Source organism: Protopterus annectens, chromosome 14.part0, assembly GCF_019279795.1.
Source record: "Protopterus annectens isolate FY-2018-M chromosome 14.part0, PAN1.0, whole genome shotgun sequence".
Taxonomy (NCBI): domain Eukaryota; kingdom Metazoa; phylum Chordata; order Ceratodontiformes; family Protopteridae; genus Protopterus; species Protopterus annectens.
In genome coordinates, this window is record NC_056748.1 from 809,166,665 (window position 1) to 809,428,581 (window position 261,917).

Genomic DNA, 261,917 nt, shown 5'->3' on the forward strand with positions numbered 1-261,917 from the left:
CTATGGAATACTGTCTTACCACTCCCACAACAGGTGAGAACATGCAGCTCCTGTACATTAACAACATGTAGACTTTATGCCCCAGACCAGGTGTGCATCCCTCACTACTAGGCTGATAGCATCTACATCTCACACTGTATATACACATCCCACATGCAGCATCTGCACAGAAGACCACGGTCATAATGTTACCCTGTGCAAATACCATGTATTCACATGTGGCAGGCATCACACATGGTAACTATTGAAAGTCTCAGGTACATATGTGTATTTGGCACACACATACATCATGTGTTCATTGCCATAACCGTGTAATCAATGTCATGCATTATTGTGAGGGACAACCCACACATGGGCATTCTGTGTGTGCACAACACACATGACATGTCTGTAATCAAAAGCCATACATAATTGTGATATCGTTTAGAAATGGGTATGTGCATCCTGTAGTGTGTTTTCCCAGTTGCCAAAAGGGATATATCAATCATACACACTTACCCCCCTTCACACACACTTGCCACCTGCTGGATTCAAACCCCTACCTAACTATGTTTTGACACTAGAGACGGACGCATTAGCACAGCGCGCTATTCGCATTACTGGGGAATGTCCTTTCCCCTGATATACTTATAGGGTGCTGACATCATCAGAGTTTAGAAAGTGGAATGATCATCCTGTGGTGTGTTTTCCCAGTTGCCAAGGGGATGTTTCTTTCATACACACTTACCCCCTTCACACACACTTGCCACCTGCTGGATTCAAACCCCTACCTAACTATGTTATGACACTAGAGACGGACGCATTAGCACAGCGCTATTAGCATTACTGGGAATGTCCTTTCCCCTGATATACTTATAGGGTGCTGACATCATCAGAGTTTAGAAAGTGGAATGATCATCCTGTGGTGTGTTTTCCCAGTTGCCAAAAGGGATGTTTCTTTCATACACACTTACACACACACTTACCCCCTTCACACACACTTGCCACCTGCTGGATTCAAACCCCTACCTAACTATGTTATGACACTAGAGACGGACGCATTAGCACGGCGCGCTATTCGGATTACTGAGAGAATCCTTTTCTCCAATATACTTATAGGGTGCTTACATGATCAGTGTCTAGAAAGGGGGATGAGCATCCTCTGGTGTGCTTTCACATTTGCTAGGGGTAACATTTGGACCAAGTGTGTGAGCATGCCCAGTTCAGCCTTCCTGTGGCATGTTGTGTGAAAGATGTCTCATTTATCTAAGTGTGTGAGCATGCCCAGTGTGGGCTTTACATATGTTGAACTCTGCAGCCCATCACATTTGTGGATGAGTGTGACCTTCAACAAATACCTCCAGTTTATGGTTGTGTGTTCTGTGCCATGTTGTGTAGTTAATGTCCGAATGCTTTTTGTGTGAACAAAACTGGGAGTATACTGTGCCTGCAGGTTTTGCATGGGATACTTTGCACACAATTGTCAACATCCGTTCATACTGACCTAACACTGTAGCACTGTCTAGTGTAGTGTTTCAGTACTTTCACTGTGGTGGTCAGTATCCTGGGCTTCAGTCCTATCACTGATTTACATTTTCATAGTGTGCACAACAGGCTGGTTAGGGTCCAGTTGTGCACATCTGCACAAAGGCAGTGCCTCTACAGACCCTGTTAATTGCTGCCCCATAAGCTTAACAAGTGTAGTCTGCAAATCTATGGAGAGGATCATAATTGAGCTCATAAACAAAGATATAGGGGACATGCAGACATTGTACCCATCCCATTTTGGCTTGGTCAGGGGCAGATCATGCCTTTTGTACTGTGTTGACATCTTCAAATTGGTCACTTAGGCCATTGTTGGGGAAAGGCAGTCCATACAGCCTACCTTGGCCTTGCTAACACTTTCAACACAATACCCCACTCAGGTATTGTGGAAAGCCCTAACAACTGAAATGTAAACCCATATGTCACAAGATGGGTTGCAAACTGGCTTAAGGACGGGACCCACAGGGTTAGAGTTGCTGGCACTATGTTAGACTCCAGGCTGGTCACAGGTGGTGTCACACAGGGCTCAGTCCTTGGCCACCATTGTTTGTCATGTACTTCCCAGGAGTACAGGCCAACATGGGAGGACTTTGGATGACAATGTTAGCAGATGACTGCACACTGGGCACCATAGTGGACAGTGCATCACACACAGATATCCTTCAGAAGGGACTCACAGTAACTGATAGCTGGTGCCAGGGCCATGGCCTGAAGTCAGAGTGCACAACATGTGTAGACATACCCTTCAGGAAAAGCAAGGTGACCCCAAGCTACCATATAGGTGTCAATCCTCTAAGCACAGAGGAGGTTATCATGGACCTGGGGACCCAGGTTGACAGTCGCCATTCTTCTGAGACTCACATTGCTAAAGTGGCTAGGAAGACCTTCTACATTGCCCACCTGATAAGGATGGGATTCACATCCAGATCTAGTGGGTCATTGTTCCCCTGTACTCTTCACTTATCAGACCGGTGATCGAGTCAAATGCCCTATTCTGGCTGTATCTCACCCAACATCTGCAGCAATTGGAGACACCCTGACTGTCCCCACCTAAAGGATCAAGGAACCACAACAGCTGTCATATGCTGCCAGATTGAAGACACTCACACTCTATTCACTCACATACCGTCTGCTTAGAGGTGACATGTGCCTGACATGCGAGGCCATGTCCAAACAGAGATTAATGGACATGCTCCACCTCAGACTCAGAAGATCCACCTGAACCACTAGTGCAGGTGACTGACACCTTAGCAGGGATGTATGTTGGACATGTTGGAGGGATGGAGTTATCACCGGAGACTCCCTATGCTGTGGAATACAATCCTGGTCCATTTGAGGCAGAGCACCTTGCTGGCTGTGTTCAAGAGGTATCTTGACCTAATGCTAGTCGGAGAATGTGTTTGTCCATCAACACATTGTGCGTAGTTTGACATGTCATATGTCTTGTTTAGTATACTGTGCCTCTGTCTACCTGTGACATAACATTGATACCCAGGGTAAACCTCCCATCTCCCATCCACTCATTAGGATTCCTGTTGAGGGACTCAACCAGTGTCTTTATGGACAACCTGTACTGGTAGTTTACTCATGTGTGGGGTGGCTTCTGTGTTTTGGATAATGCAGTACAGCCTGTCCTATATATGTCAGTGCTGGGGTTCAGGTCCCTCATGTGCATAGCTCCCTGCCATTCAGATTGTACAAGGTGCAGCATGTGCATTGATTCCAGCTTGGACATGGCTTTCTACATCAGGCACAGCTTGCATCTGGGTGGACAGCATGGCAGTGTGTGGAGCTGCACTCTGTTTAATCAGACTACACATTACATGTGTTCCAGCTCTGTCATACTCCTGGTGAGGTACTGTTGTGGACTTTACAGGTGCTGGATGTGTGTGCATGAGGTACACCCCACAGGGGCTGTTGTGGTCATTTCTACTGCTGATGAAAGATAACTGCAAAACCAGAATGACCTCCCCTTAGCTAGATGTCAGACAGCATGGACCATACAATCACAACTGGAAACAGGACCCTCTCCACAAAGGGAAAGTGTCCTGTCTGGTGGACCCCAGCCATAAACAAACTGTATGACAGATGAGGGTTACTAATGCAAGACAGAGCTACATCTCCAAAAGGGAAGACAGCTGAGATCAGCACTAGTAGAAAGCTACATTATCTCATAAAGACATGCAAGGTCAACTTGGGGACATAAATCACCAAAGACAATGAAGGTAACCACACTGCTTTCTTCAGTTATGTCAGACACCTGGTTGTGAACCCTCGGATATGCTCAGAGTTGGTACACAACAACATATATTCCAGTGACCTGACAGATATTGGCAACATTCCGGACAGCTTCAGTGCGATGTACCCCTCCCTCACCCCCAAAACAAGATAGTTATCACTGCTGTATGTAACCTCACTGTCATCTTGGATGTCCATGTGAGAGCCACACTCAGCAAAGACAAGTACACAGCATCCATGGGACCTGCTGGTATCTCCAGTTGCATGCTATGTGAACTCCAGAAGGGGCTGGACCCATATATACAACTGCTAGTTAACCTTAGTCTTGCTACAGGATATGTACCTGAACACTGGCATACGGCAACAGTGGTCCCACTCCACAAGGGAGATGCCTCCACAGACCATGGCAACTACCACCACACAGGCTTAACCAGCCTTGTCTGCAAAGATATGGGAGGAGTCATGGAGCTCTTACACAGACACATTACTGACCTACAGACCCTTGTTCCCACCTAGTTCAGCTTTGTACAGGGCAGATCCTGCCTTTTGCACCTTTGCACCCGAAAGTACCTACCATGAAGATCAGGGTTCTTCAACACATGTCATATGCTTCCGAATAGAGGAAGTCCAGCTTTGTTCAGTGTCATACCGCATACTTACAGGTGACCTATGCCTGACATACAAGACCATGTCCAATCAGGATTTGGTAGACATGCTCCACTGCAAGCAATCCAAATCCACCAGAGCCATGAAAGCTGAGTATTTGAACCTCACCACATACATGTATAGGACATGCTGGAGGGACAGAGCCATAACTCAGAGGCATCTCACACTCTAGCAGAGTATCCCAGTTCATGTTTGACAGAGTCCCTCACTGACTCTCTTCAGGAGACATCTGGACAACTGCATATGAGACGGAGGCACAGACTAGACAGAGACACAGTCATGTTATTCAATTACGTAAGGGGTCATAATGTGTCACTACTAAGTCAGAGGCACAATATTCAGAATCTATTCTGTACACTTAGTGGCAATAGCCACATCACTATGGCTAGGCTTATACATGCACTAGGGCAGATAGCCTAGTATGAACCTGTGAACATAGGCCTGGGGCAGTTCCTGCTATTAGGACAGTGGTCTGCAGCAAGCTATATAGTAGTAGTCGGTTTTAGCCATTGGTTTTTGACCATGGCTATTCCATGTTGCTTCTTGTTGTGGTACAAACATGGGTGTGTGGTTATCCATGCTATTTATTGCTAGTCACCCTCATTTTGTATCTTGTTCCATGTTTTTGCACATGTACATCACTGTATGACGTGCAGCTGTTTCCACAGGGTCATATGCGTGGATATGGATGTTAGTTGGGGTCCTCAGGTGTGCATATTGTACATGATATTACATTACTTAACACATGGCATTCATGCCTCAGGTGGTGCTGCAGGGCCACCTCTGTCGGATACACATACTACACTCGCTGTACGTTTGGAAGCAGGTTGTGTCATGTTAGGCATCCCTGTTACTGTATGAGTGAGTCAGAGCGGGTATCAGTCCCAGTGTTCCTACTGACCAAGCATATGTGCTATCGTTGCCTCTTTGCCAAGGCCAGGTCATACTGGGCACGCCTCCTTCTTCATTCATGCTAACGAGTGCAGACCTGGTTTAGTGCTTAAAAGTGCCTTTATGGCACTTTGATTGACAGGTCTTGTACTCATTTTGAAAGTCTGGAGACAAAAATAAATTCCCACTGCCAGTCTCAAACCCAGGACCTTGGTAACATTAGTCTGTATGACCTACCACTAAGCCATGACAGCCATACAAAATCACTCTGCTAAAATAAATATAACAGTCAATAGTAGGAATTAGTATAAAGGCAATATAGGAGATGTACCATCCAAAGCATGTGAGGTAAAGTTTTAATGGCCAAATCACTGGATTCCCATACTAACCTTCACACTCACAGAACACTGTCAACAGCATACCAGCATGGTCCACGCCCTACAATCTGAAAGGGCAACGCCTATCTCACATACCTTTTATAGCAGTGTCCTGAAATCACAGTGAGACATGCAATCAACACACACCTGGCTGCATGCAATTAGCAAATGCTGCCTTACAATTGGTGCAGGGGCCATCACATGGACCTATGCAGATACCTACAAAAGTATTCAGTACCCACACTCCACTCATGCAATACAGTCATTGCACAAACCTAATGAGAAAGAGAGAGAGAGAGAGAGACAGAGAGAGAAGAGAAAATATACAGACAGCCAGCAGCAAAACCATGAGTAGCAAACAGCAAGCAGCAAGCAAGCACCACTGACACAGCAACAGCTGCCACAAACACAGGTAATGCAAAGTAGCAGGTTAATACTGTGTTTACTGTGACACCTCCAAATGTATCATAGTTCACTATCTATAGCTCTGTCCATGAGATAGGTTTTGTGTGCATAGTCCTGAAATATATACATATGTAATATTGCTGTACATGTTGCCCATACGTGAAACTTCCGTAGCTTAGAACAGAAGGCCAGTTGTGCATATGATGCAGTAGATACCAGGGTCAGTAGAGGTTACTCCTCATTGGTGTGGGACCACTGTGTCTGTATGGCACTCTTCAGGTACACATCCTGTAGTATGGCCAGGGAGTAGTATTAGTCTGTAATGTGGTGCCATGTCCTCCAGGGGTGAATGTAGCACACATCCAGGGATACCATTCTGTAACAGTGATGCTATGTGTCCTGCAATGTTGAGGGTGGCCCTCACCTGGACATGTGAGAGGATAGGGAGGTTACAGTCATCTGTGATAACTAATTCCACTTGTGTAGGAGAATGGGGGGGGGATATCTGCACCTAAGCTGTCTGCAACAATATTGCCAATATCTCAAACATGTTTTCCATACGGAAATGCACACACAGTAACATCCCACATCCACACACTTGCCACATTCAGGCTTCAAAACACTATCTAGGTATATTCTGGTACATCTGCATGTTACAGTAGCATGTAGCACTATACTGAGTAGTGGCAGTTGTCTGTTGCCATGTTGTTTGGATAGAGTAAAAGGAGCATTTGTTTATCCTACTTTGTTTTGTGGACATTAGTTGAAGTGTAACCTTACATGCATCATTGGTACCAACACCTTCTGTGTTGTTGTTCTGTTTGTACAGGGTGCTGTCAACATCACTGTTTGTTAAGGGAAATGTGCACCCTGCAGTGCATAGCCCCATTTGGCAAAAGAGACATCCCACCCCACCATTGTGCACACACACCAACCCCACCCACAGTAAAACGCATACTTTCCATTTGCAAGATCCAAACCCCTACCTAGATGTGTTATGACTCTAAAGGCAGACACATTAGCAGAGTGTGCTATTTGCATTAGTAGGAGCAATCTTTTCCAATGCTGTACTTAGAGGGTGCTGACATCATCTGTGTTTACTTAAGAGGGATGTGCACCCTGTAGTGTGTTCTCCCAGTTGGCAAAGGCACTTTCCCTCCACAGCGTTATGCACACACACAAACCCCACTCATACTAACACACATACATTCCCTTTGCAGGATTCAAACCCCTACCTAACTATGTTATGACACTAGAGACGGACGTATTAGCAGAGCGCACTATTCGCATTACTGGGAGATTTCATTTCAGTTGATCTACTTATAGGGTGCTGACATCATCAGTGTTTAGAAAGTGGAATGAGCTCCCTGTGGTGTGTTTCCACAGTTGCCAAAAGGGATGTTCTTCTCATACACACTTATACACACACTTACCCCCATTCACACACACACATGCCACTTGCTGGATTCAAACCCCTACCTAACTATGTTATGACACTAGAGACAGACGATTAGCAGAGCACGCTATTCGGATTACTGGGAGGTAGCATTTCTACTGATCTACTTATAGGGTGCTGACATCTTCATTGTTTGGAATGGGGAATGTGCATCCTGTGGTGTGTTTTCACAGTTGTTAAGAGGAACATTTGAACTAAGTGTGTGAGCATGCCCAGTTCAGCCTTCCCATGGCATGTTGTGTGAATGATGTCTCATTTATCAAAGTGTGTGAGCATGCCCAGTGTGAGCTTTCCATATGTTGAACTATGCAGCCCATCACAGTTGTGGATGAGTGTGAACTCCAAAAAATAACTCCTGTTTAAGGTTGTGTGTTCTGTGACATGTTGTGTAGTTACTGTCCAGATGCTTCCTGTGAACACAACAGGGATTATACTGTGCCTGCAGGTTTTGCATGGGATACTTTGCATACAATTGTTAACATCCATTCCTACTGACCTAGCACTGTAGTACTGTATAGTGTAGTGGTTCAGTACTTTCACTGTGGTGGACAGTATCCTGGGCTTTAGTCCTATCACTGATTTACATTTCCATACTGTGCACAACAGCCTCTTTAGGGTCCAGTTGTGCACGCCTGCACAAAGGCAGTGCCTCTATGGACTCTGGTAATTACTGCCCCATAAGCTTAACAAGTGTAGTCTGCAAAGCTATGGAGAGGATCATAATGGAGCTCATAAAGAAAGATATGGAGGACATGCAGACATTGTACCTGTCCCAGTTTGTGTTGATCAAGGGCAAGTCATGCCTTTTGTACTTGGTTGACATTATCAAAACAGTAACTAAGGCCATTGATGAGGGAAAGGCAGTCCATAGAGCCTACCTTGCCCTTGAAAACACTTTCAACGCAATACCCCACTCAGGTATTGTAGGAAACCCTACCAACAGAAATGTACACCCATATGTCACAAGATCAGGTTGCAAACTGTCTGACGGACAGGACCCACAGGGTTAGAGTTGCTGGCACTATGTCAGACACCAGGCCAGTCACATGTGGTCTCACACAGGGCTCAGTCCTTGCCCCCTATTGTTTGTTATCTACTTCTCAGAAGTACAGGCCAACATGGGAGGACTTTGGCTGACAAAGTTTGCAGATGACTGCACACTGGGTGCCATAGTGGACAGTGCATCAGACACGGATATCCTTCAGAAGGGACTCACGGACACTGATAGCTGGTGCCAGAGCCATGGCCTGAAGTCAACTTGCAAAACATGTGTAGTCATACCCTTCAGGGAAAGCAAGGTAACCCCAAGCTACCATATAGGTGGCAATCCTCTAAGCACAGAGGAGGTTATCATGGACCTGGGGACCCAGGTTGACAGTCACTGTTCTGATGACACTCACATTGCTAAAGTGGCTAGTAGGACCTTCTACATTGTCCACATGATCAGGAAGGGATCCACATCCAGATCTAGTGGGTCATTGTTCCCCTGTACTCTTCACTTATCGGACCGGTGATCTGGTACACTGCCTTATCTGGATGTATCTCACCTGACATCTGCAGCAAGTGGAGAGACCCTGAATGTCCCCAACAAAAGGATAAAGGGTCTCCAACATCTGTCATATGCTGCCAGATTGAAGACACTACAGCTCTATTCAGTCACATACTGTCTGCTTACAGGTGACATGTGCATGACATGCAAGCATGTCCAACCAGGGATTAATGGACATGCTCCACCTCAAAATCGTCAGATCCACCTGAACCACTAGTGCAAGTGACTTACACCATAGCAGGGATGTACATTGGACATGTTGGAGGGGTGGATTTATCACCGGAGACTCCTATGCTGTGGAATACAATCACGGTCCATGTGAGTCACAGCACCTTGCTGGCTCTGTTCAAGAGGTATCCTGACCTGTGGATGGGAAATCATAGGTTTACCCCGGGGATCGCCACTGTGTCACTGCTGGAGACAGGCACGTCCAACTAATGGGCACAGTACTGTTTCCATATAAGGGGTGGCGACGCAACCAGACTCTGGGCTAGGCTTAGAACTGCCTTGGGGCAGATAGCCTAGTATGAACCTATGAACCTATGAACCTATCTGACCATGTTGCATTATGTTCATATGTGAACTACTTACAACGGCCTCATCCAACATCAGTAGTGTATTCCACAACATGGGTGTACATTGGCAAACACTACCGATGTGCCCAAGGCCATTTCTAATGCTTATTGGATAGTGTGTTTGTCCATCAACACATCGTAAGTGCAGTTTGACATGACATATGTCTTGTTTTGTATACTGTGCCTCTGTCTACCTGTGACACAACATTGATACCCAGGGTATACCTACCATCTCCCATCCACTCGTTAGGATCCCTGTTGAGTAGAATCAATGAGTGACTCTATGGATAACCTGTACTGGTAGTTTACTCATGCGTGGGGGTGGCTTCTGTGTTATGGATAATGCAGTACAGCTTGTCCTATGTATGTCAGTGCTGGGGTTCAGGTCCCTCATGTGCATATCTCTGCCATTCACATTGTACAAGGTACGGCATGTGCATTGCTGCCAGCTTGGACATGGCTTTCTACATCAGGCACAGCTTGTGTCTGGGTGGCCAGCATGGCAGTGTGTGGAGCTGAATTCTGTTTAATCAGGCGACACATTACATGTGTTCCAGCTCTTTGATACTCCTGGTGAGGTACTGTTGTGGACTTTACAGTTGCTGAATGTATCTGCTGAGGTACACCCCACAGGCGCTGTTGTGGTCATTTGTAATGCTGCTGAAAGATAACTGCAAAACCACAATGACCTCCCGTTAGCTAGATGTCATAACCCTCATGATTAGGTTGGTATAATGGATTGTTTCTGTTAACCCTACAGCCACATTTTGTCCAATGCAGGATATCTATCACCTTGTGTCCCCATTCTGGCATTACATGTTAGGTATGTCATGGGTCGACACCTATGTGGGAATTGGTGGTCACTTACTGGATATCCACAGAGGCTGACTATACTGTTTTCACCATTTAACATGCTGACATGGCTATGGCACCAGTTGTCTGTTTCTATGTGGCCCTTTTATTGGATGCTTGTGTCAGCTGGTGTATCGGATATGTCAGGCGGCTTGTTGTCCTCTACAAACATGTTCCAGCACAGTCCTTACTTGTTGGCCTGTACCTATGGGGCATATATACCAGATGGTGAAGGTCCCAGGACCAAGCTTTGTGGGATGCCTGTTATATGTGGTTTGTAGTCTGACATGGCTGCTGCATGTCTGACCATGTCAGTTCTGTCGTTGGTCTGGTTTGCAACCCTCTCATGACATTGGGGTGTATATATCAGCTGGTGAGCAAATCTATACGGAACACATAGGGTATTGTACAGAAGGCTTTGCAAGGTCCAGCTACACTGTGTGGACCACATTGCCCTCATCACTGACTTCAAGTACTGTTTCAACTGAGTCACACATGTTTAGGGGTGGGGTCTGCACTTTGTAAACCCACACTGGGTAGGGTCGGTGTCAATAGATCCACAATATCATTATGTCTGTGGTACATGCTGGTCCTTTCCATAGCTGTGCAGACCAAACCTCTCATGATTCTGTGGTGGTTGTTTTACTATCCATTCAGGAGACACCTTTGTTGAGAACACACACTGTTGTTGTACACTGCTCTTTGGGTACGCACCCTGTGGTAAGGGTGACATAATGTCAGGGAGGCGGCAGTCTGCCGGCGAAGGCATTTGGCATTCTGGGGGTTTGCACTGCACATGTCAGGATGTATGTTGGCCATACCTGTGTGTGTCTGGTATGTTGTTTGTAATATCTGTGTGATCCGGAGCATATCCAGGAATCAACAACATGCTTACTACCATCATTTGCAACAGCCTTGGGGTTATCTGTAGTGTCCTGTACAATCTGTATCATAATGGGTTCATACTAGGCTACCCCTAGGGCATCTGTAAGCCTGCATGTCCATTTTGTTTGATGGATTCTGGGGAATTGTCTACACCTGTGTCAGTGCTAGTATGATACCAGGGTATAGTGACAAACAGCTCAGAAGCTGACTTCACACTTCTTCGGACTGAGATGGTATCCATTAAGCCCACTGGGCCAGTGGAAACCACAACACACAATGGTGACTCCTGCACAGACACTTTCTACGGACATCTCCGAGTAAGCATGGACCATGCAATCACAAATGAGAATGAGACCCTCACCACCAAGGAAAGTGGCCTGTCTGGTGGACCCCAGCCATAAACGAACTGTATAACAGATGAAGGATACTAATGCAAGACAGAGCTACATCTCCAGAATGTAAGGCAGCTGTGATCAGCAGTAGTAGAAAGCTACATTCTCACATAAAGACACCCAAGTTCAACTTGGGGACATAAATCACCACAGACGATGAAGGTAACCACACTGCTTTCTTCAGTTATGTCTGACGCCTGGGTGGGAACCCTCATATATGCTCAGATTTGGTACACAACAACTTATATTCCAGGGACCTGACAGATATTAGTGACACCCTGGCAGACCAGTTCAGTGCAATGTACCCTTTCCCTCACCCCCAAAACATGATAGTTATCACAGCTGTATGTAACCTCACTGTCATCCTGGATGTCCATGTGAGAGCCGCAGTCAGCAAAGACGCAGTACACAGCATCAATGGGACCTGATGGTATCCCCAGTTGCATGCTATGTGAACTACAGATGGAGCTAAACCTGTATATGCAGATGCTATTTAACCTTAGCCTTGCTACAGGATCTGTACCTGAACACTGGCGACGGCAACAGTGGTCCCACTCCACAAAGGAGATGCCTCCACAGACCCTGGCAGCTACCACCACACAAGCTTAAACAGCCTTGTCTGCAAAGCTTTGTGAAGGGTCATTATGGAGCTTCCACACAGAGACATTGGTGTCCTACAGACCCTTGATCCCACCCAATTCAGCTTTGTACAGGGCAGATCCTGCATTTTGCACCAAGTTGACTACTTTGAAACTGTCAGTAGAGCCGTTGATGAGGGCTACACAGTACACACAACCTACCTGCGCTTGGCTAAGGCCTTTGACACAATACCCCACTCAGGCATCATAGACAAGCTCAACAGCTGAAATATAACACCATATGTCACAGCATAGGTTGCAAAATGGCTCAGAAACAGAACCCATAATGTCAACATTGCAGGTGCCTTGTCAGGTTCAAAGCCAGTCACAAGTGGTGTCCCACAAGGTTGTGTCCTGGGACCTCTCTTATTTGGTATTTACTTTTCAGATGTGAAAGCAAACATAGGAGGGTTGTGGCCGACAAAGTTTACAGATGACTGCAACCTGGGCACCATAGTGAATACATCAGCCAGCACACACATCCTACAGACTGCCGTCACACAGACAGATAGCTGGTGCTGGACTCATGGCCTGAAACTGACTGCAACTGATGTGTAGCCATCCCCTTTGGGAGGAACACAGTACCCACAGATCTGTACATAGACAGCAACCCAATGAGTACAGGAAACAAATCAGACAGCTGGGGACACATGTAGATAGTGACATCTCATTTGACACCCATGTTGCCAAAGTTGTTTGACAGACTTTCTATCTTGGCCACCTTATCATGGAGGGTATTCCATCCAGACCATAGGAGGTCATTGTACCACTATACTTCTCCCTTATCAGGCCCATGCTTGAATACAACGCCCCATTTGGTATGTACCTCAACCAGCACTTGCAGCAGCTGGAGAGACCCCACAAGTACCTTACCATGAAGATCAGGGATCTACAACACATGTCATATACTTCAAGAATAACTAAAACAAGCTTTTTTCAGTGTCATACCACATACGCACAGGTGACCTATGCCTGACATACAAGACCATGTCCAATCAGGATTTGGTAGACATGCTCCACTGCAAGCAATCCACATCCACCAGAAACATGGGAGCTAAAGATTTGAACCTCAGCACATACATGTATAGGACATGCTGAAGGGACAGAGTCATAACTCAGAGGCATCTCAAACTCTAGCAGAGTATCCCAGTTCATGTTAGACAGAGTACCTCACTGACTCTCTTCAAGAGACATCTGGACAGCTGCATGTGGACAGGGGCACAGACTAGACAGAGGCATAGTCACATTATTCAATTATGTAAGGTGGTCATAATGTGTCACTACTAAGTCAGAGGCACAATATTTCGTATCTATGCAGTACACATATTACCACTATGAGGGGTGGCAATAGCAATATTCATCAAGGACACCCCTCATGGTTGGTGGCAACACACGATGCATTGGACACCATCCGGGTGCAATTAACCATAGGCAAGACTGCTCTGCAGTTTGTAGCATGTTACAGGCCATCCTCTGAAACTCAGGTACCTCACAGAGCTTTCATGAAAACAGTGGCGGGGATACATGTACCTGCAAACACCATCACACTGGGTGATCCCAACTATCCAAATATAGACTGGGATCAGTACTACAGCCCCAACACTCTAGCCCACAGGTTCCTAGAGTTCATACACTCACATGCCATGGAAGAACTAGTCACCATCCCCACAAGAGGAGACAACATAGTAGATCTCATCATCACAAACATGGGCTCACAATGTTCAACACCAGAGGTATACCCATCATTGGTGAGATCAGATCATAACCTACTCTCAGTGGAAGTCCACATCCCACCCCACCCCAGATAGAAAAGACCACAGTGCAGAACTTCTCAGAAGCCGACTACACACTTCTAATGACTGGTGTGGTCTCTTTCAAAGCCCCCAAGCCAGCAGACACCATTACCCAAGCCACTGTATCACTTACAACTGCCTTCTACCAGCACCTTCAGGACTGCATGGATGAGGCAATCCCAAACAAAACACAGACTCGTTGTACCAGAGGCAAGCGCCCAGTGTGGTGGACCTCAGCCATAAACAAGCACTACAACACAAGGAAGGAGGTACTACAAGATAGAGCGATATCCGTGGAAGGGTAGACACCCCTGCTCAATATAGGTGAAACACTGAGTTCCCCATGAAGTCATCCAAGGCCAATATTGGGAGTAAACCCACTAAGGACTCACGGGACAACCATGAGGCCTTTTATACATACGTTACACACCTGGGAGGAAACTCCCAGATATGCTCAGAATAGGCTCAGAATCATGTAAATATCACTGAACCTACAGACATTGCCAACATACTGGCTGACAGGTTCAGTGCAGATTTCTCCCCCCACCCCTCCACCACAACTGGAGAGATATGTATGAAAGAGGATTGTAGCCCCCCAAACATCTCAAATGCTCAGGTGGGAACTGCTCTATCCAAGGGAAAGAACGCAGCATCCATGGGACCAGATGGTGTCCCTGGTTTTGTGCTCCATGAACTCACTCAAGAATTAAACCCGCAGTCAGGGCAGCTGTTTGATCTTAGCCTCAACTCAGGATATGTTCCCAAGGAGTGGCATATGTCAATGGTGGACCCACTTCACATGGGGGTGCCTCCACCAACCACGGAAACTACCATCCCATCAGCTTGACAAGCAGGGTCTGCTAAGCTATGGAGAAGATCATAATGGAAGTCATAGATGAGGACATAGGGACTTGCAGACATTAGATCCAACCCAGTTAGGCTTTGTCGAGGGCAGATCATGCCTTTTAAACTTGGTTGACTGTTTCATAACAGACACCAAGGCCATTGACAAGGGCAAGGCACTCCACACAGCCTACCTTGACCTGGCAAAGGCTTTCAACACAATACCCCACTCGGGTATCATTGAAAACATCACCAGCTTAAATGTGAACCCATACATCACAAGATGGGTTGCAAACTGGCTACGTGACAGAACAGACAGGTTCAGACTTGCTGGTGCCATGTCACACTCCACAACTGTCACAAGTGGTGTCCCACAGGGCTCAGTCCTGGGCCCACTATTGCTCAGCATCTACTTTTCAGAAGTACAAGCAAACACAGCAGGATTATGGCTGACAAAGTTTGAAGATGACTGCAAACTGGGAACCATAGTTGGACACCCATCTGACACAGACATCCTTCAGAAGGGTGTCATAGACACGGATAACTGGTGCCAGAGCCATGGCCTTACATTAAACACTAAACAATGCATAGCCATACCCTTTGGGAAGAACAAGGTTACCACTAGTTCCCATGTAGGTGGCAATCCTCTAAGCACACAGGAGGTTATCAGGGACCTGGGCACCCAGGTTGACAGTAACCTTTGTTTGACACTCACGCTGCCAGGGTAGTTAGGTAGAACTTCTACATTGCCCACCTCATCATGCAGGGATTCACATCTAGATCCAGGGAGGTCATTGTTCCCTGTACTCTTCACTCATCGGACCATTGATTGAGTGCAATGCCCCATTCAGCATGTATATGACCCGACACCTATGGCAATTGGATGGGCCCACAAATTCCTCGACAGGAGGAGAAAGGGTCTCAAACATATTTCTTATGCTGCCCGACTGAAGGAATTCCAGCTTGATTCCGTGACTTACCATCTGCTCAGAGGTGACCTGTGCCTGACATCCAAGGCCATGTCCAAACCTGAGTTAATGTACACGCTTCACCTCAAGACCTCTACATCCATCAGAACTACAGTGGCAGGAGATTTAAACCTCAACACAGATATTAATAGGATGTGCTGGAGGGACAGATTCTTCAACCAGAGAGTCCCTATGCTGTGGAACAACATCCTGGTACATGTGAGGCTGAGTACCTCACTGGCTTTGTTCAAGTGAGATCTTAATCAATGGATGGGAGATTGCAGGTATGCCCCAGGGATAACCTCAGTATCACTGCTTGTCAGAGGCACAGCAATATAATGAGCAAATTATCCGTCAGAGTGAAGGCGGCAGACTCCACGGAACTCTGGTCTAGGCTTATAAATGCCCTAGGGCAGATAGCCTAGTATGAACCTGTGAACCTGTGAACATAGGCCTGGGGCAGTTCCTGCTATTAGGACAGTGGTCTGCAGCAAGCTATATAGTAGTAGTCAGTTTTAGCCATTGGTGTTTGACCATGGCTAATGCATGTTGCTTCTTGTTGTGGTAACAACAGGGGTGTGTGGTTATCCATGCCATTTATTGGTAGTCACCCTCATTTTGTATCTTGTTCCATGTTTTTGCACATGTACATCACTGTATGAGGTGTGACCCTGGTAGTGTCAGGGTGCTGATGTGCTTTGACCCGGTTTTCTATTACAGCACTGATATGTGCATTCCTATACTGTGTGCATTTACACTGCACACATCTTGCTGTTTATACCTTTGGCATTGGGTAGCATTACATCTAGGTTCCTATCCCTTGTGATAGCTATGAGGTGGGTTTGTGTTTTTGTGGTTTATGATTGGTGAGGGTGGATGTTAGTCATGGTCCTCAGGTGTGCATATGATACATGGTGTTACATTACTTAACACATGGCATTCATGCCTCGGGTGGTGCTGCAGGGCTGCCTCTGTCGGATGCACATACTACACTCCCTGTACGATTGGAAGCAGGTTGTGTCATGTTAGGCATCCCTGTTACTGTATGAGTGAGTCAGAGCAGGTATCAGTCCCAGTGTTCCTACTGACCAAGCATATGTGCTATGCGTTGCCTCTTTGCCAAGGCCAGGGCATACTGGGCACGCCTCCTTCTGCCTACTGGGACAAGGTCAGGTTGTTCCTCCTCCAAGTCACCCCCGCCTGTGGTGGCCTTGGCAATGGTGGGGATGTTTGGCCCAGCCCTGTGCTGGTCCTGCTGCAGCTGTTTCCGCAGGATCATATTATGTAGCATAGCACATATCATGATCATTTGGGTACATGTAGTTGGTGTGTACTGCAAAGCTCCACCAGACATGTCCAGACACCGGAACCGTGACTTGAGCAGCCCAAACACACGCCTATGATATTACGTGTTTGTGCGTGTGCCTCATTATGGCGTTCCTGTTCGGGTGTGTGTGCATTTCTGATGGGTGTCATCAGCCACGGCTCAAGTGCATAACCAGCATCGCCCACTAGGTGTCCGTGAGGGAAGTACCCATTGGCAAATGATAGGTACAGCTGCGCCAGATGCCAGATGTGGGAATCGTGGTAGCTCCCAGGGCAGCCAGCACACACATTCATTATTATGCCCTGGCCATCACACACGACCTGGCAGTTGATGGAGGGGTATCCCTTGCGGTTAATGTAGACTCTACCCGCCACCGGCTGGTGCCTTGATGCGTATAAGTGCAGTCTATTGCACCCAGCACCTCAGGGTATCCCGCTATTTGCTGGAAGAGACGATATTGCTGGCCACAACCTCATGGTCATTAGGGACATATATATGATCACTGACATGTGGTGACATGGCATCCAGGAACTGGTGCAGTACCCTGGAGGCTGATGCCTGTGATATCCCCATCATATCGCCAGTTGGTCTCTGGAAGGTACCTGTTGCTAGTATTCTTAGGCCAACACATACCTTGGTTTCCACTGGGATGGGTTCCCCTCTGTTGGTTCTGTGTGTGAGGCGTGGCCTGCACAGCTCAACAATCTGCTGCAGGAGCTCTCTGTCCACTCTATAGCGCTCTACTATCTCCAGCTCATGTAACCCATGGTAGGTGACCCTGGGCCTGTATACTCTTCTCCTTCTCCTCACTCTGGGTTGTCTGTCAGCATCTGCATTATCACCACCCTCAGCAATTCGCCTATGTCTGATTATAACAGCTATGGCAGCCCCTAGCATTTCTGCTCTGAGTTCAGCTTTTTTCAGTTTTCAATTCTGATAGCTTAGTTTCTGGCAGTATCTCTTGTGAGAAACAGCCTGCACTGCTCTCTGTTGTGTTTTAAGTGCTGGGTTGGGTTTCTAGTCTGCCTGTGTAATTGCCTGCTTCCAATTGTTTCCACCAATTAACTCCAGCAGTATTCCCTGGCAGTTTCCCTGTATTTTGGTTGTTTCCTGCTTCCTCTCTGTTTCCTGAGGGGGAGCAATGTGCACACCAGCTTAAACACGCTCACAGTCACTTAAACGCACGCACACATCCCTACACAGTGTTACACGCCAAGACACATCCTTACACGGTGTTAGCTAGGCTGATTCATGCTAAAACGCGCGCACACTGCCTTACACACGTGCGCCGCAAACTGTTGTAAACAGTTTGCAACACGCTCCCACATGTAGAACCTGCCTTACACGCGCGCACACCCGCGCATGCACGTATATCAAGAAACTTTGAGTGTAGGGATAGCGTATGCCCTCAATTTCTTCACTTTCCTAGTGTTCTGTTGGGACACACCTCCCTCCCTGATGTCTGTCTGTCATCTCTTACCTTACATTGCCCTCCAATCTGGTACATTTCTTTATATCCTTCCCCCCCATGATGTCACCTACCTCTTACTCTGTTCCTCCCCCTTCTCTAACTCTTACACTACTCAGAAAGTGCTCATTACCTATGTGGCAGTGTGATTCAGTATTGTAACCCTCATTTACATAGGATTGCCTAGTAATGCTTAGTTACATATCTTACACGGAGCTTCCCTTGACAACCACTAAACGGAGGCCATATTGTTTTTGCTCTGCAAGTCCCTCCATTGACATTTCATGTAATACATAAATCCCACAATTGTGGGCTTATAAGCTTCGGTTTTCAGTTTTAGGTAGCGCAGCCGCTTATGCTGGTGTGCACTACAGTTAAACACATAAATCCGTGAAAAAAAAAGTTATATAACTTTTTTGCAACACTTTTTCATGCCAATGGCCACATATTTGGCCATTGGCATGCTTACTGTAACAAATGCACACTTTATTTGGAGCTGACATAGCTCCGTTTTTAATTTTGCAGAAATGTACTCAGTTGTCAGCTGAGTACATTTCTGCAGCTAACACGTCCGTTACACGGACTGGTTTGGGCTTCGTGGATCGCTCACATACCTCATTTGCATATCTTGGAGCTGCAAATGAGGTATTGAGCATTTCCACGCCCAGTCCGTGTAAGAGACGTGTTAGCTGTCTCTTACACGGAGATTTGGGCTGTTGCTGAATCAGGAGGCTTACACGGAGGCTTACACTACTCTTAAACTCCGTGTAAGCCTTCCTGAATCTGGCCGATTATTCTGAAACATTCTGTGATGATAAACTGATCAGGATTAAAAAGTATTAGTCTCAATACAAAGAAGCAGAAGAAAAGTCTTGCTGTGCTGATTTTCATCTTCTTTTAACACTCATTACGTATCCAGTGGTGAAGGTAATAATTAGAATTGCTTTCTTTCATGTTCCTACTTAAACAGTACTCTAACGAAGGGTGCTCTTGCAGAACAAGAAGTGTGTGTGAGAGAGGAAAAGAGAGACAGACCTCCCTAAGAACTTTCCTCTTCTTCAGCATTATCTGAAGATGATAGAAAGTAAGAGATGTTCTACATGTTGTTCTAATTGCAAGACACATACCTTACAATTTCATGGTTCTTAAATTCTCATTATCATCTTGTTCAAAATATCTTAGTTTTAGAACTAACTTCAGATTGTACTCAGCAAAAAGTTCATGATTCAGGATAAACATCCCAGCAATTTTGGTCTGCCACACCTTCCAGTCTAATAAGGAATAGCATTTCAGGTTCGTAGATTAGTACTAGGCTAACTGCCCTTGTGGGCCATTTTAAGCCTAGCCAATTAACCCATGTGAGAATCAAACCGTGCACCCTGTGTCTGTAAGGCAACTATCTTAACCTTTATGCCAACCTCCCAGAAAGATACACAAAAGCAGTCCGGACAAGCACCGTGAAGCCCAAAAAAATGTTAAAGTCCTTGTTGTGGATGCTGTTTGCTGTACAAGCTGCAACACTTTAAATAGAATCCACTTACACGTGTAAAGCCACACTGAAGTCAGAAAAAACCTTAACGCACTTTATTATTAAAACAAGCGTTTTCGCTGTGGTTAAAACTACAGCTTCATCAGAGGCAAAAGTAAAATGCAGTATCAAGTCAGGTTTTTATACAACACACCCTCGCCTTAATTAGTAATGCAATCACAATGAAGACGTGTTAGCAGCATTTCTTGCAAAAGTAAATTCAGGGAGTAAAAGCTCTGTTTAGGAGCATTCTCAAAAGTATGTAGTTTCATACTTTTAAAACAGTTGGAAACCATGAAACATTAGTGCTTCAGCAATTTGTTACATTCATATACCAAGCAAATGTGCATTAAAAGCATGCAAATGTATAAGAAGTGTATGCACAATAAAAGCAGTGCATAACAAATCTACATATAAAAGTGTTTGTAAAAAGTATCTAGTGAGATCTCTACTGACAACTATAGTTAGAAGCCTTGCTAAGTATACATATATTCAATTAGGTGCCATGTTGCCTTTCTTGAACCCTTAAAGTAAATCTTGCTGAAGTCATGGTCTGTGAGATTTCCTTAATTTATCTGCACAAGCCAAGTCCTGTGCTGAAGGCTTTCTCTGAGCAAATGCATCCTCGAAATGCCTTCCCTTTCCTTCTTTTTTAGCTGACCCCACCAAGTCTACACTGCCCTTAACAGTCTGTTAGTCATAGCCAGAGATGTGGGCTGGAAGGTATCTGAATTATTCACTTGCAATACCTTCTTACAAGCAATTCAAGAGTACAAGGACTTCCTTCAGTCATTCAAAGATTAGAGCTCTAAGTCAAGGTCTCAGTTTAAAAAAAATAATTTTGAAGTTTTTGCAGTAAAGAATTTACAAAATTCAAGGGAATGGGTAATGCAAAAAAGATGTCTGTGTTCTTTACAAAACATATACTCTACAGTGACCTTGCAGATTAAAAACTGTTTTCTTGTCCTCTACATCTGCACATAATTGCACAGGTCAAGTGAATCTACTTCAGGAAAAAAAGCAATAATTACTTTAATTCATACATAGTTTTGATATTGAAATTGGGATTTATTTAGTAGGATCTGGACATGACTATCAGCAAAATAATTATGATTCAGCTTTTAGCTAACTTCAATAACAGTGATTGAACGTTAATACAAGTAATAATAATGAAACTCTGAAGACAATACAAATTATGGTGACAGCTAATTAAAGCAGGTGGGACATGAGGTCTTGGAAAAATATGAAATGTTCTCTTTCCAAATGCTTGAAAGGTAAGCAAAACTACATAGTAATGAATAACTGGACAATCAAAAACAACCAAAAATTCCATCAAGATTCAGAACTGACAATTTATTCAAACTGAAATAACATAAGACACTGGTACTTTTGTTATATGTCTTCCATGAGATAGAAATTTAACCAACTTTAAATAGTAAGCTTAAATAACACATTATAACAAATGATACATTTGAAACAAAAAATAGTAAAATAGTTACTGAAATGTAAATGTCATATAATACAGTGTGTGTATTAGGCAGCCAGAGCTGACACAGTTCAAATTAAATATCTTATGAGAAAGTCATACAATTGTAACGCAAAAACAAAGACGAGATATGTAACAAAAAGAATATATATACAGTACAGAGGTATCTAACTCCTGTCAAGTGCATGAAAGTTCTGGAGAGGGTGACCAATAAATGAATATGCAGAGTGTTAGAAAATAAGATGGGAGATGAACAGTTTGGATTTAGATCAGACACAAGACAAACAACCCGATGTTTGCAATGAGACAGGTAGTTGAGAAGAAACTAGAGATGAGGAAAGAGTCTAACTGGGCATTCCTATACTTGGAGAAAGTGTAGGACAAGGTCCCAAGAATGCTGATTCGGGCAGTACTTTGGTGGTTCAAAGTCCCAGAAATATTGGTAGAATTAGTTACAATGACCCAAAGACTCCAAGTAGCAGCAGTGCTCAGTCTCACAGGGGGCTCCCAGTGGGAGTGAGTGTGCACTAAGGTTCAGCTCTAAGCCCACTGCTGACGGACTACATTAGCAAACAGGTCATCGGGGACAGATCAACACTGTTGCTGTATGCAGATGATGTGGTAATACAGGCAGACTCTGAGCAAGAACTTCAGCAAAGGATAGGGGAATGGAATGCAAAACTGAGGGCACATGGGATGAAACAGTACAGATACGACAGTTATAATGGCAACAAATAGTGGAGTTCAGGAGAACATGAGAACTGAGATAGCAGGGAAAATAGTGGAACAGGTTGACAGCTTCAAGTATCTGGAAGGGCTGGTGAACGAAGATGGAAGTCTGAATGAGGAGGTCAAAGCTAGAATCAGAAGGGCTGCTGCCAGTTGGCATGGTGTCAGGTGTAGTATATGACAGACGAATGCCAAAGAAGTTTAAAAGTAAGGTGTACAAAATAGTGGTGTGACCAATGCTACTGTGTGGTACAGAAACCTGGGCACTAAAGGAAGTTAGAGGTGATGGAGATGAAGAGCCTGAGAAGAGTGGTAAGACGTGTACATAGGACAGACAAAGAAATGAGGACATAAAAGCAGAAGCCAAAGTAGCTTTAATTGCAGAAAAGGTCAAAGAGAACAGATTGCTGTAGTTTAAGCACATGTGCAGAAAAGCAGAAGACAATCTGGTGAAGAAGATTTGGGACAGACAAGAAAACAGCAAGAGGAATTGAGGGCAACCAGCAAAGAGGTGGACTGATTGTGTGAGAGAAGACCTGGGACAGTCAGGCATGAGTGTTGAAGATGGCAGGAGAGTGGCATTGAACAGAGAGACAAGGCAAGAGTTGACACAACACCCTGACCTCATGTAGAAAATAGGAAAAAGGAGGGTGATGATGATTTCAATGAAACAAAATCAGGCACATTATAAAAACAACTGTGTTTTCCAGATTCTATTGAATAAAACCTTATAAGCATATTTTGAAATACTGGTGTGATCTCCATATTCTGTAGTGTTTTGAAGAGTGACATCACCCATGTATCATTGCAGTGTATACTGCTTTCTGTTCCAAAGCAAATCATATGGGGGACCCCCTAAAAACATCCTGCATTAGACAGTGTAAGGAAATTATTTGTATAATCATTATTAATGCTTTATATAGTGTTGATACTATAGCAAGCAGTAAGTGGCGAATTGCAGTGATGTGGCAATATCACAATGACACAGTAGTTAGCAAAATAATAGGTTATATCATAATATTTTATTATAATGCTATACTATGGTGTATAGTACGTAATTCCATAATGTTCTCAATCTTTCCCGTTTACTCCACTATACTATATGATTTTGTAACTAATTGTTCTTGCTGATTTGTTGCACTTTCTGTCTGCTGTACCACAGACTAGATTCAGACCTGTTGAATCTGGTTCAGTTTGTTAAACTGAGCACTGAACCAGGCTATCTTTTGATGGAAAGGGGCCCCCTGTACCCTTGTGGCAGGAGAGTGCAGCTAGCACTCATCTGATTGAAAGTTGCTGGAACAGGGCTCAGTTTTCATTTTTTTATTGGTTAAATTGTTTATTAGTTTTTTCACTGTTGCTACAAAAGCCCCATGCTTGTGCAGGTTTGCGCTTGTTTTAACACAGTTCCATAGAGTTAGGCGACCAGCCACTGCTCTGCTGCTCTGCTGTATTCATCTGTTTATACACATAGCGCACCTCCATGCACCATTGCACAATACGTGGGGGTAACCATTGATGGTTACAGTTGCAAAAACTTCAGTAGATAAAATTTCCCTTAGTAGCTGTCCGTGATCTGGCTGAGAAGTCCTTAAATTGCACTTAGCTGCTCAGAGAACACCTCAGCTGTGCTTTTGCCCCTTAAACAGTCCCAACACCACCAGATGTACAATAGTCTCATACCATTTAGAGAACTCCTGCTAGTATAGACATTTATAGAGCACCCCATTAATATAGACCCTGTTTAGAGCACCCAGTTATACCACACCCCTCCATTTTCTCTTCCCTCTGTGAAAACAGGATTTAACCTAGAATTATGGATGGTCAGTTTCCCTCCATTTCTCCTACCAGCCTGATTGACATGGGTATCCTGAGGCAGTGCAGCAAATGTCTCATGTACACTGACAACCCTCTACTCCTAAATCACCCAAGTACAATTTGTGAGAGATGCATCTACACTAAGAATCTGGAATCCTTGCTCTGTCATGCACAGAAGAATAACACGGAATGGCTTGTTAGCTCACATATTACACCTCCTATGCAAACCATGCAGTCAACACACAAACCATCATATGCAGAGGTACTCAACAGAGACCTTCCAAAAGCAAACACGCTACACATAATACAGCACCCAACACACACACAAACACGAGCACCAGTGTCTCGCCAAGTAAGCCCCTAAGGCAAAGCACATCTAAACCAAATTTTTTAGTCATAGGTGACTCCATTGTGAGACACACGGATGTTACACTCACCAGGCTGGACAAGGAGAAGGTTACGGTCAGCTGTCTATCAGGTGCCAGGATCCATCAGATCACACATGCACTCAAGTCTCTCAACAACATGTTATGAATCTGTTATAGTTCATGTTGGTGTAAATGATATGAAGAGAGACATGACTGAACTCTTTGAATATCTGTCCCAGGCAGGTATGTCCCTAGCCTTGAGCAGCATTCACCCTCACCTAGGATGATACCACAATATAAACAAAAAATATTGACTTCCAACAATTGACTTAGTTTCTGTTGTCATTTTAAGGGAATCCAGTTCCTATCAGCCTGGGGATGACATGGTTGATAGACCATGCTGCTTTGCCAGAGATTGTGTTCACCTGTCACCTGTAGGCATTTGGTTATTGGTTAAGACAGTTTCCTCCCCCATAGTGGCTTTTTTAGACAAGGTCTCAATAATAAAATTTCCAATGTGAAAATATCACTCACAAGTAAATTAAATGTTATGCTGCTAAACTCTAGGAGTTTAAATTAGAAACTACACTCATGGAAGCACTCCTCTCCCTAGAGGATGTTGATGTCTGGGCAGTCACAGAAACTTGGTTCAGGGCCGCACACAGTACCCTGGCCATGCAACAATGCCTTCCACACTTTCAGACTGCAAAATCAACATATGAGAACCAAAGGAGGAAGAGTATCTATCTTCATCGAAGATAAATACTCCTCTACACTGGTTAGAGAGGAAAACTCCATGGAATTACTCGTTCAACTAACTGTGGGTAAGAACCTCCCCACAAGTCATCATTAGCTATAGGCCTCCTTCAATGAACCAAGATACCCATGCTGTTTATTTGGACCTACTTGAGTCAATCAAGTTACAACTAAACACTCTAGTCATGAGCGATTTTAATTATCCCTCCATTGACAGGGAAACTTATAAGAGTACGAACATATTTGCACAAAGGTTCTGGACTTTAACACTAATACCCTTGAACAAATAGTATGCAGCCCCACAAGGGGCTCAAATATTCTTGCCCTGGTCCTCACCAACATGGGTGACTGTTGCACCATCACAAATATAGGACCCTCACTGGTTAAATCTGATCACAAAATCAGTTACATTTGATGTAGCTGTAACACCTGAACCCCTCATAAGTCAAATCAGGCTAAAAAAATTCACCAAAGTTAATTATATCCTCCTAAGGGATGGCATAAATAATTTCCAAGTTCCTGTTCCCACAGGTGGCTTTGACAATTATACAAAGGTATACACAAATGCCCTGTACAAACACTTATATAAATATATTGACACAGCTGTGCCTGATAGGATCAAAACAAGTTCCTCAAGAAAAAACAAGCTTCACTGGTGGACATCTTTCATTAATAAGTTCATAGGTTCATACTAGGCTATCTGCCCTGGGGCATTTACAAGCCTAGCCCGATTGCGTTTGGCTTACGCCACCCCTTGATTTGAGTATACTGTGCCCCTTTTTAAAGTTTAGTTTACTGTGCCTCTGTCTAATAGTGACACGGAAGTAATCCCCGGGACAAACCTACGATCCCCCATCCACTCATCAAGATTCTTCTTGAAGAGAGTCAGTGAGGTGCTCTGCCTAACATGAATACAACAAAAATAAGTTGTTGCTGTCTAAGAATAAAAAAGAGAGGCTCCAGCACTGAAAGAACACCCTACTGTGCTTGAATAAACAAATAAAACTTGTAAAATCCTCTAAGGGCAACTTCGAAAATTTCACCCCCCTGTTCCTCTCCAAACATTCCACAGAGTATTCCCTCTACATCTCTCCCACCTTGCATCTCCAAAGAATAAGTCATTAATTCTCTCTCCAAGGCCAAAAAAAACAGCTTCTATGTGACTGGATGGCATCCCAGGTTGCATTTTATATGGTCTAAAACAGGAGTTAGCAACTCCATGAGGTACTCTCTTCAACCACAACCTAAATATTGGTTTTGTCCCTGCTGAATGGAAAACAGCAGACGTCACCCCCCCCTTCATAAAGGGGGTACAGCAACAGACCCTGGGAACTACAGACCCATAAGCTTAACCAGCCTTATCTGTAAGGTCATGGAATGAATCCTCATGGACCTTATAAATATGATATAGGTGATCTCCAAACCCTTGATCCGAGACAGTTTGGTTTTGTGATAGGCAGGTCATGCCTGTTATACCTGGTGGATTTCTTCAAAAACATCACCAGAGCCATAGACGAAGGCAAATCTGTGCACACAGTCTACCTTGACTTAGCCAAAGCCTTCAACACAATTCCACATTTGGGCATCATTGATAAACTCTCCCAGTTGACAATCAACCCGTATGTCATCAGGTGGGTTGCTAACTGGCTTACCAACAGATCACACTCAGTCAAAGTTGGGGACTTTACCTCAACCAGCAGACCTGTCACCAGTTAGGTTCTGCAGGGGTCAGTGCTGGATTCCCTGTTGTTTGGAATATACTTCTCAGACGTTCAGGCCAAAACAGAGGGGCTATGGCTAAGTTTTCTGATGACTACAAATTAGGTGCAATCATTGAATCCCCAAATGACATCAATATACTTCAAGAGGGACTTGCACAAACCAGTGCAAGTGGAACCACTTCTTTTCACAATTCTAACACATGACTGCACAGCTAAGCATCATTCAAACAGAATCATCAAATTTGCAGATTAAACCAAGTAATCAGCCTTATCAAGAGGAAAGATGAGGGAGCCTACAGGGAGGAGGTGACCCAACTCATTCATTGGTGCACTGACAATAACTTAGCACTAAATGTTGGGAAATCCAAGGAAATCATCATCGATTTTAGGAAGGTAAATAAGCCACACACCCCTATTATCATCAATGGTGCCACAGTGGAGAGAGTTAATAGCACAAAATTCCTAGGGATACATATCTCGCAAGACCTCAGTTGAGCCACAAACACTTCCTACCTTATAAAGAAAGCCCAACAATGTCTCTACTTCCTTAGGAGACTTCGTGGACGTAACCACCCCCCCCCCCCCCACAGGTCATACTTACCTTCTACAGAGCCACAATTGTGAGCGTACTGACAAACAACATAATTGAATGGTATGGAAATTGCTCTCAAGCCGTTCGGAAGGCACTGGATAAGATCATTAAACAAGCCACACAAATCATTGGCTTCAATCTTCAGTCCCTACAGGACATATATTCAAACAGATGCTATGGCAGAGTCTGAAAACTACTGAGGGATATACATCATCCGGCCTATGGACTGTTCAAACTCCTGCCAACAAGGAAGCGCTACAGAAGCATTAGATGCAGGACATCCAGATTCCATAACAGCTTCTTCCCATGTGCTATCAGACTGCTGAACAACAACCCCATAGCCTAACCTGCTAAATGGGTAAACAAATATTATTTATGTGCAATGTGTGATTGTTATCTACATAGCTCACTTTACACTTTATTGTGTTTATTTTTAGTATCTTATTTTTTATTTCTATTTCAGTATTTTTAAATTATTATTAATCTTCCTTCTGTAAACTATAATTCTTATGGTACGAGCCCGAGTATCGAAATTTCGTGCAGTGACACGTACTTTTTCCTCTGTATGACAATAAAGTTTACTGTGACTTTGACAGTGATTGGTGCCAAAGCCATGGACTCAAACTCAATGCCAAAAATGCATTATCATCCCCTTTGGTAAAAACGATATTCCTGCAGGCTATCATATCAATAATAATACTCTAAGTAACAACTCAGAAGTGAGAAATTTGGGAATGCAAGCTTGACTGTAGCCTAAACTTTGACCACCATGTGTCTACTGTAGTAAGGAAGGCATTCTATGTCACACATCTTATTAGCAAAGGCATTGCCTCAACAGCGAAAGAGGTAATAACACCCCTGTACTCGATCCTCATCAGGCCAGTAATTGAGTACACTGCTCCCTTTGGTATGTACCTTACCAGGCACCTGCAGCAACTTGACAGACCTCAGAGATTTCCAGCCAAGAAAATTCAGGGTCTCCAGCACATGTCATATATTGGCAGAATGAAGTCATTGTCACTGTACTCAGTAGCATGCAGACTACTTAGAGGAGACTTGTGCCTGGCGTACAGAGCAATCTCAGATCCAAACCTAATGGAAATGCTGCACATCTGCAAGTCAAATGGGACAAGGGTCACCCACTCCGGAGTCCTTAACCTGGCCTGTGAAATAAATAGGACCTGTTGGAGAGAGAGAGATGTCTCTCAGAGGTTGTCACTCCTCTGGAATAGGTCACATCAAACAAAGCCCCTCTATGACCCTGTTTAAGCATAGCCTAGATGACTAGATAGGAAACTGTAAAATTACTTCCGGGGATTTCACCTATGACCCTGCTAGGTATGGGCAGTCATTGCTAACTAGAAACTCGAGTTTAGGCAAGATCCTTTATATTGGGTTTCTCTTGTACTATATTGGGTACACACTGCTAGGCTTATAAACACCTTCGGGTCAATAGCCCAGTAGCCACCTATGAACCTAAAATACCATACTAAATGTAGTATATGGTGTACTGTGCCATAAAACAACATGTCATATTGTAATAAAACTATGCTTTACCCAGTAGACCTTGTTTGCTTAAGGAATAGAACAAGTTTTACAGCTGACAGTCATATGCTAGTGTGCACTGCATTACTGTGTGCAAAGCAGGAGCGGCATATTAGTGTTTGAAATGACATACTGTTTCCTAACAATATCCTACATCCTTAACTAAACCATTAACTATTTTTTATGAAGAACATATACACAAAAAGGTATATAAACAGGGTAACAGTTTGTGATTGTGTTCTTTCACTGTGAGTTTCATAGGTGTTTGTGGTTCCAGTTTTAAAACTTGATTATGGTTGCCAGATTTGCAACCCCATCTCAGTTCCATAGGCTCCCTTCCTTGAAACTGTCAGTGACTGGCAATGAAAGAATGGCATCATATATCAAGAAACTACACCAAGTTTTAACTTGTGCAGAAGTGCAATTGCATGGCTGCATTAACCTGTTGTGTAGTTAAAGCTGAATAAGTTATTAAAGAAGGCTACTAAATGTTAAAGGAAATGAGTAGTCATTGGCTTTCAAAATGAGTTTCCAGCAGACCTAGTGATTGTACTGACCTAGACACGCTGTAGTCATAATTACAGAGCTTCTTTTGTCTTTGTGGTATAGTAACAGCCTCGAGAACACAACTTAGAGATGCATTATATGTAGTAATTGCTCAGTTGTATTGGAAAAAAAAAAGAAATGGAATCAGTAAAAGTAGTGCTGAAAATACACTAAGAATTTAGAAATTAGTTGCAATTTTGACTTAAGGAAAGATGCTGCTACATTACAGTGGACACAGAATCATTGAATAAGTAAGCATGTGAGTGTTTTATGGCCTGTATTATGAAACACAAACCAGTTCCGGGACTGGCTATTGGTGAAATTACAAAATTATAATGTTCTCTGAGCTGAGAAAGTATGATATGTGAATAGCCAGAATTTTTTTAATAACATAATTCACACTGATAGTTCCTTAGCACTTTATAAGGCTGCCACACAAGGCATTCAAATACACTTTTGTCAGGGATGCGGTGGTAATTTCTGCTTTGTAAGTTCTCTTTCTGTAGTTTCATTACTGCAACTTCATGAGAAACATGAGCGAAGTATTCTGCAACCAGTTTCTTAATTGCGTGATCGTTATACAGTCATGCGTAGTCGGACAGTTCACAACTCTTCCAAACTTCACGGAGTGTTGCTTTTATTTTGAACTTAGGAGGTTGAAGAACAACACCAAATTTTCCTTCCAAGGAAGGTAAGGAGGCACCAGGTGGGTTCTCAAGTGTAAATCGTTGCAGGATCCAGGACATAAAGAGAAAAAGCTCAATTTTAGCCAGTGATTCCCCCAAGCAAACCCGGATCCCAGCTCCAAATGGAAGGTAGCTTGCAGAAGGGGAGTATATATGTCTTCCACTCTCATCCAGGAAGCGAGCTGTTGACAAGAAGATACAAATGTAAATATAAATCATAACATCTTTTTTGATATTCAGTTTTTCAATATTTCATCTAATGTGTTTTTCTGTCCTCTACCTCAGTCTATTATTTATCTGTCTGGCTACTCCTGTACCCAACAAGTTAGCATCCTCAAGGTGTCCCTCTTGATGAAGCTTCTCAGAAAGTCTCCTTGTCTGGGCTTGTGAAAGAGTCCATTGCCACTTTTAACTAAAAAAGCTGATTTCCATTTATGTGAGAAATAAAAAAGAAAATGTTTCCATTATTGCTCCCTTTTTTTCTAGGGGCTGCAGTATCTTCTAGAAGGCTCATGCTGGCAGCACTACTGACTTTCTTTTTAGGTAAATGGCAAGCATTATGACCCATTAAATAGGACTACTGTGAAGACATGAAACCCTATCCCAGTTTTGAGCTATTAGAGGTAATTGGCCATAGCACTCCTCCCACACTGAATTATTTTTTTTATTCTGTATTTTGCTATCCCAACAGTTGTCAATCAACTACTCCTATTGTCCTCCTCAGTCTTCAGGTTCTTGAAGTCGACTGTTTCCCAGGACCTGATCCAATATATAGTTTAAGGCTGGAGAGGAGAGAGAGAGAGAGAGACGTTCCACCATCCTGCTGCTGTGATTTTTGTTTTGTATTATTTTGATTTCCTGAACCCAAAGTAAAACAAATCTGTGTGCTAACCTTTCATATGTGGCACACTTTGATAAAAAAGAAAAAAAATATTACTGTACTGACTTACAGATAAATCATGCTAGCATTACTCTGTCAGGATGAAAATTAGTTCATCATCAGATATCATGAATCTTTTACTGATATTACAATATCAGAAGTTGAGCAAAACCCAGCTTGAACTCATTGGCAAACTTAATTAGTCAAAGTTGTGAGTTTATAGACTGAAGAAACAGATACTAAACAGAAGAAATGCCAGCATGGAGACCTGAAATATACCACTAGTCACAGCTTCCTTTTCTGAGGTGACACCTGCTACTTTAACTACACACATTCTAGTGTATATCCATGCTATCCATTTCATGGCATAACAGTCAATTTATTTTATTTTATTTTAAATTTGTTACTGGGTAAGTGTCCGACTGGGCTGGAATCCCATTTTCAGTGGACACCCAGGGAGAAAAGCTCCATACATATACAACAAAGTTATACAAAGTAATACATAAAAATAGTACAAAGAATTAAGACAGAAAAACCATCTGGCAGGTAAGTACAGTACAATGAAATGCAACCATAGTACAATAAAGATAGAATCGATACAAACTACTCTGAACAACATTGGGGATGAAACAATATATACGGAGTGTGATGTAAGATCACTAGACTACAAAATTGGTAAGCATGTAATATGGTTAAGAAGTCATCAGAGGCAGGAGAAAAATAGGATCCCTAGTCTAGGTTGGAGCAAGGACAGACCCAGTGGTTGCTAGTGTTCTCTTAGACTTTGAATTTGGAGGTGTCATTAAATTTGAAGATGTGCTGAGGTAATAGGTTCCAAGAGTGAGTCTCCAAATCTGTTTACAGATTTGGTTACTTTTAGCAGAAGTTTTATCAGAGCAAAGTAGTTCTCTGAGGTTAAAATTAGCATGGAGTGAGTCTTGTAGGGCTGAGCAGTTAATTGGTTTCGTTATAATGGTATGGTTAACAGTGAGTTGGTTTAGTTGTAGTAGATTGGGTAGCTCAATCAGGTTAAGTTTCTTTAGAGCTAGGCAGTGGTGATCCCAATAGGGTACATTGGCAGCAAATTTAGCTGTTTTTTTTGTAACATGTCTCTAGGTGATTTAGGTCAGTCTTTCATTAATTAGTAAGGATTTGTGAAGAGTAGAGAAGAGTGGAGAGAAGAAATGGCCTGGAAGTGGCTAGTCTGGATGTGCTGGTGACATGGGGTTTAGCTCTGTAGAGTTGACCTAATTTTATATAAACTTTTTTTTATAGTTATTGCTATGTGTTTGTCAGGTTTGAGCTGATTGTCTATGTTCTGCTGGTTCAATAGCAGTTTGTTTGGAGGAATAATTGGTGAATGAAGGATATCTATAAGTAGTCTTGTTTTTGGTGAAGAACATGAGCTTTGTTTTTTTTTTTGGGTTGAGGATGAGTTCATTGTCTGCAAGGTAGGTTTCCATGTCTAATAGTGATTTTTATGTTTTTTCCCTGAAGTTCAATGGTAGTGGGAGCAGAGCAGATGAGGGTGGCATCATGTGCATACTGGATTACGGTGGCACACTTAGTGGCAGTGAGAAGGTTATTAGTGAATATGGGGAAAAGAAGGGGACCTAAAATGGAGCCTTGTGGAACTCCTCCTGAGCTAGGCAGGAGGGGGGAGAGGTTGTTAACCCATTTGGTGGACTGTTGTTTATTGGAGAGGCAACTGTGGAACCAGTGAAGGGATGAAGAACTCAAAGTGTATGTGGCAAGTTTGTTAAGAAGTTTTTGGTGGCAGACAGTGCCAAAAGCTTTTGATATGTCTAGAAAGACTGATGAGACGAAAAAGGTCTTTGTTTTTAATGAGGTTCACTGTGTTAGTGAAACTAATCAAGGCAGTACTGGTGCTGTGTTTAGGTCTGAATCCATGCTATGTGTTGGATAGCATGTTATTATTTAGTAAGTAATCAAGTAGTTGAATGTGGATGCATTTTTCCAAGATTTTAGCTAGGGGAGAGGGGGGGGGGGAGAGGAGAGCAATGGGATGGTAGTTAGAGAAATCAGTGGATGGGCCACCTTTGTGGAGTGGTGTAATGTGACAGATTTTCCAGATAGTGGGTGTAGCAGAGTGCAAGTGAAGTGTGCTGTATCTTTAAGAAGCATGTAAAGTTTGTACGTGCAGGTGTAAATCCCAGACAAGTGCATTCCCTAGTGCCATTTTGTAAGAGCAGCCTGAGTGACAGCATGCATTATTGCACTTGTTAGTTTGTATATAAGTTACTTAAGTTAAGCTCAGTAAACTTCTGTAGTGATGTGTTTGTATAAAATAAAGCTGCACAGAACCCATGAAGACTCTTCTGTTGTGTCCAGAATGGGAGAGTGACATGGTGTCAGAACCAGGATTGAAGAGAAAAAAATCCAGAGCCATGAGGTGCACAGATGACAGTGAAGGTAAAAACAAGAGAAACAAACACAGCCAGAAAAGAATCAAATGTAATGAGAGGTATCAAAAACTGTTTATCTGATAAAAAAAAAAAAAAAAAATAGAACGGGGCATTACAAGGGCACAAACCACATTACTGAGCAAGATGAAGGCACAAAAAGCTTGTTAACTAAAATAAATGTTTAAAATAAAGGTAACTGATGAAACAATTAACAGTAAAGCAAAACAAGCATGTTTAAAGATAAAATGAGTATGTTTAAAGCAAAGCAAGTATGCTTGAAGCATAACTGAGCATGTTTAGAGTAAAACGAGCACAAGAAAAGTACATTGGGCATGAAAAGGGTTTAAATGAGCAAAACGAATATAATAAGGGCAAAAAAGGAAAGATAAAGCAAGGTGACTCCATGGGCCGGATTTACAAAAGCTTGCACAGAGTTGTAGAGTAGTGTAAGATGTCAAACAGGCAATATGTCTGCCGTGCGATCCAGGAACAGCTGGCAGGGGTGTGCACGAGAGCTGCTAAAACTACTCTTGCATGGACAGCATCATGGTATGCAAATTACCTTATTTGCTGGTGAAAGCTATGCAAATGAGGTAAATTTGTGATCCAGGAAACACTAACCTGTCAGTGGAAGATTAGTGTTATCTGCAGAAATGTACTCCGTTGGTAACTGAGTACTGTTCTGCAAATAGCTAAACGGAGCTATGACAGCTCCAAATAAAGGATGCATACAGTTGAGGAAGTATTCCAATGGCCAAATATAAGGCCATTGGCATTTATAAATGTTTAAAAATATAAAAATCTAACTTTGATTCCCCCCCCGATCTCGATGTTTAAGCATAGCGCAGCACTGTGCAAACGTGCGGCGCTTATAAAAACAAGAAAATAATTAAATAAAAGCCAAAAACAGGCATTTTCACTAAAAAGCTTATTCTGCCATGCAGGTGAATGGCAGGCTGAAAACAACATGGCCACTGAGTAGTGGTTGTTAAGGGGGGGGAAGCTCAGTGTCAGAGATGTAACCATGCATTAGTAGGCAATCCTATGCAAATGAGGATAAGGATAGTGAATCCCAATTTCCCCAGCATGTGAGCCATGCCCTAAGAGTGTAAGAGTAGGAGTAGGTGAGTAGCAGAGTAGAATATAACTGAAATCATGAGAGGGTGTGTCCAGGCTGTAAGCTAAATGGAGCACAGTGGCTTATGTTTGCTTTGAGTTGCTCAGGATTGCAAGAGGCGTGCCTACAGTTGTTCTATTTGAAAACCTCAAACCAAAGGTGCACAATGTTAAAAGATAGGAAACTCCTTGCAAACATACACACAGCATGTGCATGGCGCTTCCCCCCGGGTGGAAACAGGCAAAAGGAAGGAAAAGAAGTAGTAGGAAGTTAACCAAGGAGAACTAGCAGAGCTGCCAGGTGAAATATATCAGAATCAGCCAATTACACAAGCAGCAGACTAGCCCAGCCCAGCACTTTAAACACTGCAAACAGCATTCCTCCCTGTTTTTCCCAAGAACTCTGCAACACTGCAGTATACAAATAGGGAAAGCTTAAAATGCTTAAGTCAGACAAAATGTTAGGGGCTGCTCTTGCTATCATAAACCAACACGTGCAAGGTGCTGAGGGTGGTGATGTTGTGAATGCTGCTGAGCAACCCACAGTGAGGAGACGGAGAAGAGTGTACAGACCCAGGGTAACCTACTAGGGGCTACATGAGCTGGAGATAGTGGAGTGCTATAGGGTAGACAGAGACCTCCTACAGCAAATTGTTGAGCTGTGCCGGCAATGCCTCACACACAGAACCAACAGAGGGGAACCCATCCCAGTGGATACCAAGGTATGTGTTGGCATAAGAATACTAGCTACAGATACCTTCCAAAGACCAACTGGTGATATGATGGGGATTTCACAGGCATCAGCATCCAGGGTACTCCACCAGTTCCTGGATGCCATGTTAGCACATGCCGGTGAGCACATATATTTCCCCAATTCCTGTGAGGCATTGACCAGCAATATGAGTCTTTTCCACCAAATAGCAGAATAACCTGAGGTAGTGGGTGGAATAGACTGCATGCACATACACATCAAAGCACCACCCAGTGAGCGAGGTAGGGTCTACATCAACTGCAAGGGCTTCCCCTCCATCAACTGCCAGGTGTGCAATGCCCAAGGCATAATAATGGATGTGTGTGCTGGCTGCCCTGGAAGCTATCACGATTCCCATGTCTGGCATCTGATGCAGCTGTACCAGAGATTTGCCAATGGGGACATCCCTGATGGTCACCTAGTGGGGGATGCTGGATACACACTTGAGCCGTGGCTGATGACACCCATCAGAAATGCACACACACCTGAACAAGAACTCCATAATGAGGCACACAAACAAGAAACATAATTGAGCGTGTGTTTGGGATGCTCAAGTCATGGTTCTGGTGCCTGGACACATCTGGTGGAGCCTTGCAGTACTCACCAACTACATGTACCCAAATTGTTATGGTATGTGCCATGCTACACAGTATGATCCTTTTAAAACAGCTGCAGCAGGAACAGCATGGGGCAGGGCCAAACAGCCCCCCACCATTGCCAAGGCCTGCACAGGCACAGTGTGACTTGGAGGAGGAACAACCTGAGCCTGCCCCAGTAGGCAGAAGGAGGTGTGCCCAGTATGTCCTGGCCTTGGCAAAGAGGCAACGCATAACACATACACTGACTCAGTAGGAACCCTGAAAATGACACCTCTCTCTGACTCGCACATACAGTAAAAGGGATGCCTAACTTGACACTACCTGTTTTCAAACATGTATAGGGAGTGTACTATGTGCATCTAACATAGGCAGCCCTGCAGCACCACCTGAGGCATGAGTGCCCTATTTTAAGCAATATAAAGCACTGCTAAGCACATTTTACCAGTACTGAGCATATTTAAATCCAATTGCGTGTAGCTGTGCACCACACTAACAAGCGCAATGTTGAGCAAAGTCGGGCAAAGTTGAGCAAAGTCGGATAAACACACTCACACCTGCTTTACTGTTCCTTAACCAGTCAGGTCTTCCCAGCAGGAAAATAAAAAACAGTGACATGGCTCGAACTCAGGATACTGTGCACTATAGTCACAGTACTGAACCACTAAGCCATAGCAGCATTTCACTGGCACAGACACAACGTTAGTCACTCACACATACCAGTTGGGGGGGTCACATACCTAACAGTCACAGCCAGCAGGACAACTGTAGACAAACGCAAACACAAACAAATGCTGTATCATGCTCTCTGAAGAGGCATATGAGTAACCTCACTCCAGGCCTATGCAGACAGATAACAGCAGGCCAGGCAGTGTGATGTGGGTTGGGTAGGCTATGAAGTCACAAACTAATATGCGTGTAATTGGAAGCTAAGGTCTGTAGTACAGTGGTATGCCTCAATCCAGTATAATAGGCAACAGTACAGACTGAAATGGAGTACCTGACATTGCAGTGCAGGCCTAGCAAATGTGTATAAGTGTCAGGTGTACCCCTCATCCTATGTACACTCACAGTAACAATCAGGTGTGCCCCTGCCCCCCGGGTAGAAGAGTACAAATAATAGCTGCCCCCCCTGTATGTAGAAATGTTGATAAGTCTATGCAAATTGACTCATGGAAGCCTTGCAGGCACAGCATGCTTCCTGTCGATGTACAACACAAAGGTGAGCCCTGAAGCAAAAACCAACTTGAATTTTCACACACACACATAGTATATATATATATATATATATATATATATATATATATATATATATATATATATATATATATATATATACACACACACACCCATAGTGGGCATGCTCACACACTTAAATTTAGCAAATGTCAGTCAACAACATACTGAAAGGTCATACTGAGCATGCTCACACACACAGGCCATGTCTGAGTACAGCAATGGGCCACACATATCTGGCAGTTGCAATTCTTACTCCAGATACATGTCACTATTCACCAATCCTGCCTTGCATACACAGTGATATGAAAACAGACCCATATAATATATTGGACCCCTGTCATAATCAAACTATGTAATACAAGTTCTTAAGATGTTCAAAAAAAAGTGAAAATCCAAAGAAGATCAATAAATCTCCGATCAGTATCATCAAGAAACAATGAGTACTCCTAACATTATCCAAGCCATGTTCTGGCAAAAATATTGCCAAAGAGTCCATAGAGAACCATGAAGCTTTCTTTAGCTATGTCATAAATAATGTAAACTCATATATGTTCTGAGTCAGTGCAAAGTGTAAATGAATACATGTACATGACTGGCATTGCCAACATCTTGTTAGACAGGTTCATACATATTTACCCCCCCCTCTCACTGACAAAAGGGCCCATTACCATACCTGGAGATTGTGAAAAGCCAGAAATCACATATACAGTGGTTAAACAGCTGTATCCAAACCTAAAAACACGGTATCTATGGGATGACATGGTGTCCCTGGCTGTGTCATATGTGAACTCCAAAACAAATAGACCCTGCACCTGAACAGTCTGTTGAGACACCCTCTGTACAGGATATGAAACTGTTGAATGGGTTACAGCAATGTTTGGCACACTCCACAAGTGTTGGTGCACAACAGACCATGGGAACTATTGTCTTATAAGCCTAATAAGCCTGATCTGCAAGACCATGGAGTCCATCATTATGGAACTCATAAACAGAGCTATTGGGAGCCTACAAACACCCAACCCTACCCATTTTGGTTTGGTCAGGGGTAGATCATGGTCCCTAAACCTGCTAAACAGTTTTCAAGGCAGTCACCCAGGACATACATCAATGAAATGAGCTCCACATGGCCTACATAGACCTTGAAAAGCCATTTTCCAACATCCCACACACATGTCGCATCCACAAAATCAGCAACCTGTGCATAAACATGTATGTCATCTGATGGATTGCCAACTGGGGCACAGACAGATCCCACAAGGTAAGAATTGTGGTCTCCCTGTTGGACTGTAAGCTGGTAACAACTGCTGTCCCCCATGGCTCAGTCCTGGGACCCCTCCTGTCTGGTGTATACTTTTCAGAAATACAGTCAAACACACGAGGGCTATGGTTAGCAAAGTTTGTGGATGACTGCAAAAAGGTTGTCATAATCGATGTTTGGGACAATAGAGATCCTTAAAAAGGGTCTCAGTCAGACAGATGTGGTGTCAAAATTATGGACTCGAGCTACAGTCATGCAAATACCACATAGGTGCCAACATCCTAAATATGGAGGTAATAATAAGGGATCTATGGACACATGTGGATAGTCATCTCTACTTCCAGAAACACATTCACAAAGTGGTTAGAAAATCATGCTGTGTTCCCACAAATTGCCAAGGTCTTTGCATGTAGGTCAAAGCAGGTTCCCTCTACTCATCAGTCATCAGACCCATCAGAGAGTATCATGGCACACTTGCGATGAATCTGACTAGGCACTTTCAGCAGCTGGAAAGACCACTGAAGTACCTCAACAAGAGGAATACTGGCCTCAAACAGTTGCCCCATGCAACGTGACTGAAGTTAACTCAATCTGTACTCTGTTGCATACTGTCTACTCAGGCGATCTCTGCCCATCAGACAGGTCCATGTCCAATTCAGAACTGATGTACATGCTCTAGCTGAAGTAAACCCAAGCTCACTGTGCCACATGCTCTAGGGATATCATCATCACAACAATAAATAGAACATGTTGGAGGGATACATTTCTAACGCACAGACTTCCCTTGCTTTGGAACAGGCTCCCAACCTACATTAAGCTGAGTCCCTCACTGACACTCTTCTAGAGGAGCCTTGATGAGTGTATGTGAAACTGAACTGTCACACCATGGATCACCTCATCAGCTCTACTTCACAGAGGCCTAGGGAACTAACCCCATGTGTGGTGATAGCTGCACACTCTGGCCATACTAATATATGCCTTCAGGCAGATAGCTTATTACCTACCTATGTACCTATATATATGTAGGGGGAACACAGTATAGTAAGCTAAAGATGGATGGGCAGAGATGTGTGTAAGAGGGTGACCATGACAGGCAGCCATCCAGGACTGTCCCACCCAGCACACATCCCAATGGCACAAAAGACATGAGGTGCACATCTCACCCACTGTACATAATAGCCACCAGTATCTGTAAGCATTACAGTGTATGTGGTGCATGTGCCTGCTGTACAACATGACTGTACAATGAAGTACACATCTACCATCTGTAGACATGTACCTGTCACATAGGTTCATAGGTATGTAGTAGACTATCTTCACGAAGGCATTTATTAGCCTAGGCAAGTTGTGCAGCTTTCACCACCCCATTGGGTAGTCTCCTAAGCCCTAGTTCTAATAGTTAGTACCCTAAGCCCCTTTCTAGTGGGGCTGCTGATGTGATGCCTGGTGTGAATTGGCTGTTTCCCATCCACTCATCAAGGTTCCTATTGAAGAGTGTCAGCGAGGGGGTCTGTGATGTACATTGGGACTGTGTTCCACAGTAAGGCAAGTATCTGGGATGGTACTCTATCCCACCAGCATGTTGTATTCATTGTTGTGATGAGGTTTATATCCCTGGTGTGTGCAGTGTGACTCAATTTTGTTATCCGTAGATGGAGCATGTTCAACAGTTATGTGTTGGACATGGCTCTGTATGTTAGGCAGAGTGTGCCTCTGAGTAGGCGGTACACAACGGAGAACAGATTTAGTTTTACCAGTTGTGTTGCATAACACAACTGTTTGAGGCCAGTAATCCTCTTGGTGAGGTACCTCTGTGGTCTCTCCAACTGCTGGATATGCTTAGTCGAGTACATCCAAAATGGTGCATTGTACTCAATGATGGGTCTGATGACTTAAGAGTAGAGGGCCACCACTACCTCTTTTGATCCTGATGCAAACCCATTGTTGGTTAGGTGGGCCACATAGGATTTCCTAATCACTTTGGTAACATGGTTGTCAAAGGAAAGATGACTATCTACATGTGTCCCCAGATCCCTTATTACCTTGTCAGTTTTTAGGGGGTAACACCTATGTGGTAGTTTGTGGGTACTTTGTTTTCCCCAAAGGGGATTACTATGCATTCTTTCACATTGAGCTTGAGGCCATGATTCTGACATCACACATCTGTCTCATAGAGTCCCTTCTGCCGAATATTTGTGTCATCCGGGGAATCTATTATGGCAAACACTTTACAGTTCCCAGCAAAATTAGTCAACCACAACCCTCCTGTGTTAGCATGTACTTTTGAGAAGTCTATACTAAACAGGAGGGACCCCAGGACTGAACCCTGGGGGACACCGGTTGTTACCGGTGTAGAGTCTGACATGTAGCCAACGACTCTTAATTTGTGGGATCTATCTGTGAGCCAGTTTGCAATCCATCTTGTGATGTATGGATTCATGCCCAGGTTGAGGAGTTCATCTATGATACCTGATTGGGGAATGGTGTTAAAGGCTTTAGTGAGGTATAGGTAGGCTGTGTGGAGCTCCTTTAAATCTGTAGGCTGGGTAACTGTTTCAAAGAAATCCACCCAGTTCAGGAGGCGTGATCTGTATTTGATGAAGCCAAACTGGGTGTGCTGAACTGTGTGAAGGTTCTCAATATCTTTATTGTTGACTTCCATTATGATTGGCCCCATTGCCTTGCAGATCAGACTTGTCAGGCTCATAGAGCATGAATGCCAAGGGTCTTTTGTGGCCCCACTCCTGTGGAGTGGAAAGAACGTTGCTGTGCAACATTGTATGGGTACATATCCTATAGAGAGGATGTAGACAGATGTGTAGGTATCCTTGATAAATAATGGATACATCCCCACCCTATGTGCTAAGATCCAGGTACTGATGCTGGAAGGTATGGAATGAGTAGTATCCTGGTAGTGCTGGTGTGCTCTCTGGAGCCTTGAACTAGGTTTCTGTTACTGCACAGATATCAGTATTCTCCATACTGAGAAGTTCCTCAAGTGTGTGCATTTGGAGGCTGATACTTCTGGCAATGAGTAGCATTTAGCTCACTTTGTGGTTATTTGTGTTGGTTACAGGGTTTGGTTTGTCCTGAGTGACTGGTGTTCCACACCTGAAGTCAATGCCTCATTGGTCCGATCCGACCATAAGCTAATTACCCTACATATCCACATTCCGCCCCCACCCCCCATTAAGGAAACCATGTTAAAAAATGTCTCCAATGCCAACTTCATGCTTCTTAAGACAGAAGTGGTGAACTTCATGACATCCATGCAGATGGACAATACAGTTACGACTACTGAATCCTACACAATTGCACTTTATAAGCACTTACATGAGTGCATGGATCATGCTATCCCAAACAGAACCAAGACGCTATCCTCCAAGAAAAGGAAGCCAATCTGGCGGTCCCCTGCCATAAATAAACTGCACAACAGAAGGAAGAAACTGTTGCAAAAGAGGGTAAATCCCATGAGTGGAGAAGCTCCCTGGTCAGCCTCAGTAAGAAGCTGCGATCCCTGATAAAACCCTCCAAAGCTAGTTACGAAAACAAAATCGCCACTGATTCTAAAGACAGCCACAAAGCATTCTATAGCTATGTCAAGAATCTCAGTGGCAATACTCAGATCTGGCAATAAATATACAGACCCAACTGATATTGCCAACATCCTGGCAGATAGGTTCAGTGCTAGCTTTATCCCCCTCTCACCCATGAAAGAGCCCATCTCTATACCAGGAGAATGCAAAGTTCCTGTCATCATGGCTGCACAGGTAAAAACCACACTCTCCAAAGCCAGGAACACAGCATCTATGGGACCAGACAACATCCCAGGCTGCGTTCTGCATGAACTACAGAACAAACTGGCACCACACCTAAGTACCATGTTCAATCATAGCCTCACCTCAGGCTTTGTGCCTGCTGAATGGCGCACAGCGACGGTTATCCCACTACACAAGGGGGAGCCACCACTGACCCCGGGAACTGGAGTGCCCCGTTAGCCTGATGAGCCTGGTCTGCAAGGCCATGGAATGTATCATCATGGAACTTATAAACAAAGACATTGGTAGTCTCCAAACTCTGGACCCCAACTAGTTTGGGTTTGTAAAAGGCATATCATGTCTCCTAAACCTGATAGACTTCTTTGAAGCAGTCACTAAAGCTGTAGACAAGGGTAAGGTGGTTCACACATCCTATCTAGATCTTTTCAAGGCTTTCAACACCATCCCCCACTCTGGAATTACAGATAAACTCATTAAACTAGGTATAAATCCCTATGTCACAAGATGGGTTGTCAACTGACTCACTGACAGAACCCACACTGTGAAAGTAGCAGACTCCAAATCCGACTTCAGACCAGTGACAAGTGGAGTACCACAGGGTTCAGTCCTGTGTCCTGTCCTGTTTGGTACCTACTTCCCTGAAGTACAGGCTAACACAGAAGGTCTTTGGCTAAGATGTTTGCAGATGACTGCAAACTAGGAGCCATAATCGAAACTACTAACGATGTGGACATCCTACAAAAGGGCCTCACTGAGACAGATGCCTGATGTCAAAGCCATGACCTCAAACTCAATGCCAAAAAGTGCATTGTCATCCCCTTAGGTAAAAACTCTGTACCCATGAACTACAACATAGGCAGTAGTATACTTAGCACCGAAAGTGTGATAAGAGACCTTGGGCACAGGTGGACAGTAGTCTCTCCTTTGATAATCACATTGCCGCAGTAGTCAGGAAATCCTGCTACATGGCACACCTCGTCACAAAAGGTTTCTCATGCAGAAAAAAAGAGGTCATTGTTCCCCTCTACTCATCACTCATTAGATTCATTATAGAGTCAACGCCCCTTTTGGTATGTACCTTACAAGACATCTACAACAACTGGAAAGGCCGCAGAAATACCTCACAAAGAGGATTACTGGCCTCAAACACATGCCCTACACAGACAGTCTCAAAAAACTCCAGCTTTACTCTGTCGAATATCGCCTACTCAGAGGTGATCTCTGCCTAACATACAAAGCTATGTCAAACCCAGAGCTGTTGGACATGCTCCACTTAAAGAAATCCCAATCCCTCCGAGCTACATGCTCTAGGGAACTAAACCTTGTCACCACAATAAACAGAACATGCCGGAGGGATAGATTCCTGTCCCAGAGACTTCCCATACTCCAGAATAAACTACCTATCTATATCAAACAAAGCTCCTCATTAGCACTCTTCAAGAAAAATCTTGATGATTGGATGGGAAGTAGGAAATTCACCCTGGGGATCACTTCTGTGTCTCTGCTCAACAGTGGCACAGGAAAATAAATTTCTTAGGTGGCAAAATCCAGGGTACCTTTTTGGCTGGGCTTGTATAGGCCCCAGGGCCAATAGCCTAGTACCTACCTATGAACCTTTGAGCCTTGCCTAAAAGAAGGCAATATGGGGACAGCAAGAGCCTTGGCCAGTATTCAGAAGCATAGGGGCAACAGGTGCAAACCATCTGTAGCGAAGCAACGAGGCTTGTCCGTCATGTCATCACAGGCAGGCAGAGACTGGATCCCCTTTGAATGACACCAGAAGCTCAGCCAATTGTTGAAGTTTATCGTCTTTCTGTTATATTGCAGTGTCATGTAGGTGAAGGTTAGATGCTACTCAAGGTCAGGGTCATACCAGCCTGGGCTACATGATCATAGAGCTACTATATATCTCGTCATGTTGTCCTGGGAGGTATGTCTCAGATAATTCACACTGACATGTACAAAGAACACATCATATATGTACCTGTTCTGGAGTGATGTAAGTGATTGTGTTATGTGGCGGATCATAGCCCCTGACAGACAACTGACAGTAACCTTCCCCTTGTCCAGCCGAGTGAGAGGAACATCTGTGTGCCTGACTATGAAGTCACCTATTACTAGTGTGTTGGGTATGTTGTTTTGCTTTAGGGCTTGTTGTGAGGCAGACTGCTTTCATGTATTATGTGTTTTCTGGCATGTGCTTGGAGGTGCATGTTGCTTGGTTGTCTGCTTAAGAGGACATTCTCTCTTTTTCAGATTAATATTTGTATTCTCCGAGTATGGTAATGTGTATTTATGTGTGTGTTTTGCTGGTGCTTATATTGTAGGTCTATTTGAAACTGTTGGTGTTGTGGTTGCATGACCTTACACCTCTTGACTGTATTGTCCAGTGTTGGGTTGACAGAGCTTAGCCACCGGTTTGACCCTGTGTGTGCCAGCATGTGGTGCATCAACCCATATATGATATGGTCATGGCCAATGCATACAATACACTCACAATACACCTAGTATGATAAGCCTGCTGAGGTTAGCAAATGTGAAAAAACCTTTGGGCAAATTGTCAGCAAGTAATGTCTGTATTGCACCCTGTAACTCCATATTGCTTGCTGAAGTGTAAAGACGTACTTAGTTTGGATTAAGAACCCCGCACTTGCCAATTGTGTGTGTGTCTGTCTGTCTCTCCCTGGGGAGAGAGCAACCTTTTTGTAGACTACTCACACCCCTTAAAAGTGGTATACTCATCTTTGTCAAGTCTGATGATGTCACCATCCTAAAAATATACCCGTGGAAAGGTGAAATCCCAGTAATGTGTATAGCGTGTCGTGTAAATGCATACTGCTGTAGTATCATAATGTAGTTAGGTAGGGATGTGAATCCTGCACTTGCCAACTGTGTGTGTCTCCTTGGGGAGGAGCAACCTTTTTGGGGAATACTCACACCCCTTAAAAGTTGTATACTCATCTTTGTCAAGTCTGATGATGTCACTATCCTACAAATATACCTGTGGAAAGGAGAAATTCCAGTAATGTGTATAGTGCATCGTGTAAATGCGTACTGCTGTAGTATCATAATGTAGTTAGGTAGGGGTTTGAATCCTGCACTTGCCAACTGTGTGTGTGTGTGTCTCTCTCTCTCCCTGGAGAGGAGCAACCTTTTCGGAGAATACTCACACCCCTTAAAAGTGGTATACTCATTTTTGTCAAGTCTGATGATGTCACCATCCTACAAATATACCTGTGGAAAGGTGAAATCCCAGTAATGTGTATAGCGTGTTGTGTAAATGCATACTGCTGTAGTATCATAATGTAGTTAGGTAGGGGGTTGAATCCTGTACTTGCCATCTGTGTGTGTCTCCCTTGGGAGGAGCAACCTTTTTGAAGAATACTCACACCCCTTAAAAATGGTATACACATGCCAGAAAACACATAATCTGATGATGTCACCATCCTACAAATATACCTGTGGAAAGGTGAAATCCCAATAATGTGTATAGCATGTTGTGTAAATGCATACTGCTGTAGTATCATAATGTACTTAGGAAGGAGTTTGAATCTCACACTTGCTGACTGTGTGTGTGTGTGTGTGTGTGTGTGTGTGTGTGTGTGTGTGTGTGTGTGTGTGTGTGTGTGTTCCAGGTGTGTGAGAGTGTGTGACACTGTTGGTCAATGTGGAGTGGGTTTTGATTTTTCTAGTGTATGACATATCACAATGACAACTGACAACTGTATGTGCATTACATATGTAAGGTAGGTGTTGGGCAAAGCCCTATATATACATGTGACCTCAATTATTTCATAGGTGGGTACTCTGTTTTCTCCATGAACACATCTGTTATCTTTGCTGGCACTTTCCAGACCTTAGGTCACTTCTGTCTGCTAGTGACAAGCTTAGCCACTGCAGTGATCCCTGGGCTATGTCTTCTGTTTCACATCCACTCATCACGGTTTCTATTGAAGAGTGTGAGTGAGGGTTTATGCTTGAGGTATATTTGAATCCTGTTCCAAAGCAAGCAAAGTCTTGCAAAGATGACTACTCATTGTAGGTGTGCAACAACCTCTGTGGATCTGCATGCAAACCCTTTATTGCTTATGTGCTCCACAGAGGGATTTCCAAAACCCTTTGGTAATGTGATTATCAAAGGAGAGATGATTAAACACATGGCTCTATGTATACATTAGTACCTGTTCCACATTTTGGGGGCTACTACCTATGTTGTACTCTGGGGATACTTTGTTTTCTAAAAGTGGATAACTATGCTTTCTTTGGCTTAAAGCTTTACAACATAAGTTTGACACTGGGTATCTGTCTCTATGATACCCTTTTGGAGGATGTGTGTGTCATCTGGAGAATAAAGTATAGCCCACAGTATGCATTTTCATCAAACGTGGGCAGGCATATCCCTACTGTGTTTGCCTGTACCTAAGAAAGCTATATGCCAAACAGGAGTGGTCCCAGGACTGAGTGCAGGTCAATACCACTTGTTACTGGCATAGAACTGTACATGGAGGCTGCAAATGTTACTGTGTGTTTTACATCTGTGCGTCATTTGTCAATCCATCATCTAACAATTGTTTATGGTCAGTCTGTTGCAGTTATGTATAATACCAGAATGTGGGATGGGTATGAAATGCTGGTGAGCTATAGCTTGGCTGTGTGGACTTCCCCTCCCTTACCTATAGCCTTATTAACTGGCTTGAAGTCTACTGGGTGTAGGAGCCATGATCTGGCCTTTAGAGAACCTAAGTGGGTATGGTGCAGTGTTTGCAGGTTCATAATGTCTCAGTTAATGAGTTCCATAATGCTGTGCTCCATAGCCTTCCCGATAACATTTGTCTGGCTTATAGGGTGAGAGTTTCCAGGATCTGTTGTTGTTCTACCCTTAATCAATTTATGTTAACATTTGCAATGGGTGTCACGAGGATGGACAGGTTTAGGAATAAGTATATTAGAGGGTCAGTCCAGGTTTGAAGGTTAGTAGACCAAGCCAGATAGGCAGGATTAAGTTGGTTTGTACATGTGCTGAGGAGGGATGCAGAGTATATTGTGAAATAGATGCTATGGATGAAGCCGCCAGGTAACAGGAAAAGAGGAATGCCTAAGATGAGGTTTATGGCTGTGGTGAGAGAGGACATGCAGGTGGATGGTGTGACAGCACAAGATGCAGAGGGCAGGAAGAAATGGAAACAGATGATCTACTGTGGTGACCCCTAATGGGAGTATCCAAAAGGAGAAGAAGATGTTGTAGCTCAACCCTTGTGGACTGTGAACACCATTACCATGCGTCATTCCACAAGTATGCAACCTGTATAGAGGCTGCATCTGGACAGAGTGTTTAGGTGAGTGGTGACTTCATATGTCAGCTTGTGTATGACACAGCCAGGAAGACTGTCCAGTACCACTGCCACTGTGGTTTGGACTTTGGTAAAGAGATGTTTTAACTAGAGTGTCTGTGAATCATCAGGTTTTACATTCTTTAGGTCTGGAAATGTGGCCCTTGTGGAACGACAGGGTGGTGAAATCCGCATTCAAACTGTTTGACAAGAAATTGGTAATGTCAGTCAGATAAGTGTACTCTGTGACCATTTACATTAACTGTGACCCGATCTGAGATTTCCCCTGTAGATTATACACAACACTAAAGAAAGCTTTAGTGTTGTATTTGGAATCCTTGCCATTTTGTATTTTGAAGCTTGCCTTGTATGTTTATTAAGGGATTGTATTTTCCCAATGATACTGACCAGAGAGGTTATCCCTTCTTGGTATGTAACTCTTTTTTGGTACAACTTCACACCTTCTATTATATATTTAGTTTATGGCAGGGGTCCATGAGACTAATGCACTTTTACTGTATAAGTGAGAATTTCTTGTGTTTGTGATAGCATGGTCCATGCAACCCTGTAGGTGAACAGTGTGCATTACTAAAGGATTATGCAGCTGGGACAGTGTTAACCTTAGTAATGCAAACCAATGACATATAGTAACAACAGCATCACCCACAGCACAGTGTCAACCGGTGTCATACACACACATGCGTACTCAAGTTCCAAAATGTGTGTAGTACAATGCATACTGGCCACCAATAGAAACTATAGAGTGTTAACACTGGCGAATACAGGGCATGTCACCCTGTCCATGTGTCCAATATGCATGTACATTCAGACAGTGCACCTCCACCATGTTCACAAATGGACACCTGAAAACCTGTGTTGCACACACCCCACACTTACTGTACATTGTATAATGCATGCTGACAACAACTACACACATCAGCCAAGTGGCACATGGGCAAACAAAACACAATTGGAATAAACACTGCTGAAAACTATACAACATTGCTAATTACAGCTTTAATGCATCATGCCTGCTCAGCTACACCTTCAAGGATTTCATTACACTTTACTGCTGACAACATGCTACACATCCAACCATTGCTATACTTTATTAAATTCACCCTGTGCATCAGCACCATGTTAGCCTGTTCCTGCATCAATGTTACAGATGACAGGAGGTGGCACAGGTTTCATCATATGCACAGGGTGTGTTGTTGGTTTGCCAGAGGCCTACACTGAGCCATACAATCGACGTGTGTGTGTGTCATGAGTACTGTTATGGGCCAATGTTTATGTAATGTGTGCGGGTATGTGTTTGCCCTAGGTTTCTGGTTTATGTGTGTGTGTCTGCATGCACACAGTTCCACCATGTGGCTGCCACATACAGGGATTTGCGAGACAGCTACAGACTGTACCTTGCAGGCTTTACAGATCACCATCTCTGGCCACGGATACGGAACCTGTGCCTGGCAGGGGTGCTACAGACAGTATCAGGTACTAATCCAGATTGGGTACTATCCGAAGAGGTTGACATATGTCCACTGGATCCAGGTCCCTGCTGGGACTGGCCAGAGCCACGTGCACGTGGTCTGCTAGGACGGTCTATGGACAGTCCCCCCAACATTGCTGAGGCTGGTACTGGAACTACAGGAGCGGCTGTGACTTACTGGACGTCCACAGCAACCTCCAGCTGCTGATGTTGCTGGCATACGTCCACATCTCTAAAATCCCACACTGTCCTCACACATGGACATGACATTGTGGAGGACATCCAATGTCTCACCCCAATGTCTATCAATTACCTCAGTGTCGTTATGTATGGCACCTGCTAGGTCATGGATACTGTCCTTTACAGAGGTGTAATGAGCCCTCTGTGCCCTTAGCCCCTGTCTGGTGTACCACTCCATTCATGTCTGTGCCTCCAAGACAGCCTGGAACATATGTGTGGTAGAAAGAGGTGTGGCATGTCTGCCAGGGGCATGATGACCAGCAGTGCTCTGACGAGAACCCCTGGGCATCTGCCTATGTGGTACCATTCCAGACATCTGGCAATGGCTGCTATGTTCTGATACATGTGCCATAGATACCACACTGTCCTGGCTAGTGCCAACCATACACTGTCCCTCAGCTAAGGGCAATGGTGATGATGGATGTACAGGCAGTATGACTGTGTGCATGGATGGGGTGGTGACTTGTGTACTGTCAATTGGTGGCCCAACAACAGACCCTGATAAACCTGCCTGTGCCTCAACACACCTATCCTCATCATCACTGTCTGTCTCAGTGACATTAGGTTCCCTGCTGTACTGAACCAGCCCCACATAGGCACCTGTGAGAGGAAAACAGGAAACGCACTTTAAGACCTGAACATGACTTAAGACCACATGCACACACACAAAACTACACTCCTCCCTAAAGCAGACACACAACACCAGCAATCACAGAACAAACACAATAGTAGGTGATGGTGGGGTACAGTATCACAAGCAAAACAGTCATATCACACATTTGAGCATGCAGGATATGTGTTGCTCAACAGCATGCAGTGCAAGTGTAGTCAGTCCTTGTTACTAACAGTATACATGGCTTTGATGCATGTGTTTTGTTATTAGGTGATGGCCCTCCCCCTGGAACACAATGCATACATGGACACAACATTGCTGTGCAGGTATTAATAAGCCTGCAATGTACTGTGCACCATAACTCACAGGTGTACATACCATTGCTGGATGTGCATCTGTGTGTCATATAGGTATCCAATGCTGATTACAGCCTCTGTATCTTTAGCAAATAATTGTGGACACATTTTTAGCACATGCATGATGAGTAGTCACACAACACCATCAGTGGTGCATGGATAATTGATGGAATACCATTCGGCCACATACCCAATGTAAGGTACTTATGGTGAGTGTAGATCATATTGTGGACATGCCAGTTTCATCCATGACATGGCATGCTAAAACACAACTGCATATTTAAACACTATACGTACCCAATATGTGTCATATGACCTAGCCACTCAATAGCATCACAAGACGTATGTGTCAGTTGTGCAAATGGTGATTGGTGTGCATACTGTTTAGAGGTGCATATGTGAGCACACATGCAACATTAAGGTGTATAGCAATGAAAGCTATGTGTAGTACTGTGTTTACAATAACTGGATGGGGTATAGTACCATAGGCCAACATCATGAAGCATCAGGTGGTCACTCAAGGCTACAATTGTTTCACAAACCAGCACTAATCATGCTGTGCCGGAACTGTACTACCTTGGCTAAATTCACCATTTCACAACCAGTTGTTACGTGAGTTTGTAAGGAGGCCAATAAGGAGCATTCCCTGACATGAATGTGTATTGTGTTGCAGAGTGTTTAAATGCCCCATGATAGGCCTCTACCCCTCAGATATATTATGTGTAATGTGTGGATGAGATTTTGGATACTGGAGTGTGTCTTTACAGAGGTTTTGGGAATCCTTTATGTGTAGCATGTTAAAATGCTCTGTGTATGACATAGATGTGTATGTTATGTGTATGTTGAGTATCAACTGTGCCTATCCAATGGTCACTACAGTCTAGCCACATTTGATTGAGATGGTCTGGGTATTGCATGTGTTTGAGGCAGCTAATCACATTAGTGAGATGTGCGTGCTCTTACACCAAACATGCACAGCATGCATTATGGGTAGGTGTGTTACATGTGTACATGGCCTACACCTTAACTATGACATGCACTTTTTATTTACAATAATAAATGTAGAACACACTCACCAGCATCTGTCCGCTGCCTTGATGTCACCTCAGAGGGACCTACATAGAGCTGAGACAGTTTGTCAGTGGCCACAACTGTGGCATTGCTATGTGTTTGCAATCTTACAGTACAACAACAGTTTATATTCACAGGGCTACAGATTATATTCCAAATGATTAGTATTGCACAACAGGCTCCACATCTTTGAATGACACACTCCACATCTCACATATGCATGATCCACCAATACAGATAACAGTAGTCTACAGATATGCCATGTTACCTGCATGCTCCATGTGTGCTTGATGGATGGCTCCAACCTCCATCATGGTGTATGTCTGCTGCTGTTGTTGGGCAGGTGCCACCAGGCTCAGGAGCAGTTCCTCCACTCTGGTGAGGAGGGGATGGATATTAACACCACCTACTGTTGCAAGTTGTTGTCTACGCACATCAGCAGCACTTTGACGGACATTTTGGAGAAGATCACTGCAGTGGTGGCGTACCTGCTCATATGTCCGGTTATGCAGGCCTACCTCATTGACCCTGCAGACAACATCTTGCCACATTGCAGTACGCTCCTGCTGGTTCTGGCTGGTTCATGAGAACATGAGACGGTAGTGCTGAATCATACTGCTAGTAATGATATCATCTTCAGCACTACTGTAACTGGGGTTCCTGCGATGAGCTATGATCCCTGGAAGATATAAATACAAAAATATGTCTGAGCAAGTCATATGGCACATTTAACATTATACAGTACAGATATCACTGAACTGCCATATATAGTAACCTATAAGCTAACCGAGAGTGGAACACTGTAACTGCCACTTATCACTGCTCACCCCACAACTGCTTGAAAGTGCCTTGCTCACTCTCTATCTAATGAACCATGTTCTGCACAACAACAAAATAAAATCACTATATAAGACTATACAAGAGTACCTGGCACACTGTATGCAACACGATGCACCACCTAGCCACAGCAGCTATACATCAAGCTGATGTGTAAAGAAATATATCATCCATCACAATCAGTGTAAGGTCCAGTAAATGTATTACTATTATACCACACAACTTGTTAATGCCAAACCCGTGGCCAAAATATGTGCACAATTGGGAATATAGGTCGCATACTGCTGTAGTACACTACGAATGTTGCTTTACCACACATATGTCAAAGGAAATGTTACAGACATACCCACACACACATCAGACATAGTTACAGGACACAAAGGTGCCTTATCCAGCTTACCTTCTGTAGCCAGTACTGCTGTTTCTTCTCCAGCTGCTTCTTACCTGTCTCTACCCGCTCCGTTTGCCCTATAGGCTCACTCTGCTCCCCTCCCTATCCCCAATTCCCACCCACCCCCAGAGGTCCTACTCTTATACTTACTAGCCACACCCCTACCTCCTCCTACTACTACTCTAAGTAAGCTTTTCTATTGCCTAACTTCTTCCACTCCAACCTTCTACAACCACTCCCCTTACCTTTCCTACCACACCCCTCCCCTACACCATTTATATTTCTTACCATCAATAACACAACTGACATCTTATCTATTCTAATGGATAAATTAAATACCACTACTCAGTTTCAGCAACTTCTCATAATTTTACTGCTTCCACCTCTCATTTATGCTTATATACTCTCCTCCTATGTACACCCATTAGGTCCTTATTTTCACCACCCTGATAAAATAACCACCTCTACTGCTCTACCCATCCTACGCAACCATGCTAACATAACAACAACTCCCAGCTATCTACCAGCAAAATATCATAGAATAGTCCACATCAGATATATTTAATCTCAGTCCCAGGAGATCTCTACTCTTAAATAGCAGGCTACCATATCCAATCTATCTCAGACAACTCCAAACATTAAAAGATGGAGACATTCACCCAAACCCAGGCCCAACAGCAATTCCAATCTCTCTCCCCAACCCCAACCAATCAACTAATTATCCCATTACTAAACCATCTAATCCACTCTTTGTAGTTCATCTTAATATTCATAGCATTAACAACAAAATTACTCAACTCCATGCTCTTTTAGAATTCTACTCCTTTGACATTCTTTGCCTAACAGAAACTTGGCTAAAACCTGTAACAAAAGGCAATTAAATCATCCCACTAGGATACAATATCCTGAGACTTGACCGTGCAACCAAAAAGGGTGGGGGAGTGGCAGTTCTTTTTAAATCTAGCCTACAATTAAGCACTTACAGCATTAAACCACCACTTAGTACCAATGCAGAAATTCTTATATCTAAACTACAACTTAACAATGCCAAAGCCATCTATATTATTTGTATCTATGTACCCCCCCCCCGGTAACAACAATACCACCATAGAAAATATCCTTTGCAGGTTACCTCAACACCTGCCCCAAGAAACCATAATCCTTGGTGATATAAACATTGATTGGAACTGCTGTAGCAGCAGCCACCCGACCAGCAACATCAACCTATATGGTTTTGATCAAACCATTACATCCCCCACCAGGATAGATAAACACAACAAGAAAGAAAGCACATTTGACTGGATTCTGCTAAACAACCATCCCCAATTATATGAAGCTGGAACCCTTCCTGATGACATAAGTGACCACTCACTTACCTATATCATCAGGCATAAAACCTATACTCCCATTCCTACCACAATCAGGAAAATTAGATCCAAAAAGAACTTCAACCCAGATCTCTTCCAAAACAAACTCAGAGCATGCAACTGGTCTCCCCTAAAATACCTCCCTCTGGAAGAAGCTGTTCAATACTTTAATTCTAACTTCTTAGCCATCCTTGATCATCATGCACCAACCCGTAGAATTAAGACCAAGTTGGCCCCATGGCTTTCTAAAGATACCAAACATAAAATTCACCTCGGGAATAAGTACTAGGCCAAATGGAGAATGACCAAAAATCCTGCAGACCAACACAATTTCAAACAACTAAGAAATAACACTAAGAAAGCTATACAATTTGATAAAAGAAATTTCTACCTTCAATTTCAAAAGGCAAACCACAATAACCCACAAAAATTCTGGGCATGCATCAACTAATTACTACAACCAGGTCAATCCAGTACACCAAACCCACTTAACGCTGACCATCAAACTCCCATGCATACTGCCAATGCCTTCAATACTTTTTTCACCGATGCTATCCAAACACTAGCCAGTCAACTATCACCTAATACTTTTACTTTACCTACCTATAACAAAGCCACACCCTGTCCATTAATTTTCCAACCAGTCCCAACAACCCATATTCTTGCCCTAATCCAAAAAACGGAAACCAGACTCTCCTTCAGCAGACCAGCTACCTGCTGAATACCTACAGAAATCTGCCAAGTCAATTGCTTACCTCATCTCCATTCTGATCAATAGAAGTATTAGCAAAGGTCACATCCCTAACATCTGGAAAGTCTCCCATATTATTCCCCTTCACAAAGGTGGAAGCTCCACTGATTTCTCCAACTACCATCCCATAGCCCTTCTTTGACCAAGATCATGGGAAAATGCATCCATAGGCAATTGCTAGACCACCTAATCCATAATAACTTGCTCTCTAACTGTCAACATGGTTTCAGACCCGCCCATAGCACTACCACTGCCCTCCTTTCCTTTACAGATTGTATTAACAAAAATCGTAACTTTAATATGCTTTCCTCGGCACTATTTATCGATCTGTCAAAAGCATTTGACATGGTCAATCATCAAATTCTGATAGATATCCTCAAATCCCTTGCCTTAGATGCACTCTCTATCAAATGGTTCCAATACTACTTAGATCAAAGACAACAGGCTGTACTCTGGCAAAACACTCTATCTAACCACCTACCAGTTAACCTTGGTGTACCTGTACCCAGGGCTGGGGATTCTCTTTTCTCTAATACTGTGGGAAAATTTTGGAATCTCCTACCCAGCGAACTTTCCTCAGTGTCCTCTATGTCACTCTTCAAAAACAGACTGAAACTTTTCCTCAAAACACACTGGTTATGCCCCTGTGCTAAACCTGACTAATCCTCCACTCTTTACTGTGAGCACATCCTATACCTTACCTTTCTCACTCTCTGTTTCATTATTTCCATCCTTCTGAATACTTACTTGTTAAAAAAAAAATATATATATATATATATATATATATATATATTATTATTTTTTTTTTATTACTAAACTCATTTTTTTTTCAATCTGCCTCTTTTATTGTACCTACTTGTATATGGAATTAGCCTGTATACCTCCCCTTTTTTTCTATATTAAGTAATGTACCTACTTGCTATTTTGAATTTTACACTGTATTTAATGCATTTCATATTGTATTGACTTCTGTCCTCTCTGTATTATTTCTGCATTATCCAATTTTGTACTTGTATACACATCTGAAGTTATTTTATATTGTCCTGCAATTTTATTATCATGTGTGTCATGGAGCTTTTCTCCCCGGGCCTCTACTGAAAATGGACATATATCCAGTTAGACTAGCCCGGTCAACAAATGTAAAATAAAAATAAATAAATAAATCTCAGTGTGCTGTGTGCAGTTATTCACAAGGTACAATTACTTTGAAATGTTATTGAGTTTTGGGCAAGACAGGTCCAGTTTATTCACATTGTGCAGTTATTTGCTATGTTTCTTATACTGATAAGAGGTGATCTTGCAAGTCAATATTACAAAAGTATTACAGTGCCTGAGAGTTTTTCACTCACATCGTAAAGTTATTTGAGATGTTTCTTAAAATGATGATAAATGACTTTAGCATTTAGCCTTCTGAACAATATTACAAGAGTTTTAAAGCGCCTGAGAAATTTATTTCACAAAGTCCAGTTATTCAAAGGTACTACGAGTTTGTCCATTAGCATAATTTCAAAAAGCACAAAAGAGATAAAATTCAGAAGCACAAAGGCATTGGACGAAGATAAAAATACTGGCATACGTTTCTGACATGCGTGTATATCTGTGCTTATTTGCAAAATCCTTCACTGACGTGTTAATATGGCAGACGGATTTCTAAAACCCCTACCACTTGTATTTGATCAGAGTATTGCAGAAAACTGGAGAATATTTGAGCAAGAGTACAATATGTTTATGCAAGCAGCTTATGCAGATAGAGATGCATGCACCAGGGCATTTAGTTTGCTAAACCTTGCTGAGTCATAGGCCATAGAAAGAGTGTGTTCATTTGTGTATGCATCTGCAGTATATGAAGGAGAAGGTGAAAACCATCATATTGTTGTACAAGCTAAATCAAGGGAAGACCCAGAGTGTTTGAAGCGCAAGTTCAGACAAATGTGTAACCCCTAGACAAATATTACAGTAGAGAGGCATTTGTTTTACACAAGAGATCAGAAACCAGGGGAAACATTTGCAGCTTATATAATTTACCTGCGAAACAGAGCTAAGACATGTTGATTTGGTGACTTAAAAGATGAGTTGATAAAGGGCAGGCTTGCGTGTGGCATTAACAGTGCTGCTGTGAGGAAGATTTTACTTCATGACAGTGATTTAACATTGAGCAAAGCATAGAGATTTGTCAAATCCAGGAGGTGACAAAAAACACACGAGTATGCTTATGAGTGACAACAGCATGAGTTCAGTTGCCTCCAGAGCAAATGTAGACAGCATGCAACACATGGCGAACAAAAGGAGGCATGTGGCAACTACAGGGTTTCCAGGGAAGACACGTGGTTTTCCAGTAAGTTCTAAGAAGGGAGTTTGCTCTAGCTCAATGCAGTACAAGCATGAATCAGCAAAACCCAAGTCTAGCTTTATTGTTAACTGTCGCAATTGTGGTGCAAATCATGAGTCTGAAAGAAAGAACTGCTTAGCATTTGGTCAGCAATGTCACAATTGTAAAAAAAGGAACCATTTCCAAAAGTTTTGCAAATCAAGTAAGCCTCACACAGTTGTAAAGAAAGATCACACAAAAAAGCAAGTTGATCTAGTAGAGCCAAAGCCGACAGCTTTCTACGTGGATGGTGTATCAGTACTTGATGAAAGAGTTGATGCAGTAAACTTATTAACAAGGAGTGAAGTGTTTTGTACTGTCCGGATTAATGGAATATCCACAGAGCTTAAAGAAGACACTGATTCAAAGTGTAATCTTGTATCAGCAGACACATTTACTAAAGTGAGAATTAACGAACAACTCAATGTAGCCAGTAGTGCGAGACTTGTTGCTTATGGAGGTGAAGACATTCAAACTGAAGGTTCAGTGATGCTTTCATGTTGTTTGGCCGAGAAGTGTTACAACTTGTTATTCTATGTAGTCTGAAGACCAGTGAAATCTTTATTCGGTCTCAAAGATAGTTTGAGAATGCATCTACTTTCTTTTGCTAAACAAGTTCATCATGTAAGTGCATTTCCAAGTTCTAATTTTTCTGAAGCCATTTTCTCAGAGTATGCTGATGTTTTTGATGACAAGTTAGATGTGCTTCCAGTTGTGTATTTCATGAAGTTAGACCTAGAGGTCACCCCAGTAGTCAGACCAGCAAGAAGAGTTCCGATAGCTATGCAGGATAAAGTAAAGGCACAGTTTGATAAAATGATGCAGCAAGGTGTGATTTGTCCAGTCATAGAACCAACTGAATGGGTGTCATCCATGGTAGCAGCTCAAAAAAGGCTCGGAAGAAATCAGAATATGTATTGACCTAAGAGATCTGAACAAAGCATTAAGGAGACCATATAATCCAATGTGTACAGTCGAAGAGGTTGCAGCTTTAATATCGAATGCCACTGTTTTCTCATTCTTGCATGCAAAGAGTTCATTTTGGCAATTGGTGCTTGATTGCAAATCTTTATTTCTAGCTACTTTGGTACTCTGGCAGATATAGATTCCTAAGGATGCCTTTTGGAATAAATTCTGCAAGTGAAATCTTTCAGCGTGAAATAGAATAAATGTTTCTGGGTTATCTGTGTGCCATAATAGTAGATGATTTATTGATTGGAGGTAATGGTGAAGCAGAACATGACAGAAACCTCAAGAAAGTTCTAGACAGAGCACGTGAAGCAAACTTGAAGCTTAATCCCCCTGAAGTGCAAATTCAGACTTCCAGAAGTGTCCTACATAGGCCATTTGTTTATGAGTGCAGACCTGAGACCAGACCCGACCAAGGAAGCAGCTATTCTTGATATGTCAGCACCAGATAATGTAAAAGCTCTACAATGATTTCCTAGGTATGCTCAACTATTTAGGCAAGTTTATACCAAACTTCAGTGAGTTGACAGCACCTTTGAGAGAGCTAATGCTCAAAAATTTTGTATGGTCATGTTTGGAGCAGCACCAGAAGGCATTTAAAGTCCTTAAGCAGAAAATTGCCACCTCACCTACATTAAGATACTATGTTGTGAACAAACCAATTACCCATTCCTGTGATGCTTCAAAATTTGGTCTTGACGCAGTTATACTTCAAGAAGTCAGACCAGTAGCCTATGCATCTAGAACACTAACTAAAACTGAGATGCAGTATGCTCAGATTGAGAAGGAGCTTTTGGCAATAGTATTTGCATGTTCCAAGTTTCATGATTATATTTATGGTCGAGCTGTTCAAATTGAAACTGACCATCAACCTCTAGTTATTATTCTAAAGAAGCCTATGTATTCAGCTCCAGCGAGGTAACAAAGAATGATGCTCAAATTGCAAAAGTACAATTTCAAATTGGTCTACACAAAAAGCAGATTGTTCTATCTGCCTGATACCTTATCCAGATCGCCCAGAAATACGACAGAACAACTTGATGAATTTTGACTTTGATGTGATGTCAGTGCATAATTTTGCTACCACTAGACTTGATGAGTTGAGAGATCACACTCTGATCCAATTTTGCAGAAGCTCAGCTACATAAATGTATGGCCTTTAAAGCAATCTAGTGTACCACCTGAAGGGCAAACCCATTTTCCTTACAGAGGTAAATTGTTGATGGAAGATGGCATTATTTTCAAAGGTCCTAAAATTGTTGTTCTTTCTTCCTTACATCAAGAGTATATTCAGGTTTTGCATCGTGGTCACCCAAGTTCCACTTCCATGAAGAGAAGAGCGAGAGAATTAATATTTTGGCCTTCATTACCAAAAGACATTGATGAAGTACTTTCTTCTTGTTCAGTATGCAATAATGTTAGACGGCATTTGCAAAGAGGACCACTTCAGCGAAGTCCAGTTCCTGAACTACCTTGGTCAACAGTTGCAGCTAATATCTTTGACTGGAACAATCAACACTACTTGGTTTTGGTAGACTCTTATTCAAATTGGTTTAAGATTGATCTACTACCTAACCTAACTTCCACTGCTGTTACCACTAAGCTGAATGGGACTTTGTACATGTCACTAGTAGTCCTGAATATCCTCAGACAAATGGTCTAGCTGAATGTGCAGTGTAAAGTGCAAAGCAACTACTTGAAAGGTCAAAGCATAACAATACAGATGTGTTCTTGAATTTGCTTAATCTCAGAAACATACCTCGTTATGATATTCTTGGCTCACCTGCTCAAAGACTGTTTTCCAGGCAAACTAGAACTACACTATCCATTACTTCAAGTTTATTGAAGCCTAAACCTACAAACAATAAAACCATCAAGGCTCAATTGGTTAAGAAGCGTAATATCCAGAAATCTAGTTACGACAGATCAAGCAGATTACTTCGTCTGTTGAGGGAAAAAGAGATGGTACGAATCCAGACAATGAAAGGTTTTGGTCAAATTGGACAGATTACAGGCATCTGTGCTGAGCCAAGATTCTACTTGCTAGATTCTGAAGGTGCAGAATAAAAGAGGAACCATAAACATCATCTTATTGTATCAGAATCATCACCATCACAATATTGTTTTTGTGATGCAGACTTCAAATCTAAGAGTGAATCAGATACTGGTTCCAGAATGTGTTCAAAATTCTGATTCCATTCCAGAAAATGTTTTGAACATTCCACAGGTCAAACATTTTGCAGAGACAGTTCCAGTTGCTAAACCTAGTTTTATGTCATGCAATATGGGAGAGTATAATAAGCCTAGTGTGAAATACGCAGCAACGTGGACTGGATTGTATATATGTGTGTACTTAGTATTGTATAATGTATGACATAGAATTACCTGTGATTTCTGCATGCTAAATACACTCATAACATTGTATGATCTATTTCTCAAAGAGGGAGGATGTAGATCAGAGTGCAAGTGAAGTGTGCTGTATCTTTAAGAAGCATGTTAAGGCTGTACGTGCACATATAAATCCCAGAAACGTGCACACCCTAGTGCCATTTTGTAAGAGCAGCTACAGTATGAGCATGCATGATCGCAGTTAGTTGGTAGAGAAGTTACTTAAGTTAAAGTCAGTAAACTTCTATAGTTATGTGTTTGTATAGAATAAGGCTGGTTGAGCAGAACCCATGAAGACTCTTCTATTTTGTCCAACGTAGGAGAGATGGCGAGGACGTACCTCTTAGAGATGGAATGATTGATGAGAATGGATACAATGTTATAATCTTTCAGCTTGTTTACTATACTTGCACAGTAGAGAGTTTCAAAGGCTTTGGTTAGATCTAAACCTACATTGTGGACCGTGTAGCCTCCTTTCACATCTTCTGTATCTCTTCTGAAAAAGTTGACTAGATTTAGTAGGAATGACCTACCCTCGACTAAGCCAAACTGATAAGGATCCAGAGCAGTAAGAGTTTTAATGTTGGTATTTAAGAAGTTTGATATGATACATTCCATGGTCTTGTGTATTAGGCTTGATACGCTGATGGGGTGTATATAGTAGATATAAAAAGTGTACACACCCGTTAAAATGCCAGGTTTTTGTGATATAAAAAATGAGACCACAATAAATTATTTTAAAGCTTTTCCCACCTTTAATGTGACCTGTACAATTCAACTGAAAAAACAAATCTGTTAGGGGAAAAAATATAAAAAATAAAAATGTACAATAAGCTGGTTGCATAAGTGTGCACACCCTTAAACTAATACTTTGTTGAAGCACTTTTTGATTTAATTACAGCATTCAGTCTTCTTGGGTACACGCCTGCCATCAATTGAAGAGACTCTGATTAACCCCAAATAAAGTTCAGCTGTCCTAGTAGAATTTTCCTGACATTTACTCCGTTGCCTGCTATACAGCAAAAGCCATGGTTCACAGAGAGCTTACAAAGCATCAGAGGGATCTCATTGTTGAAAAGTATCAGTCAGGAGAAGGGTACAAAAAAATTTCCACAGCATTGGATATACCATGGAACACAGTGAAGGCAGTCACAGTGACGTTGCAAAGAACTGGACGTCCCTCCAAAACTGATAAAAAGACAAGATGAAAACTGCTCAGAGAGGTTGCCAAGAGGCCTACAGCAAAACTGAAGGAGCTGTTGGAATTTCTGGCAAGTACAGGTTGTGTACTACATGTGACAACAATCTCCCGGATTTTCCATATGTCTGGGCTATGGGGTACGGTTGCAAGACAGAAGCCTTTTCTTACACAGAAAAACATCCAGACCCGACTAAAATTTGCAAAACAATACATCGTCTCCCGAAAGCATGTGGGAAAACGTGTTATGGTCTTATGAGACCAAGGTTGAACTTTTTGGCCACAATTCCAAAAGGTACATTTGTCCACAAGTCCAAAAGGTACATTTGGCGCAAAAACAGCACTTCACATCACCAAAAGAACACCATCCCCACAGTGAAGCAGGGTGGGGGCAGTATCATGCTTTGGGGTTGCTTTTCTTCAGCTGGAATTGGGGCTTTAGTCAAGGTGGAGGAAATTATGAACAATTCCAAATACCAGTCACATTTGGCCCAAAACCTTCAGATGTCTGTTCGAAAGATAAAGATGAAGAGGAATTTCACCTTTCAATACAACAATGACCCCAAGCATACATCCAAATCAACAAAAGAACGGCCTCACCAGAAGAAAATTAAAGTTTTGGAATGGCTCAGCCAGAGCCCAGACCTAAATCCAATAGAAAATCTGTGGGGTGACCTGAAGAGGGCTATGCACAAGAGATGCCCTTGCAATCTGACAGATTTGGAGCACTTTTGCAAGAAAGAGTGGGCAAATATTGCCAAGTCAAGATGTGTCTTGCTGATAGACTCCTACCCAAGAAGACTGAATGCTGTAATTAAATTAAAAGGTGCTTCAACAAAGTATTAGTTTAAGGGTGTGCACACTTATGCAACCAGCTTATTCAAGGTTTTTTTCTTTTTTTTTTTCCCCTGACAGATTTGTTTTTCAATTGAATTGTACAGGTTATAGGTGACATTAAAGGTGGGAAAAGTTTTGAAATGATTTATTGTGGTTTTATTTGTTTATATCATAAAAACCTGGCATTTTAACAGAGGTGTGTACACTTTTTATATTGACTGTAGTTACCCAGGTCTGCAGTATGACCATCCTTGTGTAGGGGCATTGTGATGGCTGTTTTCCAAGCTCTAGGAGCACAGCCTTTGGAAGCTCAAGTTTTAGAGGTTTATAAAGTTTATGCTTAGGTGGGGCATGCTTGGCACTATTTACTAGGCAACCAGGTACATTGCAGGGGGCCATGGCTGTGTTTTTTTTGGGGAGGGGGGCTTGAAGAGGGCAGCTACTACTTGTTCCATGGTACTCACAGATATGTGGTACTTTGACAGCAATATCTGTAAGTGATGTGAAGTTAGCATTAAATATATCTGTTGGTATATTAGCTAAATCTTGAGGGTAAAATTAGGTAGTACCTTTATGAATTAAATCTGAACATTGCTGGGTGTTTTTTTTTTCTTAATTTTCTAATGAAGTTAAAGAAAGATTTATAATTATCTTTATTTCCATATGCTATTTTCAGTTTATATTTTTCTTTCACTTTCCTGATCATGTTTATCAGTTCAATGTTTATTCTTTTGATAGAGCCCTTTATATAGGTAGACTGTGATTTGCTGTAGGCATTTATATTTTTTAACATTGAGTTTGTTGATATCAGAAGACCACCAAAGTGGTTTATTTTTGAATTCCTTAGTGTATTTGGTCATCTAGAGGACTGCATATTCTATGGTCTTTAGTAGATGTGGATACAGTTCTGAGGTATATGTAGCCAATGACGCTGCAAGGGAAAGGAAATATAACATTTGAGAGCTCTTCATAAAGTTTTTGTAGATTTGCCTTTTTAAAGACAATGAATTCTGTGGTGTTCATCACCATTTGGCTCTGTGAAAGGCATATCAGTACTGTTTCACCTGGTAGAGTTCATCAGAATAATTACATAGGCCATGGGTAAGAAGCATACAGTCCATGCTGCCTACCAGGATCTTGACAAGGCTTTTGACACTACCCTTCAAGTTGGGATTATAGCAAACCCTCATAATTCAACAGTCACCCATACATAGTTCACTAGATTGGTACCTAGCTAGCTGACAGAATCAATACCATTAAAGTCAGAAGAATTTGCTCTAGATGAAAAATAAAGCCAGTAGTATTCCATAGTGCTCTATCCCAGACCCCCTCCTTTGTGGTACATATGTCTTTGACAAGAAAGTTAATTTCAAAGGATTACAGCTAACCAAGATTGCTGACAACTGCAGATCCCATTCTGATATTCAAATTCTCCAGCAACAGCTGGACCAATCAGATGGATCTTGTGTTAATTAGGGGCTTACCCTCACCACCAAGAAATTCAGCATAGTTTCTTTCGGTAAATTTAGCATCTTTACCATTTAACATTCCACTTAATTATGACACAGTCGTCAATGACTTGAGTGTGTCTGTTGATAATAGACTCTCCTTTGACCACCGTGTCTCTGTGGTGGTTAGAAAATTCTTCTACCTTGCACAAATTATCCTTTGTGGTATCTCCTCAAGGTCCACAGATATATACAGTCCCACTTTATTCATCCCTTATTAGGACTATCCTTGAATGTAATGCACCCTTCACCATGCACTTCACTAAACACCTTAACCAGCTAAAGAGACACCATGGTTTCCAAACCAAAAAGATTTCCGGTCTCAGTAACTTTAGCTACTCTGAAGGAGTAAAAGCCCTGTCCCTCTACACGGTGTCATACAGATGTGTGAGGAGTAATGTCTACATTGCCTTCTATGCTGTGAATGATGCAGTAGTCTTTGAACTTCTTCACCTGAATCGAAACAGTGATAAAGCAAGCACCTACCCTAGAGACCTACATCAGTATTATCATATCAGCAAAGCCAGATGGTGTGATAAGTATCTAAACCATCACATTCCCCATTTCTGGTGTAGGATCCCTTAAATATCAAGTGAGGTACTTTCCTAGTCACATTTAAACCAGTCCATATGATGGCATGGGTGATCACAAAAGTTTATGTGGGACAGCCCTACTTCACTCAGCACATCGTTAGTCTTCTAGCAGAAATGAGTAATGTGGACGAGCTCCTCGATCCTCTCCATGGCTATAAGCTTAGTAAAAACCTATTAAACTGTACTTACCAGAGCACATCTGAGTCTTAGGCAAAGGTCTGTGTTTGCTGTACGTTAGTGCTTATATTATTTGTAGCACGATCCATTCCATCCTGTACCTGAAATATGGATCCACCTCAATCAAATGCACACACTTAGCATTATAAAAAGTAAGGCTCAGTTGTTAATTAGGGGATCACCTACTGGTGACATCTCAGGAATGGTCTATTAATCTGTATGAGTTTTGTGTGTGTGTGTGTGTGTGTGTGTGTGTGTGTGTGCGTGCCTGTGTGCGTGCATGCGTGCGTGCATGTGCGTGTGTGCGAACACTTTATAATTCTGAAAGTCTGAAATATCGAATTTCAGAATCCCGACATTATAAAGCCAAAAGCTCAAAATTTCGAAACCCCAGAAGCACGTATTTCAAAATACCGAAGTCTGGAGATGTTGACTTAGCGCTTCTGGTGTTGCAGTTTGTGAATGGATAGCTGGAAGTTCAGGTCAGTATTTAAGTTCAAGGGTTTTGGTTAGAGGCTTTAGTGTGTGTCCGTGTGTTTTGTGACTTGATGTGTGTATGTGCGTGCGAGGGGAATGTAGCTTGTATGGTGGTGTTTTTGTGTGTTTGTCTGTGTAGTGCGACCTTAGAGTTAGTATATTTGTGTGTGGGGGGTGCAGGGGAGGCTTGTCCCCCTGCTTGTATGTAGTGTAGGTTTGTGTGTGGGGGGGGAGGTATATGTATGTGTGTGGTGTATGGTTAGTGTAGGATTCTCAATTTTGAAATTCAAGCTTTTGGGGTTTCGGGATTTTAAGGTTTCGGTTTTATGATCCCGAGTTTCGGGATTATAAAGTGAACCCATGTGTGTGCATCTGTATATATAGACATACTAGCTGGGCTTTCTCTTACCATCTCAGTTCAAGGCTGAACCTCTTTAACTCAGCCTTTGTGAGATTAGTTAATAAACATTCATTCATTCTCTGAGTTCCTGCTTATTGCAGTTCAGGTTTGCTGGGGAGGTCAGGGCTTGTTCCATCTTTCAGTGGGCACACAGTAGAGAAATTAATGCTGGCTGGGTCATTAACCGTCTTACACAGTGCACACATGCACTAAGTCATACATAACATTCAGTATTGTCAGCATACACAAGACAAGTTGACCATAGTTGTCATAGCTGTACACTATGATTAAAAAAGCTTTTTTATTTAAAATAGACAAGGTCCAGAACTTTTTAAACTGTATGAGCGTCAAGTAACCTTGTATAGCTAGAGAGCTCAGAAGAAAAATGGGCATTTGTGAGCTGACAAAACAAACAGCAATATTTCCAAAGCCTTCAACATTTCAGCATATCTGACCTTCTTTTTCTTACAGCAGCATGAGAGAACTCCTTTAATCGCCACTCCCCATCAGTGCACTGCTTTCCCTCAGCTCCCTCATACTATAGACTACCGAACACTTTTTAGTCTATTTCAGCTTCATAATCAATCTTTGCTTCACATCTAAGGATCCCACACTTGAATTTTACAGCCTGCTTTCACTCCTACCCTTGTTTTGAGCTTAAGCCTGTGAGACAACATTTAAGCTTCCCACTAAAGCGCGTCTATTTATCTATATGTATAGATATAGCTATATATATATATAGATATATATGTAGATGTAAATAAGGAAGAGGGCTCTTCTTTGCATGAGTGACTTTAATCATACATTCAATGCAGACCTGTTCTGTTGAATATTAAGAGGAGCATCGAAAACAAAAATATTGTATTACGGAGTTAAAGTTTGATGGGATTCATTTAAAAAATATAGTTATTTCACCACCATGTCCTCTCTGACACTAGAATAATTTCAAATAGCCTTACTCAAATTAACAGATGGCTTCTATAACAAACTTGTCCAAGGCTGGCAGAGAACAACCCTGTTTATGGACTTTTCAAAATATTTTGTGAGGCTTCTCACCTTTTTTTCCTATCAAAGCTTAAAACTGCTAGGATTACTAGTGAAACTGTCATTTTTTTTCATCTATTTCAGTGGAAGATTTCACAACATTAGCTGGTTGCATACATCTTAACTATCCAGAATTTCACACAATGTCCAGAGTTTTGTCTCACATGTTTGCTCTGTTCTTCATAAAATTTGTGGTTTAAATCACTGAGGAGTAAAGTCACTAAGTAATGGCAGACATTTGAGGTTTGATTTCACATCCTTCAGAAAGTACATGTTAATACAAAGTCTGTTATTCTATTAGCTTTCTAAATTTAATTTAGTAATACTTAAAATATGTCTCTGATTTTAGACCTCGGTTCCCCATTATTTTTGGATTGTCCCAGAATTCTTGCACTAAGAGGTTGAGTGGAGAGATAACAGATATTATACAATTCCTCCCCTAAAACGTGCACGCTGATTGGCCAGCCCAACCAGCGTGCCCGTTGTAAATCCCTCAATATACTAACGGAAAAAGGTCCGGTCGCCCGGACTTTTTCCGTTAGTATAAAACACTGTCTCGCTATGTTAAAAGAGTTTAACATAGCGACACAGGTTTTAAAAAAGCAACGGAGATCTCCGTTGCTTTTTTTGAAGCTGTCTCGCTATGTTAAACTCCTTTAACATAGCGACACATAGTAAAAGCAACGGAGATCTTGCGATCTCCGTTGCTTTTTTTTTTAAAGCTGTCTCGCTATATTAAATGGGTTTAACATAGGGAGACAGCTTTAAAATAAGCAACGGAGATATCCGTTGCTTATTTTAAAGCTGTCTCGCTATGTTAAACCCATTTAACATAGCGAAACAGTAAAAAAAAGCAATGGAGATCTTGCGTTCTCCGTTGCTTTTGCTCAACTCTGATGTACTGCGCAGGAGCGCAGTACATCAGAACTGCCGCAGAATACCAGACAGCTGCGGAAGGGCAGTAAAGAGGCATTATGCAATGCCATTATTTAAGAAAAGTAATTATTTCTTTTCTTAAATAATGTCATTAATATATAGCAATAACCACTTCTGGTGTGGGTAATGCTGGATTTACCCGGTTGGCTTTGTTTGGTCCCTCGGGACCAAACCGCGCCAACCGTGGGTAAATCCAGCATTACCCACACCCAGGCGTGGGTTATTGCTATAGTGTCCTCCATTCTTAAGCATGTTCTACAAGGAACAGTCACAACTGAGATTGACATATGGAACTATACCAGCAAATCTGAGTATTTATAATGAACTCATGGCGCTACACCCTTCTGTCATGCTACTTCTGTGTCTGGATTACAGACTGACCTTCATGTCTGATTTCAGCATCTTACAGATATTGCCCTTATGCTATGTTGCTTAAATCCATGATCTCCCAGTGTTATTGCTTGGTAACAAAAATCGACCCAAGGAAAAAGCTTACTTGCTCAACTTCATTGTTTCAAATGGCACTACAGAGATCCTAAGGTAAAGTATCTTGAATACACACTTGACCAAGATAGAGTGGGCCATGTGCCCATTGCTACAGGCAAAGTTAACAGACAGTTTGGTCTTTAGAGACTAAAGTACTTCCTTATTCATGTCTGTGTAACTAAATTGTATACCTCCTGCCTACTCATATGTCTCTCTCTCTCTTTTTTTATTGTACCTTTAACAACTTGTTTATATGGTGCCATACATAAAATAGACAGCACCTGTAGCAAGGTAGCAAAAGCTGATTCTGTTTTCACAACATGTCTCTGATCAACACTCAGCAAAATATGTATGGTGGGCTGGTTATCAAGTATGCTCTCACATTTCCCTTTTCTTTCTTCTAGTTGGCTACCAACTCTCTGCTTTCTCGTTATTGCCCCTCATTCTCTGGAAGAGACCATCATCCAAGGAGCCATCAGGGTTTTCTTCTCATCCCAGATCCCATTATCCCCATGGCAGTCTGGATGAGCAGGATTCTTAAAACCCTGGGTCCAGTGACACATGCGTGTCTCTGCACATGTATCTGTCTCCTGATTACAGCAGACATACTTTATTCTTAGCATTGTATGCTGCTTGCTGGCACCCATCATTTTTTTTTAATTTCTCTTAGTCTTCCCTCAGTAAATCATGTTTGTCCCTCACATCCATACGTGAATCCTTACCCAATTCTGTTTTCACTGCTTGTCTTACTGAGCTGCAGTTGTGGTCTGCTTTCCTCTTTCTCTTGTTATTCTTGTTATATACATCTCGCCTCTCCTTTGGCTTCCCCGTAGATTATCTATTACCTACCCCAACTGCAATAGTCAGAATTTCAATATAGACATCTCCTAAGCATAACTATTAAGAAATATAAATAACTTCCAATACAGATATTTTTTCTTTATTTTTTTTTTGTTTTAATGAATGCAGAGGTGTTGTCTGCTGTGATTTTGGAATATCTGCATGCCTGTCTGATTTTTCTGTTTGCCTATCTATTTCTCTATCCATGTATGTATCTCTCTCTCTCTCGCTCTCTCTCTCTCTCTCTATATATATATATATATATATATATATATATATATATTTGTAATATTCATGTTCAAATGGCAAAGACATTATAAAAGAGACCACTGTCATTAAAGCAATCAAAGTGAAAAACAACTTCAAACAACAATAACCACTAATGGCGGAAAACAACAGTACCAACAAAAGTAACCACAAATCCACTATAAATTAAAATAATGTAAAATATTGTAAGAACAGAAGGTTCAGACAGAATCATCTGTCACACCAAAAACATTATAAATCTCCATTGTTCAAAAGATTACAATGCACACCACTTTAAATACCCTTCCAAAAAGCACAGCAAAACAATTGTGTATCTATTTATATAAATAAATATATATATATATATATATATATATATATATATATGTATATGGGTCTACTTCTAAATTTCAAACTTTCAAAACATTGACTTTCTTATGGTCGAAACCATAAGATCAAAGTTTTGAAACTTTGAAATTTAAATAAAAAAAATAAAAACAAATTTTTTTTATGATTTTGCAGGGGGCAAGCCCCGTTGCACCCCCACTCCCCCTGCTAATTAAATATACTAACTCCGAGATCGCACTACAGCGAGAATAACAGTAAATACTTCATTCCGCTCTGTACAGCAATCTTCATTTAAACAGTTCAAAGTTTCAAAACTTTAATGTTATGGTCTTGACCATAAGAAAGTCGACATTTTAAAAGTTTGAAATTTAGAAGTAGACCCATACATATATATATATATATATATATATATATATATATATATATATATATATATATATACATATAATATGTAAATGTGTATATATATATATATATATATATATATATATATATATATATACACACACACGCACACACACACACACACACACATGCATGTGATGGGGGGGGGGCAGCTTATTCCATTTTTTTTAACAATAATTTGATCTTGCCCTGTACTACCTTGTCCATGACCCATTCTATTTCTCCACCAATCTTCTGAGAAAAATTTTGAAAAATGGCAAAACTATGAGTCCATATTCTTCAGTTAGAATGTTGGTGCCTTCAGTATGTTTGTCCCACAGTTTCATAATTTCTTGTGAATAGAGGAGGAGGGAGTGCTTTTTGTCTTGTTCAGAATATGTTGTTTGCATAGAGAATGTATAAACTGCATTTAGACTGGCAAATTTATTCTGGCTACCTAATGTTGCAGGCTAAGTTTTCCTGCCTGAGATACCCATGAGATAACTTTGATTATTGGTCTCAATGCTGTGGAACAGCTAGTTAGGGGGAGTGGAGAATTTTAGTGGTTGATGGTTCGCTTTCATCTTATCTTTTGGTAATTGAGTGCATAGTTTTGAACTGTCTGCTAGCCACTCAGTGAAGAAAATATGGTTTATGTTTATAATCAAAGCCCATTTCAGTGAAACCTTCTTGTCTGCACCCAGTTTATTTAGCAGATTAAAAGACAGACCCAGGATGAAGTAGGAGTGGTGGTGGTGGTGAGTCACTGCCCCTCCTAGTCCTTAGTTGGAACATTCCTACCCTCAGCACCATTGAGTAACAGAACTAACACATTGGTGGGTATTCAACTTTGGCATGCACGTTAGAGTGTATTGCTGTGAACTTTATACCATACAATTCTATTGCAGTTTAATTTAATGCCATCACATATGTTGAGTTCACTTATCTGATATACTCTCCTTATATCTCTCATACATTGTCTGACATAAATTGTACCTAGTTTAAGGTACTGTATGTGTTGTCTAGTTTGTGCAGCTTGTCTGTTATGGTTATTGTTAACTATACATGCCTTCTTCTTCTTCTTTCGGCTTTTCCCAGTTAGGGGTTGCCACAGCGGATCACCTGTCATGATTGGCAAGTGGAGTTTTATGGTGTTGAGTTGCCAGCCCAGCGCCCAACCTTCCACAGAAGGCACATACATGCACACACTCACACCTAGGGCTAATTGAGTGCCCAATCCACCTACAGCATGTCTTTGGGATGTGGGAGGAAACTGGAGCACCCAGAGGAAACCCACATGACCACAGGGAGGACATGCAGACTCCGCATAGAAGGCACCCCAGCTGAGGATCGAACTGGAGAACTTCTTGCTGTGAGGTGACAACACTAACCGCTGCACCACCGCATCACCCATTGTTAACTATACATACCAAGAATCATATTATCATCTGTTAGTTTCCCTTTCTTTTGCATATCTCTGCATTTTGTTACTAATAATTTATAGTTTGTGTCTTTCGGCTTTTCCCGGTTAGGGGTCGCCACAGCGGAACTCCGGTCCGCTAATGACTGGCAGTTGATTTTTACGTACCGGCTTGCCAGGCCTGACGCACAACCTTCAATGAAGGTACACCCATTCAAGCATGTCTCCAAGCAGAAGATGCTCTAGATGAGAAATGAACCGGACAGCGTCTTACTGTGAGGCGACAACACTACCGCAGCACCACCACCGCGGTACTAATAATTTATAGTTTAATTTTACTAATTACTTACCTGTAATGTAATCAGCTTACTTTCTATGAGCAATACAAGGACATTTTAGTTACATTTTTCTTACCAGATTTCCACTGTAAATCTACCTAGCTACCAAAATCAATATGTATTTAAATAAGTAAATATGCAATATATTTCCTATGTACATATGCAAAATAGAGTTGCTAAAAATTATTGTGTTAGCATTAATCAGTTAGTGCATACATTTTTTTTCTCATGTGATACAGGTACTCAGTACACTGTATGTTCTGTTAAAAGAAAGTGGTGATTTTTCCATATATAAATATTTAATATACTAATAATTTATAGTTTAATTTTACTAATTACTTACCTGTAATGTAATCAGCTTACTTTCTATGAGCAATGCAAGGACACCAGATTTCCACTGTAAATCTACCTAGCTACCAAAATCAATATGCATTTAAATAAGTAAATATGCAATATATTTCCTATGCACATATGCAAAATAGAGTTGCTAAGAATCATTGTGTTAGCAGTAATCAGTTAGTGCGTACATATTTTTTTCTCATGTGATACAGGTACTCACTACACTGTGTGTTCTGTTAAAAGAAAGTGGTGATTTTTCTATATATAAATATTTAATATTCTGAATAGTAAATAGTCACATTAAAGACAATATAAAGGAGCAAGTTCTTGGAATACTATGACACTAAGATCTGGAAATGTCACTTATTCCGAATGCAAAGTATAGCCAGCTAGTCTGGTTTCAAACTTAAGCGGTCCAAGAATAGTTTTAAACACTTCATTACTTTCAGCATAATGAAAACATACTTACTGGGATCAAAATGACCTGGATTTACCCACACATCTTCATCATGATGTAAGGACCAGAGATTGATGACAATCCTACTTCCTTTTGGGATGGCAAAGTCACCAATACTGTAACAGCAGAAATAAACCTCAAATTAATGGAGAAACAAAAAAATTGCTAACAACTTAGGTTAGACTAATAATCTTTCCATGTGATCACATGGATTAGTGCTGCTGCACTAAAGGTTTAATTTTGGCACTGAATCTCCGTTTTTGTGGACTAAAGGTTTGTCATACCACAGACTCACTGTGTACATACCATGTGCATGTGTAAACCTTGCCATTGTGTCTTCTGTTGCCAAGTGCTGTAACAAGCTGTTTCTATACCTTTTTATCTATAAAAAATAATTGCCTTATATTTTAACCTCCTCCATTTTCATGTCATGTATTAATATCTTAGATTTTAAAATAAGTATATTATTTTGCATCTTATAATCTTTTATCGTATCAATATACAGACATTTCCTTTTATGTAACATATCAATAAACTGGACTTGTCAGTAGCCATTGCTGTCATAATGGCTTCACCTGAAACTACATATAGTGAGTACTAAATATGTTGACATAGACCTGTATGCAGTGCTGTAAGGGAACCAAAAAGTGTGTGAGTCTGCTCACTCTTAAGGTAGAACAATATTCTGTTTAGGGACTGATACATGAGGCAAAGCCCACTTCAGTGAGGGGACTTTGGTCCGTTCATAGAAACATTTGTTAGGTAACAGGAGGGATTCCTGGATGTATTCTATAATAATTCACTTACGCTAAATGCTTGAGTTATTTTCAGTTTTCTTTTTGATTATTGTTTTAAATACTTAATTTCTGTTGTTATTCACATTCACAACACAGTTCCTATTAACTTGTAGGGTTGGTTTTATACTTATTTGCGCCTGCTGAGATTTGCCATGACGTGACATAGTAGGTCTTTAGCAAAGCTTGCCACTACAATGTGTGTAATAAGCTTGTGCAGTTGGATTTGGTAGTTTCATATGTGTGTAATATGAGACATGTACTAGCAGGGACTGCACGGTTGTGAGATGATGAGGAATGAAGTTGTCATCTGGAACTTATTACCAATCTAATAATATCCTGCTTTCTGTTTCTCTGTTTTGGCAATGTGCACCTTTTGAACTATTTCAATATTTTATGTTATTTGGTAGAGCTTCTTTCCTTTCTAGATTGTTCCTGCACCATATTTTTTTCTTTGTTGCTGTGCATGTCAGATTTTCCATATTTTTGCAATAAGTTATATTTTTGTATTTCAGACTGTTGTTTCAGTCTTGATTTCTTTTTTTTTTATTTAATTCATCTCCAGTTTCCTGGAGTTTCCTTGTTGCAGATGAAAGAGTTGTCCTTAAGAAATCCAGTCCTCCTTACATTTGATCTGTAGATTTTTAGATAAATAACTGAAGAATACTGGCCCAAATTTAAGTCCTTTGCCATCTAAATTTCTCAAAGAAATGTTAACCACTATAGTTTACTGCCTACCTAACTGCTAACCAGTTAGAATTCTGGTCTGTCACTCTTGTCTCAGTCCCACTTAACTCTGTGTATGTGACCATAGCCTTGTATAGAACCATACCAAGGATATGGTGAAGAAAAGGCACAGTACATCAGTTTGCATTCTTGCTAGTTTTGCTTTGCTTGCTTTATTACAGAAATTCATTTGATTGTTTTCCAAGTCTTCCTGGTCTGAATAAATGCTGCTTTGTGGTTGTCACCCTTACAATTTCCAAGTGGTCCACAAACCTCCCATTAACAAATACCTTTAAAGATCTTTACTAAAGTGGAGCTAAATGAGACATAACTATCAGCTTTGACTACTGCTGAACGATTTTATTACAGCTCTTTGGTGGTGCCGTTATGAGTAGAGTCGCTTGTCACCTGACACTTGTATTTTAAGGCCATTTCATTTTGTCCCTTTAATATTCTTCCTTGTATGAATGTACATTTTATATAAATATTTGAATATCATATGACTCAGTCCATACCCTTAACATTTTACTCGGGTACAATAAAATTGAGTTATACAACATCAAACATTGGGGTAACCCAGAGGCTGAGTTCAAGGACTGTAACATGATCTCACATTTGTGTACATGTTGCTGAAGCACTGAACCTCAGAACAAATTCAAACATGACAAATACTTATAAAACCCAGCAAAAGGCAAGAAGAAATATAGTGCAAATAACTTCTTTATTTACATCAATGTAACATGTAACATTGAATCTATTTGATGTGACACTGACATTACATTTAATCTGCTACAGAGAAATGCCAGTTGAATTGTGTATTAAAAACATTAACAGCTGTAAAAATATAACTAGCAAAACGTTTGCTGAAAACCTTTATTAGATGATAAAACAAGAAAAATGGTCAAGTACTTTCATCCCTGACAATGTGAATTCTTCAGAATAGCTAGTATACTTCCAAAATCATAAATACATTCCCATCATGAGATTTAATAATCAGTTAATAATATAAATAGATTGAAAATACAATTGAGAACTAACATCCCATGTAAAGTCTCAATTACTTACCTAATTAGAGCACCAACCTAAAACCACTGTAAAAATAGTTAAAACGTATGACACTGTTCCTGCCTATAGCATCAGTATTTTTAAAATAATACATTAAAATAATAAGGAATTGTAAGAAAAGTCAAGAGAGATGTAAAATTTATTTTAAACCTAAAAAATAACAAAGCTGGTATGTTGATCCTAAAATCAAACCAGTAAAAATATGTAATAAAATACCAGTAAAGTTTTTAAAAAAACTACAAGTCCATAGCTCTCCTTCTTAATACTGGTAATATAGAAATGTTGTCATTAATACCAGGCAATGCAGCAGCGTTTGATCTCAATTGCTATCTCAGTTCACTCGTTTGTAAAGTGTTTTCCCAAAAACTCTCCCCTATAATCTGTTTTTACTATATCCAAAATCCCAAATAGGAATTTATTGAAATGGGGATAAACAAGGGAATGTTTATACAGTGCATTGTTAGTGTTTTTATGTTGAATGGCATATGTACGTTCATATATACATTTACATTATGATCTCTTAGTTTTACCTATATACAACTGATCAAAGCTTTTCACAAACTGCAATGTATACTATGCCCTTACTACCACAATTCCCTGTCGAGAGTCTAACATGTTGTGGTAGATTACCCAAAACAATTCTATGTTCTTATAAAATAAATTAACATTCAGGAACCACATTTAGTGGTCCCTTTCTCATTATTAATAATCTGCACTGGGTGTTCTAACAGTTACTTAACACTGTACTTGTTTTGTATACAAAAGAGGGATCTTCCCCTAAAGTATCGTTAAGTTCACCATTACTTTTAAACATCACACAGTTTTTACTCAAAATATTCTTAACATCTGAAACTAAGTCACTATAGTGTGATACCACAGAAATGAGGAATGTCGTGGTAGTGTCTTTACTTTTACAGGTAGTCCAGTCCTGACTATTACCCAATAAGGGTTTATATCCAGTATTCTGCCCTTCCAGGATGTCCCCCCCCCCATGGTTGTCACTAGTTCCATGGGATATCCTCTGTCACTAAACATCTTAACTAAGTTGAATAGTTCCAATTTAAAATGAAACAGGTCTGAGCACATCCTAGCTGCCTGAACCATTTGTCATTTAATAATATTTTTCTTGGTATAGGTGGGGTGACTGCTCCTGAAGTCAAGGAAACTGTTGGAGTAAGTGGGTTTCCTGTAAAGCTCCGAACCAAAATATTTATTTTCCTGATCTTTAAAAATGGTGACATCCAAATAATTAGGACTCTCTAAAGAGTACATGTGTATAAATTTGAAGTAAGAGCACACATTATTCATGTGATGAACAAACTTGTCAGATACTTTGTCCATCCCTTCCCATAGGATAAACTTATCATCAAGGTATCGCAAATAAACCTGCCAGTGTTTGTTAAAGGCAGAGTTTAAAATGTGTTTCTTTTCCAAAGAGGCAAATACCAAGTTGGTGTAGATTGGCTCACAACTGGTGCCCATAGCTAAGCCTCTAGTCTGTCTAAAAAGTTCTTCCTCAAATACAACAAAATTGTTCAATACTAATTCCATAATGTCCATTACAAAATTTATCATAGTGTTGTTAAGAGAAGTGTTTTCATTAACTGTCTGAAATAATACTAGTCCCTCAGTGTGTGGTATTGAGATGGATAAATCCACCACATCAATTGTCGCATCCGTGGTCACTGTGGTCATGGAAGGAGGAAGAAAAAAGGGTCTGCCTTGGAAGAGATCCTCTGAAAGAAGCCATCACTGAAGATGTCACCTGCAAATGGGTGTCAGTGGGATTGTCATAGACATCAGATGATAGAGAATGGCAAACTGGACTGCTAGCATCCACTGGAGTACTTGCGTGTAATACCTTGCTAGTGATACAAGGTGTATAGCCACTGACATGGAACCCAGCGCCTTGAGAATGAGATGCTCCTGCAGTGATGGGACCTCCAGAATTGCCTTGATTGCTGCCTGAACAACTCCACTCTCTGAGGAGGCAAAGCTGCCATTTCCTGTCACTGTGTTGAGCTGGGTCCCTATAAATTCCAGACTTTGCACAGGAGTCAGTTTTGACTTGGCTACATTGACCGTAATCCCTAACTTGTCGAAGAGCTGCAAAAGGTACTGCATCACTAATGTCAGTCAATGCCTTGTTGGAGCTGTGAGGAGCCAATTGTCCAAGTATGGAAAGACCTGGAATCTCTGCAGTTACAAGTGAGGTGCTACCACTGCCAAGCATTTGGTAAACACCCATGGTGCTGTGGTGAGTCCAAAGGGCAGGGCTCTGAACTGAAAATGATTGGCTCCCTGATGGAAGGATAGATCCCTCCTGGAACGTCTGTCTATCCTGATGTGATAGAAGGCATCCTAGAGGTCTGTGGAGCACATCCACTTGTCCTTGTGCAACAGCAGCAGGATGTACTGAACAGTGACCATCTGGAACTTTGACTTATTGACAAACAGATTCAACTTGCTGAGGTCCAAAATTCGACACAGGTCCCCAGTCTTTTTTTTTACCAAAAAGAAGAGAGAATAAGTTCTGGACCCTCTTTGTCCTATTGGGACCTCCTGGATGGCTCTTTTTTCTATAAGTTTAAGAACTTCTCTTTGGGTCAGTTCTCTCTGACTGGGTGGCACATCGGGGATAACTCTCTTGGGACTTGGAGGAGATTGGGAAAAGGGGCATAGGAAAATAATTTTCTTGGATGGTGAAAGCCAGGGAACCTTTTTACCTAGGCTTATATAGGCCCCAGGGCTAATAGCCTAGTACATGCCTATGAATCTATGAATGTAATAACCCCTGGATATGGCCTTCAACACCACCCCCCACTCTGGAATAACAGATAAACTTATTAAGCCGGGCATAAATCCCTACATCACTCGATGGGTTGCCAAATGGCTTATTGACAGAACCCAGACTGTAAAAGTAGCCAACTCCAAATCCAGCTCCAGACAAGTGACAAGTGGAGTACCTCAGGGTTCAGTCCTTGGACCGCTCTTGTTTGGCATCTACTTCTCCGAAGTACAGGCCAACACTAAGGGACTCTGGATAACAAAGTTCACAGATGACTGTAAACTGGGAACCATTATTGAATCCCCAAATGATGTGGATATTCTACAAAAGGGCCTTACAGAAACAGATGCTTGGTGCCAGAGCCATGGGCTCAAGCTTAATGCCAAGAAATGTATAGTTATCCCTTTGGGAAAAAAACATGTACCAATGAATTACCACATAGGTGTCAGTGCACTAAACACCAAAAGTGTGATGAGAGACTTAGGGACACAGGTGGACAGTGGTCTCACCTTCGATAACTACATCACCACAACAGCCAGGAAATCCTTCTATGTGGCACACCACATCACTAAGGGCTTTACATCCAGAAAAAAGGAGGTCATTGTCCCACTGTACTCATCCCTCATTAGACCCATTATAGAGTACAATGCCCCATTTGGTATGTACCTCACAAGACATCTGCAACAGCTGGAAAGGCCACAGAAATACCTCACTAAATAAATCACAGACCTAAAGCAGATGTCCTATGCTGACTGTCTAAAACAACTCCAGCTATACTCTGTGGCATATCGTCTACTCAGAGGTGATCTCTGCTTAACATACAAGGCTATGTCAAACCCTGAGCTGTTGGACATGCTCCACTTAAAGAAATCCCAATCCCTCAGAGCCACACACTCCAGGGATCTAAAACTTGTCATCTCAATGAAAAAAACATGCTGGAGGGATAGGTTCCTGACCCAGAGACTCCCCATACTCTGGAATAGACTGCCCATACATGTCAAGCAGAGAGCCTCCTTGGCCCTCTTCAAAAGGAACCTTGACAATTGGATGGGAGATAGGAAATTCACCCTGGAGATCACTAGACAGGGGTCCAGGGAAGTAAATATTGTGGGAAAAAAATATCCAGGGAATTGTTATGGCTAGGCTTGTATAGGCCCTAGAGCTGATAGCCTAGTACCAACCTATGAATCTTTGATATTGAGCACCCAGTGACTGATTGTTGTGGCTGTCCAAGCATTTGGGTGCAATGAGAATTAACCCACAATTGTCTCCAGGGCAGGACAGTTGGGCAAACACTCAGGGGTGCTGAAAAGGCTTCTTGGAGAAAGGTTCCCTGAAGCCCTGGTTCTGTAGACCCCAATTGCCTCTAGGAAGGCATCTACCATTGAACCCTCTTCTCCTGCTTCTGGAAGAGGAATCCTCCAGAGCATCCTGGAAGGAACTCTGCGACTTTTGGAATCAAAGTTTTTTACCTTCCTGCTGCTTCCTGGAAAAGGACCTTTAGGGGGTAGAACATTTGAGCCCTACTGCTGACAGTATCTTCTCTGCCTGCTCACTGTGGGTCAAAGTCTCCTTGACTGATGGTCCAAAAAGTGAGGAGCCATCAAAGGGGGCATTCGTGAAAGATGCATTGAAGGGTTCCACAAACCCACACAACTGCATCCACACATGGCACCTTAATGCAATGCCTGCACCAGCCACTTGAGAGGTACCCTCAGCAGTATTAGAGATTAATCTCACCGAGGAAATTGCAAGAGCTAATAGAGTGATAAGCATGGGAGAGACCTTCTTGAGGTCCTCCGCAGACATCAACTCTGAAAGAAAGTGATTAGTTCATTCCAGTGTTGGAATATTTGTGTGGATCTGAGACTAGTATCCAATCCAAGGTGGATTCTGGTTGCTTGTTTAGTATTTGTGTAGGGCATATGACAAGCTGTGTATACCTGTGCAGGTTACTACAATTAGTTGGGGAGTTTGAGATTACATTTTTCCAATTAATGTTAGTACCCCCTAGCATAAATGAATATAATCATAAGAACACATGATACAATAATTCAATCAGTGAAATACATTAAGAAGAATACCTGTACACTGCCATAACATCATATATTATAATGTTTCTATGTAGAAAATAGCATTAACAGAACAAGATATTTACAGTATGTACAGTTGTTGGGCATGTGATGTGAAGAAGTGTAAGGCATGAGCCAACAAAGGAAAAGAGGGAGACAGAAAAAACAGAAAACATTAAAAAAGAAGTGCAGGAGGGAAGAGACAAGGTAATGCACAGCTATCTCCTGTCCAGGTTAAGGAGACCCACACAATATTACAGGAGTTTGGAGATGTTTACTGGTAAGCCAGGATACAACCACCTGATGAAGAACTATGCAGGCACAGGGCCTCAATGCCCATTCAAACAGACCCCTTATAATGTGCCTGCGCTAGTTAAGCAGAGCAGGTTAGAGGTAATACAGAAGCTATTGGATGTGGGGGTAATCCAGAAGTTCACTGGATTACTTCTCTTGTAACTTGTCTTATGGCAAAATATAGGCTAACAAATAAACATTTTATTTTTAATTCCCAGTAATAGTATATGTTCCTGGTACTTTATCTGAAATTGTCTTAAGTCCAGGAAGCAAGTGGATGAAGGATTGGAGTGATAGATGAGGAAATCGACTGAGAGGACCAACAACAATAGTCCAAATTGGGCCCCCAAACTGCCAAGACTGACCCTGATGGTAGTGGCCTGGAATTATTTGCATTGGACCTACTTGAATGATTCTATTCTTAGGTGTTTTTGGGAGATTCTAAAAGAAGTGATGGATTTTAAGTTGGTGGGGATGGTCTCCCATATTTTTGGTATAAAAATGGAAAAAGCATGTTCTCTGCATTTTTAGATCTGTTTTTGGAGTATATAAGTTTGACATGAATTGTGATATGGATGTAAGGTTATGGGGGGTAATATCTATCTGGATTTAACATGATTGCTCTGTATCCCTTGAAGGCTGTGACTAATGTATTGGATGTTTTATTATATAAGTTTATTTTTCATTTCCTAGCTCCAGTTGTAGTAGTATTATATTCATTAGTAATCATTTCCACATGTTTCTTAATTCTTCCTCCTTCTTGCATCATGTTCTGCTACATCATCCCTATTTATCTTTGATAGATGACACTCTCTGTAATGCTCTTTATGCTTTTATGATAAGTGGAGGTTTATGTCATTAAATTCTTGTCATTTTTCAAGTCTCAGTAGTAAGCTGCTCTGTGACTTCTGAATTTGTTGCCCTTCTTTTAAATGTTCCTTCCAGCCTACCCATTCCCTTAAAAAGATACAACCTCTAAAAGTGGTAACTACATTTTAAATAATGCCATATTGATTAAACAGTAACCCTTTTATTCTTCTGCTTGGTTTTCTGCTTCTGTCCCACCCCCAGCACCCAGTACCCTTAGTATACGTCCAGTGCATCTGTCAGCTTTTACTCATTAATTTCATCACATCTGCATTCTGTGCTCCCCAACACCCAGTACCCTTAGTATACATCCAGTGCATCTGTCAGCTTTTACTCATTAATTTCATTACATCTGCATTCTGTGCTCCCCCAGTACCCTTAGTATATGTCCAGTGCATCTCTCAGCTTTTACTCATTAATTTCATTACATCTGCATTCTGTGCCCCCCCAGTACCCTTAGTATACGTCCAGTGCATCTGTCAGCTTTTACTCATTAATTTCATCACATCTGCATTCTGTGCTCCCCAACACCCAGTACCCTTAGTATACATCCAGTGCATCTGTCAGCTTTTACTCATTAATTTCATTACATCTGCATTCTGTGCTCCCCCAGTACCCTTAGTATATGTCCAGTGCATCTCTCAGCTTTTACTCATTAATTTCATTACATCTGCATTCTGTGCCCCCCCAGTACCCTTAGTATACGTCCAGTGCATCTCTCAGCTTTTACTCATTAATTTCATTACATCTGCATTCTGTGCCCCCCAACACCCAGTATCCTTAGTATACATCCAGTGCATCTGTCAGCTTTTACTCATTAATTTCATCACATCTGCATTCTGTGCTCCCCAATACCCAGTACCCTTAGTATACGTCCAGTGCATCTGTCAGTTTTTATTCATTAATTTCATTACATCTGCATTCTGTGCCCCCCCCAGTACCCTTAGTATATGTCCAGTGCATCTCTCAGCTTTTACTCATTAATTTCATTACATCTGCATTCTGTGCCCCCCAACACCCAGTATCCTTAGTATACATCCAGTGCATCTGTCAGCTTTTACTCATTAATTTCATCACATCTGCATTCTGTGCTCCCCAATACCCAGTACCCTTAGTATACGTCCAGTGCATCTGTCAGTTTTTACTCATTAATTTCATTACATCTGCATTCTGTGCCCCCCCAGTACCCTTAGTATACGTCCAGTGCATCTCTCAGCTTTTACTCATTAATTTCATTACATCTGCATTCTGTGCCCCCCCAGTACCCTTAGTATATGTCCAGTGCATCTGTCAGCTTTTACTCATTAATTTCATTACATCTGCATTCTGTGCCCCCCCCAGTACCCTTAGTATACGTCCAGTGCATCTCTCAGCTTTTACTCATTAATTTCATTACATCTGCATTCTGTGCCCCCCAACACCCAGTATCCTTAGTATACATCCAGTGCATCTGTCAGCTTTTACTCATTAATTTCATCACATCTGCATTCTGTGCTCCCCAATACCCAGTACCCTTAGTATACGTCCAGTGCATCTGTCAGTTTTTACTCATTAATTTCATTACATCTGCATTCTGTGCCCCCCCAGTACCCTTAGTATATGTCCAGTGCATCTCTCAGCTTTTACTCATTAATTTCATTACATCTGCATTCTGTGCCCCCCCCAGTACCCTTAGTATACGTCCAGTGCATCTCTCAGCTTTTACTCATTAATTTCATTACATCTGCATTCTGTGCCCCCCCAGTACCCTTAGTATACGTCCAGTGCATCTCTCAGCTTTTACTCATTAATTTCATCACATCTGCATTCTGTGCCCCCCCAGTACCCTTAGTATACGTCCAGTGCATCTGTCAGCTTTTACTCATTAATTTCATCACATCTGCATTCTGTGCCCCCCAACACCCAGTACCCTTAGTATACGTCCAGTGCATCTCTCAGCTTTTACTCATTAATTTCATTACATCTGCATTCTGTGCCCCCCAGTACCCTTAGTATACGTTCAGTGCATCTGTCAGCTTTTACTCATTAATTTCATCACATCTGCATTCTGTGCCCCCCAACACCCAGTACCCTTAGTATACGTCCAGTGCATCTGTCAGTTTTTACTCATTAATTTCATTACATCTGCATTCTGTGCCCCCCAGTACCCTTAGTATACATCCAGTGCATCTGTCAGCTTTTACTCATTAATTTCATCACATCTGCATTCTGTGCCCCCCAACACCCAGTACCCTTAGTATACGTCCAGTGCATCTGTCAGCTTTTACTCATTAATTTCATTACATCTGCATTCTGTGCTCCCCAATACCCAGTACCCTTAGTATACATCCAGTGCATCTGTCAGCTTTTTCTCATTAATTTCATCACATCTGCATTCTGTGCCCCCCAGTACCCTTAGTATATGTTCAGTGCATCTGTCAGCTTTTACTCATTAATTTCATCACATCTGCATTCTGTGCCCCCCAACACCCAGTACCCTTAGTATACGTCCAGTGCATCTCTCAGCTTTTACTCATTAATTTCATTACATCTGCATTCTGTGCCCCCCCAGTACCCTTAGTATACGTCCAGTGCATCTCTCAGCTTTTACTCATTAATTTCATTACATCTGCATTCTGTGCCCCCCCAGTACCCTTAGTATACGTCCAGTGCATCTGTCAGCTTTTACTCATTAATTTCATCACATCTGCATTCTGTGCCCCCCAACACCCAGTATCCTTAGTATACGTCCAGTGCATCTGTCAGCTTTTTCTCATTAATTTCATCACATCTGCATTCTGTGCTAGGATTGTCCTTATCGTCTTTCTTATTTGCTGATTGCTGGGAACTTGACTCCCATCATTTAATTTTTTCTTCAGGTTTATGCATCCAGAGATAACAGTGTTACATGGTTTTGTGCTGACACTTAAATGTGTGAAGCATTACTCGGCTAGATCTTTTCTTATTTTCCATCCCTCTGAGAATGTATACTTTTGGAGTTATTTGCAGAATGACCCACATTCCTAATTAGGTTCATAGGTTCATAGATTAGTACTAGGCTAACAGCCCCTGTGGGCTGTTTTAATCCTAGCCAATTACCCCATGTGAGAATCAAATGTTCTAGCTTGTAACAATAAGGTAAACACCTTAACCATTATGCCAACTTCACAACCTCTAAGATTTGGCTAATGAAGTTATTAAATAGGGCATTTGCCCTGTCTGAAGCCTCTGCCATTTCACTAGCTGCCCTCATTTATTTTAAGTTCAGTTTTTCACCACCCTCTGCCTCCTTCAATCAAACAATTATTTCCTGACATTACCTTGTTGGGTAGCATGGCTGAGTTTCCTGGGAAATTCACAAGCCTTCTGTGATGAACAATGTCCTTGAATATTCTATAGCTCACAATATTATTTTCTCTCATGATCTATAACCATAAACACTTAACCAAAGAGATGTTCTGTGCTACCTTTTTTTTCAGTAACTGCCCCCCCCCCTTTATTTGTAAATTCAACTATTCCAAACACTACATTTGGTTAAGTCCAAAGCTGTTGAGATAACACTGACTGATCCATATTTCCAGACCTTCCTTTCTTTCCCCTTTGTCAAGGTAAACTGTATATTCCCTCCTCCTGACTTTCTGCAGTATTCGGGAATCACTCCACTGTCTGTGAAATCAATGACTAAAATAGCCAATGGTGCTCCCTGCTTTCCCCACATATTTCCTCCTTATTCCAGGGAATATAAATGACTCACTGCTTTCGCAAGACTTCATCTTCGCAAGTCATTTTGGGAGTCCGTCTCCTATAACATAACCATCTGTTTATATTCTCCCAGCACTGGTTCATATTCTACTTCTATTTTGTCTTTGGAGCCTTACGTGAAACTAACATTGGGGTGTTATGGTAGTGAGCTTTTATTTTACTAGTTTTAGGGTGTAAACAGCTGTCAACCACTTATTGCAATGAAATCACATTTTTTCTTAGTCTATCGACAACCTTTACAGTGACTGTAACCCACAGCTGACCTGTTCTGAATTTGAATTAAAGACCTCTAGGTAACACTATCCCGAACCATCATAGCAACTGACTAAACGTCCTGTTTATATAATATTACCAACATGACTGAAGAGTATCTGTGTATGTCTAAGATTTAATGCAGAATTTAAGCTTGGAATAAGTAATGTTCTGCAGCAGCAAGTGATCAAAACAAGAATTATTATTATTGTCAAAGAACTGAATTGTAAAATATCAGTCCATGTTTTGTGATAATTATACATACCTGGAATCTTCCATTGCTACATGTGGTATCAGGAGTGGTGAAACTGGACGAATCCGAAGGACTTCACTGATAGTTGCCTCTAGATATGGTAAGTTTCCGCGGTCACTAATTTTTGGATAACGTTCCTGCCCAATCACAGCATCAAGTTCTTTCTGGATGTTCTTCTGTACCTAATATACAATGAATGATACAGTGTTATTTCTCAGAGATTTTATAGTTTCTGCTCTACATTCCATTTCTTTATATGCCATGCATTTTCCATAGGGAAACTATTGTGAGTATGTCCTATATTTCAGGAACAGGCTGTGGCCTGCTTCTCTTCTTGGGATTGGTGCTAATATTTTGCCTCTGGTGAGAGAACAAGCAAAGGATCATTGTATCCCAACAGAGTGAAGCTGTGATGAGCTCAGAATTAGTAGTAGCCATTCATGCAACTCCCCTCTTTTCATCATTCTTAACAACCTAATTCTTTGTTTTCAGTAAGTACTGCTTGATTTGTTTCTAACTTCAGAATATCTGCCTAAATGCTTCATTCTTAAATTTTCAGGGTCTACGTATTAATTTCCCCTCAAGTGTTTGGCAGTTATGTGTACAGACTCAGACACCTTGAGTGACATTTTTCCTTAAAAGCACAATTGAAATTTCTTCAGTACTAGTTGCACACATGACAGCTAGTTCACAGTGACAAGCAGTGTCCAAATAGCTGCAAACTGGATACTCCTGACAGTGACTGATATTCTCACTCCAACAGTCTAATCAATAAAAAAGGGTCTGTTGCCATGGATATGAACTTTCCTACTGTCTCCGTTACCAGCTTGATGGACACGGGCATCCTGAGGCAATGTAGAAATTGCCTCATGTTTACTGGCAACCAGTTAATACTCAAACAAGCTGTTATGGTATGTGAGAGATGTATTTACACATTACAGGAAGCAAAGCTCTTACATAAAATAATTAATAATGTCAATAAGGTTGTCAGTAGTACACATGCTACACCTATCACGCAGAATTCAAAGCAGACATATAGACCCACATGTGCTGAGGCACTTACATGTAACCTTCCTAAACCACAAAGACCTCCAAGACAAAGTACACATAAGAAAAACCCGCAGCAGCCCCAGACGCACTATTTCAAAACAACACCCGCATCAACACATAGGTTCATAGGTTGGTACTGGGCTATCTGCCCGAAGGCATATATTAGCCCAGCCACGTTGTGCGGTATTCACCGCCCCTTTAGTAGTTCCCTAGACCCTTGTACTAGCAGCTAGTACCCTTGGCCCCTATCTAGTAGTGCTGTTGGTGTGATCCCCAGTGTGAACTTTCTGTTACCCATCCACTCATCAAGGTGCTTCTTGAAGAGTGATAGTGAGGGGCTCTGTCTTATGTAGATCGGGACCCTGTTCTATAGTAAGGAAAGTCAATGCAAGGGGAATCTATCCCTCCAGCATGTTCTATTTATTGTTGTGTTGAGGTTTATATCCCTAGAGCGTGTAGCTCAAGTAGATTTGGTTTTGCTAAGATGGAGCATGTTCAACAATTCTGGGTCGGACATGGCTCTGTATGTTAGACAGAGATCGCCTCTGAGAAAGCGGTATGCAACAGAGAACAGTCTTAGCTTTTTCAAATGTGCTGCATAGGGCAACTGTATGAGGCCAGTAATCCTCTTGATTAGGTACCTCTGTGGTCTCTCCAGCTGCTGGAGATGTCTAGCCAGGTACATTCTAATTGGTGCATTGTACTCAATAATGGGTCTGATGAGGGAAGAGTAGAGGGGCACCAGTACATCCTTATATCTTGATGTGAACCCTTTCATGATCAGATGGGTCATATAGAAGGATTTTCTAACCATTTTGGCAACATGGTTATCAAAGGAAAGCTGACTATCTACTTGAGTCCCTAGATCCCTTATTTCTTCTTCAGATTTCAGGGGATTACCTCCTATGTTGTTGTTTGCGGGTACTCTGTTTTTTCCAAAGGGGATTACTACGCATTTTTTTGCATTTAGCTTGAGACCATGGCTTTGACGCCATGCATCAGTCTTATTTATGCCCTTCTGGAGAATCTCCATAGCACCCAGTTTGCAGTCGTCCGCAAACTTAGTCAGTCACAGACCTTCCGCGCTTACCTGTACTTCTGAGAAGTATATGCCAAACAGGAGGGGCCCCAGGACAGAGCCCTGAGGCACACCACTCGTTACTGGTCTGGATTCGGACATAGATCCCACTACTCTTACTTTATGGGATCTGTCTGAGAGCCAGTTTGCGATTCATCTTGTGACATAAGGGTTTATGCCCAGGCTGGTGAGCTTATCAATAATACCTGAATGGGAAATGGTGTCAAATGCTTTTGCAAGGTCAAGGTAAGCCATGTGTACCTCCTTTCCCTTATCTATAGCCTGAGTAACTGTCTCAAAGACATCCACCAGGTTCAGGAGGCATGATCTGCCCTTGACGAAGCCGAACTGTGTGGGGTCCAGTGAATGGAGGTTCCCAATCTCTCCATTTATGAGTTCCATGATGATTCGCTCCATAGCCTTACAGATCAGACTGGCCAGGCTTATTGGTCGGTAGTTCCCAGGGTCAGTTATGGCCCCACCCTTGTGTAGCGGGACCACCGTTGCCTTGTGCCATTCTATAGGGACATATCCTGTGGAGAGGCTGAGACTGAACAGGGTATTAAGATGCGGGGTTAGTTCCTTTTGGAGCTCGTGTATGACACAGCCTGGGACACCATCTGGTCCCATGGAGGCAGTGTTTTTAGCTTTAGATAGAGCCTTGTTAACCAACGTATCAGTAATAATTGGACTTACACAATCCCCTGGAATGGTAATAGGCCCTGTAGGTGGTGAGGGGGGGAGAAATTTGCACTGAACCTGTCAGCCAAGATGTTGGTAATGTCAGAAGGGTCAGTGTATTTTGTTCCATTTTGTACTAGCTCAGAACAGACCTGAGTGTTGCCATTTAGGTTTTTGACGTAGCCATAGAAGGCCTTATGGTTATCCTTGGCAACTTTCTTTTCAAAATTAGCTTTAGTTGACTTGATGAGGGCCCTCACTTTCTTACTAATGCTGATCAGGGATGATTTTTCTACTTGAGATTTGGCCTTTTTTGTATAAGTCTCCTCCTTTTATTGTAAAGTTTGCTTATGGCCGGGGTCCACCAGACTGGTTTCTTCTTGCTTGAGGAAGGAGTCTTGGTTTTATTTGGGATAGCACGGTCCATGCAATCCTGAAGATGCATATAGAGTGCCTTGGTGTAGGATTCCGCATCCTGGATATCATTATCCTTCTGCAAGGGAATAGTGAAGCTTTCCACTTCGGATGCAAGTAGTTTGAAGTTTGCTTTGGAAAGGTTTTTGACTATGGTTTCTTTGACTGGGCGAGGTGGAGGGGTGAGGATGTCCAGGGTTATCAGTTTGTGGTCGGATCTGACCAAGGAGGCAGTGATAACGGGTGTGGTACAATGGGCGCCCATATTTGTGATGATTAAATCCAATATGTTGTCCCCTCTAGTGGGGGAACATACTAGTTGTTCAAGGGCATTTGAATTTATAAATTCTATGAATCACTGAGCATAGGAGTTGGAACATTGGTAGTTCGCCCAGTCTATACCAGGGTAGTTGAAATCACCCAAGATTATGGTGTTGGGTAGGACCTTTATATTTTTCAATGTCTCAAGGAATGCAGAGTGAGCATCTTGGGACATGGTGGGCGATCTATAACCTTCTCCAAGGATGATGCCACAATACGAATAAAAGATGATTGACTTTAATAATTGGCATAGTTTCTGGTGTGATTCTAAGGGGGTGCAATATTTTTCAGCATGAGTCAACAGATCACGCTGCTTTGCCAGGGATTGTCTGCACTTCTCCCCTCTAGGCTTTTGAATATTAGCTAAAACATTGTCTTCTCCCATAGTGCCTTTTGTAGGCAATGCTAAACTAAAAGTACTTCTGACATAGCAAATCAAAACCAAGAAAATCTAAAGGTATTACTGCTCAGTGCTAGGAGTCTAAACAAAAAACTCCACTCCCTAGAAGCTCTCTTTACCCTAGAGAATGCTGATGTCTGTGCAGTCACTGAGACATGGTTTAAAGCCACGGACAGCACACCAACAGTGCAAGATTATAATGTCTTCCACACATTTAGGCCAACTACTTCACAGGCAGGGTTAAAGGTGGAGGTGTCTCTATTTACATCAAAAATAAATATACTTCAAGGCTGGTCAAACAGGACAATGCACTTGAGCTGCTCCATGTTCAAATCACCATAGGTAAAATCCAATACCACTTCCTTGCAAGCTATAGGTCCCCCTCTGTGACCCTGGAAACCCATACCATGTATTTAAACTTATTAAAAACACTAACCATCCAACCCAAAACCATATTTATGGCTGAATTTAATTACTCCACTATTAACTGGAAATCCTATATGATACCAAACATACATGCACAGAGATTCCTGGATTTTGTAAACACAAACTCCCTGGACCAGATAGTCAGTACACCAACCAGGGGTGCAACCATACTGGATCTGGTCCTCACTAATATGGGACACTGCTGCACATCCCCTACTGTAATGCCTTCCCTGGTAAGGTCAGACCACAAAATGGTCTCCTTTGAAGTAAAAATAAAACCTGGACCCCCAGCTAAACCTGGAATGTTCAGGAACTATTATAAGGCTAACCTCCTGCTGTTAAGTGAGAACCTGGCAAAATTTCAAGCCCTCCATAAACCCTGAAAACACTTCTGCCTATGCAGAACTGTTCACAGAAACCCTGTACAAGAATATTAATAGCTGCACAGAGGTTCATAGGTTCATAGGTTTATACTAGGCTATCTGCCCTAAGGCATTTATAAGCCTAGCCCAAATTATTGTGGCTTACGCCACCCCTTATATGAAAAAATACTGTGCCCATTAGTTTGTTGTGCCTCTGTCCAGCAGTGACCCAGAGATGATTCCCGTGGTAAACCTACGATCTCCCATCCACAGGTCTAGATTTCTCTTGAACAGAGTCAGCAAGGTGCTCTGCCTCACATGGACCGGGATTTTATTCCACAGCATAGGGAGTCTCTGAGTGATAAATCTATCCCTCCAGCACGTCCTATTTATATCCGTGCTAAGGTTTAAGTCGCTTGCTCTAGTGGTTTTGGTGGATTTGGATTTTTTGAGGTGGAGCATGTCCATTAATTCCGGGTTGGACATGGCCTTGTATGTCAGGCACATGTCACCTCTGAGCAGACGGTATGCGACTGAATAGAGCTGGAGTTTTTTCAATCTGGCAGCATATGACAGATTTTGGAGTCCCTTTATCCTTTTGGTGAGGAACTTTGGGGTCTCTCCAATTGCTGCAGATGTCGGGTGAGATACATCCCGAATGGGGCATTGTACTCGATCATTGGTCTGATAAGTGAAGAGTACAGGGGAACAATGACCTCACTAGATCTGGATGTGAATCCCTTCATGATCAGGTGGGCAATGTAGAAGGTCTTTCTAACCACTTTAGCAATGTGAGTGTCAAAAGAAAGGCCACTGTCAACCTGGGTCCCCAGGTCCCTGATAACCTCTTCTGTGCTTAGTGGATTGCCACCTATATGGTAGCTTGGGGTTACCTTGTTTTTCCCGAAGGGTATGACTATACATTTTTGGCGTTTAACTTCAGGCCATGGCTCTGGCACCAGCTATCTGTTTCCGTGAGTCCCTTCTGAAGGATATCAGTGTCCGATGCACTTTCCACTATGGCGCGCAGTTTGCAGTCATCTGCAAACTTTGTCAGCCAAAGTCCTCCCATGTTGGCCTGTACTTCTGAGAAGTAGATGCCAAACAATACAGGGCCAAGGACCGAGCCCTGTGGGACACCACTTCTGACCGGCTTGGAGTCTGACACAGCGCCAGCAACTCTAACCCTGTGGGTTCTGTCCTTAAGCCAGTTTGCAACCCATCTTGTGACATATGGGTTTACATTTAAGCTGGTAAGTTTTTCTACAATACCCGAGTGGGGTATTGTGTCGAAAGCCTTTGCAAGGTCAAGGTAGGCTGTATGGACTGCCTTTCCCTCATCAATGGCCTTGGTGACTATTTCAAGAAGTCGACCAAGTTCAAAAGGCATGATCTTCCCTTGACAAAGCCAAACTGGGTCGGGTCCAATGTCTGCAAGTCCCTATATCTTTGTTTATGAGCTCCATTATGATCCTCTCCATAGCTTTGCAGACTAGACTTGTTAAGCTTATGGGCGGTAATTACCAGGGTCCGTGAGGCGCCACCTTTGTGGAGTGGGACCACAGTTGCCGACGCCACTCCTTGGGCACGTATCCTGTGGTAAGGCTGAGATTAAACAGCTGCCTTATGTGCGGGTTTAATTCCTCATTTAGCTCGTGTAGCACACAGCCGGGGACACCATCCGGTCCCATTGATGCTGTGTTTTTAGCTTTAGAGAGCAGCTTTCACCTGCGCATTTGAGATGTCCGGGAGGCTACACTCGGCTGGGATAGTTATCTCTCCTTTAGGGGAGAGGGGTGAAGTTTGCACTGAACCTGTCTGCCAGTATGTTGGCAATGTCTGTGGGTTCAGTGATTTTGTATCATTTTGGACTAATTCTGAGCATATCTGTGAGTTTCCACCCAGGTTCCTAACATAGCTGAAAAAGGCCTTATGATTGTCCTTTGAATCCATGGCAATTTTTCTCTCAAAATTGGCCTTAGTTGATTTTATGAGTGCTCGTATTTTTTACTAATAATGATCAGGGGTGACTTCCCTTTTATGGATTTTGTTCTATCATGTAATAGCTTTCTCCTCTTATTGTAAAGTTTGTTAATGGCTGGGGTCCACCAGACTGGACGTTTGCCCTTTGTGGAAAGAGTCTTGGTTTTATTTGGGATTGCCTGATCCATGCAGTCCTAGAGGTGTTCATAGAAGGCATTTGTAAGGGCTTCCGCAGCTTGGGTTGTGGTTTCCTCTGACTCAGGGGCCTTGAAGGATACCACACCAGTCTTGAGTAGTGTGAAGTTTGCTTTAGAGAAGTTCTTCACTATGGTCTTTTGTTTGGGGTGGGGGCGGGATGTGGATTTCCAGTGAGATTAGTTTATGATCAGATCTCACCAATGAGGGATATACTTCCGGTGTGGAGCATTTTGTCCCCATGTTTGTGACAATGAGATCTAGTATATTTTCTCCTCTCGTGGGAACAGTGACTAGCTGTTCCATGGCATTTGAATTTATGAACTCCAGGAACCGTTGGGCTAGAAAGTTAGGGCTTGAGTAATGTTCCCAGTCTATATTCGGGTAGTTGAAGTCACCCAATATGATGGTGTTTGGAGATACATTTATACCCTCCAGTGTCTTCAGGAAGGCTGTGTGGGGTTCCTGAGTTTGAGAGGGTGGCCTGTAGCATGCTACAATTTGTAGAGCAGTTTTGCCTATTGTTAGTTGCACCTGGATGGTTTCCGAAGCTTCATGCGTTGCCACCAACCTGGAGGTGTGAGTATCCTTTATGAATATGGATACACCCCCTCCTTTTGTGGAGTGGTCCGGGTTTTGGGGCCGGAACGCATGATATGAGGTAAAACCTAATAGTGCCGGGGTGCTCTCAGGAGCCTTGAACCAGGTTTCAGTTACAGCACAGAGGTAGCTGTACCCACCAGGAAGAAGTTCAGAACTAACTCAAAAAACAAGCCACCTTGGTAAAATCACAAAATCAATTGCCTTTATAATGGGAGGAAGAAAATCATGGCAAAAATTAGGAGGTGAAACACCCAGCAGGATAAAAACACTCTCATTAAACTAAACTCAGAAGACAAATAAAGTCTACCAAAGCCAAATTTGAGATAAGTTTGGCCTCCCAGGCCAGGGACAACCACAAAGTATTCTTTAGGTATGTTTGCAACCTCAAAGACAATGCACAATTGTGTGCAGAGCTCATTGTAAATGGAGCCACCTATACTGACAGTCCCAAAGAAAGTCTCTGCAAGTAAGGCATCTGCAGGGTCCTAAAACACTATTGTAAACCAAAAATATGACCAACAGACAGTGGAGACCAAAATAAATATATAAAGTGTATCAAACAGATCATTTTCGGCTTGTATTAACACAAAGCCTTTATCAATGTGAAAAAAACATAAAAAATACACCCCATTTATAGTGTGTTATCAATCCTAAACCCAATCACAGATGTTCATTTAATCCAGGTGCAAAAAGCCCTCCCAGTTTAATTATCCATTTTTTCTCCTTAACATTGAGCAATTCATGCCATCCAGTTTTATTTGGTTGCAACCCAATAATGCTATCTATAATTGTAGATTGGAAGCTTGCAGTCTTGTGTATTAAAGTGTGTTTATAAAGAGTGTTGTTGTCAAGCTGGTTCCTAATTTCACTTATATGCTCAGAAATTCTATGTCTTACCGCCCTGGACATTTGTCCAACATAAAAGGCTGAACATTGACATGTTGCTAAATAAACAACCCATTCCGAGCTACAGTTGGCGAAAAAAGGAATCTCGAATACCATGCTAGTATTCTTGCTACTGAAGCACATAGTTTTCAGCATTCTACAGCAGTGCCTACAATGTCCACATGGGTGGCTCCCCTTAAAAAAACCCACCTTCGATGGTAGTTTTTTTTTTCTCCCTAGGTATAAGACAGCTATGTTTGTAGTGATTAAAATATGATGCTAAATTTTTCCCATTTCTGTATGAGAAACTGCACCTATCCCCAAGGAACTCTGATAATTTATTTTCTGCCATAAGAATATTCCAGTTCCGGCTTACACTATCAGTAAGTACCCCTGTATTCCACCCATATGTGGTCACTAATCTAAGTTTTGTTGTGGTGTCAGAATCCTTCTGTTTATATTGCAAGAGTTCATCCCCGTTAATCTCATTGACCACATTTAATGCTTGTGTGATGTGTCCTGTTGGATAACCTCTTTCCTTAAACCTGTTGGTTAGGTCATCTCAGAAATGCAAATATGTATCTTCGGCTGAGCATATACGTTTATGAGGAGGATGATAGCTGGAGGCATGGAGCAAAGAGTTATATTCGGGGAATTTTCTGTATACTTCAGTGGTGAGAGTATTATCCAGGGCCCTGATGACCATTACATCCAGAAAAGTTATCCTATCCTGGTGGCAATTCACCATGAATTTGATCTCCCACTTATTTTCATTTAGATATTCAACAAATTCCCCAAGATATTCCTCATCTGACATCCATACCATCCAGCAATCATCCAGATATCTTCTCCACATATTAATTTGATCAATATATAAATTATGTGATTGATCATACAAAATTTGTTCCTCAATGTACGCCATATAGCAAACCTCCTGACTGATAAATTCAGCTCCAACTTTACACCACTCCCCCCCCTCAACCTTTCCTCAGGAAATATCATCAAATATAACTCCCCCTACCATCACTAGGGAACAGGTCCTTAATGCTTTCTGTAAGACCAAGAACACTGCATCAATGGGCCCAGACAAAATCCCATGATGCATTCTAAATATCATGAACCATGACCTATCAGGGCCTCTGAAATTACTATTTAACTGTAGCCTCCAAACAGGCTTCCCTCTGCAAAAAGGTGGACCATCTATAGACTCTGGAAACTACAGACCCATAAATCTCACTAGTCTTATATGTAAACCCATGGAAAGAATTATCATGGAGATGATCAATAAAGATATAGTAAATCTGCAGTCACTGGACCCAACCCATTTTGGATTCGTCAAGGGGAGATCATGCCTACTCAACCTGGTGGACTTCTTTGAGAAGGTCAAAAAACAGCAAAAGCACAAAAAAACTAGCAGAAATAATAATCGTTGGTGGGAAAAAGGACATCTTTCCTAATCCATTCAAGAACATTTGTAAAGTTATTACCGGGAACAGTTAATGGAGAGTTACTCTCTCCTGGCCTTTGTGTGTGTGGTCATTCATCTTGTCATTCATCTTGTGCACCATCGGAAAAGTCCCCCTGGTTGGCAAGTCTAAAGCTGTACTGGACTAATTCCCTTCTCCGTACTTCCATTTGGGTTGGATGATTTTGAGAATTGTGTAACAAATCTACTCTTTTAGTTAACTCAGAAACTTGTTGTGAAAGAGTGGAAGTAATGTTAATTAAGTCACCTTCCATTGATGTAGAATTGACCGTTGAGTTGTTGAAAATAGTGTGTTGTCAGTAGAACCAGGCGACCTCCCTCTGCTGTTTTTGATGGTCTATTCCATATTACCGTTGTTTCACACTCAGTAAAAAAATCAATTTACCAAACAATGGTTGAAAGAATTCTTTCCCAGATAGTATCAGCCATGAAGTTTTTTGAGTACATATTTTTTAAATTCACTATATATATATATATATATATATCACTCTCGCAAGCTTTTTCAAATACATGTACTATCGGATGTAATGGGAGGTTGAAACAACTATTTTTATTCAGCCTCAAATGGAAAAAATGACCAAATAAACCAAACCCATTCATCTGAAACACTAGTGAACACCAATGAACCAAAAGAAAAGTGCTCATTGCAAAACTTCACCATAAGCTTCGCACAAATGATCTGTAAAATATGTTTTATTCCAATAAAAACAAATCAATTCAAGAATGATTAAGCACTTTCATCCCTCAACTATCACTCTGAGACTTCTTCAGAACATAAATAAAAATTGAGGTCACCCTTTTTTTTTTTTTTAATATTCTGATGCATTATATACCAATCAAACACTTAAAGAATTAAAGGCATATGCATACCCATTCTAAAACTCCATTCATCAGTACCCAAACATGTGTTGTACCTTTTAAATACATAAATAGCGCCTTTTGAATACATATGGAAACCTTTCCCACACAAAATAAAATAACATTTCATATGTAAAATATTTATAGAGATTTGTAAAGGTCATTAATAAAATATTATTGTACGAAGTGTGTCATATAAGACCAATATATTAACCCTACGTTTAAAAATCCAGAGCTTTTTTCTTTAAAATTGGTAACAATGACACATGGTCATTAAGGCCTAAATTCTTCCTTACATGATATGCCCAACACAATTTTCTCCTCAGGTACCTATAGCTGATTGTATAAAGACCCAAACTATCTAACCTTGATTGATACAATGTTGTATACTCTCCAATATGAGCACATCTCCCTTATTATATGTGAAAAAACAATATGTGGCCCTCAGTAATGGAGTAGACGTAAGATGCAAACAGTCTCACAATAAATTCTTTATTACATGTGAAGTTCTTTTGAATTAGGCTAGACACTTTTAAAGCTTTGGCTTTAACTTTTTGGGCATTCATTCTAAATTTAAAATTTATTGCCAGTACCTGTTCCTAGGTCCTTATATTCTAACAGATTTTGCAATCTGAATGGTCCCAAATTTACATTTAATTGTACCTTAGATCTCACAAAGTAGAGAACAGCACACTTATTATGTCTCAGTCCAGTTTGATTAAACCATGAGTACACCTCACACAAGTATTCATTAAAATAAACCACATCATCTAGGTGAGTAACGTAAAACTGATTTTAATGTTGTCCACATATTTTGCCATCCATACTTTAGGAGTAATGTGAATAAATAAAAAAAAAAAAAACAAATTAAACAACATAGGTCCCAGGACTGAACCCTGTGGAACACCTGCATTAATTCTTAACCAATCCGAAGTATAATTTTCTAATCTCACCTGCTGCCATCTGCCTCTTAACCAGTTAACATTATGCATATACATAGTTTCTAACATAGCAGAGTAAGGTCTACTATCAAAATATTTTGATAGATCCAGATATACTACTGTAATTGACATGTCTTGATTAAGAGTTTGTAACACTGGGTTGTGGAATTCTACAAGATTAGTAAAAGTGGATCTGTTCTTCATAAATCTGTGTTGAGTAAGATCCATTAAAAAACCCTGAATATCTCTATTTAGAATTTGTTCTATACACTGCTCAAAACTTTTGCCAACTAGTGAGGTTATGCTAATAGGTCTATAATTGTTGATCTTGGTCCTTTGTCCCTCCTGTGTGAACAGGGACAACATCAGCAAGTTCCAGCTACCAGAATGCAACAAATTATTAAAAAGAAGTGTAATGGTAGCTGATACAAGAAACCCCAAAACACCTAAGAATATTATGTGGAGCCACTGTCCTGTTAAATATGACTTAACGACTTTCTTACCATATCCAGGTCTTGTTCTACATCTACATTACAGGACTGTCACAAACATTGGCTTCAACAACTAGAAAATATTTAAAACTCAACCAATTCTGACAAGTACCAAGGAAAAACAAAGGAACTGGGAACCGTGCCACAAAGCAAACACCAAAAATGAGTGCACAAAACATTTATTAAACGCTTTTGTCCACAGACTTCTTCAGAATACTATCAATAGTAAAACCAATCATTTTATAACATTCAGTAACCAATAAACTTTCATCATCAATTAACCTATTAAGAACACACTAAAATCTAACAATCAAATGAAGATAGTGAACTTTTTAAAAGACACAACAGTAACTTTTGTTTATTTAAATACACCCTTCTGTTCTTTAAAAAACTTTTTATGTTCACCATGTCATTAATCCCAGGTACCCTATCAGCCCTTAAGTTTAATTGCCATAAGGCTTCTCTTTGCTCTAAATAACTCTTAAAATCTCCTCCCGAGATCTGTCAGCTCCTGTTCTAAAATAGAAAAAAGAAACTTTTTATATTTATTACATTCTTATGTATGTTTAAAAAGGGCATTTTTTGTTATAAAACTAAAGGGGTAGTCTACATTTGTGTGTGTGCAGTGGTTGTTCAGCCTTTTATATAGGGTCTTTATGATAGGATGAGAGAACATTTATACTGTATAAAACATCCCTAGTACACCAGCTGAGAACATTAATGATTATGTAGTTTGTAATAATTTTGTAGTGCATAGAGTGCGGTGATCATGCTCCGATATCTAGAAAAAGACAAATCAGTTAAGTGTTACTATAGGGTGAGACCCAACCTTAACAAATATTTTGCACCCCCTACTTAACTTGTTAAGGTCAGGTCTCATGGTAGGCAGTCAAATATGCCAGTACTAACCAGCAAAGACAGTGACAGAATAAAAAACAGTTTTGTTTCTGCCTACTGCCTGTGCTGATAACATGTCCCTCACTGTTTGAACTAAACTTAGAAGGTACCTATAATAACATAATGTCTGTTTGCCATTATTTTTTGACTGATACAAAGTCTGAAATTGAAATGAATGTCATTATTTAGTGACTTTAATCCATCTGAAAACAAAATATTTTATGAGGAACTGACCAAACATAATAAGGCAAAAATCAGAACATTCTGTGAAAATCTGGATATTTCAGAGGCATGGCAATGTGAGTATATATATAAGGGACTATATTACACTTGTCTTCCTGAAAGCACTCACTAACTGCTTTATGGCTTTGAAAGCCAACAAAACACTTGGCATTTTTTATTTATTTATTTTTTTTCTGTAACTAGTAGTATATGGAACAGATAAAGCTCCATGCACCACAAAGAATTATGATTGGGTCTCTGATCATACCCCTTAATTATGTGTTGTCAGGGTGAATTTCTTGGCAGTTATGTCTCAAACACATAATAAGCAGGTTATGATTGGTGACCCCACACATAAGCTCTATGTTTTGCTTAAAAAATAGGCCAGAAAGGAATTGAGTACTGACCTTTCTCCTGTCATAGTTCTAATCTTTGTGAACTTCTTAGCAAAACATTTAAGAATATTAATTGCGAAAAATGTAGAAACATGGTATTATATTTGGTTATACTTATAATATAGATACAGTAGTATATATCCTGACATGTTCCTGCAACCAGTTTATGCAGGACAAACTACTGGAAAGTTTAAGGCAAGGCAGGAGGAACAGGTCCACGACATTAAGAATAATAAACAGGAAAGTCTGTTAGAATACTACTGCTACCTCTTTCATGGCTACTTCTTCTCAACCTTCTTTCTGCCTTCAGTTCTGTTATAATCCTTCCTAATACATCATTACTTAATTGCTACCCTCAGCCCCCCAATATACTTGCTAAGATTTTATAGCCATAATTATTATTATTATTATTTCCAGTTTGATGACCGGGGAGGTCCACTGGGCTCAAGGAGCCCATTTTCAGTGGAGGCCCAGAGAAAAAAAGCTCCATATTACATAGTAAAACTAAGCAAAGTATAATGGCAAAATTGAAGAACAGACATTACATAATAGATTAGAGACAAGTTGTACATTGGTTATAAAGCATCTAAAACTTTATGATGGCAATAGAGAAAATTCTTCCCAGAAAGGGAAGAATAAAAGGTGTAAAGTACATTATTTACAATGTATACATTCATGATATTGATGTGTTCAGAGAGAGACAGTTGTACAACAGAAAAGTTGGAGAACATATATTACATTTTAAGTTAGAGACAAGTTGTTGTTCTTTGGTTACATAGCATCTAAAATTGTATGATGGCAGTAATGAGAATCATTGCCAGAAAGCGGAGAGTAAAAGGCAGAAAGTAAACTATTTACAGTATATACATTCAAGAAATTGATGTTAGATTACATTATATTTAGAATGAGGCAGTTGTTCAGGAAAGCAGTATGGAGTAGAGTTACTAGTAATTTAGGTAGGGACTATTGCACTCTATGCCTTTAATACACAGAGTTTCCTTACTCTGCTACCCACTTCCTTTCCTCCCCTCTCTATTTTCTCATTCTTTTTCAAAGACTCTCTCTTAGACACATCAAACAAAACCATAATAATTATATTTTGTTCTCCCTTTTCTCTAAAGAATGGGGCTCTAAATAATGCCAATAAGAAGACTGTCATCACTGTAATGCATGGTTTATAATCTGTATGTTATTTTTCTTCCCTGCCATACCACCAAATGGAAAATAATCTAACTTACAACTGACTTAAACTCTTAAGAGTACCTTGTAAATATGATATATGATGTTATATATGTATTTTTTTGTGATATGCTTTGTAAATATATACAGGCACTGCTTAAAATTTGTGTGCTCTGCAAATGTATGTATACTGTAATTCTATGTGTAATCTTAATAATTTTTGTAAAACATCTGAGGAGCTTCCCTCCCTTGGCCACTGCTGAAAAGCAGGTTAGCTAAACTCAGTCAGACTTTCCTGGCAAACAAAGGCAAAATAAATAAATAAATAAACTAGCACTTTAGTTAAGACCACTCAGGAGATGATAGTACTCATCAAGGGGTAATCTCATAAAAAATAAATTTGCAAATGAGGGGTAATGAATTCAGAGATAGGTTATTATATAAAGAAAATATTTTTGATGTAAAATTTGGTAGTATAAGCACTTCTGGATCTGATACAGCAATAAACAGGAAATATTTGCTGTGATACCTTTAATACACATTAAGCTTTCTTTTTTCCAATATCTTTATTTAATTTTTCATAACTTTTTCCATTCAGCAGATAAACTTGTAAAATATAACAATTGATCAGACGAGAAGAAAAAGAAAAAATACTGTTGCAAACAACAACTTAACAGTAACATCAACTATATACAAAGTGCTGAGTGCCTATTACTCTTTCCTGTCAAAAATAAATATAGAATACAGTTGTAAAGTATGTATAAGATTGTCTATTAGACTTAGATACTAATAATTTCTGTGCTGCTAAATATTTTACTGCCATTTGTTTAAATCCATATTATTTTTGTTCTAAGACAATTTTGAGTGATATAAAGTTTAACCAATGAAAAAAAAGTAATTAGTACATGTAAATCTAATTGTGCTAAACCAGGAGGGGATATATGTAGTAATGCAAACTCCCAGGATAGAGTAAACTTCTTGTATCCCATTTTTTCCAGCATGACTGTAAAGAACACCAATGTTTCAATGAGAATTTTCAACTCCAAAAAATATGAAGTATATCTGCTTTTTGATGGTTAAAACATTTATGGCTAGGGGATGATGTAGGGAAGAATTTGTTAATTCTATCAGGAGTCATAGAGGCATTATTTAATATCACTGGTTGAGTATAGGCAATTTTTTTAAAAGGCAATAATTTTAATGACAATTGGATAGATTGAGATATTTGGTTATATGAAATCGAAGCATTTAGTTCATTCCAGTAGTTAGAATAAATGATAGAATTTTGACATTTAACAGAAATAACTAATTTATATATATTTGATATTTTCTTTTTGGAAGTAAATGCTGGCCATAACAGTTTGTATTACGTTCATTAATTTTTGTATTATCTAAAAGTTTATAAACAAGTTCTTTAATTTGTTTTAATATGATAAAATAACTTTTAGGGAGGTTAAGAGCAATTATCATTTTGTCGAGCAAAGATTTTTTATAACCGAGGAAGCCAAGGATGTTTTTATCCTTAAGTAAGGGATAATTTCTTAAATTTAACATCAGGTTATTCAACTTTATATTAGGATTGAGATATAATGGCTGGAATAATATCACTGATTCTTTTAAATTAAGAGTCGCCAACAAATCTTGAAAATTTCTAATTAAATGTTTTAGAAATTTATAGATTTTAAACATTTTGTTTATTTAGAAAAGGTAAACTTCTGGGATTACACTGAAATTTATGCACAGTTATGCCACAATTTCACTCATAATGGAATCCATTTGTCTTTGGGTTGGTTAAATTCTGCTATTGCTATCAGTGTGCCCAAGTTAATTATATCAAAAATAAGTCTTAAAGTCTGGTAAAGCTAATCCACCAATATTTTTAGAATATGTGAGTTTTTGATAACTGATCCTAGTAGGGTTTGGAAACCAAAGAAACTTTGATAGACTAGTAGAAATATTCTTAAAAATTAGTTTGGGTTTTAATATTTGATGCATTAAATTGGAATAATAATTTGGGAAGGATATTCATTTTAATAAAAGCAACTTTAGATGAAAGAGAACGAATAAGCTTAATACATTTAAAGACATCCCGTTGTATTATGTTCCAAACATTTCTTAAACTTTTGGTAAAATGGAATATGATCATGACAAACGTTTATGCCCAAATATTTACTTCAATCATTTAGTTTAATTTCTGTATCAGGAAAGTAACTAATCAGATTATATTTTCTGTTTAATGGAAAAATAGAAGATTTAATCATATTCACTTTATAGCTGGAGAATTTAGAAAAAGTATCAATAGATTGTAAGATTTTATGTAAGTCAGTATTAGGCAAAGAAAAATAAAGATCATTGGTGAAAGCTGTTAGTGGTATCTAAGTATTCAAAATTTGGGGGATATGGCAAAAAGTTTTTTTGTAGTATTAAAAGAAATACGGGTTCTGTATAAATACTGAATATATTAGAAGATAAAGAGCACCCTTGTCTTGTTCCATTGATAACTTTTATTGGTGAGGAAGAAGTTTTATTTATGTATAATGTTGTATATGCATTAGTGTATAGAAGTTTAATCCATTCAGTAAAATATTTTGGAATATTGAATTCTAGCATAACAGAGAAAAGAAAGTCCAAATTAAGTTGAGTTGAGACCTTAGTGGCATCCAAAGCTAATACAAAATTTGAATTATGATGTTTGGATAATGTTTTTAAAGTATCCACTGTAAGTGTATGGTCATAGGTTTGTCTATTTGAATAAAAACAGATTAGTAAGAAGAGATTATATTTGGAAGTATACTTTTTGGTCTGTTTGCTAAAGATGCAAACATTTTAATATCTGTTTTTATAATGGAGACTGACCTATAGTTTAAATGATTTTTATTATCGGATTTGCCTTTAGGGATGAATATTGTTTTAGAGTTATTTAAGTATAAATCTTAATACCATTTTCCTTAAAGTAGTTGAATAAATGCAATAGTACTTTTGAAACTACTGAAGTGAAAGTTTTAGAAAATTCAGCAATAATGCCATCTGGGCCAGGTGATGTACCTCTTGTAAGGCTGTTGATTGTTTGCAGAATTTCTTGTTGTGTAATCGATGAAGTAAGACAATTTGATTAATTGTTGGAAAAGATAAGGTACTTAAAAAATTATCTCTTTCCTGAGGGTCATAGGAGAGATTGTGTTCTCCATATATTTGGGAGTATAGGTGTATAAGTATTTGTAAATACTATTCTCTAGTGTTATAAGGTTTATCCTGATAAGAAATTTCAGTTATTAATGGAGAAGTTTTATTCATATTTATAATCTTTGCAAGAAAATTGGAAGGCGCTTGGGCCCATTCCGAATATTTAGGTGTTTGTTGTGATGCATGAAGTAAGTAAAGTTCTTTCTGTAGCTTGGTTAATTGTTCCATTAACTCAGAATTATATTTTATATGTAGTTCTTGTCCTGTTTTATAAATCTTGTTTTTATTAAATTAGCTTTTGATTTATTCGATTTTTTTGCAGTAAGGTCCTTTAGTTATAAATATTCCTCTAATTTGAGTTCTGATAGCAGCCCATTGAATGTCAAGAGGAATTTGAAAAATATAAATTATCCAGGAATTTTTCAAATAATGAAATAATTTCTGTCATATCTTCTTTCTGGAGTAGGTTAGGATTTAAGGACCAGTTATAATTGTTAGTCCCTAGTTTACAAGTATTAAGCCAGTTTATATTAAGAGAAATTATAGAGTGATCACAGAAAAAGACCTGGATTCTACTTGAAAAGTAATATCAGCAGTTAAAAATATACCAGATATTACAAAGATGTCTAGTCTGGCCCATATTTATAGCAATGGGAATAGTAGGTATATTTTGTCAGTGTAGTTTTATTATTTTGAAAGTTAGAAGGGTCAAAAAGACTAAAATCTGTTTTAAGTTCTGATATCAAATCAGATGCATATAAATTATATTATTTACTTGTTTTTGTTCCGTCATTAATGGGATCAGTAACAGCATTCCAAGCCCTACCAAGAATGTAGTAATGATTTAGAAAGAAAGATAAGAGTTTGTATATTATCATGAAAAATTGATGTTGTTTAGAACAAGGTGCATATAAATTTAGTAATAAAACTGGTTTATCAAGGAATGTACTTTTAATAACCATGTAACACCATCTTCCATCCTTATCTGAGTCTTGTGTTAAAATTACATCCTTAAAAGACTCTCTGATAATAATTGCAATGTATTCCCCACATCATTCTCCATTAGCTGAAAAAATATAGGGGTGGTGATTGTATACGTTTCAGGAATCATGCTCCAAAAGTTTAAAATGGGACTTAATGCAAAAGACAGCTAGCACTTAATTCTTCCTGGAAGATCTCCTTGCCTTACCATGACCAGACAATACCAGGAAGCTATTAAATAAACAACCTGGAAAGGGTTAAATACATAGAAGTTCCAATAACATAAGCATATTGTATAACCTTTACATTTTAGCATGTTTGAACTGGAATTTACAATGAAAGTACTTTTAACAGCAAAAGGCAAGTAAATCACAGCTGTCCTATAGCATCATTGTACCCAGCTATTAGCTCCACTATGAAGAGAAATTTGTGAATGATAAATTATATTGATAAAATAAGATAGTGAGTAGTTATTGTAAGCTCACATCAGTTTAGTCATTGTTCTTAAATTAAATATATATTTTTTATTTTAATCATTATTAATAAAACTGAATAAAAGAGAAAAAGAAAAATATTGACTTATAAAACTCAAGCTGTATATATTTAAATGGGTCCTGGTCTTATCAAAAGTACATTTCATCAAAAGTAAGCAAACAGTTGTTTGTATGTAGATTTAGTTGTATATCAAGATGTACTTTTGATTTTACAACTAAGCAATATTCCCTTTTCCCCACTGTAGTGCAATCTCAGAGTGAGAATATTGAAGTAGAAGGATGTCGGGGGCACAGCCCCCCACATGGATGGTGGAGGGGGGCATGCCCCCCTGCATAAACGTGAGTACTGTTTTATTTTTTTAGTTTTTTGGTATGTGTTTTTTTTTTCCCGAAAGTACATTTTCGATAAAATGCACTTTCACGAAAGTGAGTTCAATCTTGTACGTTTTGATGAAACGTACTTTCGATGGATCAACATAGATCCATTTAAATATGTATAGACCAAGCCAGTGTTTGACTTTCAAAACAATTGCAGTAGTAATATACAGCTGTATATTACATCTCTCTCATCTATGAGAAACAGAAAGTAAAGAGCATTAGAGTTATAGTCTATAAAGTTAGACTATAATATGAATCATTATTGAGCCAAAAAGATGTGTTTCACAACAGTGAATTTTCCAGTACAGAAAAGGCACTCCAAACATTACATGATAGGAACTTGACTCGCACCGGTCACAATTTTCAAACACTATGGATCCATTATAAATCTGTAACAGGCAGAAATAAACAATACTAAACCAGACTGGTAGACCATAACAAATCTGAGTCAGGAGAAAAATTGAAAATATTTCAAAAGATCTGTTTCGCCTCTTTTATTGAAGAAATTGAGTACTTCTCTTTATGTTGGAAGATAAACATGAACAGATATTTCATCTGAAATTCATTTTTTTCTGTTTATTAGAAAAGCACAGTATGGCACCAGCTTCTGTCTAGCCTGTTTTATCTGTAAAGGGAGGTTATGTGCAAAAGTAATTCTATTGCTGTTCAGTTAATTACTTTTTTTCTTTCTGGAGGCTGCAAGGTTCTTGCTTACATCTTGGTAGTTTAACAGTTTAACATGAATATTTAAAATATATATTATGGAAGACTATTGACATGGATGGGAATAACTGGAACAAACTGCTTCTCTTTGCTATAAGGGAAGTACTCTGTACCACATATGGATTCACACTGTTTAGACTGGTGTATATCAGACATCCACCATAATTGCTAGATGTAGCAAAACATACATGGGAGGGGGAAAACAACCCCTTTAAAAGGTATTTTCAGTCCTACAGGACATGTTAAGAACTGTAATGCCTATAATAAAGGGAATGTATAGAGAGAACCCAGGAGACACAACAGAGAACATATAATAAACAGAGAGCTGAAACCAAGAGGCAGAGTACATTTGCTATTACCCATTGCTGAAAATAACTTCATTGTAAAGTGGTAAAGACTTTTGGAATTTGTACATAAAGTAAGTGAAATGAATTAGAAGGTGAGACAACAAGAAAAAAATGAAACTATAACAATTATACTTCATAAATGTTCTGAAACCTTGGAGAAAAACTGAAGGTTTTATATTATATTTGCAGAAGAAGTTAAAGCCCCTACAGCATGTCCAGAAGTCAGGGATACATTATTAGTGTCTCAAAAAGAAGTGAATGAATGTGTATTCAAGAATAATGACATATTTTTAGAGGGGTCTGGTAGTACCAATTTAATCCAGCGCAACATAATAACTGCACTTCATGAGAAAGTAAATTGAAACTGTACAAGATATCAGGCTTTCAATACCAAGCAATTAAAGATGATGTACATCAAATACTCCAATATGGTGTCAAAGAGGAATCCCAAAGTGAATGGATAGTCACATAGTACTGGTTCCAAAGGTGGATTGGCCTATGAGATATTACAATAACTACTTGATAAAGTTGACTCATCAACATCATCATCACCATCAGCCCCCTTTTTCACATTTTCTACATGGGGTGCGGTGTTATATTAACTTTTACCATCTGCCTCGATTCAATGCCACACTCCTGCCTTCTTCAACACTCATGTCTGACTGTTGCAGATCATCTCTCACACAGCCTATCCACTTCATTGCTGGATGCCCTCATTTCCTCTTACCACCTTCTCTTTGATAAAGTTGAATAGTGTATCAAAACTGAATACATGTCCCATACATATCCCATGCTCTGGTGGGCGAACTGAAAGATTGAGCAAGGATACATTTCAGTCCACTTTAGATCTAACTAGAAACTATTGACAAATTCCACTTGTTCTTAGGTTCATAGGTACTTACTAGGCTGTAGATCTGTGAGGATCTTTAAAAGCCTATATAAACATTTCCATGAAGTGTTTAGCTCTTATATTTTAAGTACGAATACCCCCAAGATGAGCAGAACATTTACATGTGGCCCATATCCATGAATGACAAGGGTCCCAGAATTTATGGAAAAATTACATTTTCCATAATATATGGACTGTGTCACTTCTGGGTCTTACCTTTTGGTTGCCACATGGCCCTTTAAATATTTTGGCCCTTAGCATCTAGAACATTGTAAGAATGTTCTAGATGCTAAGGGCCAAAATATTTAGACCTCATAACATATTTATCAGCCTACCTGGATGATGTAATATTTTGAGGACTGGAAAAGCAATCTCCCTAAAGTTCAAGATATATTACATTCTCTGCATCAGTCTGGGCTGACTGCTAACCCAGCAAAGCATAAGTTAGGCATGACAGAAGTCTACTACTTGGGCAGTGTAATAGGCTGATGGATAGCGAATCCATAGGCTGAGCAAAAGAAGCTCTGCAAAATTTTCCCATGTCAACCAAGAGGAAACAAAATAAAGCCATTTTAGACCTAGCTTGGCACTAGTGAAAAGTTATCCTTAATTTTGCTTTCATAGCTGGCCTCCTGACTGACCCGATTAAGGCTGCTCCACTGAAAGTTAAATGGATAACTAAAACAGAACATGCTTTTAAACAATTGAAAGGTATACTAGAGGCCAAAACTGATGATAGCTCAGGATGTTTTTTTAAACAATTCTTGGTACATCCACATACATGCTTTTGAGACACACTATTCAGTGATCAGGAGTTCCTTACAATCAAATGAGCCCCTCCCATCCTAAATTATTACTTGGTAGTCAGATCATTTGCATTGGTAACTGATCATGCTTATTCATAGAGACTGTACAGACTAAAGGCCGTAATCTAAAACTATAATGATGCGTGTTAACCCTTCAGCCCTTTAATTTCAAAGTGTACCATGATCCTGCCCACAGACACGTAAATGCAGCTAGCCAGCCCATCTGATGGGGCTGAAACTGGTGGTTTTGCCATGGAGGAGGTCATGTAACATCACGATTGCTAAGCCAGTGACTCAGCCTGGCAAATTACAGTAGGGCTGCCCTTTAATAGGAACAGAGAGAAAGTTAATAGGAATCAGCTGCCTCTGGGCCTATATCAGGGTTACTACGCTTACTAAGATTTAAATTCCTGACCTCTTGACTTGGACAGAATTCCATAAAGGAGTCTTGATAATATTATGTGCTTGTGGTGGATGAAGGTATCCCTAACTTAAGTGGGTGGAACTAATGGCTTGTAAAGATTAGTGAAAAGGACTGATGACGGTAATTGTCATTTTATTGCAAATAATCCTTGAATACTGTAGAAAAGGATTGATATTTAGAAGTCTTGTTTTTGTACAATCCCTATGTGTGTGAAGAATCATGTTAAAAAGGACTGATATTTGTTAGTCTTGGCTGTTACAAACAGAGTGTAAAGGAATCTAAGAAAGAGCACTGATGGAACTGAACTGCATTCTGTTTTCTGTTTTGCCATGATTTGCTGCAGGGGAGCATGTTTTTTCCCCAGCTGTTGCTGTAAAAACACACACACACACACACACACACACACACACTGGTCTACTTTGATATAATGAAAACCCATAATAATGAACAGCGAGATGAAAATAGCAAAACTAAAAATCCCAAACCATGTACCTTTTTCCAGGGCAAGAAACTCTTGCCCAATGTGGGGAAATATGCCCTTTTCCTTACTGCAGTGTGCCCAGAGTTGGTATATATAGTTGGGGGGTGTAGGGAACATAGCCCCCCACCTAGTTGGGTTTTAGATAGTATAGTGTGTTTTGTGTAATTTTGGGCAAGTGTTTACTTACCCTGGGAAAACGTACTTGGTTCGAGATTTTAGTTTTGTTTTCTTCTCGCGAAAATAATGTTCGTGATTATGAGTTTTCGTTGTATCAAAGTAAACCTATATATATATATATATATATATATATATATATATGTATATATGGGGTCGATATCATAACACTGAAGTTGCAAAACCTTGAATGTTATGATATTGAACCCAAAACCTCAAAGACTGACAACAGCGAAGCTGCAGAACATCGAATTCTTTCCCAGGGAAAGAATTCGGTGGGCCGTTTCCGTGGCTTCACTATTTCCTCCACTGTGGTGCGATCTTGGAGTTGGTATATTTAAGTAGTGGGGGTGTGGGGGGGCAAAGCCCCCCACATTAGACACAGTTTGCAGTGTTTGTGTGTTTTGTGTTTTGTGCTGGAACAGCGATTTTTTTCCAGGGAAAAAAAACTTGCTGTTCTCAGCTTTCAGAGTTTTGGGTTTTCGCAGTTGCCAGTTCGATGGTCTTGCATTCAATGTTATCACGTTTCGATCTTGTGATATAAACCCTGTGTGTGTGTGTGTGTGTGTGTGTGTGTGTGTGTGTGTGTGTGTGTGTGTGTGTGTGTGCGTGTGTGTGTGTGTGTGTGTGTGTGTGTGTGTGTGTGTGTGTGTGTGTGTGTGTGTGTGTGTGTGTGTGTATATACGTGTATATATATTTATAATTATAACCGTCTCTTTCTCTCTGTAACTGTAAAGGTTGAATACTCATTTAGTAGAAAAGCTTTTGTGTGAAAGTTAGTTATGAAGATGTACAAGATAATGTTATAACAGTTAATGTGTATGCCCAAGTGTTTGCTGCTTAGGGTTACAGTAAGGGTTAGGTAAGGAGATAGATTTAGTGTTATATATGTTTCATGTTGTGTTCTATGTCCTTTTATCTTGTGTAGTGGTACTGTTAGTTAAGGGGGTTTCAGTAATGTAAGTACTCTGTGACTTAGTCTTAGCAGTATTCCTTTTTTTTTCGTGCTTTTTCTCTTTTGTGTTCTATAATTTGATGTTCACACTTTTGTGTTTTCTACTTTTCATGATATAATCATATATATATATATATATATATATATATATATATATATATATATATACATATACATATGTGTGTGTGTATGTATAGACATCACTTTACCTTTGGGAATGTTGTTCAGCTTTCTTTGCTAAACTTTTCTTATGTAAACAATATACTGTTTCCTTTGTTGTGTGGATGTTTCTAGAATTGGTGATGGTAGAGGTTTGTTAAAGAATCTTGTTTTTCAATCCCTTGTGTTTATCTCTAAAGCTTGTCTGCATACCTGGAAAACTGTATGCTCAGTAGAGAGCACTCAGTTAATAGCTGGGGGAAATGAAAGCCTAAAAGTAGTAAAGGGAAGAAATGGCCACTTGGATTCTCCAAGGCATTGTTTACATTTCTCATAGTAAATTAATTGAATTTTATTTTGGTCTGCTACTTTTTGAACCTAGTCATTTTCTCATCCACTATCTTGGAAACAGCTGAGTAACTCTGTCATATTGAAAAGTTTGGGCAGTCACTCCCAAATGTATCTTACTTGGTAGATATTGGTAAATTTGACCTTTAGGCCATCAGGTTACAGATAGGACATCAGCTAAGCATGACTTCTTATATTACCAGAAAAAGTAATTTATTTACTTGTTGACTTGCAACTGGTTGAGTTTTCAGAATGTCATTTTTTTCTTAGATGTTGAAATTATTGAGTGATGTTTCCATAGAAAATTAGTGATGGTGCAATTTCTGTGTGAGCATTGGCAGTGATTTATTGTGAGTGGTATTTTCTCTGTCATTGTCCAACCATGGAGTTAGTATGCTTAAATAAGCATGGAGAATAAAGGGGCTTGCTCCCTGCAACAAAATACATCAAATTCAACCTTTATCCATTTGTAACTTAGCAAAACACGAGGTAAGGATTGGAAAGAGCTAAACAAATCATGACTGCATCAGAAACAACATAGAATAAGCTGACACTTGCAGTATAGTATAGCCAAGATATGCAGTACTGTGCATTGCCTAGTTATGTGGCAAAGCAGACATTACATAATCCACACAATTCTGAGCTGCAAGGTAAAGTCATCATCCTTTGTACAGGTAGGGGGGACAGTGGCAGGGCACAACAATGCTAATGGTGGTGGAAGGGTGGACAGGTTATGACAGGTGGATGTGGTACCAGACAAATGGCTGTGTGGTTAGATGGAGTCTGTTGGCACACCATCTAGGGGAACAACTAAGCTTGCAGATGGGAAGTGATATAAGGTTGGTGTGGGCATCCCTGCAGTACCAGGATTTGAAGCCTTAAGTGCATTAGTTGACATTGTACTTTGTGAAAGTGTAAGTGATTTCCATAGGTGAATGGTTGTACACTATAGACGGCCACATCCAGCATGGAGCACCAAGATGTGGCCGTCTATAGTGTAAGTGATTTCCATAGGTGAATGGTTGTACACTATAGACGGCCACATCTTGGTGCTCCATGCTGGATACTACCAGATGGCATGGTTAATGTGGTACTGCCTGACACTAAATGTTTGGCCCTATGGGGCGCACCTGCAGTAGAGTCAGAGGAACACTGGTGGCAACTATGGGCACTGGCCCTGTGGGGTGTATGGTAGCTATGTTCCTGCTGACAGATCCCTCATGGCAGTGCATGCTGCACATCATCAGATGGCATAGATGGTGTGGAATTGCATGACCCCAAATGGTTGGCTCTCAGGGTGTACCTACAGTGGAGCCAGAGGAGCATCAGCCATGGAAAGTGTAACTGGTGACACAGGTCCTGGGGTGGAGGGAACCAGCTGTAGAGGCCTGTCTCATGACTGAGCATCATACAGGTGATCCTTGAATGGCCATAGCAGGCAGAGGACCTGTACATCATAGCAGCTGCAATTAATGCCAAGTTTCCCCCCACTGCCCCCAGCATGCTCATCTGCTCCCAATCGCTGTTTGTCATGTTAGTGTGTATGCCCAGCAAGCCCTCATGTACATCCTCATATGGTGCCATGAGTCACACTGATTAAGTATAACAGGGTATGTGAGTGCATCACTCTGTGCCTGGATCACTGACCTGAACATCTGCTGGCTAATGTTCAGGTCTTGGAATGAGCAGGAGTGATATCAGTGATGGCCACTAACATGCCTACCTTGTGTGATGTGTCTGTATACTTCATCACCATCCCAAGCCATCATGTGTGGAAGTGAGAACTGGGCACACACTGACAGATTTCAATTGATAAGCCAACAATTACTGAACATAGAGGATATGGGGGACATCAGTGCCAACAAGAGGCATATCTCCAGTAATATGCTCTCCACTGTTACTGTCAGTGACAGTATCACTGTGAGACTGACTGTACTATGGGCAGGTTATTCTCTTGCTAACATAGGCCAGTAGTGTAGGCATGTAAAATTTCTGAATTATACCGATGTGATTCATTAAGCATGTTCAGTTCTGCTGCACTTGATTACGCAAATTCCTTCTGTGAAGGAAGAGAGACAGAGAGCGACTCCTATGACTATGGGAAAACATAGGTGACACTCTCATTACCTGTGGTACACAGTGCAATATATGCTAGGTATGCATATAGTTAAAGAACACATATGAACCTTATGTTACAGGTCATGGCTGTTGCATACCTAATGTACCTGAAGAAAAGCTAGGATGACATTTATTTCTGGTACATTAGTGACAGTAGTGAATCAGTATGCTGTGGTACTGGCATGCCTGCATACCAACCTGCTATATCCGTTAAAGACATGTGATGTCACCACTAGTCCAACCCCAGTATCCAGGCCTCCTCCTGATGCAAGCATCCATTTTGTACTATGACTGCAGGATCATAATAATCACCCTACTTTGGACTTGCAGTGCTTTCCTGTTATGGCCAACTATGGTACTGACATTCTGTACCAGGCTCTGCTATAGCTGATGATCCTGGAAAGTTTTGTCTTGCTGACAGCCACCTGTTTTTTGTTAGCTGATTTGTTGTTGCATTGGTACTGCTATATAGACCTTGTAGAGACACATGCACCTATTTTTCACTTTATTTGCCACATATGTGCTGATGTATGTATTTAATATTTTTGTTTGGAAGCACTATAGGAGATTGAGGCAAACTGGTTAGCCTGCCAGTGGAGATGGGACAGGATTCTCAGACATCAGGGTCTGTGCATGGCACAGCTGAGGTATAAATCCAAAAAAAGCACAAAGTGAGGCTCACCACGACAATCGAAGCAGACCGTTTAGTTCTTTTATTCCAAGAATCACAATATAGTAAGTCTGATGAAGCACCTTCTGAGACATGAAAGCGCTTACTATATTGTGATTCTTGGAATAAAAGAACTAAACAGTCTGCTTCAATTGTCGTGGTGAGCCTCACTTTCTGCTTTTTTTTGGATTTATACTTTTACTTCAAGAGGCACTTTACCCCTGATGTTCTCTTTTTTCGTATGGTACAGCTGAGGGTTGTGTGATATGTCAGTACACTGTACCTCACCTGCTTTTGTGTTCCTATTTGTTTTTTTCTTCTCCTTCCCATTTATTTTCATTCTATAGGATCAGTCATAGTGCAGTCAGAGATGAAGTAGTAGCCACAGTGCCATGCAGCTGCCTTCTTACCCACCACTGGGTCCCTGTGGTCTCTAGGCCTGCCTTAATGCTGACCTTGAAGGCTCACTGTTGGATTTCATAACGACCTTTTGGCAGGGGGGCAACTTTTGAGGGTGACGTGGAGGGCCCAACCTGGGTCATTCAGTGGCATGTGCGGTGAGTGGTGCATGCTGAGGTGAACCTACAGATGGAAGCCTGGATTACCACACTGAAGGTTTTGTTTACATGATTTGTAGAGTTGTATGTCTGGTTGGCCATAACTATCAAACCACTAGGGGCTGTGCCTGCCTTTATGGCAGCCATGGTGGTGAATTACTTCTGGATAGTTTCACCTCTGAGCCAGCCTGTCTAGCTCACTGTGCCAATCCCTCTCCCCCATCTTTGTGTTTTCTTCATAACCCCTGTTTATTTTTTATTTCTCCTCATGCCTGAATATCTACTCTTTGACTGTCTGTATTACTCCTTTGTTGTTCTACCCTTTGGTCTCACAGCCTCCCCCTTTGTCCTTTTGTGATGTATGTATTTGTTTGTGGGTACCATAACCCTTCTTCTTCTACCCAGTTGAACACTATTGCAATCTCAGTCTTCGATTCTTAGGAAAAGAAGAAAATGGGTGCCTGTTCTTCCACCCAAAATTCCCTTTCATCTATCTCACCTTCATGTTATCCTTCTGCATGTTCCTCTGCTTGGTCTTCCCCATTTCTGACTGTACTTTTTCACTCTTCTTTCTCCATGTGTATAATGAACTTTCTTGTCACTGCACCTTCTGTTGGCTGCAGACAGTTTGAGTGTTAACGTGTGAAATGCTTCATTCATTGTGAGAGTGAGCATAGTGTCCAGTATGTGACACCATGTTGCAGATCTTTCGAGTTACGTAACAACAGTAGCGTGGTCTGTGTTGTGGCATGGTTGCTGCTGGTAGCATTACTGCAACTCATTCACATCTGTGCCTGAATTCCAGCACCACTGTGCATTCCCTAAACGTATACGTACATAATTGGAAGTGAGACACACCACACTACAAACATTAAGCTGAGTCTCACTATGTGGTTGTATTACCAGTGTTTCTGAATATCCCCTCATAGGTATAGTGCCTTGTCTAGTGGCAAGGTGACTAGCATCATAACTAGTTTCTTACCATGGCTATAAGAAATGTGTATCATTATTGGGGCTACTTTGTGATTCTTAAATAGCTCAAGCTTATTCCCCATAAGAAAAGACATGATAAGTGCCTTTTTAGTCTACGTGCTGCCCACGACTATATTTAGTGTGAAAGTGCTTGTACCGAAGATCTTGTGCAGCTGCCTGTCTTCCCTTTCTATCTATTTAGAAAAAACATGATTGAAGCTACTGGCTCAGGGAGACATGGCTTCTGAATCTACCCACCCTAATGTTCAGCTGTCATTTAAGAACAAAATCTAAAAAAAAAAAAAAAAAACATTCTGGATCTTCTACTGTCCAGCTTCTTCATAGGTTCATAGGTTCATAGGTTCATACTTGGCTATCTGCCCTAGGGCATTTATAAGCCTAGCCAGAGTGTGTGTGGCTTTCACCACCCCTTAGGATGAGAATACTATACCCATTAGTTTGCTGTGCCTCTGTCCAGCAGTGATACAGAGATGATTCCCGGGGTAAACCCACGATCTCCCATCCACTCGTCAAGATTTCTCTTGAACAGAGTCAGTGAGGGGCTCTGCCTCACATGGACTGGGATTCTGTTCCATAGTGTAGCGAGTCTCTGGGTGATGAATCTGTCCCTCCAGCACATCCTATTTATATCCGTGTTGAGGTTTAAGTCTCTTGCTCTCGTGGCTCTGGTGGATTTGGATTTTTTGAGGTGGAGCATGTCCATTAATTCCGGGTCGGACATGGCCTTGTATGTCAGGCACAGATCACCTCTGAGCAGACAGTATGCGACTGAATAGAGCTGGAGTTTCTTCAGTCGGGCATCGTATGACATATGTTTAAGCCCCTTTATCCTTTTGGTGAGGAACTTTTGGGGTCTTTCCAACTGCTGCAGGTGTCGGGTAAGGTACATTCCGAATGGGGCGTTGTACTCAATCATTGGTCTGATAAGTGAAGAGTACAGGGGTACAATGACCTCTCCTGATCTGGATGTGAATCCCTTCATGATCAGGTGGGCAATGTAGAAGGTCTTCCTAACCACTTTGGCAATGTGAGTGTCAAAAGAGAGGTTACTGTCAACTTGGGTCCCCAGGTCCCTGATAACTTCTTCCGTGTTTAATGGATTACCACCTATGTGGTAATTAGGGGTTACCTTGTTTTTCCCAAAGGGTATGACTATACATTTTTGGCATTTAGCTTAAGGCCATGGCTCTGGCACCAGTTATCCATTTCTATGAGACCTCTCTGGAGGATGTCTGTGTCTGATGGAGTGTCAATTATGGTGCCCAGTTTGCAGTCATATGCAAATTTTGTCAGCCACAATCCCCCTATGTTTGCCTGCACTTCAGAAAAATAAATGCCGAACAAGAGGGGGCCCAGGACTGAGCCCTGTGGGACACCGCTCATGACCGGCTTAGAGTCTGACATGGCACCAGCAACTCTAACCCTGTGTGTTCTGTCCTTGAGCCAGTTTGCAACCCATCTTGTGACATATGGGTTTACATCTAAGCTGGTGAGCTTTTCTATGATGCCCGAGTGGGGTATTGTGTCGAACGCTTTTGCTAGGTCAAGGTAGGCTGTGTGAACTGCCTTACCCTCATCAATGGCCTTAGTGACTGTTTCAAAAAGTCGACCAAGTTCAAGAGGCAGGATCTGCCCTTGACAAAGCCAAATTGGGTAGGATCCAGTGTCTGTAGGTCCCCAATGTCTTTATTTATGAGTTCCATTATGATCCTCTCCATAGCTTTGCAGACAAGGCTCGTCAAGCTTATGGGGCGGTAATTTCCAGGGTCCGTAGAAGCACCGCCTTTGTGGAGTGGGACTACAGTTGCCGTACGCCATTCTTTGGGTACGTATCCTGTAGTAAGACTAAGATTAAACAGCAGCCTTATGTGTGGGTTTAGTTCCTCATTGAGTTCGTGTAGCACACAGCCGGGGACACCGTCCGGTCCCATTGATGCTGTGTTTTTTACTTTAGAGAGAGCAGCTCTCACCTGGGCATCTGAGATGTTTGGGAGGCTAGACTCTGGTGGGATAGATATTTCTCCTTTTGGGGGGGGGGGGGAGAAATTTGCACTGAACCTGTCTGCCAGTATGTTGGCAATGTCTGTGGGTTCAGTGATTTTTTGATCATTTTGGACTAATTCTGAGCATATCTGGGAGTTTCCACCCAGGTTTCTAACATAGCTAAAGAAGGCTTTATGATTGTCTTTTGTGTCATTAGCGATTTTTCTCTCAAAGTTGGCCTTGGATGATTTTATGAGTGATCATAGTTTTTTGCTAGTATTGATCAGAGATGCCTTCCCTTTTAGGGATTTTGCTCTGTCATGTAGTAGCTTTCTCCTCTTGTTGTAGAGTTTGTTTATGGCTGGGGTCCACCAGACCGGGCGCCTGCCTTTGGTGGAAAGGGTCTTGATTTTATTAGGGATTGCTTGATCCATACATTCCTGGAGGTGCTCGTAGAAGGCATTTGTAAGGGTTTCAGCAGCGTGGGTTGTGGTTTCCACTGGCTCGGGGCCTTGAAGGATACCACTCCAGTCTTAAGAAGTGTGAAGTTTGCTTTTGAGAAGTTCTTCACTGTGGTCTTTTTTGCTGGGGGTGGGGGCAGGATGTGGATCTCCAGTGAGATTAATTTATGGTCTGATCTCACCAATGAGGGATATACTTCTGGTGTGGAGCATTTTGTCCCCATGTTTGTGATGATCAGGTCTAGTATATTTTCTCCTCTTGTGGGAATGGTGACTAGTTGTTCCATAGCATTTGAGTTTATGAACTCAAGGAACCTTTGGGCTAGGGTGTTGGGGCTTGAGTAATGTTCCCAGTCTATGTTTGTGTAGTTGAAGTCACCCAATATAATGGTGTTTGGAGAGACATTCATACACTTCAGTGTCTTCAGGAAGGCTGTGTGGGTTTCCTGAGTTTGAGAAGGTGGTCTGTAGCATGTTACAAACTGTAGGGCAGTTTTACCTATGGTTAATTGCACCTGGATGGTCTCCGATGCTTCGTGCGTTGCCACTAACCTGGAGGTGTGGGTATCCTTTATGAATATGGATACTCCCCCTCCTTTTGTGGTTCAGTCCGGATTTTGGGGCCGGAACGCATGATATGAGGTATAACCTGATAGTGCTGGGGTGCTCTCAGGAGCCTTGAACCAGGTTTCAGTCACAGCACAGACATCGATGTTCTCCATACTGAGGAGGGCTTCGAGGGCGTGCATCTTGAGGTTTAGACTTCTGGCATTGAGCAGTATTACCCTTAGTTTTTCTCCATTTTTGTTTTCTAAGGCGGTAGGTTTATCATTTGAGCCTTGCCTAAAAAAGGCACTATGGGGTGGCAAGAGCCTTTGCCAATATCCAGAAGCCCAGGGGTGACAGGTGCAAGCCATCCCTTGCGAAGCAGCGTGGCTTGTCAAGCATGTCATCCCAGGCAGACAGACATTGGATCCCCTTAGAATGACACCAGTAATTAAGCCAATTATTAAAGCTGATCATTTTGTCTCTGTATTGTGGCATCATTCTTGGTGAGGGTCGGATACTGCTCAGGGTCAGGGTCATACCGGCCTGGGCTACATAATCTGAGAGCTCCTCTATGTCTCTTTTCATGTAGTCCAGGGAGGTACGTCTCAGGTCGTTCACACCGGCATGGACAATGACTGAGTCATACTTGTACTTGCTGTGGAGTGACCTGAGTGCTTGTGTTATGTGGCGGATTCTAGCACCTGACAGGCAGCTTACTGTGATCTTTTCCTTGTTCAGTCTGGTGAGTGGGACGTCAGTGTGTCTGACTATGGAGTCACCTATAACAAGTGTGTCTGGCATTGTGTTTGGCCTTAAGGGCTGCGACTGTTTAGCACACTGACTTTGAGAACTATGTGTTGCATGTCTTATGTCTTGAGGTGGCAGTTGCTTGGGTGTCTGCTTTGGAGGCCTCTGTAGTTTTGGTAGATTTTTCATCAGTGCCTCCGAGTATGTCTTTGTGTGTTTATGTGTTTGTTTTGCAGTTGTGATAGTTCTATGTGAAACTGGGTTTGGTGTGCGTGGTTTCCTTCTCCTCCTGTCTGGTCTTGCCAGTCCTGAGTTGAGAGAGCTCAGCCTCCAGTTTGGCTATATAGTTGCATCTCTCACATGTATTTGTGTTTTGTGGGAGAAGGAGTGGGTTGTCTGTGTACATGAGGCAATTGTAACATTGCCTCAAGATGCCCAGATTCACCAGCTGAACAGGAGAGGACGCTAGCAACTGACCCTTCGACATGCTAGAAAAAGTGAAAAAGTTTGCTGTGTAACTGAGTCAGAAGGGACCTATAGGGAAATGGGTACTCAAGGGGATTCTAGGCTAATGTAGTACTTTGTTTAGTATACAAGTACTTTACCTATATAAAAATGCTTTAGGAGCAAGTGCTGAGCTTTTGAGATAGAGAATAGACTGTTTAGATTACAAGTAGAGAAGTTCTAAGGGAAAAATTGAAGAGCAGACTTTACGGAGCCAGAAATAGTTTAACCGGCGCTGCCCGATGGTGCTCTATGTGCAACTCCGCGCTAAATCACGCAAAAGCGTGCTAAAGCGGGCTTTTTATAGCAGGGGGTTGAAAAGAGCTAGGAATTGACCCAAAATGGCCAATAGACTACAAGTTTCTGGCTGGAACCACTGCTCTAGGGACAAATAGGCTGCTCAGTGCTCCCCACTCCCACTGGTGAACAAAGAAGCTTCCCTTTATCCAAATAAGGATATGGAATAGCACAGGAACCAAGCCAAAGCCCAGAGATCAGCAAACTCTGAAGACTGGACTATTCTAGTTCAGTAAGGCGGGAAAACAAGATTTTTTTTTTTTTTTTTCTTTTTTGCAGAAAACGGAGGAAAAACAGACAGTAAATGCTATAAATGCTTTTAAGTGGCTAGCGCACTTGAGTGTGTTAGCCTACAGGTAAAATTAAGCAACAACTAACTTTTTAAAAGTGCAAAACAGTTAATCAACACAAAAACAGTTTAAATAGAATGCAGAGCTGTATAAACAGGCTAAAATGCAGTCGCTAAGCAGTAAATAATCAAAAAGCCAGAAAAAAATACTTAAATCAGTTATAGCAAATACAGCTATAACAAATGCTCTGAAATATACTATATATTTCCAAAATGTTTGAGAAGGACAGTCAGAACACAAGAAGGTTCTGGCGAAAGAGAAAAAAAAAAAAGTTTTGTTTTACTTTTTGAAAGGGAAAAAGGAGGAACAGAAGGCCTTATCAAATGTTCTCTCTATATTAAGCAGAATGAGCTAATGACACTAGACTGGGAGGTGTGTCACAGTAGGGGTGGGCAACTGCAAAGCCACCAAGTATAAGAGCAAGACACCAACAGCCTACAAGACAGCAAGCACTACAGAGACAAATGAAGGTTTTTAAACAGATAAGGATTTGTGAAGATACTGAATAGACAAAGTGCTTTATATATATTAAATTTAAAAACAGTAATCTGTAAAAATAATCAAAAAAAATCAAGATACTTATATTTTGTGGCTCAGTTGCAGTCAACAACTTCTCTAGTCTGCACCAGTCAGAACACAAGAAGGTTCAGGCGAAAGAAAAAAAAAAAAGTTTTGTTTTACTTTTTGAAAGGGAAAAAGGAGGAACAGAAGGCCTTATCAAATGTTCTCTCTATATTAAGCAGAATGAGCTAATGACACTAGACTGGGAGGTGTGTCACAGTAGGAGTGGGCAACTGCAAAGCCACCAAGTATAAGAACAAGACACCAGCAGTCTACAAGACAGCAAGCACTACAGAGACAAATGAAAGTTTTTAAACAGATAAGGATTTGTGAAGATACTGAATAGACAAAGTGCTTTATATATATTAAATTTAAAAACAGTAATCTGTAAAAATAATAAAAAAAAATCAAGATACTTATATTTTGTAGCTCAGTTGCAGTCAACAACTTCTCTAGTCTGCACTTCAGGACATCTTTGTTGGATTGGATGATGAACCTAAGGACCATCTGGTTCTAATGTCAGCCTGCTCTGTCAAAGCCCAGCTGAAGGCTGACACAGGGTTGTCTACTCGAATGTCCACTGAGGCTGTGCCTACATCTGCTGTAGAAGAGGAGGGATAACCATAACTGATTATTTTGAAAGGGCCTAGAGGGATTCCCCAGATTTTTGTTAAGGAAGAATCCTTGGTTCCCTTATTGAAGTCAGGTAAGGGACTGAATGTCCTAAGTTTTTTAGGGCTGATGTTCCTTTGAAAAAGAAACAGAAAACCAGATATATTACCCCTGTAGCTAAGGATCCAGACAAAGAGTTGCAGGATTTTGGTTAGCATCTTTTCAAATCCCTTGTGGCTTTGAAAGACCTTCAGCGGTTATCTGTTCCTTCCTCTGTTCCCTGGTTCTCTACTTCTAAACATACTTGAGACTCCTCTGAGAGGGATGTGGATTTAGATTCTGTGGAGGAGTCCTTTGTTTGCTCATCTCAAATTCATTCCCCTCTTGCTCTGGTGTCTGAAGAAGAGGATTCCCTTTCCCGATTCTCCTAGTAAAGAATTGTCCATTGGAGTGACTGTTGTACAAATGATGGAACACTTTCAGTGGGATTGTACCTGAAACCTGACAGATTCTATAAAGTTTCTGAAGCTCAGAAGTTTTTTTATATATTTTTTCTGACCCTGTAGTGATTTCCCTGGCTAGTAATAAGCCTTTTAAGTTGCTGTAGTGTTCCAAGCTTTTATTTTCTGGCAAGGACAGTCATGCTATGGACACATATGGTACAAAGTATACACTTTTGCCCCCTTAGCTTTCAAGGCCATAAACTACCAGTTCCATATGACTAGCTATGTACTGGCTGTTCTTTCTCAACTTGCAGATGTTCTACCTGATTTATCTGATTCAAAAATTAAGTTCTTTGCCATTTCCCTTTTGACCTTTACTTCCCAAGTAGCTTGGCACTCTATAAAATGGAGCCGTGATGCTGCTGATGCTTCTTCTAGGCTGGCTGCATCAGGGTCAGTTATGAGGAGGTATTCCTGGTTCTGGCTACAGTTCCTTCCTGAAGACTTTAAGGCTATGTTGCTGTACTCCCCTTTAGACAACCAGAATCTTTTTGGCTCTGCTGCAGCTAAGCTTTTCAAAACCTTGCAGGATAAGGGGAAGGTTATGTATGATCTTAAGCAGATCTTTGTTTCTGTTATTACTGAGTTTCAGAAATATTACCCCTCCAAATCTGCCTTTGTACAGAGGCAGCAGAAGCAGCCTCCCAGAATTTAGAGGTCTTCCAAGAGGATGCTTCCTGATAGGCCTTCTCATGGCTATATGAGTCAAAAGCCATCTTTTCCTGGCAAATATGTCTCCATTTGACATTCAATCTCTTCTGCCCTCAGCCTGATTTCTCTTTTGCTCAGGAGGACAGTCTTTTCCAGTCTGTCAACATATAACCATGGACACATGGATGCTTTCCATCATTCAAAATGGCTATTTCATGGTTTGGAAGTCCCATCCTCCTTTTTCAGGCTTTCTCCAAACTCCCCATTGTCGACTTCATCATTTCCCTTTGATTCTGGAAGCCTTTTGGTTCATGGAACCATTCAGCCAGTTCTGCCCTTTCAGCAGGGCAAATAATTTTATTCCAGGAAGTTCCAGGAGCCCAGAAAGGAGGATTTTGGAGGCCCATTATGGATCTTTCCTTTCTCAACATAATTCTGAAAAATCTCTCTTTCATGATGTCTCTCCAGTCTCTGTTTTCCTTGTTACTTCCTCCAGCTTTCCTGGTGTCCCTGGTTTGAAGGATGCCAACCTTCACATTCTTATTTACCCTCTCTTAAGGAATTGTTTACATTTCTCTGTTTCTTCCTTATATTCTCAGTTCTCTGCTTTGCCTTTTGGTCTTTCTACAGCTGTGAGAGTCTTTACCAAACGTCTGGCCCCAGCAGTAGCCTAGATTTATTTTCCTTATTTGGATGACCATCTGATTCAGGACCCATCTCAGCACCTCCTGCTTCATAGGTTCATAGGTAGGTACTAGGCTATCTACCCAAAGGCATTTATAAGCCTAGCCGGAATGTGTTGGCTTTCGCCGCCCCCTTAGATTAGTTCTCTGTGCCTCTGTCCAGCAGAGCCATTGAAGTGATCCCTGGGGTAAACTTTCTGTTTCCCATCCACTCGTCAAGGTTTCTCTTGAAGAGGGTTAGTGAGGAGCTCTGCCTAATGTAAATTGGAATCTTGTTCCAGAGCATGGGAAGTCTCTGGGACAGGAATCTATCCCTCCAGCACGTCCTATTTATTGTTTGGTGAAGTTTAGATCCCTGGATCGTGTGGCTCGAGGGGATATGGTTTTCTTTAGGTGGAGCATGTCCATCAATTCTGGGTTGGACATGGCCTTGTATGTCAGGCAGAGATCACCTTTGAGTAGGCGGTATGCAACCGAGTACAGCTGGAGTTTCTTCAGTCGAGCTGCATAGGGCATCTGCTTGAGGCCAGTGACCCACTTGGTGAGGTACTTCTGTGGTCTTTCCAGTTGTTGCAGGTGTCTTGTAAGGTACATCCCAAATGGGGCATTGTACTCTATGATGGGTCTGATGAGTGATGAGTAGAGGGGCCCAATGACCTCTTTCAATCTGGATGCAAACCCTTTTGTGATTAGGTGGGCCACATAGAAGGATTTTCTAACCACTTTGGCAATGTGATTATCAAAGGAGAGGTTACTATCTACTTGGGTTCCCAGATCCTTTATTACGTCTTCTATGAGCAGGTAGCCTGTGGAGAGGCTGAGTTTAAACAATGTGTTTAGGTGAGGGGTTAGTTCATCTTTGAGCTTGTGTGGGATGCAGCCTGGGACACCTTCCGGTCCCATTGATGCTGTGTTTTTGGCTTTGGAGAGGGCTATTTTAACCTGAGTGTCTGTGATTTCAGGGGCATATATACACTTCAGGATCCATATACACTATGATTCTTCTTTACAGTGTGGGATTTACTCTAAATCTCAAGAGTCTGTTCTTACCCCTTCTCAAGAATATATTTTTCTGGGTTGCGGTATTCAGACCTTGCCAGTAATAGCTTTGCTTCCTCCTCCCAAGATTCTTTCATTGGCAGTTTATTTTCATTTTCTTCTTCCTTTGCAAGAGCTGCCTGCAAAAAAAATTTCTTTGAGCCTTGGGGGGTATAGGATCTACCATTCCTATGGTTCCTTTTGCCAGGCTCGACATAAGAAAGTTTCAGTGGTATCTCAAAACTATTTGTCTTCTACAATGCCATCTTCTGCATCTTCTCATCCCTCTCTCGCCTTGCCTCAGACTTCAGTTCTTCTGCTGAATTAATCAGATTTCTCTGAATCCCAGCCTGCCTTTCCAGCTTCCTCTTCCCACTCAGGATCAGAACATGGATGCTTTCAGTCAGGATTGGGAAGCACCTTCCAACAACATCAGGCTCCAGGGAGTTTGATCTTCCCAGCAACAAGCAGATCATATCAACCTAACAGTGATAAGAGCCCTGATTTTGACTGTTCTTGCTTTGCACTCCCTTTGGGTTCCAGGTTCTCTGAGACAATTTTCATGTAAACCAAGAACCACAAATAAACTAAGCAATTCAATCCACCACCACCTTGGAAGAGTGGAAAAAAACAAAGCAATAAAAATAAAAAATGTTTATTAAATAACCACTAAGTGCTTTCATCCAAGTGTAACTAGGACTTCATAAGACAGTAAAAAAGAAATTGAATACACTTGTTTAAATCTCCTACTATCAAATCACATGCTTATACAACAACCAATCATGACAAAGTACACCAAAGCCTTAACCAGAATTTTCACAGACAATACCATGGTTATGTGGTACACAAACAAGCAAGGGGGCACAAAATCTTATCTTCTTTGTAGGCTGGGTCTTTAGGTTTTGGATTTTACAATCAACCATCAACTGACTCTTCTGGCAGTATACATTCCCTCAGAGCACAGTTTAGTGGCAGACAGTCTAAGTAGGTCCAGAACAGATCCTCACAAATGGATTCTTCACAGGGAGGTTTTCCTGGATATTGTACATCAGTAGGGTACTCCTCAAGTAGACTTTTTTGCACGCCTCTGAATAGACAACTTCCCAGGTTCTGTTCCAGCATGCCAAATCTTCTGGAAAGTAGATGCCTTGTTTTTTTCCTGGAGTGGGATGTTTCTGTATGCTTACCCTGATCTTCTTCTGTTACCAAAGGTCCTGCACAAAATCATGTAGGACAGGCCAAACATTTTGTTGGTGACTCCCTTTTGGCCCAGATGGCACTGGTTCCCCCTTCTATTTCATCTGGCCAGAGGCAATCATCACAAGTTACCTCAAAGGCTGGATATTTTCACACAGGACAAGGGATCTCTCTTTCACCATCATTTACATGCTCTTCAAATGACTCTTTGGGTGATAGGATTTTGATTTCTTTTAGACACCAATTTTCTGAGGATGTGTTTTTGATTTTGCAGAGGCCAGGAAGCCCACTACTAGAAAATCCTGTGTAGCTAAATGGAAGAGATTTTCTATTTGGCGTTGAAAATATAACCTAAACTGTCTTTCTGTGGGTATTCCTAAGGTTCTTTCTGATTTGGGTGAGCTGTTTAATTCTGGCCTGGCATTCTCATCTGTTAAAACTCATTTGTTGGCCAGTTCTGTTTGTCTGTCTTTGAATCCATCCCTTGCTTCTAGATTTGAAGTCAACCAAGTTTTAAAAGGTATCCTTCACATCAAGCACCCAAGAAAGCCTATTCCTCCTTCTTGGGACCTTAATTTTGTTCTTAAAAAACTGACTTGGCCTCCTTTGAGCTTGCAGTTTCTTCTTCTTTGCAGCATTGTACTTGGAAAACTGTGTTGTTTGTAGCCCTTCTTCGAAGAGGGTTTCTAAACTTCAAGCACATATGGCAGTCTCCCATTTTTGGTTTTTCACAGAGAGAGTTTATCTTTGTATCAACCCTTCTTTTCTGCCCAAAGTTGTTAATAATTTGTCTTTGAGTCAAACTATTCATTTTCCTTCTTTTTTTCACTTTTCCACAAAATGATAGTGAGAGACTCTTTGACTCTTTCATACTTTGGATCTAGATAGATAGCAACCTAGATAAGACTAACGGTATAAGGAAATCTAAGCACCTTTTTGTTTCTTTCTCTTCTGGGAAATTGGGTTTGGTTGTTTCTAAGGAAACCATCTCCTCCTGGATCTCTAAGGACATTTTCCTTTGCTATTTGTTCATGGTAATTAGCTTTCTTCTGCTCATGTTCATTCTACCAGGGCTGTAGCCTCTTCAAGTGCTTTTCTCAAGGGTCTGGATACTAGAACCATCTTGGAAGATGCTACTTAAACTTGTGTATATACCTTTACTAAACATTATGAGTTGGATGTAATTTCTAGGGCTAGGACCATCCTGCATGGGATATTGGAGGGCTCCTTTGTGGCTTCCTCCTCTCATCCTCTCCAGTAGCTTCTGTACTCTCCCATCTGCAAAGAATACTGCAACAGTGATAAGGTAGGACATAGTACAGTTATATATGCTCCTACCATAACAGTAAATGTCCCACTTTTCTCTGTTGCAGCATTTTTGTCTATCCCTCCTTACCCCTGTTTGTCCAGTTGGCATTCCTTCTGGCCAAGGGGTGTTTATTTTTCTTCCCTTTCAGGATGCAAATGTCACTGCTTCTCCTCTTGGGTTGCTCTGGTTCTCCTGGGGCAATTCAGTTATGAGGATTAGGAGCTCATATGTCACTTATGTACCTTATGCCTTAAACGTAGGATGAGCATTTGTTGTATGGGGCCTGGAAGTAGCTAAGGCTTTGGTATGCTGGCCGGATATTTGCCTATCCTTGGCAGGATACCCCGTCTGTAAAAAATACTACAACAGTGAGAAGTAGAACAGCTACTGTTATGGTAAGATCTTACACAACTGTACTTTCATGCTGACTTCTGTGTATCAGATCTATGTCTTCTGCCTGACAATATTTTGAAAATCAATATTAGATATGATATCTCTCAAGGATTTAGTGTCCTATGATAAAAAGATAACACCTGGAGGAATAAACCTTTTATTTATCCCAGACGTAGAAAGCTGACATATCATTCACTGTCCAGTTAACATTATTTCCTTATGGAGGGAATCAGACACAAATTAATGATGTGTCAGTTTTTAAGTCCACGGGGAAAGACATCTGCTTCCTGTAATATTCATCTTCACATGAGGTAGTAGCAGTGAGGAACGTTTTCCTTTCAACTGAAGTAGAAGCCCTGGCATTATTCCTTAGAACTCTTCTAAACTTTACCTCTTGTGTCCTACTCTGTGGGACTATGCCTGCCATGAATGTGATGATCTGAAGAAGATAGGGAAGGCTTTCCTTCCACTTATTCAATATTTAATAATGTCTGTCAGCTAACCCTTGAAAGCATATTGCAAGTTGCAGAGGTAATGCATGTCAGTTATAACTATTACAATGGAAGGCATTTTGATGAGTCTTCTGGTTGCAGTTTAAACTCTTCAGAGCCATACTGATATGGCAGGATATTCTACTGTACTGTTAAAAGCTGAGTGTAGATGAGCTAATTAAAACGTATATGAGGAAGGTGAACATTGGCATCTATCTCCTTTACAACTTGTATGATCTCTGCTATTTTCATTAATGTGCAGCTTCATTTTTGTCTTTCTGAAACCATTCTTACTGGAATCATTAAAGTTTGATTTGGATCCAATGAAGATGTTTTTCTTCTCTTTACCATAAATCTCACCCTTTAAGACTGCTACTTTTCTCTAACAATCATCTCTTATCTTTATCCTAATTTCTTTTTGAGATGGACATCTGACACTGCCATTCTCCTAGACTTAGTACCACTGAATTCCTGGCAGTGTTCACAGACCTTAGGGCTCGGTTAGCCCTATGGCAAAAGACACATAAGAGGATAACTTATTAATCAGTTTTGCTGAGTATGTCATCAGTACTGAATGTGAGACAAATTATTACAATTGGTAAAATGTTACTCATCAATTCTATAACAAATGAAGTGTCAATCAAACTATTAATAACACAAAACAATGTGGACTAAGATGGCACAGGGAAACCTTCCTTTTATATAAACTGTTAACATAATGTCTGCACTGACATTAAACTGGCATTGGTCATATGACAAGGAAATGTAGGTATTGTGAGCAAAAAGGCATACCAGTTAAGATAAAAAAAAAATCATTTTTCAATTAAAAAAGTGGGGTTCTTACCCCCCACATCACCATCAAGCCCCATTCTCAGGTCCCCTGTTATACTCATCTGTTCCTTTTCGGGGTGACAGCTCAGTCCCATTTATTCCCAGTCATGGCAAAACCATTCCTCTTTAGCAGCTCTTAAGCTCATTTATTGCCTACAAGTCTGTCACTATCCCTTTTTGGGGTGAAAGCCTATTGGCTCAATCATTCCCTTAGAGGTGAGAATCAGGTACCAGAATGGTCTGCAACATGCTGTAGAGTTTTTTATTTGTCTGCCTCCCTCTGGTGACTGTGACTCCCATTATAGCTGCTCTAGTGGGTACCTGTGTTCTTCCAGACATAGCAAACCCTGTGGCTTATGTGTCACACTTAACATAGCTCAGGCCTGTCTGCAAGAGCTCTTTACAAAGTATGTCAGATATTTTTCATGCTCATGCCTGTGTATTAGATCTGTAATATCTGCCTGCCAGTAGAGGTCATCACTCTGATCTGTACTGTTGTATGTTAGTCATCATGCACTCCTGTAGTAATCAGCACTGCTTTGGACTGGAAAACATCCAATCCCTCAGAATGGTCAAGCTGTTGTTGGCTGCTCACTCTCACCATTCCCCTGCATGGCCCATCTAGTACCTGAGCTTCTTTTTTGAACACAGGTCATCTAACTCTTACTCAGGGCCTTATCACTTTACGTCATGAGTTGTGTCAAAATCCTAGTTATTATATAGCTACAAAAGTCCACCATGAAGAAGACTCACTTGATTTCTATTGCCTTATTCAAGTAGACTGAATGCTGACCACAGGGCATCTGCTGGCTGCATGAAACATAATACTACAAAGAAAAATGGTATTCACTATGACTTCGTAACTGTAATAATGCAGCATAAAAAATTTTACCCACTGCCCATCGAAGTCTACCCAGCATAGACTTTCTGGTCAACATTCAGTCAGTTAAATAAATGAAACCATTTTGTATCCACCTATTTCTAATACATTCTTGAGTCCCTAGCCCTCAAACTACCATCAAACCTCCATATTTGCCACCTTGTAAATCCATTTGTTCCCTCTTGTGGTGAAAGCCCATCAGCTCATTCCTTACTTCAGATGACGCATTAAACTTATGTCTCATCAGCTTGATTTGGTGGTAGGTCAGCTGGATGCAAAAAAATCCTATTTTTCAAAAAAACAGTGCCCCAATGCCCTGGCCACATTTTCCTCGTTAGTATGAATACCATCTCTTCCCTGAAAAAGAACACTATGCCCTAGTGGAACTAGCCTGGCCAAGGAAAAGTATATAAGTAAATAAAAATTTCCTCAAGGAAGCAAGCTGAACATCAAGAGTTGTACTATTATCCATTTTGGGTGTTTTTTTTTTTTTTTAAGATCTGCACATATGTCTCTAGGCCAGAGCTGCTGGTTTATAGACCTGTACAACTCACGGGAAGTATGGATCTCAAAGTGATCCCAGCAGTCTAATTATAGTTCCTTCCCCCTTGGTGGCCAAGCTTGCACTTGCTGACCAACTTCTACCTGTGCTAGTGTCCACAGTGCTAGGGCTGCTAGTAGAACCTGGGTCAGCTGAAACAGACTCTTTACTGTTTCTGTGGTCCTCCTTCACCCTATAATTTTAATTAAATATGGAGATAGGTTCATAGGTGTATATTAGGTTAATGATGACTAGGGCCCTTATAAGCTTAGCCATGCAGTCCAAATCTATCCATCCAATCCACTTGCAACCCAAATGTGGCCCGAATATTTGATGTATATAGGTGGTGATTTACTGACTGCCTCTGTCCATCAAAGACAGTGGAGCCAGACCAGAGGTGAATCTCTGATTACTCGTCCATTGGTCCAAGTTGCACTTAAAAAGGGATAGGGAGGAACTCTGCTTCACATACTGTAGATGGGGACCCTGTTTCAGAGAATGGCAATTCTCTGAGAAACATGCCCTATTTATGTCACAAACAAAATGCAGCTCTTTTAATCTAGTAGTTCTGATGCTGTTTGTTTTACAGATGTGCAAAACGTTTATCAAAACAGGTTCCAGGGATGCCCTTTTTACCAGGCAAAGATCAGAAGTCTATCTGATACTGAATAAAGAGACAGGACTTTGAGGAAATCAGTGTAGGACATTGTGTTTACTGTCTGTATTCTTTTTGTAAGGAACCTTTGTGGACATTCCCGTTGCTAAATGTGTCTGGTCAGGTACATACCAAAGGGGGCATTATACTCTATTATGGGTCTGATGAGGGCCAAGTGCAGTGGTATGATGACCTTTCTGGACCTAGATGATGCCATGCCCTTGCTTATTAGTTGAGCAGCACAGAATAAATTTCTTACTAGCTTGGACACATGCTGGTCAAAAGCTAGGTTACTATTTACATAAGTTCCCAGATCCTGACTAGTGAATCAATTTTAAGGGCATTTTATTGATGGCATAGTTACCTGGGGCAGCAGAGTTTCTAAAAGGTACTACAATGCATTTCTTGGTGTTGGGTTTTAAGCCATGGCTTTGGCACCAAGAGTTTGTCTGTATTAGATGTTTCTGAAGGATGCTCACATCTTGGGGGTGGGGGGATTCAATGACTGCTCCCATTTTGCAGTCATCTGTGATCTTGGTCAGTCAAATACCTTTGACATTGGCTTTGATATCTAAAAAGTAAATGCCAAAGAGGAGTGGGCAGCACAGAGCCCTGGGGAAATCCACTGGTGACTGGCCTCTTTGTGGAGGTGGCCTCACTGATTTTAACCTCCTGGGTCCTATCAGTGAGACAGCTAGCTATCCAGTGTGTTATAAAGGGGTTTATAAAGACCCATAGGTTTGTTGACACTGCTGAGTGGGGTATCATATCAAATGCTTTAGCCAGATCTAGGTAGGCAGTATGCACCATTTTCCCCTCATCCATTGTCTTAGTGACCTTTTTAATAAGTCCACTAGATTCAGTAAGCATGACCTTCTTTTGACAAAGCCACACTGGGATAGATCCAGTGGCTGGAGGTCTCCTGTGTCCTTGTTGATAATTTCCATGATAATTATTTCAATGGCTTTGCAAGTAAGACTAGTCGTACTAATGTATCTGTAGTTTCCAGGTTGTGGTGAAGGGGCTACCTTATGAAAGGGGATGACCGATGGAGTCCTCCATTCACGTGGCATAAAGCCTGTTTTAAGACTATAGTTAAACAATGACTCCAGGGGTCCTAATAAGTCATATTTTAGACTATTCTGGAGGCATCCTGGGATGTTATTGGGGTCCACTGAGGCCATGTTCTTGGCTTTAGTGAGTGCAACAAGTACATGCTCCTTAGTTATAGCTGCAGGGGTTATGTTTGAGGGTATTTTTGAGGGAATGGTTGGGGGTGAGAGGGGGGGTAAAGTTTGAAATGAATTTGTCTGCTAACAGATTTGCTATATTGCTAAGCTCAGTGAATGTGGCACCATTACTACCAGTTCAGCACATTACTGTATACGGCCTTGAGGCTGATATAGGTGTAGAAGAACTTATGGTTGTCTTTCACCTGGCAGGCTATCTTAACCTCAAAGATGGCTTTGCTTGACCTAATTAGTCCTGTTAGTTACCTATTTACTTTGATGAGAAAGTTTCTATCTTTTTGGTAATTGTCCTTCCTGATTTTTGCCATATTTTTCCCTTTTGTTATATATCCTGTTTAATTTGGAATGTCACCAGGGTGGTTTGCTTCTAGGCTAGTCTTCAGATTACTTCTGGTAGGTACAGTAGCCCCTATTTAGACACTGACATGGTTGTACAGAGTTTCTGAGAGCAATTCCACATAGGCTTCTTTGTTCTCTGGGTTTGGAGGGGTATTGAATTTTGATAATCCATCACTTAATAAAAGGTAATTTGCCTTGGAATAGTTCCTAACCTGTTACTGGTTTTAATGGGATTACAGAGTTGATTTTGATTTCAAAGGAGAGAGCTTTATGGTCGGACGTTTCCAGGGAAGATGGGACATGGGGAGAAGTGCAGCATTCTCCTATATTTCTAAGCACGATGTCCAGTATGTTGGAGCCTCTAGTGGGTGTATTCATTATTTGGTCAAGAATGTTTGTATTTACAAAGTCCAGGAATCTCTGTGCCTGTAGATTTGGGGCTGTGTAAGATTCCCATTCTTTAGAGGGGTAATTAAAGTCTGCCATTAGTAGATTGTTAGGATGGATGGTACATATCTCCAATAGGTTCATGTATGCATTGCGAGCTTCTTGGGACATGCAGGGTGACCTATAGCTGGCTAGGATATGGTGCGGGATTTTGTCTGTAGTGATCCGCACATGGAGGAACCATAGTGCATCATCCTGTTTGACCACCCTAGAGGTCTGCTTGTTATTGATGCATATTGAGATACCTCCTCCTTTTGCCCTTTTCTGTGCAGCTACTGGTCTAAAAGTGTGGAAAGCATTGAAACCTTGCACTGTCAGGGAGATGCAATGGTAGGGAAATACGAAGTAAAAAAAAGTTAAAGTAAAAATGAAATGCCAGTTTTAGGATCTGAGAGTTCTCTTGTTGGTTGGGGCTGAGGCTAACAAACTCATGACTCTTCATCTAAAAATAATTATGCATCTGCGTATGGCTTTGAAGTGATTATATGGTTACAGCTGCTACACAGTCTCATGGATCATGCAAGTAGTAATACCCAACAAGTTGAATGGTATTGGGCAATACCAAGCCACCAAGAAGAAATGAGAGGCCTGACACCACAGGTGGAAGGCTTCATTGCTCCTAGAATGTCCAGTATTGTCCAACGTTGCCCATCATCATTCATATTACTGTACTTAGACAATAGGCTGTCCATCAAGTCATGTTTAAATACTTATTAGAATGCATTTATTTTGATATATTTGATGCCAAAAAGTTGTATGATACAATAATGTGACATTCCATACCTCACAACTGTACAAGTCCAGATTTTTGCCTCATACTTTTTTTGGCCTGTTTCTCATAAAATTGTGGTTTTATGGCAAATCACCGGCAAATTATTGAAGAGTGAAATCAGAAAATAATGACAGACATTTGAAATTCAGACTTTGTACCAGTCAGAAAATTCATGCTAATACAAAACCTGTTATTCTAACGATGTTCGAAGTTTGTAAGAGCAGTATTTAAAAATTGTCCCTATTTTTGGAACTTTGTCCCCCCATTATTAATGGCTTTATCTAGACTTCTTGCACTAAGAGGTTGAGAAGTATGACACTGACTTTAGTTCACATATAGTTCAGAACATGGTATTTTCAGTAAATTGAAATCTTTGCTTCAAATTCCATAACTTATGTGCTGACCTGCAGGTGGCACTGTTATCCCATGAGAATTTGCTTCCTGCCTCCAAGCATGAAGTTTCTGAACTTGCTACAAGTTCTAAGATTTAATGAAACCTTGTGCAGTAAAGGTCAGGTGAGGACAGGAAGTGTCAGGAACTAGTTATTTTTGAATATACTGCTGCTTCCAGGGATGCTCAGATTATTTCTGAGTAATATTTGTCCTACTCTTTTGGTGATAAGCAGTGATTAGAGTTAGATGTTAAAAGTCACCTATTTAGGTTATTTTTCCAAAGAAAATGCAGCCTTGTGGTTAAGTGCTACTTTCTGAAGCTGGTGAGATAAATTTGCCTGTTACATATAATCATCATGTGATTTGCTTTCTGCATTAGAGAAAAGCTTTTAAAATCATTACAAGGGGTTCAGGATTTAGAGAATGCTGAGGCAATACAGGACAGGTGAAAAAGACACTGTACTATAATGAACTGCTTGCTGTTGAATAGAAAGCATCTTGATGGGATGTTCAGGATACTTCTGAGTAATACCGGCACTGTTTGACTGCAAAGAAACACTTATTTCACTGCTCTCTACCAAATGTGTGATAAGCACTTGATGAGGGAAAAGCTACTCTTTTTGGGATACAAGAAAGACATTTGAAGAATGTTATGATGGACAGATAATTTGTAAATCTTTTGCTTGCATGAATATGTACAGAGTTAATTCAAGATATGTAGGTGTATGTAGTATGTTAATAGTAAGCAGTCTCAAAACATGACATTTTGGCACAATGGTGAGTGCAGTGCCTTGGAATTAAATCTTTCCAGTTCATTAACTAAAGGACTACATTTCTGAGATACCAAAGTAAATTTCCTGTTAATATGTGATTAATTCAGCCAGAAAAGAGCAGTTCATTCCCTCTGAGAGGACTGCAGGGTTGGTACAGTGATGGTTGCAGGAAAGGAGGAAGGGAAAAAGATTCAAAAAATGGATTACAGGGTTGATATAGAAGAGACAAATTGACAGAGACAGCATACTGGCTCAGTGGTTAAGATCGCTGCTTTACAATCGCAAAGTGTAAGCTCCAGTCCGAATCTATGATCACTGTCTGTGTGGAGTTTGTATGCTCTCCCTATGCTTGTGTGGATTTTGTCTGGGTCCTCTGGTTTCTTCCTTCCCAGAAGCATGTTAGTTGATTGGTTGATTTGCCCATATATATTGCATCCACACTTGCTCATGTCGTCTGGGTTGTGACTGAAAAGGGTCTAATTTATCAAATGAGTAAAATAAATTAAAATTAAAGTTGGAGCCCCTGGGCTTATGAGGTGGGAGGTAAAGATGGTAAGATGTTATCTCTAGGTAGGGGTTGGAGGTGAAAGTCATAAAGAGAAAATGATAGGGGAAAGGGGGTAAGGTTTGGTGGTAGACTGTAAAAAGTTGAGATACAAGGGGTAGAATGAGCACTTGTGTGTCCTGGAAGAAAGAAGGGGAAATAAAAATGTAGAATTTTTGATATGATGAAGAAGCAGGTAGTTTAAATGCTTCAAGGCATGCAGATACAGAAGCAGTGGAGAATGGATGGAGAGATGCATATGGAATGTCAGGGAATTAAGTGTATAGCTGAGTATTTTAGTTTTTGTCCTGTTGTGGAGTTTTCTGCGTTTTTGAATCATGATGCTGTTATTCTTTTAGATTAGTATACAACAGAGATTTTGTATATGATTGCCATGTACCACAGTACTGCAATACTTTGACATAAGCTTAACTGTGATTATAAATGCACATGGCTTGGAATTACAGGAAATATATTTAGCTGAAAAGTCAATAAAAAGATTTTAAAAGAGGTTGCTACAGTAAGTTTTAAGAAAAAAACAGCAACTCGGAGGTACATGTACACATGCATTCATTTATAAATGATATGTAGCATTTTTCTTCTGTTCATGCTTTGATGATTTTCGTCATGTTTTTTTTTTTTTTGGTGGACACATGGAGTATTAATGTACCTCTTTGGAGCTGTTACTGGTTACAGGTGTTTTTTATTAACTTTAGCCCATTTTTAAACAGCAAATGTTCTTGCTCTGAAAGGGATGCAGTCTGTAAATGAAGCCTATCAGGTGTGAATTGCCTAACTGTAGTAAAGCCTGTCTTGAAGTGTAGCAATCACAAGCTTAAATGAATTAAACAAATCAAGTTCTATGATACATTACAAATAAAAGAAGGTATTACTCATTCCCCAGAGATGTTCTTCATATTGATCATTGCCGCATTAGCTTTAGCTATATGGGTTATATCTTGCCAAGGATATAACAGCTGGCTAGCTTCTAAGGTTTCAGGGCACCTTCCACACACCCATCCTGTAAAGCAGGTCAAGCTGAGTTGACTTAAAGACAAAGTTGGCTGAAAAGCCCTTCAGAGCTTTACTGCTGCTGAAGGGTACGCTCTTCTGAGGCTTTTGAGAATCAGTGGTTGGCTTGCGCTTTCCTTAGCTGTGCAGATAAGTTACTTTTAGGAAAAAACTTCCATTTTCGTATTTTTAATGATGTTTTATTACTCCCCTCTTCAGGAAGTTTACTTTAAAGCTAGGAGTGTTGTGTTTTAATAGATTGTATCAAGACTGTAACATACTTTTTAAATGGAGCACTCATTTCTGTCAGTTTAAAAGTAGTGTTATCTAACTGAAAAACTATTTTCTGTGGAGTTATTGTGTTTAGTTTAATGTTATGCCATTGCCATAGTGTTTGAAAGTGCTTTTACTGTGCTTTTTCTATAAAAAAGTAACTTTTGTGGACTGGTAGTTTTACTGGCATTGTTGCTTGTTTTCCTCAGGATAGAGGCACCATTTTTGGCTAGACTACAGAATAGATTGTCACTCCCATGGCTGGGCCTTTTTCCAGCCACAAAAAGAAAAAGTTAAGAAAACATCCTTTCCCATCACAACATAGTAGCAATTTTCCTCAGCCATAAGTGGGTGACTCTGCTGTGGCCATTTGTTGTACCTCAGAGCACTCATCTTTTACCCCGGATCCCTCTGGTGTACCATCTACAGCCATTATGGCTCATAATGCCACACAATGCTCACTGTGCCACAAGAAATAAAATAAATAAAATAAGAAAATCACTATGCCACATGTTTTGTCATTATTATTCCTTTGCCAATTATATTTCTTTTTCATCTTGCTACTTTGGTATTGTTATTCAACACTGTAATACTGTATGTGGAGCTTTTCTCCCCGGGCCTCCACTGAAAAAGGGTTCTTTTTGATCCAATGGACTTTCCCGGTCAACATACTAAATAAATAAATAAACTATGGATTGGGGATTAGTTGCATCCTATGTGGCGGTTGGGGTCCTTTCAGTGGGCAAGGAAGACCCACTCTTGTCGGTCCATGGAGAGGGAACAGGGAAGGTTCCCCTGTTGTGTTAGAAAGCTGTGCCCATCCCTGGGGAAGGAGCGGCTGGTATTAGTAACACAGATGGCCCCATTTTTCCTGTCAAAAAGAAACAGGAAACCAAGCATGTATCTACTCCTGCACACATTTCATTGGATAGGAGTAGAAGGAGTTTACCAAGGCAAACTCAGGATTTGATTCAGACTGTTGATCCTTCTTGTTTAGTTGTTTCTGGTAAAACAAAGAGGGATGCCTCCTTTCCTGAAGAGATTCAAGATTCTGAATCCAAAGAGGAAAATGCAGGGATGGATTTAGGGTTTTGTAGTTATATTTATGATTTTCCCTGTGGGTGTTCCTGTTTCTCTGAGATTATTGTCAGAATGTCCCTATGTTCATAGTGGGAGAACCCTGAGGTTTCTCAGTCCTTCAGAAATTACTATTAGTTGTTATAGAAGGATTTTCCAGAACCTACACCCATTCTTCCTGTCCTGTCTGCTTTAGAGTACTTGTGTCTTACTGACTACAATTTTCCTGATAATCAGCCAGCTGTCCCTAAAAAGACAGACAGGATGTGTAAAGCTCCTCAGTCTTTTAACTTTTTGTACACTATTCTCAAATCTGACCCAGCAGCTATAGCCTTAGTTGACTCCTCTGCTGCTAAGCACTTGGTTAATTCCAATCCTACTCTGTCTAATAACAATGGGAAACCTATTGGTTGGTATGGGGGAAAAGTGTATACTTCTGCAACTTTGAATTTCGAAATTTTAAATTGTCAGGTTCATATGTTAAAGTTTATTCTGACATATTGTGAAAGTATGAGGAATGTTTTATCTACAGTTTCTTCTTGTAAAGAACATCTGCTTTAAATAACTTAGTTTCTTCTATTGCACAGATTACTATTCATTGTTTGCAGTGTGTGTATGACTCTATTGATACTACTTCCAGACCTATGGCCACTAGTGCATTTTTAAGGAGGTTTGCTTGTCTATATTCTCAGAACAGTCAAGATGATGTTAAAAAATGAGATTTTAAATTCTCCCTTGGATAGAGATTTAGTGTTTGGCTGTTTTGCTTCAGAAGAGTGTGATAAAAGAGGCAAGCTGATCCAGGGAACCACGTAGATTTTTCAGCCTTCCTTTTCCAAATTGTCCAAGGGATTTTCTTTCTCCTCATCCTGTTTTGGCAAAAAATAGAATAAGCAGTCTCAACAGAATTCAGTTAAAGAGACATTTAAGAAGAGATGGCAAGGAGTTTGCAAAAATAAGTCTTAAACCTCCCAAAACCAAAGATACTCCCAACAAGTCTGAATGACTATTGAAGACACCTTGTGACCTCCTCCCAACCTGACCACCTTTTTCTTCCAGAAAGTCTGAATCTCCATTTTTGTCTTTGGCACAGATTTCTTTCAGACAAATGGGTTCTGACAGTCATTCATCAGGCTTATAGATGGCAGTGGAAGGAAATTCCTCCTTTCTAGGAGGTCATTCCTCATCCTGCAGATCACATTGTTTTATTTCCACCTGTTCTTCACCACATGCTGTCCCAAGGTGTGATAGAACAAGTTCCTCCTTGCCAGGTGGAGAATGTGTTTTATTCAGGGATGCTCCTTGTCGCAAAGAAAGAAAGAAAAACTGCTTGGAGATCAGATCTGGATCTTTTTTTTCCCTAAACTTTTTTGTGACAGTGCCCAGATTATGCCACTTCACAACTTGTTGACTCCTCTTCCTCTTTCAAGTTTCCTGGTAACACCAGGCTTAAAAGATACTTATCATCATATTCCTATTCATCCAGACTTCAGATGTTTCTTAAGGTTTTGTGTATCTGGATTATACTATTAGTGCTCTGCGTTACCCTTTGGACTATCCACTGCACCAACAGTGTTCCCAAAGTGCCTAGTTCCAGTTATAGCTCATTGCAGGCTACAGGGTATCCACATTTTCCATATTTAGATGACTTGCTTATATTTGAACTTTGCAGTATCTTTTTAAACATGTCAGGAATCTCTCTCTTGGGTGAGAGATCTCTTGCACAAGTTGGGATTCCAAGAGAACATTCAAAAGTCTTTCTTGACTCCCTCATACAAGATTGTGTTCCTGAGATGTCAACTGGACACCTCAGTTTAAAGAGCTTTTCTTTCACAACAAAAAATATATCTTTATTTAGATTTATTTCTAAGGTTTTCCACTCAGACTTCCTACACTGTGAGGCAATACCTCATGATTTTGGCTCTCATGGCATCCATGATTCTCACAATACCCCTGGGCAAGGCTCCACATAAGAAAGATACAGGGGTATTTAAAAACTCTTTGATCCGAGCATCAACACCTTTTATCTTTTCAGATCTCAGTACTTGGGTTTGTCAGAAGAGAAATCACTTGGTAGGGACAACTCTTATCCTTAAATCAATGTCTCCCCTTCTTCCTCCCTGCTACAAAGCAGTCAGTCACAACAGATGCTTGAGACTTTGCTTGAGGAGCAGTTTCAGGAGAGAGAAAAGTGCAGGATGTGTAGGACACCAAGAACAGATGCAAGCACATAAATATCAGGAGATGCTTGCCATGATCAAGGCACTCAATTCCCTGAACCATCTTTGGTACCTGGGATCTCTTCAAGTGGTTACAGATAACACCACAGCGATATGGACATTAACAAGCAAGGGGAACTGGGTTGTACCCCCTTTGCAGTCTAGCCATGTTAGCTTGGGATATAGCTTCACAGTACAGTCTCACTCTACAGGCATCCTGCATTCCATCAGAGCAAAACTGTTTGACAGAAAAATTGAGAAGGACCAAGGAAGACCCTCACAAATCGAAACTAGATCCAAGATTTGATCCATCTATGTTGAGTTCCTGAAGCAGACCACTGCCTCCTCTCTGAACAATCAACTGGCAAAATTCTATTCCAGGACTCCATGCAAGAAGGCCTGTAAGACCAAATACCCTTTCTTTTCTTTGGACAGGAATGTTCTTGTATGCCTTTCCATCCTTTCCACTAGTATCCAGGGTACTTCTGAAGTTTTAAAAGGAATCCCCCAAGATCATTGTGGTAACTCCATTCTGGCCCAGGCAACTGTGTTTCTCCCTTCTTTTGGTAATGGGTAGAAGAAATTACCACAAGCTTCCTCACAGAATGGCTTTACTCACAAAAGAACAGAGATGTTTGATACATCCCCACATCAGTCACCTTCCACTGACTGCCTGGATGATACAGTTTTAATTAATTCTAGGCACCTGTTTTCTGAGGATGTGCGGCCGGTACTAATGGAGGCAAGAAATTATATGTTAGCAAATGGAAAAGGTTTTTTAGTTGGTGCCAACAACATAACCAATGCCCACAGACAACTTGGGTACTATCTTGACAGATCATCAGATCAATTGTTCGTTTCTTGTGAGGGTAAGAAGAAGAGATAACCAGTGTCAATCAGACGATTTCCAAATGGTTGTCTAAGGGTATTGCTTTTTCTTATACTCACCATGACAAATCAATTCAAGGCAGGGTCAAGGTCCACCCTACAAGGACTTTGACTTTTTCTATAGCTTTTTGGACAGGGTTGGATTCTATAATTATTCTAGAAGCTGCTACTTGGTCCTCTATACATAATTTTACAAAGCACTGTAAGTTGTATTCCTTATCTAGGGCTAAATCAAGCTTTGCTAGGACCATTCTCCAGGGGTTCCAGGACCCTTCTCCTTCCACCTCCTAAATATTGTTAGCTATGGTAATCAACCTGTATAGCTAGGCTACTGCAGCAGTGATCAATATGAAGAACAAAATACAGTTGTGTAAGCTGATTTCACCATAACAGTAGATATTCAAATGCTGCTGTAGTCGCTCCCTCCCTCCCCTTGTTTTTTGGTGTGTTTTGTTATGCCAGGGTGTGGACATTTATTTTTTGTTATTCCTACCCTTGTCCTTTCAGGGTTATCATAAGATCATAGGAAGTTACTATCCTTCATCTATCAGCTGTTAGGAAAGCTCCTAAAGGCTTCACACCCAAACTTGTATTTTAGTCAGCTCAGCTTGAGCAGCCTGACAGTTTGGGCACACGGAAGGTGCCCTAAAGTTTTGGAAGCTGGCCAGCTGCTATATCCTTGGCAGGATATAACCCATATAGCTACGTCTACTGCAGCAGTGATCATTCAAACAGCTTCTGTTATGGTAAACTGTGCATTACTCTTCAGAACATTCCAAATGTTTTTCTGCCATGTCCCACTCAGACTTCTTTCAGAAACATAAAATGTGCTTATAATCACTAAAAGTCCGCATATGGAAAAAATCCATTTAATGCCCTCATTATTTTCTAAGTTAGTTGCACAGACTGATCTCTGCAGGGTGCCCCAGGCATGGAAGACAAATTGCATACAACAAATCCTATTCAATGTACTCAGTGACATGTAGGTAAGGAATATAAAGCTACTCAAGACAGACAATATTTGATTTAAGTCAGCCATTCTGAGGCATTGCCTGTACTCCTTACCTCCGGGAAGTGCAGCAGGTAAAGGATAGTCCATTTCAACACAGTAGTTGTAGTCTCCACTCCTGCTCCAAACACATCACCTACAGTCATTAGAAGGTGATCATCATCTAGGCTTGTATCCTGTGTGAAGCTACTGTTACCCTTAATATTGGATTTCGCTCTAAGCAAGGCATCTATCAGGTCTCTTACCGATTCGTCACAGTAATTCTTCTGTATAAAGGCAGAGAAAGCAAATGAATGAAAATCAATGTTCAGGAAAAGAAACAGATGTTATAAATGAAAGTATTTAAATATCAACAATGAATAGTTTTATTCATGTATTTCAGTGTTTTTGGCAATGCTATTTCAGTACTTATGACACTAAGTTGTCTCTTACAAGAAGAGCTAAGGAAATAGTTTGTATAAATATTTAGCAGAGTGCATGCTAGAAAAACAATTTTCATTTGTCAAATTCTCTGAGTCACTTTCTTTCACAACAGAGGTTAACAGAGGTTTTTGTAGTAAGATGTGTGTTGTTTTAGTTTTCATGTTTCCTATACCAGGGATTTCATATCTGAATGACGTATAGTTTAGTTTATTTATTTCTGGACAGACTTCAAGAGAGTATGACTTTGAAAGTTTTATTATAACTTGCATAAAGTCTGGTTCATATATATTTCTGGAATGAAACAAAACATTCACATCACACATAATGCTGCCATGAGCAGCTTGTACCACAAATATGCCTAAGGAAGTATTTACAAAAAATGTTTCCCCTGTGGTAGAAGGGTAGTAGAAGCATCCATTAACAGCCTGAAGTAGACACAACACAGACATCTTACACATGAAAAAAATGGTGTATAATGTTTGCACATGACTTCTATCATGAAATACAGTTTCCTATACCAAGTGCTTGCTTATAGCCTGCATGTAGCTTGGTGTTTGTCTTCTTGCTGCATATTATGTCCTTACTTTGTACTGCATGGAGCAAATAAGTTAAATTGTAGCATGTTATGTTTGAGCTGCACACCAAAACACACAGATTATATCTAAAATGACTTGATATTCAATACAAGTTAGGACAATATTTTTTGAAATATATTGCTCTGGGAACTCCGGAGTGCAAAAGAATTCAATGATTAGCTGTCGCTCCACCTGATTGCAAATGGAAATTACACTGGTGTTTTTTGATAGGAATACATTCAAGATACTGACACACAGAAACATCAACCACAAAAGGTTCAAACCCAAGACCTCCAGCATACCATGCTGGTGTCCCTGCAGCTGGACCAACAAGAACATCTAGACATCCTTATCCAGCATGGTAACCAAGTTCAAATTACACAGACACACAAACACACAAAAAGCTCCCCACTTTGGCACTGATTGAATCATTGAAATGAAAGGCTAATATCAACTTTCATTTGGGACTTGAACTCAAGACCTAAAGCATACCATGCTGATGTTACCGCCACTGGACCAACAGAAGCCTCTGGACAGACGGGTATTGTATTTTCCCTTAACAGCTTTATCCTTTCAGCTGGGAAACCCCAGCAGTACTTAGTCTATCTGTCATAAACCAGGTGAACTATGTTCTATTTAATTCAAACAACAACAAAGTACTTCCAACAGAGTTAACGCCTCACCATGGAAAATGAAGACAATAGTAAGTCCAACAACAGCACCACGTATGAGGCAACCAGGCTCACTTAAATTATTCAGATTACTCAGAGAGTGTATAAAAGCAAAGATCTTTTATTCACATAAATCCAACAGGTTAGCGCTTTCAAGTATTGCTTCCTCAGACCTTGAAAATTCAAATGTTACAGTTGCAATCTTTAAATACTGCAACAGTCAAAGGTGAGCCCTTCACTTAACCATTTAATGGGAAACAACTTAATTTTCTACCTGCTGCCAGATAACACAATATAAAACAACAAATATACATACTTTATCCTTGAACATTGACACTAAAAACTGTCATTTTAACAGACATAACAATAAATAATCAAAACCTTACATGAAACACTACAAATGTTGTCATTGAGCATACATTCAAAATTAAAACTATTATACTTAAAACATTCAAAGTGAATCAGCTCACATATTAGCCATTCTACCTATATATAAAAAATAAATGTAAAATTTCAGAGCAATCAAAGGATATATATATCCTACAAAACAAATTCTAGATGGAACATAAATGTACATATTTCACTATCCATAAATATTATTTACTCAAAAGGGAGACATGGGCAAAAACTCATTATATCTCATCCTATCTAAAAAACCAAAGCTGCGTTCATTTCCAACCTCACTTCTGCATTAAAACATTATTTTGTTGCCCTGATCACATATAATATCACAAATCTATATATATGACAAAGGTGAAAAAGGCAAAACACCCCCTCAGTGTATTTATAAGGCTAATGTGAGACAACCAAACTCCTAGATCTTAAAATAGGTTTGATAGAGGCTCTGTCATTAAGGCCATAGCCTTTATCAGCTCTCAGCCTTACTATCCAGTTGGTTTCTTTCCTCTCCGTATTGTTTCTGATGTTACCCTCCCTAATTATGAGCTGCACATAGTCTATGACCATAAATTTAAAGTGATATTCTTGCCCACACGCTAGAGCATGTTTTGCTAATGCATTTTGCATGTACTTAACCCTAATGGCATACAGATACTCCCTCATCCTATGCTGGAACAATCTATCTGTCTTACCAACATAGAATGAGGGGCAACCTTGGCACACTGCCAAATATATTACATGCGAACTATTGCAATTAGCTGACACCCTGAACCTATACATCTGTCCAGTGTCTGGATGTGTGAACCTATCAGTATTCATAACATATTCACAAAAGTTACAGTGGCCACAAGATGTAGTCCCCATACAAACACCTAAACCTGGTCTATGATGTTGACATAACAACTGTTTATGATTAGATTTATTCCTGAAACTAAACATCGGAGTGTCCCCTACAATTTCTCTGATGACTGAATCTGTAGTTAGTACACGCCAATGATGGTACCAACTGGATAGTAAGGCTGAGAGCTGATAAAGGCTATGGCCTTAATGAGAGAACCTCTATCAAACCTATTTTGAGATCTAGCAGTTTGGTTGTCTCACATTAGCCTTATAAATACACTGAAGGGGTGTTTTGCCTTTTTCACCATTGTCATATATATAGATTTGTGATATTATATGTGATCAGGGCAACATAATAATGTTTTAATGCAGAAGTGAGGTTGGAAATGAACACAGCTTTGTTTTTTTAGATAGGATGAGATATAATGAGTTTGTGCCCATGTCTCCCTTTTGAGTCCATGGATAGTGAAATATGTACATTTATGTTCCGTCTAGAATTTGTTTTGTAGGATGTATATACCCTTTGATTGCTCTGAAATTTTACATTTATTTTTTATATATAGGTAGAATAGCTAATATGTGAGCCGATTCACTTTGAATGTTTTATGTAGAATAGTTTTAATTTTGAATGTATGCTCAATGACATTTGTAGTGTTTAATTTAAGGTTTTGATTTATTGTTATGTCTGTTATAATGACAGTTTTTTAGTGTCCATGTTCAGGGATTAAGTATGTATATTTGTTGTTTTATATTGTGTTATCTGGCAGCAGGTAGAAAATGAAGCTGTTTCCCTTTAAATGGTTAAGTGAAGGGCTCGCCCTTGACTGTTGCAGTATTTAAAGATTGCAACTATAGCATTTGAATTTTCAAGGTCTGAGGAAGCAGTATGTGAAAGCGCTAACCTGTTGGATTTATGTGAATAAAAGATCTTTGCTTTTATACACTCTGAGTATTCTTTATAATTTAAGTGAGCCTAGTCGCCTCATACGTGGTGCTGTTGTTGGACTTATTATTTTCTTCATTTTCCGTGGTGAGGCGTTAACTCTGTTGGCAGTACTTTGTTGTTGTTTTATTTTATATACTTTTCTTTTGTACTCCCAACGGAGACATGGCTAATATAAATGAAGATATTGAACTGGAATATAGACTAACTGGGTCGACAGATGTTGATGTGACAGGGGACAACAGTGTGAGTGCCAATGCAATGTTACGAGTGGAGGAAGATTCGAATGCCTGGTGTGTTGGAGGCAAAGGCCTAGTGCATAGGTTTTCATCTTGTATAAGGAATGACTTCAGTCCGCTAATAGCATACGAAGTGGGTAGTGGTGTATCAACAACACCCATGGATTTGGTTAATGCAGAGCAGTTACGTGTGGCTATAGAGAAGTTAGAGAGTGACTCTCTTAAGTTTAAAAGATTGACTACACGTCAGAACTTTGAGGTCTGCCTCAAGAGAGGGATTATACCGAGGGGACTTCGTATACTTAATATGCCCACGTATGGTGAACAGTATCCGGAGCTACTAGCCAAATGGCAGAAGCTGAATGTTGAGGTGAGCATGAATTATATGAGACTATTAATAGATTTTTTTAGACCACGAGAGAATGATTTAAGAGAATCTATTATAGAACAACAGCACAGCTTGTATTCACGTTTTTTTTCTGCTGATGCTGTAGATCATGCTTTATCTAATGTACTAGATGGTATCCTTGTATATGAAAGATGGTAATTGCAGCAGAAGCATGGTAAAATAGATAGAGATGTGCAGGACTTTCAGCAGGGTCATGCCTTCACTTGGCTCAGGCTGAATCAAGCCTCAAAACCAATCACCTCTGATGAAAAATGGGTGTCTAGGCTGAATAGAGACAATAGACATAAAAACTTTGATATTGCACATTTGAGCCATATTATGACTGATCCAGTTAATGTGAGTGCTGGTGGTGATTTTGCACAACCAACCTCTGTTGAAGACACCAGTGGAAATGTGACTGTTAGAATAGACCAACGAGACACATCCACTAGTTTGACTGTGGATGAATGAGCAGTTGACACAGAGAAGAGAGTGTCAACACAGATGGGGCCAACTGGCGGTTCTGGCAACAGCAAACCTACTAGTGAGAATGAACAACTGGTAGTCCGACCAAAGGTGACTATGAATGTGTATAATGATAATAGACACACCACAGATAATAATCACAGTAATACTGTGCCTTTTCATCAGTTCCCCCTTCCCATAGCTGTGGAGAAGATGGAAAGGAGGGGCCGCTCCGTTAGTCAAGGGAGACAGAAGCGGAAGCTATCTGGGGACAGAGACTCGAACAAGTCCCTCAAGAAAATGTGGAACCAGTTGCTTTTGTACACTCTCTAAGTATTCTGGATAATTTAAGTGAGCCTGGTTGCCTCATACGTGGTGCTGTTGTTGGACTTACTATGTTCTATTTAATGTTTACCAGCAATTGCACTGCTGTGTGGTCATTTCATATGTTGTAGCTGCTTGCTATGGACTTTGGCCATTTCACATGTTGGACTTTCTTTAAAAGAATAACAGGGCAAAAATGTCTGCCCAGTGCACTATCTATATAATCAGTACCAATAAAGATTAAAGCCATATATCTGAATGTTGTGTTTGTGTTATATAAAAGCAGATCATGTTTGCATTATATAAAAGCAGACTTTGTGTGTGCGTGTGTGTGTGGGGGGCACTGCACTCAAAGAAATGTGACAGTTTCGTCTTGTATGTGGAAAGTATGAAGAGAAAGCCAGATACTTCTATGATCCAAAAAGGGTCATAAATGCATTATAAATTGATTATTGTGATTAAAGAATAAATCCTAATCAATAAATGGTATACAACATTTCTGACATGCTGTTTATTAATATTTGAATATTTTTGTTAGCTGTCTATTTGCTACTGAGCAAAATATATTTGTCCTTGCACTTTTCTTGTTGACAGTAGATAGTGCTAATACCACATCTATTGGGTAAACGTTGGCAAGGCAGTGAACAAGTTGAGTTTAGTTTGCAGTGTTGTGAAATGAAAAAATACAGCCTGCCAGGCAACCAAACGACTATAAACGCATGTAAACTATGAAGAGAAACTCATTCTAAAGCATTTCTCTAAACATTCAGTATATTTAAGTAGGTTAGTCTGCAGGAAAGGACATTGGTCTGTTTTAGCATTAGCAGCGCAACTTACTTAAAGAATACGGTAAGATATTTCTGACTAGGAAGCAAACTTTTAAGTATTCAGCGAGTAGGTAAGTGCTTATTGAATGCCTTTCTACGCCACATCTCAATTTCTGCGGCTTAAAATCATAGCAGTCACCTTTAAAATTCATGGCAGAGGATCAGAAAGAATAGCAATTTCTTATTTTTCAAAACAAAAGGTGTTAAGTTAATAAACCGCATCTACTTAGTTAAAGAAAGACATTTTACAGGCTTAGTCAAATTATTTAACAATGTGTACATCTTTAAACACCATTGTAAAGGTCTAACATTTTGAAGAAAATCAATAAATGTAGGAGGAACAAGGCAAAATCTAACAGTGAAAATCGTAGCAGTTGAGAGGCATGCTTTCTACTCCATGTTAGCACTGATGTTTTTACTACCTGTAGTTTTCTGCTCAGACAAGGAAGGACAAGAACTTCAAACAGGAAACATGGCGAGAAGAAGTTTGATAGGCAGGCATCAAGAGTCACTTAAAATTCACTCAATAGAAACCACTCCATACAGACTGGATTCAAATGGCTAAATATATAAAGAAATAAAGCAGAAGAAGATATTGACAAGGAGGAAAACAATTTGGCAAAGAGATGACAGAAACGGATTAAGGGCTCCAACTGTGATGGTGAACCCATTTGTGCTATAAGCTGAAGTATTTCAGTTAAACAGGATGATTTGGGAACTTTAAGTCAGTTACAGGCAAGCAGAGGACAGTAGGAGGACCTAAGTGGATATAGGCAAGAGGGCTAAGAATGGGGTGGGGAATGTAATTAGGTAAGAATAGCTCAAGACTGAAGCTAGGGAGGTGGAGGAGGTAGGCAAAACAAGCTGAGACATATTGAATTGTTCCAGGTGTAGAAGGGAAAGTAGAAAATGACATGTATGTGACAGAAAGGTCTAAAAAGGAGGTGGAAAAGAAGAGGAATGTGTAGATGGTAGGAAGACAGTGCAGAGTGACCAAGAAGGCAGGAGGCAATGTCAGAGTTTCATTCAGTATACAGAGGGTAGCTGTAGCTTAGAAAAGGCAGAGCTTTAGAAGTGTTATACACAGCAGAAATAGCCTAGGAGAAATAAGTTGGAGAACTATCACAGGGAGGCAATGAAGACGTGTGGCAGGTGAGAAGGGGAGGATGTGGTTTTAGTGATCAAAAACTTGATCACATGAATGTCAGTGGTTAGACAAGCCAGAATGGAGTGGCGAGAGCTTTTCTGTAACTGAGATGAGACAGGACAAGCCAGGAAGTAAATTTTCTCATAGGTGGCAGCAGATGTACACTTGAAAGGTGGCACTACATAATAGGCACAGCGGGGGACATGGGAAGTGACCTAGACATGCAGAGAGTTGTGGAAATACTACTGATGCCATTAAACTAAGGCAGAAGGGGACATGAAGCAGTCAAGGATAAAAGAAGAGGAAAAGGTGGACCAAGCAAACAAATAAAGATTGCAACAGGTAGGAAGACTTGTATGAGACTTATCAGGGAAGTCAGAAGACAGAGTGAGATACAAACAGACACAAAAGGACTGTGATGCAGGGTATAACTCAGAAATAAAAAAAAAAATGAACAGAGTAGAAATTAGTAACAAAGAGGCCAGACAAGCTTGACATGAAGGAGTGAAAGGTTTTGAGTAATGCCTAGAGTTTAGGTTAGAAAATTCAGCAGCTTCAGAGAGAGATACAAAAGGGGAACAGACATAAAAAATCAGACAGAAATCTGAGCAAATAATGAGTAGGACAAAGCTATGTTAACAGGATACTATTTGTTCAAACAGAATATAAAAAGCAAAATAAGTGAGTAATAACATTGTACACTAGGTAAATCATAAATTGTGAAGTACCTCAAGAGAGTTGAGTGGGGTGTGGGGGGAGACGAACCTCAAATCTATCAGCTTAGCAGTCAGAGTACAGAAAGGTGGGAGATGGTGGTTAAATGCAATATACTGCCCACCAAGTGGTGAAAGAGAGAATTATAAACAAGAAAAGGAATAAATAATGTCTTTGGGTAGGAAAACTAAAGTTACTATAATAAAAGACTTTAATCTCACAAAAGTATATTGGTGCATTCTTGCATGCAAGTCTGGGAGAGGGAGAGAGAGAATAGAACAGTGGGGGTAATAGACAAAGAGGAATTCATTCAGCTAGTACACAAAGAGTCAAAGAAATGCAAATAGTGGGCATTGTGGCACTGCTCAGCTAGTAAAAAGTGATCCCAGACCCAGAAGTAAAAGCACCCCTGACCAATAGGACTATACAAGGAGCTGGTTTACAATGGGTGAAGGGGGCAACTACATTTAACTAGGGGAAGTTATGGAGTCAAGTACAGAAACAAATAAACTATGGGTAGAGAAAAGAGGAACATACAACCAGTCATGAAAAGGGGGCTTGGAAAAAGACAAAGTAAGAAGAAAAAAAGTTGAATGTGGTTTAGCAGTGAGAGTAAAAAGTCAGACCATGGAAAGCATATCATTATGGAACTTATAAACAATAACATTGGTAATCTCCAAACTCTGGACCCTACCCAGTTCGGATTTGTAAAAGGCAGATCATGTCTCCTAAACCTGATAGACTTCTTTGAAGTGGTCACCAAAGCTGTAGATGAGGGTAAGGTGGTACACACAGCCTATCTAGATCTCGCCAAGGCTTTCTACACCATCCCCCACTCTGGAATTATAGATAAACTCACTAAACTAGGTATAAATCCCTATGTCACAAGATGGGTTGCCACCTGGCTCACTGACCGAACCTACACTGTGAAAGTAGCAGATTCTAAATCCAGCTTCAGACCAGTGACAAGTGGAGTACCACAGGGTTCAGTCCTAGGTCCTCTCCTGTTTGGTATCTACTTCTCTGAAGTACAGGCTAACACAGAAGGTCTTTGGCTAACAAAGTTTGCAGATGACTGCAAACTAGGAGCCATAATCAAATCTCCTAACAATGTGGAGAGCCTACAAAAGGGCCTCACTGAGACAGATGCTTGGTGTCAAAGCCATGGCCTCAAGCTCAATGCCAAAAAGTGCATTGTCATCCCTTTTGGTGAAAACTCTGTACCCATGAACTACCACATAGGCGGTAGTCTACTTAACATCAAAACTGTGATAAGAGACCTTGGGAAAAAGGTGGTCAGTAGTCTCTCCTTTGATAATCACATCGCCACAGTAGTCAGGAAATCCTTCTACATGGCACAACTCATTACAAAAGGTTTCTCATCCAGGAAAAAAGAGGTCATTGTTCCCTTCTACTCATCACTCATTAGACCCATTATAGAGTACAACGCCCCTTTTGGTATGTACCTCACAAGACATCTACAACAACTGGAAAGGCCACAGAAATACCTCATAAAGAGGATTACTGGCCTCAAACAGATGCCGTATGCAGACCGTCTCAAAAAACTCCAGCTTTACTCCGTCACATATCGCCTACTCAGAGGCAATCTCTGCCTAACATACAAAGCTATGTCAAACCCAGAACTGTTGGACATGCTCCACGTAAAGAAATCCCAATCCCTCCAAGCTACACGCTCTAGGGACCTAAACCTTGTCACCACAATAAACAGAACATGCTGGAGGGATAGATTCCTGTCCCAGAGACTTCCCATACAATGGAACAAACTACCTATCTATATCAAACAAAGCTCCCCATTAGCACTCTTCAAGACAAATCTTGATGATTGTATGGCAGATAGGAAATTCACCCCGGGGATCACTTCTGTGGCTCTGCTTGACAGGAGCACAGGAAAATTCTTTTCTTGGGTGGCAAAAGCCAGGGTACCGTTTGGCTAGGCTTATATAGGCCCTAGGGCCAATAGCCTAGTATCTACTTAAGAATTAAGATAAAATAAGGTAAAGGATTATGACAGCATATTTCCCAGATACCTAAGGAACCCTGGGAGGTGTGCTTATAGATCTATAGGAAAGAAACCTTCAACCAGTAACTCAGCAAAGCTGAAATTCTGGAGAACTGGAGGCTTGATGTGGTAGCACTTCCAAAGAGATAGAAATTACACTGAAAAATACAAACCCATAAATCTGATATCAGTATCAGGAAAAGGCATGGAGAATATGCTGAATGAAAGGTAAGCCAGTTTCCTCCAGGTTAAACAAACTGCAAGTTAAGTAACTACATGATTATGTGGAAAAAGGTTTCATCTAGTCTTAATTTAGATGTATGACAGGGTTATGCTAAATCCTGACAAAGGAAATCCAGTTGATATTGTATATATTGATTTCAGTATGGCCTTTGACCCAGCCCCTTGAAGGACACGAAATGGCAAACATGAAGGGATCAGAAGTAGAGGAGAATCTGACTAAATGGTAGAAGGATGGTTGGGTGGCAGGAAGCAAACAGAAGTTTAAGGAACTTTCTCAAAGCAAAGCAAGGTAGGGGTGCACCATAATGTCTTAGTGGTTACGACCTTATATTTTTATGTTCTGGGGTTCAGTCTTGATCTCTATTACTGTCTGTGTGGAGTTTGCATCTTCTCTGCCTGTTGGTGTATTTTGTTCTCTGGGTATTCCATGGTTCTCCCACCTCCCAAAAGCATGGTGATTGACAAGCTATTCTAAATTTCCCATATATATTCCATTTGTCCTTGTTCTTGTGACCTGGGTCATGGCTAAAAAAGTACAGCATGATCAGTTCACTTACCTGATTAACAAAGGAATATTTTAATTTAAATTAAAATTATGCAGTAGGGTTCTAGAAGGGCTGATCCCGGGAATAGTACTCTTTGGTATTTTATTTTAGAAATCATGGGGGAGATGGAAAAAAAGGTTAACTTTGTTGCAAATATCACCAAGAAAAAGAGGTCTTTTTATTTCTTTATTTCCTTGTATTTGTTAACCAGGGTAGAGTTCTTATACATGAGACCTTTCTCAGACTCAGCTCAGAGTCATACAGTAGGCAAACTGTGTCTGAAAGAATTCAACCCCGAGCCACATGAACCATCCTAACAGCTTGTAGCCTTAATCCTCTGTGTTAAGTGCCAGACAGTAAAATAGAGGAAAGCAAACCTCCAGGGTGACCCGAAGAGACTGGCAGAGTGGGATGGGAAGTGACAACTGATTCATAGGAAGTAATCAAAGTTACTGTTCCTGCACCAGAAAATATCACAAAAATAAAGCTGATTCTGACTAAGATTAACTTTTACCACCAATGCAAAGAACATTTCTGTAGGGGGCAAGCCCTCTGGCCTGCATCCACCTTCATGTACAGGACTGCAGGGCTGTACCCTCCGCAATTCTGCTTCTGTAAGTATGCTGAGATCACTTAACCCTAAGGGTAATGGGAAAACTTATAACTGCCAATCTTCCTTATCCAAAAACTTCATGACCTTGGCAGGCTTAAAGCACAGTATGCAAACTCTGTCCTGCACTTTGGTGAAGGACACTGCAGTCTATTGTTGGGCAGAAGCTTCCTCTATAGAGATCATCATACATAGTATCAAATGGCATAGATGCTGGCACAGACGTGAATATGAATCATGCAGGTGTACCTGTATTCCTTTAATATGCTGTTTGCTTTACATGTGATGTATATGGTACTATAGGACTGGATGTGCATAGAAATATAAATAAGGTAGGCAGTCAATAGATCGATTAACTTTATTGTACGGATTTATATTTTTTCATTTTCCATAGAAAACCATCTGTTCCATAGATACAAAGTGGAGCAGATGATGTTTCCTTTTATATATGATTTCTCTGTCGATTGAACAGAAACACCTAAATCATCTTAAATGCCACTGCAGAATCATACTCTGGGTAAATATGAGGCAGTAATCTAAATATACACAAAAGAGCTATGGTGACATAACTAGAAAATGGTGCCAGTGACTGACGGGAAACATTGAATAAGACGTCTAGCAAAAGTGAGTAAATCAGAATGATAGTTTCACAGCAAAACCATTATTTTAAACATATTGGTTAGATAAAAATGGAAAGAAGTTATGAATAGGTAGCATGACTGACGCATTCACTTCAAGGCAATTTTATGTGAAACACAAAATTGTTTTTTTTTTTCTCTTACACACTTCCACAGTCAAGTTTTATATTATTTGTGTTTTCTTTGTTTATGCAATAGATTTTATTAGCATGGGAATAGCATAAATGCCCTAACTTGCAAATTAGATGTAAAATGTGACAGTCTATGGTTTTGTTGATTTTAAAGAACACAGTCGTCCATTCATCAATTTTTTGAAACTGCTTATTTTGGTAAGGGCCACAGTGGTAGCAAGGTGGGCAGAGGAGACCAGAGTTCCCTGTCCAAAGTAACAATCTTTGGGTTCTTTAGGAGGACATCAAGTCCTACTTAGGTCAAATGAGAGATATGGTGGTGGGGTTCATAAAGGTTACCACAAAGTATACACCATGTATATGCTGTGCACTTTGTGTAACCTTCCTGAGTGAATAGACTGCAAATGCATTGTGACAGAGCTGTTCTTAGCTTCAGAAAAGTTATCTCAAGGTATACACATAATGTATATTTCATGCTGTTTATGAATCCCCCAGTAATCTCTGCAGTATGTCTCAGGTCTGCATAGGGCCTCTTGCCAGTGGGACATGCTGGTGCACCTCTTATAGGTGGCACCCAGGGGAGTATCCTCACTTTGTGTTAAAACTATATCAATGGAAAACACAATAATTTCAATGAATGTCAGTATAATACACCTTGTACACAGGTGTGACATCAAACCTTCATGCATGATCAGAAAAATACAAACAGCTCTCTTCTCCATGACCAGACATAATTTAGGCATAATTGTATTTGCTAACCTATATCTTTGTGTACTTATACTAATTTTTTATATATGGAGCTTTTCTCCCCGGGGCTCCCCAGAAAATGGGCTTCTGCCCATTCACACTCTTCCCAGTCTTAACAAATGAAAAATAAATAAATAAACAATGAATAAGCATGTTTGCCAGCTTATAAAACATACATACTTTGTGTTCTTCATACTTCTGCAGCAGCAGGGTGTCCCTGATGGCCACACACTTCTTCAAAAGTTTTAGGTCTTTGTTGGGGAAAAACTGTGAAGAAAGTGAAGGGAATTTTTTATAATGATAGGAAAAGTAACAGACTAGTTTCTGAACTGAAACGAGAAGCTATTACCATATTATATTATTATACAATTATAAGGATTTATAAACTTGAATCTTCCCTGCTGGGATAAGAGAAGTTTAATATTTGAAAGACAGTGACACAAATGTAAAGCATAGTATAACTGAATGAAAATAATGTAGAATATATGTATTAATGCACGTTCATGGTTAACACAGCTACCCCAAACTGATTAACAATGCATCATTTATGTTCTCTTTCATTTTTGATAACTGTCCACTTGAACTAGATACAAGTACTTTGTTCCAGAACAGTCTGGTTAAGTGTTAAGTGAATTAGACAGAATCACACAATATACAGGTGGAGGCTGTAGAAACTGGTCTGCTGTTCATAGGCTATTGGTAATTTGCAACAAATTGCTACAGCTCACTGCACTATAATGCCAGTTGGAATTTTTCTTATAACATTGTCAGGTGACTTAGACACAAATCAAAGGCTACAAGTCTAAACAAAAACACACAGCACAAGAGAATCCATATATGATATATCAACTTTTTTGCAATTGCTTGTTCAAGAGTAGCAGGTCCTATGTTTTATTTTTTAGAATGTCTTTTGGTGATGGACAAGTAGAATACATTTAGAACTGAGCAGAATCAGACTAAACTCAGATTTTCTGAAATGTGAATGACTGAACCAGTGTCATCCCACAGAGAAAGATATAATCTTGCAGCCAACTGCTAGCGGCCTCAGTCACATGGACGTGACCCCCTCCCCAAAGAACAAGTGAACACATAGTGTGCATCTTTAAGTGGCTGAATGTTTGATTTTGTGCATTGTAACTGAGTTTATATAATGTAACTGCCTTATTGCTGCATTTTACTGTATTGCTTTTATGTGCTGCTTGTTGGCTATTCATTAGCTATTATTAGATGCTAGATATTAAACATCTTAATATCTGTAATAAATTTAATAAATAAACAAATGCTAGTCTTTTGTGTTTGAGCATCACCTTGAAATCATCATCATAGATCATTATGACAATATTTTAGCATTTTTATATCATCCCTAGTTCAGTATTTGCTTTTCAAACTTTTTACTACAGCAGTGGAAACTTCAGAAGACATCCTTGTTTTTTACTGTTTCTGTTCATTATTTCTTTTCCTAATCATTTACTATTGTTATCAGAACAGTATTCTTATTCACATTTGTTGTTAACCTGATCTTTTTCTTTCCACTCCTATAACTTTGCAACATATTAACTGATTATCTCACATTACAGCCATTGTCACATGACTTAACAATGGTAGAATGTTACAAATAATGACAAGCAGTAACTGTAGTACCTGTGTTATCATTATTTAATCATTTCTTTTATTAACAATAGTAAACCTCTTATGTTATTTAACTTTCTGCAATCTGAACTTTTCTTTTTCCAAATAATTACCTATAACATTATATAATCACATTTGTAATGCCTTCATTAACAATTGTTATTTTTTAACAACTTTTATTGATCAAAACCAGGTTAACATATATTTACAGATGAACATATTTACAAGTAACACAATACTACAAATTTCCTTCTAAGGTGACAGTTTCATAAGTACAATAATATAATTGTAACCCCTTTTCACAGATGGAAGTACTCAATAGTCTATGGGAAATGCTTTTTAATGATCACTCTTAATTAACTAATTTTCTTAGAAAACATTTTCCATGTCTAATCCACCAGCCAACCAAACCTCTTACTGCAACATAAAAACTTTAAGTTACCAAATGTGCCACAACAACTGCAACTTAACCAAGCCAGCAAATACAAATTAAATAAAAATAAAAAGAACTCCAAGTAATAGATAAAGTGTAATTTATTAAGTGTTTTCATCTCACTATGGAGACTTCTTCAGAATAAGTTACATCAATGACAAAATACATTTTAAATAACCAACCGTTTTCACTCATTGGTTGAAATGAATGACAACTAATTAATCATTCAAGCTCTTAAAGTGATAAACATTGACTGCCACATAAACAACTTACATTTAAACTAAAACCTTTTCACAATTTTTAAAAAAAAATAATAATAACAAAAGTTGTATATTGTTCAAAAATATTTATATATATATTAGATGAAAAGTGTGTGTGTGTGTGTGTGTGTGTGTGTGTGTGTGTGTGTGTGTGTGTGTATATATATATATATATATATATATATATATATATATATATATATATTTTTTTTTTTTAACTTGAAGTAATAAAAAATAAGCAATTTTTATTATAAGCAAAAAAAAAAAAAAAGAGTTACAGCAAAGCAATAGACAATTGATCATTTAATTGAGAGGGGGGCACACACTGTTAAACAGAGCAACCATAGCAGTTCACAATATTCAAGATGTTTTTCTATTGTTCACCATTTTCATTGGGGATCACCTGTCCAAGAGCCCAAAACAAAAAATGACCTTTACACAATTGTAAATGCTTAAATAAAGCATTAGTTTCTGTGTTCTTGTTAATTTTGTAAAAGTGTTCATAAACCCTTGTTTTAAGGGCTGTTTCAGTTTTACCTACGTAGTAGGATACACACTACTGGCAATAAGCTAAGTAAAGCACACCTTTTGTGCCACAGTTAAAATATTTTCTAGCCTTAAGAGTCATATCTACATTACAGAGGGTTAATACATCACAATGTGCCATACGTGAACAGTGGTGACACATACCACACCTGTATGTTTCTTTTTTAAGGTAGGGTCCAGTGTGGTTATTGCCTGGGTCATCAGATTCAAATGTATTCTTTAGGTTAAATCCTCTTTTAAGTGTATATCACAAAAGCATTGAAAACACTGATAGTGTTTTAGGCATACGAGAAAACATAATCCAATATGTTAGCTAGTACCAAGCTAGTAAAGGAGATAGTGAGAAAGTGCATATCCTTGACAACATACCTTTTTTATTTATTATTTATATTCACAATCCAACAGTCTAATGTCTGATGTATCTGGTTTGCAACTCTGGAGACAGTGCTTGTCACTGCATACTAGTTGTCCTGTGTGCATCTAGGTACTGGTGAAATTTCAGTGGTACTTTTACACGCAAAATGTCAACTCAAGGTGTCTGTGGCTATACAGAACACTGCAAAACACTTGAGGGGAAACTAACTAATAAGCAGAGCCTGATGACTTATGGGTGAAGTATTTAGGCAGATATTCAGAGGTTAAAAGCAAATCAAGAAGAACTTAATGAAAATAAAGAATTAGCTTGTCAAGACAGGTTGCTAACTCAGAGACTTCACATACTCTGGAACAAACTTCCCATTCACATCAAGCAGAGCACTTCACTGGCCCTCTTTAAGAGAAATCTTGACATGTGGGTGGGCACTAGGAAGTTCACCCCAGAGATCACTTCAATGGCCTTGCTTGACAGGGGCACTGGGAACTAACTTTGGGTGGCATGATGCCAGGGAATCTTCTTGGGCTAGGCTTATATAGGCTCTAGGGCCGTTAGCCTAGTACACACCTATGTACCTATGAACCTATAAGAATGATGAAAAGAGGGGAGTCACCTGAATGGCTACTGCCTGATTACTACTAGTATTGGTCTCATCACAGCTTCACTATGCTGGAATACAAGGCTTATTTGCTTCTTCTCTCACCAGAATCAAAACAGTAGCACCAATCCATAGATGAGAAGCATGCCACAGCCTGTTTGGTGATCCATTGTATTGTCCCAGATGATGTAAGGGTCTTTAGACTTGTTGTAGACTTTTTCTGGTAGATGCCTTGGACAGCAGCCAGACCAATCAGGAAGGTCAAGCACAGGCAATCACTTCCCAACTACAAGCAGTTAGGAATCTATGCACTCTGCTCCCTCTCATCAGGTGCAAAATATAAGCACAGATTCCAAGCTGGCACCTATGAAGCAGTTATTAGACTTTCTGGTAATCAGCAGTACTCAGGAAATAATGTCTTTATGCTCCTTGTCTCACCAGGAGCAAAACAGAAGCACTTATCCCAGGATGACTACTGAGAGACAGAATGTGAACTCTCCAATAATTAGCACTCTTGCAGTAGATGTTGCAGATTTTAAATGTAAGATGGAAAAATGTGTTAACATCCTAAGAGCTACAGTGTGCACTAAGCAGTTAGATGTGAAAGAGGGGGCAATTTAAGCTTTTGCTATCTAAGTGGACAGCCACTCATTTTAAACGAGCAAGATAGATTGGAAGGGGTGGGCACTTTGTATTCTGGCTCTATAGAATACAGTGTGATTGCCAATAAATTTAAATAGTTGAAGGGGAGTGATTTCACAAAATGATAATTTTGTGCTTACAATATCCAATGAAAGAGGAGATGGAAGGAGATATGTCATCAAATTAACATAAGGGGCAGATAACTAGAAAGACAGTTGAGTTTAAAAACACAGCAGCACTGCAGTGGGAAGGGTGGGGACACATTTAATTTCTATGTGACTCACAAGAGACACAGCTGTGGTCTCTTTACTAGCTTAAATATGCAGTTAAAAGCAGACTACACAGTGTAAAGAAAATACATCAAAATATATAAAACATGTTCTTTAGTTATTTATTATCTTGATTATAATCATTAATTATGCTACTGCTGAGCTTTAACAATCAATTTCCTTCTCATCTCCCTTATTAGTTTTATATACCAGGTTAAATTCTATTTCAACATCAAAGAGACCATTCATTTCCATAACCTATGTGTCTCTTTCCCTCGTAAATCTTTAATAAAATGCTCTTGGAACTCAAAAGTCTCTTAATTTTATATAGCAACACATAGTATTCATGATCTTTTAGCTTTTATATTTTAATGTCCACAGTTGCACCTACTAATTAATATCTTATGAACACCAAACACAAAATAATTTTACATGCACTGCAGTAGACTATTAAACCATAACTCTGTTTCATCAATCTTGCAGGCAGTGTTTCACTAGTCCTCCTTTCCAAAAGACAAGTAAAAGAAAAATGGTAAAATATGTGGTGGGAAAAGAGCTCTCAACTTCATCATATCAAATGCAGTCTAGTATACAGAAAGTTGTTCATAGACATCTTTAAAGGGGCAAAAGAAAAAAAAAAATTTTTCTTACCTCACCTTCTAAATTTTACATTCCAGACACTCACATAGTCATAAATCATTTCCTTAAGTATTATAGCTTTCAGTTTCTTACTACTGTTGCACTCCATAGCATATAATTTCACTCCCAAAGCAACAGTGTGCCTCTTTTGTAAACAGCTTCAAATGTAATATGGCACTATTATCACAACTGCCTTTCATTCCAAGCCAATGTTAATCAGTCAGACAGTAACCCACAGAGCCAGATAATGGCAAAATGGGGCCCTAGACAGGCTAATAGATAAGGGCTCCCATCCCCTACAGCCATTCCAGAGCCACCTTACTAGGCTGTCTTGCCCCAATTACCATAAACACTGTTTAAATCTGTTAATGTCCAATGATTACAGAGATATGGGTATAATTTAAAAGTTTCATTTCTAATTTTATGGCACAAATCCTTATGGCCATTTGCTAAACCAAACAAAATAGTTTCACATTGAAAACAGATTAAGCATGAGCAACTGTAAACTTCTCTTTCTTTGAAACTCACATTCACTGAAAATGCATCTAGTCAGTGGCAGATTAAAAGTACCTTGGACCCCAGGCTGCTTACAAACCATGAGCCCCCACACACATTTTTAGGCGCATGCATAAATGCATGTGCTCTTTGATTCACCTTTCTGATTTTTCTAAATTGTATTTACTACAGCAATATTTGTTAGTTTGTTTTAAAGATGTAGTTTTGAACATTTTTTTCCAATAAGCAGTGAAACAATATATATATATATATATATATATATATATATATATACCAATAATGACAAAAGTATCCATTTCAGAGGATTTCAGCCATAAAAATGCCACTCAGACTGCTGTCATTATAGTCCATCAATATCTATATACAACAATTATGGCCACTTTATTAACTGTGCGCACATCACATGTCTGATTGTGCTAAAAATGGCCAAAGTAAAGTATTTCAATTTGCTTTGCACAAAAGTACGCTAGTCTTGCAGAGACAAACTAATGTCTTTTTTAATTTTGTCATTTCAGCATGGTAAGCCAGTCTTATCCACTGACATCCCCCAAACCCAGCAATTATAGCTACATTGTTGACTGCATCCTTCTCAAATGTCTACATAAAAACAATGATGATGATGATAATAATAATAATAATAACCAAAGTCACATAGTTCAAATTTGTTTCATACAAACACACATTAGCCAAAGTGTTCCAGCTTAATGCACATACTGACAACCACACCAGTCCTTTGAAGCCAGATTAAAGACTGTTTAAATGACCAAGCATAAGGTGCTTTCATCCACAGAAAGACCCCCACCAGCAGTTATACCCACTTTGTTGGCTCTATACACCCCTTATTGTTATGATGAAATAAATTATCTGTGCTTTATTGGTAGTTTTGGATGAAGTACATGAAACTGTATAAAGATCACTTGCATTACACCACAGGCTCTAGCCATCTGTATCACAGTTTAAGCAGAAGAGTATTTATGAGAGCAAAAGAAATACTAACCATATGATAACATTTGCTAAATCAGTACATAAAATCTCTGCAGAAGTAAAAGTCATCTGAATAATTCCACATTAAAGAGAACCATTACTAAATGCAGTGATTGCTGCTGGCAAATAGTCTTACATTCCAGTGCTCCACCTACAATGTGGTGCCTGCTGCCTTTGAAGAATAAATTGCCTATATTACATTAAAACAAATTGTGTGCTGGTGATATTGCCCTAAAGTTTCCTGAACAAAATCAGCTATACCATAAGGAATGGCTGGCAAACAATAACAGCAGTCCTGGGCACTAGGAGCCTAGCCCAAATTCCTAATTACTCCAAAGCACTGTCTGGTTAAGTGACTTGTTCAATGTCACATAGTAGATATATGACGGTAGAAAGATTCAAAGCCTGCACCCTTGCCACAGGAAGCATCTTATTAAGAATATAGAGCTTTAGCCCTCTGAGGTAACTGCCAGCATAACAGTTATTAACTAATTGCTGAAATCCTTTACAATTCAGTCTTGTAGAGAAGACTGTATCACAGTAATATGCAACAATGACTACATAATGGATGCTGAAGATCAGATGGCTCTGATCATCAGTCCAAATAATGCCTCCTTTATCAGAAATATTACTGCATACTACATACTATTTTTTTGGGGGTGGACTTATAGGTTTGCAGGACACATATATATAATTTTTTATCTCCCTCTGTCTTCTTTGTCATCAAGAGTAGCCATTCCATCTGGCATCACTTAGAACAGGTCTGAGCTACTTCAGTGACTAATAACACTGCAAATTTGTAGCATAATACAACTCTAAAGTCAGCAGAGCCAGATCTTGGGAACGTGGGGTGCAATTCAGGGTAATTAATCAGGCCTCTGTCAGCCATACCAGTATCCCATTACCTAGCAGTCTCTCACCATTTACCATAGACACTATTCAAATGTGTCAGTTTACATACTATTTCTTCTTTACTTTTACATTTATCACATAGATTTGGATATCGTTTAAAACATTTATTTCCAGTTTTACAGAAAAAAACATTGACAGCCATTTTCTGAACATACCAAAACAAAAAACTGTCACATTTAAAACAGAATTTGCATAAGAAACAGTAAACTTCTCTTTCATTAAAGCTCACATTTAGTGAAAATGTGTGTGGAAGCCCATTAAACTACAATAGACATGCTAGGATTCATACTCAAGTAACATATAGTGAAGTACTAATTAGCGTATATGTGAACGGTGCAGGAATTCAAAGGACAAATATGTAACATATTTGCTAACAGCCTGGGAGAGCCCACTAGACCCAAGTAACCCTTTTCATGAGCAGACCGGGAGTACTGTCTTATTTAGGTAAATAGGAAGAGTCATACAAAGACAAATGAAGGATGAGGTAATCAAATCATGTACTACAGGATTCAGCTCTATTAACAGCTCCAATCCTTACTCATCTGCACTAAGTACTAGGCAAACTATTGTAGCCCAAACACACTGCATTTCACACCTGTGTGTCTGCAAAAAATAAGCAAAATTGCACACAATACTGATTTACCAAAAAAAAGATGTCTGGCAGTTAATATACAGGATTTAAACTCTTGCCTCCCATAGCCAAGGGTTTGAGTCTGTGTGACTGTACATAAATAACTTGGGTAGACAGCCCTTCTATCTTTCTACCTCTGGCATTTTGCACATGCATTCTCTCTCACACACACACACACACACACACACACACACACACACACACACACACACACACACACACACATGCTAAGTAAGCTGCTTTTCACACATTAATCCACAGCCTGGTTAGACTCTTGGAAAAAAGAATTGCATCTGATTCCCTTCCCTTTCCAAACCTCACACACTGATTCACAGAAGTCTGCTTTGCATCATAGCTCTAGCATGAGCCAATGAGAGACTTGAATGGAGTTAAGCCACATGTTGAGTGGATTTGAAGCAGTAAGATTAAAATTATTATTTTTTTTTTTATAGCAGGTGTAGTTTATGACCGTGGCTGAACCCCTCCAGCCAGCACAGACCCTGGATCCAGCCCTGGTAACCCATACTTAAAGCTATTTTCTAACAAATATTTCAACATACTAAAACTGCTTCCTCATTTTGCTCCAGTCACTATGACAGCAAGTTATAATTTAATATGGGCCATAGAACTGATAGGTTCCATGAGCTTACTAGAGTGCAAACTTGTCAACATGCCATTATAGCCCTCTAAAACTATACTCCTCATCTGACAGCTATCCCTGTCCTGTTAAATTTTATTTGAATACATAGCATGCAAAAACAGTTTTAACAAGCCTTATCAGTGACAAAGATTCCCATACACAGTAATGCAGTTGATCTTAATACAATAAGATCAAATCACTATCAATATCACATCCATGCTGAAAAGCGCCATGTACAAGTCTTTCAGTTTACTGTTACTGAAATAACTCCTGCTTCAGTAAGGATGTAATTGAACTACTATTTACAATTCAAAACATTTACTGCATATCGGGCTTATTAATTAACGTCCATTACAAACTATATATAATCTTATAAACAATTACGATTCAAAAACAACAAATGGGCATAATATAATAACAATTTCATATTAAAAGCATGCCCATCCAGATTATCAAACCTATGCAGTGTTTATTAAATAACGTCTCCTTGGAAAACTCTTTCATCCAAACGAGTATTATTGATACCCTACATACAAGTCAGTATCAGCTATTGTATACCTGACCTCTCTTTTAATAATCCACCATTCTGATTATCAAGCTTGTCTGTGAAATCTACCAAGAATGGAAAAATAATTCATCTCTAGGAAAATTATTCACACTTTGCTTACAAGTCAGCATTGGTTATTGCACACATGACCTCACTATTAATGACCCCCCCTTAACTACAGCCAGGCTATTAAACTGTAACAATTGTACCTGAATAAATATATCTGAAACCTGCAGCATGCTATGTTATTTTAGCTTAACCCTTTAAGTGAATTAATTCATAACTGAACTTAATTTTAACAAAACTTTTTGAATGGCATTGATTCAAGAACATTCAAAATAGTCATTACAATGAACAGTTGTGTAATAATAAGCACACCGTAATGGGAAAATATGCCCATTCGGCTTATCAGCCCTTTATATAGTCTTACATCGCTACTGCTTGGGAAACGTCCTCATCAAGGCCTTTATGGTCACTATTTATAGGACAATTCCTTCATCATGACATATAACAATTGACTCACCTTACCCTTCGTCAGGTTCCTGCTCTCATTCTTCTTCCAATTCCATAGTGGCAAACCATTCTTTCCCTTTATCCTGCTATACTGCTGCAGATTCCTCGCTCACATCATCCAAAGCCTGTGGCAATCCCTGTAGTCTGTCCATTACTGTCTAAGCTGAGTTGAGCAGTACATACCTGTTGGAAACTCCACCTTTAGAATCACTGGAAATGACGACTTGTATATTTCTTACCTCATCAACACTTTTATGACATCCAAAAATTGAAACTGCTATTCCATCATTATTTCTGAGAAATCATGGTCCACAAATATGACAAGAGCTGCCCTTTCTCATAATAAGTTACAAACTGAACCAAAGTCCCTGTTGTTCGACCATACATTCTAAACGCCTCAGATAATGGCAACCTGTAGGCTTTTTCAATACTCAGAGATTTCTTTTTAGAAAATTCAGTCCATTGTGCTGTTTTGGTTCTTACAACTCCAGACAGTCAATTCTTTCTTCATATTCTAAGATTCCAATCAAGTACACCATTAATCTCCTTGCATTACCTTCAGATGTAGCCAACTTGTGTTCTACTTAGTTCCATGGACATATGCTGCATATCTACCCCTCTTTGCTGAAATGGCATAATGGCATCATATTGCTGTTTTTAAAACTCAATGGGGCCATCACCTAGAGGACTGATGATGTTTAACATAATTCAAAAGTCCAGAAACCTTCTTTATCTGCTGTCTGAGCATGTCCAAGGAACCTTTCTTATCTGCATTATATAACTTCATTGCTACTTACCACTTACTTTTTTTACTGGGCTGAGGTTCTAGATCAATAAGGTACCCCCCGCAATGCTTAATCTATTTCCTTAAAAAACATCTCATCCTCACTTGTTAACAAATCTGAAGACATCCTTCCATAAACAGCAAATTACTATACCCCAGTACAAAAATCATGTAAAAAATTACATGATAAATGCTAAAAATACACTTTTGTTAAGTATACTTGACTGAGTGGCTTATGGAAGTGACCAGCATCGTGAAGCATAGAAAAGTCTCTCTGTTTAGTATTGCTTTATAGTTTTTATTAAATTAAAGTCTCCACTTAGAAATTTCTTCCTTGATTTATTTTTCACATAAATGTAATCAAAACTGTACAAACATCTTAATCAATTATTAATGTCATATACCACTCATTTAGTATTACAATGAGTCTTTTTTTTCTGTTCCATCAGTAAATTCTTTTAACATTTATAATTTAAATCTATTCCTCAAATAACTTTTTTCACCTCCTTTATAACCTTTGAAAATCTTTCACCACCAAAATACCTTTATGTCTCCTTAACATCTGATAGATGACATTTCTCTATAACCAGGTAACATTTACCTAAATCAGTTATATCACTGTACAGATTTGTAAACATTCACCTATTTCAATCACTTTGAGCTCCCTTGTTCTATAATCCCTACATGATATCTTAATCTAGCCATTGTGCTTTTATCCTTTCTAACCTTATGACTCAGTAAAGAGAAACTACCTCTTTTTTTAACCAATCAGAATAAAGCTGTATATTTTCAACCACGCCCATCCTCTTTTTGTTCTTTTGAAACAATTCTTCTTCCTTAATCATGTAGTCTCTACTTCTTTCCAAATCATCATGTAGTTAGTTAATTTACTAACTTTACATGTTTTGTCTTAAATATTTCCTTCTATTTTTATTTATTTTATTTATTTATTTTATTTAAGTTTGATGACCTGGGAAGTCCAAGAAGAGCCCGTTTTCATTGGAGGCACGGGGAGAAAAGCTCCACAATTATTACAAGTTACATTTCACATGTTACAAAAGGACATAGTTCATACAGCTATTTAAACATTTACAGATAAGCTCCATGCTATTTGCAATTGGTTTGTCACAGTGTTACAGAAATGAAAAGACATAATTCAATATAGAAATTTCAACATTTACATAAAGTGAATATTTTTGTTATAAATGCAATTGTAAGTTTAACATTTCAAAATATATAGCTACTTTTTTATTTTGAATGTTATACTCTAGACATATCTTTTCAGATTAATTACCATTCAGGCCAACTATTATAAAAAGGTATGGTATTCTAACCGAGTAATACTTCTACAGGATCTCAGTAAGCTTCTTGTTACCACCCTTTTGGATTTTTAGACTACAGAGTCAAAAAAACTTTTTCTTTCTCTGCAATAAGAAACTTGGTTAAAAGCACACATTACTGACAATGAAATTACACCACCTTGTTACAACATTATTAGGGCAGACAGGAAGGTAAAAACAGGTGGAGGGGTAGCCATCTTATTTAAGAGTAGTCTCACACTTTTACCACAAAGCCTAGACATAGATAACCTCGAAAACATAGAAATCCTACCTACTAAACTTCAACTTAACCAAAACAAATTCATATCCATTATAGCTACTTATGTCCCACCTGGAAATAGCATTTCCACTATAGAGCACATCATCCAGTCTATATCAAATTCCATAGCTCAAGAAACTATCATTATGGGTGACTTTAATATAGACTGGACAACTTGTAATTCACATAACCCTAGCAATCACATCAACCTCTATGGCTTCACATAAAACTTATTCAAGCTCCTACATGGATAGATAAAAACTCCAACCCTTAGTCTGTACTGGATTGGATACTAACCAACAAACCTCAGAATTATCAGATTAGTGGCTGCTTACCTGACAGCCTTAGTGACCATATGCCAACCTATTGAGAAAAAAACATCAGTACTGCCAAGCTTACCACCTTCCGTCAAATCTGGAGTAAAAAAAAAAAAAAACCTTTGATCCCCAAGACCTAATCAATACCCTAAAAAATGTAACTGGTGTCTACTTAAAAACCTGCCCCTTGATGTTGCAGTAGATTATTTCAACAGTACCTTCCTTGAAATTCTAAACAAATTGGCCCTCCCAGATCAATGTCGCATACACACCATGGCTAACTAACAATACCAGAATGTCCTTAGGAAAAGAGACAAAGCTTGGCAAACATGGCTCACCTGTAAAACCCAAATCAACTGCATCGCATTCCAGCAAATTAGAAACATGGCTAAACACCAAATCAACCTAGATAAAAAGAACTTCTACTATAACCTGCAACATAAACATCAGCATAACCCCCCAAAATTTTGGAATACCAGAAATGCCATTCTCCACCCAGGACATTCCATTAGCCCTTCCCCCAACTTACCACACTCTCCTATCATTGTTGCAGAAGAATTCAATAAATACTTCACTGAAAGTGTACCATTTCTAATTAAAAGTAATTCCACAGAACCATCACTAGCCTCCAAACCTCTCAATATTAACTCCATCTCCTTCTTCTTTCAGCCTTTTCCCACAGCTACCATTAAGAAACTATGGAAAAAGCTTAAACCCTCTTCAATAGCAGCTGACAAGTTACCAGTTGAATATTTAAAACTAGCAGCTGAAGCCATATCTTATCCAGTGTTGATTCTGATTAATAGGTCCATAGCAGAACAACATGTCCCAGCAATATGGAAAATCGCACACATTATCCCCTTACACAAAGGTGGAAATTCCACAGAGCTGACCAACTACAGACCGATCCCTATTGTCTCTCCACTATCTAAACTCCTCAAAAGATGCATCCATTCCCAACTGATTCATTATCTTACCTTCAACAGCATGTTAGCAACATGTCAACATGGTTTTATGCCTCATCACTGTACCACAACTGCACTCCTCAGTTTCACCAATACCATCAACCAACTCAGAAACAATGGTAAAATAGTCTCTGCTGTCATTCTAGACATGCCCAAGGCCTTTGATACGGTCTCCCACCCCATTAAATACACTCTGCAAATTGAACCTCAGCTCCTCTGTACTTCAGTGGTTCTGAAGCTATCTACAGGATCATCAACAATCTGTAAAATGGCTTAATGTCCTATCCCGCCCTCTTCCCGTCACACTAGGAGTATGTCAAGGCTCAATTCTTGGGATGCTACTCTTCACTATTTTTACAAACAACCTCCAGAGTGCTACCCCACTGGCTTCAACTATCCAATATGCAGATGACACAACACTTTCATGTGCCGCAAATAACCTGAAACACCTCCATGATATAACCCAAAAATCATTCTCAGATACTGAGCTATGGCTCTCTAACTATCAGCTCATACTCAACCCCAATAAAACAAAACTCATGATCTTTCAACCCACAAGATCCCCCCCCCCCAGCACCCTCTACATTACAGCTAGGACTAATAGTAAAATTAATGCCGATTCACAAACAAAACTGCTAGGAGTAATAATAAATAACAACCTAAGATTTGACCTACTTATAGTACAAACAATTAAGAAAGTTCACAAAAAAATGGGTACTCTTTACAGAAATAAAAATTATCCAACTAACACCTCTAGGGTTGCCATTGCTACAGACCATCTTCTATCAACACTTCTGTATGCTTCCCCAATGCTCATCAACCTTAAAAAGACAGATTTAATTAAACTTGAAACATGCTACAATAAAATAGCTAAATTTGCAACTGACTGCCCACATCATACCCACCACTGTCACTCCATAAATAAAACTCTCCTGGTTAGAACTCCCACAATTTCTATCCTATAACCAATTAACCTTAGCACACAAACTAGTATATCAACCTGAAAAAATCCTGCACTTCTAAATATTCTCCAGCCCCATACCACAAATAGAAGTCTTTGCTCAATAAATAAATCTCTACTACAAGTGTCCAAATCCACTAATACGGCAGGGGACTTGCTATTTTCTCATAATGTAGCAACAAGGTGGAATTCACTACCTCACAGCATCAGAACCAACACAAATACCAACCAATTCAAAAAATTTTTTAAAAATTATCTTAATGACACATGGCTTTGTTCCTCTACTACTCCAGGCTAACTAGTTTTAATAGCTTCTGGTCATACATTTTCTTCTTTCCTGACCACCTCATAATCTATGCTCTCTCTCATGTCTAGATAAGCTCTAACCTTATCTTTTTCTATCCAGTTTCCCCCTACAAACCCTTCCTCAGCTTACGTTGAGAAACTACAGTAAGGAATTATATCAGATGATTGTATAATAAAAATGTCAGCTATAATAGCATAGGGGTCTATATTAGATCATCGAAGTGTTAATACTTTGAATGGACAAATATCGACCTGAAAACAGCGAACGCTGAAAATAGCGAAGCTGCAGATAACCAAATTTTTACCTAGGGAAAGAATTTGGTTGTCCATTACTGTGGCTTTGCTATTTTCAGCACTGTGGTGGAAAGTTACGGGTTGGGTTCAGGTAAGTGTGCGATTGTGTGGACGTTAGGGTTAGGGCGGGGTATGTGAGTTAGGATTAGGGTGCAGGTGAGGTGAGTGTGTGATAGTGATAGACTTTAGGGTTAGGGCGGGTATTTGAGTTAGGGTGCAGGTGAGGTGAGTGTGCGATAGTGACAGACTTTAGGGTTAGGGCACGGGTGAGATGAGTGTGCGATAGTGACAGACCTTACGGTTAGGGTTCGGGTTAAGGATAGTGGATAGTTAGTACTGTATGTAGAGTTTAGTGTAGGGTTAGATGTAGGATTTTAAGTGTATTTATGTGGATTGCTGTTTTTTTGGTGTGCTTGTGTTGTGTGTGTGTGTTTCTCGGAACAGTGAATTTTTTCCCAGGGAAAAAAATTCACTGTTCTGAGTCTTCAGTGTTTTTAGAGTTCATGGTTAGCAGTTTGAGGTTGTGGTATTCGATCTTGAGCTGTTTCGATGAACTGATATAGACCCATAGCATAGAATGTAACTTCTGGTGCACTGTATGTCTTGTATATTTTTTGTATAATTTCTTGTATAAGTTTTCGCATAATCTCTGTATGTGGAACTTTTCTCCCTGGGCATCTTCTGAAAATGGGTCTTATCCCAGTCGGACTTTCCCAGTGAACAAATGTAAAATAAATAAATAAAATAAATAACAGCTTTCTTCTCTGTTGTAAACTATTCAGTCTTATAATCTGAAAAGCCTCTGTTTGCATACCTGCTTTCAGTTATCTGAATAGATTAACCACATAAAATAAAATCAGTCCTCAAGAATGTTCATCTTCTCCTATATATAAAATCTCTTCTTACTGTGTTTTTATATCTATGTTTAACATTTCTTTCCCCTTCTTCACACCCTTCCATTCACCTTCCCCTTCCTTCATGTGTAACAAACGTCTTCTAACCATATTACACCACTATAAAGTAGATAAAGTTCTTCCTTTTCAAATATTTCTTGTTTCATTTGTCATTTGTAGGTGAAAAGCTCACACAGTCAATCATATTTACTATTGGACTACAAATCACAACAGACTGTCCTTCCAGATTCCCAGACTATAAAATGTAATACTCTAACAATCTTCTCTGACTGGAATAGCTACACATGTGCCCCAATACCAATAGTCCATAACACTTCCCTGCCCCATCTAATTGTAACTCTTTTTGTGTCTGATATATATATATATATATATATATATATATATATATATATATATATATATATATATATATACACACAAACAAATCCAGTATCTTTTATAGAACCTAAATCTTTATTTGAGCTTTCTGTCTATTGCAGAACAGTCTGCACTTAATCCTACATAATGCAATGAATGTTTATAGACATAATAGTCATAAACTACTGAGTAGTCTTATTCTAGCTTGTTATATTTTGAATTCATTTTTAACCTATTTTCCATTTCCTGTTAATCATTCTCTATCAATTTGCATTTAAGTCTTCAGTTTCAGTTGATTCTCTTTAAGTTTTGCATCTCCTCATGTAATAATACCTTACAAATTGTTACCTTCCAGTACTGCTTATCTTAATTTTTTTCTTGCCACTTTAGGTTTAATGAAGTACTCTTTATTTTGTTCTGTTTCTGTGTTATCTTGCCCTTTTCCTTCAGCTTTGCCTAATATATTCCTCACTTTTGCAATATACAGTACATTTAACACTTCTCATTTTTTCCATGCCTTTTACTCCCTAGTTTTCTTTGCTGTGTCCAGTTGCTCCACATATTAAACTTCTTTTGAGGGCAGGTAGCCATGATTTTTTTGCACTGTAGCCAAAATGTTGGTTACTCACCGTAATGCAAAGTCCATCTGCCTTGTTTACAAAAATAACATTAATAATAATTTGGAACTGTTTAGCATTTTCCATTTTCAAATTAATGGATACTTTCCACTTTCAGTCTGTAGCCCTATTGTTCTTTAAATTGTACCAAGTTCAGTGACAGCCTCACAAAAGATTTTAAACTCATCTGTAATGCCCTTTGTTGAAACAGCATCATTTCTTAGAAATAAAAAAGAGCTGTATAGGAATGTCTTTTAATAAGGGACAGATTATAAATGTAACTCTACTTCACATTGAATCATTTTTTCTTGTTTTCAAAGACTTTCACTGCATTATAAAAACCTCCTATTTTTCAGATGAAATGTAAATTACTGTATTCTTTAAATGCATTAATGCTATCGCCTCTTACACAACCATCTCCATAGAGCTTGTACAGCTGTTTCAAAAGTGTATCTGGGAAGAAGACTTTTCCACTGGTCAACATAGTTAAATCTATGAAGAACATGGTCAGTGCCAGGCTCAATCCTTCTGTATTTATGCACTGCACTTGTAAAAGAATGCATTACATGTCTGCAGATATCATCATATCACTCTTCCTCTGATTTACACATCTGCGGATATCATCATATCACTCTTCCTCTGATTTACACGTCTGCGGATATCATCATATCACTCTTCCTCTGATTTACACGTCTGCGGATATCATCATATCCCTCTTCCTCTGATTTACACGTCTGCGGATATCATCATATCACTCTTCCTCTGATTTACATGTCTGCGGATATCATCATATCACTCTTCCTCTGATTTACACGTCTGCGGATATCATCATATCACTCTTCCTCTGATTTACACATCTGCGGATATCATCATATCACTCTTCCTCTGATTTACATGTCTGCGGATATCATCATATCACTCTTCCTCTGATTTACACGTCTGTGGATATCATCATATCACTGTTCCTCTGATTTCATTAATTCTCACATGGTTTGCTGTTCATGACAATGGCTTTTAGGGATTTCTGTTATTTTAGAAGGTACCAGTTGGTAATACTGCTACTTATTTTGTTCAGCATCCCCTGTGAATAATTAACCATTAACTTTAGCCAGTTGTATAAAAAAAGGTCCCACTGGATAATCCTTTTCAGTCTTAACAATATGCATCTCATACAGTTTTTCCCCCTGAAAACAGGACATTCATTTAAGCCTTGGGAAGCCCAAAAATGTTTATAGACCTATGGTGACTGACATAGACACTAAAAAGGAAAATAATTATATTTTCAAAAATGACATGCATGGAAAATGTCAGTTTAAACTGTACGGAAATGACAAGAATGAGGTGGAAGATGTAATCTTCAAAATCTGAAGATGGAACAATCAGTACTGGTATTTCTAGATAATTTGTAAAAACTTGACTATACTAGAATAACAATTGTTGACAAGGAACATCATTCTAGATGTGGGCACTTGATTAAATAAATTTAAATATGTGAGTGAAGTGGGCCTTCTGATACTGGTTTGCCACTCTCGGTTGTACCCCCTGCTTTTGTGTTTTGCTTAGGTATATGGTAGAATAGCAAACTCAGTGCTAGCTGTGAACATATCTAACAAAATACCTTGTATCGACTCTATATAAAGTACTGACTTAACAGTTAGGGACGAGACATGTCTCTTGTCTGTCATGGTTCTTCTTTTACAGAAATGAAGAAAACCCAACTACCCATTTCATGCACACTTTTTCAGCTGAGAAACCTCGAGAAAGATGAGGTTATAAAACAGAGTCTAGTAAGAATATCCAGGAAAAGGACAACAGATATTTAGAAGCATTGCTATATTAATTTTGGTTATTCATGTTAATGTTTTATTTTCCATGAGAAATCAATACTGGTCCTGTTAGATCTCCCCTACCCATCCAAACATTGTAGACACATCATGTCTAGACCGGAGGGAAATGACACTCCAGCAGATGCAGAAGTGAAGTTAAGAAATGTATATGGTGGACTGAAGAAAGAAATTAAATTATGTGATGAGAATACAAACTACAATATAATAAAACATTATGAGGCACACTAATCCTATTAAATGATGCCTTTGCTGTCACAACCTGAAAATAAAAATGAATTTCTTACATTCCAGGTAAAGTTAAATGTTTCTCTGTAACACTACAATTTTTATCTGCTGCTTCTCATCATACAAGAAGCAGATCTGTATTTATATGATTGTTTTGATGATATTCCTGCAACTAGTCACAGTGAAGCAAGGCAAATTTGAATTTGTCATGCTCAGCTAGAAATGAAAGTCACAGTATCAGGGAAAATTATTGTTTTTACCAAGATAGTGAAGTTGTAGAATAATTGAACTGGGGAGTGGGTTGGGATGGGTTTTTTTTCCTCCAATGGAGAAAAATGTACTTTAAATGCATTTTGAACTCACCGAGTACCATTTTCTCTGATTGGCTAAAACAGAATCATTCAGTGAACTCATCTTTAACTAGCTTTGCTATTGCCATTTCTCATTCATTCATTCTGTACCTCGTTATTTTACACACATAATCCTTAGAGTAATGGTGAATAAATAATAAAAATAATTTAATTTTTGCTACTTGTATTATGATTTCATCCTTTCTATCACTTACCCAAAGTTTATAATAGTAGTTGGGGATGGGAATATAGATTGACCAGTGAAGTGAAAGCTTTGACTTTTGACTTGAGTTCACATTTCGGCAGCATACTCCACTACAATGTATGCATTATTGCCACCACTGCACCAATTTGCTGGCTAGTCTACCATTTCCATCTACCTTCTCTTGTGAGCAAGACCTCAAGATACCTAAACTTCTTCATTGATGGCATCTGTTCTTCCTTCACCTGCAAAGAAAAGCTGCTCTTTTTCAGGAGAACCACAACCATTAATTTGGAGGTGCTGGTTTTCTTCTTAATTGCTTTATAGTCAGCAGCAAACTGCTCCAGTTTATGCTGGAGATCACTATCACTAGGTGATGACAGTGCAACAGCATCTGCAAACAACAAAAATGCAACCTACACATCCCAGACTAGATGTTCACCAGTCCTTGAGTGTTTCTAGATAACCTGTGTGTAAAAATCACAATTAAGGAGAAACAAGATGCATCCTTGGTGCAGTTATATAACCACATTGAAAGTGTTTGACTTAAAACTAAGAATACAAGCACAATTCATAATCTTGAAATACACAGACCAAAACTCATGCATCAGTGGCCTTGGGACCCTATACTTTTGAACCACTTTGCACAAAATATTTCAGGGTAGAATCATATGCCTTCTCCACTCCAAAAATTATGTAATCGTAATTACCCTTTCAAAAATCTCCAAATGTAAACTGTTAATGCTCAAGAATTGTTAGTGTAAAACTATACAAAAGATTATCCTAGACTGACTCTGGAGAGGGAGAGATTTCTGGAGAGGAACAAGAAGATCCCGTATTAGTAAATAAGAAATCTAGAATATTATTACCCCTCGTTTTGTTCCTTACCATCTATTCCGAGTTGTTTTATAAATAAAATTTGTTAATATTTGGGTGTCCATATTATTTGAACAGTACTTTGGCCAGTCATTATTTGGATAGTTAAATCTGCTAGTAATATTGCTTTATCAGCCATGATTCTGTCCTGTATTTTAGTAAATAATACACTCTGTTCAGTGGGAATCCTCCAAGGAGTATTGTATCACCCATAAAGACATCCTGGTTCATAATGCTAACTGTCGCTTTTGTAAAGTCTATCTACATTTATGTGTGTTTGAGCCTGGATCTGGTGCCATGTTTTGTTAAGGTAAAGACTCTGCCATCCCTCTCATATGGTCTGCACCAATGATAGTCACTATACCCTGTAATCTGTGGAATAGTTGGGATATTCTTCAATCAAGTTTCTGCAATAATACAGATTTCATTGTCACCAAGGAGAAGGAATGCTTCAAAAGTGCTCAGCTTACGATTTAGACTTTTATCACTCGTGAGTGACACTGTCAGAAGTGTCTCATTTTTTCCAGTTTGGGATTTAGATTTATTTCTCTAAAAAATGGCTGAATATGGGTTGCAAATGTCTAATTCAGTACATGAACTCCCTTCAGCCGCAAAACAAGACAGGGTTTCACATCTACCCTTGAAAATGAGTGTCTATATTACATCATCAAATGCTTAAAAAAGCCAAAGATGAATAATCGACCCCATGTAAGCGAAAGCTTACAATCTCGAAAGCTCAGAGCAGTGATTTTTTTTCCAAGGGAAAAAAATCGCTGTTCCAAAATAAAAAGAAAAAAAAATTGAAAGAATACATAAAGTGGGGGGCTTCACACCCCACACCCCCCTACTTAAATATACCAACTCTAAGATCGCACTACAGTGCCAAAAATGGCAAAGTAACGGAAGCGGCCAAGCAAATTCTTTCCCTGGGAAAGAATTCACTTAAAAGCCGCTTCGCTATTTTGCCTTTTCATTGTTTTAAGTTCGACCAAGACGCATTCAATAGAATGCATCTTTGGTCATCTAACAGGAACCCGAAAATGATCAGACACTGAATTCCTTGTCCAAGGCATTGACCTTCTGAGCCAAGCACTAAATTCTGTATGATTTTATATGGAAACTGTAGAACTACGTGAGGTGATGAATACATCTCAATTAGTGTACAGTTATTTCATTACAGACTAGTATGTCTAATGGTCTACCATGCCAGGCTGTATCTGTTACAGGTTAGACGGCTTAACACTGTTGGCCATTATGTGAACACTGACCAGTTCATACTTCTCATTCTAATGTTGCACTCTTTTTTAGCCTATTTATCATGCCTTGTATTTATAAGTTACTTTTTCCTTTTAAATCTTGGTGAGATGAGTGTTCATTCTGTATATCTTGAGATCACTGATCATAAGAACATTAGCATTGTTGGTGTTTATGCTTTTTGGAGTAGTTGTGAACATTGAGAGTTTGTGCTCCAGAGGGGTGTATTTAATTTTGCGAACAATGTCTGGAAAGTCTGTTGTATAGATTCTCCCAAATGTACTCCTGTGGTGTTTGTGTTTCACTGTTTAATTTAGATTTATAAGATTTTTTCTATATGCCTTGTGTGGTTGTGGTTTCAATGATAAACTGCACTAGTGCAGAACTGGTGGATCTTATCTGTTATATTTTCCAGAAAAGAAACCGAACTACACGTGACGATAAGTATCCATATCTGCAGCATTTATTAAGTATTTACATTTCTCTCAGGTATTAACTTTTCATGTCAATCAGGTAGATAGTTTTCTCACCAAGCTTCAGATGCCTAAACATCTTCCCAGCAAGGATATTTACATGAAAATAGCACTTGGTCAGACTGATACTGAGCATAAACATGATGCACTGCCAGAATGGTATTACATTATATAAATGATACACAGTGATGCAGTCTGTGCGCCTTTGTTATGAGCAGAGTAAAAGGTGCATGTGGATCACCAAAGGGTACTACTATGTTTGTGTTCCAAAACGTACAAGTGGCTGATGTCAGGGATGATTTGGGAGCATTGTTAGGGAGTGGCTTCCTCAGAGTCACAAAGTATACAGTTGTCTAGAGAGGAAATCAGTCCAGGACTATAGGCACTCTTTATCAATTCTTAAGCTTAACCCTTTGTGCTATACTGTGACTATAAAATAGCACACAAGGTGCTGGGAGTGATATCTGTATCTTAAGGATTTATAACAAGACAGCACTATGTATCCTTTATAGAAATCATACCCTCAGGATGCACAGCAGACTAACATTGTGCACTTACATTGATCTAGAGCCTGCATATGCACACAGCCTCCGGGGAGCAGACTGCACAGTTTTCTATACAGTGGACAGCTACAACAATGTAAATCATTTTTTCTAGTTCTAATATGGAAGAATCAGGTATGATACTGGTGTGAGTTGTGCTCATTAGTCATCCCTACGTAAAGCTGCAGACTGCACACCATTTGAGCTTCATAGCCCATGAATGACGGCCCAGAAATAACGAATCATGCAATGTGCATAGGCAATATATATAAGATAAATATAAAAAGATACAGAAAGTGAGAAAGTACCATAGCTTGGATGAAGCAAAGGGAGTAGTGGCCCCAGACTCAAGCTGTTAGAGGGAGTGATCCTCACTTCAGAATAATCGCCAGTAAGGTGCAGGCATGTTATTGACATTCATTCAAATAATTGTGGGTAATATCATTGCTGTTTAAATGAATATCTTTAGATGCTAATAACCGTAGCAAGAAACTAGAACCTTCCTCAACATGTAACAGGACAATTTTAAACAGCAACGTTTATTATGAATGGTTTCATTTTCACATACTGTGTAATTCTCAAGCATGGTGCTTGTTTCAGCTAATACAACCATTTTTTAAATAAATGTTTATATAGCATGAATAAACTAATTTCATGTAAGATAATCAGTGCATACATTTAACTTTCAACAACCAGACGTTAAGTATATAAATCTTTATATCACAAAAAATATTCTACATAATCTTGATGTCCAATTTATTTAATATTGTTACTACTATTAATTCCCTGACCAGCTTTCTTAGCTTTTCTGTTAGCTCATCTAGATACAGTATTTCTTTTTTAGATGTTAACATTGAGAGACTTGGTAATGGCTTACTTAATACAGCCATACACAGGAAGGCATGCCACCGCAATACTTTATTGCATCGTGATAGTATGCATCCAAGTTTTGTTTTTGGAAATGTGGCTAAAAGCCAGATTATGAGGGCTTCTAGACTTAACCCAAGTGAGGAGAGTTATCAAAATGAGTTAATTATTTTAAAGGATATCCTTATGAATCGTCATTATAGTAGCACTGAAATAGATCGAGCTGTGACTGAGGTAAATTCACTAAGAATGTCAGTAGCTAGACCATATTTTTCCAATAGAGATACATCAATGGACACTATGTTCCAGAATCGAGGGAATGGTACCTTGAGGATGCCCATGTTTTTCCCTTCAGATACACCAAATATAAGGGATATTATAGAAAGACACTGGGATGTACTTCTCTTGGATGAGCATATTAGTGGGATAGTTGGCTCCAAACCTAGCTTCTTCTTTAAGAACAAGAGGAATTTAAAGCAAATGTTGTGTCATCGACCTCTTAGTTTTTCCAAAACACGTGTATCAGGTTTACATATTAACACCGAACCATGTAATATGTGTGGTCAATGTGGTTTTATTGACACAAGGGACACTTTTGTACGCCCACACACTCAAGAGAAGTTCACATTTCATACATCAACAAATTGTCAGAGTGAGAACTTAGTCTATCTTGCTAGATGTGTCTCTTGTGATGCTTTCTATGTAGGAAAGACTAATAGGAAGTTACGGGAGCGTATGAGGGAACATATATACCATATACGTATGGGCTCTGAGTCAAATGCGTTGGCAAAACATAATATGATCTTTGGTCCCTCACACACATTCCAGTTTTCTGTTATACAGTATGTCAAAATTAATCCAGGGGGTGGTGACATTAGGACACACACAGAGGAATGTGAATTGAAATGGATCATCAGACTCAGGGCTGATAAGGCTCCTGGGCTTAATGATAAGGTACCACTCAAACCTGTTCTTCGGAATAGAAGATTAGTTGTTAAAGCTAGACACTCTAATGTTGGCCTCGATGGTTCTGTATAGTACTTATGCACTATGTGTCTTTTATGCATCCGCTATTTAGAGTTTTTTATATACATGTTTTAATATGTTTTTATACTTTTTTATATTTTTATTGCTTATATAGTTTAGTATATGTTACGTATAATATACACGTTTGTAAAATTTGTCTTTTATACTTCATCACTGTGTATATTTGTTAATTAGAATTCAATGTGACGTAAGGAATGCTTATCCAATAGATATCTTTGGGATACTATTTAATTCACTGTTTTGAACCTCTGTTTATTGTCTGATGAAGCCTGGTTGGTGAATGCGCTTACAATTAAAGTTTGGACTGTTTACAGAAGTCCGCATCTTTATCATCTTTATTTATCCATTTGAATACGTTAATCTTGCTTGGACTGCATTCATTTCTGTTTATTTGGCATTCCTAGCTGTGTTTAACTTCTGTGGATGGTATATACATTTTTTCGATTGTTGGTTATTTAACATTGTACCTTAAAAACATTTAAACATACAAATCAACTATTTACAATGCAGTTTGAGATCAGGAATTAACTAGTGACCATATAATTTTATTATTACTGTATGATGCACAAATTGGACCTGTTTCTTTAAAAGTTGGATAGCAGTCAGCTTGATTATATAAATTTAGTTGTTAAGCATTTTCTTCTGTGTCATGCCCTCATTAAGCTCATCTTCCATTACAGTATGTGAGACATCCATTTTTTACCAAGGAGTTCTGTTTATCATCTCTAATATTTTTTAGTTCCATACATTTCATCTTTGTAATCATTTTTACCTGTCTTATTGATAGTTTGTCTTTGGTTTTCCCTTTTCTAGTTATGGCTTTCTTAGCCACTATCATTACTAAAAATAGCAATGTTTTATTTTACACCAACTCAACAAGAACATCTCTGCACTGAGATTAAATGCTCTTCAAGTATAAGACTTGACATATTGTTCAATTTATTTTTGTCCTGAAGCAACTCAATATATATATATTACAAGTCCTGAATGAAATTTATTAAACTAAGCTATGTGTTTTTTTAATATGCCTCCAGATCTGGTAGTCTCAAACTGCCCCATTCCTTTGTCAGAATTATTTTTCCAATTGTATTATTTTTCTTTTATCTCAAATAAAATCTTTAATATCCTTTTTTACTTTCTTGATATTTGATCTCTCAGCAGATACAAATAAGCCTGGCCAACATGTAATGAGCCAGTGGGCCAAACATATCTTAATCACTCATGTCTTATTGCTGATGTCCAGAAATATCATTTTTCATAATCTTATCTTAATTATAATCTTTTGAGTAATTTCTTCCCACATTTCATCCAAATTCCTAAGTATCTCATCTTATCATGATCCACCAAAAAGGTATGCTCTGTACCAAGTCAAGTGATGGGCATAATTCATTACTATACCTTTTGTTTTCATTTGATTTAATTTACTTTGTATTATGCTATACTTATAAAACATTTAATTTTATTAAATTCAAATTTTATATCATGTTCCAGATTGGTAACATATAATGTTATGTTAACATAAAAAAGGGCTATTTTTCCATTAATACCAAATTGTATTTGATTGTTTTATGTCTTTTGCTCTGGATAATGGCTTTAAGTACAAAAGTAATGCTGAAATTAGACAGCCTTGCCAAGTTCCTCTTGTAAGAATAAACATTTTACACAGTTCACCACTATATTTTGACTTAACTTGAGCTCATTTGTAGATACTGAATATTAATGATATCCATTTTTGTGGAAGCGAGTTGTGCTCTCTAGTCATTCCTTAATAAAGGACATTAAGGACTTTATTTGACATAACAAACAAGAAGGCCCCTTAATAAATTCCCAGCTCAGTCAGTCAAATGTTTTTTTTGGCATCCAAGCCTATAAACATTAGTTTATTATTATTATTATTATTATTATTATTATTATTATTATTAGTATTACCCACTGCATCCTTTTGAATAAGGGTTCTGATAATGTTATCAGATTTTTACCTGCCTTCTATCAACCCACTTTGGCCCAAATCTATTATTCTTTGAAATATCTTTGCCATTCTTTCTTCCAAGATTTTCATAAATAATTTGTAGTCATGTTTCAGAACTGAGATGGGTGTGCATGACCTTGGATCAAAAGGATCTTTCTCCTCTTCCTTTGGTATAACAACCACTAGTGTGTCTTTCCAAGTCCAAGGCATATCTCCACCCCAAAAAATATTGTTAAAAAGTTCTAGCCAGACTTTTATTATCCCCTGTTCCTTCTTTCTACATACTTGGATCAGAATTACCATCATTTTCAAGAGTTGTCATGTATTCTGATTTCTCATAGTGTGCTTAATTTGCATTTTCTTTATTTTTAATGACAATAACCCCCTGCTTACTTCTATTCACCAACAAAGTCGTAAGTCACTCCAATATTGTGCCATTTCTTGATTTCATCATTATTCCCTGATTCCGTCATTATTCCCTGATTCCATCATTATTCCCTGATTCCATCATTATTCCCTTAAAGGAAGACGTGATAAAAGGTTGGGGAACTAAATACATTGCCTTACTTAACAAGGAAGTCACGATAGACAACGTGTCAAACACGAACCCTGAGTCCACTATTTACGAAGTTAGTAACAGTACCACCACCAACATGAACACTCCATTTTTTGTTATGACATACAACACTAACACTAACCTAATAAAGAAAACTATTATCAGGATATGGGAGTTTTTCAAGAACATGCCAAATAGATCAGAAATATTTGATAGACGTGTATGCTATAGTTTCCGAAGGGGACCGAACTTAAAAGCTATTTTTGAGAAAAGGAAGGAAGTGAAAGATAAAAGGAAGAAAGGCACCTTTCGGTGTGAAAGATGTCCACAATGTACATTTATAGAAAATAAAGAGGAATTACAGGTACCAACTATTCCCATTAGGTTAAAAGGGAAACAATATTGCACATGTTACACTAGCGGGGTAGTATATTTGGCCTATTGTACCTCATGTTGGGGACACTATGTGGGTAAAACAGAAAGACACCTGCGGCAGAGAATTTACGAACATATGTATGACATAAAAAAGAAGAAGGAGACAAATGCCCTTTACCGTCATACACTTTCTTGTAAGGGAGCCTACTTTAAGTTTTGGATCTTGGAAGTAGTACCCAGGAACAACAGAGGGGGGGACTGGGAAAACCAACTCAGTTACCGGGAATTGATTTGGCAACTGAGATTAGATTCCAACACACCCCCAGGGATGAATGACCATGTGTCCCTCCTACCTGCCCTAAAACTAAGGGCAAATAGAATAAAACCAAGTAAAAACAGAAATACAAAGAAGTAGAATAAAATGAAATATACAATTTTAACTATGTCTACCATATGTATTTTTAGATATTTGTTAAACATTAAACATAATTTTTATCATTTGATATTTATTCATTGAATATACATTCATTGAATAACACATTATGTTTTATCAAATGACTTTTAAGGGGTATAGATACATTTACACCACTTACTATTTAAACTTATATTTATATTTATATTTATATAATTTCAGATACTTATATTCAGACTGACACACAGGAAGTTTGACGAATACATATTTCATACATTAACTACACAACATCTCACATATATTTGATTCAACAGGCAATCATTACGAAATAATTTTATTATTAACTTTTTACAAAATATACAAACAAATTTCTGTTGTTGTATATATTATATTATATTTTGTCAATGCTTGTGTTTTACGAAAATAAGCATATGTAAAACTACTGTTGTGTGATTTTAAATGCAGTTTGTTCAATCAAGTTATTTAATTAAGTTGTTGAATTAAATCAAGTCAATTAATTAATTAATTAAGGTATAAAAACTTGGTCAGCACAGAGGCACTTTATTCTGATGAAGTTTCCAGTGTTTGGAGATGAAAGCGAATTTTAAATTCTTTTGTATCGCTAAATAAACCTTATACGTACTATCCATTTTGTATGTTTTTTGGACTATCTGTGGATTACCATCGTGGGACAGCCTTCATTGGATCCTGTACTATTGGGGAAACTGTGATTTATTGGTTTCTTGATTCATTCCCCACTTTCCATTTTTTCTATTTTTACTGATTGTGCCATTTCTTGTTTGTTACAACCTGCACATCTTGTCTGTATAATGTATTGTAATAGTTTACCATTACATTCACAAATTTTTCTGGGTCTACTTTTATGCTCCCATTCTCATAATTCATGATTTTAGTTAGCATCCTTTCAACTTTTTGTTGTCTCAAATGCTGAGCTAGCAGTTTGATTACTTTACAGTTATTGCCAAAAATTGTTGCTTTAAAACCATTGCCTTGTGCTCTTTTATATTTTCTTACTCTTGCACATCCCTTGTAGCTTCTTTCAATTGCTCTTCAAAGTGTTGTGTACCACTTATTGATCACCCATTTTCTCTTATACCTGTTGTGTACCACCTATTGATCTTCCATTTTCTTTTATTCCTGTTGTGTACCACTTATTGAGCTTTCATTTTCTCTTATTCCTATTGTGCACCACTTATTGAGCTTCCATTTTCTCTTATTCCTGTTGTGTATCACCTATTGATCTTCCATTTTCTCTTATACCTGTTGTGTACCACTTATTGATGTTCCATTTTCTCTTATTTCTGTTGTGCACCACTTATTGATCTTCCATTTTCTCTTATTTCTGTTGTGTACCACTTACTGATCTTCCATTTTCTGTTATAGCTGTTGTGCCCCACTTATTGATCTTCCAGTTTCTCTTATGCCTATTGTGCACCACTTATTGATCATCCATTTTCTCTTATACCTATTGTGTACCACTTATTGAGCTTCCATTTTCTCTCATACCTGCTGTGTACTACCTATTGATCCTCCATTTTCTCTTATTCCTGTTGTGTGCCAGTTATTGATCTTCCATTTTCTCTTATTCCTGTTGTGTACCACCTATTGATCTTCCATTTTCTCTTATACCTGTTGTGTACCACTTATTGAACTCCCATTTCCTCTTGTACCTGTTGTACACCACTTATTTATCTTCCATTTTCTCTTATTCCTGTTGTGTATCACCTATTGATCTTCTATTTTCTCTTATTCCTGTTGTGTACCACTTATTGATCTTCCATTTTCTCTTATTCCTGTTGTGTACCACTTATTGATCTTCCATTTTCTCTTATTCCTGTTGTGTACCACTTATTGAGCTTCCATTTTCTCTTCTTGTTGTGTGCCACTTATTGATCTTCCATTTTCTCTTATTCTTGTTGTGTACCAGTTATTGATCTTCCATTTTCTCTTATTCCTGTTGTGTACCACCTATTGATCTTCCATTTTCTCTTATACTTGTTGTGTACCACTTACTGAACTCCCATTTCCTCTTTTACCTGTTGTACACCACTTATTTATCTTCCATTTTCTCTTATTCCTGTTGTGCACCACTTATTGATCATCCATTTTCTCTTATACCTATTGTGTACCACTTATTGAGCTTCCATTTTCTCTCATACCTGCTGTGTACTACCTATTGATCTTCCATTTTCTCTTATTCCTGTTGTGTGCCAGTTATTGATCTTCCATTTTCTCTTATTTCTGTTGTGTACCACCTATTGATCTTCCATTTTCTCTTATACCTGTTGTGTACCACTTATTGAACTCCCATTTCCTCTTGTACCTGTTGTACACCACTTATTTATCTTCCATTTTCTCTTATTCCTGTTGTGTATCACCTATTGATCTTCTATTTTCTCTTATTCCTGTTGTGTACCACTTATTGATCTTCCATTTTCTCTTATTCCTGTTGTGTACCACTTATTGATCTTCCATTTTCTCTTATTCCTGTTGTGTACCACTTATTGAGCTTCCATTTTCTCTTCTTGTTGTGTGCCACTTATTGATCTTCCATTTTCTCTTATTCTTGTTGTGTACCAGTTATTGATCTTCCATTTTCTCTTATTCCTGTTGTGTACCACCTATTGATCTTCCATTTTCTCTTATACTTGTGTACCACTTACTGAACTCCCATTTCCTCTTTTACCTGTTGTACACCACTTATTTATCTTCCATTTTCTCTTATTCCTGTTGTGTACCACTTATTGATCTTCCATTTTCTCTTCTTGTTGTGTACCACTTATTGATCTTCCATTTTCTCTTATTCCTGTTGTGTACTACTTATTGATCTTCCATTTTCTCTTCCTGTTGTGTACCACTTATTGATCTTCCATTTTCTCTTATTCCTGTTGTGTGCCACTTATTGATCGTCCATTTCCTTTTATTCCTGTTGTATACCACTTATTGATCTTCCATTTTCTCTTATTCCTGTTGTGTACCAGTTATTGAGCTTCCATTTTCTCTTATACCTGTTGTGTACCACTTATTGATCTTCCCTTTTCTCTTATTCCTGTTGTGTACCACTTATTGATCTTCCATTTTCTCTTATACCTGTTGTGTACCACTTACTGATCTTCCGTTTTCTCTTATTCCTGTTGTGTACCACTTATTGATTTTCAATTTTCTCTTATTCCTGTTGTGTACCACTTGTTGATCTTCCATTTTCTCTTATACCTGTTGTGTACCACTTATTGATCTTCCATTTTCTATTATGCCTGTTGTGCACCACTTATTGATCATCCATTTTCTCTTATACTTGTTGTGCTCCAGTTATGGATCTTCCATTTCCTTCTCAACCTGTTGTGCATCACTTACTAATCTTCAACTTTCTCTTATACTTGTTGTGCTCCACTTATTCCTGTTCAGTTCCATAAATCATTACTTTTTAAAACCCTGTAGATGCCTGTAAGACTATTCTTCCATATCACATTTGTTTTCTTTGTGACTAAATTTATAATTACAAATTTATACTTATCTAGCGTGCAAACACATTTTAGTTATATCAAAGGTTCTTGTCCATATAAACATGTATCTTGTTGATATACTATCCTCCCTTAATATTCCCAGCATATTTTTATGGAAAATCTCACTTTTTGAAAGCCCTTTCATCACCTTTGTTTTAGCCATCATTTTGTTTGAGAAACAGGAAAAATTTTTGTAGGAAATTTCTCCACTGATGTGTTCATAGGATGCTTATCTGCATTTGTTGACTAGTTACTTGTTCCTTGGTCCCTCTTCTAATCCTTCCATTTTTTGGTTGTTCATCTTGTGCCTGCCTGGGTTCTGTGTAGATTTTTAAATCAAGTGAGTAGATGACACAAAGTAGTAGCAGGATACAATAACTTGTAATAATATTTCATTTCTCAGCAGAGTTTTATGGAAGGCAGAATGCATTCCTGTTAGATCATGTTAGCAGTAGAAATTCATTATTCACATAAACTCTCTTACCTTCAACTTTTACAGTTCTTTTCTTCTATAAAATCAAAGGAATCCCCTCTTTTGTTTGGTATGTATACAATTCAATCAATACAAGTCTTGGCTGCTTTCTCAGTCTCAAATTAGAAATATTTACTATATGCAGACTTTCTATTTTAATATCAACAATAGAAAGCCAAGTCCATGTTCTGAGTCATTTTCTTGTGTAGTTTTTATAGTCCTTTCCTTCAATTTGTTCTGGTACAGCTGTAAGCCTCAAATTTTCTTCATGACCTGTCCTCAAGTTCAGCATATTTCTGTGTCATTTGTTGATATTTCTGTTGCTGTCCCATCATTTTTTGATTCATCTTCTTTTCAGCAATTTCACACCAGTTATTTCCCTGAATGCCTGGTTAAAATATCTTCTATTTCCTGCAGCCTTCTGTTGCTTGTTTCTGTCTATTCCAAAAAGGAGCCACTTACCTTGAAAATCTCAGAGTGTATTTGGCCTGTCTTTTTCTCAGGGTGACAGGGGAAATTCATCCCTGGTTTGGCACCTATGTTTCTAATAGACACAGGTAACCTGTACATGGTTCATCTTCCAGGCCCTAACTTGTATATGTTTCATCTCCCAAGTCCCTGCTTATACCTATCAAGGGTAAACTCAGCTAAGCTCCTTGTGGTGTCCTGCAGAGTACTACAAGCAGCAGAGAGACAAAGCAAGACTTTCAACTGATTTAAGTATATTTTTTTTTTGCATTTTTCTCCTGTGACTGCTAGTTTTCACCTAAAACGCAATCTACTAGCATTTCTGTACTCTAAAAAGCTATTTTCTGCTGAAATACTTTCTTTTTTGCTGCTTGCACTTTCAAAGTAATTTAAAGTCATTTTATGTGTTAAAAGCATCTGTTTAACTGTTGTAGGCTACACACTCAAGTGCGCTAGCCTGTTTAAAGCATTTAAAGTGTTTTTGTGTATTGTACTGTTGTATCTGTAAAAAAAAAAAAAACAAAGAAATTCTTGTTTCCCGCCTTTTCTAAGCTAGTCTAGTCCTGTTTTCAGGTTCTGCTGAATTCAGGGCTGTGGTACAAGTTCCTGTGTTGCCCATATCCTTACTTGGATAGGAGGAAGTTTCTTTGTTCACCAGTGAGAGTGGGGAGCTTTGAGCAGCCTATCTGTCCCTGGAGGAGTGGTCTCAGCCCAGCAACTAGTAGTTTATTGGCCATTTTGGGCTAATTTCTATCTCTTTCATCTACCTGCCTTAAAAACCCGCATTTGTGCAGTTTTACTCTTGTATTAAACTCAGCTAAGCTCCTCGTGGTATCCTGCAGAGTACTACACGCAGCAGAGAGACAAAGAGAGACTTTCAACTGATTTAAGTATATTTTTTTTGCATTTTTCTCCTGCGACTGCTAGTTTTCACCTAAAATGCAATCTTCTAGCATTTCTGTACTCTAAAAAGTTATTTTCTGCTGAAATACTTGCTTTTTTTGTTGTTTGTACTTTCAAAGTCATTTAAAGTTGTTTTCTGTGTTAAATGCATCTGTTTAACTGTTGTAGGCTACACACTCAAGTGCTCTAGCCTGTTTAAAGCATTTAAAGCAATTTTGTGTATTGTACTGTTGTATCTGTAAAAAAAAAAAAAAAAAAAAAAATCTTGTTTCCCACCTTTTCTAAGCTAGTCTAGTCCTGTTTTCAGGTTCTGCTGAATTCAGGGCTGTGGTACAAGTTCCTGTGTTGACCATATCCTTACTTGGATAGGAGGAGGTTTCTCTGTTCACCAGTGAAAGTGGGGAGCTTTGAGCAGCCTATCTGTCCCTGGAGGAGTGGTCTCAGCCCAGCAACTAGTAGTTTATTGGCCGTTTTGGGCTAATTTCTATCTCTTTCATCTACCTGCCTTAAAAACCCACATTTGCATGGTTTTGCGCTTGTATTAAACTCAGCTAAGCTCCTCATGGGTCCTGCAGAGTACTACAAGCAGCAGAGAGACAAAGAAAGACTTTCAACTGATTTAAGTATATTTCTTTTTTGCATTTTTCTCCTGCGACTGCTAGTTTTCACCTAAAACATGCTCTACTAGCATTTCTGTATTCTAAAAAGCTATTTTCTGCTGAAATACTTGCTTTTTTTCATGTTTGGACATTCAAAGTAATTTAAAGTCATTTTCTGTGTTAAAAGCATCTGTTTAACTGTTGTAGGCTACACACTGAAGTGCGCTAGCCTGTTTAAAGCATTTAAAGTGTTTTTGTGTAGTGTACTGTTGTATCTGTAAAAAAAGAAAAAAAAAATCTTGTTTCCCGCCTTTTTTAAGCTAGTCTAGTCCTGTTTTCAGGTTCTGCTGAATTCAGGGCTGCGGTATAAGTTTCTGTGTTGTCCATATCCTTACTTGGATAGGAGGAAGTTTCTCTGTTCACCAGTGAGAGTGGGGAGCTTTGAGCAGCCTATCTGTCCTTGGAGGAGTGGTCTCAGCCCAGCAACTACTAGTTTATTGGCCGTTTTGGGCTAATTTCTATCTCTCTCATCTACCTGCCTTAAAAATATGCATTTGTGTGGTTTTGCACATCGCGCACCTTTGTGCACCTTCGTGCAGTGCTGTTTAGCTAAGATTAAACTATTCCCAGCTCTACTAAGTCTGCTCTTCAATTTTTCCCTTGGAACCAGTCAGACTTTCAACTTAAGTACTCTAAACAGTTTCAACAACAACAACAAGTATTAACAGTTTCTCTAAATTTAAATGATGCACACAAATATAACATGAAGTAGGATACACACAATAATTAAATGACAATGTTAATGTTAACAATTTCTAGCAACTTTTAATGGATAGCTACAAATAGAACATAAAACAGCAGTTTCCAGAAACTTTTAAAGGGCAGATACAAATATAACAGTGCATAAAATATGTACACTGCAATTTGAAAAGAAACCCACAAGTTTGTGAGGTCATAAAGTATACTCAATAGGAGGTATACAAGGCTCATAGATAGAGAAAAGTTTGTTTGCAGTGTATATAACAGTTGCATAATAACCCATTAATATATGGGAGTCATGAGATACCCAGAAAAAGGGAGTAGTTTGATTCCAGAGTGCTGTAGATAGGAGGTAAAACATACTTAATTCATGTATAAAAATGAAAAGAGTTGTAAATAAATAGGAAGCCTGCTATATCGGGAATTGTGTGGTTACAAGGATTAATTACTTAGTTGGTAGGCTACAGAGAGTGTAATCATAGGTACCATAGAAAGGAGGGAGGGTGGAAGTTGAAGAAGAAGGCAACAGAGGTGGGGGAGAGAATGATAGATGAGATGGAGAGAGATGCAAGAAAATTTGTGATGAGGTGATTAGGTGAGAAGAAAATTAGTGTGTGGTAGTAGCAGGATGGTTTGAGTTATGAAGCTGGAAGGAAAGTTTAAGATAAATGGGGGGAGCTAGAGAAGTAAGAGCAGGAGTAAGGAATAGGTGTAGTTTCTGGATTAACCAGGGGTGGTACAAGAGCAAAGCCAATTATTTTATTTATTTAACATTTATTTAACATTTGTTTACTGGGAAAGTCTGATATGGAACAAAGCCAATTTTCAGCGGAGTCCTGGGGAGAAATGCATGCCTTTGTAATGTGGGAGGAAACCGGAGCACCCAGAGAAAACCCACACGGACACAGGGAGGACATGCAGACTCCACACAGAAGGCACCCCAGCCGAGAATTGAACCAGAGAACCTCTTTCTGTGAGGCAAAAATGAAACCGCTGCACCACTGCACCATCCTATTGTCCAGTTGTTATGGAGGATGTCTTTTAGAAGTTTTTTTTAAAGTGAGATGGGTTGGAAGTAGTTAGGACTGGTTGAGGGATGGAATTCCATGTCTTTGATATGTAGTTTGAGTAGAAGGAGTCATCAGCTTTATTGCTGGATTTAATGACTTGTAGTAAGGATTTGTTAGAATATCAAAGGAGGAGAGTGTTAGTATAAAGTTGGAGCAGAGTTTGAAGGGCGGGGATTGATCAGGGTGATGTACTGTTCTGCGAGCAGAGGTTAGTTGTGTATAAGTCATGAGGTTGGCAAGTTCTAGCCAGTTTAGTAGATGTAAGGCAGTGCAGTGGTGAGACCTATCTGATGTGTTGATGGTGAATTTTGCAATCTTATTATATAGCAGCTTTCTAATTTGCAATGGTCAGTTTTACTTAAGTTAGTAAAGATGGGAGAGGTGTATAACATGGTGGGGAGTAGATTAGTACATGCTATCTCCTGTCTAGTGTTGTTAGTTAGGAAGGACCTAATTCTATACAGTGATCTGAGTTTTATGTGTTTTCTTAATGGACTATGATAGGTGCAAATTGAATTTCATATTATTGTTGGTTAGTACACCTAGTAGTTTTGTTTGTGTGATGGCTGATATTGTGGTGTTGTTGGAGGAGTATATTTGGAATGGGGTGGGGGGATTGTGTTATTTGCCGAGGTGAAACAGCATCAGCTTAATCTTAGAGGTGTTCAGAATTAGTTGATATTCTGAGAGACATGATTCAACAGCAGAGAAGGACTGTTGGATTCTAGAAACATGTTGTTTTAGGGAGGGTGCTGCACAGATAATAGTCAAATGGCCTGCCTACTGAGGCAAGGGGGGGGTTGATGGAGATGGTTGGTGAAAATGCTAAATAGTAGGGGGCCCTAGAATAGAACCTTGGGGAACTCCTAAGTGACAGGAAGTAGGAAGGACAGTTCCAGGTGCCATTTGGTGGCTTGCTGTGGCCCAGATAAGCAGCTATGGAACCAGGTAAGAGAAGAGTGGCTAAGTTTTAGGGTGGTAAGTTCATCAAGCAGTTTCTGATGGGAGACCATATCAAAGGCTTTGTAGATATCTAAGAAGATAGAGGAAACTAGTTGTTCATTATTTCTGTTTTGATCAATGATATTTGTGAAGCTTAGAAGAACAGTTGTCATGCTCTGATGTAGGCAGAATCCATGCTGAGTATGAGATAAGAGGTTACTGGTTAGTTGATAGTTTAGAAGCTGCATGTGGATGCATTTTCTCTTATTTTGGACAGAGGTGATAAGATGGGTGGAACGCCAGTGGGAAGTGTCCTGAAAAGACACACACTTGGACATATCACTCTCATATGGTCAAGCTAGTAGTATAGAAATCTAAGGTGCAGAAGATGCCCATTGAGTGACTACAGCCACAAGGTACACAAAGTCACTGGTATATATTGACATGTGGCAGTAAAAAGCATAGTAGCTATGGCTATGTAAAGGTCTGTTCTAAATCTTGAAAGTAACTGCCAAGCCTCAGCAACAATTTTGTAGCTGTAGGAATCTAAAGTTGCCTAACACCAGAAAATAGTTTAGAGTACAAGTAGAACAAGTTTGCAGTCTCTCAAAAGGAACGTTCCATGGAAGTCTTAGATGGCTACATGTGAGGATGCTGCAATGGAAGCAGACACCATTAGGAATTAAATACCAAGGGTATAACACATGGAAGTGACTTGGAGATGCTGCAGCAACTAACAACCATCAGGATGAAGAAGTTAGATCATGGGTTGAAAGGTAATAACTGTCCAAAGGGCAAAAAGTTTTGAGGTCTTGGAGGAGGAAATATCACCTGGATCAACCAGAGGGAACAGCAAGAATATGTATGGTACAAAGACATCATCTACAGCCAAGTACTGTATCAAAAAGGACTGAATGGTAGCTGTTGGCCAGACCAAGCAAGGAAGCTGCAATGGTGTATGAGGGATGAGGATGTACACCACAGCCAGGTGCAACCTCAACCCATTCAGAAAACAGAAACTGCTGTGGTAGAAAAATGGATGAGGTAACTGGGAAAGTGTGTATGGTACCCAGAAAGGTTGTGAGAACAAAAAAAAAAGAAGAAAAGAAAAAAAAGGATTCAAAGGTTGAGATGCGCTTACACTCCAAGTAAAAACATTCAAGAGGTAGCATAAATGTCAGTCAGGAGAGGGGATCTCCATGCACAGACCTGCTGGTGATATCTGAAACAGCTGCAACTACACATGCAATTCAACAAATACATGAAAAAGTTGATCAGACAGAGAAAGGTTAGAAGGTTTCCCTAAAAAGACCACAATCAACACAGACTGAGGAAAAAGACGTAATGTATACCTTAGAAGAAATGTTATAACAAAAGGATGCCACAAAAGAAAGAGACCATATAGTTGATTTGTCAAGGATGAGTTTTTAACAGAAAATCAGCCATATACTCTACAATATGTATGAAAAGCAGATGGTATAGGAAACATGGAGACTTGGAGACTGCTGAATGACTCCAGGGATTAGGGAATATGTTATGCATACTACCATTATGGAACTGCCCTGAAGGACGAAAGGAGAAAATCAAATGGAGACCTTGGTAGACACACATTTCAGTAAAGAAGTGTAGAAGATCTTGTCTCTCATCTGAAGAACACCATGTACCACTCCAGTGTATGAAAAGAGAACAGGAAGGTGAAAGAAGGGATTCTGAAACAACTGTTAGACAAGGAGTGTTTTTCTCCTCATAGTGTTTAAAATCCTCTCAGTTTTTACTTTTTAAACTATAACTCTGATAGATGAGTAGAAAAAAATGTGGGGCTGTTCACAACAACACTGAGAAAAAAACAGAAAGTGTCTTAAGTGTAGAAACACATAAATCTACTACTGGTGTAGAATGACTCATAAATAGAACTATGCCTAGGAACCATTAATGGGCAAGTCTCATCAGATATTTGGAAGAAAAACTGTAAACCTAGATCTGAATCTGTGGTAGCACACATCGGAGCTGCATAGAATTAGACTGATTATATCCAAAGTTGGAACTGAAGAACACACGGTCCTGAACCTACATTCATGAGAGACACTCAAGCCTTAGACATAGGTTAAAACAAGGCAATAAGCTCAGTAAACCCTGCATCAGACATGCACACAAAGTCCTAGCATGGTAATCTTCTCAGCAAAAGCTACATCAGATCACAAACTGAGTTTCTAATACACTAATTAGCTCAAAAAATTCAGTCTCCTAAATAAGATCCTGGCATGGTCTATACGTTCTGAATAGTCTCTCAAATACCAGCATCAGATCATGACCAAGGTACTGGTGAGGGTGAAAAGTCTGATTAGCCTGGAGGAAAAGCAAGCAGAATCACATACAGAATCACTAGAACACTCCCACACCTTCTCTTAAGATTGCTAGTATAGCACCAAGGAGCATTATAGCAGAAAATGACACTGCCCCAAATAAAAATACATCCTATTCTACAACTAGATGTTCCCCATTGGTGCATGCTCCCACATGACATACATTCAGAAGGAATCTCCAACTGACTCTCAACAGAAATACATTACTGTGAGTAAGTCACAAGGGTGTACCAGGTACTAAAGGGAGTGTCTTGCACCACTGCTAAACTGGAGCAGAGAGGAGCAGAATGAAGATGGCAAGCAAAGAAGAAGTAACAGGAATGTCAACTGCGCCAGAGACGCCAGGTCTCAGTAAAATACAAGTCTAAAAGGACTGGCAATTAAACAAAAACAATAGGTTTTAGAACATTAGGGGCACCAATAGAAGGGCAGGTAAGAAATAAATATCTGTCCCCTATTTAGGAGACTCAAGGGAGAGGTATCCGAAAACACCCAAGTGTCAACAGGGCAGCTGGGAATAAAGAGCTGTCAACTGAGGATTCAAAAAGTAATTGAAAGTAAGGAAGGAGGAGAAATGTGACCCAGCAGAGGAAGAGAGGAAGGGGAAAGCTTGATTAGGTCAGCAGGAAAGTAGGGGTCACAGCCAACCCAAAAGGATATAGATGAAATCAAAGTTGACCTTGTAACTACCGACATCTGCCTTCATGGAAATCTGCAAACCCTGAAAAGATGCTGGAAGTGAGAGATCAATGCCTGCAGAGATTAAGGTTGGCTCCAATGAGGAAAATGTTGACTTCGAAGGCACTGTCGACCCTAAGAAGATGTTGGAAATGACAGAAGTAGAGGTTGATGATGTTGACTGTGTTGATGCTGAGCCTGTAGAAGATGAGATCAACACTAAAGGAGTATGTTGAACCCAAAGGATATTGGGGTCAGGAGAGGTAAGGTTGAAGCCAACAGCATTGAGGTCGATTCCGCTGATATCAAGGCGCAGTCTGGAGGAACCGGAAGCTATTGTGGAATTTGAATGAAGTCAAGGTGGAAACCAGCAGAATGAAAGCTGACTCTGATAAAACAAGAGATGACGTTGAAGGGAGCTACTAAACCCAAATGGGAAAAGTACTGCAGGAAGATGCCCCAAAGATGTAAGGAGGCAGTGAAAGACAGCATCTGTTGACCGGGGTCATAATATTGGAAAAGATCAAACCTAAGGAAGAGGTTATGCTGAAACCCTGGTAATGTCAAAAAATAAAACCAGTTCCAGGTATAAATCTTCCAACTCCCACTGGAGCTAAAACAAGACTGGTAAGATGACCAGGAGCAAACCACATGTTAAAAAGCAACCACAGAAAACATTTTACAGACCCAAAACCCAGACAGAAGAACATGTAATGGGAAAATTGAAGCAGAACAGGGCTAGTGAGATAGACTGGGGTAATTCATGGAATGGTAGTAAAAAAATGGACCATGCCAGGCATATCTGCCACACAAGCTGGAGTCAAGGAAAGCACAGCAAGCCTAGCAACAACAACATGACACAAAATTAAATACCAAGTGCACACACATAACAGATTATTGAACACAGATTAGTACACAAATATTGATCAACAACAATTCCTTCTTGCATCAGTCTTGTCTAACAGGTCTTAGCTCTGCTCTTGTTGCATTCCTAGATAAATCTGATGCACCTTAATGGCCTTTCCTTTCATTTTCCATATTGGGTCTATATTAGATCACCGAACGCTTAAAAAAGCAAACAGTGATTAATCGAACTTATGTAAGTGAAAGCTTAAAATATCGAAGCAATAGAAACCAAAATTTTTCCTAGGGAAAGAATTTGGTTGTCCGTTTCTGTTGCTTTGGTATTTTCAGTACTGTGGTGGAAAGTTACGGGTCGGGTTTAGGTAAGTGTGTGATTGCGTGGATGTGAGTGTTAGGGCGGTTTAGGTGAGTTAGGGTTAGGGCGCAGGTTAGGTATGTGTGCGATTATGTGGACGTGAGGGTTAGGGCAGGTTAGGTGAGTTAGGGTTAGGGAGCGGGTGAAGTGAGTGTGCGATAGTGACGGACCTTAGGGTTAGGGTTTGGGTTAAGGTAAGTGGATAGTTAGTGGTGTGTGTATAGTTTAGTGTAGGGTTAGGTGTCAGATTTTAGGTGTATGTGTGTGGATTGCTGTTTGTTTGGTGTGCTTGTGTTGTGTGTATGTGATTTGGAACAGCGATTTTTGTGCCTTGGGAAAAAAACACTGTTCTGACAGTTTGAGATTGTAAGCTTTTGCTTACATAAGTTCGATCAATCACCGTTTGCTTTTTTAAGCGTTCGTTGATCTAATATAGACCCTTCCATATTTATCCTAGTAACACATCCAGTCTATATACTCATAGATTCAAGTTCATTTTTTTTCCTTTTGTAGTTTGCAGCTACACTGTATTTGCATCCACCTTATATGTATTCACTTCATATAAACATTATACCCCCTTATTCCTTATAGCTTTGCATTTGCTTTCAAACTGCAGGTACCTTGTACCTGCATTCCACCTTGTATGTATAATTATCATCACCCTAACTTAATGTACTTCCATTATACTAAGCAAATATTTGCTGTTACTGACTTTTTTAACTATGTTGTATTTTTACATGTGTTGGAATTTTTTAATATGTTGTATTTTAATGCATGTGGACGTTTCTTCTGTGAGTCATCACTGAAAAGGGGCTCTTATGGACCAGTCAGAGTTTCTCTGGAAAAAAAAAATGTCAATACAAAATAATAAATAAATAAATCAGAAAAAGGACATGGTACAGCTACATGTCTTAACATAAAAGCACAATTACCATTAAGCCAGGATAGCAATAGCATACAACAATTACCTGTGCAAAGACTGGTGAAGATATACATAGCTTAGAAATATCAGCCAACATATATTCATTCTTTAAAGGGATTGCTGCATCAGAAAAGGTTAGGACATAACACATTTACATGTCTTAGCATAAAAAATAGGAGGGAGTAACAGTTACCTTTCCAAATAATATAGAACATAGCACAAAAATATCAACCAACAAAGATTCACTGTGGATATAGACTGCATAACAAAAATAAAAAATAAAAAACAGCCTCAGTCATTCAACATTGAATACAATTAAACAGGACCACAACACTAAATTACAGACTGATGAGACAACTGCATTAAACTTTTCTTATTCTTTCATTTATTTATTTTTATTCAAACAAGAAAACTCTCTGAATACCTATGTAAACAAACGCTTGAAAAGTTGATCTCCTTCACTCATGCAATCTTAAGCTAGGGTTGAAAAATGAAAGACAAACAAGCAAAGATAAATAAACAACAATGCATACGTTATTCTCGAAGGACAAAATTATTCAAAATATTAAAATGAAATAAATAAACCAAACGAAGCCATAGATAAGCCTTTGACCAAATAAGTTCAAAATAGATCTGTATTGAAAAAAATAGATTTATGGACAAGATATGTTTAAGGAAATGCTAATGTGCTCCAAGGTTGCCTAAACCTTGCCACAGAGAGTCCACCTCTGCAAGATACTATATTTGGAATGTGATATTATTTTGCACAAAAATATTGAATATGCTTAATGATTTTCTTATGCACCTGTTTTACTTCTGTTATGAAGACTTAATAAAAGCTTAAAGGTAAGCTGTGTTATTGGGTTTATGTTTTATTTCTGATAAAGTTCCTTATTTTCACTTGTCTTGGTAATGTCGTAATTTTATATACAGTAGTGTCAGGGTTGAATGATAAAAGTGAAGGCTACAATGAATTGTGAGTTCACTCCGTTTTCTAAACTTTACCCATGTGCTGTGAACCTGATTTCTTCAAACTAAATGCTACAACCAAGAGAAATCATGTCTTTTTTTTGATTTATGGCTTTGGGAAACCTTTATGTGATTATTGTTTTGTCTGTGTTTGTCAGCATATCTGTAACTTAGCTTTGCAGGCTAGCAAATCATGGCTGTATTGATGGCAGCTGTTGGTGGCGAGTAAGTCAGAGACTTTTGCGTGTGTATGTGTGTGTGCTATTTGTCCAGTCAGGATTCGTTCCCAAAATTGACCACAGTAAGTGCCAGGACAAGCTCCAGTTGCATTGGATTAAATTTTATATCTGGGAATGAATGAATGAAGGTATGAATTAATTGATTAAATAAAAGTGTCTAAAATATTGCTAAATATTTTTAGCAAATGATACACTAAGGACCTATAAATTAAAATTAGTTTCAGATAACCAGATGTTACAGCTTTACATTTTCTGTAGTTTTTTTTGCACCATTTTCAGAAACAAAAGGTCTCGATTAGTTTGCATAGGAAAATTATTATGTCAATATATTGCATATTTCCCTGTATAGACTGAATATTATACAAAATGCAAACTTAGATGCCTCATTTTATAAGTCCTCGTGTTGTCTCCAACAGTGAGAAATACAAATCTAGCACTCAAGTTGGTGCTGCTTGAAATGCACTACATTATCAGACAATTTAGAAGATATGCTTATGTAAAATTGCTGAACTTATGCTAAACAGTCACCTCAGTGGTGGCAGGCTGACAATCCTCTCAAGCACACATGCATAGCATAATGTATAGTCATGTTTTTTTCTTAAAGAATAGGATTTTAGTCGTTGTTCAGTATTTTTTCCCTAAAGTCCCTAAGAAGAAGTGCAACTTTTCATAGGTAGGCAACCAAAACTTTATTCTGCTGTATCACACACTGTGCAAATAGAGATTGAAGGAACCACATCACTGTCTGTAAGATAAAGCTTGCCAGCAGATGATAGCATAAATTATCTGTGATTTCTTGTCAGTCAGCTGCCTAAAAGTACTGCTCACAGAATAGCTCTCTGAATTCATTTTGTGTTTCACTAGACAAAAATATCTAAAACCGGATATACTTCATGTAAGGCTCCACAAATACATAACATATAATGAAAAGAATGATCAAATTAGAGTCTTTTTATATACAAATTATATCTCATATCATAGACTTTTACAGTGATAAATGTATTTTATTGAATGTTTTGATTAATTATATAATGTGAAAACTTAGCTTTAGGGCTTAGGGAGAGAAGGTACAATAACTCACGTTTGTTCTTCTGTTTAAAGTTGGCATAAACACTTTCTACAGCTATGGTTACTTTTATTGTACACTACTGCTACTCCTTTCTGAATCTGTGCCATACTGTACGCTGCATCTGAAATAAGATAGATGGGGATTCAAGGCCAAACTAAGGCAATGAAGCCTGGAAGACTGGGATTACTCTTCAAACTGCCACAAGTCACGATGCAATGCTGTCACGTATCATGACATAGATCACTAAGTTTAAACAATAGAGTTTAGAAACCTGCATCTTTGCTGACCTAGCTGTGCCATTTTAGTCCAGCAGTAGTGATAGCCTCCAGCCTGTTAGCACACTATGCAAACAATAATGACATTAATTATACTGCAGAAATAGCTTCATTTTAAGAATCAAATCAGTAGATCACAGGCATTTAATTGTATATTTAGGTGGTTAGTTTGTGAATGTTTAAATTAAAACTATATGTCAAGAACCATGCTCTTTATAATAGTGCTATCGCACCATATGCAAAAAGTTTGTAGTGCACACAACTAATTTTCAATTCTGCATCCTAGCCAGAAGGCCAGGCTACGTTATTTTTAAATGATGCATTGCAGAAAATGGCTATTTATTTTTACCTTGCTTTAGGATGTATATTTTTTAGTGTTAATACATATACCAAGCTTTTTAGCCCCTCTTCCCCATACATTCTGGTTATGAAACTATTGTCCATACCTCCAGCCATGGAAAGATGTCCACAAAGCTGTCCTTGGCCACAGTGTCAACAATTCCTTTGCTGTAGTCCAGCATGGCTTCAAATTCAGGGTCTCCTCTTTGATATCGCGAGTTAAAGCATAAGGAGCAAACAACATTCGTAACAGCTCTAGTGAGTTCTTGTCCCATGTCCAAAAGAGAGTTCTGTTGGGTGATTATTGTCTGGCACATTGAGTTGGCTTCTTGGCAGACTGCAGAAAAACAGAACAGTAAATAAACTGAGAATAATTAAGCAGCAATCTGCTAAACTCTGTCTAAAACAATAAACTCAAGACAGTAATAAATCATTCATTTATGTGAGGTAGTTACTGTTGAGCCTTCCCAAATGAAAGATGACCTTGTTCAAAAAGCTTGCAGAAATGCCGTATTATTTCATGTCTCCTTTCTTCAACAATTTTCTGTCTTCCTAGTCTTGTGACTTGTGATGTACTATTTCTAGTCCTCTGCTACTGTCATAGTCCTGTTACTCAAAGCCCTTCCCTTTTAAATACAGTTTTGGATTTGGTTAATGTTTTACCTTAACTTCTCATTCAGCAACTTTAAGTGTTTTAGATTTTCATTATGTTGTGGATTAATTTAGTATACCCGATGGAAAATTTCCTTCTTTTTACAGTGATCAATGTTGTATAAATGCTGAACTATACTGTAATTAAACACTAAATACATTTCTAGACTCTGGTCAGCAGACCCTTAGTGACTGAAACATTTCCTATTTAGCTTACAATTTCCTTAAAAATGTTATATCCACCATATTTCAAATTGAATTTTTGGTTTTATCATACCTGCATACAAATCAGAGATTTTACGTAGTCAGTCAATTGTTTATTTCTATTTTATAAGTTTAATCTTAAACGTGACATGCTTGTTAAACATAAACATATCAAAACTTTAAAACAAACAAATCTTCCTGATGCAGTCAATAAGCTCTTGAAGTCCAGCAAATAATTAAAACAACTTGTATAATAAGAATATCATATTACCCAGTTAATTTAATTACCAGCATATTAACTGGGAGCAAGGTAGCTGTTAAAGTACCATGGAATGTGAATTATTTGATCTTATGACTTTAAAAAACTTGATGATAAATTTCCCAACCAACAGCAACAATATATTGGGTTTATTGGTAATAAATGTTATGAACTGGGAGTAAACATCAGCTCAATCCCTCCTTTAGAAAATTGCACATGTAGTTTTTTATTTTTTTATTCTTAATACAGAAATGTGTAAGTCTGAAATATTTCTTATGATTGTACTGAATGAGATCTTATAAATGTTAGTAATAAATGTGATGAAAATCACCAGAGTAAAATTTACTCCTCAAAAGTACCATGCTGTTGGGAAATGTTTGAATCAACATGTTATAAAATATCAAACAGTTGTAGGCCTACTAAGAAGGTTGTTCTCATGTTTATCTTGCCCCATGGTGAAATAATATATCTATACATGTGAAATGTAAGAGAAGGAAGTCTATAATTTATAAGAAATGAAGGTCTCAAAGATGGCTTTTAGCAAGGTCTATAAAAAGTAGAATATAACATAAAACAAACTAAAGTCCAGCATAAAGAAAATATAACATTAGGTAGATGTAACAGTAAACAGTTTAATGAATATGTAAATGGCATGAATACTCATATAGACCTATTGTTAAACCATGGTCAGGTTTATAAGTGACATCAAGGATATAGCTAGTGTACTAAGTCTTTACTTTCTGAGTTAGCTGTGCCTGCAGGTACCAGCCACAGGAATACTGTTATAGATGGAAAACTTTTCTGTTTGCTCATTACTAAATAGATTGCTACACTGCTTCTGAGTGAAATTAAATCAAATAGTAGTATGGGGCCTGATGGTATTCAAAGAAAAAATAAATTTTCATTTATCAGTTCTTCTGACAACACTCACTATGCTGTTTAACACCATATTATACCATGAAACTGTTCCGCATTCTTGGAAATTAGCAAATATGTCTCTTCATAAAGAAAGCAGTCACGTGATTTAGTTAACAGCTGTTGGTCTATCAGTTTAACCTTACTCTGTAGGAAATACTTCGAAAAATTTTTATTATCATTACCAGATTGTGAAAATAATTCTGGGTTGGCTATAGATTTTAATCAATTTGGGATTAAGAAGCAATGCTCCACATTTACTAGTCTTGTATATTTTTATGACCTTGTCAATAAAGCCCTGGATTAGAGAATTTGACTTGCAGTGGCTTATTTAGATCTGGCAAAACCTTTTGACAAAGTTCCTCATTTTACTATGGCAAGTAGCATTATCAAATTAAGAATAAAGCTATAGATTGTCAAATGGGTATATTTCTGGGGATAGAACAGGTAGTAAAGGGTCAAGTTGCTAAGACATATTTCTGACTCATCTCATGTACCTTCTCAAGTACCAGAGTGACGAGCAATGGGGCCTATTATTTAACATGGTCTTTTCACTGCTGCCAACTTCTGGTAAATACTAGTAATTTAAATGTATATCTCTGTGGATATGTTAAAACAGGCTTTGGATTTAACAGCAGGCCCCTTAGCATATTCAGTCAACTTTGAGTCTTTATTTTAATATGACTCTTACGGGACTAAACTTAAGTAATATACAACTATGAAGCTATGAATAGGGCTTATGTTATAAAGGGGTCTTCAAAGACCTTTTGAAGCACCCCACCATGGGTACAAGACATTGTCATACAAAGCATTAAGAAAAAAGTATAAGTATTGGTCTTTCTGCGGGCTCCCACATATGTTTGCCTAAGCGTGTGTGTTTTTATATATATATATATATATATATATATATATATATATTTTTTTTTTTTAATATACTGCATGTTTTGACACTCCGTGAGTATGCAGATGGTAAAGGTAACTGGTTAGTTCAACACTGTGAGCTTTGTATAACTTTGCTGATCAATTCTGTTTAAATGATGGGTTTAATATAACTCAAGGTGAGCATGCAATTTTTGCAGAATAATCTTTAAATGTGACATGATTAAAAGGATTAGCATCTCAAGGTAATATATCATCATTTAATTGAAATGATTATTTTTTTACTTCATGATGAAAGTAAAAATAAATGATTTTATGTTAGCAACTGAGACAAGAAATGATAAATAAAACAGGAAGGTTAATGACGACATATTCTGTCAGTGATTTATCATAAAATGCCTTTGTTTCATAACAGAAATTTCAATCTATTATAACTATCTCTCACAACTGAGTTCAGAATTGTAGGTAAAAATGAGATCCTCGCAGTTTATGCTTTTGGCTGTGTAGGTCTAACTCAAAGTTTAAAAAATTACATTCGTTTCCATTTCCAAAAATATGCGAAAGTTAGGCTTTAGTAGTTGTTGTCTGCCTCTGACTGTGTCTTAGAAGTGCAGTATTCCTGCATAAAGGTTACATTCAGAAGGTGGTGAGCAATAAGGGAAAGTGAGCATCAGCCAGCCGACTATCCTTTATAGAATCCTACAAGTGTCAGAAAGTGGCACACAATGCTTCAACCAGTTGTTGCTCAAGGAGGCTGGGGTCTATATTACCAAATCAAAAAACCCTTTACGCGAATACCTAAACGTGAACACCTGTAACGCGAACCGCGAAAATCCCGAACGCACTAAACAGAGAAAAATAAAATAATGAACTGTCATAGTCAGCCAATCCACCACCCGTTACATACTACCCACCCAAAAAAATAAATAAACCACATACATACACTAACTAAACCCTACTTCTTACCTAAAGTAAAGCACCAAAACCCTACTTCTAACCCTACACTAAACCCCACATACACAACTAACTATGCACTAAACTTAACCCCTCCCTAACCCTAAGGTCCATAACTACCACACACGTCCCCTACAGACATACATCCAAAAAAATAAATAATACACATACATACATTTAACAATACCCTACTTCCAACACTACACTAAACCCCACATACACAACTATCTATGCACTATCCTTAACCCCTCCCTAACCCTAAGGTCCGTAACTACCGCACACTTCCCCTACAGAGATACACCCAGAAAAAATAAATAATACACATACATACATACAGTTAAATAAATCCCTACTTGTAACACTACACTATATCTTACATACATTACCTATCTATTCACTTACCTTAACCCACATCCTAACCCTAAAGTCATATCTATCGCACACTTACCTTACGGAGCTATACTGCACACGGGCCAACCATTACACTTCGACATTTCAATTTTCGCTATTTTGGTCATTCAGCGTTTCTGTCTTTCGCACAGTCCGTGTTGCTCTTTTTGTATTCGCGATTACGGTCTTTTGATCTGGTAATAGGAACCCAGGAGGCTGATATAACTGACAGATATCTTTGATACCAAACTTGGAGCACAGACATGACCATTAGGAAGGCATAGCAAAGGATGAGAAGAACAGGTAATGACAGTCAATCAATCACTAAAGAAATGCTATTTGACATGAAAAGTGTCTTTCTTTTCCCACTGAGGCATTTCCTTTTGATGTAGGTTTGATATTTTCCCAATTGCATTTTATTTTAAGTGATGGCCTGAAGTGAAATTCACTGTGATAATTAACATGTTGTTGGTTTGCAGATGAAAACCCAAGACACTGGAGGGGAGAATAAATGTTACCAATATCTAATCTTGACAGTGGAGCTAGGTAACCTGTTTCAATATTCTGAGGAGAAGACAAAGAAACTGAAAAACAAAATCACAACAGCATGGCAGTCCTGTTGATGGCCATTTTTCTTTGTTAAATGCTTCTAAAATTAAATAATTTGTAGCATTTGAATGCATTTCAGACTATGATCAGATATCACAGTTCTTAGGAAAATAAGGCAACTGAACTAAGGAAGATTTTGTCAAAGAGTGGCAACATAATCAATAGTGAACATTTTTAGCTTGTTAGATGTCTGGTTAAAGATCACAATGTGCACATTTAGGAAGTAATGAGGTAAGAATGAATGTAAAGAAAAGTCTGAGTTATTTTAAACTGTAGCACATTTACTGGTAACATACAATGTCTGAGAAGAAACAGATTAATTAGTTTGAGGAGCACAAACTGAAGACATCTAAACTGAAGAATTGTGATTAGAAAGCTAGTAGAGTAGTTACTCAGGACAGAATGAATAAACATCAAAGAAACAGCAAAGGTTCCAAGCACGGCTTAGTTCAAAATATTTAATGGGTACAAAAATACACAGGGTAAGCGCTTTGGTCCGTGAAAGCGCTTACCCTGTGTATTTTTGTAAAATTAAATATTTTGAACTAAGCCGTGCTTGGAACCTTTGCTGTTTCTTTGACGTTTACTATGTTTTCACAGTTGGTTCCTGTGTCGAAAGTGAGGTTTGTTTGCAACAGAATGAATAAACAGCTTATTGATGCAAAGAGCTGGGCTTGGAGGTAATGGATTTACTCCATATTAAGGAACAGAAGAAATAGTGCTAATAAATACAAAAAGTGGTAATTGCTACAAATGATTAAATCTACGGTGGATGCTTTTTGTAATTCTTCTTCTTTTTCTTTCGGCTGTTCCCGTTAGGGGTCGCCACAGCGGATCATCTGTTTCCATTTCTTCTTGTCCTCTGCATCTTGCTCTGTCACACCAACCACCTGCATGTCCTCACTCACCACATCCATAAATCTCATCTTAGGCCTTCCTCTTTTCCTGTTACCTGGCAGCTTCATTCTTAGCATCTTTTTCCCAATATACCCAGCATCCCTCCTCAGCACATGTCCAAACCAACGTAATCTTGCCTTTCTGGCTTTGTCCCCAAACCTTCCAACCTGGGCTGACCCTCTAATATACTTATTCCTAATCCTGTCCACCCTCATCACACCCAGTGCAAATCTTAACATCTTTAACTCTGCCACGTCCAGCTCTGACTCCTAACTTTTGTCAATGCCACTGCCTCCAACCCATATAACATAGCTAGTCTCACTACCCTCTTGTAGACCTTCCCTTCCACTCTTACTGGTACTCATCTGTCACAAATCACTCCTGATACTCTTCTCCACCCACTCCATCCTGCCTGCACTCTCTTCTTCACCTCTCTTCCACACTCACCATTACTTTGAACTGTTGATCTCAAGTATTTAAACTCATCCACCTTCACCACCTCTACTCCCTGCATCCTCACCATTCCTCTATCCTCCCTCTCATTCACACACATATATTCTTAGTCCTGCTGACCTTCATTCCTCTTCTCTCTCTAGAGCATATCTCCACCTCTCCAAGGTCTCCTCCAACTCTTCCCTACTCTCACTGCAGATCACAATGTCATCTGCAAACATCATAGTCCACGGGGACTCCTGTCTGATCTCATCTGTCAACCTGTCCATCACCATTGCAAATAAGAAAGGGCTCAGAGCTGATCCTTTATGTAATCCCACCTCCACCTTAGATGCATTTGTCACTCCCACTGCAGACCTTGTCGCTGTCACACTACCCTCATACATATCCTGTACCACTCTTACATACTTCTCTGACACTCCCGACTTCCTCATACAATACCACAACTCCTCTCTAGGCACCCTGTCATATGCTTTCTCTAAGTCCACAAAGACACAATGCAACTCCTTCTGACCTTCTCTGTACTTCTCCATCAACACTCTCAGAGCAAACATCGTATCTGTAGTGCTCTTTCTTGACATGAAATCATACTGCTGATCACTAGTCATCATGTCCATTCTTAACCTAGCTTCCACTACTCTTTCCCATAACTTCATGCTGTGACTGATCAATTTAATCCCTCTGTAGTTACAGCTCTGTACATCACCTTTATTCTTAAAAATCGGTACCAAAACACTTTTTCTCCATTCCTCAGGCATCCTCTCACTTTTCATTTCACCTAAAAGACCTCCATGCTTCCACAGGTATGTCATCTGGGCCAACAGCCTTTCCATTCTTCATCCTCTTCATAGCTATCCTTACTTCCTCCTTGCTAATCCACTGCACTTCATGATTCACTATCCGCACATCATCCAACCTTCTCTCTCTCATTCTCTTCATTCATTAGCCCCTCAAAGTACTCTTTCCATCTGTTCAACACACTCTCCTCACTTGTGAGTATGGTTCCCTCATTATCCTTTATCACCTTTACCTGCTGCACATCTTTACTAGCTCGGTCCCACTGTCTAGCCGATTGGTACAGGTCCTTTCCTCCCTCCTTACTGTCCAACCTTTCATACAACTCTTCATATGCCTTATCCTTAAATATGTTCACATAAAAAGTTTTATAAGTAAGGGTGAAACAGTTTACTCACAGTTAAGAACCCTGTACAACATAAATGCAGTACCTGGTTGAAAATACAGAAGTATTTTTTAAATGTCTTTAGAAGCCCCCCCTCATTCAACAACTGGTTCACTCATAGCACCAGTGCATACCTTCTGTCCATCTCATTGTTATGAAAAAAAAAATGTTACAGCATATATTACGGAGACAGCAGAAATGTTTTTAATTCTAGAAATATTTTGCACAGTTCCCCTTAGTTGTGAATTTATTCAGCTCTAGCATTAGTCATCAGAAACATCTGGAAGACATTAAGCAGTCAGTAGTCATATATTGTTTATTCAAATGAGGTGCAGTGCTTATTGGCATAACTTACATAATTTATTTGAAGTATATTTTCATTTTTTCAGGATGAGTACTATTTAAAAAAAAAATCTACAATAAACTTAGAAGTATATGTATTATTATTAAACAGTGACAATCTGTAGACTACTAATGCATCAGATTCAATTTCTTATTATATTTTAATTTCTTAGATCTCAAACATCATTGAGACCGCCATACGAATGTGATTTTGTTTTTCAGTCACTTTTCCTCCTCCCAGAATACAATTTGAGTCCTTATAATGTTACACAGCCTAGATATCATAAATGAAGTTGTTTCCTTTTCATTTAGTTTAGTGATAGTACTGCTGGTCACTAGCTCCTTAAATAGTCTGTGAAGACAGTGCCAGTCCTTTTTGACTAAGTTACTCTGAATTTGCTTACATTAAGCTAGTTAAAGTCTATTATTATATTTAAATTTTCTGAAAAGGTGAAAAAATCATGGTTTTGTTATGTGTTCAAAACTATAATTCTTAAAAAATTACAGACCCTTCCTCTCATGTATGCTTAAGAGGAGTGCAAGTTATCTACTCTACTCATTCTTCATTGACTGAAAGTTGCCATTCCAAAAAAGCTAGTAAGGCAAATGACAGTTGCCTGTACTTTTTGATATTTTGCTTAATTTTGTGATTACATAGATAAAAGCAACATATCATTTGTCAAAATGAGGGAGCATACCTGTTTTCTCATGTAGCATTGTAGTATAACTCATATATGTGCTTCATATAAAGATTTCTACAACAATTAACTCTGGAAAATACTTTTAATTTAGTGTTTACAGTACTATACTGACCTCAGCAAAAACATTCTCAATATTTAAAATTGCAGGTTGCAACTAACAGTGAAAGATTCTTTACTGTTGAGTCTATGTCATGCAGACTGCAAATGCATTCCTTTTTGAAACAATGTCTGATTTCAATAGAGGATAAAACAGTAGTGCCTTCATGATTTGTGGCTGAAAAACAAGTGGAACGTAGAAGTACTAATGGATTTCCAGGACCTATACAATATTTAGATGATATTCTAAGGCTTAAAAAATAACTGTAAGGATTGGTCAACTTCACTGAATGATAGCATTTGTTTTATGGAGCAAGGTGTGATAGGCAGTATGTGTGACTTATTTTGTAATATAATCACTTCCAAAAAGTTTACTTATGGTTGTCACTTATAGGAAATGGATATGTAAAGCACACATCTAAAGAAAGTACAAAAAGGGTGATATGGTGTGGATAAGCTAAGTCTGGATTACCAGACTGATAAAACTGCAAGACTGCAGATATGTCAGTTCTAGATTAGGAGGCTGATAACATGACAAACATGCTTCAACAAGAAAATCCAGTTGTAGACCTACAAAAATCAATGGTTATCATGCTTCAATAGTTTCAAAGCTATTAGGAAGAACATAAAAGGATCAGATAAAAATGAAGGTATCCTTGTGAAAATGGAAATGGTGACAAAGTACAAACAACATCTGTTGAAAATATATAATTTAATGTACAGCTATAGCCCAAACATAACATTTTCTCTCCCCAGAGTGCATGTTTCTTGCTACATTATAATCATGTAACTAAAGCATGATTTTGTTGTTTCTTCCCTTCTGTGGCATTCCTGCACTAGTCAACTTCCTTTAGTGCACATCATGTTGGATTTGAATGAAATCTCATGATACTTTGTTTAGTAATTTGTCTTCCTTGCTCTTATGTCATGTTGGTCATAACATTTTTAAGATTTTTTGTCTGTAAATAAGCTGAGGATAGAATGCCAGCAAACCTGATATCACTAGCAGAATGGATGAATGAAGAGAAGTTCTAGCAATTAATTTATCCCCAGGTTTATAAAAAAAATCTAACTTAAGCACCATTTTGTAGCTGGAAAATAAATGGCTCATTAAAGCATGTGTAAAACATGAAAATGAACAAAAAAATTAATGAAAAAAATAGTTATATTCTGATCAGAGATTCTAAAAGTAAACATTAATACAAGTGCTGCCACTCTAAAAGAACAAAATAGTAGTTTAAAGAAGGACATGCAATACATTGTCATATGTTTGTGGTTGCATGGTACTGATTGAGAAGAGAAAGCTTAGGTGAAAAACAATGTCATGTCAGTATGGTCAACCTCAGATTTTGGAACAGAAAAAAATAGAAATAGTAATTAATGCCTATGGTGCTGAATGGAATTTGTTACTTAAGAGAGCATTAATCTGAGATTTAAATCTTAGTAAGGTGTGTTTACTTTTTTACTGCAATATATGTACTTATGTCATTTTTTAAAAAAAATGTGTAATAAAGATGTTTATTTTTTTTTTCATTTTCTGACAGTAATGGCACTTTTCCTGTGAAATTACTGAAACAAATTGCAGAGCTGTGAGATGGATTAAATGACTATGAGAGCTGCTTCCATGGAGCTAATCTTCAAATGTCTGTGGTGGACAAGGGGTGAAAGACTGGTCCACTGAAAGAGTTGCGGGGATGCATTTTAGACAGCTAACAGCTACTAATTTGAAACCCTGTGGCATAGAAAGGGCTCACAAAAATCTTGATTTCCAATTCTGCAGTGGGTGCACAGCTGTGCTTTGATGAGTGCTAGGGTTTATTTCTCTGCAGAAAACATACCTGCCAGCTATACAACACCTTAAGTTGGAAAGAAAAGTAATATTTATGGGGGATTTGCGTTCTGTCAACAAATCAAGGGACAAAGGGTTGCTATGTTAGTACTGAAGAATCTCCCATTTATGTTCCTAGACACATATGCACATAGCATGTATGTATTTATTCATTTGGATAAAGAAAATGCTGGAAGCAGTAGTTTTCACATTAATTAATCTATACATGACTAAGTATTCTGTGATACGGTTAAGCTGGAATTCAGTGGGAATATGTGTTATTACAGAAAGGAATTGCCATGTCAGTAAGAGATTAGAATACGGTTTTTGGTAGAAGGGAAGTGCATTCTGGGAACATGAAACTTGTGGTTTCACTGTTGCTAAATTTTATAAATAGGTTTGTTTCTACAGTGGGGTTAGTAGATGTCATAACTTCTTCAAAATGTGATAGGAATGCATATACATGTTATTCATCCCATTTCTGAATATATTCTAGAAATTATACAATTTTAATTCATAAGAAGCATGGCTATTTAGTGTAGGCCTTTACCATGTGTCACATTTATATCTCAGATCATGCATCATTATTAATGTATTGAAAGTGGAGATAAATGGGGGGGGGTCTGGAGAAATATATATTTTTTTTAATAAAGGAGAGGAATTAAGAGAAGAGGTGATCAAGCTTTTTGTAGACTGGTTATAAGATAAATCTTTGGAATCCATGGAAGGTTGGTATGAGCTAGCCACTTGTTAAGGCCATTTTGATCACTGTAAATAAACAGTTTAGGGAGTATCCAAATGTAGAGTTAGGCAGTCATTATTAAATATTCATAAGAATAAACAGTTTAGGGAGTATCCAAATGTAGAGTTAGGCAGCCATTAATAAATATTCATAAGAATAAACAGTTTAGGGAGAATCCAAATGTAGAGTTAGGCAGCCATTAATAAATATTCATAAGAATAAACAGTTTAGGGAGTATCCAAATGTAGAGTTAGGCAGTCATTAATAAATATTCATAAGGAACTGAGGTGTGAAGAGGTGATACACCATTAATACATATTCATAAGGAGCTGAGGTGTGAAGAGGTGATACACCAATAAGTGGTTGCTCCAAAACAGCTATATGAGGTAAAGGATAAATTAGATGAGTACTTAACATACAAGCAAGAGTTTGCCAGTTGGCATTAAGATTAAGATGTTTTGAGAAATCCTCATCTAATTAGAGATTCTTAGTCCTTAAGGTACAGCTACAAGTATATAAGTAAAATATTAGATCCAAGGAGGGGCTGTTTGATTACTACACCTTGCAAAATATTGTAACAATTCCAAAGGTTTTACTCAGCTCTTTACTCAGATGAAACCCTTCAAGAAGAGGTTGCACATCTAGCGAAAAGATACTTGTCTGGAGAAATCATCCCCTAATTTAATTCATGAACAGACTCATTTACTTACTTCTCCTATTTCTATGAAGGAGGTCTGCTAGATAAGGAAAACTCCCGGCCCAGATCGTATCCTGGTGAAGATATACTAGATATGTAAGGATTTTTATATCCTGATTTTTTTGAGGTTGGCAAATCTAATTCTTTTGATTGGTAGGGTCCCAGATCCCTGGAAGTAAGTGTTGGTGATAGTACTCCTTTGTAGTTTGGTATCTTCCCTTTTCAATTTTAAATCATGACTAGAAGTTTTTACTTATTTAGTAATGAAAATACTTGTGATGCTTCTCCTGTGGATAAATAATCCTGACCAAACTGGATTTGTTATGGGGCAGATGACCATTGATAACCTGCTAAAAGCATATGTTATAACAGATTATGCCACCACCAAGACAAAACTGCCACTTATGGCTGGTCTAGGCACTGAAATAGATTCTGACAGGGTAAACTGGTTTTATCTTTTCACAGTGGTTGAGAATATAGGATTCCTTTCAGATTTTTACCATCCGGGAGTTAAATAGCGGCACATTTATCAAATCAAAATGGTGTCAAACTTATTCCCATAAAAGTTATGACCCCTTTTTATTTGTCCTATATTTAAGTTTCTTGGTGACCGGACTGTGCTCTCTGTTCACTGTGGGTGTTGCATTAACAAACACTTAAGTTGGTTCCATCGTACTTGGGAAACCCAAGAAGAGAACTTATGTTGGTCTTTGGCAAAATTTCTTCAGGACTGTGGGACATAAAATCAATGGTAGTAAAACAAAAATAATAAAGATTAATTATACACCATCCCTAGAACTGGTCATGGAGTATCCTTTTTAAATTTAACAAACCAGATGTCCTAACTCAGAGTTTAATTAGCAAACGTAGAAGAATCAGTCATTCTAAGTTATAATGCAATACTGATTAAAACAAAAAATATTTATTCAAAGAAGGAAAGGGCTTTGGCTAGATTTTCAGTAGTGGCTACAATCACTAAGCGGTCTGTTCTACCACAGGTAATATACACTCCTCATGGACATCCTATTACATTTCCCCACAGGGTTTTTGCTAACCTGAAAAAATGTCCATGCCTTTTATATGATAAGTTTCAAAACTAAGACTTTAATGGAAGTTTCTCACAATCACCTTTCAGATTTTGAGCTGTACAGTAAATAAGTAAGACTCAGAATGCCATACAGCATCCTTTTCAGAAATGCTTCATCCATTTGGGTGAAGAAATTTTATAAAGGTCTATCTACTACCCACTTTTATAATGTACACAACTTGCTAATCCTGTATGTGAGTTCATAAAGCTAGTTTAATGGGTATTTGGTGCTACTACAATGAATAGCTGGGTGGAGGCACTATTTCAAATTGAGCTATCCTTCACCTGTGGTATAAGCACTGATTGCCTTAACAAAAGAGTTGGGTAGGTATCTTAATATCCTAACCTTAGGTACTCGACCCAGTTTATCATAGGGGAGACTTTAATAGACTGGATATTATTAGCTATGGACATAGGCTTACATGAAGTGGACGGGGACTATGTAGAACATGTTTTGGATCAACTAAAAAAGAACAGAATAGATAATGTTGCAAGGAAGAACTGGCCTCTGTGGATACACTGGACAGTTTCATGTGGGAACATGGACTCCCTCATAAGGCATAATAGAAAATATATGCACAGTTCTAATTAAAAGTTGAATGCAGCTTACAAATAAACATAGGATCCTCTGGGAACAAGAGTCTGATATGCAAGTCATTTCCAGATGTTTGGGCAACATTGGTTTTGGCTCCTAAGTATGTCACCTAGTCAAGGAGGTAAACGTGTTGGATGGCAATGCCTTTTTAAGTAATGTTATAACCCAGATAAATTGGCAGTTATTTTTCACAATGCTAGGTCTGATTTTTGGAAATGTGAGGTATGTGCCTTGGGATACTGTGTACATGTTAGTATTGTGGCTGTACTGAACTAGAGGAGTTAAAACATGAAATACAAGGGATAGACAATTACTTAGGATTCAAACAAATGAACTTATCTGCCTTGTTGTGCCTGACTGAGGTGGATCCATCACCGATTCTCGCACTTTAGATATGAATTTTCTCAAACTGGTATTACTTATAAAGGAAAAAGACAATTACAAGAGAACAGAAGCAAAAAGGCATCAGTGGAAAATCCATCAATAAGGAAGTTCAAGAGATGTAACATAATATTGAGGATCTAAAATCATGAAAGAAAATATAATAATGTACACCATGGGGCCACATTATGAGTGGTGTGTTAGGACTGAGACAAACTTTCACACAATCGATGGCTGCCCTGCTGTAAATTTGTAACAACATGATAAATTCCATCAGTACTCTATTTGTATTAGTATTAGACTATGGTTTACAATACATCGAATATGACACTAATTTTTAATTTGTTAGACCTAAGAAAATTGTTTTATTAATTAGTAATTTTGTGTCCTTCCTTTTTCTTGTTACTTTTTATGCATATAGTTTTGATAACCTGCATATTTTCTGTACTATTTGCCCTTCTTTGTTATATGATGTATTTGTTATACAGATCCAGATAAAGTGACTTAAAAACAGCTTCTCTATCTTGAAAACATATGAATATAAAAATGACCTGCATGGGCCTTTCTAGTAAGTCTGGATACAGCAATCTGTGGACTTTTTTAAGTTTCCTTGACCTTTGCCATTTTTATAATTAGAGCACTGGGAATGGATTTGAGTGGAACCAAATATTATTGTCACCTTCTGTGGGACCTCTCCGCCTGATGTTATTTCTTTATTGTCTCTTGTCAGGATCATCAAATTTATATTATAAGTGCTGGATGGTATAGGCTTGGCCTCTTACAAATCATAATAGGTTTTGAACCTGGCCAGAGTGCACAGGGATGAATGATTCCAATAATTTCTGATTCACATCAACATTCTGAAGTTTTTTGTATTATTACTGACAATTGTTTTGATGCCATTAATATCTGACAACAGTGATAGCACGTTAGTAGGGACCGACACCAGCTGTCTGGTTTACTTCATGACCAAGACCCAGTGACCTGCCTAACAAATGACACTGTGAAGACTTTGTAGTTTGCACACAGGTCTTAGTTTAACTCTACTGGCTAGGGGTCAGAGTTTGCATAACTTCTCTGTCGTCATGTTTTTTTTACCTGGGTATCCTGTTTCCTCCTACATCCAAAATACATGTTAAGCTAATTGTGGATTTACAAGTACCTCCAGCTGTGTAAACAGTGTGTGTGAGTAAGTGCATGTCTGTCCTGAGATGGACTGCATCCTCTTTATGAGTGGTTCCATGTCTTATACCTATTGCTTAGTAGGATAAAACTTGCTTCTACACAATCCTGAAAAAGATAAAGAAGAAACTAGAAAAATTAATTAATAATTTAATTATAATCAAATTATGAACTGTATTAAGAAGAAATGGCAAATTTCTCTGGCAAAAGTAACAGTGTAATGATATCTGAAATTTTTGATATTTGTGTACTAAACAAATAAAAGGTATACTATAGTGCAGTATTGAAATTATTTATTCTGTTTTCATCGCTGTGTTTTCTGGTAAATAATCCTTCCCAGAAAAAAAAATCCCCATTTAAAGCAATGTATGGCCAATCCAAATATACCTGTGAATGCGTATATGTTTCACTGAATCCATCGTAAGGAACTAACTACATGGAAGATATGGCATTGCATACCTTGCAATCTAGGTTTTATAAATACCATTCTTCACAGAGGAAATATTAAAGTAGAGTTTTATATACATTTCTCGGGGCTTACATGAAAATTTTAAGGAGAGTTATGTCATTGTAATAACACTCAGTTGCAGTTATGGGTAGTGCCTGGCATGTGCATAGGAAAGATCAGCTGAGACAAATAGAGTGGCAAAGGTTAATTTTTCACATAAATAAGTCAGTTATCAGAGGGAATAAGAAAGGTGCTTTGCTAGTTTAAAAGCAGTGTTAAGTAATTCAACAAATAATAATTGGAATTCTCTACTAGAAAATTATGAAATGTGTTAACTTTTAATGATGACCTGCAACAGTCTACAATGTGGTGTTCCTTAACACGTTACAACTGTTCATTTCCTGGCGCATTGTCCCTACCCTGTTCCTTTACCTACTTTACTTGTTTATTTTTAATTCTAAAGGTAATAAAATCTAAAATAAAATATAGGAGAGTTTGTCATCATGAAATATTATTTGTTGCTTTTCTTTCCATTTTTTTGTCCTGCTACTTGTTTAACACAATACAGTCAACATGACAACAAACAGTCATTTGCATTACACAAAGGAATATCCCCAATTTTTGAAACTTCTAAGTATGTAGATGTCAGTAGCCTACATGCTGAAGGTTACAATATGTTTTTATTCTAGATGTCATTCCACAGTTATGTGTCATAGGAATCTGATACGTGTGCCTATTGACTGCTTGCAAATATTTTCAGGTTTAGATAAGTGCACATTTGTGCCCCTTTTAGACAGTATCATGCAGTTATATATATTGAGGAAATGCTTAAATTTCTCTACTTACTGATCTTCTCAATAGTTGATATTCCTTCTCCAAACATGCCTAGGGCAGAGTGAACCAGCTTCCTGTGAAATTTCCATGCTTTGCTGTAGCTAGCAAAGGCAATATCTTTGCCACCTCTTGTCAGCAAATCTGTGGTAACCTATGACAAAACATAATTTTAGTGGTAATCCAATATTCCATATATGTCTTAAAACCTGGATAAGAAAGAAATGTAGATATTGATAAAGAGCTTGGAGAAAAATGAATCAGATATAGAAAGATGATCCAAGCATTCCCAGTCAGCTCTAAACCATTACAATGAATACAAGACTAAACATTCATTTTTTAATTTGTTTATTCATGCTAACTCATCTGTAATACAGCAGTTTTGAGAAGAGAGAGCTTCATTGTTTAGCTGAATTCTTGACTGGGTGATGATAAAAACTGAAAATGTCAAGCAGCATATTTAAAGTAAAACATGGCTGTGAGTATGGTGATATTCAAACGCTTGAGATCTGCGGTAACATTAGTTAAGTTATAAGTAGATCATGATTTCTTGTTCCAAATTCTTCACTTTTTGTGCTAAGTCCCTTCCTGATTAAGTGCATATTTATGTTAGAAAATGATCACATTATTATAAATCATTTCAAGCATTTATGACAGAGTAAAGATAAATAAGAAAACAATATTATTTGTTACAGTTACGTGAATCCAGGCTGTACCACCAAATCAATGGGCTACAGTCATTACAGCTGTGCAGTCAGAATAGTGTGTGTGTGTTCCGTGGATGCTTTGTCAATTAAAACTATACAGACTGAGGTTATAAACGATATTTGCTTAAAACCCTAATTTCTAAGCCTAAAATTAAATACTTCTGTACCTCTTGAAAAACCTATTGCCTCATAAAGTTTGTAACCCAGCCTTTGTTCTACATCATGAGAAGCTTGCATGCTTAACTAAATCTTAAGGCTTTGTGTTTCTGTTTACATTGGTTACTTTATTATGTAAGGAATCCATATTTCACTATTTAATCATACCATATCATGTACGTTTGTATGTGCACGTTTGTCTATTCATGCATGTGAGGGCATATTATATATATATATATATATATATATATATATATATATATATATACACATATATACATACATATATGGGAACTGAAAATAGTCTAAGCCCCCCTTTGTTTGATATCTGTTTAGTCGACAGCATAGATGGTTGACAATGGTTGTCAGGTGTATAAGGTCACAAATACTTAGGTTGGGAAATATACCCTTTCCCGATATTCTGTAATGCTGGAATTAGTATATATAATTAGCAGGGACTGTTTGGACCCTTCCACAAAAAATGATGTTTGATACTATTTTAAATACTGGTTTTACATGAGTTGAGATTTTTGCTCAGCACATGCATAGCAGCATATCAACATTTGCAAACTCAATGCCTGCAGCATTGGGCCTCATAACATCCCTGGGTGGAGATTATTTACACAGTAACACTCACCCTGTTAGGCATTATTGCTTGCATACTGCATGAACATTTGTCTGGTCCATGTACTAGTAGCCACAGAAAATTAAAAAAAAGTGTTATGTCAACTTTGAAAGCTGGTAATGTAGTTGAGAACTGCTTTACATATTTGCATATTCCCTGTGTAAGGGAACCATCTGGTTCCCAATATATTTTTATGAGTGCAATGTAGACAGCAGACAGAAATGGAGATGCAATTAACATGTATCTTGTTTTGCTAGTATTATTCATCATCAAATGTGAGTTAAATAAGACAGTGAGTGCTACTATAGTGACAAACGAGATGTTAACAGCTTAGGGGGTGCTTAACAATTGTTACTTACCCTTCTAAGCATTGTTAAGGATGGTTCTCATGCTATAGTATCACTGAACCAGGATGCCATTTAACTGACACTCCATGCACTAAAAAATATTTTGCCTGTGTTTTCATCTATGTATGTTTAGATAAAATGTTTAGTATTCTCTCATTTTTTGTGGTAATCAGTTATTAATTGCATTTCCACAGAACAAGTCATAGGAAACAGCATCTCCTTTAATATACATTTGCTGCTGCCTTAGATCTTGTATAAAGGAATAAAACAGTCCAGGAAAACAGAATGACACATACTTAAAGAGGGTGAGGTTTTAGTACACAGAAAAAAAGACACAGCAACAGAAATGCAAAGACAGAGACATGTTTTTTTTGCTGGAGAGTTTGCCTCTGTACACCACTAAAGAATATAACCTGCTCTCAGTGTACAGAAGCAAAAAGCACTGGAAAAAGAAAATAACAGGAGTCTCTCCTTCCCTGTTTTATAGGTCTTCAGTGTTGTCACTCTTTTGCGGGAGGATTCATGTGGAGGGAGGGGAAGCATAGAAGTGAACAGCCAGTGCTGCATTGCCTGTTCTGGGGGAGGTAGGTAGCTTGGTTTGTTTTATTGGTGACACCTGCAGGAATGCAGGTGCATTGCCACGCATGAAAAGCCTGGTGTGCCCATGCCACAAGTGATGTGCTACTTGATCAGAAGTGCATGCAACCCTCTGGGGCAGCTGTAGCAGAGCTCGCATGCTCCTGAGTGGGTGTGGATGTGCAGGATTGCCCTGCTTACTAACACCTCACTATCACCCCCACCAGGGAATGACTGGATCAAAGGGCTCTTGCCCTGATGGAAAAAGAAGTGGGCCAACAGGGTGCATGAAGGGGAGCCACTGAGCTGATCCTGCAAACCAAAGAACAAACAACTTTGATCCTTAAGGAGAATAACAACAGCCTTACAGAATATTATATTCATAAAGTAGCAGAATGTATTCTAAGGACTAAACCAATGCGAGAATGGAGAAAGGAAATTCTGACAATGGGGATGACTTCAATTAGGGCTACAGAAAATAGGTAAGCAAGAGGAGGCTGGGGTCTACTTGAGAAAACTGGTAAAGGAACCAAGGTATTAGGAGCAAATAACTAGATGAGGGAAAGGAATAGAATAGGAAGAGACCAAGAAGACATTTGGACTACAGGCTATAGAATGCCTTCCCTACCAGTGGTTGATATCAGAATATAGACAAAGAGAAAGGGATATGGGGATCCTCTAAGTGAAACACTTGCTCTGGTAGAGTATTCAGTTGAATCTAGAACTGAAGCTGCTGTTAAAAAGGGATAATTAATGAGGATATAAAATATTGTGCAATAACTATACAAATCAATCAGAGGAGGTTAGAAAAGATTGGGAAAAGAAACTGGATAAGCAATTTCCAAGGGAGCAATGGGAAGATATATGTATGGCCCCCAAGTATGCAACAAAGTCTAGAATGGTTAGGATTTTTGCTTGGATGTGTTTGCATAGGTATTTTTTACTCCAAGTAGACTCCAAATAATTTTTCCTCAGGTAGATGACAAATGTTGGAGGTGGGATGGTGAAGAAAGAGACAATTGGGAACATATATTTTTCAGAATGTATTGAACTGGCAGATGTAGAAAATTCTCTACAGAGTACTGTGCCGAACTTTTGGGTGACCAAATGGGTGTAACTAAGAAAATAACTCTGTTTAGCTGGAACACAGGATATAAATTGCCTAGATATAGTAATGCCTTGTTAAGTTTAATTCTAGTGGCTGTCAAAAAAGCAATTACTAGAAAATGGAAATCAGAATCTAAACCAACTGTATTTGAGGTATTGAATATTGTAACAGAAATAAAAGACTGGTAATACGATATTTAGAAAAGGGAAGGAGCTCAGTTGTGAGTGTTCAGCCATTTTACAGTGAGCTAATCGAAGGAATGACACTCAGCAAACTCGGAGCTACAATATATAACATTAAGTATCCTGTTTTTTGTTTATTTTGTTCTTTATTTCTTTGTTGTTTATAGCACTTTGTGTACTGTGTATTTTTTCTAGCTAGTTTCACTGTGTGTGAGGTATTAACTGGAAATTGTCCACTCTTATTAAGCATCTGTTGGGTTGTTTGTTTATGATAACTTGTTGCAGTTAAACTCTTTTTTCTAGTGGCTCCTTTAGCTGTTTAAAACTTTCATTTAAAGGCTCACTGCTGCTTTTTAGCTGTGAGTAACATTTCTGCAGTTTGTTTCCCACCCTCCAAGTTGGTGGCTTTGCAGTTGCCTGCCCCTAGTGTAAATTTGATCTGGGACCCTCCTCCCAGTCTAGTGTCATTACCTCATTCTACCCAGTACAGGGAGAGCATTTGAGAAGGCCAATCAGCTTAGTTTCTGCTACTCCTTTCTCTCTTTCCAAAAAAAAAAAAAAAAAGTATCTGCTTTTACTGTATTTGTGTTTTTTCCTACTTTATTTTGCTTTTGCGTCATCTTAAAAGTACTCAATTGTATTTATTACTGCTTGGTGTAACTCATTCTAAGCCTTTTAGTTTAAGCACCTGGGCTTCAGACCAGTTTTACATTAGGAAGGTTTGTGGTCTGCACTGTAGTGGCAGAACAGGTAGCTTACATCCTTCTAAGTTGGGAACTGCTGATTGAGGGCTCAGTGTCTGTTATTCTAAAAGTGTATTAATTCTGGTTTAAGCACTTGGGCTTGAGGCCAGTTATTTTACATTAAGAGGGTTCGTGTTCTGCACTTTTGTGGGAGGAGAGGCTGGACTCTGTCCTTCTGAGCTGGGAATTTCTGGTTAAAGCTTATAGTGCCTGCATATTTGAACTGCTTCTTAGTGAAATTGGTACACCTTGTTTGCTGTAGCTTAGACTAGATCCAGGCCTGCTGAATCTAGCTTTGCTTGTATAACTTGAGCACTAATCCAGGCATTCTTTAAAGTATTCAGTTGTATTTATTACTGCTGGTAGTAACTTGATTAAAGTGTAGCTATCATTTCTAAGTCTTTTGGATTAAGCACTTGGGCTTCAGACCAGTTGTTTTACATTAGGAAGGTTTGTGGCCTGCACTGTGGTGGCAGGACAGGTAGCTTACATCCTTCTAAGTTGGGAACTGCTGATTGAGAGCTCAGTGTCTGTTATTCTAAAAGTGTATTAGTTCTGGTTTAAGCACTTGGGCTTCAGGCCAGTTATTTTACGTTAAGAAGGATTGCGGTCTGCACTCTTGTGGGAGGAGAGGCTGGACTCTGCCCTTCTGGGCAGGAAATTTCTGGTTAAAGGCTTATAGTGCCTGCATATTCTAACTGTTTCTTACTGAAATTGGTACACTTTGTTTGCTGTAGCATAGACTAGATCCAGGCCTGCTGAATCTAGCTTTATTTGTATGCTTGTTGTTTGTTTATTTCCCTGAAACGCTAATTCCACCTAAAATGCGGCCTTTTAGCACTTCTGTGGATCCCAAGTGATATCTGCATTGCTTACTATACTTATTTCCTTGTTTCACTTGAAAGAAAGTTACTGTTTGTCGTTTTTGCATTTAAGTTACCTGGCACTTGCTCACTAAAGCAATTATATAAGTCAGCTCTAAAAAATGAAAAGCACTACACCCTCACAAACTCCCCTTGAGTACCTTGTTGCCCATTGGCCCTTTTTTTAATTATAAAGGAATTCCCAATACTATTCTAGCATGTCCAAAGGTCAGTTGTCAATCTCCTCTCCGGTCCAGCTGGTGAATCTGGGAATCTTGAGGCAATGTTACAACTGCCTCATGTACACAGACAACCCTCTCCTCCTCCCAACAAATTCCAACACATGTGAGAGATGCAACCATATAGCCAAACTGGAGGCTAAGCTCTCTCAACTCAGTACTGGCGTAACCAGTCAGGAGGAGAAGGAAACCACACTCACTACAATTCCAGTCTCACATAGACCTACCACGACAAAGAACCAAACACATAAACACACAAAAACATACTCGGAGGCTCTAAATAAAAATCTGCCTAAGCAACAGAGACCTCCAAAGCAGACACCCAAGCAACCGCTACCCCAAAACAAAACACGTGCAACACATAGCTCACAAAGCCAGTGTGCCGAACAGTCACAGCCCTTAAGGCTAAACAACACACCTGATACACTTGTAATAGGTGACTCTGTCGTCAGGCACACTGACGTCCCGCTCATCAGGCTGAACAAGGAGAAAGTCACGGTGAGCTGCCTGTTGGGCGCTAGGATCCGCCACATAACACAAGCACTCAGGTCACTCCAAGGCAAGTACAAATGTGACTCAGTCATTGTCCATGCTGGTGTGAATGACCTGAGACATACCTCCCTGGACTACATGAAAAGAGACATAGAGGAGCTCTATGAGCATGTAGCCCAGGCCGGTATGACCCTGACCTTGAGTAGCATCTTACCCTCACCAAGAATGATGCCACAATATGAAGACAAGATGATCAATTTCAATAATTGGCTTAAGTGTTGGTGTCATTCAAAGGGGATCCAATGCTTGTCAGCCTGGGATGACATGCTCGACAAGCCACGATGCTTCGCTAGGGACGGCTTGCACCTGTCACCCCTGGGCTTTTGGATATTGGCAAAGGCTCTTGCTACCCCCATAGTGCCTTTTTTAGGCAAGGCTCAAAAGACAAACCCACCTCCATAGGTATCACAAGGGATAAGAAATTAAGACTAATGCTACTCAACGCCAGAAGTCTAAACCTCAAGATGCACGCACTCGAAACTCTCCTTAGCATGGAGAACATCAATATCTGTGCAGTAACAGAAACCTGGTTCAAGGCTCCCGAGAGCACCCCAGCACTACCAGGTTATACCTCATACCATGCTTTTCGGCCCCAAAACTTGGACCGAACCACAAAAGGAGGGGGAGTATCAATATTCACAAAGATACCCACACCTCCAGGTTGGTGGCACAGCACGAAGCATCAGAGACTATCCATGTGCAACTAACTGTGGGTAAAACTGCCTTCCAGTTTATAGCCTGCTACAGTCCACCCTCCCAAACACAGGAACTCCACTTGGCCTTCCTGAGAATACTGGAAAATATGAAGGTCTCTCCAAACACTATTATATTGGGCGACTTCAACTACCCAAACATAGACTGGGAGCATTACTCTAGCTCCAACACCCTAGCCCAAAGGTTCCTAGAATTTATAAACTCAAATGCTATGGAACAACTTGTTACCACTCCCACAAGAGGGGAAAACATACTGGACCTGATCATCACCAACATGGGGACACTATGCTCCAGACCAGAAGTGTATCCCTCAATGGTAAGATCAGACCATAAACTAATCTCACTGGATATTCACATCCCGACCCCACCCCCTGCCCAGAAAACCACAGTGAAAAACTTCTCTCAAGCAAATTTCACACGCCTCAAAACCGAGGCGAAATCCTTCAAAGCCCCTGGGCCTGTGGAAAATATGGCCCAGACCAGAGAATCCTTTATAAACGCATTCTATGAAGACCTTCTGGAATGCATGGATCATGCAATCCCAAATAAAACCAAGACCCAATCCTCCAAAGGCAGACATCCTGTCTGGTGGACCCAGCCATAAACAAACTATACAATAGAAGGAGGAAGCTACTACATGATAGAGCAAAATCCCAAAAAGGGAAGGCATCTCTGATCAGTACTAGCAAAAAACTTATGGGCACTCATAAAATCGTCTAAGGCCAGCTTCGAGAGAAAAATTGCACAGGACACTAAGGATAATCACAAGGCTTTCTTTAGTTATGTTAGGAACCTGGGTGGGAATTCCCAGATATGCTCAGAATTAGTCCAAAATGACAAAAAAATACACCGAGCCCACAGACATTGCCAACATCCTAGCTGACAGGTTCAGTGCAAACTTCTCCCCCCTCTCCCCACCAAAAGGGCAAATATCTATCCCAACAGAGTGCTGCCCCCCTGACATCTCAGATGCTCAGGTAAGAGCTGCCCTCTCCAAAGCAAAAAACACAGCATCAATGGGACCAGATGGTGTCCCAGGCTGTGTCCTGCATGAACTCCAAGAAGAGCTAAACCCAAACATAAAACTACTGTTCAATCTTAGCCTTACTACAGGATATGTACCCAAAGAGTGGCGTACAGCAACAGTGGTCCCTCTCCACAAAGGTGGTGCCTCAACGGATCCTGGAAACTATCGCCCCATAAGCCTGACTAGCTTGCTCTGCAAAGCTATGGAAAGGATCATCATGGACCTCATAAATAAAGATATTGGGGACCTACAGACACTGGATCCTACCCAGTTTGGCTTTGTTAAGGGCAGATCCTGCCTCTTAAACCTGGTCAATTTCTTTGAAACAGTCACCAAGGCCATTGACGAGGGGAAGGTGGTCCACACAGCCTATCTGGACCTCGCAAAAGCCTTCGATACAATACCCCACTCGGGCATTATAGATAAGCTCACCAGCTTAAATATAAACCCCTATGTCACTAGATGGGTTGCAAACTGGCTCAAGGACAGAACCCACATGGTTAGAATTGCTGGAGCCATGTCAGACTCCAAACCAGTTACAAGTGGCGTCCCACAAGGCTCAGTCCTGGGACCTCTCTTGTTCGGTATATATTTCTTGGTGGTACAGGCCAACACGGAAGGAGTGTGGCTGACCAAGTTCGCAGATGACTACAAACTGGGCGCCATAATCAACTCTCCAGCTGACACAAGCATCCTCCAAAAGGGCCTAATAGAAACAGACAACTGGTGCCAGAGCCATGGCCTCAAGCTAAATGCCAAAAAGTGTATAGTCATCCCCTTTGGCAAAAACGAAGTGCCCACAAATTACCACATAGGTGGTAATCCATTAAGTACAGAAGAAGTCATTAGCGACCTGGGGACCCAAGTTGATAGCGATCTCTCATTTGACAACCATGTGGCCAAAGTGGTTAGAAAAACATTTTATATAGCCTACCTAATCATGAAGGGATTCACATCTAGATCAGGGGAGGTCATCGTACCTCTTTACTCATCCCTCATCAGGCCATAATTGAGTACAATGCCCCTTTTAGGATGTACCTTACCAGACACCTGCAGCAACTGGAAAGACCCCAGAAGTACCTCACCAAGAGGATCAAAGGGCTCAAACAAATGCCATATGCTGCCCGGTTAAAGAAACTCCAGCTCTACTCAGTGGCATACCGCCTGCTCAGAGGTGATCTGTGCCTGACGTATAAAGCCATGTCCAACCCGGAATTAATGGACATGCTGCACCTCAGAAAATCCAAATCCCATCGAGCTACGCGCTCGAGAGACTTGAACCTCAGCACTGAAATAAATAGGACATGCTGGAGGGACAGATTCATAACCCAGAGGCTCCCTTCACTCTGGAATAAAATCCCAGTCCAGGTTAGGCAGAGTCCCACATTGACTCTCTTCAAGAGGAATCTTGATGAGTGGATGGGAGATCGTAGGTTTACCTCGGCTATCACTTCTGTGTCAGTGTTAGACAGAGGCACAGTATACTAACCTCAAAAAAGGCATAGCAAAATTAATTTAAAATGGGTGGCGAAAGCCAAACACACTCTGGCTAGGCTTATAAATGCCCTAGGGCAGATAGCCTAGTATGAACCTATGAACCTATAAGGAGCAAATTACATAGAAATAAATGGAAATTGTGGGAACAATACATGCATAATAATGTTCTGGAGAAAGAATGAGGTTTAAGAGAAAGCAGGAATTGAACAATTTAAGTAATGTTGGACTGCAGATGATTATAAAAAAGAACATATGTGATGTATAATGTATGTAACTGGAACCATGTTAATATGGTTTGTTTTCCCTTATATTAATTTATGTTTGTCTTTGTCTTTAGTGATAATTTGAAAAAGGTGTAAAAAAAATTAAGGCTTAGCTGGTCCATTTGGGAAATCATGCAGACTCCTTTAGTCAGAGTACCTGGATTTTACATTTATAATGAATCCTTCTGAGATTAGCATACAGATTAGATCACCAGTTTGGAGGGACAAGTATATCTCACAGAACATACCTTTGCTCTGGAACAAACTCCCCATCTCTGTAAAACAAAGCTCATCCCTAATTGCATTCATTGGATAAAAGGATGGGAAATATAAAATTTACCCCAGAACCTCCTCCCCCCATACCACTAATAGACAGAAACAGCTCCTAAATGCTTTAGGCCAACACATGGGTGCCTTCCAAATAACTCATTAGAGTAACATATAAATACAGATCTTGGAAAGAGTTAGGTGAATCTAAGTTCCTATGGGATATGTTAATTTTAAGCACCAAATGGAATAACTGGCTGCTTAAAATGACCCACATGGGCAGTTAACCAATAACATGCATATGAACTTATAAACCAGCCTATTTGTTTTTCTAATTTTGTTTTTATGCACTTTTTAGAAAAGTATTTACCTTCAGTGTCGGTGCGGAGAGTTAATTATTTTCATTGTTTCTGTTACTGCTCTATGACCATGACTTCCAAAATACAGCTGATAGCATCTGGATATGCACAACCGCACTTTCCAGTTATGCATGGTTGCTAACAGTTGTACACCCTCTAGTTATGCATGGTTGTTAAGAGTTGTCATGTAAAGTTGACATGGTGTGAATAAAATGTTACCACATCCTGCCAATGCACACATAAACCACTATGTGTACTTTGAATAAAGTCACAGGACCGACATAATAAAATATAGTATATCTGTGTTTACCTACCACCCTAGTACTCATCACAGAAGAACGTATGCTTCCTTATAAAGTGTTAGTGTTTTTATCTGTGGCAGCTTATTTTCACTTCAGTTGATCAATACCAAAACTGTTTTATTTTTCTGCACACAAACATCACACCATGGGTGTGCTTTAAAACACTTGATTTGCCACATGGGTACACAGAACTCTGGATTTTATGAGGAAGTGCCAGTCAGACAAGAACCTTTGTTGACATACATCAAGGGAGCATGTAGTTTTCTTGGCTGAAGGGGTAATTTCTGCTGTGATTGGCATACTATGCATATTTATCCCCATGTCTCACCTGTCTGTCTATCTCCTGAGTTGATTTTTTTGCAGCTTAATAATTTTCTTAAACTAACAGACGTTACAAAGTTGTTAACTTCTGAATCCCTAAGTAGTACCACTTGCTTAGCTGATACATGTTTATTTGTCTTACTGGGCAGTTAGTGAACCTTGATTCTGCTTAGCAAAATGACGCTTTCTTTAACCATATGGACTTTACGCAAGTTTTTGAATATACTTTGTATTTGTATTTGTGGCATTTACCAAAGTCTATTACTATGTAAAAACAAGTGGCATGCTTTTGGATGTATGTAGTTATCTCAGATTTGTTCATTACATAAAATTCATTAAGCCAAGGATCATTTTACAGGAGTGACCTTGAGCCGGAAAAGCTCACTGTGAGCTTGAAAGCCGGACTCCACAAGACCCATATGTAAAATTTTAAAATTAGGCTGGTCACAGGCATAGAAGCAGACAATAAAAACTCATTTGTAGAAAATATGAAAAAGTAAAAGTAAAGATATTTTTTTCTATAAATGACTACAGCAATACAAAACTGGGGGGAAAATACAGTAATACTATCTGACAAATAATGCAAACTATGTGTGAATGTTATTCCTTTTCAGATAGGAAAATAGATCACAGACCTTGTGCTGTTGGTGAAGTCATCCTTTTAAGTGCCCCGTTACAGTATCATCTGAAGTGCACACATCTGTTTATGAAATGTTTGTGGTCTATACATTATTTGCTGTGGATTTCTTGGTAGTTAGTATTTAGTAATGTCACAAAACACAGTTAAGCAACTTTGCATGAAAACTAGAACTGTACTTAATCTAATCTAAACATTATTCTGGTCAAACCATACTGCAAATGTCTTATAGAAATCAGATTTGGCTTTGTACTAAATAATGTACTTAATACAAGCTTGAAATTCAGATTCATTTTATAGTCTATCAACAAATATCAAATATTAGGAGGTCAGTTTATAAATTAATTTCCTTTCTGAATGTAGCCCTTTCTCTTTTTGTTGTAATCCAAACCTGTTGGCTTATAAAATAAAAATACAAAATGCATTTCCTTTCCCGATCAATAAGTTATCACACAGAGAATTAAAGGTTTAATACAGAAACACACACACACACGCACACACACACACACACACACACACACACACACACACACACACACACACACACACACACACACACACATTGTATCTTAACAAAAAGGCCTCATGCTTTCTTGTAGAGATACAGTGAATACTGCACAACAGCAACACTTAAATACACAAAACTCAAAACGCACTTTTCACATTAGCTTACTTTTGTGTGTGTGTGTGTCTGTGTTTAGAAACATGTATGCATCTGCATATATTTATATTCACAGACACACAATGATAAAAGTGAAACAAGCCAGTAAAGGTGTGTACACTCAAATTCCAATAGTTTCTGCATAACAGGGCTAACAGAAAGGATTTCACCTTTTTTATATAATTTGCACTTGTGGGTTTAATGATTATTATCAATGTTCTGCCTTTACCAGATTCATAACAACAGGATGCCCTCTCTGCATGATTCATTTTCAATTTCTCCAATGGCATCATTTTATCTCAGCCAGTACAATATATTTTATAATCCATGTTTTCCTCGAACACTTACATATAGTAATATATGTAAAACTTACGTAATATAATATAATATAATATAATATAATATAATATAATATAATGTGTAAGTAATACTATATATTGCTCAGATATGTTTACACACACTTCCAAAACTTCATAAGCTGTGATATCACACTAGTGATTAATTGATGAGAAATCAAAGACACTCTGTAGGCTAAGATTAGCATTAACAGAATTGAATCATAACCGATTGTAAAAAAATTGACAGTAAACATGTCAACACAGTCTCTGTTAGTACAGGACATAAAAAGGAGTAATGTATATCAAATTTAACTAACTGCCTACTTTTTAACCGTTATTGCAAGTTATAGCTTGACATTTTTATTATCATGAGATCCCATCACACCTAGACCCCCTCCCCATCATGATCATTATAACTATCTGACCACATTGCATGAACTAGAATATACTTTGTGATCATCTCTTCTTAAGTTTGTTATAGGGTAACTGCCCTTTCTACCTGAACATTACTTTGTTTCTGCTCTTTGCTTCATAAATTACATATTAAATGTTCTTATTTCTGTTGGGGTTTCTTTTATCCTTTGATGCATTATTTATTTTTGTTGCCAGAATGATTTAACTAACTGTGCGTTTATGGTTGTATTTTCATTTTAATAAAGTGAATATATTTTACAGCTACACTGGCAATGAGATGAACAGTGACCTGTTTTGGTCTTGATTACATTTTTTTGGCTCCCTTCATGATGTAATACCTTTCTTACTGATTATATAGGCTAAGCTACTCTGCTGTTTTGGTCTTTTGTATAAATGAATATATTTCCGGCTTCTCTACAGATGTTTTTATTTTTTGCTTTTACTTGGTAGTTGCAGATATAATATGCAGGTGATCTGGGTCATGAACATGCAAATATAAATTCAGTGCATTACAAGCATCAGTAACCACTAAAGGCATATTATTTTATGACAGCTGTTTTATTTTATGACAGCTGTTTTCTGAGTACATTGTTGATGCATATCTGACTAATACTTCTGATAATTTATAAACTCCATGAATTAAACAATGCTGCCTTTTAGGTTAAATGCATGCCTCTTGAAAAAATACTTTGGGCCACAAAATTTAACATGATAGTAAGCTTCACTTCCCATTACTATGAACAGGTTGGGAATCCCCTCCAAAATATCTTTATGCCATAGACTGAGCACTTACTGTTCTGGGTCGTCCAGCAAAGACTTTTCCTTTCTTCATCAAGACTTCCTTGGCATGCTGGTAGTCATTAACAATGACCACATAGTGGGACCCCATCATCAGAGAGTACAGCTTCCCGTATTTCTTCTGTAGCTTCTGGAACAGAATGTGTGGTTGGAGCTTACCTCTCAGACTCAGGAGGCTACCAATTAGAGGAAAGGAAGGCAGAGACTTTGGAAACTTCAGTTTCTTAGGCTGTCTCTTGAGCAATCTAGCCAAAAAGAGCAGAATAAGCCCCACCATCAGAGGAAGTGTAGCTGTAATGAAAGCCATTGTGATATGGAGCTGGGGGGTAGACAGACAAGCTTATGTGCAGGTCTGCTTCTCGAGACACTGATGTTAAACAGCTATGAGCCTTTTTAATAACCATTTCAATGTCACATCCTTGACCTAGTGTTATCATACACTCTGCAATGCCATTTTATATGATGGAATTTGTTACTTGATTTAGCTGTAGAAAAGATCTTGTTTAATGCATTTTCTACTGTTACATCTATAAGTGAAGGACATAATGCAAAACAGCAACATATACACTTTCTTTTATTGTACCTGCACTGAACTTTACGTCCTAAATAGAAATGTGGAATTTACTTACTGCCTCATTTTTTTCACATATACATTTGTTATGCCTAGCTATTGTTAAACTAAGCAACAGCATTTTTTCTGTTATATCTGATTGAAATGGATCCTATCAGCTGATTTTCTGGTGCTGTTTATATTAATCAGCTCAGGTATGGGACTGCATTTATGACTGCTGAGTCTAGCTATGAGAGGATGAACATTTCACATTGAAAATGTAGGACTGTTCCTATCATAATGGAATCAGGGTAAGTTTTAGGGATGGGTGAACAGAGGCTGGCCATTAAATAGTGAATGTGTCAGAGAAGCAATCAGTCGATTGTCTCCTACTGTATTATAACCAAATTGACAATGAAGGATTGTATAGCTAGACAGTGACATGAATAGACATACTCTGGTGCTAGCTTGGTGTCTTAGATACATGTGAACATATATGGCATATCTTACTTGCATGGAGGAAATGTATTCTGATATCAGAATGGAAGCAGAATGCCATGAAATATGACACAAATGTGCTGAAAGAAAGCCCTTTACCTAGAGCCCTGAATGCCTACCTGTCTTTACAATTAGCAAAATGCCGTAGATAAGAATACTGGAGAGATGTCCCTCCCCAATCAAGCTCATAGTCATGCCCACAGTGGACTTCCTGTGTTAGACATGACAGAGAAAAGAAGTAGGCATTCTAGAAGCCAGCTAGGCTACAATAAGCAACATTGTGACACCTTCAAATAATAAAACTAGTAACTGCTGCTAGCTACATATATTGCTACCAAACTGATTACTGTGCTTATGTGCCCCATAATAAAGAAAGGTTTGAAAAATGGTGTGTGGTCTGTAAAGAAAGTAACACCAAGGAGTGTATTTTTGATTCAGGTGGTATATAATACTTTAAGGTTGCATGAAATATTGAACTCCCCAAATAACTTCATAAACTTTACATTTAAGCAACAAATAAACAGGTTCTTAAAACAAGATCCCACTTGTATCTCTTAGCAACTATAATTTATGTTTAGTTCTGAGTTGTTTTTTTTTAGCTGCTGTTTAACTTTATTTCAGTTCAATTTACTGTTCTTAATAAAATCAAACTATCTGAATATATAAACAAATAGCTTCGTTATTATAAACATTGTATTGCAAACTAAAGGGCATATAGCTTATGTTAGAAGACAATCTGGCCTTCTTGTGAGACTTATTATGGTATAAAATAAGATGATATAGATGGCTCTGTTCATAGAGGGGTGAAGCCCTGATTAAATCCCAGACAGTCCCAGCTCAGTTAATAGCAAGGGTGCTGGAAGATCCAGCCTAGGGGAAGGGAAGCAACAAATGGGGTTAGCTGTCAGCTTGAATATCTGGGGAGAAAGATTTGCATGAAGAATTACCACATACATGTTACTATGCCAAAAGCCCACTGTTGTACTATACTGCACAGGGACATGGAGATGCAAGTCTGGCCAAAGTGTCTGTTCATGCTAGCTGACCATTGTTAGTGTGGAAGTATAGACGGCCATACACTCCTTTGGACCTGCTGCCAGACAGAGGAAGGGCTGCTCATATTAAGAAAACTGCTGTTTTCCTACAGGATGATGGCTGTCATTCCCATCTCTCGGTTCTCTTTCCTGACATCCTATGATACCAGCATCAGGGATAAAAACATGGCAACTGGGTTAATAATGGGATGTTCATTGTGGGTGGGGTGGGATGGGCAAGGGGGTCAAAAAAGAAAAGATTGAAAAAGAAGAAGTACAAAAGAATGACCTTTGTCCTCTCTATGGCCTTCTTCTATGATTGAAGCCTGTTTGGCCAGTACTCTGAATATCCGTGATCATAAACTGAGAAGTAACCTCACACTGTTTAGTATTGACTTTCCTAATGCATAAAAGTACAGACCCATTCAACTGACAAAATACATATGTTCTACCTCGTAGTCTTATTTTTATTTACTCTTTACTTAGATAAGACCCACTAAGTATCAGAGTATCTTATTTTAGGTAGTCTGGAGCATTAGTCTGGTTAAGCCAGAAACAGAGTGCAAGTGGAGACTGAAGAAGGAAGCACAGGAATTATTAACACCTCCTAACTCTGAATATCAGTGCTAAACTACCAGGCAATTATATTATTGCAATATTAGACTAGAGACTGTAGCTTGCAAAATATGGAAGAATAATATTAGACTTTCTGAGACAGCAAAGGCAGGAATATTTATTTATTATTTATTTATTTCACATTTGTTAACTGGGTTAGTCCAACTGAGTTCGCAAACAAACCTATTTTCAGTGGTGACCTGAGGGGAAAAGCCCAAGCAAACATAAGTAAAAATAAAGTGACAATATACAAATATTAAATAACAATCACAATACAAAATAATTGTGAAAAAGAAAAGGTTATTAACTATTATCAGTGCATTGATAGTAAGCAACCCATTTTCAGTGGAGACCAAGGGGAAAGAGCCCCAGCAAACATAAGCCAAGATAAACATACAGGACAAAAACTATTAAAAACAGCACTGTAAATACAAAATTAATTATAAAGAGAAAAATAAAAGAAAATAATTATGAACATTAAGAGTTGCACTGATAACAGTGGACTAAAATTTACTACATATGAGAATAAAAACAAGATAATCGTTGTTCAAAAGAAGGACAATGTGTACACATAGTGTGGAGAATGGGAGGGGGCTATAGTAGTAGAGCTGAGGGTTTAGGAGGTTAGTTTAAGTAGAAGTTACTAACAAAGAAAGAAAGTTGGGAGACGCAACAGGTTATACAGTGGGAGAGACTAAGACTACGTGTGGTCAATGCAACGGCATAATTTCAAGTTTAGTAGGTGGGATCCTTTTTAAAACAGGGAAAGGAAAGGTTGGATCCAATATGGAGTGGGAGTTTGTTCGAATTTAGTGAGGCAGAGTGCTTGTAAAGTAGTTTGCCAATATTCCTTTTGGGTTTATAAACTGAGAGAAAATGCTGATAAGTGAACTGTATGCACTTTCTAACCTTAAAAGTGATTTGCAGATGCAGCTTATAAGATCGGCATAATGACTATGGATATTCTGAATGTGTAAATGTTGCAGGCATTTTTTTACAAGTGAAGGCAGATAGTTCTGTGAGTGACCCACAAAATTCCCTAGCAGGGTATTTCCATACGAGTTTCAGGTTCTCATTGGTTTGTTGTGAAGGTTATTCATTGATTTAAGATTCAAAAGGGGGTGGGGATGACATCACTCTATGAAGCACTGGGCAAGAAAGAAACTTTAATGAAAAGGAACTATAATATTAAACGAGTTTGTATCTAGAGTTTGGTCATGTGAGGAAAAGTAGGAGGTTACAGTGGTAAATCCTGGGTATCAAGCCAAGTATGAACTTTGCAGATTAGCTGTAAATTTGTTCTAAATAAATAAGGAACACAACACTAACCCACTATAAATTATGCATGCATAAAATAATCTAGGGTATGTTAGCACGCCCATGATCTTAGTGTGAGATGTCTGTATAAGACAGTAACTTCATTATAGAAGCTACCAAGCAGTTATTTACATTTTTACTATTGTAATAATGTGGATTTAGAAGACTGTTACATCAAGACAACCTCCTGTTTTGTTGATATTGGGAATGCTATCACCGTGTATAGTAAAGATTTGGAGTTTGTACAACTACTGCCAAAAAAATGTAGTTAGTGAACCATTTCTCATGCAGGGTAATAATGCTTACCTCTAACAGTTTTCCAGTTACTTTATGATTGCTTGCTGATCAAAACAGAGCAGTATCATCAGCATACCTGACCTTGGAAAGTTTTCCATGTGGCTCTGGAAGAAAATTTGCATGAAGGATAACTCATAGGGGGAATACTGAAACCTGTGGAACTCCTTTGTTACTTCTGAATTCCGTGGAGAGTTCCTGACCCCACATAACTATGAATCCCCTATCTGTGAGGTAACTAAAGAGCCACATGACAGCGTTGCTGTTGAGACCAAGACTAGATAGTCTGTTTATGAAATCTGTATAACTAACTGTGTCAAAGGCATTTGAAAAATATAAATAAAGGGCTGACAAATACTACAACCATCAGTACTGTAGTACTTAATGAGAAGCCTTTGTGGAAGCCAAAAAAACAGCAACCACTTGCAAAATGTGGGAGAATAATATTAGACTTTCTGAGACAGCAAAGGCAGGAATAAGTGAACTATTTGCACTTTCTACCCTTAAAAATTATTTGCAGGTGACACATAGAGTGTTATGGTTCTGTAAATGGATAGAAAGTTGCTGATGTACTAGCTTCTACAGAATTTTGGGTACTGTTTTCAAAATGGCAATCTGACAGAATTTTTTTCAAATGGTTGATATACTTCTCTCATTGAGTAGGAGGGCGTGATCTTTAAAACATCTAATGCTTCTGTTAATTGTAAGGGAAAGTGAAATAGCCGGTTTTAAATATTTAAGTGGCAGACCCTCTTAACTTTGCTAATCCTGACCTTTCTTTGTTCTGGTGTTTTTTCTTTACCAAAAACATACTAACTTCCTTCAAATGCACCTAGAGTTCAGGCTTCATTTAAGAAGTGTGGCAAGCAGGGGGTGATATACCCAAGACATTTGGTACTGTCTTCTTAAAATTATTTCATGGCATTACTGCAGTTTCTTTATAATATTAGTAGAAAGTGAGGGGAAGAGTTATCTCTTGGCTACAAGAGATTATTTAAAATCCTCCAGAAAACTATACATGATTTTCTTTTTAGAACATCACAGTCAAGTACCCCTTCATGTGGACCCACTAGTATACTTTTTGTACTTTTTTTCTGGGAATTCTGCAATGCACTGGAAAAGCCAGCATTTGGCTGTTTACATGTTTGCACAGACTTTATCTTATTCAACCATGAGTGCCTTCAAGGAGTCTGACATCCACATCTGGGAGGCAGTTTGAATTCTGCAAGCCTTTACTAGGGTTATGCTGTCTAGTAGTCATATAATTATTTGGATAAAGTGGTTTATAGACTTGAATATGGATTAACTTCCTGTTGAAGCATCATCAGGTAATGTCAAAGATAAGCTAATTTGGAGATATTGGTCTATATTCTTCATATTCATTGTTTTAATGTATTTATGATTGTTGAGAATTTTTCCTTGGTTACAGATGGCAAACACAGGGTGCTGATCACTAACAGACTTTATCATGATCCCTAATGAGCTGAAATTAGGTGGCTGAGAGACCAGTAACCAATCTAGTATATTTTTTCTATTCGATTTTTTGGGAGATGCACACTGGGAGAAATATTAACTATGTTAAACTATGTAGTTGCAGTAGGTCAGGGGCACAAGAAGGATGAACCAATTGATATTGACATGGTATGCAGAAATTCTTTCAGAATTGGTATTGTTAATTGACTTGGATAATGAATCTTCAATTGCATTGAACAGTTGTTTGGAATAACTATTAAGATGGCTAACTTGCAAGATTTGTAGGCATCAAGTGGAATACCAACACTGCCAGTTTCCCTTAGTTTATGGTAGGGACATTACTTTTCAAATAGGATTTGGGATAAATATTAATTGGTTTGTATAATTACAACTCAGGTGTTATTATGTACAACATCATACAAAAACAGACAGTAGCCCTTCAAATGTATCTTATTTGTTTTTATATGTGCCTCAAGCAGTATTTGTAATTACTAAGGCACTCTATTTATAATGCTCTATAAAGGCCTGTAATTCAATTTAAGTTCATATACTGCAGGAATCTGTCTATCTATCTATCAGTCTATCTTTCTGTCTATTATTTATTTAAATGTGTTAACTGGAGTAGAGCACTGATCCACATTTTCTGGCTCAGCCTGCAGTAAATATTCTCAAAGCAGATACCATGCAAAATGCCAGAACAGAACAAATCTGAAATAGATACACTGACACAAATGCAATATAGTCCCAACATAATCTATATGGTACAACACTTTTATTAGATTTTTTTCAGATACAAAATTACATATATGAACAGATCTATGAGGAGGTTTATACAGAGCCCTTTTATTATAACAAGACACAGAGAAGAGGAAACAAACATTTGGCATTGTTTACCTTATAACTGGTGCAAATAAATGAGAATAATTATAGTGCTCTCAACCAGGAAACCTAGAATTGTGGTGGGTAAATGTTCAGTTTGCAATAGGACTAAACAATAAGAAATCAATAAATGCGAGCCTAGGTATGATGTAATTCACTAATATATTACCCTAATCAGTTCATTCTGTATACAGGTGAATCAGAACATTAGTGACTCAGTTGGCTGACAAATGATATGTAGGTGAACACTAAACATGGGAGGGCAGTATGCTGGCAAATAGCTGCGCCTAAATTCACAAGTGAACTGCTACACTGTGCTCCTAAATACAAAGGTGATCAATGTGAACAGGTGAAAAGGAGAAATAATTATCCTAAGAAAAAGAAACCTTAAGAAACTACAAATAGGAGACCCTGATCTATCCTGTCCCACTACTATCCTAGATCAGAAAGGATTGAGTTCCCTTTTGAAACGGTGATATGTCATAATGACAACCTGAATTACAACAAGGATCACTATAGACAAGAATATAATACAACAAATTAAAGAAGGCTGGCCAGCTACAGAAATAGACAGAAAGAGATTAAAAAGCATTTACTAATATTATGTCCAATATATTAACTTAGTATTGTTTGACAGCTCTTACTGAAAATTCTTTTCAGACTTGTGTAAGCGCTATTTAGAAATTAATGGCTGGGAGGAAGCAAGCCATTAGTGACATCAGGAAGGAAATATACCTCTGGTTACGCCATGATTATTGAACTGACTTTAGCAAACAGTCCTTGTAAATGTACAAACCTGATTGGTTAAATGATAAAAACAATGGGCTGTTACTAATGCATGAACTCCAATCTCATTAAAGTCCTAACACTAAATAACCATAGAACATTTAAGTAAAATCATTACACTTTATGAATATCAATAAACCACTCATAAACCATATGTCAGTTGCTTAGACAGAGTCAAAACAGGATAACGTAATACTCTTTTGCTAGGATGCTATAACAAGTTGTTGTAACAGGGTGCTGTAACAAGGCACTGTAACAGGATGCTGTAAAAGGGCTTTGTAATAGGGTGCTGTAACAAGGTAATGTAAAAAGATGTTGCAACAGGATGCTGTAAAAGGGCTTTGTAATAGGGTGCTGTAACAAGGTGCTGTAACAAGGTAATGCAATAAGGTGGTGTAACAAGATGCTGTAACAGGATGTGGTAACAGGGTGCTGCAAAAGGGCTTTGTAATAGGGTGCTGTAACAAGGTGCTGTTACAGGGTGCTGTAACAAGGTAATGTAATAAGGTGGTGTAACAGGATGCTATAACAGGGTAATGTAATAAAGTGGTGTAACAGGGTGCTTTAACAAGATAATGTAAAAAGGTGTAGTAACAGGGTGCTGTAACAAGGTAATGTAATAAGGTGTTGTAACAAGATGCTGTAACAGGATGTTGTAACAGGGTGCTGTAACAGAGTGCTGCAAAAGGGCTTTGTAATAGAGTCCTGTAACAAGGTGCTGATACAGGGTGCTGTAACAAGGTAATGTAATAAGGTGGTATAACGGTGCTGTAACAAGGTAATGTAATAAGGTGCTGTTACAGGGTGCTGTAACAAGGTAATGTAATAAGGTGGTGTAACAGGGTGCTGTAACAAGGTAACGTAATAAGGTGGTGTAACAGGGTGCTGTAACAAGGACATGTAATAAGATGGTGTAACAGGGTGCTGTAATACGATAATGTAAAAAGGTGTTGTAACAGGGTGCTGTAACAAGGTAATGTAATAAGGTGTTGTAACAAGATGCTTTAACAGGATGTTGTAACAGGTTGCTGTAACAGAGTGCTGCAAAAGTTAATGTAATAAGGTGCTGTTACAGGGTGCTGTAACAAGGTAATGCAATAAGGTGGTATAACAGGGTGCTGTAACAAGGTAATGTAATAAGGTGGTGTAACAGGGTGCTGTAATACGATAATGTAAAAAGGTGTTGTAACAGGGTGCTGTAACAAGGTAATGTAATAAGGTGGTGTAACAGGGTGCTGTAACAGGGTAATGTAATAAGGTGCTGTCACAGGGTGCTGTAACAAGGTAATGTAATAAGGTGGTGTAACAGGGTGCTGTAACAAGGTAATGCAATAAGGTGGTGCAACAGGGTGCTGTAACAAGGTAATGTAAAAAGGTGGTGTAGCAGGATGCTGTAACAAGGTAATGTAATAAGGTGGTTTAACTAGATGCTGTAACAGGATGCTGCAAAAGGGCTTTGTAATAGAGTCCTGTAAGAAGGTGCTGTTACAGGGTGCTATAACAAGGTAATGTAATAAAGTGCTGTTACAGGGGGCTGTAACAAGGTAATGTAATAAGGTGGTGTAACAAGATGCTGTAACAGGATGTTGTAACAGGGTGCAGTAACAGAGTGCTGCAAAAGGGCTTTGGAATATAGTCCCCTAACAAGGTACTGATACAGGGTGCTGTAACAAGGTAATGTAAAAAGGTGGTGTAACAGGGTGCTGTAACAAGGTAATGTAAAAAGGTGGTGTAACAGGGTGCTGTAACAAGGAAATGTAAAAAGGTGGTGTAACAGGGTGCTGTAACAAGGTAATGTAATAAGGTGGTGTAACAAGGTAATGTAATAAGGTGGTGTAACAAGGTGCTGTAACACGGTAATGTAATAAGGTAGTATAACATGGTGCTCTAACAAGGCAATGTAATAAAGTGTTGTAACAGGGTGCTGTAACACAGTAATATAATAAGGTGATGTAACAGGGTGCTGTAACAAGGTAATGTAATAAGGTGCTGTAACAAGATGTTGTAACAAGGAAATGTAATAAGGTGGTGTAACAGGGTGCTGTAACAAGGTAATGTAATAAGGTGCTGTAACAGGATGTTGTAACAAGGTAATGTAATAAGGTGGTGTAACAGGGTGCTGTAACAAGGTAATGTAATAAGGTGGTGTAACAAGGTACTGTAACAAGTTAATGTAATAAGGTGGTGTAGCAGGGTGCTGTAACAGGGTAATGTAATAAGGTGTTGTAACAGGGTGCTGTAACAAGGTAATGTAATAAGGTGGTGTAACAGGGTGCTGTAACAAGGTAATGTAATAAGGTGGTGTAACAGGGTGCTGTAACAAGGTAATGTAATAAGGTGGTGTAACAGGGTGCTGTAACAAAGTAATGTAATAAGGTGTTGTAACGGTGCTGTGACAAGGTAATGTAATATGGTGGTGTAACAAGGTGCTGTAACAAGGTAATGTAATAAGGTGGTGTAACATGGTGCTATAACAAGATAATGTAATAAGCTGGTGTAACAGGATGCTGTAACAAAGTAATGTAATAAGGTGGTGTATCAGGGTGCTGTAACAAGATAATGTAATAAGATGGTTGTAAAAGGGTGCTGTAACAAGGTAATGTAATAAGGTGGTGTAACAGGGTGCTGTAACAAGGTAATGTAATAAGGTGGTGTAACAGGGTGCTGTAACAAGGTAATGTAATAAGGTGGTATAACAGGGTAATGTAATAAGGTGTTGTAACAGGGTGCTGTAACAAGGTAATGTAATAAGGTAATGTAACAGGGTGCTGTAACAAGGTAATGTAATAAGGTGGTGTAACAGGGTGCTCTAACAAGGTAATGTAATAAGGTGGTGTAACAGGGTGCTGTAACACGGTAATGTAATAAGGTGGTGTAACAGGGTGCTGTAACACGGTAATGTAATAAGGTGGTATAACAGGGTGCTGTAACAAGTTAATGTAATAAGGTGGTGTAACAGGGTGCTGTAACAAGGTAATGTAATAAGGTAATGTAATAAGGTGGTATAACATGATAATGTAATAATTTGGTGTAACAGGGTACTGTAACAAGGTAATGTAATAATGTGGTGTACCTGGGTGCTGTAACAAGATAATGTAATAAGGTGGTGTAACAAGATTCTGTACCAGAGTGCTGCAAAAGGGCTTTGTAACAGAGTCCTGTAACAAGGTGCCATACCAGGGTGCTGTTACAGGGTGCTGTAACAAGGTAATGTAATAAGGTGGTGTAACAGGGTACTGTAACTAGGTAATGTAAACAGGTGGTGTAACAGGGTGCTGTAACAAGGTAATGTAATAAGGTGGTGTAACAGGGTGCTGTAACAAGATAATGTAAAAAGGTGTAATAGGGTGCTGTAACAAGGTAATGTAGAAAGGTGGTGTAACAAGGTTTTGTAACAGGGTGCTTTACAAGATGCTGTAACAACTTATTTTTGAATTTTCTTAAGTTAACAAATTTTTGGATATCTTGAGGTAATGAATCTTATGCTACAACAACAGTTTTGTGAAAAAACTCTTCTGTTGTAGTTTTACTAAAGTCTGGCTCTACTAATGTAATGACATATCTGAAGGTAATGGTGTTACATGCTGTATTTATTACTGCTTGTTTGTAGCCTGATTGAATTGTGACTGTTATTCTACGTCTTTTGGTTTAAGCACTTGGGCTTCATACAGGCTGTTTTACATTAAGAAGGTTTGTGGTCTACACTGTTGTGGCAGGACAGGTAGCTTACATCCTTCTAAGCTGGGAATTGCTGATTGAAGGCCCCAGTGTCTGCTATTCTAAAAGTGTATTAGTTCTGGCTTATGCACTTGGGCTTCAGGCCAGTTATTCTACATTAAGTAGGTTTGTGGTTTGCACTCTTGTGGGAGGAGAGGCTAGATTCTGCCCTTCTGAGCTGGGAATTTCTGGTCACAGGCTTATTGTGACTGCTTATTTGAACTGTTTCTTTCTGAAATTGGTGCACCTTGTTGCTGTAGCATAGACCAGATTCAGGCTTGCTGAATCTAGCTTTGTTTGTATAACTTGAGGCACTGATCCAGGCCATCTTTTGTTGGAGAAGGTTCCCCTGCATCCTAGTGAGCAGGGGTGTGCAGTTAGAACTTGTCTGACTGAAGACTGCTGGAACAGGGCTCAGTTTTGAGTTTTTTCTGGTTAATTGGGTAACTTATCAGTTTGTTTGTTTTCTATTGTTTATATATATATATATATATATATATATATATATATATATATATATATATATATATAATTGCACTTTATTAATCTGCTTTTACTGCATTTGTGTTTCTTCCTACTTTACTACTGGGGGCATTAACTACAACTCTGATCTGTGATATATAACAATAATTATGCTTTTTCTGTGCTTTTAAACTGTTTTTTTGAGTGTATCTGCTTTATTTTCTGGAAAAAAAAAATATATATATATATATATATATATATACTTGTTTCCCACCTTTCTAAACTAGTAGAATCCAGTTTTCAGGTTAGTGCTGAATTCAGGGCTGTGTTATATATCTATGTGTTTGCCCATACCTTACTTGGATAGAAGGAAGTTTCTCTGTTCACCTGTGAGAGAGGGGAGCTTTGAGCAGCCTATCTGTCCCTGGAGGATTGGTTTCAGCCCAGAAATTAGTAGTTTATTGGCCATTTTGGGCTAATTTCTATCTCTTTCATTTCCCTGATATAAATACAATATTTGCCTGGTTTTGCAGGCCGGGCAGCACCGGTTAGCTAGGGTAAAATTATTCCCGGCTCCACAAAGTCTCCTCTTCAATTTTTCCCTTGGAACTAGACAAACTTTCAACTTAAGCATTCAAGCCTTTCATTGCTCAGCCCAGCACTTGCTCAAAACTTATAGCAAGCACTTATAAACCCTAGCACTAGACCCTCCTGTACTGTACAGAAGGACAAGGCTCTCTATTCGACCTTACAAGCCATCCAGTGAAACAGTTCACTGTACCTATCCAGGCATGTCCAAATGGCAGTTTCAGGTGTACTTTCCAGTCCAACTGGTGAATCTGGGAATTTTGAGGCAATGTTACAACTGCCTCATGTACACAGACAACCCCCTCCTCCTACCACCAAACACTAATACATGCGAGAGATGCAGCTGTACAGCCAAACTAGAGGCTAAGCTCTCTCAACCCAAGACTGGATCAGACAGTCAAGAGGAGAAGGGAAATACTTGCATCACACCACCAGTCTTACATAGACCCATTAAACCAGCACTGGCAAAAAACACACATAAATACACAAAAACATACTAGGAGGCTCTAAATAAAAATCTGCAAAACCAACAGAGACCTCCAAAGCAGACATCCAAGCAACCTCCACCCCACAACACAAACCATGAAACACATACTTTACAAAACCAGTGTGCCATGCAGTCATAGCCCTTAAGGCAAGATAACATACTCAACATACTAGTAATAGGTGACTCTATAGTCAGGCACACTGACGTCCCACTCACTAGGCTGAATAAGGAGAAGGTTACTGTTAGCTGCCTATCGGGTGCCAGGATCCGCCATATAACACAAGCACTCAGGTCACTCCAGAACAAGTACAAATATGACTCTGTCATTGTCCATGTTGGTGTGAATGACCTGAGCCATACCTCCCTGGACTACATGAAAAGAGACATGGAAGCTCTCCGATCATGTAGCCCAAGCTGGTATGACCCTGACCATGAGCAGCATCCTGCCCTCACCAAGAATGATACCACGGTATAAAGAAAAAAATCTCGATTTCAACAATTGGCTAAGTTTCTGGTGTCATTCAAAGGGGATCCAGTGTCTGTCCACCTGGGATGACATGCTTGACAAGCCACGCTGCTTCACTAGAGATGGCTTGCACCTGTCACCCTTAGGCTTTCGAATACTTGCCAAGGCTCTTGCCACCCCCATAGTGCCTTTTTTAGGCAAGGCGCAAAAGACAAACCCACCACCGTAAATAGCACAAGTAACAAAAAACTGAGGGTAATGCTACTCAATGCCAGAAGTCTAAACCTCAAAATGCATGCACTCGAATCACTCCTCAGTATGGAGAAAATCGATATATGTGCAGTAACAGAAATCTGGTTTAAGGCTCCAGAGAGCACACCAGCACTACCAGGTTACAACTCATACCATACATTTTGAACACAGAACCCAAACCGAAATACAAAAGGCGGGGGCGTATCCATATTCATCAAGGCTATCCACACCTCCAGGTTAGTGGCACAGCACAATGCATCAGAGATCATCCATGTGCAACTAACAATGGGCAAAACTGCAATTCAAATTGTAGCTTGCTACAGATCACCCACCATGTCCCAGGACCCCCATTCCACATTTCTGGAAACACTGGGAAACATAAAGGTCCTACCAAACACCCTAATATTGGGTGATTTCAATTACCCAAACATTAATTGGGAGAACTACTCAAGTACTAACTCCCTTGCTCAACTTTTCCTACAGTTTATAAACTCAAACACCCTGGTTCAACTGGTCACCACTCCCACCAGAGGTGACAACATATTGGACCTGGTCATCACCAACATGGGCAACGGTGTTCCACACCAGAGGTCAACCCCTCGCTGGTTAGATCTGACCATAAACAAATCACTTTGGATATTCATATTCCACCCCCTCCCCCGGACAAGAAAGCCACCATGAAAAACTTTTCAAAAGCAAACTTCATGTTACTTAAGACCGAGGTGGAAAGTTTCAAAGCCCCCATGCTGAAGAATAACATTGTCCAAGCTGCAAAATCCTTTACTAATGCATTCTACAGGCAGTTACAAGAATGCATGGATCGTGCCATCCCAAGCAAAACCAAAACTCACTCCTCCAAGAAAAGCAAACCAGTCTGGTGGACTCCTGCCATAAACAAGCTATACAATAGAAGGATCAAACTAGTGCAGAAAAGAGTAAAATCCCAAGAAGGGAAGACATCCCTGATCAGTATCAGCAAGAAACTACAATCCCTCATAAAATCATCCAAGGCGAGCTTTGAAAGAAAAATTGCCAAGCACTCCAAAGATAACCACAAGGCATTCTTTAGCTATGTCAAGAATCTAAGTGGCAATGTTCAGATCTACTCGGAGTTAATGCAGAATGGCACAAAATACACTGAACCGACCAATATCGCCAACATCCTGGCAGACAGGTTCAGCGCAAACTTTACCCCCATCTCACCCCCAAAAGGACCCATAACCATACCAGAAGAATGTAGAGTCCCTGAAATCATAGACACTCAGGTTAAAACAGCCCTCTCCAAAGCCAAAAACTCAGCATCAATGGGACCGGACAGTGTCCCAGGCTGCATCCTACACGAGCTCAAAGATGAACTATCCCCTCACCTAAACACACTGTTCAACCTCAGCCTCTCCACAGGTTACATACCCATAGAGTGGCGCAGAGCAACGGTTATCCCACACCACAAAGGTGGAGCCACAACAGACCCTGGGAACTATTGCCCTATAAGCCTGACTAGCTTGGTCTGCAAGACTATGGAGCGAATCATCATCGAACTCATTAACAGAGACATTGGAACTTCCAAACACTGGACCCTACCCAGTTTGGCTTTGTTAAGGGCAGATCATGCCTCCTAAACCTGGTGGACTTCTTTGAGACAGTTACCAAGGCTATAGACGAGGGAAAGGTGGTACACACACAGCCTACCTAGACCTCGCTAAGGCCTTTGACACCATTCCCCATTCTGGTATTGTAGACAAGCTCACCAGCCTGAACATAAACCCCTATGTCACAAGATGGGTTGCCAACTGGCTCACGGACAGAACCCACATGGTGACAGTTGCGGGAGCTAGGTCTGTCTCTAAACCGGGTACAATTGGTGTTCCCCAGGGCTCAGTCCTAGGACCCCTCCTGTTCGGTATATACTTCTCAGAGGTACAGACAAGCACAGGAGGACTATGGCTGACCAAGTTCACAGACAACTGTAAACTAGGGGCTATAATTGATTCTCTGGATGACACAGACACCCTCCAAAAGGGTCTCACTGAGACAGGTACCTGGTGTCAAAATCATGGCCTCAAGCTAAATGCCAAAAAGTGCATAGTCATCCCCTTTGCAAAAAACAAAGTACCCACAAACTACCACTTAGGTGGCAGTCCCCGAAATACAGAAGACATAATAAGGGATCTAGGGACCCAAGTAGATAGTAATCTCACCTTTGATAATCACATTGCCAAAGTGGTTAGAAAATCCTTCTACGTGGCCCACCTAATCACAAAAGGGTTTGCATCCAGATAAAAAGAGGTCATTTGTGCCCCTCTACTCATCACTCATCAGACCCATCTTAGAGTACAATGCCCCATTTGGGATGTACCTTACAAGACACCTGCAACAGCTGGAAAGACCACAGAAGTACCTCACCAAGAGGATCAATGGCCTCAAACAGATGCCCTATGCAGTTCGACTGAAGAAATTCCATTTGTACTCAGTTGCATACCGCCTACTCAGAGATGTTCTCTGCCTGACATACAAGGCCATGTCCAACCCAGAATTGATGGACATGCTCCAACTAAAGAAAACCTTATCCCCTCAAGCCACACGCTCTAGGAATCTAAACCTTACCACAACAATAAATAGAACATGCTGGAGGGATAGATTCCTGTCCCAGAGACTTCCCATGCTTTGGAACAAAATCCCAATCTAGATTAGGCAGAGCTCCTTGCTAACACTCTTCAAAAGAAACCTTGACGAGTGGATGGGAAACAGAAAGTTTACCTCGGGGATCACTTCAGTGGGTCTGCTGGACAGACCCACAGGGAACTAATCTAAGGGGACGGTGAAAGTCAACACATTCTGGCTAGGCTTATAAATGCCTTCGGGCAGATAGCCTAGTACCCACTTATGAACCTATGAACAAACCTACAGAATAATTATACTCTCTGTATCTGCATTTTGCTGCCGGAAGTGGACAGTAGTAATAGTTCAGTAGCTTGTATGACACAATGTTCAGAAGAAGAGTAGTTCTTCTGTTATAAGTAAATACTTTGCTTAGGTTTAATTGCTCAAAATGGTTAGTTTTTTACTTTAAGTTGATGAGAATTACCCCATGCTTAAATCAGGGCATAATTAAAGTTCATGAAATTAGTTTTGCTTCAGACTTTGACATTTGATGTAAGCATTCTTCTCAGCACCACAGTGTACTCAGAATTGCCTTTTTTGCACTTCATAAAGGGGTAATTTTATCAGTACCATATTTACATATGTTTAAAGATTTTTTTATTGGCCCAGTTGCCCCTACTATAACTGGATCTTTCTGTGTATCCATATTCAACATTACTCTAGTTTCTGCTTCCAAGTTCTAATATTTTACAAATGTATATCTTTCAGTTTGTAAGACTCTATAGTCACTGGGTGTACCAATTTCAATAATCAGTGCTAGTTCTTTATTTTTCTCTTGACTAACAGTATCTGTCTGTTTCCTTCTACTTTCTTTGCTGCTGATATGTAATCATTAATTCATCATTTTCAATTATCATTTGCAAATCAGGTTTCCAATGTCTCTCACCTGCCTCTGTGCTGTAATGTTTACAAAGTCTCCAGTGTAACAATCTTGCCACATTGCTATGTCTTTCAGTATACAAACCTTCAGCCATGAGTGTATCACAACCTGCTACAAGATGTGTAACTGTTTCTAGTTCTCTACAACAAAACTTAATTTGACTGTATATTTCCTACCCCCTCAAAGGATTTTGTGAACCATCAGTTACATAAGCCATTATCTTGTGCTGTCAATATTAACCTTAGCCATTCACACCAGCTCTTTGTCAACATGTGGTTGTTCCAACAGATCACTATACTTCTTGCTATAATTGTAGCCTTTCCAAATATCTTCTCTTTTTTTCTGATCCTGTTCTTTGCATTCTTTCTTTTGCTTTTTTGCACTTTTTGTGTCACCTGATTTTTATCTGTGTTGGTTGGATTTCCATGCCTGCTGGTTTCCTAAACCCTTCTGCTACCCTAAGCTAAGAGGTAATCTTAGACTTATTTTGTTCATGTTTTAGAACTTTCAGTATACTTGGACCTAATGATGTCAATCTCACAACCACTAACCTATATGTATAGTTCATTTCAAGGAGGCTAATTCCTTCTTCACACTGAGGGATACATAATATTGGCAAACACTGGTTCTTGTATATCATTTGACAGGCATGAAGCAATTTTATTTTCCTGTCAAGTTTCTCTAGCTCTTTTTGTGGCCAATCACCCTCAATGCTATCACTTAAAACAAGAAGTGCAAGTTAATTTATAGCTTGAACTTTATTCCTAGAAGTCAAAGAATTGTCAATATTAATTTTAGTCTTCTAAAATATTTATTACTGAGCTTTGTTCTCATTTTTCATTCTGTATCATTGTCTCTTCACCTATTCCAAGGTATTTGTACAGATCTTCTTGTTCCAAATATTTTATATTACATTTCACTACAAGTTTTATATTTTCTCAATTCTTCAGTTTTGCTCTTTCAAAAGTTACTTTTGCACATTTGCTGAAACCAAATGACATTCATGTCACCTGAGAAGGTTTTAACAACTTGTAACCTCTGTTCCACGTGTTTATCTGATGAAAAATACAATTTTAGATTATCCACAGAAAGTAGATAAGATGTCTTTTGACTTAATTTTCTTGGAGTTAGAAGGGTGCACTAGTGTTCCGTGTGGCTGTCTAGGAAAATTAATCTACAGACCTAATTAACTGTTGCCTGGAAAGTTTTGTTTAGTGCTAAGTGCAATGTAAAAAAAAAAAAAAACGGTAAGCATTATTCAAGTTTTGGCTTTAACATTTAGATTGCAAATGCCTTTTTTGCTTCCCGAGTCAGTACAATTTAATAGTTGTAGATAGCTCTAAACTGGCTAAGAGCAATAAGTGTTAAATAGTTAGTGCATGAGAGGAATACGAGTTGCTGATCAGATATAATACTAAGGTATCTTTGGTGTGTTGAAACTGGATTTCCCTGAGGGTCTGTTATTATTACGGTTGGATTTTTTTTTTTATGAGAGCCAAATAACATTACTGCTGTGTTTTTGAAATTAATGACCAAGTATATTCTACTTAACCAGCTCCAAATGCTTCTAAAGTCCACTTGTTGGTTATCTTGTAGATTGGAAATATAGTTATCTAAACTTAGAACAATGTTATTATTTGCATATAGATTTACAGTTCAAATTGTGTAAGTCAAATTGTAAATTGTTTATGAAAACTGAGAAGAGCAAAAGACTTAAGATAGATCTGTGTGATACACCTGAAGCAAAGCTGCCATTTTACAGGAGTTATGACCATGATGATTTGTAAAGGCTCTACTATGAAGACAATCTGTGAACCATTTTAAAGCTGTGGTATGGTTTCCAAAATATTTTAAAGCTTTAAGAAAAAGTTTGTGGTTCACAGCTTCAGATGTATATTTTAGGCGTTGTAGTGTATAAGTGAGTTTACATTTCGCCATATCTTCATAAATATGATTAGTCATTGTGTAAATTGCTGTCTGTATATTGCAACCACTCCTGAAACCATGTTGTTTGTTTTAGAATAGATCATATTTAGATATATAGCTCAAAAAACTTCTCTAAAATCTTAATAAGAGGACAAAGTATTGCAATTGACCTAAAGTCTGAAGCAGTGCTATGGTTTCTAATTTGGGGGATTGGATTGGTACATAGTGTTTTTCATATGTATAGAAATGTTGTGTCTTTTGGCTTATCCCGGTTAGGAGTCACCACAGCGAAACTCCGATCCGCTAATGTTTGGTAGTGGATTTTTACGTGCCTAGTTACCAGCCCTGACGTACAACCTTCAACGAAGGCATGCTCATTCACGCATGCCTCCACACAGAAGACGCTCTAACTGAGAATCGAACGGGACAACGTCTTGCTGTGAGGCGACAACGCTACTGCAGCACCACTACCGCGAGTTCATGTATAGAAATAATTCTTAAAAATGTGGGATTAGTAATGACCAGTTTACTGTTTCATGAATATCACTATTTCTATTACTTATTGTAGTCGCTTGCTATAATACATCTGAAGTAAAATGAAGGCAGTTCACAAAGGCTGAATGTTGAATTATGAGTTGTACATGTGTCAGACTACACACCAGGGAATTGGAGAATTGTTGTCATTTAATAGTTCTTTATTTAGACTGAGTTGATTATTGCCTATATGTTTGAGGTTAGTGAAGGTTTTAAGAGTTTTCTAGCACTGTTTATGGGAGCCTGCACAAAAAAATGTTTATTTCAAATAAAACTGGCCTTTGCAGTGTTGGGTTCAAAAAAACCTTTTTAAGCTCTTGAAACTATTTTATGTCATTGGGAGCTGCCTTTCATTATTGCTCATGGTGTCACTTTCTTCCTGGCCTTTTCCTGCTCTGTTAACTTTCCCTTCTCCTCCAATACAGCATCCAGCTCCTTGACAACTCTCTTCACTACCCCCAGCTTTGTACCTTTTCCTCACCATTTGCTAACTATACAATTTCTTTCTTAGACGGCCCTCTTTCCCACTTTTCATCTTGTCTCTCCACCTTTGACCTCTTCCGCCATTCTTCCTATGCTTTTTCACCCATTTCTGTATGCTGTCTTCTTGCTGTCCTTCCTTGTTTCTTCCCATTCGATTAGCCATCCTACTGCCATCTCAGGTTTCCAGATTCTCCCATAAGGCTCCCTCATTCACCTGCAAACTCCTCATCCTTGACCATCCCAAAACTGCCTGTGTAAACCCCTTCTCCACACCACACATCACCCACCTCTGTCTTCCTTCACTTTCCGCAGTTATATCTTTTTTCCTGCCCCGTTCTGCTTGTCTCTTGTACCTCTTTAAACTTTCCATTGTTTTTCTTTGTGCTTGTCTTTCTGCCTACCTTCCTAGCATTGTCCTGGCTCTGTGCCTATTTAATAATTTGTTGATGTCCTTACTCTGTTACTTGCCCTTTATGTTCTCTACTACACGTCCTGCTTCCTTCCTCTATCATTCTTCTTCAGATTGTGCTGTTCTGCACTACCCCAGATTATTCTACTATACTTTATAATTTCTTGCACTCTAACATACTTCTTTGTGCTAGCCTATGGTGGGAGAAGAGGCAATTCAAATTGTACTTGGCTTCTGTGCTACAAATAGAGAGTGCAGTTGTGTCTCAACAGCCCTTAGTTGTAGTCTCCTTCCTGCCTCCATTGTTTTGCCTGGATCCCCTAAAGTATGTAACTGTCTGTACTCAGTTATGCAGCTCCATATAAGGCTCTAATAACTCCTTTCTCTTTTCTCACTCTCACTGGTTTGTCAGTGTTCATAGGTTCATAGGTAGGTACTAGGCTATCGGCCCAAGGACCTAAGTAAGCCTAGTCAACAAGGTTCCCTGGCTAGGCTCTGCCCTACCTCAGACCCACTGTCTGTAATGTTAACTTGATTCTGTTTGCTTTATTGTATTTATAATGCTTGTTTTATTCATTTATATATGTTATGTGGGACAATCCTAGGTATCTGTACTAACTGGAGATTTTAAAACTAAGTTGTAAAAACAGGTTTAGTGTTGTATTTATTGGTGAGTGCTACAGGTGGGTGGGAAGCTACAGGTAGGAGGGGGTATGAAGTTTTATTAGCTTGAAGGATGGTTAATCATGATATGATCTTGTGATGACTACTAAAAGGTTTAAGAATGTTAAAGGAACAGGATGACTGAAGTGGACAAATCAGATTAATTTTCTCAGCTATCCATTCTAGCAGTTCTCTGAAAGCAGTATTGGACTGATTCCTGTTGCTTCTTAACTGTAAAAGTCAGTAGTCTTCACAAAGCATTTACAAACCTATATTATGTGTCATAAAACAGCAAATACAAAACCTGATTTTATTCTAATCTATAACTTGCTTAAAATGCAAGGAAATGAACTTTAAATAGAAATAGTATAGCAGTAAACAGGGAGAATAATAATAAAAAAAAAAAAAATAGAGAAATCAAAACCACCAACTAGATCTAATTATACAGCTGTCTTCTCTAAAAGCTCAGTGAAGGACACTTGTGTATTCATATGCCCAGGGTCAAATAAGGTCCAGAACATGATCATTTGCTGGAAAAACTACTCGCTACAATATTTCCCCTTCACTGCATATAAGAATGCCAGACTACCTGCCCGTTATCTTTTCTGCTTTTGCAGTTCTCCCAAGAAGGTAATCGAATTTAAGTGACGCTTCTTGGTAAATACGTGAGGGGTCTCTCTCCATATTGTTGATCATTTTCTTTTCCTTTCTGATGATGTTATTGTCCGTAAATGGTATCATTAATACTTATATAACAGATAACGCAAGCAGTTCAAAAATCTTCCACATATTTATTTATTTTATTTATTTATTTAAATTTGTTGACCAGGAGTGTCCGACTGGACGTAGGTCCATTTTCAGCGGAGGCCCGGGGAGAAAAGCTCCACAGTTAAAATAAACAGACAGTATATACATTGGATTACATAGTGAATAACAATTTACATAGCAATTACTTACAACATATTTACAGATGAAGAACATATTACATCAGTAGACAACTAGAATCTTTATCTGTGAAGTACATAACAGACATTAACAAATGTTACAATGAGAAGTTCCTGCTGTATAAGTACTAGGCTTATGAGCATCTGAGCTTGCTGTAATCAAGGTAGTTAGTGGAGTGGAAAGAAAGGTAATGGTTGGATGGGGTGGATGATATTAGAGTGGGAGTTGCAAGGGCATAGCCAGCATGTTTTTAATGGAGGTAATTGTGGGTGGGAGTGAGTTCCATAATTTGGCTATGGCGCAAGAGAATAGTGCTTCACCAGCAGAGTTATTGGCTTTAGTGATCTGCAATGTACATGTAGTTTTTGCACAAATTCTGAATTCATGTATATTATAAATGTATAAGTATACATGTTTATTGTAAACTAAATTCCCTCATGTTGACTTCTGCAGGCTGGCTTTGTTTTCTATGTTCATTATACTGCCATAGTAATGCATGTTTAGAATGGAGATAAAAAGAAAGTGGGCTTGAGCTTACTCAAACTAATGTGGTAATTGAAAAGAGTATGATTTTATATTTTATTCATCATATGTACATTATTTATAAAACCATATATGCATGAACCAAACTTTAATTTACCCATTTCCCTTGTCAGATTTACTGTAGTAAGTATGAATATCACTGTGGGTTACCACTGAAAAAATAGGCCCTAGACTTAGTAAGATTAAACTGTTCCAACAAAGCATACATATGTAAATGAATAATATCTGACCCTAATGTATGGCTGTTGACTATCTATCACTGAGTAATGAACTGGAAATTTTACACAATGAAAGAAATGTGAATGAAGGTGCAGAGTGATTTACTTGATGAAGGGCATAATTTTCCTTGGAGGAGGTGCAGAGAATTTTATATACTTTTCTGATGGACGAGGTGTGCATAGCAAGCTAACTTTTTCTGCTGATTTCAGTGTATAATCAGTGCAATCAGGAGCAGCCTTAGGTCAACTGGTGCCCTAGGCAAAAGGGCTCCATGGCACCCCCCCCACCACACCACCTGGTGCCCCCATCCTGGTCTACTTACACCAAATAAATTCTGGAAAAGTGCCCCTACTAGAGCGGCGCCTTAGGCGGACACCTAGTTGGCCTATGCCAAAGGCTGGCTGTGAGTGCAATTAATATTCTACAAGCTTGTTATAACAAGGTTCTTATATACAGACCACATTGTTATAAAATTAAGCACACCTGACACTTCCATGCAGACAGCAATCACCAGGGAACTGCATCTGAAAACAACAGCTTCCGAAGCTGTAACACACTTCATGTTGTCAGACAAATGGCAGCCAGAAGTGAAGTGCACTACTATACAGCCAACTGCTTTAAAAACCTGTTCCACACCTCACACTGTGTTCAACCTTTTTAATTTTTAATATGGATAGTTATCACATACAGGCAGCTAAATCGTATACATTATAAATCATTATGACTGTGTTTCAGTCAAAAACCTCTGTATTATTCATTATGCATTTTTGGGCTTTGTTTACCCTTTCCCTTGCAAGTTATTTATGTGGCAAACTAACAGAGTAGACTTTACGACTGCACATCCTGAGATATATTAATTTGATTGCACACAAGCTATGCAAATTGTTTAATGATGATGCTGAACAAGAATATCACTGCGTCTTCTTAAGCTACAGAAACTTCAAGATTATTACAAGAAAATAACTACTGCATAATAGCAATAAAGCACAATGTAGTCACTTATTGTGTAAACAATAATGTATTCCATGTACAGCAATATAGGGAAATAATACACCATCCAGGGGTGTTGAGAGGACTGATTCTGTAGGGGCAGGTCCTCCTCACCACAGCCTCTGTTTTATATAGATCAATTTTTTTATAGTACAGTTTTATTTTAAATTGTGTTTTTGTTTGCTTCTTGATACTTTCAGAAGAAAAGGTCCCTTACCTTGCATATTGTACCTTTAGAAATGAATGAATATGTAATTACAGATATTTACTGCTATGTCTGAGCGCGAGCACGTGTGCATGCAAGTTTGTATATAGGCGCGTGTGTGTATGAGAATACATGTGTTTTTGTGCATCTGTGCTTGCTTGAATCTGTGAACCCATATGTGTGCGCGCACGTATGTGAATCTCTGTATGCCATAGGGTGTGTGCGTGTGTGTCCATGCGAGTTTGCATGCGTATGTATGTCTTTGTGCATCTGTACTTGTTTGTGTCTGTGAGACTGTGTATGTGTAAGTCTCTTTATGTAATAGCGTGTGCATGTCTATGGGTTTGTGTGTGGTGCTGCACGTGTATGCTTATCTGTATATGATTTTGTGTGTGTGTGCGCGCGCGCGAAATATATATATATATATATATATATATATATATATATATATATATATATGTGTGTGTGTGTGTGTGTGTGTGTGTGTGTGTGTGTGTGTGTGTGTGTGCGTGCGCACCTTTCCTTTCACTTTCAAGGCTTAATTTCACACAATGTTATGCACTCCTCCATGTCCGTTGCACAAGCTTTTGAAACTGATTAGTAGTTAGGAAACTAGACTATATCACTGACATAACTGATAGCATCAATATCTTAAGAAAGGGGATCCACGTATTACATCTCCATTTAAAAAAAAAAAAAACAGACATAAATAACTTTGTGAAGCATATTTTTGCAGTATCTTCTTCTTCTTTCGGCTTTTCCCGGTTAGGGGTGAAAACCTACAGATCTTACACTGGGTCTTTCATAACATGCTTATATTTTGCATAATTTTGTCACCCTCAGTTTTCTAAACTTGCAGTTTTGAGTAATATCTGACAATCCTACTGGAAGTGGGAAGATTTGTGTACAATTCGGTATTCAGATTTTATGATAATTAGGTGCCCAGATCATTTGGTCAAATATATCTACTTTTCAGCATTTGTAGCTATTTTCAGTGTCTGTAGGTTGAGATGAAAAGTTCTGCGTGGGCTGAGTGGAACTGTGACATTTTGCATGGCATTTTATAGTAACACAGACATAAGACTGACAGACACAAACACACAGTTCTATTTATGAGTTTAAAAGCTTAAACTTGTCTGTTTTTAACTCAAACTCTGCTTATCCGTGTGTGTGTGTGGGGGGGGGGGGGGGGGGGGGTCAAGCCATTTTATCTTGCATTTTCTAATGAAATAAAAGTAACGTACAGTATTTTAAATTAATTCTGTAAAGCAGCATTTGAAACTGTACTTTTCTGTCTTGTGCAGAACTCTAATATACCCCTTTGCATTTTATCAGACGTAACAAATGTTGGATATGTAAGTATTTTCTGTGATGATAAAGGCTCTATACTTCTCAACCTCTGAACATTAAAAATCATAGACCTGGACCCCAAAGAGGAGCAATTTGTTTCCTTCTTTGGAATAGAAGGTCCTACATAGTTAATAATAAACAATCTTTCTTCATATAGGCTAATTTCAATTAGTTAATAGTGGGACTAATTAGTGTTGCCACCTTTTCAGATGGCCAAAGTGGGACAATTGTGGTACAAACATCAGATTTTGCAGGCCAAAACATACCCACGGCCAGTACAAGGGATAGAACTTCACTTTTTTTGCCTAAATAATAGCTTATTATTGTAGCATTTTAGTTGCTTATTCTGTTTCTTATAACATTTAGGTGTTTCAGATACAGAGTAACTGTTTTATGCAACTATTACATAAAATATAGGAAATAATTTTGCCCTAATATTTCAGGACAGTTGCCATTCTTACAATTTTTTTTGCAGGGCACAACTGACCAAAGTGGGACAGGTGGTAAGTATAAAACATTTTGGAGGTGAAAAGTTGAGAACAATGCGAGTGGTGTTACACCGTAACCATAGCTTATCTTATCCTGATATTTTGTCACATCTGTAAAACCAGCAAAGCAGCAGCAGTCTTGCATACTTAATAGCTAGCAGTCTTGCATACTTAATAAACTATGAGGAAAATTCAAAGATATTTCTGGTTGTAGTAACGGTGTTTTGTCAAGTAACAGGCATCAGAATGCCATTAAATATTTTACTACTGACATAGTGCTCTGGCTTAGTTTAAACCCTGCTGCTGGACATTTGTCCCTGCAAAGAACAGGGCTGTGATATGACCCTGTTAGGATGAAGATGATAATGAACATGAACAATATAAGCACTAGAGGAGAACACCTGATTCTATAACTCATTTCTTTGCTTTAAGAATCCAGTACAATCCAAAAATAATAGAATAAAGGCTCAAAATCATAAATATGTTTAAATATTTCTCTAATTCACTTATAAAGTTACTAGAATAACATATTTTGCATCAACATCTATTTTTGGACAATAAGTATAAAACTCAGATGTCTGGATTAATTGACTGTTTGTAATCCTGAATGATTTACCAGCAAATCAGACTTTGGATAAAGCAAAAGTATGAACAAAATCAGGGAAGGTCTGTGAAAGTAGGGACAGTGACAAGTATGCATTACTCCTCAATGGGATACATCTTATTGCTTCTGCTGTTAGATGACTGCTAAACAGCAGTGACTAATCTGGTGTGGCAGTACCAATGTTGCACAAGGCATTGCTGTTTGCTGAAATTAAGTACATAACTAGTACTGCTGTGGCTTATGCATGCATGTTGTGTGTGTGTGTGTGTGTGTGTGTGTGTGTGTGTAAAACATCAATGATTTTTTATCTGTGCATGCACCCAATAATGCCAGGACACAGTCATTATTCTTCTGTGTATCAGTAAAAAATGTACCTAACAAGTAATTATATTTCAAAGTAAGACAGAACATATATCACAGAACATTCAGACACTTAGATATTCTTGAGCCTGGTTGCCCCCACTCACCAGACTGTCTAAATGGATAATGGGACTCCCTTTATCATCCTTGACTCTGTGGGGCGCCCCACCAAAGCTGTTGCTTGTTGGAGAAAAATATATCAATTTTCTGAATACGCTGTTTAACCTGAATGGTGCTGAGATATGACCCTTTTAGGATAAAGCTAATAGCCTCTGTTTACAACCACACCCATTCTAAAACCAGCCCTGCTCAAATGTGTGTGTGTACATAAAGCTGCTACAGGTTATGCAGGGCTAGAGATTGTGTGGATATTACATCTTTAATTTTCATCACAGTCAAACCTTAGAGGTGTGCACATGAAGTCATTATAGAGCTGAGGGCAGTGTTTCTCACAGACCTCAGAGGTATACAAAGAAGGTTACTATAGCTTGTGTAAGAGAGGTGTACTGTCCAGGAGCAACAAACTTGAATATTACTGAAATCATAATCACAATCACATACTAGGCACATATACATGCGGCTACATTTGACGGCTGGGGTGAAGAACATGCTATGTATATGTATATCATCAGTCACTTGAAATATATGACAAAGGCAATTTAAATCTCTGCTTTTATCCCAGTCTAACACCAGAGGGATGCATAGGCAGTGACTTGTCTTTATTAGAGAGTTAGGGAGGTAGGCAGTATTTCCAGATAAGACTTAAATATTCTCACAACTACTGGCTTGTTAGTTTACTGTAAGCTACAATTTTGTCAGCTTTGAAAATTAAGCCTTGGGCACAAATTATGCCTTGAAAGAAAAAAATAAGACTGAAATTCTTTTTTTCTTCATAATTTTATTTAGGCAACCATTGGAGTAAAATGTTAAAAATGCTCTAAAATGCATCCCAGACCATCTGTAAACCTGTGGCTTCTGGGCCCTGACTTGAGTTATTTTCTAAATGGTTATTACTGGGCTGTCTTGTTCAGGAAAGGTGTGTTGAAGGATGCAAGGAAAACTAAAGCTGAACCACAACAGTGAATTTCTTTCCTTAATCATAATTTCTGTTCAAGCTATTATTGGGTTGTGTAAAATGCACTTCAGAGCATATAGAAAGTTATGGCTTCTTGAAAAGCTTAGAGTAAGGCAAAATGTGAGATAAGGAAGAAAAAGGTAACATGGATGGTATGGGGAGCCCAAAAGGAGAAGGACTCAGAGGAGAGGACTGGGGTGTGTGTGTGTGGGGGGGGGGTTGAAATGTAGGCCCAGTCATCATTTCACTTTAAGTCCAGACCTGTACATAGACTTGTTGCAATGTATCACTGTTGCAACTAAGTGCCAGTAACTCTAACTGCCCCTTTGTTAGACAGCTCAACATAGTGATAGTGTGATACATAGGCCTGTTGTAATGTAAAAGCTTGTAGCTGCAGGTCTGTCTGTGGATACTGCTCCTAAAAGTTTGCAGCATGAAATAAAAGGTTGCTTAGGATGGATGGCATTGTTAGGATGATGCTTATACTGAACTTGACATTTGCTGGGGGCCCCCAAAATGCTAACACCGGCCCTGACCGTAACCACTACGGAATGCTTTGTTACTTCACTGTATTTCCTTAACAAGCAAGGAGTATTGTTTTCTCCCCGTACTATGATTTTTCAGGAGTTAATATGATTTAGGTCAGTTATCACTTAAGGTATGACATTTGACAAGTATGCAATCCCGATACAGGCACATGAATTGAATCATACAAGTGCGATAAAACGATATTATTCCATCTGGTGATGGTTAACGAAAAAATATATCAGGCATTTTCTCTAACATCTGCAGGAAATTAAGCTACTATGCTGAGAGCAATTTTTAAACACTACTGACTACTAAAATGGTGAGTCTTAATTATAATGTGAAACTATACGCCCCCTTAGTATTTGCCAAAAGAGTGCGTTATCCTACAAAATGTCTGGTAGTTCGCGATACCATACTGTTGGCATCTAAAACTGTGCAAGGGACAAAATGCTACTTAACCCTTACACCAGGATTAATAACTGTCTGCTTAAAAAGAAAAATTCCACTTTTTGTTAATTACGTAACGTGACCCAACCCGCCGAAGTTATCGTCTGTTGGATATTTTAACTCCGTTTTAGTGTGTAAACACAGCTCTACTCCAAAGTACATACATCCACTCCGGATTTTGCGTACTTCTGAAACGCAGCGCACGCGCTTGGTAAGGCCCTTAGATATGACAGCGACACATGATGTCACGGTACCCGGTAGTGTTCTTGGAAAATGGCTGCAAGTGACCCACAGCCTAAGTTTGGGCAGTCTGTGAAAAGTTTATTGTCAGATAAAGTAAACTGCTGCAGTACTGATGTGATTGCATTAACGAAGCAAGTGCTGAAGGGTTCACATAGTTCGGAGGTAAGCTGTGCCATTTAGGATGAGAGAACTACACAGTCATCCTTTCAGTTAGTGTGTAGCCGCTGTGTTGATTTTGGAATGATGTTTAGAATTGTACAGATATCAGTCATATTAGCTTCGGTTCTCAAGCTGTGCACTTTACCTTCAAAATGCTCCTTACAAATTGGAACTTATCCTAAATAATCACGCAGGGTATAGTTAATTGCTAAGAAGACTGGAATTTGTCTAAGTCTGGTTCATTGGATCATATTGTTTAGAAGACTAGACTTTTGGGTAAGAGTAGGCTTCTTTATACAAGACTGGAGAAAGTAATTGTGAAGTTTCTAAGCATTTATTATTGTAAGATATCTCCATTGTTGAATGTTTCTGTACTGTACCCAAGTTGTTTGGCCATAGTTACTGTAATCAACGTGTTGAGCTTGGAAGTTTACCTCACAGCATATTTGAAAAAAACACTTTCACATACTGAACTCTTGAAAAACTTTCAGATCGTTATGCACATTTGCTAGAATTGTTATCAAGCTTTTACTTCTGCATTTTGTATCTGGCGACATTGGAAGGTAGCCTGGTTTATGATGGTGTGGTATCCTCTACCAATTTTCAGTAATAATTTCATGAATTTAGCTGTTTTAGAAAAAGGAAGCAGAAGAAGAAGCCAGTTGTGCGGCAGATATGATTTTTTTAACTGTAAGTTGATAAAGGAAATTAATATCTTACATTATAGAATTCTGTTCTTGTGAAAGATTCTTTCACATGGGTAATTCATTTCAAAGTAGTGTGGTTGCATCAGAGTTCCACTTTGAAAATCTCCTCTTTTTTCAGTTTTACTTTCTTTGATTAGCATTTCAGTTTGTCATCTGTTCAGGAAGCCAGTTATATCAGACACTGTTTGGTGCTGTAGTAATGATATGAAAAAGTAAAAGTAGTGCTCATTGTAAGTCTTGTTTCATTTTATGGTGTAAGCTTATAAATGACACAATAGTGGGAGGGATTGACTATATAGTAGTAGAGCTACGGCAGGTCATGAATGACCTGTTTTAGGGAAGACAACTTTACAGTAATATGCAGAGCACATAGATACTAATATTGTCTTACTGCTTGTATTTTAGCTCCTCGGTCAAGCAGCCAGGAACATGGTAATGCAAGAAGATTCTATCCTACATTCTGAAGATGTAAGTTTTTTTAATCTTTATTTTTAATAAGAATCTGCAACAAGGTGTGTAATGGCTCGAAACAAATATTCTAATTATGTAGATTCACACTATTACACCAGAAGATATCACAGAATGTAGAACTAAGCTCACTTACTTTGGAGCTGTACTGTATTGTATTACTGGAAATCCTCAAGAGAAGACTAATTGTCACAATGGCACATTTCCCTTGTAGCCTAAATTATGGCCTGAATATATTAGGCTGTGTTGCTGAAGATTGAAGAATGTTGCTTTGCTTTATAAGTTGGATAATGGTATTTTGTAATTTTGATGTGGATTTGGTGAAGGACGGCCACGGTGGTGCAGCGGTTAGCGTTGCTGCCTCACAGCAAGAGGTTCTCTGGTTCGATCCACAGCTGGGGTGCCTTCTGTGTGGAGTCTGCATGTCCTTCCTGTGGTCGCATGGGGTTCCTCCGGGTACTCCGGTTCCCACATCCCAAAGACATGCTGTAGGTGGATTAGACACTGTAAACTGGCCCTAGGTGTGAGTGTGTGCATGTGTGTGCCTTCTGTGGAAGGTTGGGCATCGGGCTGGCAACTCGACAACGTAAATCCCCACTGCCAATCATGAGCGGACAGGTGATCCACTGTGGCGACCCCTAACTGGGAAAAGCCGAAAGAAGAAGATGTGGATTTGGTGAAGTTAATGGTATATGTGGTTTGAACACTGCACTTGTGAGGTGCCATCTTTCAGGTGAAGTATTAAACCATTGTTTTATTTGCCTCAATTTGATATGTCAGCAGGAAGTTAAACATTCTTCTGTTTTACTTATTGATAATAATGTTGTTGGATTGGTCCCCATTCCAGTGGAAGCCCAGGGAGAAAAAAAATGCCAGAAATGCATTGCCATTTAGTAATGAAACAACTATAAATTGAGATGTGAAGTTCCTTTTAAGTACAGTAGTTACATTTGGAAATTGAGAGCAAGACAGCATTCAGATGTACAGTGTACAGACTGGGGGCATAGAATCTAAAAGATGAAGTTGTTAAGAGGACTGCCATTGGTTTGGCACTAGGTCTGCAATTAATGACTTGTACATCCTTGTAATGTGGAGAGGTTACTAACATTTAGGAGTAGTGAAGATATATCCAGTGTCTTGGAAAGGTTTCTTTGTGTATATATAAGTACCATTATTGGTCCATCTTTAAAAGGACTATGAACCCAATTGGACTATACCTTGGCCACAAAATGAAATGCATATGTCCATTTGAGAGGAAGCATATATAGCAAGAGATTGTAGCTCTGTTTCTTCAGAAGTTCTGAAACCCTGCTCAGTTTTTAGTGTGTTAAATATGTTTACATTTTAAAGTACGCTGCAAAGGATTTTTTTTCATTGGGTACATTACAGTACTCCTTCAGGTAGGTTGTTTGGTAAGTGGGTCAAATGGCACTTTGTTCAGAGCAGTTATGGGGTTGAGAGCATCATTTGATACTGATTTCATTAATGTGCTTCAAGATGTACATATATTTTCAATTATAGAATGTTCATGAATACTGTTAGTGAGTCTGACAGATCTTTTTTGGGTAGTGTCATTGTTACAATGATACTACTCCTTACAAAGACGTGTCTGGAGCGTTTCTCCTCGGGCCTCCGCTGAAAATTGGCTTTGTTACAAGTTGGACTTTCCCAGTAAACAAATGTTAAATAAATAAATAAAACAATCAGAACATTGGGGTTTAAATACATTCTATTTCTGTTGTCCAACTGGATTTCTGCAAACTTCCCATTTTCCTTACAAAGGTTAATGTTTGTGTTGTCTGAGAAGGTTATGAGTTTGGCGGATAAAGTTTATTTTTGGGCTATTTTCACACCATAGGCCCCTTGCATACATTTTAGGACTATGTAGACATGCATGTGTTCTTTGATTTAGCTTCCTGATTGTATTAAATTATATTCCTTGTATAATACAGCACCATATGTTAGAGTGTGTTTTAAATTTGTAGTTTTGAACATTTTTCCAGTAAGCAATGAAAGAAATGTATGAAATAATGACAATTGCCCATTTCAGAACATTTTGACCATAAAAAGGTCACTCAGTGTCAGTTAATATGCACAATCTCTGCAGAAGTAAAAGTCATCTGAATAGTTCCACATTAAAGAGATCTGTAACTAACAAAG

General features: G+C 39.2%; 2 protein-coding genes across 2 annotated transcripts in view; one reads left to right on the forward strand and one right to left on the reverse strand.

The window, feature by feature from the left end:
- Window positions 1–30,184: 30,184 nt before the first annotated feature.
- On the reverse strand, window positions 30,185–229,802 carry LOC122789257 (steroid 17-alpha-hydroxylase/17,20 lyase). The gene is made up of 8 exons (XM_044056553.1): window positions 229,448–229,802; window positions 215,772–215,910; window positions 199,543–199,772; window positions 154,565–154,651; window positions 141,552–141,761; window positions 85,730–85,899; window positions 72,878–72,981; window positions 30,185–30,804 (listed from the first exon to the last, which is right to left on the reverse strand). The coding sequence occupies exons 1-8, from the start codon at window positions 229,757–229,759 to the stop codon at window positions 30,521–30,523; spliced, it is 1,536 nt and encodes a 511-aa protein (XP_043912488.1). The 5' UTR covers window positions 229,760–229,802; the 3' UTR covers window positions 30,185–30,520.
- Window positions 229,803–258,117: 28,315 nt separating this feature from the next.
- Window positions 258,118–261,917, forward strand: part of BORCS7 (BLOC-1 related complex subunit 7) — a 43,913-nt gene continuing 40,113 nt past the window's right edge. Inside the window, exons 1-2 of the mRNA XM_044056554.1 lie at window positions 258,118–258,585; window positions 259,695–259,757. Of these exons, the coding sequence (XP_043912489.1) occupies window positions 258,454–258,585; window positions 259,695–259,757 (195 nt within the window). The 5' untranslated portion in view covers window positions 258,118–258,453. The remainder of the gene's footprint in view (window positions 258,586–259,694; window positions 259,758–261,917) is intronic.

What these genes read in the sequence shown, in the direction of transcription:
- LOC122789257 (XM_044056553.1), bottom strand. Translation starts at nt 229,759, where the DNA reads ATGGCTTTCATTACAGCTACACTTCCTCTGATGGTGGGGCTTATTCTG. An exon ending in TTGCTGGACGACCCAGAACA is followed by an intron (nt 215,911 to 229,447) that starts GTAAGTGCTCAG and finishes GTTTTGTCATAG; the next exon opens with GTTACCACAGATTTGCTGAC. An exon ending in GTAGCAATGGAAGATTCCAG is followed by an intron (nt 72,982 to 85,729) that starts GTATGTATAATT and finishes CTGCTGTTACAG; the next exon opens with TATTGGTGACTTTGCCATCC.